The 270,414-nt window shown below is 50.9% G+C and overlaps 5 protein-coding genes, 1 long non-coding RNA gene, 1 other non-coding gene and 1 pseudogene across 10 annotated transcripts; 5 read left to right on the forward strand and 3 right to left on the reverse strand.

Annotated features, from left to right (window-relative positions):
* Nucleotides 1–33,728: 33,728 nt before the first annotated feature.
* On the forward strand, nt 33,729–92,440 carry Lamc3 (laminin subunit gamma 3). The gene is made up of 28 exons (XM_052182141.1): nt 33,729–34,208; nt 44,707–45,011; nt 46,934–47,064; nt 50,534–50,700; nt 52,730–52,918; nt 53,067–53,184; nt 54,998–55,096; nt 57,912–58,048; nt 58,925–59,035; nt 60,439–60,631; nt 60,785–60,903; nt 61,947–62,171; nt 64,478–64,666; nt 66,800–67,045; nt 67,924–68,074; nt 68,633–68,775; nt 69,187–69,365; nt 70,916–71,057; nt 71,868–72,073; nt 72,471–72,547; nt 74,891–75,025; nt 77,321–77,468; nt 78,571–78,714; nt 81,923–82,025; nt 83,749–83,948; nt 85,351–85,497; nt 86,247–86,346; nt 91,092–92,440. Exons 1-28 carry the CDS (start codon nt 33,809–33,811, stop codon nt 91,334–91,336), a joined length of 4,749 nt encoding a protein of 1,582 aa, XP_052038101.1. The 5' UTR covers nt 33,729–33,808; the 3' UTR covers nt 91,337–92,440.
* Nucleotides 92,441–95,236: 2,796 nt separating this feature from the next.
* Aif1l (allograft inflammatory factor 1 like) lies at nt 95,237–118,953 on the forward strand. Its single transcript, XM_052182145.1, has 6 exons — nt 95,237–95,385; nt 95,535–95,596; nt 106,491–106,557; nt 109,740–109,781; nt 113,502–113,664; nt 116,386–118,953. The coding sequence occupies exons 1-6, from the start codon at nt 95,355–95,357 to the stop codon at nt 116,471–116,473; spliced, it is 453 nt and encodes a 150-aa protein (XP_052038105.1). The 5' UTR covers nt 95,237–95,354; the 3' UTR covers nt 116,474–118,953.
* Nucleotides 118,954–119,181: 228 nt separating this feature from the next.
* LOC127685217 (uncharacterized) lies at nt 119,182–120,739 on the reverse strand. The gene is made up of 2 exons (XR_007977808.1): nt 120,491–120,739; nt 119,182–120,411 (listed from the first exon to the last, which is right to left on the reverse strand). It is a non-coding gene; the product is annotated as an uncharacterized LOC127685217 (long non-coding RNA).
* Nup214 (nucleoporin 214) lies at nt 119,920–201,951 on the forward strand. Of its 3 annotated transcripts, none has more exons than XM_052182142.1 (36): nt 119,920–120,097; nt 122,228–122,423; nt 123,489–123,640; nt 125,425–125,623; nt 126,215–126,285; nt 128,533–128,596; nt 129,547–129,650; nt 134,815–134,921; nt 135,700–135,766; nt 137,005–137,131; nt 138,122–138,283; nt 142,040–142,502; nt 143,690–143,862; nt 145,355–145,452; nt 149,250–149,336; nt 149,526–149,675; nt 150,981–151,139; nt 153,184–153,287; nt 154,571–154,753; nt 155,314–155,387; nt 155,487–155,570; nt 160,464–160,715; nt 161,538–161,699; nt 164,000–164,099; nt 171,347–171,422; nt 172,473–172,551; nt 176,457–176,547; nt 178,909–178,967; nt 180,891–182,660; nt 186,657–186,727; nt 189,956–190,112; nt 194,146–194,298; nt 198,569–198,740; nt 200,527–200,666; nt 201,359–201,383; nt 201,688–201,951. In XM_052182142.1, the coding sequence occupies exons 1-36, from the start codon at nt 120,053–120,055 to the stop codon at nt 201,719–201,721; spliced, it is 6,210 nt and encodes a 2,069-aa protein (XP_052038102.1). In that variant the 5' UTR covers nt 119,920–120,052; the 3' UTR covers nt 201,722–201,951. The 3 variants fall into 3 exon arrangements, with proteins under 3 accessions (XP_052038102.1, XP_052038103.1, XP_052038104.1); XM_052182143.1 differs by having other exon boundaries at nt 189,959–190,112; XM_052182144.1 differs by lacking the exon at nt 119,920–120,097 and adding an exon at nt 120,105–120,308.
* LOC127685215 (protein BANP-like) lies at nt 131,458–133,128 on the forward strand (annotated as a pseudogene).
* On the reverse strand, nt 189,135–189,236 carry LOC127686494 (U6 spliceosomal RNA). The gene has a single exon (XR_007978122.1). It is a non-coding gene; the product is annotated as a U6 spliceosomal RNA (small nuclear RNA).
* Nucleotides 201,952–217,358: 15,407 nt separating the features above from the next.
* Fam78a (family with sequence similarity 78 member A) lies at nt 217,359–234,810 on the reverse strand. Its single transcript, XM_052182146.1, has 2 exons — nt 233,686–234,810; nt 217,359–220,268 (listed from the first exon to the last, which is right to left on the reverse strand). The coding sequence occupies exons 1-2, from the start codon at nt 234,006–234,008 to the stop codon at nt 219,740–219,742; spliced, it is 852 nt and encodes a 283-aa protein (XP_052038106.1). The 5' UTR covers nt 234,009–234,810; the 3' UTR covers nt 217,359–219,739.
* Nucleotides 234,811–247,380: 12,570 nt separating this feature from the next.
* Nucleotides 247,381–261,981, forward strand: Plpp7 (phospholipid phosphatase 7 (inactive)). Of its 2 annotated transcripts, none has more exons than XM_052182160.1 (2): nt 247,381–248,105; nt 260,748–261,981. In XM_052182160.1, exons 1-2 carry the CDS (start codon nt 247,655–247,657, stop codon nt 261,110–261,112), a joined length of 816 nt encoding a protein of 271 aa, XP_052038120.1. In that variant the 5' UTR covers nt 247,381–247,654; the 3' UTR covers nt 261,113–261,981. The 2 variants fall into 2 exon arrangements, with proteins under 2 accessions (XP_052038120.1, XP_052038121.1); XM_052182161.1 differs by lacking the exon at nt 260,748–261,981 and adding an exon at nt 255,072–256,134.
* The last annotated feature ends 8,433 nt before the right edge of the window (nt 261,982–270,414 follow it).

A 270,414-nucleotide genomic window follows, 5' to 3' on the forward strand; every position in this document is an offset into this window, starting at 1 on the left:
GGGTGGTGACGTGCTCCCAGGCTGGGTGGTGACGTGCTCCCAGGTGGATCTGTCACTGCCCCCTTGGTTCCCTCACCCTGTCAGCATGCCTCATTCAGTGTGGACCCTTACACTGAAGGGAGGGATGTCTGTCCCTGGGGAACGCTCTGTCCCCCACCCCCTCTCTTAGTGTTGCCTGCCAGAGGACTGGTCTCGATGCGGTCGGTCGCAGGGCAGGCAGCTCAGTTGTCACTGTGCCTCCAAGGAGGTTGACGCATGGGTCAACACTCAGAAACAGTGTCAGTGGAAAGGAAGGGCACGTCAGTCATCTCCTCCCAGTGTTGTGGGCTTCAGTGCCCAGCCCCCCTCACTGGGGAGAACACAGCGCTGGGCCCCTCCCAGGGCTGCCTCTCTCTTTCCTGTGCAGTAGGTGGTCCCATCCACACTCCGGCTTACAGGGAGACTCCCAGCCCCACGGCCCCTTCCTGGGTCCCCATCCTTTACACGGGAACAACTACTCAAGCGTGGCTGTCTGGATTGTCTCCCAGCTGGCCTTGGAGTTGGGAGTTGGAGCTCTGAGTCCGCTCAGACCCTCAGCTGGAGTGACAGGTGTCACTGCTCGGTAACAAGCTCCTCACCTCACAGAGGCTGTCCCTTCAGGCAACCCCTCGACCCCTCAGTACTTAGCCGGCTCTCTAGCTTTCTCCTCTGGCGCTTCCCTCCTCACCCACAGCCAATCTGCTAGAAGCACCTTCAGCAAATATTTATTAAGCGCTACTATGTGCAGTGTAAGCCTCGTGCTGTTAGCTACAGTGAAATGGTGTGTCTGAGAAAATGAACCAGGTACTAGGGAAGAGCTGCGGGTGGGACTCTTCAGAGAAGAAGGGAGGGAGGCGTTGAGGGGGAAGCTCTCTCTCTCTCACCAGACACAGGAAGAAGCAGATGCAAAGGTCCTGGGGTCCCAACACAACTGGGGGAACAATGGAGAGAGGAGGTCAGAGACAAAAAGAAGGCTATGTGATACAGGCAGGGGACCTGTGTAGATTTCATACCACTCAGGATGGGAAGCCCGGGGGACATTGCAGGCAAAGGCAGGCAAAGCAGCATCCAGTGATAACTTTGAGGGTTAGTTAGCACATTTTGCATGGACTCTGAGGCAGGCCACAAAAGAGACTCCTGGGACTATAGGAGATGGAGCAGCTCAGACTGGGGCTGTTTGAATGGACTGGTGCAGGGCAGAGCTAGGACGGAGCCAGGAAGGAGCCAGGAAGGAGACCTGGCAGACAGGAGATGGGGTGGGAGTGGGGGACATTGTGCTGTTGCTGGTGTGACTCGAAGCAACCTAAGGACCCAAAGATATGTTTTGACTCCCAGTTTTAGAGGAAATAGTCCATCGTTGTGGACATGACAGAGGAGAGTCCATTATGGCTGTAAGGATGGTGGGGCGGGGAGCCAGAGCCAGGGCCGCACAGACGGTAGGAAGTCCTCCTGCATTTTTCTCAGGGCTCTGAGAAGCTACAGTTCCCAGCTGTGCAACCTGTCAGAGAGATAGATGCTATTTCTCAAGCCGCGGCATTGGAAATGGTTATTATACAGCACAGCCACAGCCATAGCTGACTAATGCACAAGCAGAGGCGAGGGGTCTTGAATATATGAACGTCACCCACTGTTGGATCTGGAAACCATCTCTGTTACCGATTTAGAGCACTTCTTTCAAACCTGCGGTTGGTTTATTTGTTTTGAGACAGGGTCTCTGGTAACCCAGGCTGGCCTTGAACTTGCTTCGAGGTCAAGGATGACCTTGAACTGGTGATCCTCTTGCCTCTGTTTCTCCCGTGCTTGGACTGCAGACTCGAGCCACCACATTTGGGTTATGTTGTGCTGGGGGTGCAGAACCTTGGGCTTGGTGCATGCTGGGTAGACACTGCACAGCCGAGCTTCCCAGCCTTTCTGCATGCTTTCGGGCATTGCTGGAGACTGTATCCACACCGCCCTACCAGACAGAAACTTCTGAGGAATCTGTGCCTTCGCAGCACAGGCCGAGGGAGGGCGTGTCAGCATGAGCCCCTGGGGCTTTGACAGGAAAACAGCAGCTCACTGCATCAATATTTACCACAGCCCAGAGCAGCCTTGTTGTCAGACCTCTGGCCTGTGGGAATTCAGCTCTGTGGGCACTTGCCGTTCTAGATCACATCAAAACCCGCAATGGCACCCTGGCCCCGGGGGCAGCCTTTAGTCACAGACACGTAGACGATGGGTGATTTAGAGAGACCCTTTCAGATCTCACCTTTGCGGAAGGCAGTGCTGACTTGTTTTCTGGGTTCCTGTGGCTTGAGCCCACTGTGGCCACCTTTCCTCTTGGCATTGTGCTCCCCCCTTGACCTCAGTGCTTTGGGGTCATCTGCAGATCTCTCTGGTATGAAGCTCCCACGAGGCAGCCAGTGCCATGTACGCAGACTGGCCAGCACCACCCACTTCTTCTTGCCACCAGCAGAGAACTGTGATCTAACTGGTGTTTAGACCATGGCCTGACACCAGCCTCGATCTGTCCCTATGGGGGCATGTGGCACCTGCATCCTCCGTGCAAAGGCGGTGCCCCTCAGGCTGAGTGAGCTCAGCGAAGGTGGACCTTGTGTTTGACTACACACTCCACTGAGTTACCCAGCTGGGCCAAGGATCTGTGTTCTTAAGCTTTTCAAATACCATGTTTACTTGATTTATTTTAAATTTCTATTACATTTTCTTTATTTATTGTGTGCATGTGTGTGCGCCTGTGTGCCTATGCATACCTGTGCCTGTGCGTGCCTGTGTGTGTGCGCATGCCTGTGTGTGTGCCTGTGCATGTGCATGCCTGTGAGTGTGCCTGTGAGTGTGCCTGTGTGTGTGTACCTGTGAGTGTGTGTGCCTATGAGTGTGTGTACCTGTGAGTGTGTGTACCTGTGAATGTGTGTACCTGTGAGTGTATGCCTGTGCATGTGCATGCCTGTGAGTGTGCCTGTGTGTGTGTACCTGTGAGTGTGTGTACCTGTGAGTGTGTGTACCTGTGAGTGTATGCCTGTGCATGTGCATGTGCATGCCTGTGAGTGTGCCTGTGAGTGTGCCTGTGTGTGTACCTGTGAATGTGTGTACCTGTGAATGTGTGTGCCTGTGTGTGTGTGTGCCTGTGTGTGTGTGTGCCTGTGAGTGTGTGCCTGTGTGTGTGTGCCTGTGTGTGTGCCTGTGCATGTGCATGCCTGTGAGTGTGCCTGTGTGTGTACCTGTGAGTGTGTGTGCCTGTGAGTATGTGTATGCCTGTGCATGTGCATGCCTGTGAGTGTGCCTGTGAGTGTGCCTGTGTGTGTGTGTACCTGTGAGTGTGTGTACCTGTGAGTGTGTGTGCCTGTGAGTGTGTGTATGCCTGTGCATGTGCATGCCTGTGAGTGTGCCTGTGAGTGTGCCTGTGTGTGTGTATCTGTGAATGTGTGTGCCTGTGAGTGTGTGTGCCTATGAGTGTGTGCCTGTGAGTGTGTGTGCCTGTGAGTGTGTGTATGCCTGTGAGTGTGTGTATGCCTGTGCATGTGCATGCCTGTGAGTGTGCCTGTGAGTGTGTGTGCCTATGAGTGTGTGCCTGTGAGTGTGTGTGCCTGTGAGTGTGTGTATGCCTGTGAGTGTGTGTATGCCTGTGCATGTGCATGCCTGTGAGTGTGCCTGTGTGTGTGTACCTGTGAGTATGTGTACCTGTGAGTGTGTGTACCTGTGAGTGTGTGTACCTGTGAGTGTGTGTGCCTGTGAGTGTGTGTATGCCTGTGCATGTGCATGCCTGTGAGTGTGCCTGTGTGTCTGTACCTGTGAATGTGTGTGCCTGCGAGTGTGTGTGCCTATGAGTGTGCGCCTGTGTGTGTGTATGCCTATGAGTGTGTGCCTGTGTGTGTGTACCTGTGTGTGTGCCTGTGTGTGTATGCCTATGTGTGTATGTGTGTGTGCCTGTGTGTGTATGCCTATGTGTGTATGTGCATGTGCCTGTGTGCATGCCTGTGAGTGTGCCTGTGTGTGTGCCTGTGTGTGTACCTATGAGTGTGTGTGCCTGTGTGTGTGTGCCTGTGTATGTGCCTGTGTGTGCCTGTGTGTATGCCTGTGCATGTGCATGCCTGTGAGTGTGACTGTGTGTGTGCCTGTGTGTGTACCTGTGAGTGTGTGTGCCTATGTGTGTATGCCTATGTGTGTATGTGTGTGTGCCTGTGTGTGTATGCCTATGTGTGTGTGTGTGCCTGTGTGTGTATGCCTATGTGTGTATGTGTGTGTGCCTGTGCATGTGCCTGTGTGTGTGTACCTGTGTGTGTGTGTGCACGTGCGTACATTATGTATATGCATATGTACATTGTGCTCCACACAGGTAGAGGCAGAGGACAACCTTTAGGAGTCAGTTCTCTCCTTCCACCGGGTGGATTCAGATTCTGAGAGTCAAACTCGGGTCACCAGGTTGCTCAGCAGTCAGCGCCTTTGTCCTCTGAGACATCTATATGGCCCATCAAAGACCTTTCAGCAGGGTGTGTCTGGCCCCGGGGCTTTAGGAAGAATTTTCTAAGACATCTGGGGTCAGCAGGGGAACAAGGGAGGCCTGAGAAGGAGCATCTGGTGGTGCCATGTCCGAGACCCTAAACCTTCTGTCTAATTGCAAGCCTGACACCGGCTTTAGATGTGTCCAGACGATGCTCTGGGAACCCGGAGCTGAGTGAGCTGAGTTTCCACAGCTGCTACCTAGCTCCCCTTCCACAGGAAGCCATCTCTGAGTAAGGCTATGCTGCTGTCTACAGATGAGGGACCAGAGGCCTCAGGAGGCCGCCCAGGGAAGCCGGGAGCCCCGCCCCAAGCCTGGCCTGCCTCTAGAATGGGAATGGCAGAGCTGTGTGTTTGTAAATCTCGCTTCTTTTTGGACATTTATTTCCACTTTGTAGCTGTTGATAAACAACACACCGTGAACAGCCTGCATCACGGTGAGCACTCCGGCACATCTCAGCCTGCCTCGCTAATTATTCCCTTAGATGGATTCCCAGGAAGGGAATTACCGAGTCAGAGGGCAAGCCCGTCTGTAAGACACCCCACCCCCTCTCCCAGCCTGGCCTTGCTTCTGCAATCTCAGGATTTCTTTCCCACAGTGTCAGGAGTCCAGGGTCGGTAGGAAGGCTCCAGCCTTCTCTGCACCCGAGGACACGGGGCAACCTCTATCCCAATATCTCAGGCCTGTCCTGCAGTCCAGAAGACGGGCTGGGCTGCACTGGGGCCACAGGGAAACAGGGCTGCGAGGGAGTATACTTGCTTCAGCACACAGCAGACTTGGTTATGAATGAATGAATGAATGAATGAATAAGGTCTGACTTCATCCGCTCCCAGCCACAGCTCCCTGTGAACCAACCCTCCCATATGGTGCCACAAGTGTGGTCCTCACATGGAGAAGGCAGCTTGCTGCTGGGGGAGGGGCAGGGGCCGGGGAAGGAGGTAAGAAAGAAGGCCTGGCGTCTGTAGCCAAATCGCATCATTAACCTTCATCAGCAACTTCACCCCCACAATCATTATCCTCACCATTTACCAACACAAGCATTATCACACCATCGTCTTCACCACTACCACCACTACCACCATCATCACCACTGCCACTACATTTGGAGTCAACTGTACCCCTCAGCAAGCTCCTCTCATCTCAGAGGCCCAGCTGGAAGAGCTGGTATCTGGGAGTGGGGGAATGGGGGGTTAGGGAGGTTGCAGGACTCCTGCTCCCTCTGCCTGTCTGGTTTCCTCCTAGAGCCCCTACTCCCACCCCCATATGACTCTAGAGCTCAGTTCTAACCAGCTTGTCTCTCAGAATGCACCAACACTCTACTCTGCTCCCCTCAGGGCTTGCTGTGAACTCAAGGCTGAAGCCTCCCCTCCCCCACCCCTATCCCCACCCCATCCCATACCCCCACCCCGGACAAACCCTGGTTCAGCTCGCCACCTCTCCCAGTCAACCCGGATACCTCCAAGAAGAGTATTTCCCACAATCCTGCCCGGTCTGCCCTCCCCACAATCACTCGCTCTGAGGCCAGCAGGAGAAGCAGTGAACTCTGCCCCTCTCTTTGTCACTCAGGTAGTATGGGACGGTCCAGGCTTAGGCCCTGGGAGAAGGGCCTTTTGGGTGCCCCCAGCTGATAACACCCATTCCGTTCTGCCCAAGAGCTCTGCTTCTGAGCCTTAGCTCAGAGCAGAGAGCCATGTTAATCCTGTCCCGGGCCGATGGTCACCCTGCGAGGCAGCAGAACCAGCTGCCCAGAAAGCGGGTGCTGAGACTGGGTTAGCAGCCAATGGCGTGCCGGCGCCACCTGGAGATTATCTACCCGTGGCTAGTTCCCAGCAGCAGGCCCCAGCGCCCCACAAGAAAGCAGCGAGCTATTAAAGAGATTCATGGAAGGGGTGAGGGGAGAAGGACTAATCAAGCTGTCCTGATTGTAATTGTCCAAAGGTGCTGGCCTTGCTCATAAACAGCCGGCCTCACCCGGCCGGCCGCCTCGGCATCTCGGCAGGACCTCTCCCTGCTGGGACCATGCGAGGTAATGTTCTTTCAACATAACTCTATTTAAATTCACATTTCCATCATCCCCCAGAGGAGCCGGGAGAGCTGAGCTGCGTGGTATAAGCCGGCAAAGGATTAGATGGGGTGGGTGGTGGGGCTTTTTTTCTTTTTCTTTTCCCTTAGTGATGGAGATGGGGCTGCGGTGGGGCAGGAGGGGTGGGGGCTGTTCTCCAGTCAGAACGGGAAGAGCTGCCAACAGCCAGCCAGCTTAGCCCTCTTGACTTCCAGATAGGAAACTGAGGCCCACAGGGGCCTTCAGCATGCCCAGAGGAGCCCCTTCATAGCTCCCTCTTCAGGAGACCCTGGGACCAGTGACATGGAGGTCCATCAAGGAGAGGGGCCGTCCACCGTGCGGCTTCAAGGCTCGGAGCTGGGCCTCTGCGGCTGCTTGTTGCCTGGGGACCTGACTTTCCCCCAAGCCAATGGACAAAGCAGCAGGATCCTCAAGAGACCCAGCTCTGTCCCTGCTGCTCCGCTGAGCCCAGGAGGTGACAAAAGTCACCTTTCTCCAGCACAGCTGGCCCTCATTTCCTCTGCAGGAGGCCTCTGGGGGCTGGCCAAGGCCATGGCTTCTTAGGAGAAGATAAGAGGCAGGCAGGCGGAGGCCTGTCAGGTAGGCTAGGGCCCTCCCTGCACAGGGACGGATGGATTGGCCCGGAGTGTGGCTCCCTGGGGAGGTGGAAGTCTGCATCGCCAGCACAGCCTTGGCCAGTGAGTGTGAGCAATTTGGGAGTTAGGGGGACCTGTGGGCCCGCTGGCCTACAGTTTGTCTGGGAGGTGCTTGCCTTGGGAACTGTCGCCTGCGGTGGGGGAGCTGGAGACAGCAGCCAGGAGGCAGAGAGAGGAGGTGCAGGCATTTGGGGAGCCCCCGCCTTCAGAAAGAGGGGGGGACACCAGGAGCCAGGAGCGTTCATAGAGAGGCATCTGGCTCTGTTTTTTCACGTTGCTGTCGGCAGCTTGGGCACGGGGACTACAGCCCAGCTGGGTCCCCCCACCACAGGGACAGTAGGAGAAGCACAGAGTCCTTTTCCTCCTGGCATCCAGACAGAGACTGGTGCTGTGCTCAGGAGACTGAGCCCACCTGCTTAGGATTGTCTTCCCTGCCCCAGAGCATGAGGGGGCAGCTAGGGGCTCCAGGGAGGCCAGGGGCGAGCCCAGGAGTCAGGCACCCTGGGCAGGTCAGCAGCCTCCTCATCTGTGTTCTGTGACCTCCGTTAGGTTGTAGCTTCTCTCTGGCCTCAGTTTCCCCAGCTGTTAGTCAGTTTCCTTACAGAAGTCAAAGAGCTAAGAAACACGAAGCCACTCTGAAGAAGAAGTGTACGCTCCTGAGTACACACAGGCTCACACCGTGGTTGGGCAGGGGGATGCCAATTATGAAAGGGAGAGACATGGACTGTGGTGCATCCCTCTGGCTGACCAACCTCTGTACCCCTGAAGCAGGGGCCAGAGCAGTACAGGGCTGCAGTTACCCCATTTCCCTCGCTTACCACACTGACTAGTGCTATGTCAGCCTGACACAATCTAGAGTCATTTGGAAAGAGGCAACCTCAGCTGAGAAAAGCCCCCACCTGCCTGGCCTGTGGGCAAGTCGCTAGGGCATTTTCTTGATTAATGATTGATGTGGGTGAACCCAGCTCATTGTAGGCGGTGCCACCCCTGGGCTGGAGGTCCTGGGTGCTGTAAGAGAGCAGGCTGAGCAGGCCCCGAGGAGCAGGCCAGTGAGCAGCAACCCCCACGGCCTGTGCATCTGCTCCCGCCTCAGGGTTCATGCCCTATCTGAGTTCCTGCCCTGACTCTCCTCAGAGATAGACTGATACAGAGCTAGAAGCTGAAATAAACCCTTTCCCCCACAAGTTGCTTTGGTTCAGGGTGTCTTAGCATAGCAGTAGAAGCCTGACTGAGACACACAGCATCACCATCATCCCATTCACCCCCACCTTCATCATCACCATCTCTACCACTACCATCACCATCACCTTCTTTACCAGTCATGTCCCCACCATCACACCAGTCCTCAGCACCATTACAACCACGGCCATGACTGCCACCCCCGCCTTCACCTCCACCATCCCCGCTCTGCCACTTGTGCTATCTCTACCCCCCTCCCGTCCCTCTCCACAAAGCCTCCGTGCCTGGCTCTCTGCAGAAACCACCGGATGCTTTCCCAGGCTTAATCTGCACCCTTGAACAGTCGGTACCTGGGTTACGGCGTGCCCACTCACACAGACCCAGCATTAATTCCTTGATTGCCAGGCTCTAGAGCCATGCCAGCTCAGGGCCACCTGTGGGGCCTGATTATGAGGCAAGCGCCTATTTTTGGCCTAGGTTTGCTGCTTCTGGTTCCCACCTGACACTCTGTCCCTTACAGTCCCCATAAATTAGGAACTTCAGAGGGCTCACAACAGAGCCAAATGGAATAAACCATGGTTGCCCCCTGCCCCACTCCTGGGACTGGAGGTTCAGAGGAGCCCACGAGGAGACAGGCTGAGAGTGTGTTGACCAAGCCCTGCTAGCCTGTCCTGGATTGTGGGCACCCACCCCTGAGGCCCTGAAGAAGGGGAGCTTTTAGGGACACTCTCTGTGAATGGGATGTGATAGGAGATTTGACCGTTTTCTTCTGGAAGCTTCCTTGGATTGCTCCATCTAGTCTTTACAATTTAACTCTAAGCTATCCAGATCAAAGTGGCCCGCAGAGTGGCCCATCCGACCTCCTTACTGCATCTGCAGTCTGCCAGGAAATGCCCACCCTGTGTCTCCAGAGGCTCCAAAACAAGTCTGAGGGTCAGGGCTGGCAGCCCTATGGGAGGAGAGGGCACTCAGCCACAGGAGGGAGAGGTGAACTATAGCAGTGTTTAACACATCACAGTACACAGACTACCCTCCTGTGAGGCAGTCTTGATTCATCTGACCCAAGCTGGCCTCCACTGAACCCCTGTCCCTGGTAGGACACAGGTTAAGATCTCCAGATAGAACCCCAAAAGACAGTATTGGGACTTCCTTTCAGTTCCTATGCCACGAGTCCTGAGGCCAGAGTGGACCCCACTGTCTCAGTGGCGAGGCCCCTTGGCCAGGCACCCACCCATCCTCAGATACAGAGTGTCGGCCACAACGCTGAGAATCGTCGAGAGTCTGTGGAGCACAGCATCTTAGACACAGACTCAGAGGCTTCCCAGGATGGTTGGAAGAACGATATATTTTTTTTTAACAAGATAACAAATGGTAAAGGAATTGAAAACACGTCTCACATGTGAGTCGGGCTTGTGCACGGCAGCTTGGAGGGTGGGCGTGGGCTGCTGGGGAGGGGTTGGAAACACAAAGGGGGCTGGGGAGCTGCAAGGACACCCAGTTCCTTCTGGACAATGACCGGGATGTGTCAAGTTGCTCCCAAGAGAGCAGAACCCCCTGCACTGCAGGGTCCCACTGGTTCAGGGTACGCCTGGGCCCCAGAGGAACCTTCCTGTCCTGTACATCCTGTCCCCATCTGTCAAAGGAAGTGTCTGGCATAGCTTTAACTGTGATGATCTGTTCAAACAAGGTATCATCTGGGAGCTCCACCCCCGAGAGAGAAAGAGGGGAGGCAGAGCTGTTTTGGGTCTGTCATTTGTGAAGGGTCTGGGTTGCTGTGGTCACTTTGGTGTCCCGTGCCTGTTCCTTTCTCAGCCTCTACTGCTGTGTGACTTTTCCTGGGGAGACAGGGATAAACTCCTATTCACATCAGAATGTTACGTGGGTAACAGACCAAAACTATGGTATGGCTCTGCTCAAGTCTGTCTGGGCGACCCAGTGAGTTGACTGGCCATAAGCACAGGAATGTGGGTGACCTCAGCCTGGGTGGCAGCTGCACCAGAACGACCCTCCTCCCCGGTGACTGCTTGCTGATTTTGACTTGTAAAACTTGCAACTTTGTGAGCTTAAATTTTTGACTATATCTGTTTGTTTGGAGGGGAAAGCTGTGTGTAAGGCTAGATCTCTGAAGAGTCACTTCTCACCTACCTTGTGGGTCCCGGGGATTGAACTCGGGTCCTCAAGTCTTGGCAGCAAGCATCTTTCCTTCCTGAGCCATCTCACTGGCTCCTTTCTGAGCTATTGAAGTTCACCTGCTTCCTGAGACAGAGACTCACTCTGTAGCCCTGGCGGGCCTGGAACTCATTATGTAGGTCTGTCTGGCTTCAAATTCACAGAGATCTGCCCCGGAATACCAAGACTGAAGGTATGGCTACCATGCCCAGGTTCTTGAGTCTCCCTCACAGTATAATAGCTGTACAATGTAGTCCCACAGAAGTCACTTCAGAGAGCCAGAGGCTGCAGGCACAGATGTGTGCTTCTTTGTGTAATTTCTCTGTCTCTTTCTGTGGGTCTGCCTCTCTCTGTGTCTTCATCTCTCTGTTTCTGTTCTCTGTCTCTGTCTCTCTCTCTATCTGCCTTTGTCTCTGTCTCTCTCTCTCTCTCTCTGTCCTTCTCAACCCCTGTACCTCTTATGCCAGGGATTCAACTCAGGGGCTCAGATATACCGAGTAGGCACTGACCTACATTCCCGGCCTAACACCCAGGTCTGTCCACGGCATAGAATCATCTCTCTTAACATGGTAGCAGGCAATCTTAAGATCCGATGTAGATCAGGGCCCTGTGCTAGCCCAGCCAGTGACTGTGGCGATGCCAGCTGAGTCAAGGCAGGTGATGGGAGGAAGAAGGCACATGCTGGGGCTTGGCACAGGGTTCAATCAGTGAAGTTTAAGTCTCTAAACCCAATGGGAGATGTCGAGAGGTGGCCCCCTGGGTGTCACTGCACAGCCAGCCTAGCCTGCTTGACAAATTCCAGGCCAGTGAGAGAGTCCATTTTTTTTTTTTTTTTTTTTTGGTTTTTTTTCCAGACAGGGTTTCTCTGTATATCCCTGGCTGTCTTGGAACTCAGTCTGTAGACCAGGCTGGCCTTGAACTCAGAAATCTGCTTGCCTCTGCCTCCCAAGTGCTGGGATTACAGGCGTGTGCCACCACCGCCTGGCAGAGAGTCCATTTTTAAAAATAAAAAGTTGCCAGGCAGTGGTGGCGCATGCCTTTAATCCCAGCACTTGGGAGGCAGAGGCAGGCGGATTTCTGAGTTCAAGGCCAGCCTGGTCTACAGAGTGAGTTCCAGGACAGCCAGGGCTACACAGAGAAACCCTGTCTCGAAAAACCATAAAAATTAAAAAATAAATAAAAAGTTGATGTTGCCTGGCAAATGACACCTGAGGCTGACCTTGCACACAGTTACACATATTCACACATAAACACACATAAACACACACACATATACACATATACAAACACATAGATACACATATGCACACATAAACACAGATATACACACATACACCAGTACACAAAGACATACACACTTAAACAAACACATACACATATACATACATACACACATACACACACTCACACACACATGCACACACATGTACGCATACACACATGTACACACACACACTCACATATTCATACACTCACACACACACAAGAACATGTCTATTACCTCTTCTGAGGATGGACCCTGTAAGACTTGAGGTCACCAACGTTGCTTTAGGGCTTGACCCTTGACCAACACAGAGTGGAATACTTGGTCTGTGCATCTCTGGGAACCCTAAGACCCTCATGGTATGGGGAATCAGAAAATGTCCCTCTGGGTTGGAATGAGGGGCTTGTTTTCCTTCAGAGAGAGTCAGGACATGGAGACTTGGTGCAATGGTGTCAGCTAGAAGCAGAACAGACAGGACAGGTGATGGTCATGGGTCCATGGGTGTGTTGGGTGTGTGGGTGTGGAGTGTGGGGGTGTGAGGGTGTATGGTTGTGTGTGGAAATGGAGGTTGAGAGGATGTGGATAAGTATGGAGGGGTGGATGTGTAGGGGTGGATGGAGGTGGATATGTGTGGGGAGTGGGTGTGTAGGCGTGGAGTATGGGGTGCGAGGGTGTATGGGTGTGTGGGGGATGGAGGGTAGGGGGTGGATGTGTTGGGGTGAGTGGGGGTGGATGTGGTTATGGGTGTGGGAGTGGGTATGGATGTGGGGTGGGTGTGAGGGTGGGCGGGTGTGGATGTGGGGGTGTGTGGGGGTTGGGAGGAGTAGGGGTGGGTGTGTGGATGTGGGGTGTGGGTGTGAATTGGGGTGGGTGTGGAGATGTAGGGGTGTGGGGGTGTGGATGTATGGGCGTGGGATGTGTGTGTGTGGGTGTGTGGGTGTGGGTGTGGGCGGGTGCAGAATCAGTAGGTCTGAACAGGAACGATGCCAACTATGAGTGTCAGAGAAGTGGTTATAGAGAGGTTCTGAGCAGGCATTCCTCCTGAGCATTTTGACATGGACTAGTTCTCCTCAAGGGGAAGCTTGTGGCCAAGACTAGGTTGGGCCTACTGAGCTAGGGTAGACTTTGGAAAGTCCCATGGGAGAAGCAAGGAGGCGTCAAGTCACCCAGGCATGGACATGGCCCGGGTGGGCTGCGGGTACAGACTGGAGGTCAGGTTATACTGTCTGTACAGCCAGAAAGCAAGGATACTGCCAGGGTGCTGGGGGAGAAAGACCAGGGCTCTCCTTGTACTCCGTGTTCCCAGGGTTGGGGGGGGGGGCTTCCTCTGCCTGGGGCTACCCCTAAGCACAGGTGCGTTCCCCGTTGAAGACCCTTGAAGACCCCCAGACACAGCTAAGGTAAGTCTGAAAGTAGCGTGGTGGTGGTGATGGGGGACCTTGAGTGAAAGTCCTGGAGCCCACGTGCCTCTTCAGCTTCAAAGCAGTCAGCCAGGGCCAGTAGAAGGGCCTGGCAGCCAATCCGAGACACCAGGATTCTTAGAATAGGTCGGGCATGGAGACGGGCCCTCCTCATCACGGAGCCTCATGGGGACCTGCCCACGCCTCTTCTCTCACCCAGATGTCTGCAGCTGACCCTCTGCCTGCAACAGTGATCCCTGATGTTAGCTGGGGTGTGAGGAAGAAGGGCTATGCTGAGCCTGCAGTTGCAGGCCTGTGACTGGGCCGCCTGCCTCGGGGACGACTCATCAAACAGCTCGCAAATATTAATAATGGAAGGACAGTTCCCTCAGAGACTCGGGGCTTGCACTGGGCTCTGGCAGGAGTTTGGAATGCCAAGTCGTCCCAGGATGCCACCATAGACAGATGAGGGGGCAGAGGCTGCAGCGGGCAGGCTGGCCTCTGGAGCAGTCGGCCCCATAGCCCCCAGGGGCTGTCTGGGACGTCTTTAAGGAGGCTTTGTTAAGCCCTATTAAATATGCATCGGCCCCCATTAAAATTTAATGTCCCACTTGGAGGTGTCACATTCTTTACCTCCTCCTGGGATGGGGGAGGGGTGAGTGGAAAAGAAGGTATTGGGGGTCCAGGCAGCGCCTGGGCTGAGGGGAACCTGGGCTTTGTGATCCTGGGCTAGCACCCAGGCCTTGAACAAGGTACAGCTGGGAAAACTGCTCCAGCCTCCCTCACAGCCACCCCCCAGGCTGGTAGGCCCTGTTCTTAGTTACCCCACTAAGCTGAATAGGGTCCCTCAACTCCAAAGAGCCAAGCAGTGAATATCTTAGACTTTGTACACTGTCTTTGATTAATTTCCTTTCCCGAGACTTTAAAAAAATCCAAACATTATTCTTAGCAGGGGACTGAAGCATAAGAGGCCACAGGGTGGGACCCTGAGAGTCAGGGTTGACAGCAGAGGTAGGCGACAGTGCTGGGCCTGGTACAGTGGCCTCAGAAAAGCTCATAGCCTGAGCACCTCTGGCTCCCACGGATGCGGACAGGACAGAAGACAGTTCTCTGGAGCCTGGCCTCCCAGCCTGACCTGAGGAAGTGAGACAGGTGGGAGCGAGTGGGCCATTCGCTCTAATGGAGGTGTCCCAGTAGCTTGGAAACTCTGACACATCTGAGCTGAGGTGGGTTTATGCACACACACACACACACACACACACACACTGAGACACAGAGACACACAGACACATACAGAAACACACAGAGACACATACATAGACACACACATACACACACAGACAAACACACTCCCACACACAGACACACTCCCACACCAGAGACAGACACACACAAAGACACACACAGAGACACACAGACACATACATAGACACACACACACAGCCATACTCCCACACACAGACACACATATACATACATACACACAGAGACAGACAGATACACACACACACACTCCCATACACATGATATATATGTATATCATATGAGAGTAGTCTCTGTAAACATCCAAGAGGAAGCAGTTGTGGACACTTTCTATGGACACCGTCAACATCTGCATATGGAGGAGGGGAAGGCTTTGCCCTTCGTGGGTCTCAGGCACCAGGGCTGCGATGCCGAGTCAGCCACACTCACTCTCTAGCCTTCCCACACTCCCCACAAAGCAGCTAACCACAACCACAGTCAAGAGGCAGGAAGGAACGCCTGTGGGGGGCTCTTTCTCTGATGTAATCCAGAACCCAAAACCAGGAAATGACACCATCCAGACTGGGTCTGACCTCATCAGACAAGCCTCCCACGGACGTGCCCACACCGGGACAATCCTTCACGGAAACTCCCTTTCCGGCTGCCCCCAGTGGGTCTCAACCTTCCTAATGCCGAGACCCTTTAATACAGTTCCTCATGTTGTGGTGACCCCAAACTATAAAATTATTTTGTTGCTACATCATAACTGTAATTACGCTACTGTTATGAATCATAATCTAAATATCTGATATGCAGGATGTCGTGATCTCATAGGTTGAGAGCAGCCGTTCTAGTTTGTCGGGCTGACAATTAAAACCAACTGTCACATGCACTGGACTATGAACAGGCCTCAAAACTGTGCTGACTGAAAGAAGGCAGTCTGGGAAGACTGTGTTGCCATTCCTTTAATAGGAAATGCCCAGGGCTGGAGAGATGGCTCAGTGGTTAAGAGCACTGACTGCTCTTCCGGAGGGCCTGAGTTCAATTCCAAGCAACCACATGGTGGCTCACAACCATCTGTAATGGGATCTGATGCCCTCTTCTGGTGTGTCTGAAAACAGCGACAGTGTACTCACATACATAAAATAAACAAATAAATAAATCTTTAGGGAGAGAACAACAGTTTTCAGACACTTATCTTGGGGGAGGGGCACCAGCTATTTATTCCGTTAAGTCTGTCTTTGGGTGCTCAGAAGATTCTGGAAGTAGACAGAGATGGTGTTTCTACAACTCCGAGTCTGCCTAATGTCAATGCATCCAGTGTATCGTGTACCACAAAATGGCTGAAATGGTGGCTTTATGTCTGTTTTGTCACAATACTAAGAATGAAATAGTGAAGCCATAAAGGAGGAAACATTACTCCTTGTAGAAGAGAATACGGTGCACAGGCTCATGGGATTCCAGGCTGTGGTGAGGAGTCCAGAAATCTGGATTGTTCTGTCTTCTCAAGTAACGCTGGTGAGTAGCCAGCCCTGAACACTGCGGAGCAGGGTGCGGAGACAGCAGACCTCAGGGAGGGAAAGTCTGAAACACGAGCTCACAGGACAGATAAAATGGCACCTAACGGCCTCTTGTAGGAAACTCCCCTTGGGGCCAGGAGCAGCCAACAGCTGCCATGAGGGGTGACTGAAGGCCTGGGGGGGCAGGTTGGAGAACCCCCAATCTCATCTCAGCCCCAGCAAGAAGAAGGTAAGAGACCTGCGGATGCCATCAGCAGGGCGGCCGGGAACGCTCAGTATAGACCCAGGAAAGAGCAGGCGGCAGAGGAGCAAGCGATACCTCATTTTTTAAACTTTATTAATAATTTACTAGAGCCAGACACTGTAGTAGATAATTCACATGTGTGGATTCTAAATTTAAGGTCCTAGAAAGAGAAATCAGGAAGACAGGAGGAAGGAAGGGAGGGGAAGGATGAGAGAGAGAAGAGATGTCTGCTCTGCTCCAACAAGGTCTGTATAGCTCCCCATCTGTCTTTTATCCTAAGAGCATGCTTGGGAGGCAGAGGCAGGAAGATCTCTATCTCCAGGCCAACCTGGGCTACAGTGGTGAGACTCGGTCCAGAAAGAAAGAGAAGCCGGGTGGCGGTGGCACATGCCTGTAATCCCAGCCCTCTGGGAGGCAGAGGCAGGCAAATTTCTGAGTTTGAGGCCAGCCTAGTCTACAGAGTGAGTTCCAGGACAGCCAGGGCTACACAGAGAAACCCTGTCTCAAAAAAACCAAATCCAAAAAAAAAAAAAGAAAGAAAGAAAGAAAGAGAGAGAGAGAGAAAGGAAAGGAGGAAAGAAAAGGAAAGAAAAACCCACATAACCCAAACTGAACAAGAGCAAAAGCAAAGAAGGGTCCTCATACCCTCCTTTATTCACACCCTAGCCGTTCATACCACCTGCCGCAGCTCAGTACCCGTGAGCATGGCGCTTCCTGCCTCTATGGTGTTGGGAGGTGCAGTGGTGTGGAGGCCACTCCTGTGCGACTAGGAAGTGTTCAGTGCACAATGCGCAGAATCGGGCCTGGCATCCATGGGCACAGCATGGAGGAAACTGCTGGCAGGTGTGAACCCAGAGCAACGCGGGACCTGGCCTACTCAGTACTCAAACCTGCTCAGTGCGTACATTTGCCACTCAGCACACAGCTGCCACTCAATACAAGTCCCTGTTCAGCACAGACATACACCAATGGAGCACTCACACCTGCTAGGAGCACTCACACCTGCTAGGGGCACTCATACCTGCTGCTCAGAACTCACACCAGCTGCTCTTTTTTTTTTTTTTTTAGATTTATTTTATTTATTTGAGTACACTGTAGCTGTCTTCAGACACACCAGAAGAAGGCATTGGATCCCATCACAGATGGCTGTGAGCCACCATGTGGGTGCTGGGATTTGAACTCATGAGCAGTCGGTGCTCTTATCTGCTGAGCCATCTCTCCAGCCCTGCAGTCAGTGCTCTTAACTGCTGAGCCATTTCCCCAGGCCCTACCCCAGCTATTCTATATTCACAGGTGCCCAGCCCTCATGCCTGCTCAAAACTCACAGCTGTGCTCCCACCTGCTGCTGTGTACTCACACCTGCTCAGAGATCAGATCTGTTTAGAGCTCACACCTGTTATCAAGGGGACAGGATTAAGAGCTTGCTTAAGGCCAGGCGGTGGTGGCGCATGCCTGTAATCCCAGCACTCTGGGAGGCAGAGGCAGGTGGATTTCTGAGTTCGAGGCCAGCCTGGTCTACAGAATGAGTTCCAGGACAGCCAAGGAGATACAGAGAAACCCTGTCTCGAAAACAAAACAACAACAACAAAAAACAGAGCTTGCTTAAGGTGAGACTAGGGAAGGAGTATCACTTTGATCCTAGGTAGGTGGCAGGAGCTTTTCCCAGATCTGTGTGCTCCCCAAGCCCAAGTTTTCTGCAGCCAGCGGTGTCTTCCTGAGTATGCATGGTGCTGGCTTTGGCCAGATGCTGTGCTGAAGTGGTGCGGGGCATCCCGATGGCCTTGGGAGTGTACATTTTGTCTCCCACTCATGCCTGTTCCTGGGTAATAATGCTTTCCTGTACTTGGGGTGACCTTAGCACTGCCACAGAAGCCCTGGGAGATCCACAGAATCCAATCACTGTCATTAAATGTCCTCCGTAGTCCCTGAACCAACCAGGAGGAAGATACGGAGCCACCAGCGCAGAATGAAGCTGTAAGTGAATTAGCCCAACCGAATCAAGTCAGGAGCCCTGGGCAGGGGCTCGGCTGGTGAGAGCAGGGAGGGAAACCAAAGACTGACTGGCCTGCAGCCCTGGCACTCAGGGCCTCTGTATTCTTACAGGTGATGGGTTGAAAGTGTGTGTGTGTGTAGCATCCACCCAGTCCACTCGGGCCAGCAAGAAGGTAGCCTTCCAGTCCCCTTGAAGAGTGAGATCATTCCAATGCTAAGGTAGTATTGCTAACCCCAAGAAGCCTTAGATTCAATATAAACATCGGGGTGGTGGTACCCAGAGCCTCCCGTGAATGTTTTGTGCCTCATATGAGCACCATGGTTGCTCATCATTGATTGAGTTGTAGAGAATCGTGCTCAAAGCAGGAGCTAAGCCTCTGACTCTCCCTGGGAGACCTGGCCCTGAGTTAGACACGGGCTTGTGAGTTGCAGTCTCGGAGGCGCTGGGGTTCACACTTGCTAACACAGTGAGCTGAGGCATGAGGGAGGGATGAACTGCGGTCAGCAGCAGGCCGGCCTCCCAGTGGGCACTGAGGACTTAGCCAAGTACATGGGGTTTATTCAGAGACTTCAAAGTGTTTCGAAAGCCTCATGGATTGGCCCTGCAGCTGGCCAGAGCAGTCATTTAATAGCTCTTCAAAGGAGTTTGGGGTGTGCTGACTGCACACCAGGGGCAGTCTCGGGGAACATGTACCCCAGGGCTTAGGGAAGGGGGGTCTTCTGAGTGTATGACACTCCTCAACCCAACACCAACGCTAAAATCAAAGTCGTTGCCTAGGAACTTTTGTTCTGTGTATATGAACCACCCGGGATGGAGTATAGCCCTGGCTGTCCTAGAACTCACTCTGTAGACCAGGCTGGCCTCGGACTCAGAAATCCGCCTGGGTTTTTTTGTTTTTTGTTTGTTTGTTTGCTTGCTTATTTGTTTAGCAGAGGACACACTTTTTTTTAAAGATTTATTTATTTATTATTATATGTAAGTACACTGTAGCTGTCTTCAGACACACCACAAAAGGGCATCAGATCTCATTACGATGGTTGTGAGCCACCATGTGGTTGCTGGGATTTGAACTCAGAACCTTCAGAAGAGCAGTCAGTGTTCTTAACTGCTGAGCCATCTCTCCAGCCCCCAAGGACACACTTTTGATTCCCAGCACTCACATGGTGGCTCACAACCATCTCTAACTCCAGTTCCAGGGACTCTAGCGCCCTCTCTGGCCTCTGAGGGTACCAGGCATGCATGTGGTGCACAGACATGCATGGCATACATATGGAATGATACGTGTATGGGTATACAGTGCACTTACATGCAAGCAAGACATCCATACATATAAAAATAATAAAGTCATTCTGTTAATGTTTTATGGATCTGAGCATTCATCAATGTTAGGAAAGAGCTTTAATGTTGAGATACATCCCTAGCCCAAGGAATTGGAATTTGACTGTGATATTTTAAGCACCCAGAATATAAACTTTATTTAGTTTTTTTATTGTGGTTCTGGGGATCAAACCCAGACCCTTATGCATGTTAGGCAAACACTTCCCATGTAAATTAATAAATCATTAAAAAAAAATAAAGTCTGTCGGGCAGTGGTGGCGCATGCCTGTGATCCCAGCACTCTGAAGCAGAGGCAGGCGGATTTCTGAGGTTCAAGGCCAGCCTGGTCTACAGAGTGAGTTCCAGGACAGCCAGGGCTACACAGAGAAACCCTGTCTCGAAAAAAACAAAAAACAAACAAACAAAAAAACACAACAACAACAAAAAAGTCTATCTCAAAGACAAAACAAAACCAAAACAAAACACAAAAACCCAAAGCAAAACAACCCTCCAAAACAAAACAAAAGTTGTATCCTTCCTGTTTACACCATATCTGGTGGTTCCTTCCCAAGATATAAGCCTCATCCAGCTTTAGGATGGATGTCCTGAAATAGAAGTGGGGGGTGGGGGGCTCTGATGAAGGCTTTGGCAGAGATGGCCTATGCGGGCTTAGTTCACTCCACCACAGTGGGGAGTGGGGAGGTTCCTGGAGCCCAAACACTGTTCAGGAAGCAACCAAGACACTGAATGCTGTGTGGTGGTGGGGGGGGGGGGGTAGGGGTGGGATGGGGTAGGGGTGGGGTGGGGTGGGATGGGGTAGGGGTGGGGGTGGGGTGGGGTAGGGTGGGGGTGGGGGTAGGAGTGGGATGGGGTAGGGGTGGGGTGGGGTGGGGTGGGGTAGGGTGGGGGTGGGATGGGGTGAAGCTGGTTTGGTGTTTGCTACAGACATGGCTGTGTCGAGTCTGGAAGATATCAATTCTTTCCCTACTAACTCCTGTCAGGACTGAGGAATCCGAGCCCTGTAGAACCACGAAGCGCTGATCTGACCAGGCAGGGCTCTGCCAAGTCCCCCATGTATTCCGCCATGCTCCGGTCTCTCCAGACAGGCGCCCTCACCGCTGCCAACTGGACCTGATTATTCCATTCTACAGATGAGTCAACTGAGGCTCAGGCAGACCGGGATCCTCGTCCAGAGTCTGTAGGGCCATCCAGGCACAAGCTGCTAATGGCCCTGCTGACCTCTCTGTGGTCCAAGCACAGCCAGGGACACAGGCCCTACGGAGCACCAATAGAAGATATTCTATGGCAAAGGGCAGAGTCCAGCCATAGGGAGGCTGGCCTGGTCTGAAGGCCGGGAGGTGTGGCCAGGTGTGGGTAGCAGCACGCTAAGGTAAAACGGAGTCTGTTACCCGGTAACCTAGGCTCACGTGTGTATCCGGCCAAGACAGACATGGGCTGAGCGGGCAGAGGCAGGAGGCCCTAGAGCAGTGGTTCTCAGCCTTCCTAATGCTGTGACCCTAGTATACAGTGCCTCATGTTGGGGTGACCCCTAACTGTAAAATTATTTTCTCTGCTGCTTCATAACTGTAATTTTGTTACTATTCTAAATCTCAGTGTAAATATCTGTGTTTCCCGATGGTCTTTGGCAACCCCTGTGGAAGAGTTGTTTGGACCCCACCCCTCAAGGGGTCTCGACCCACAGGTTGAGAATAAGAGCCCTAGAAAAAGGCGGTGGGTCAGAGAATGCAGACTGACCGGTCGTGGGACCCGGGGGTTGACTCCTGGAAGGTGAACGCTCTCAGAACTAGAGGCAACTGAAGAATTTGAGTAGCTGAGACACACTGGTTTCCTGGAGGGTAGCAGGACACCACAGGTGCCCAGACGATGAGGGTGAAACCTGCTCAGCCTTGGCATGAAGTAGGCAGATGGGGTACAGTTAGGGGTGGGAAAGAGTGAGGCGACCAGGCTGGACCACATCACACTGGTGCTGCATCTCAAGACTTCCCGCGGGGTAGCCTGCGTGGGAGATAAAGGCGTGGATGGCCTCGTGGATGCCGGGCAGGGGCTGTGCCCATCCGGTCTTCACCGAGCCCCGCCTGGTCTGGCCCGAGGTGCCCTCACCACGACCCGAGCCTCCTAAGTCGTCCCGGAGGAGCGTGGGTAATTCGGTCTGTGTGTTTACTCCCGCGGTGTGCGTCTCTGAATCTTTCATCTTGACTGCTGACTGTATCAAAATTCCCGTGGTAATTGGATCAGGTGCAGTATTTTCCATGAGGATATTAAATCAGGCCTTCTGCCCGCGTCCAGAACGATCCGCTTCAGAATATAAAGACGCGGGAGATGGCATTAGCCGACGTATCTTTCCTCCTTTAAACTCTCCCCCCACTCTTAATCGGGCAGCTCTTTATTTGTTGCCAAATAAATTGGGTCTTCTTCCCCTCCCCCAGCTAGGAGCCAGAGGGAAGGAAAGATTCCTTTGGGTGCAAGGGGGACCGATTGGAAGTGTGGGATGGAGAGCCAGGTCACCCTGGATTGTCCCAACTCTGTCTCAGCCAGAGTCACCAACAGTGAGCAGAAAAGCAGCCTCTGCTCTTCACTGTCTCCTTCTCGGGATGGGGGGAGGAGAGGCAGTGGGGTACCCTGCTTGTAGGAAGCCTGATCAGCCAACCTTGTCCCCAGACTCGGTTCACTTTTGTGTATGGGGTATGGGTGGGTGGGGAGGTGGGTTCAGACACACGTTTGTGTGTATGCACACATTTGTGCGTGTGTGTGCACACGTGGAAGCCAGACATCTTCCTTCAGTGTCTCTCTCAGGTTTTCTTTTCTTTTTCTTTTTAAACATTTACTCCTACCCCCTCACTCTGTGTGTGTGTGTGTGTGTGTGTGTGTGTGTGGTGTGTGTGGTGTGTATACGACCTGAGTGCCTGGTACCTGCAGAAGCCAGAAAAGGACATCGGATCCCTGAAATCAGAGCTACAGACGGTTGTGAGCTGCCATGTGTGTGTAGGAATCAACCCTGGATCCCCTAGCAGAACAGCCAGTGTCTCCCCAAGCCCCAGCCCTGCTTTCTTGAGACACAGGAAAAGGGAAGAAGAGGGCTCAGCAGAGAGAGGCACTTGCAACCAACCCTGAACTCCCGCCCGCCATGGCTCCCTAGGACGCACTGGGTAGATGGAGAGAAAACCTCCCCAAGCTGCCCTCTGACCCCAGATGCAAACCGTGGCATTTGCACAGCTGTAAATATGAATCAAATGAATAAATGTAACGAAATAATTTTAAACACAAAGGGTTTCCTTGGCCTGGAGCTCCTGCTTAGGCTGAGCTAACTGGTCAGGGAGTCCTAGCCATCTTCCTGTCTCCGGTTCCCCAGGGCTGAATCCTGGACTTCCTTTTATGTGGGTTCTAGGAATAGACTCAGGTTTTGATGCTTTTGTGGTAGGCACTTCAGGGAGCTGAGGAATCCCCTAGCCCTGCGGTGCACGTTGACTGCCCCTGTTACACTGTGGGGAAGACTTTCAGACTTCACCAGTCTAGGGTTTGAAGGGAGGAGAAACTCAGAGAGACTTCTGCCTAGAGATGATGCCTACAATCCCAACACTGAGAAGCCAGCAACATCGTGATCTCCATGAATTTAAAGCAGAGACAGCCCGGTGGTTAGGGTCACTGGCAGCTCTTCCAGAGGACCCAGCACCACACCCACACAGCGGCTCATACCTGTCTGATTCTAATGCCAGATTCCAATGCCGGCACAGACATATATGAAGGGCAAAACATCAATGCACATTAAAATGTAAATAAATCGTTTTTTTTTTTTAAAAAAAAAGATAAAGCCAGCCTGGGCTGAATAGGAAGTTCCAGGCCAACCTGAGCTACAGAATGAGACTATGTCTCAAAAAGAAAAATGGGGGTGGGGTGGGGTGGGAGTGGAGTGGAGAGTGGATGTAGCTCAGTAGTGGAAGGTTTGCCTAGCATGTGTGAGGTTCTGGGGCAGTCTCCTGAGGTATTTAAAAAAGAAAGAAAGAAAGAATTAGGATCACATGAAAAGTGACGAAATCAGGGCAAAATGGCTGCCACAGTAAAATGTCTTACAATGAGATCGCACAGCTGTGAGTGAGCGAACCGCCCACAGCTTGCTCACTAGGAGAACAAACGGTTGATTTCACATTCTGTGAATTTCCCCTTCATTCAGAACTAAGGCAGCCCGTATCAGTTGCCTGTCAGATTTATCTCGATTGTTGATTGAGCCTCTGGCAATTGGCAGGCCCTGTGTCTGGGTCTGTGGGAGGCAGAGGCAGCCTGTTGTGGCAGGAGAGCGTGGTGGGGAGAAACCTCACCCCATAGCCTTCTCTGTCTGGTGGCCCCTGGAAATGGCTATCGCTGTAGCTACCAGCAAGCTGGCATCTCAGAGAAGAGATGGGGAAGGTGGGTAGGGAGGGAGGGCAGGCCAGAGGCAGGTGAGGAAAGGAAAGGAGAGAGCCAACAGGTGGATAAGGGGATGAGAAGAGAACCAGGGAGGCCAGGGTCCAGTCCTCAGCCAATGGGGTGAGGGGACAGTGAGGTGGCTCTGGTTTATGGGGCAGCGCACAGCACAGGGCAGCTACGGAGCAGGCTGAGCAGACCTCTGTGTAAGTATTAGTGGTGAGACTGCAAATCACAACCATGGATATCTCTGTGCACAGCCAGCAAACGGCTAAAATAGAAAAGACAGGCATTTTCTACTGCTGAAACCCAGAGGGACACCCAGAATTCTCACATGCTGCTTCAGGGCTGGTGTGTGTGTGTGTGTGGGGGGTGGGGCACAGGGATGAAATGTCACAGCCACTTTAAAGAACCTGGTGTCAATGACCAATGGTATTCACAAAGGGTCTCACTTAAGAGAGCTCACAGTAGCTTTCTTCGTGAGAGCCTCAGATTAGAAATGGTCCAGTGTCCACACAGGACAGTAGGCAAATGAATGTACCTTCCAAAAGTGGAATACTACACAACAATGAAAAGGAAATTGACTCTTCTGCCTACTGAGTTACTTCCAGACCACATGGACAAGTTCTACTCCACCCACCCTGTCCGGGAGCCAGAGCAAACCTTTCTTCTTTCTAAGAGTATCGCCTCTATTATGGGGTATCATTATGGCGGGGTGGCGGGCTATCTGGGCCCGACACCGAGAGTGGCACAGAGAGAGTAGTACTTCAACTCTCGGTTTGTGGTGAATGAGCCACAAGAGGGCAGAAGCTCTGGGGACACTCCCTACAACCTTACCATGCTCTGTGCATGTGGAACTAAACAGCCTGTCACAGCAGCTACTTCCCGTCCTTTCTGCCCTCTCTTGTAGTACAAGTGTCTCTTTGAGTGGGCGGCCAGGGTGAGCAGATGCCCGTCTCACTGGGGGCAGGTGGCCTGAGCAAATTGTTATGTATTTTGGGGATCCAGCCTGTTTGTCCTATGGGGAGGGGCTGGCAGTGAGGTCCCCTTGAGGGGGACCAGATTCTGATTATAACTTGGTAACGGGCGCTGGCTACTCGCGAGGCGCTGATATTTATGGAATAAATACGGTGCGATTTATGGCCGTATCTCCCTCTGATGTCCTATCTGATATGCAATTCAATTTCTTTTATTGTTTTTGGACTTTTGCCATCGAGGAGAACCCATAAATAAATAAATATATGGGCGAATGGCAGCCGGCAGGCCAGGCTGAGGCTGCCAGCCCGGCGTCTCCAATCCCATATTAGGCCCATCGATCACACATTATGAAGTCGGAGCCTGTCCCCCGGCTGGGATGAGCTGCAGAAGGGCCGGTCAGTCGGTTATTTAGGGGCCTCAGTTGGCAGCCTGCCCTGCCTGTCCTCTGCCTACCACAAGGCTGTGATGTCCCTCTTCCTACTTCCATTCGGGGCTAAGGAGAGGGTGTCCCGACTCTGAGTGGGCAGAGAACACCTCAGGCCTGTGACATTTGTCACCTGTCAGGCTCTCCTGTAGGCACGCCAGGCGGCCTGACAAGAGGCTTTGCTCCTGGCAGGAATGACCTGCCTCCCTCTGCAGGGCACTCAGCCCCAGGACCCAGGCTGAGTCACCCATAACACAGTCCTCTGAGAAGGGGTGCAGGCCCCTTGGGGTCTCTTTGGGGGCCCGGATGCATGAGGTACAGACACCGGCACTTATAGTGCAAAGCACTAATGACCGCGGGAACCAACAGTGTCCTGCCCTCAATGACCCCCTTTTGGTGGTGACAGAATGTCCAGGAGTTGGTCCCAGGACTATCCCTACTGTTGTCATGTCCCCAGACTGTGACAGGACAAAGCAGGAACCTGGGGTGGCTTTGGTGCATATACACATATATAGCACATGTGTGTCATGTACATCAGAGCCTCGGGCACATGTCCACACGCCAGACACACTCAGACACATCACAAGCACACACACCTACATGACACACCGCATGAACACACATGGGCACACCCCCCATGTTACATACTTTGTGCATGCATTCACCATACTACATCCTTCCACAGCCCACATAAACACACAGCATACATATGTACCGTGTGTTTATAGACCCACATAACACACACCTATATTCTTCTACATGCATTTGCACACACCATGCCTACCGCCTTCAAAGGCATCAGGCCCAGATGTGCACACACATACACGACATTCACACAAACACAGATGCTACAAAACATGTGTCCCCAATGCTGTCCCTGGCCTCAGGCCCGCTGGGGAGTCCCACGCTCCTGAACTCAACTTTCAGACAAGTCACCTAAGAAAAACAGGCTGCAAACACGGACCAGGAAGCAAGCCAGGAAGATGGCCACTTCAGCTCAGACCCCACCGGGAGGATAAGGATCGTTTTGGGTGCTGTGCTTACCGTGCCCCAAGGCTCAGCAGACGCTCCCCAAACAGACCCAAGGATGCTGGAGCCAAGGCTAAGTGATCCTAGAACTGGCCCTTCGAGACCCCTTTGAGGTCACATGAACCTTTCATAGGGGTCGCATATCAGATATCCTGTATATCTGATATTTACATTATGATTCATAACAGTAGCAAAAGTACAGTTACGAAGTAGCTATGAAGTAATTTTATGATAGGGGGTCAGCAGGCAACACTAGTAACTGTATCAGTCACATCAGAAAGGCTGAGAGCTCTGCACTCCGGGAAGGTGAGTCGTGGGAGGGCGGGAGGCAGCTTCTCTTCCTGCCTGGGTCTCTGACTAGTGAGTCTGTTTGGGAGCCTGTTTCCCAATCTTGTTGCGTGGATATACTGCCCTTCCTGACAGGACCATGCGAGGAGGGATCCCGTAACTGTGTGTGTGTGGGGGGGAGGGGCAGGAGGCGGGGCCTCCAGTTCCACCTTCTTTCACAGCTAGCCATCCGCTCTGCTGGCCGCCGGCGGGGAACTCAGATCTCACAGTCACACTCTTTTATTTTGTATGTCCCCCGGCCTTAGCCTTCAGCAGGGGCCCCAGCAGGCGGGACATAAATTTCCCACCACCCAGAGGAGATCCATTAGCAAAGCCATGCAAATGCTAAGCGGTTCCCAGCGCAGTCCCAGACCGGAGCTCGCCTTTCCTCTGACATTTGTAAAGTTCACGTTTTCAAAATAAAGCCACGTGAAAGCAGAGGCGGCTCTATATCACTTCCGTCAAGGGCTTGCCAGCTCCCCCTCACCCCACCCCCGCCCTCGGCCTTCACTTCCCGTTTGAAGGGCCCGGGTCTCTGGGGAAAACCCGCTCCGTGGGTGGTGGGAGCCACCTCGCTGGCTTCTTTCTCCCAGCATGCCGCCTGCTTTCTGTTCTCTCCCAGGATCATCCATTTACTTGTTCTTTATCCCGTGTGATTAACTGAGCGCCGCATGTATACCCTCCCTAGAATGTGTCAGACCCACAGCCTTTACTAGGAGAGTACAGGCCTCAAGAAGGGCCACTGGGCAACAGCGAAAGCGACAGTGAGAATGAGTTGGGTCACAGCCTGGATCCCAAAGCTGCTCCTAACACAGCCTCAGAGGCTCCTTCATCATACAGCTAGGAATTCTGGGGCCCAAAGAGGGGACAATCTTGCCCAAGGACACACACAGAGGCCTCTAGACACTTCTCAGAAATGCTCCCTGCTCTGTGTTCTCTAGGCCTTGTTCCTTGTTCCTAACCTGCGCCTCGGTATCAGGCCCACAACCCCACCTGGGCAGCAGCCAGGAACACACACACACACACACACACACACACACACACACACACGCTTCCCTTCCTGCCACAGACACCATCTCCAACCTTGTGCTTGGGCCGCACTGCCCCCTCTGCCCCACCCTGCCCTGCCCTAGAGCCCCTCTCCTCCCCCGCAAGGCCCCCAGCCCACTCCTGGTTTGTGAGTACCTACTTTCTTTCCCTGCTGGTAGCAGCCCAGGGAGGATCTTGCCAGCCCACTTATGCATTGGTGTGGGCATTCCACACCACCTGGCTTCCTGGGCCGTCAGGAAGGCAGTTCTCAGCCCCACGCCCCTTGCATTCCTCTGGGCGCTTGCGTACAGCCTGCTTTCTGCTTCATACCTTACCAGCCCCTCACAACTCCCCTTCCTTCCTCTCTGACCTCTGAGCCTCTTACTAGCTGTTCCCTCTGCCTGGATGCTCTTCCCCAATCCTCTCATCTTCTCCAGGTCTCAGTGGAGACTTCACCTCCTCCAGGGAGCCCTCCTTGACCTCTTCAGACCATGCTGGGAATCTCCTCTTCAGCCTCACGGATGGAATTGATACATTACTCCTAGTTAAATTACTGTGTTATCAGCCGGGCGGTGGTGGCGCACACCTGTAATCCCAGCACTTGGGAGGCAGAGGCAGGCAAATTTCTGAGTTCAAGGCCAGTCTGGTCTACAGAGTGAGTTCCAGGACAGCCAGGACTACACAGAGAAACCCTGTCTCGAAAAACCAAAAAAAAAAAAAAAAAAAAAAAAATTACTGTGTTATCTTCCAGGACCTCCAAGTGTTAGGATACTTCCACCACATCCTTTGGACCCACCCCCCACCCCCGTATCCAGCCTCTGCATCGCAGGGGTACCTTTCTCATCTCTCTGGACCCCTAAGCTGACTCATCCCACATATGGGGTGGGGAGTTGGGGGGGTGGTGATGGCTGAGTGCATCAGAAAACAGCAAGCTGAGACAGTTGCTGGCCTGAGTGGTGACATGCCTCCAGGACAACCCTGTCCCTCTGCCTGTCTGATAGCATTAGCTCCCTGTTGTGAGACGCTTCCAGAGGTGACAGCTGAAGGACCCTGTCCACTCCAATCTGTCTGACCCCTCCCTGTCCATGTTACCCCCATCCCATTTCGTCCAGGCTGCTACCTCCTACAGGAAGCCTCCCTGATTGCCCTGCCTCGTGCCTCCCTGGAAACTCCTCCCTCCAGGCTCCACAACAGACACATACCTATTGAATCTGCTTGCTTCCCTGGCCACTGTCTCCCTGTTGCCCTGATTTTTCCAGGGAAGTTGAAGTTTCCAGGGAAGTTTCCAGTCCATGTCCCCTACACCGTGGGGGCCCTGGGTGGTGAGCACAGAGCAGTCAGCCTGGAGGAGTGGGTGCATCAGAGCAGAACAGAAAGGCTGACCCTGCAGGATGCTCTTGGGTTGGCTGGTGCCCAGCAGGGCAGGACCTTGTAGGGATCCTCCCATATCTAAGTCCATGGCAGACCCCAGTTCTTCCTCCTGCTCTTGGAGCTGCATGCAGAACATGTGGTAGCCCACTTAACAGAAGGGAAAACTAAGGTGCAGACATGTGTATAGACATACAGAAGCTTGGAACCAAGCATAGCATTCATTGTACAGGTAGGAAAACTGAGGTCTTGCTCTACCCAAGGGACCTCATCGTGTCAGGGCCCAGCCCTGACCTCCCCGGGCATCCGGGACAGGACCCTGGGCTGGGTTGCAGAGCATGGTCCCCTCTGGGGTGCTGGACTCTGAGCCCCGGCAGGCTAAGCCCTGTCAGGAAGGATCAGCGGCACCAGCATCTCCCTAGATTTAATTAACGGGTCTTTCATCTCTGTCCTGGAAGAATCAGCTCTCTTCTGTCTCCTTAATTAACGTTCATTAAGCAAATCAGAACAACGCTCCCTCCTCCTTGCCCGGAAGGTTTTAACTCTTGGTAGGTGAGCTTTGGGAGGGGAGCCCAGACAGAGGGCCTGAACATTGTACAAACATCCAAGCCCCCTCCAACACACACACACTCCACCCTGTGGAGATGGAATGGTCTACCCTGTGCCATTCTGGGGTCTACCCTGTGCTATTCTGGGGTCTACCCTGTACCTAAGGAAGCTGGTCCAGGCATGCTGTCACTCCAGAACCTTGCACGGCTCCCTATTGCTGCCCTTGCTTAGAGCAGAGCTCTACCTGCCTCATTCTGTCCCCTCGCCACCTGTCCATCAAGGAGCCTGTGCTCAGTATGTGCCAGGCATGTGCAAGGCCCAGGGTTCCAACACTGCAAGAAAACACAAGGCAAGAGGAGGCGCTGAGGAGGACTCTGACCTAGTCTCTGTCCCCTGAAGCCAGGACCCAGTAGTGTACCCCCAAACCCAGAAGCTCCAGGCCATATGGTCTATCCCCTTCTAGTCTGAAGCTTTGAGGCCCAATCTCGGAGCCCTGCCTGACAGTTCCTTCTTTGAAAAGTGAGAGCCCCCACCCCAAGTGCACGGGGCCCTGCAGGGACCATGCAGTTGTTGGCTTCTCAGTGCACCGTCACATGACCTGCTGGCTTTGAACCTCTGGCTTCTCCGGGAGAGTCTTGTTTGGGATCTCTCTGAGAGCAGCAACCTGGGAGGGAAGGGGACAGGGCTTCCATATCTTAAAGAGCAAGGGACGGGAAGGAACAAAACGATGGGGGATGGGGTGTAGAAAACAAGAAAGGCGAGGCTGGACAGGTGGCCCCGCCCTCTCAAGGTCCAGCATTGTACACGGGCAGACCTTAGCTGTCCTACTAATCACCTTCCAGCGGGTACAGAGAAACTGCCACTGTGTCTCCCATACCCTCTCCTAAGAAGAACCAACCATATAGAGTTTGGTCCTCTCTCTTGGTCTCCTACTGCCCTCACAGGTCCTACGCAAGCCACTTCCCCGCTAAGGGCCTGCTTCTCTGCTTTGTACACCAGACCTCAATGGTTTTATAAAGCAATTACCTTTGATCCCAAGACTTTTTGGGGGGGTGTTTGGATTTTGTTTTTTTCGAGACGGGGGTTTCTCTGTATAGCCCTGGCTGTCCTGGAACTCACTCTGTAGACCAGGCTGGCCTTGAACTCAGAAATCCGCCTGCCTCTGCCTCCCAAGTGCTGGGATTACAGGCGTGCGCCACCGCTGCCCGGCTGATCCCAAGACTTAGGGGCTTCAGTGACTCTCAGCCACAAAGTCCTCACAGGAGGGAAGGGTGAAAGCCACCTGGTGCACTTCCCCTTACCCGAGACTATCCCTACTAAGCCTGAAATGTGAGTACCCACCCATCTGCCTGGGCAGAGACTCCCCAAGATTGGTGGTGTCTGTCCTGGAGAGTGGGTGAAAGATGGCTGCTGTCCTGACCCCCAGGCAGTTGGAGACTTGACGCCTGCCTCCAGCGTGTGTCCCTGGGAGTCACTCTTGTCTCTGAGGCGCCCTTAGAGTCTGCCAATCCAGCTGATTATATAGCCTAGCCTGACATGCTGGGACCTAGGGGCAAGGGACAAGTCTGTAGAGAGTCAAGGGAACCGTCGTGGAGCTGAGGTAGGCAACCTTCTCTGGACTCTGTGCTCATCTCCGTCTGGCTTCTTGGCTGGTCCTTGGTCTATTCCACACAGCAGTGCAACCAGGAGCCACCATATTTTTGCCCTCTAGGAGGCAAGAGAGGCCTGTCCCTGTACTGCAGCCAATGTCGCCACCAGGTGGTTGACACTGAACACCTTAGAGACTCGGAGAAAAGAAAAGCAGGGGACCTTGGGCACCACTGAGGCCTCCACTGAGATCACCAGCCAAGGCAAGATGGCCCATGTGGTGGCCATCCAGCAGGCCCTGAAAGGGGCCATCGCTTCCAGCCCAGGACCCCAAACCAGCCTGGAGTTCTGTGGACTCCACAAACATTCCCTGACTGCTGCAGGTCTTGAGGCTACCAGGGTGAAGCACATTCAGTTCCTGACCCTTGACAGTACCCAGCCTGAAGTCCCTGTACAGGACATAGACAAGTTTGTGGCATGGGACTGGTACCATTCCCATCCCCAGGCCCTGCTCTCCACTCCACCATGATGACCGGCTTGCTAGCCCCCTGGCCTTGGCAAATGCACACCTCTTTCATAGTCTTTGCCCAGTCATTCAGCCCAACTTAACCTCCTTTAGGAAGCCTACTCTGACCACTTGGAACTGGTCATGGCTCCCTCTCCCAAGTCCCCATTCTGTATGTCAGCCCCTGTGGCTGGTTGGCCAGCCCCATCTTCAGTAGCTAAGATATGACAAGCAGCATTCCTCTTATTGGGCTGTGAGACCTTTGCATCCTGCCCACGCACAGAGAGGATGGACAGAGGGCGGTGCTTGCCAGGGCCCAGCCCAGCAAGCCTTGCAGGGCCATGGAGCTATTTCTTAGTGACTCTCTAGGCGAGAGTAGGAGCTTGGCTTCACTATAGTGATTATTTTCAATGATCTGGGAGTTGAGCGGCACATATTGCCCCAGTGCTTAGGAATTTCTGTCATATGTGCTCAGCGGAAGGTTGGAGGGACCTCAGAGGCTGCCGCATAGAACACCACTCGCAGGGAAGCTGCTGTCACCACAGTATAGCCACTTCTGCCAGTGCTGACTGCAGCAGAGGTGTGTGTGTGTGTGTGTGTGTACTCATACACACACACACACACACACACACTTACCATTAGGGCTATGGTTAGCACACAGGGGTCTCAACACAGGCTGTAGAATGAAATACATAGAGAAACCTCCTTTCTCTGGGAACTCATGTGTACCAGAATATTTGGCCAGAAAGGCAGAAGCCAGGCCCAGGGACCCTAGCTGCAAAGGCAGATGGGAGGAGGAGATTTGGGGGTAGTCTTACTGGGACAAGGTGTGGGCTCTGCCACAGCCCCATGGGTGGTACAGAAATGGCCCAAATATCATGTGACTAATGGCTTCTGTGTTGCGCAGTGTAAGTCCCTCGCCTACTCAGTCTCTCAAGCAAATCAATAAAAGCCTTGTAGGTTGAATTGAGACAGTAGCTAAGGACCTCACCCAAGCTGAGTCCTTGATTAAGAGATATTAGAGGTGCGGGAGTCTGCTTTGTAGCCAGAGGCAGAGAGCACAGCCCCCCTCGGTGTTCCAAGTCCACATCACTGTTGCCAGCTCGTCCCAACCTGGGGGACCAGCCCACACAGGCCAACCCAGTGTCAGGTAAAGGCAACAGGGGTCCATTTTCATCCCAAACCTGGGTTTTTCCTCCTCCCAAGGTCCCTGTGATCCCATATCTAGCAGTGTGAGGAAGGAGGCCCCAGGGTGCGCAGCACAAGGCTCCCCACCACAATTTGCCCTGCACCCCAGACCACTCACACATGACCCCAAGAGAACCACGTCCTTAACCCTGACTGTAACTTTCATGCAAGATTGGACTCCTACCGGATCTATCCAACCTGGGCCTTGGGGATCTGATGGTGTCCAGCTCAGTTGGGTGTCCCTACCATGGGATCATTTTGTTTTACTGTCTACAGGGGCCAGAAGGTGCCTTGGGAAGGACAATTAGCTTGGTGGAGAGAAGGGGAGGCCTCTGTTGATAAAAGGAAGCCTCTTGGTAAATCCCAGGTGACAATATCTGCTTTGGGAGGAGAAGCCAGGAGGCCAACACTTTTGACAGAGAACACTGGACAGATAATGGAGGAAAACTCCCAAAGGTCATTCTGTCAGGTGAAGACCTGCGCTTGCCTTGAGGTTCAGCTCAGGGAGGTACACAGGTGCATGGCTTCCAGAGAAGAGTCTCATTAGCAGAACGACTTGGTGTCTCTACCGAGACCACTTCCGCAGGGAGGACGGTGGGGCCAGGTTCACAGTTCCGAATCCGAAGCCCAGCCAGAACAAGCAGGCACTCCCAGACACGTCCAGCAGGTGGGGGTGAGCACGAAGGGACGGAGCTCGGATGGTGGGGTGTCGCCTGCATGGGTCCCCGCCCTCAGATGCCGTCGGGTTCCGCCCGCAGGGGAGGACTCCGGGGGCCAGTGGAGCGCAGAGGGGCTAAGCAGCACAGAGTGGATCCCGGCGGAGGGCAGAGCGGGGCGCGAGCCATGGCTGTGTCCGGGATTCTGTCCCGCCTGGCAACGGTGGCATCAATGGCGGTGGTGATGCTAGAGGCACACTTCGCTGTGGGCGCGGGCATGGGCTCTTGCTACGACAGTGCTGGACGCGCCCAGCGCTGTCTGCCTGAGTTCGAGAACGCAGCGTTCGGCCGACGCGCCGAGGCCTCCCACACGTGCGGTCGGCCCCCGGAGGACTTCTGTCCGCACGTGGGGGTCCCAGGCGCTGGGCCACAGTGCCAGCGCTGCGACGATGCTGACCCCCGACGACGTCACGACGCCTCCTACCTCACAGACTTCCACAACCCTGATGACAGCACCTGGTGGCAGAGCCCATCCATGGCCTTCGGGGTGCAGTACCCCACTTCAGTTAACTTGACCCTGCGCCTAGGTAAGTGTCACCGTCCCCTTGTCTCCAGACCATGGAGGCCCCGGCAGAGGGCTGTGCAGTCTGGGGCAGGTTGCAGCACCCACGGGTAAGGAGTCAGAACCTGCAAGCCCTGGGTAGTGGGAGGCCAGCCCAAACGGGGGTGAGGGGCTGGGGGGAGCAGAAGCCACCCTCAGCTTTTGGTGAGCTCCGCGGAACTGGGTGCAGCAACAGTTCCCTGGAAGAACTGTTAGGGAAGGTGGGGGTCATACCTCCATGATGATCTACCTGGTCCATCCTCTAAGGCCGGGACTTGTAATCTGGTCAAAGTCCTGTGGACCTCTGAGACTCCAAGCAGTGTGTGAATGGGAATTAGGACAGTTGCCACCAAATGCGAATGCTGTAGCACCCTGGGCAGGACAGCCAGTTTCTTCCTGCCACTGAATAGCCACTCGGGCATCTGGCCTGGCCCCTCTGCGCAGAGTTGCTCCGCCAGCCTGAGGCAAGATGAAGGAACATTAGTTCCCTGGGGGTGGGAGCCCAGCAGCCCACTTCCACCCTGAAACTGGACTATTCTCTACCTACTCCAAGTCTACATGAGCCCAGTGACCTTCTTAGGTTCCTTGCTATGTCCTGGATACTGTGCAAATCCTCCTAAGCTTTGGTAACTTGGATTTGGTATTTTCATAACTCATTTTGGCACTGAACATGACCTGAGGCTATTCCTAGCCTCCTGAATCCTAGTAAGGGCCAATATCCATACATTTTGTTCCTGGAATCTCATTTGAGGGCAGCCTACAGCCGCAGAATGATGCCTATTAGCTAAGCACTCTTCCCCTGAGCCACATACATCCTCGGCATACCTCAAGAAGTTCCGAGGCACATCCGGAGCAGAGTTTGGATAGCATCTGATGAAACTATGCCCCAGTGAAATGCTGGAGGCTCAGAGGGGTTAAGTGTTTTGTGCAGAGACACACAGCTACTAAATGACAGGACCCACACATTCCTGTACAATGGAGGTCGGAATATAAACTTGGCATGTGCTGCACCACCCATGACTACGGTGGTTCTTCCTAGCCATGGGTGGTAAAGCCCTGGCAAAGACTAGGAAATGGCCTTGTTCTCAGAAAAGGGAGGTGGGAAGGATATTTAACCCCTTCAGCAGCACAGGCAGGCACATTTCCTTTGCATCTCAAACCCAGTTCCCAGCGCTGAGGACACATTCTCCTGACTGTCTGGAGTATGAGGTGGAACTTGGATGGGGTGGGGTCTGCCCAGACAGGAAGCAGGAAACTAGGGGAGGTGGTGGCCAACAGGGCTGGCAAGACCTCAAGGCCATGGGATGAATCTGGGGCAGGGAAGGAGACACTGTGTTCCCTAACAAAGGCTGTCACACGTGCCCACGAAATCCAGATGCCAAGCGGGGAGCTCTAGCCTCGGGCACCAGGGGCGTGTGGTCAGAGTGGGAAGCCCTGCGTTTGCCTTGGTGAACAGCCCTGTTCATGCACTGCTGGCATGTTGCCTGATGCATGCTCCTGCAGCCTTTAGATGCTGCAACAAGCAGCCCCTGGAACCCACAGATCCTGGGCTCTGGGTGTGAGCAAAGGCATCACACACTCACACACGCATAAGGCACAGAGGAGTGTGTCCCATGGATGGATGGGTGGATGGGTGGGTGGGTGGGTAGGTGATTGGGTAGATGGGTGGGTGGATGGATGAATGGGTGGGTGGGTAGGTGGGTGGGTGGATGGGTGGGTGGGTAGATGGGTGGATGGATGGGTGTGTGGGTGGGTGGATGGATGGGTGGGTGGATGGATGGGTGGGTGGATGGGTGGGTGGGTGGGTGGGTGGATGGATGGGTGGGTGGGTGGGTGGGTGGATGGATGGGTGGGTGGATGGATAACAGAGCCACATGGCATCCTGGGCACTCGGTCAGCTCAGAGTTCTCTTGATGGGTCTGAAAGGTCTGAAAGCAGGATAGGGTAGACATCATGTAATGGACTTAGGACTCGGACATAACAAAACCATTTACTGGGAAGTCAGGGCTTGCTCTGTGTTGCACCTCAGTTTCCCTACTTATACAGCGGAGACAAGAGTAGCGCTGGGGCAGGCGCTCAGTTGGTAGTGTGTTTGCCCAGTGGAAATTGTGCTTCCACCACTGGGCTCTACATAAACTGATGGAACTCGGGAGGTAGAGGCAGGAAAATCAGGCTAGCCTTGGCTCTGTCTCAAAACAAAACAAAATAAATAAATAAATAAATAAATAAATAAATAAATAAATAAATAAAAATGCTTGCTGCCTCTGAGGACAGTATGACAGCTATGGGTGCTCAGATTGGAATAGTCGTGGTCCTCATGGATGGGTTGGAAGCCTTGAGGGGGGGGTTGATCACTGTAGGTGGGCTCTGAACCAGGGAATATGAGCTCACCCCGTTCCAAAAGACATCCTGACCCAGGTCCTTGCTGTGCTGGCGCATTTGGGGGCTAGGTATCTTAATTCTGCTGCTGCAGCTAAGCCCTGGACTCATAATATCCAGAAATGCAGAGTGCCGTGGCTGTTAGCTGAGGGGGGCTGGTAACAGCCCCTCTGTTCTTCTGCCGCTCCTGTTTGCTGGGTCCCCCCTCCCCTTTCATGAAGGCTCTAAGGAGGGGAAAATAGAAGGCAGCTCTGGCCAGAGTCCCCTGGGGGTGGGGGTGAGGAGCAGGGAGAGGGGGAGGCAGAGGTCAGCTTGGGATGGAGGTCACAGCGTTCCCAGCTCCCCGCAGCTCCTGACATCTGGTCTAGATCCTGTCCCGCTGCTGCTGCTGAGCCAGGTCTTCCTGCCTGTGATGAGAGGCCGCAGTGGCTGGCAGAGCTGACTGCTCTCAGGGATTCCCGGATGCCTGGCAAGGCTGGCTGTGCTGACCTGAGTGGATGGGGAGAAGGGGAAATGGAGGGCCATGGGGTGTCAGACTGTTCAAGGACCAGCCTCTCGACCTGGAGGGATTGATTCTTCACTTGTGGGGAAACTGAGGCTCTGAGGCTGAAGTCAGTTGTCTGGGGTCACACAGGGCTCAACTCCAGGGCACTGCTGCTTTCACTCAGCACAAAGAGTAAACGGGTCGGGTTGGCCTTGAGTTCTGTGCACCTCCATCCTAGAACCCGGTGCAGTGGCTCTTGGTGTCCTGTCTTGGATTATCAGGGCTCTCCTAGGACCACAGAAACATGCTTCTGGGATCCAAGGCCCCAGGTGCAGGGTGAAATAGTAGGATCAGCCCCCAACACCACCTACCAGTACCTACAGAGCCTATGACCTTTGCTCTTGGCCATAGAATATAGCTATGGCGGGGCCATGATGATGCACGCCTTTAATTCCAGCACTCAGGAGGCAGAGGCAGATGGATCTCTGAGTTCGAGGCCAACCTGGCTTACAAAGTTAGTTCAAGGACAGCCAGCGCTGTAAGTCATTGAGAACTCTTTCTCAATCCTCCATTCCACCCCCAAGAAAGAATACAGCTATGTCTACGACTGCAGGCTAGCCATAAGACCATGTGGGGAGAGCCTGAGTCTGCGAATACATATGGGGCAGAGATGCCTCAGCTTGGGGGGAGGGGTGCTGGGGGCAGCAGTGGCCGTGGCCGTTCAAGGCCCAAAGGTGCTAAGAGTCTCCAGAAGAAGCCAGAGCACTCCAGGCCCAAGGGAGCAGATGGCGGCAGCTGCATAGACCTGGAATCTTCCAAGCCTAGATGGCCTCAGAGAAGGGTGAAAACTGTGGAGGTTAAACAGCCACGGTGAAGAGCCTAGCTTGGATAGGAACTGGACCAGGGACCCCACAGGATGCCCCCACCCCCTCCAGAAGCCCCAAAGCTCCCAAGTCTCCTGCTCAGCTGTGCCTTCCTGTCGAGTGGATGGCATGTTTGCCTTGGCTAGAGCCAGAGCTTGGGGACAGTGTCCTTCCTCCACCTCCCTGGGGGATTTGTCTGGAATGCTAGGCCCAGGCAGGTCAAGAGTCAAGGCAGTGGTCTTGGATAGCATCCCTCCGCCCACAGAAGTGGCCCTAGGCCCAGCTGGCCTTGTCCCCATTCTCAGGACCTCCCACAGTGATCTAGGAGTTGCAAAGGTAGAATGTCTCTCAGCGGGGGAAGGGAATAAGTGGTCTCTGGGCCTCCACAATCTCTTTCCACCTAACCTGTTCTGACAACCACCATGGCCCCTTTCCCATCCAGTGGGGCTTGCTGTCAATGCCCTCGCTTCTACGGGTTCACTTTCTTCTCCTCAACACCTGGTCACCCAGGCTAGCTCATAAGCCAATGGGCACCCACAGGGTGCCAGATCCCAAGCCCTGGGGCTGTGGCAGGGAACCTGCGCTGTCTATCCAGCTTAGGGTGTCCTCTCCAGGAAGTTCCCTCAAGGGCTGTACTCCCTTACACTCCTGCCGTGGGCCGGTGTGGCCCATCCCAGCTCTGAACTTCTGTGGCGTGGACGGGGTCTTTTGTTTCTCGGCTTTGCTCCACACCCAGTGACAGGCCCTCTGCTGCTCAGGCATTTTGGCCAATGTCAGTCATCAACCCCACAGAATGACCTGACAGAGTGGCTGACGGTCACTTGTGGGCCTGTGTTCAAGAGCCTTGCAGAGACATCTGATCGCTTAGGCCTCGGGTTGTTATTCTCATTTTGCAAACGGGGAAACTGAGGCACTGAGCTATCCAGTTAGCCAGGGAGAAGTCAGGCATTTGATCAGTGACTCTCCGGCACCCAGTGCCCTCCACAGGAGCAAGGAAGTGAGCAGCAGAGGACTAATGAGTGAAAGCTAGCCCTTCCAGAGGCATTGTCCAAAACCTAGCCTCCTCCCTGCCTGGCCCCAGCCCTTCCAAGGCAAGCCCTACCCCATTTTGTGCCCTCACATACTGGAATCGCAACCCACCTCTGAGATGATCCGCCTTCCCAAAGGCCTCACTCATCCACCTGAGCCTCATACCTGAGTCCTAAGTCAGCTGCGCGCACGCGCGGACGTCTCCACCGTGCAGTGTTAACCAGAAATGAAGCAAAATGATGCATGACACAACAGGAGTGAGCGCTGGGGCTCTTAGCCAGTCACCGAGGGGACGAGCACATCATGATTCTCCTTCTAGAAGGTTCCTGAGCTGTCAGATTCATAAAGGCAGAAAATGGGATGGGACTTCCTGGGGCTCGGGACAGGACAGAAAGCTAATGTTTAAGAGGACAAACGTTCAGTTTGGGAAGTTGCAGAAGCCGGAAGGTGACATTGTTGGTGACTGCACACAATAGTGTGAATGTGCTTAATACCACAGACTGCACACCCCAAAATGGCTACGACAGTGTATTTTGTTTCCTGTACATTTCCTAAAGAAACACACCATTTCCATCTCTCCATGCCAACTTCAGCCCCAAGCCTTAAAGTTTGCCAGAGCACTCGATCGCTCTCTGGATTCCCTTCTCTCCAACAATGCCTCCGCCCTGCCTCTGACTATGCGTGTGTTTATTCCTGGTCGGCTGTGGTGGTTTAGGAATGCCCATTCCCCTTCTTGGCAAATTTGTATTCTGTAGACTCCAGCGATCACAGTGGGGACCCGACCTCAGAATGATCTTGACACAAAGCCTTATGCAATTACCAGAGAAAACATGTTTCCCCTACCAGGCTAGCCTCTACAGTTTGACTGTTAGGTGATGGAGCCAGGCCTGGCTCAGTTTGGTTCCTGTGGCCTGTGGATTGTGATCTCAGAGGGCACCCAGTTCTTCACAAGGCTTCAAAATGCCCAAGGCTGCCAAGAGCTAGCTCGGGAACTGAAGAACTTGACAGTGGGTGTCAGGACCTGGGGCTCAGGCCTGGGATCGCTCTTGCCCTGGAATTGGCTCCCAGCAGTGGGTATCAGTCTGGCCTGCCCATGTGTTCCAGCTCAAACCTCGCTGCCCCCTTTGGCACCACCCCCGCCCCACCCCTCCCAGATCCCCAGATGGCTGTAATTAAAGTTTGTTTAGTTTCCATCTTCCAAAAATAAGCCTGGCCTACCCAGCAGGTCAGCACGAGACGCCGGCCAGCTCGATTTATGGCGGGCCCAGGTCTTGACAGGCTGTATGTCCCAGCTGGTTGGGGACATGTGCCTTAGCATCCTGGTGGCCCTTGTCATAGCAGCCGCTACATCTGAGCCATCAAAGTCAGGGAGCCCATCTCTTTTTTCTATCAGTATCTCTAGCGCTTTCCCAGAAGTCCTGTCTCCCCAGGCACCCAGGGAGCTCTGGCAGAAGGGTAGCCAGCTCTGCATAGCCTTTTTGAGGGCCCGAGGACCAAGAGAAATGGACTGCTTTCTATGTGGAGTTGAGACCCTGTCTCCCTGAGCTGTGACTGTCTTGTTAATGGAGCACATTGTGTCATTGGAGCAGGCGCCACAACGGGACTGGGGTGCGGGTGTGGGATGTGCTTGTCTGGTGTCTGCCATACAGTAGGTGCTCAGTGTTGAGCTGAGATGCATGGTGGGGTAGTCAGGGAGCTGGGGGAAACAGCATTTAAGGTATACAGTATACAGAGTGGCCTACAGCTTAGGAGCAAAACTGCCACCCTTGAACTTCAGAGAGCCTGGGCGGCTGTGGGCCCAACGCCTGTCACTGTCCGTTGGGGCCATCTTCACAGAGCAGGCTGGAGTCGCTCTCCTAACGAACTCTCCGACAAACCGTCCCACTGCGCTCCTGAGATCTTGCCTCGGCAGCTCTCCTCCTGACTTGGCAAGGAAGGAGCCTTCGTGTCGCCCAGTGAAGAAGCCACTTGCTCGCATGCAATCCTAGTGACCCCCTTCTCCCAGGGCAGCCTCCCTGCCAGCCACCTTTGAAGTGTCTCCTGGCTCCCTCCCAGGAGGAGGCGTCTGACTGCTCACTGTTTACCCAAGCCTGCTGCACTTGTGTCTGCCCCAGAGTGAGCACATCTGGGCACATCTGGGCCTGGCGCTGTAACTGGGGAGCCGGCCAGGCACCGCCTGACCCAGCCTAGGCCCCCACGCATCCTCTTCTTCAGGGCTCAGAAGCCCGGTGCCAACTGCGCTGCCACGGAACTTTAGAAAACATCTTAAAACGGAACCTGGCAAGGCGGTTGCTTTTTAAAAAGTTTCGTAAAACTGGGTTTTCTCCAGTTTTAAATTAGAACAAGCTCCAGGAAAGAAAATCGGGAAAAACAGAGGGAGACTGAAGGAGGAACAGTTGTGCTGAGTTCCGAGGACAAACATGCTCGCCAATTAGCCGGCTGTCTTTGGGGACCGTGCCTTTTGTTTGGTTTTTCTGAGACAGTCCCATGCAGCCCAGCGGGCCTTGAACTCGCTGTATAGCCAAGGCTGGCTTTGAACTACTAATTCTCCTGCCTCTACCTCCTGAGTGCTGAGATGAGGCTCATACCACCACACCTAACTGGGACCTAGCCCTCTAATTTTTTTTTTTTTCAAATTATGTTTGCCTGTGGTTTCTCCTTCAGTTACTATTCACTTTGTCTCCTTTTCTTGTTTGTTTTTCTTGAGACAGGGTTTCTCTGTGTAGCCTTGGCTGTCCTGAAACTCACTCTGTAGACCAGGCTGGCCTCGAACTCAGACATCCGCCTGCCTCTGCCTCTCAAGTGCTGGGATTAAAGGCGTGTGCCACCACCACTGCCCGACTCCACTTTGTTTCTTGGGGCACTGCCTCTCAGAGATTCAGCTAGATTGGCTGGCCAGTGAGCCCCAGGACTATCCTTATAACTGGGATTTCAGGGAGCATCCCACACCCAGCCATTTTTGCTAAGAATTCGAACTCAGATCCTTCTGCTTGTGTGGCACACGCTTTCTCAGGTGAGCTGCCTCCCCGGGCCCCAGCGGTATTCACTATGGTTTCCTTTTGGGATCCCTACAGTACCTGCGTCCTTTGTTTTGATTCTGACTTTCCGAGGGGACCTTCGACTCTGCAGACTGTCAATGGCTTTGGTCACTATGGGAACTGCTGTCCTGTAGGTCCCTTTAGCTATTTCTTCAGACTCCTGGTTCCCCAAGTCTACAGAATACCTTGATGATTTGTCTGTGACATTAGGTCATGACCAGCTCTCTCCACCCACAAAGGCTCCTTTGTCTGATTCTGGGGATATTCCTGCGGTTTCTCATCCCTGTTACCAAACTGCTGTCCCAGAGGGACAGTATATTTATGTTAAATTTTTCATTTGTTGTGGTGAAGTACACATAGCATATGATTGTATCTATGTTCAACTGTGTGCAGTTTGGAGTCATAAACTCCTCCTGTTCTGAACCTGCAGTGAGGGCTCCAGGTTCTGTTACCTTAGGAAACAGAACAGGCTGCCCTGCCCCCAGGCCCTGCGGCCCCCACTGCACTTATAAAATGGACACTCGTTAGAAAAGACATTTATTTTATAGGTTTTGTTTGTTTGTTTGTTTTGTTTTTATTTTTTGTTTTTTGAGACAGGGTTTCTCTGTGTAGCCCTGGCTGTCCTGGAACTCACTCTGTAGACCAGGCTGGCCTCGAACTCAGAGATCCACCTGCCTCTGCCTCCCAAGTGCTGGGATTAAAGGTGTGTGCCACCACCGCCCGGCTATTTTATAGTTTAATTATGTATGTGAGTGTGCATGTCCGTGTGTGGGTCTGTACACATATGTGGAGGTGCCAAGGAGGCCAGAGAGAGATCCAGGTCCCTTGTAGTCACAGTTACAGAGAGTTCTAAGTGGCCCAGGGCTAGGATCTCCTGTGATCTGTAAGAACAGCATTTGCTCTTAAGCACTGAACCAGCTCTGAGGGTCTGCTTATCTTTGCCCTCCCTCACTCCCACCCACTCCATCCTGGGGTTACAGGTACGTGCAGCCGTACTTGACTTTTTACACGGGTGCTGGAGACTCGAACTCTTGTCTTCCTGCTTAGCAGTCAGGTGCTGTTAGGCACTGAGCCATCCTCCAGCCCTTCCCTGAGCCTACACTGTCTGTCTCTCTGCGTGTGGTGCAAGGCACGCCTGCAGTGTTAATCCGTCTGTGACACATTTCTTCCGTCTAGCACCCCACCCTCAGGGCTTGTCTGTATTTTAGGCCCAAGGGTCGAGGTTGCCCTACTTTTCTGGGCTGAACAGCTGTCTTTTGACATGGCCTGGGCTGTTTCTGCCCCTTGGCTGTCCTGAGTAGTGGGTGCTGTGAACATAGATACACATGTGTCTTCCTTGAGGCCTGACTTCCGTTCTTTGAGGATATGTCGCACTAGGCTTGCCAGGTTGTAGGTAAGGATGGCTTTTGATTTTCTAATGATCTGCATCTGTTATCCACGGTGGTGGCATTTAAAAAAAAAAAAACAAAAAAAAAACTTACCATCACCAGGGCACAGGATGGCTTCTCTGTGTTGTTGCTTTGTTATTGCCGAGGTGTGTATGTGTGTGTGTGTGTGTGTGTGTGTGTGTAGCCAGGGCTTATCTCAGCCTTACAAGGTTTGCTTAGCAGATGTGAAGTGTTGGCTTTGCCCCTCTCATCCCTTGAACATAAAAGCTCACAACCCCATGATTCTCACAGTCGCAGGTTCACATACCCACCACTGAGACCATGGGAGGTCCTCATCAGCCCCTAAAGCCCCTGTGCCCATTTGCAGTCACTACCACTTATCCCAAAGTCTGACCCCGACATCCAAATATCACTAACCCACTTCCTGTCTGGGGCTTGGCTGCTTCTGGGCACTCAGTGTGAGTGAGGTCAGCCAGCAGGGTCTTCTGTTTTAGTGACTTCAGCGTCACCTCTGGCCGGGTGGCGCACACCGAGACTTCATTCCTTGTCACCATGGTTGGCAGGCGTTTGGGCCGTTCTGTTGTGAACATGTACGGCTAGCAGTTCCAGGTCACTTGTCTTTCTGTTGTTCTTGGCCACCTGCCTGTGAGGGGAATCCTTGGGTGGAACACCAGTCCTGTCAGCATCCTGAGGCGACACCAGCTAGCTTCCTAAAGTGCCACTTTCCCTGTCCCTCCCAGCTGTGGGGTCTCACCTACCACATGTCCTCTGTGGTACTGAGGATGACAGTCTTCATTTTATCTTATTTGCTTTTGTTTGCTTGTGTACTGAGCAAAAAGAACACTGCCGCCAGGTGGTGGCGGCACACGCCTGTAATCCCAGCACTTGGGAGGCAGAGGCAGGCGGATTTCTGAGTTCGAGGCCAGCCTGGTCTACAGAGTGAGTTCCAGGACAGGCAGGGCTACACAGAGAAACCCTGTCTTGCAAACAAAACAAAACAAAACCAAACCCACTGCCATCCAGGCAATAACGGTTCATAATGGCTCAGGTTCCCTGCAAAGAGGTGAACTGAGCTGGACAATGGCGGCCTAGTAGCTGGGAGGCCTGCAGGTGTAACTCTCTCCTTGCTTCTCTGACAAGCAATGGATGGAGGCCCTCTGGGAGCCATCCAGGGAGTTCCCGCCAGCAGCCATCCTGCCCAACCCCCTCTCCCTGCCCCCATACCCTCACCCCACCCAATGCCTGATCCAGGGCTATGTACCTGTTCCCTTCTGTAAGATGATGTCCATCTGCCTGGCTGCAGGGAAGGCCTATGAGATCACCTATGTGAGGCTCAAGTTCCACACCAGCCGCCCCGAGAGCTTTGCCATCTACAAGCGCACGCACAGCAGTGGCCCCTGGGAGCCCTACCAGTACTACAGTGCCTCCTGCCAGAGAACCTATGGCCGTCCTGAAGGCCACTACCTGCGGCCCGGCGAGGATGAGAGGGTGGCCTTCTGCACCTCTGAGTTCAGCGACATCTCACCCTTGAATGGGGGCAACGTGGCCTTCTCTACGCTGGAGGGCCGCCCTAGTGCCTACAACTTTGAGGAGAGCCCTGTGCTGCAGGTCAGGGGACAGCACGGCCTGGGGTGGGGGCGGGATGGGACGTGGGTCAGGTAACAGCAAACCTGCAGAGCTAGGACCTAAGAGACCCAAGAGACCTGAGAGACCGTCCGGTTGGCATACCTTCAACTGTAGAATCTTGCCGTCTTTTGTGGATGCCTGGTATATTTTAATTTTTAAGTGTAAATAATTTATTTATTTGATTTATTTTTTTGAGAAAGGATTTTTCTGTGTAGCCCTAGCTGTCCTAGAGCTTACTCTATGGACCAGGGCTGGCCTTAGATTCAAGGAGATCTGCCTGCCTCTGCCTCCTGAGTGCTGGGATTAAAGGTGTATTAACTTAATTTTTGTTTGTTTATGTATTTATCATTTTAATAAGATGAAGCAGAAAGGTCATGAGTCCAGGGCAACCTGCGGTCCTCTGACTTCCCCCCTCGCTGTGGGTGAGTGGGTGGGTGGGCAGCTGCCTAAGGAGAAATGTGTTCGGAGACCCCCTCCCATTCTGCTTGGTTTCATTGTCACAGTACTTCCACTGAGGAGTCATCTTCAGTCCCCACCCAGACCTTGGCTCCCTGGTCCACAGAGGCCTCAGCATCTCCCAGGGCTCTCTGAGAGCACCGAGCCCCATGAGAGCTGAGTCAGGCTGCAGCATGGCTTGGAGTTAGCATGCTCGCTCAGTGTGCACAGGACCCCAAGTCTGACCCCAGCGTCCCAAACCTGCACAGCTCAGTGGGCAGAGTGCTTGCCTAGCGTGAAGGAAGGCCCGGTTCCATCCCCAGCACCTCATAAACTGGGCGTGGTAGTGTAATCCTTGCACATCGGAAGTGAATTCAGAAGGATTGGGGGTTCAGGGCCATCCAGAGCTACATGTGAGTCTGAGGCCAACATGGGATGAATGCAACCCTGTCAGAGGAAGAATAGAAGTGGGGAGGAGGAGGAGGAGAAGGAGGAGGGAAGGGAGGAGGGAGAAGGTGGACTCCAGCCTTACCCCAACCTCTCACAGTCAGACATGCCTTCAACAGAACCCTGAAAGCACAGTGACCTTTGCAAATCCTAGCCCCAGGAGACTTGGAGAGTGACAAGGACCCGCAGCCTCAATGCCACACAGAGTTCTCAGGACTGAGTCCTGCTGGGGTGAGGAGCAACTATGCCAGGAGCTCATTTTCCATCCTGACGGCCTGATTGCTAAGCCAGGGGCTCCTGGGTTGAATTAAAACGTTGATTAATATTCAGCCGGAGCCGCCTCTGATTATAACAGCAGGCGGATGGAAATGTCACTCTCCACGTGCATCCCCCACTTCCTCACCACGCGCTTCCACGGGGAAGCTGCTCATCCAGCCTGTGATCAGCAAGAATCTATCAAGGGTCTGCTGTGTGCCAGGCAGAGCCCAGGGGCTCGGGCTGGTGGGGCTCATGTGCTGGGTGTCAATCCTTTGCCTGTGAGGAGCTACCCGGAGAAAGCAGAGCAGGGAAGGCAGGTGACCCACACACCAGGGTCTGAGACAGGCTGCCTCAGCTGCTGTACACACACACACAAGCACACATACACATGCACACACACATGCATGCACACACATGCACACACACATGTACAGACTTACACATATACACGCACACACGCATGCACACACATGCACACATACACACATGCATGCACACACACCTCAGGGGAGCTACTAACCTAGCTGCATATTACACATGGGGAGACAGAGGCACAGAGGTATTGGGCCTTGTCACCAAATTGCACAGCCAGCAGTCCCAAGATTGACTCAGGCCCCCTAATTCTTGGCCTATCCTCAAGATTTGTCTCAGCCAGCCTGTGTTGTGCCCCGGGACTGCCCCCACTTTCCGAGGACTGGGGGCAGGATTTCCCAGTGGAGCAGGCCAAGAGTGCTTGCTGATGGCGTCCCTGTGTCCCTTCCCAGGAGTGGGTGACCAGCACTGACATCCTGATCTCTCTGGATCGGCTCAACACATTTGGGGACGACATCTTCAAGGACCCCAGAGTGCTCCAGTCTTACTACTACGCCGTGTCTGACTTCTCTGTGGGTGGCAGGTAGGCCGGGAGCAGGCACAGGGGCGGGGGAGGCAGGGAACAGGCCCCATACCTCAGGTCTGAGAGCCACAGAGCAGCCGAGGTGCCTGGGGTGATCCAGATGAGGAAGAAACAGGACCCCCAACACCTGCATGCACTTGAGGCCTGGCTGCCGGCTCCCTTCTGCCTGCACAGGCCACCCCACACATTCCCACCAGGAAAGAGAAGAGACAGTGAATTCCCATGCCAGGCCTGTGGCTCACATAACAGACATGAATCCAGAGGCTCTCAACAAACACATCAGTGTGCCTCAGTGTTCAGCTCTGCAGAACAAACGCTGGGGGTGCCCTGGGAAGTCCGGGCGGGCAGCTCCCTGAGCAAGACAGCTAGGCTTAAAGGAGGAGAGGCCGTGAGGTTGGAGCAAGGGCAGACACAGGGCCATGGACAGAGCTCATCCCCATCTCCCCATCACTGAGGCGCACCGAAAGCCTCTGGTTCTCAAGACACTGATTTCCCCTCTCCTGTGACAGAACACCCAACAAAGGCAACTTAAGGAAGTATAGTTTGAGGGCCCAGCAGCATGGCAGCAGCACATGTCAGGGAGAGATGAACGCTGATACGGAGCCTGCTTTCTCCTTACTGTCGACCCTGGGACCCCAGTCACTGGGACGGCACTGCCCACGCTCAGGATGCAGGCTGGCCTGTCCCTGCTTGGCGGACACTCCCAGAGGCTTGTCTCCTAGGTGATTCTAGAGCTGTCTGTTGGACGACTTGAGTCATCCATCCTTGGTACAGCAGTGTGGGACAGGGTGAGGAGGGAGAGGGGCAGAGCCTACAGGAGGCAGGGAGCTGAGGCCATGAAGATACTGTCAGGGCAGGGAGCCTGCGCTGACCAGTAAGCTGATGAGAATGTAGCTCAAAGTGACAGGCGGTGGATGTGGGTGGACAGTGAGGGTGGCCCCCAGATTCTGGGCTCCCACCATTCAGAGATGCCTGGGCAATATTAAAGATGGAGAAAGTGGGGAGGAGCTTGTGCCCAATAGCTAGTACTTCCGTGGAAGGGACCTCAGGGGACACAGGTGAGAAACTCCAGATGACCCCCACACACTGCAAGTCAGGTCAGACCTCCCAGCAGGACTCCAAAGACGGTCATGACCTCCATCCACTGCACCTGCTGCGAGGGGCTGCAGGCCAGAGAACATCTGGGTCCCAGCTGTGGGACCCAAACCACCCTGGGCCCCACAGCTGGCTGTGAAGGCCACTCTCTTGGGAAGGAACAGCACCTTCCCTTGGGTCAGAAGGATTCATGGGGGAGACGGAGCTTGCCGCATCCTCTAGGGGATGGAGGACACCTTAGTTCCCATGACCACCAGCTTCCAAGATTGACTGACTGACTGATGCTGACTCATCCCTACCCTCAGCCGCAGGGTGCTGCTGCCTACCCTGAGCCTATGAGCAAACTGTACCAAAACCCTGTGTCCCTAAATTAGAGATGGGGCCCTGGCAATGGCCAGTTATCCAGCACTGCTCTCTGAGGACTTGACTTTGGGAAGCCAGGTTGGGGTCTGGCTAGCGCTCTGCACCTCAGTGTCTGCAGCAGCTAGGGAATACAAGTTCCTCCCACCTCCAAAAGACACGCCCATCTCCAGAGCCGCCCCACCCCCAGGGGCACGCCCACCTCCAGGGGCACGCCCACCTCCAGAGACACTCTCACCTCCAAGGACACGCCCACCTCCAGAGACACTCCCATCTCCAAAGACACTCCCACTTCCAGAGACACTCCCATCTCCAAAGACACTCCCACTTCCAGAGACACTCCCATCTCCAAGGACACTCCTACTTCCAGAGACACTCCCACCTTCAAAGACTCTAGAGAGGTCGGGAACTATTTGCTGTGTGTAGGACCATCTCAAGTAAGGCAGGAGCATGAGACGACTGTGGGCTCTGAGCCACCAGGGATGGCGGCCACACAAAGTCAGTCTCTACCCGGCACCCTACGTCGCTCACCTCCCAAAGCATGTATCTTTGTTTTTGTGGAGTTTACGCATCTCTTGACCTTGTGGGAGTCATGGGAATACAGGCCCAAGCCTCAGACTCTTCTTCGGACTACTTGGGAGCTTCCCCCCTGCATAGGACACGCCTTTCTTGCTCTTTTTGATGCAACTGCAGAATTACCTGAGGTGATCCCAGTCCTCAAAGGACTGACCTCTTGCCTTCCTGACCCAGGAAGCTGAATTGACTTCTCCCTGAGTCCCGCCCTCCGCCCCCCCCCCCCCCCCCGCCCTGTACTAGCCGGCAGCCATGGACAGCCTTCCAGGCCTCAGTTTCTCCATCTGTTCAAAGCCGGCAACAGGAGGCTGGTGAAGACAGGTGTGCTGATTAGCTAGCATTTTGTCAACAAGACACAGGCTCGAGCCTTTTGGTGTGGCAGGATGTTCCCTGTCCGATTACATTAGTGTAGAGAAGGTCTGTGATTGGACAGGGAAAGGGGGCGGGGCTAAGACTTACCGACAGCTAGAGGGAGCATCCCAGAGGAGAGGACGTGAACCCTCGTGGCAATTACCAGTCACAAGTAGCTAAGTTTTCACAAGGTCAGAAATGTTGGGATAAAGCTTTATCATTATCAATTGGCTCTAAAATTATTGTATGGACATCTTGTAAATTGTGATATTATTTATACATACATCTGATTTGTTAATTAAGCCTTTAGAGTCTTGATTCTACCGGGTAATTAGGTGTTGAAGTGGCAGATTGTGGGGTGTGTTGGGTGTTGTGTGATAGCGAGATGAACTCACTCCACTCACCCACCCACCCCGCTGGAGAGATGGCTTGCAGAGGGACTGCCCAGTGAGATGGCTCAGCGGAGGCCTTGTGGCCCCGCAGGGCCGGAGAGTTTGTGTGCCAGAGGCTGGCCAGTGAAATCACAGGAGTGGGGGGTGGGGGGGATGTCAAGCCCTGTGGCCAGTTGATTGACAGATTTTCTTTTTTAATTTCCCCCAACAATTTGGGAATTGAAAAGGCAAGTCTCTGAGACTTTTTAAAAAATGATTGACATGGGATTATCCAGCCCACTGTGGGCAGTGACACCTCTGGGCAGATGGTCCTGGGTTGTATAAAAAAGCAGGCTAAGGAACTCACGGGGAGCAAGCCAGTGTGCAACAGTCCTCATAGTCTCATCAGCTTCCCCTTCTAAGTTCCCGCCTTGAGTTCCTGCCCTGACTTTCTTTCTTGATGAACATAATGGAGATGTGTAAGATGAAATAAACCCATTTCCCCAAGCTGCTTTTGGCCATGGTGTTTATCACAGCGATAAGGATGACAAGGTCTGTTCCATAAATATTTGGGCACCCCAGGGTTCTCCTCATCACACAATCTGGGTATGTAGTCAGGGTTCAGGATGCCCACACTTGCGCTAAAATCGAGGGGTGCCCTCGACCCCCTCAGTGTCTGTGGCAGTTGTCTCCAGGCCCCTTCCTCCCGGCGTTCTCAGGTGTAAATGCAATGGTCATGCCAGTGAGTGCGGGCCCAACGAGGCCGGTCAGCTGGCTTGCCGCTGTCAGCACAACACCACGGGAGTGGACTGCGAGCGTTGTCTGCCCTTCTTCCAAGACCGACCGTGGGCCCGCGGCACAGCAGAGGATGCCAACGAGTGTCTGCGTGAGTGTTCCTCAGACAGCGGGCCTCGAAGCTAATGATACTAGCTGGGGAACAATCCCCAAAACCTCGCAGTGGGGGGCTGCTCCTGGGTGGGCCTGGCGTGCTGTGTGTGGGGTCCTTAGCTGTGAAGGGGAGATGAAGGGATGGCGAGGAGAGCATTTGAGCCTCAATCCTCCCTCGCAAGTCATTCCAGGACAGTCCACCCAGAGGGGCGCCTGTGGTAGGAGGGCAGGAAGGTCCCCAAACTCCACTTAACCCTTTGTTAACTGTTCCAACCCTGGCAGCTAATGAAATCCAGTCTTCCACCCCCACCCACAGGGTTCAGACCCGCCCACCCCAGCCTTTCCCACAGTCCCCAGCCACCCAGCCGTCCCCAGCAGCCCTTTGATGTTTCCGCTGTGTGTGGTGTGGCTCTGTCTGCTTAACCTCAAAGACGGGCTGGTGAAGGAGGAAGGGGCCCTGGAACCTTCTACAGGGACGGTGGAGGGGAGGAGCCTTCCCAGCGTCTGTACCAGCCGCCCTGGCATCCCACTTTCCCTGCTCCCGCCCATCTCTCTTCACAGCCCCGCTCTGCTTCCAACCTCACTGTGTGGTGCCTGGAGTCAGGCACAGAATTCCACACACAGCCTTCTAGCTGACCTCCTGGGCTCAGGCAGTGGGGAGGAGACAGCTTTTCCTTGGGACAGACAGCTTTTTTTCTGTCTGCAGGAGCTGCCCCAGGGCCCAACACAGTCCTAATGAGTTCCTCTTGGCTGGGCTGGGCTGCTTCCCCAGGGAAGGTGTGCGGGCTCCCTGCTTGGGCCTGTGAGTCTGTGCCTGTCTCAACACGGTGGGGTGCTGAGAACTAGATGACTCCCCTGCCACGCCCTTACCCACACAGTTAAATTTCTCTCACGGTTACCAGCCTGAAAGAGGCGGGTTTTATACCTGACCTTTCACCCCAACTCCCAACCAGGCAGCCTCTGAGCCCCAAATCCCCACTCTTTTACATCTCTCTAATCCCTCTTGTCCCTCTCTGTAACCCTCTCCTCTGGGTGCCTGCAGTCTCTTCTGTCTCCAGCCTCCAATAAAGGGTCTGCAAAGAGTGCAAATTCAGCTCTGGCCTTCCCCTAATCACACCTCCCTCCAGCCTCCTCCCCAGAGCTCCAGGCTCCCAGCCTCCCTCCCGGCACCTCTGATTCCCAATCTGCTGGGCATCACACATCTCTTCTCTCACACTATCCCCTCCCTATGCAAGCCTCGTGGCATACACACACCAAGCAGATAATGCTTCCCTGGTCCAGAGGGTCTCCTCCTGACTAGGATACACTTCCTGCTCTGTCTTCTTCCTCTATTAAAATGCCTTTCTGGTTTTGTCCAGAAGAACGTGGTTTTGGAGTATTGATTAATGAAGCCCATCTAGCTCTTAAGGAGCGTCCTGTTTGGGAATACCAGATGGCGGGGCTCTGTGTTCTGGGTCAAGCTGAGCCTGGACTCTGGCCCTTCCTGTTAGTCACTTGTCTCGTTGCTATGACAAAATACTACACAAAAGCGGGATATGAAAGGAAAGGTTTCTTGGGGCTCACAGCTTGAAGGTACAGTCCCCTCACAGCGGGGACACCATGACGGCACAAAAGTGAAGAGTTGGTCACATCACATCTACAGCCAGGAAGCAGGGAGAGAGGAATGATGACAATATAGATAAATATCCCACATTTGTGTCTTCAGACACACCAGGAGGGCATCAGATTCCATTACAGATGATTGTGAGCCGATGGATGTGGTTGCTGGGGTTTGAACTCAGGACCTTCGGAAGAGCAGCCAGTGCTCTTAACCGCTGAGCCTTCTCTCCAGCCCCCAGTGCCCTCCATTTTTAACGTGGGTCTTGCCACCCCAGCCTACTGTAGAAATCGCTGGAAGGTTTGTATCCTAGGAGGCTGATAAGATGAACCAGGCACACCCATCTTGGAGATGCCTGCTCCAGAGAGCAGAGCCTCTGGGCCCAGCAGAGACCATCGCTCATACACACATCCCCGCCCTTCTCTCCCAGCCTGCAACTGTAGCGGACACTCTGAGGAGTGCACATTTGACAGGGAGCTCTATCGGAGCACGGGCCATGGTGGGCACTGTCAGCACTGCCGTGACCACACAGCTGGGCCCCACTGTGAGCACTGTGAGAAGAACTATTACAGATGGGACCTGAAGACACCGTGCCAACCCTGTGACTGCCACCCAGCAGGTGAGTGGTCCCAGCTCCACACTTCCCCAGCTCCTCCCCTCAGCTCCTCCCCTCAGCTTCTCCCCCTCAGCTCCTCCCCTCAGCTCCTCCCCTCAGCTCCTCCCCTCAGCTCCCAGCACCTCCACTGCCCCAGGTCTCTCTTCTCCAGGCTCCCTGGGTCTCCAGTGTGACGACTCGGGCGCCTGTCCCTGCAAGCCCACAGTGACAGGCTGGAAGTGTGATCGCTGCCTGCCTGGATTCCACTCACTCAGTGAGGGCGGCTGCAGGTGAGGATGTGCGGACTGGTGGTCCGTGTCAACCATGCTCTGGGTTTGTGTCAAGTAAGACCCAGAAGGAACAGAATCCTGGCTGCCCTCACCTTTACATCCTCACCTGACAATACCCCACCCTGTAGCTACTGGGCTCCAGACTTATGAGAGATAAAGCTGCAGACACAGGAAGAACTAACCAGCCCACTGGGGTCAGGGGTGGGGAGACCTGTGAGAGGGACAGAGGCCCAGGATGAACCTGAGACCTGATGAACAAGGGACATGAGACACTCCAAGTGGGGAGGGGGCACAGCCAAGGCTGAGGTAAGGGTCAGGTGAGACTCAGGTCTGGACGAAGGGCCTAGAGCAGAGGGGGCCTTTGGGGGAACTGAGGGAGGCTGTGACCAGGGAGGCCAAGGAAGGTGTCTGTGTCAGAGGCTGGGTGAGGCTTTGGCAGGAGCAAGGCTGGCCCTGAAGAGGGAGGAAGGAGACAGCAGATTTCAGAGCCCAAGTTTGTGGTGACAGGAGACTGAGGAGGAGGAAGAGATGGGGACTGATTCTCGTGGCAGAGGGCCAGGGAGAATCTGGGCAGGGAGCCAAGTGTTATATTCATGTTTGGACTATATGGTACCTGGTCATGAGGAGAGGGACCAGCAATCTGCCACAGGCTGATCTTAGGAGAGGGGCCTGACGCATTTACCAGTAGTTCATGGTGGAATCCACACTGACCAATATTGCAGACAAATTCAGAAGCACTTTGTGGGTGTAGTCTTACAGAGCCTAGGCTGGCCTCAAAATCACTACATAGCCAAGAAGGACCTCCTTTGGGAGCTAGAGTCTGTACTATCAATGGCCAGGTTTTTGTGGTGCTGAAGATTGAACTCAGGTCTTCGTGCATGCTAGACAGATTCTCTACCGTCCCCTAGAAGCACTGTTATTGAGCTTGTGAAAGCCGAGGAGAGAGCTCAGCTGGTGAGGTGCTTGCAGCGTAGGTGTAAGGATGTGAGCTCAGATCCCTAGGGACCAGGAAAGACCGCAAGAGCCCGGGGAACAGTGGCCATCCGTATCCCCGGCTGAGGGCTGGAAAGGCGACAATAGCTCGCCGAATTGGTGGGCTCCATGTTCAGTGAGAGACCCCAACTCAAAAAACAGGATGGAACACAAGAAGCCAGGTGGTGGTGGCACACGCCTTTAATCCCAGGGCTCAGGGGGCAGAGGCAGGCAGGTCTCTGTGCTCAAGGTCAGCCTAGTCAATAGAGAAGTTTCAGGAAATCCAGGACCACACAGAAAAACCCAGTCTAGAAACACATGCGTGCACACATAGAAGGAATAACAACACCAGAGTCCCTGCACATTTAAAAGGGAGATGGATGAATGGAGGAGTATGTTGAATAGACAGACTGATGGGAAGAGAAGTGAATGGATGGATGAATAGTGGTGAGTGAGTGGGTGGGTAGATGGATGGATGGATGGATAGATGCACCAGTGGGGGACAGGTGGGTAGATGCTAAGCAACAGCATGGGTGATGGATGGATAAATGTACCAGTGGGAGACAGGTGGGTAGATGCTAAGCAAGAACATGGGTGACGGGTGGATGGATGGATGAACCAATGGGAGGGGTGGGCAGTGGGCAGGGGCATCATTGCATGGGTAGGTGGGGTACTTCCTGCTAAAGTGGGACCAGCTAAAGTGAAGGCAGGTCCAATCTCTTGAACAATCCTACCCCTGTCCTTCTGAGGAACAGGGAAGGGAATGAAGAATTCTTCTGAGGATGAGGTATCCCCATTCTGGACTTGCTCAATCGACATGCGTTTTCTGTTTCTTCGGAAGACCCTGTACCTGCAATGCCGCTGGCAGCTTGGGCACCTGTGATCCTCGCAGTGGGAGCTGTCCCTGCAAAGAGAATGCAGAAGGCAGCCTGTGTGACAGGTGGGTGTGCTGAGCCACACAGAGCTGCCAGCAGTGATCCTGAGGGTCTCTGGTGAGGCACCAAAGCTGTGTAGCAAAGGGAGAGGCGGGGCAGGGTCCTCAGAGACTTGGGCAAGCCTATCACCCCACGTTCCCGCCAAAACTCCAGGGCTCTGCTACCCAGGAAGCTGCCTATGGTGGTTTGAATATGCTTGGCTCAGGGAGTGGCACTATTAGGGGGTGTGGCCTTATTGGTGGTGGGTGTGACCTTGTTGGAGTGGGTGTGGTCTTGTTGAAGGAAGTGTGTCACTGCATGATGAGCTTTGAGATCTTCCCACTAATGTGGTGAAAGTCAGTCTACTGGCTTCCTTTGGATAAAGGTGTAGAGCTCTCGGCCCCTCTAGCACCATGCCTGCCTGGACACTGCCATGCTCCTGCCTTGGTGATAATGGACTGAACCTCTGAGCCTGTAATCCAGCCCCAATGAAATGTTGTCCTTATAAGAGTTGCTTTGGTCATGATGTCTGTTCACAGCAGTAAAACCCTAAGACACAATCCAAAGGCCCTGTGGGCAGTGCTTATATTCTGACCCAACACTACTGAGGGTTCCTTAGCTGAGGAAATGCATCGTTGCTTCAAGATTGAAAAAGAAAGCTCTAGAAAGACAGGAAGAGCTTGTGTAATTCAGGCAGCAAATACTTGATATCCTATTTCAGCTCTTTTGCCTCACGCCTGTGGCAGACATCACTAATGGAGAACTGTCACAGCTCTCCATCTCACACCAGTGGCAGACATCATTAATGGAACACAACAATCTTAACCTCAGAACCTTCTCACTGCCTTGCTCCAAGAAGCCTCTACCAACTGAGCTAAGAGTCATCCCTGCCCTGTGAGGAGGGGATTCGGGAGCAGGTCTACAGGAAATGCCAAAATTGGAACAATTTGAATAAAATGTTGATAAAGATGTGATTGAATTATAGCCCTAAGAATGGGGCTGATATCCATAAGGTCAGTAGAGGATCAGATAAATAAACAGATAAGGACAGTGGAGCAAATCTTCCCTTAGAATTCTGAGGATAAAGGAGGCTGGAGGGGCTGGAGAGATGGCTCAGTAGTTAAGAGCACTGACTGCTCTCCCAAAGGTCCTGAGTTCAAATCCCAGCAAACACATGGTGGCTCACAACCATCCCTAATGAGATCTGATGCCCTCTTCTGGTGTGTCTGAAGACAGCTACAGTGTACTTACATATAATGAATAAATAAATCTTAAAAAAATAGTAAAGATAAAGGAGGGTGGAGTGGAAATCAGGTTAGAAGTGATATCGAACATTGCCCAGCCAACAGATGGACTGAATGAAAGCTGGTGTTTGTGGGAAACCGGCATTTTTGTGCGTTGAAGATATAGCCCTGGAAATAGTTACTAAGTACAATGGCGGTTTTTCAAGAGTGTTGCAAGAGAGTTCTTTGCTACTTTCCCCTCCTGGGAGGTTTATTGTTTCGTGGAGTTTTGTGTTCTGTTTTTGAGACAGGTTCTCACTGTGCAGCCCAGGCTGCCCCCAGACTCGATTGCTCTGCCTGCCTCTGCCTCCTGGGTGCTTGGATTAACTGCTGTGCTACCCCTCCTAGCCCTGAGGTAGGTCAGGCTAACCTTGAATTTGCTGTGTAGGTGAAAATGACCCTGAACCTCTGGTCCTCCTGCCTGCACCTCCCGGTTGCTGGGGTTATTGGCCTGCACTCTGTGCTGGCCAATGCCCTATTTCTATTAACTAAACTGTAGCAGTGGATAGCACCAAAAACCTGGTGGGCAGCACTGGAGCTGGGAGATGATGATTCAACCACAGCCAGTGTCACTTGAAAGGCTGAGACAGGAGGATTGCCATGAGTACAGGCTGGGTCAGGGTATAAAATAAGACCTTGTCTCAAAAATAAACAAATACATACATACATACATACATACATACATACATACATACATACATATATGCATACGTACATACATACAAGAACAAATAGACAGACAAATAAACAAAGGGGCTGGAAGGACGGCTCAGCAGTTAAGAGTACTTGCTTCTTATCCAGAGGACCCTAGTTCAGTTTCCAGCACCCACATGGTTGCTCACAACCATCTGAAACTCCAGTTCCAGAGGATTCAACATGCTCTCTGGATGCTGCATTCACACGGTACACAAACATGTATGCAAACAAAGCACTCATACATATAAAACTCTTAAATTAAAATTGTCTTTAAAACAAAACAAAACAAAATAAACAGCAATAAAATCCAAACCCTGTGGTAGTGCTGGACACCTTCAGAGTCAGTGCTTGGGAGGCAGAGGTGGAAGATCTCTCTGAATTCAAGACAATCTTGTCTACATAGAGGGTTCCAGGCCACCCAGGGTTATATGGTGAGACCCTGTCTTGAACAAACAAAGAGACAAAAAAACCACAGAATTGAAGGTGTCAGGACCACAAGAGAGGAGAGAGAGCTGTTTACAAATCAGAGTAGACAAGGGTAATGCTAAATAAACGCAGTGTCGGCTCCTGGAGTAGGGAAACATGCTATGGAGAAAAGAAAAGAAACCCAGACACAGCCCGGAGCTTGTTAGCGTGTTAACGTTAGTTAGGCAGTGCTGATCTTGGCTTCCAGGCTGACTATCAGCAGCAGAAACAGAACAGGCAGGCATGGGGACTGTCCGAACTGTCTGTGTATCTTGTGATTCTAAGAGAGAAATAAAAATAAAAATGTTTTCTTAAATTTCCCCGGGAGTCCTAATCGTCTAGCTGGATCCTGGTCCTGGTCCTGGCTTGTCCACGTGACCCAGGCTCTCTCTTACAGATGCCGCCCCGGGACATTTAACCTGCAGCCCCACAACCCAGCTGGCTGCAGCAGCTGCTTCTGTTACGGCCACTCCAAGGTGTGCGCCCCCGCTGCCGGGTTCCAGGAACACCACATCCACTCGGACTTCCGTCATGGTAATTGTGCATGATGTCTGCCTTCCGGCGGGTGGTTCCTCGGCCCTGGCAGGGAATCTCGCTTTGGAAGCTGGGATGGGGACAGCAACAGCCCTTCTACCATGCCCCCTTTGCAAAGGTGCCCTGTGCCCCATAGCTTTGGCGGGTAGGGTGGGAAAGAGAGTCCCCCGGCACCTGCTGCTGCCCCTGGGCTCCTTCCCCAACCGCCACTCCTCCAGCCTCCAGCCTCTAGGACAGCCTCCATTTACCCCCAAGAGTATTAGTATAACTCCTCGGTATATCTGAGTTCCAGCTTAGACTCTTGGCCTTCATTTATTAAGCACCTTCTATATGCCAGGCACTGCTGCTCCACGTTCCAGGTAATCTCAGCAGGTCTCTCATTCACATTTTACAGACTACATCGGGTCTATCTAAGGTTGGTTCTGGCTAGTATGATTGTGTCTTTGGAGCAAGAGGGTGGAACCCCAGGCTCTGAATCCATCAGAGTCCAGGTGCCCAGCAATCCTCCTTGGAACATTCCCCCACACCTGACAGTTTAAAGTCTGAGGACTGGTACTTGGCAATCAATTTCAGGATGTCCAGAAACAGAGGCAGTGGGCCCTCTGCTGGACACCACACAGAAAGCAGGGCACCTGAAACTAGCCAAAGGCTTGTCATCTGAATCCTGAGATAACAAGAGAGAGGGCTAGGGATATAACTCAGTGGACAGAGTTCTTGTGACAAGGAATCACGGTCACAGCTCAGGAGACAGGGCCATATGTAACCCAGATCAGCCTCAAACTTCCTCTGACTTTAGAGCCCTGCTGGAACTTGTCACTAAACACCAACGTTCAGGTCTCTCACTGTTGGGGTGACTATTCTGTGTTTGATGTTTAGGAACTGGTGGCTGGCAGGTCAGAAGCTTGGGGGTGTCCGAGAATCCTCTGCAATGGAGCCGGAGTGGGGTCCTCCTGGGCCTGCAAGGAGGGGAGGAACTCTCAGCCCCAGGTAGGTAACAGTCCCTACCGGTCACACCACCCAGGTTCCCACCTGCTGCTAATACTACAGTTCTTCAGAGTAGGTGTATTCTAAAAGACAGAGGTTCATTTCAACTCACGGTTCCCGTTCAAGGCCAAGAGGGACATCTTGTGACAGCCTTCTAGCCGACAGTCCTGAGGTGGCCAATGCATAAAGTCACCCACCCAACTTCAACCAGGGGACCCCACCCTAGTCATTTCACTTCATCCTAGTGGGTGTCCCAGACACCCCATCCTAACACCACAGTCAGACTCAATTCCCACCTCTTAACACAGAAGGATTCATTTTCGGCACAAGTTTAGGGGTGCCAGTCAAACAGGTGCTGGAGAACAGCCATGGATTCGGTGGCTGGGGACACATACGTTTATTCTCTTTGGGTTTTGGAAACCGGAAGCACAATTGGGTGCCATGTCATAGGGCTGTGTCTTCTCTCCAGGGTTCATACCCTCCCCGACCTTCAGAGAGGCTGTCTTTCATATGATCACAGCTAACCTCCACTTCTTCCTCTGTGGAGATTCCCTGGACCTTCTGAATAATCCAGTAGACCTAACCTCCTCCCCGGCCAGTGGACAGACAGTCCCAATCCAACTGCAGCTTAATTAGCCCTCAGGGATTATGCTTGGGGACACCTCTGGGTAGTATAGTTCTTCAGTCAGACCACAGCCTATGTGAAATCATCATCAAAATACCATGTGTGATGCATGTTTGCGTGGGAGTGGGCGCAATTGTGTGTATGGGCGTAAGGACATGTGGAATCCAGAAGTTGATGTCAGAAACCATCTCTCTTCCACCTTGTTCATTGAGGCAGGGTGTCTCAGTCAAACCCAGAGCTCACTGATAGGCCAGTCCCCTGCTGGCTAGCTTGTTCTGGGAGATCTCCTTTCTCTACTTCCTGAGGCTGGGATTACAGTGGGCCACCGTGTTCATGCGGTGTGGGTTCTGGGAATCTAAACTCTGGTTCTGTCATTCTGTGTCAAGCACTCTAACCACTGAGCCATCTCCCCAGCCGTGGCCTTGGACTCTCCACTCACTGCAGGTGCACTGTGCTTGGATGGTTTATTGTTGCCATCTTACAGATGCTAGGGGCTGGTGGGATGGCTCAGCTATTAAGAACTGCGGTTGCTTTTCCAGAGGTCCTGAGTTCAATTCCAGACAACCACATAGTGGCTCATGACCATGTATAAAGGATCTGATGCCCTCTTCTGGCAAGTAGGTGTATGTGCAGACAGAGCACTCCTACCTTTAAATGATAGATAGATAGATAGATAGATAGATAGATAGATAGATAGATAGATAGATAATAAACAAAAATACAGATGCTAGAATCAAGTTAAGCATATGAAGATATCAAAGTTCTTCCCTCTTATCTTCAGAGACGTTCCTAGGAGACCAGAGACTCAGCTATGGACAGCCAGTCATACTGACCCTCCAGGTACCCCCTGGAGGTTCCCTACCTCCTATGCAGCTGAGGCTGGAGGGGGCAGGTTTGGCTCTGGCTCTGAAGCCCTCCAGTCTACCCAGCCCTCAGGATACCAGACAGCCAGGACGAGTTCAGCTCCAGTTCCGGTAAGTGGCCTCCCAGTCCTGAGAGGTGGGAGTGGGGCGGCAGGCAGAATGGCCTCTGAGGGAAGGCACACTGCGAGGCTCCTGAGGACCCCAGCCTCTTGGCACCACCTGTCCCTACACCAGGCTGTCCCACTGACTTTCTGTCCTTTACAGCCTGCAGGAGACTTCTGAGGAGGCAGAGCCCCCACTGCCCGCCTTCCATTTCCAGCGCCTGCTTTCCAATCTGACCTCTCTGAGCATCTGGACCAGTGGCCAAGGCCCGGGGCATTCTGGTAGTATGACAGTTCACCCCCTTAGAACATGGGTCCTGGCCCTGCATTGTCTGTGGAGTTCCCCCAGCATGGACTCTGGGTTATCAGGACACTTGCCCAAGGCAACAGAGGTGTAACTGAGGACAGAGGCAGGGGTTGAACTGCAGTCCTGGGGAAGAACAACTCTAGGAAGCCGTACACATCTTTGACAGAATCCTGCACCACCCTGTCCCTGCACCACCCTGTCCCTGCGCCACATCTTTCTGTGAGCACTGCTCACCCTGCTGGCCAATAATGGCATAGCACCTCAGCCACTGATAACGATTCTAAATTCCCCCCCAACTGTTTTTAAGACAGGGTCTCTCTGAACTTGAACTCCTGATCTTCTTGCCTCTGACTCCCAAGGGCTGGAATTGCAGGTGTCTCAGTGTGTAGCCCTGCCTTGCCTGGAACTTGCTAAGTAGATCAGGCTGGGTTCAAAACTTAAAAGAAGATTAAACTCATGTGCCACCAAGCCAATTTCAAAAACATAATATTTATTCACTTGTATGTATGTGTATTTATGGGCACACATTCCAAGATGTGCCACATGTGTGGAGGTCAGACGACAACTTGTGGGATCCTGAGAATCGAATTCATGTCATCAGCCTTGGCAGCTTGGACTGTTAACCCAAGCATGCATATCTTGCAATCTTGTCTCTGTCGGCACACTCTGCAGATGCTAAATGTACAAGCTAACACTGACTTCACCACAGTCCCTTATCTGTTTCTTGATCTAAAAATCATCCGTTTCCTTTACCCTTGATTTTTTTTTTACTATTGATTTTTAAATTGCTCTTGAAGCCTGGTGTAGCAGTAATTCATACCCAGCACTTAAGAGGTCAAGGCCATAGGAATGCAGGTGTGAAGACTGCACATGCTATACAGCAAAGACTGTCTCAAACAGCCAAACAGAACAGTTGACTCATAGGCTGCCTTTGTATGCATGCCCCCCCTCTGTAGGTTCACGGGAAGCATCGGCTGGACATGTCTGTAGGTCTCCCCATTCGCTTCTCATTCTGCAGGCCAGGTGTTCTTATGTGAAGTCCAGCTCACATCAGCCCGGCCCCAGCATGGCCTTGCCCCACCCGCCTCATGGGTGGAGACCTGCTTGTGTCCCCAGGGATATACAGGCCAGTTCTGTGAATTCTGTGCTCCGGGATACAAAAGAGAAATACCTCATGGGGGTCCGTATACCAACTGCGTTCCCTGCACCTGCAACCAGCATGGCACCTGTGACCCCAACACAGGTAAGTCCCCAGAATCCCATTCCAAGGCTCTCTGGGCTATGAGAACTCAGTGGAATGAGGACCGGGCCTCACAGATGGTGCTTGGGAGGCATGGGCACTGGTTTGTCCTCGCCCTGTCCCCTGGGGCTTCTATTGTAACAAAAGGCCTGACTGGAGCCTAGAGGCTAGGGATTGTATGCACCTGAGGGCCCTTCAGCCAGCCTCTCCCTGGGAAAGACTCCTCAGGGCCTTGCTTCCTAGCAGGTGCTGTGAGAACTACCAGCACAGGCAGCAACAGAAGGAAGACATTCAGAGAGTCGTACAGATGACAACAGTAGCTCATGGGTATCCATCCACCCAAAGCCACAAGCCAAGTAGCCTCACTGCTTCAGGGCTGTGGCCTTGGAAAAGTCATTTCTTTCCTTGAATGTCACCATTTATACAGTACAGACAGCAATAGTGTATACACAGCCATGGAGACAAAGTACATGAAGGTCAAATTGTCTAGGGTTTTTTAAAAAAGAGAACTTTCTTTCTTTCTTTCTTTCTTTCTTTTTTTTTGGTATAGTATTGTTTTGGTTTGGGTTTTTTGTTTTGTTTTGTTTGGTTTGGTTTGGTTTGGGTTTTTTGAGACAGGGTTTCTCTGTATAGCCCTGGCTGTCCTGGAACTCACTCTGTAGACCAGGCTGGCCTCAAACTCAGAAATCTGCCTGCCTCTGCCTCCCGGGTGCTGGGATTAAAGGTGTGCGCCACCACTGCTCTGAAAAACAGAAGCTTCTTTGCCCTGAAGTTCAGGGGTAGGTAGCTGACCAGGTGAGCCACGGGCTCTTCCCTGGAGAGACAGATACCGGAAGTAACAAGATAGGATGATCCCCTTCCTCCCTGGTGTCCTTTCCTTGATTCCTGTAGACATGCAAGTGATATATTCTCCATTATTGTCCCATTTTCCAAGACAGGAACCTGAGGTATGGGCTGACCTCATGACCTGTAGGTGACATAGCCACACACCCCCCTCCAGCTTGGGGTAGGAGTGTCATTCAAAAGGCCTGTTTCTTACACCTATAGCGACTTGGAAACCTCGTGGGGTCAAATGATGTGCTAGGGAACAGACACAGGTCTTTCCACCTCTCTGTCACAGGCCTTTCACCACGCTGCCTCCCAAGGATGGGTGGGATCCCTGATCCATAGAACCTTATAAATGGGGCCTGTGCCTTGCAGACATCACCAATGGAGCCTAGATGAGGTCTCACAATCCTTTCCCGGACAATGCTCCCTGCATCTCCTACTGAGGAAACAGAATCTCTACATGAGATGCAACTAATTTTCCACCCCCCACAGAGCCCTTGACTTTGCCACAACTTTCCACTCCATATAAGTAAGCCTTCATCTGTAAAATGGGTAGAGCAGCCAGTCTAAGAAGCAAACCGGAGGGTGTGGGCTGAGGCAGGAGTGCTCCCTGGCTCTGCTCATCTAGGGAATGAAGTTCCCTTCCATTCTCCTCACAGCCGTGGCTGGACACTGCTGGACACTGCCTCCTGTAGGGCTGCTCTTGGGTCCCCATGGTGAGTCGTAACCCTAGGCAGACACCAGGTGTCCTTCATATTCCAGTACCAGGAGGCAGAACAGAGTTTCCATCCCGATACCCTGTACGTACCATAGTTCCTGTACAGAGTGAGCCCCCACAAGGCTGGAAGCCGGAGCCAGGGTCTCATTATAGGTGAAGAGGACACGGGAGCAGGGCGAGGAAACGGTGTCGCTGTGCCTTCCATCGGTTGGGAGAGCTGTGAGACAGAAATAACTAACAGCGTCCAAGCGTCAGCCCTGCTTCTGCCTCTCATTGGCTCCTGCAGGCGTATCTGTGATGTGGCCTCTGTTACCATCCATCCCAGCCTCCAAGACAGGGATCTGAGGTGCAGTGTGGCCACAGGGCCAGTAGGCAGCAGAGTCTCACCTCCTAGCCACCAAGGGGCAGGATAGATGGTTTTCCTAGTCACACAGACCTTAAGTGGTAGACGTGAACCCAGCTCAGCTGGATGATTTACCCCAAGCCCCTCATGCCTCAGTAGTCTACCGGGGTGTGCGTGCCTAGGGTAGCAGTTCTCAATCTGTAAGTCGCAACCTCTTGGCAAACCTGTATTTCCAAAATTTCAATTCCTAATTGTAGTAGCAAAATTGCAGTTATAAAGTAGCAATGGGAATAATTTTATGGTTGGTCACCACCTCATGAGGAACTGTATTAAAGAGTCGCAGCATTAGGAAGGTTGAGAACCACTGCTCTGGGTGGGGGCTTCTGGGCCGAGGCAGTGAACAAGTGTCTTGGTCCTTAGGGGTCTGCCTGTGCGGCCACCACACGGAGGGTCCATCCTGTGAGCGCTGCATGCCTGGTTTCTATGGTAACGCTTTCTCAGGCCACGCTGATGATTGCCAGCCCTGCCCGTGCCCTGGCCAATCAGCCTGCACAGCCATCCCAGAGAGTGGAGACGTGGTGTGCACACAATGCCCTCCTGGTCAGAGAGGTGAGTGGTTTGTGCTCTATTCCCCAGAAAGACCAAACCTGAGCCATGACCCTGCCCCTGACTCAAGCAGAGGTTTGGGTGTGACAGGTGGGAAAGAGCCTGGCCCGAGGGGTGGCAAGCGTGACTTCTGGGGACAGAGTCTCCTTGTCAAGGTCCTAGTATGCTGAGAGTTACTACAGACCTGGGCCTTGGCCATATCTAATGGAAGCTTAGAAGGTCCATCTATGGGCTTTTAGAGTTGTACTCACGGCATGAAGCCAAGGGACCTGGGATCCTCGCTGCAAAGGTGGAAAACCTCAGCGCAAAGGCTTGCGTGTTTCGGAGGAGGGCTCAGCCTGGGAAGTGGAGCTGAAGGAACCGGTGACCTGAGTCTGAGACTCAGAGCACATACAGACAAAGATCAAGTGCAGGGCACACACCAATCCTCTCAGCAAGTGGGGAGGAGTGGGGGCAGAGGCAGAGGGATCCTGAGAGCTTGCTGGCTTACCAGTCCAGGAGGAACAGTGGGGCTCAAGGATCCGTCACAAAACACATGGTTTGAAGGTGACGCCCAACATTGATCTCTGGCCTCACTGATCTCTCATGCACACATGTGTACATCCATGTACATGTGTACACAGACACACAAACACAGACACACACACAGATAAACACAGACACAGACAGGCATACACAGAGATGCACACTCACACACACATGCACACACACACACATGCACAGATACACACAGACACACATAGACACACACACGCAGACACACACACAGACATATGCACACACACAAATGCACACACACACATACACACACACACACACACACACACACATACACAGGACTTCTCCTCGGCTTTCAGGTTTTTGTGAGTATCTGTCAGGTAACACAAAGCAAACAGCCCTCTCCTCCCAGGACCTAACCTCCCCTCCCCTGCTCTCACTCCCTGCTGCAGGACACCCCTCCCCCGCTCTTTCCTCAGAGGCACATTTAACAGCATTTGAGGCATTTGCAATGCCCCACAAAGTCACCCACTTAAAGTGGACAATTAAACGGCTCCCGGTATATTACATCATTAATTCTTTATCATAATAAAACTCATAACATAAAGCTGTCCTCCTTGGCCATCATTTTAAGCATGTGATTCATTGGCCTAAGGGGCCCTGGCATGGTGGACTGTCCCGTGCCACCATCCTCCCCAGGGAGTGCCGTGCCCACTGAGCTGTGCCTAAGCTCCCACCCTTGCCCACTCCTCACCACTTGACTATGTCTCTGAATTTGTCTCCTCTAAGTAGAAGCAAGTGCTGTCCTTCTGAGCCACTCAGGATGTGGCTTCACGTGGGATTAGTGTCCGCTCTGAATGGTCTCCTGGAGTAGCCTGCTCCCTGGGGCCTGTTCTGAAAGCAACTTCCTGTCCTCCGGGAGCCCCACCAGGGAACTCACCAGGGAACGCAGGCCCAGGGGTAGGGGTGGGCCTCCCACAGTTGAACTCTGCACCCTCCATTCCTTATCTGTCCCTCCATTCCTTATCTGTCCCTATTTTCTGACCCCCACTAAACCCAGCCGGTGGTTAGTGTGAACAGTGAGAGATCCTTGCATGGTGGGTGGGACATTCCTAAGAGAGGCCATCACAGGAGCAGCTGTGGCTGCCAGAGGGAACCAGTCCCAGAGGGAGGGAGGGCCGGGTAGCCTGCAGATCAAGGATTTCCGCCAGCCTCTTTACTCCAGAGGCCTTGGGAGAAAGTAGTATGAAGTTTCCCTCTGAGTTGAGCGTGACCAAAGTCCAAGTGATGCTGAGGAAGATGCTGGTGAAGATGCAAAGGATGAAGGTGGACCCTGTGGCGCCCACACTGCAGTCAGTGCTCTGCATGGATAACCTCGAGAGGCCTCTCAGCAGTGCTGTGGAGCAGCTACAAAGCTCTCCTCACTCACTACAGAGGCGAGGAGCCAGGAATTAGGAAGGCACGATGGCTTGCCCAGGGCCACACTGCCAGCGGGCAGTGCTCTAGTACCTGACTGTAGGCCAGCTCGAGCCAGAGACCCCAGGTAGCCTTGGCCAGAGGCTAAGCTATCGGATAGCCATACAGCATGCTCGTGAGTGCAGCTGGTCAGTGCTCCAAACCTGCCCCTCCCGTACACAGGGCGACGATGCGAGAGCTGCGAAGATGGCTATTTTGGGGATCCTCTAGGACTCTCTGGAGCTCCCCGGCCCTGCCGCCGGTGCCAGTGCAGCGGGAACGTGGATCTTAATGCTGTGGGCAACTGTGATCCTCACTCTGGCCACTGCTTGCGCTGTCTCTACAACACAACAGGGACCCACTGCGAGCACTGTCAGGAGGGTTTCTATGGGAGTGCCTTGGCCACAAGGCCTGCGGACAAATGTGCTCGTGAGTACCCCAAATTCCAGACCCATGGGGTAAGGCATGGGAACCACTGTCCTCAGCCCTCCAGGACCCAGACAGGGTGACTGAGAAATCGACTAAACAGTCTGGTCCCTCTGCCTGGCTGGGCAGCCGTAGGCAGGTCTCTTGCCTTCTCTGTTCTCTAAAAAGCACTGGGACTTGTTCTTCTCCATGACCCCTTCAGTCCTGACATCTCATAAGCGCCCATCCCACACTTTCACCCTACGTTAATAATTCAGCAGTTTTCTCACATCCATAGTTAGCACATGAGGCTGATGCAGGGATAGTGAGGTCAGGACTTTCTCTCATCTGCCCCGCCCCCCTGCCTGGGTTGCACTCAGCCTCGCGTGTGCCACAGGACCACAGGCTGCATCTGCCTGCATCAGGCTACGGGAAGTCCCGTATCAGCAACTAAGCCTCCACGCTGATCAGATGCCCTCAGAACCGTTCCTCACACGGCGTCACCCACACCTCACTGCCCTGCAGCGTGGCGGCCGCCTCCCAGAAACCCCGCTCTGGCATCAACGAGGATGCTGCACTATGGTTCCTGGGAGAGTAAAACCATGTGGCTCCAGAGATGGCTGCCAGGCTCTGCCTGTGACCAGGGACCACAGCTCTGGCCTTGTCTCCAGCCCGCAGCTTGAGGCAGACTCAGAAGAGCATCCACATCCCCACTTTTCTGGGCTGACTCACCAAAGCCATAGCAAAAAGGGGCTGAGACTTGAGTTTGTCTCTCGAGCCTTTCCCAAGGGGGTCTCCGGAACCTGACCCGAGTGACTGTCATCTCTGGGGCTTCTCATAATCTGCCTAAACCCCCTAAAGTTTAAGTAGCCGATTCTAACACCCTTTCATGCAACCCCCAGCCTGCAGCTGTGACCCGAGGGGCTCAGTCAGTGAGAAGACCTGCAACCCAGTGACCGGTCAGTGTGCCTGCCTGCCTTATGCCACCGGGAGAGACTGCAGCCGCTGCAGCCCTGGCTTCTATGACCTCCAGTCTGGGAGGGGCTGCCAGAGGTAGGGGGTGAGGCTGAGAGTGCCCTGGGTGCCTTGCTGGGGGAAGAGGGCACCAGGGAGCCTCGAGGACAGGCCTGGCCTGGAATGTGTCATCTCGGGTCCATTTCCAGATACACTGTGCCCTTCATCACAGGGTACAAAAGCTCAGTCTCTTGGTATCAGGCCATGGCCCTGCCAGCCCAGGAGGCAGGCCAAGAACTGCCCAAGAGCTGGCCGGGCGGGCAGGCGGCTGCTTTGCACTGATTCTCATCTCAGTAACACCTATCACTGGGTGACTTTTTTGACCACAACAGCACCTGAGACAGCTGTCTCAGCTTTAAAGGAAGATTCCATGGAAAGGCTAAGGGAAGTCTCCCCTGTGTCACTCCTTGGAGCCTTCAGTGTGTGGGACTGAAGTCCACTGTGAATTTCACAGTGACTTACCAGATCTGTGCCCATGGTAGTTTTGGTTGTTTTTTCTCCCCCTGTGTCCTGAGTGCTTGAGCAGCTATGTCTACAGCTATTAGAGGCTGGGTAAGGGGTAGCCTGATCAACCCTCACTCTCGCTTCATGTCACAGCTGCAAATGTCACCCACTCGGCTCCTTGGAGAACAAGTGCCACCCCAAGACCGGCCAGTGCCCCTGCCGACCCGGCGTCACCGGCCAAGCCTGTGACAAATGCCAGCTGGGTTTCTTTGGCTTCTCCATCAAGGGCTGCCGAGGTGAGCAGGCTGGGTCCTGGTGGGCTGTGGGAGGGCAGGGCTGGGGATGATCCACAAGAAGCAAGTATGGCGGGGAAGATGGCAAACACATGCTAGGCCCTGAGAACTTGGGATGCAGGAGCATGAGAAATGGGACACCTCTAATGTGACCACTGAACCCTGTGTGTCTGCAGACAGCAGGTCATATGCGAGCCACAGTTTCTCTGCTTGTACAGCTACTGTTTTGGCAGTTCTGGGTCCCTGGGGACATTGCCTTAAATAAGATTGAAGGGTAGGTTCTGATTAGTCTTTGGCGTGGAGCCTTGGAGTCTGCATTTGAGGACACTCAGGGGTTGTGGGAATTCAGACTCGGGGGTAGGAAATGAGTAGGGGATCACCATCAGGTCCCCATAGCTGACTGCTCTCCTCCAGACTGCAGGTGCTCCCCACTGGGTGCTGCCTCCTCCCAGTGTCATGAGAACAGCACCTGTGTGTGCCGGCCCGGCTTTGTGGGCTATAAATGTGACCGCTGCCAGGACAACTTCTTCCTCACGGAGGGTGACACAGGCTGCCAAGAGTGTCCCACCTGCTATGCCCTAGTGAAGGAGGAGGTACGTGGCCACGCCCAGACCCGCCCACCTTCAGATCCATTTCACATCTCCATGTCACACCAGCCCCATGTCGTGGCCCAGAAGCTGCCTGGTCATCCACAGACCTCAAGCCTGGGTGGCTCCCACTGGCCGCCTTCTCCTGACTCACCCAGCCTCCTCATTCCAATCCACCTAGCCCTCATTTGGTCCCCCTGTCCCAGATGAACCAGGGATGGCTCTTGTCATATCCTATCCTCACAGAGCCAAGGTCATACCTGTCCATTTCCGTGGAGATGAGATGACAGGCCAGCCTGAGAGACGCCCCCTCCCCATTAGTAGTCTTGTCCAAACAGAGGGCAACTTTGGAAGACTTAATATGCAACTCTAGAATGGCTAGTTCAAGACTTCAAGCCTCCTGGGCCCAGTGTGGCTCTAAGAACATATGGTAATGTAGAAGAAACTAGCCCATCCTGAGCTCTAGCTAAAAGCCCATGGGGCACGCAGGTCAGGTCCCTGTGCCAGGCCATTTCTATTTCTGTAGGACAGCATTTTGCACCCCTGGGTAAACTAAGCTACCACATGGCCTCCCTCCTGGCTACAATAGTTTTTTCTTCTAAATGAATTCACCAAAGGCACAGAAAGTCTAGGCCCTTCTGTCTGAGTGCTGGGGGCTGTGGATCTGAGGGCAGAGCTTGGGACCCGGCCCTCTGCTTAGTGTGACTGCAAAGGGCATTGAGCCATGGCAGGAGCCCACAAAGGAGTCACAGCTGGCTCCTGCTACCCCCAGCATAAATGCAGCCGCTGTGCACATGGGTAAGAGCATGGGCTCAGCCCGGCACACACTGGCAGCACGTGCCCACGACACCTGCACTGTGTGCCGAGCTCCAGAAACACAGTGAACAGGAGAGAGAAAACCATGTGTTGGGGCTAGAAAAGAGCTTAGCGTGCAAGTTTGAGGACCTCAGCCTGGACCCAGAAACCATGAGGAAAGGGACACCGTGGCATCCAGAGGCTAGGAGGACAAAGGCAACCAAATCCCCTTGGTTTGCTGGCCGGTCAGCAGAGATCACGTAATGACCTCTAGGCCAGTGAAGGATTCTACTTAAAAACAAAGACAAAAGCAAGCAAACAAAACCCAGCAAATTAGGTGGTATCTAAACAGGAACATGGTTCCTGTTTCCATGGTTGACCTCTGACCTCCATACACATATGTGTGCGCCCATGCACCTGCCCATGAAAACATGAACACACATGCACACATAAAAGCACATATGCATACATGCACTCATGCATGCACATCTTCATGGGACTCCTTCTCACTCCTTCTGTCCCTCCCTCGGTAGGGCAGGGGTGTGGCGGGCAAGGTGTCAGCAGGTGCTAGGCTGTGAGAGAGGAAGCAGATGAAGTTGGCAAGCTAGGTCTTCGGGGCTGGTGAGCCCTTAGCACCGAGGTGCACGCAGGACTGGACGGGGAGAAGCCAAGGAAAGGTTGAACCGGGCGGAAGCCAAGGGTAATACACAGCCTGGAGATGCTGATCTCAAACAGTGTTCCTTCCCGACTGTTCCCTGCAGGCAGCCAAGCTGAAGGCCAGGCTGGTGCTGATGGAGGGGTGGCTTCAGGGCTCTGACTGTGGCAGCCCCTGGGGACCACTCGACATTCTGCAGGGAGAAGCCCCTCGGGGGGATGTCTACCAAGGTCACCATCTATTTCAAGGTACAGGGATGGCACACTGTGAGGTGAGGGGCCTGGTAGAGCCTGGGCTGATTGGGTACTTTGGAACCTCTCAGGAGAGTCATGACACCCCACAGGCCTCTCCTCCCATGTCCCTAGTCATCTGTAATGATATTAACAAGGGTCTTGTGCCCGACACAAGCTAAGGGAAACCTGGTCTGGCTTCATTCATTTAACTGGTTAACCACGCGGTGCATGCCTGGGGCGCTGTTCCGGTGCTGAACAGGTGGAGTCCTCTGGGGCTTTGGTTCTCGGCCTGTTGGCTTGTTGCCTGTCTCCAGCCAGTGCTTGGCACATTTTGAAAGAATTAGTAACTAAGAAAAGCAGACCTGTCATTAGGCCAGGCGGAATGCGGCCTTGGCGTACAGAAAAATGTGCAGGATGTTGAAACTGAGCTGATGGCCTTGGCCAGCTTTTTGTAAGGAGCTGTGTGCTTCAGCAGCTGGCGGAAGGTGAGCAGGGCGAGGCATCAAATGAGAGGACAGCTGGGTGGCCCCACGCGAGGCTCAGTGGGAGTCACAGCACTGAACTGAGTTGGGGCTCAACTGCCAGCTCAGATTCCAGAGACGCCCATTCTGGTTCTAAAGGGCCTACAAGTCCCAGTTTGCCTTCCCTGAGCCTCAACCTTTACAGCTATAAAATGGGCAGGTTTCTCCTTTGGTGTACTGCAAGCAGCAGGCAGAGTGGCTCTGGGGATCCAGCTGTGCCCAGGCAAGTGGGGGACTCAGATAGAAACTTGAGTGAGGAAACTTTTGTGTGAAATCTCGATCAGTGATCACCGGTTTCCCACAGAGACCCGGGGGACCTTCCTGGAGCAGATGGTGGGTCTGCAGGATTCTGTGAAGGCCACTTGGGAGCAGTTGCGGGTGCTGAGAGGGAGTGCGCACTGTGCCCGGGCTGGAGCTCAGAAGACCTGCTTCCAGCTGACAGAGCTGGAGGAGACATTGCGGTCCTCAGAGGAGGAGACCCTGCGCGCAGCCTCCATTCTCTCGTTTCTGGTACCACGCTCCCCCAACCCTGCTTCCTCTGGAGCCTGTGTAGGAGTCTTTGCCCCCCAGCCCTGCCCTTAACCGATTGCCCGTAGTGTGGTGTACTCTTAATAGGATGTTTGATGCCACCTGCAAACGGGCTCACATCTGGCCTCCCTCACTGACGGAGACAGGCACTGTTTGCCAAGAGCAAATCTGCGTTGAGCAGACAGTGGGTACACAGTGGCGGGCTGGGTCACCGCACTTTCCATGTGCAGGGAGCCTGCTCACCAAGCGCTGGTGTCACCGTTAGCCTTGTGCATTTGTATAATATTGACATCGTTCTATCCCGCCCAGTCAGTCAGCTAGTCGGCTGTAACCCTTGACCTTCCAGGATGAGCCTCAGTTTTTCTCTCCATTCCTTAAGGCAAATCTTCAGGAAAGATCCAGTGCACCCACCAATTGGAGTCACCTGGCATCAGAGGCCCAGATCCTCGCCAGAAGGTGAGACCTGGAGCGCCAGGGTATGGGGGACAGTGCTCAATGCCAGGCTCCAGTTGTCAGGGTTAGCCTCTAGGAACTCGGACCAGATGAGCCCAAGGGCTGCTCAGTGGGGAGTAACTGTTACCAGCACAGGAAGGGGCTGGGTGGGGAGGGATGGAGGTGCAGACATGCTGGGGAAACGCTTGCTCAATGGATCGAATCTCGGCATCTGGTGGGGAATAAAAAGTTGTTTTTTAAGATGTCATTCACAGGCCCGGGGAAATGGCTCAGTCAGGCAATTTGCTTATGACACAGGCATGAGGACTTGAGGTCAATCCCCAAAGGCTGTGTAAAAAGCCAGCTGGAGTGGCACTGGCTTGTGACTTCAGCGGTAAGGATGCAGAGATCCTGGATGCAGGATGCAGGATGCAGCATAAGGATGTGATCCTGGGAGCACACTAACCAGCCAGCCCAGCGAGAGTCCCTGTCTTAAGAGCCAAGGTGGGAGGGCTGCAGAGATGGATCAGTGGTTAGAGCACTCAGTGTTCTTCCAGAGGACCTGGGTTCAATTCCCAGCACCCACATGGTGGCTCACAACTGTCTGTAACCCTAGTTCCAGGGGAATCTGACACCCTCACACAGACAAATGTGTAGGCAAGACAGCAATGCGCATAAAATAAAAGTGAAAAGAAAGAAAGAGAGAGAGACAGAGAGAGGGGGGGAGGGGCAGAGGGAGGGAGAGAGAGGGAGAAGGAGAGGGAGAGGGAGAGGGAGAGGGAGAGAAAGAAAGGTAAAAGGTTGTGGTGCATGCCTTTAATCCCAGCACTTGGGAGGTAGAAGCAAATAGATTTCTGAGTTCAAGGCCAGTCTGGTCTACAAAGCAAGTTCCAGGCCATTCTGGACTATACAAAGGAACCCTGTCTCAAAAGACAATTAATAATAATAGTAATAATAATAATAATAATATCTTAAAATAAGTTGGACATATCCTAAGGAGCTACACCTGAGGTTGACCTCTGGCCTACACACACACACACACACACACACACACACACAAGGTAGGAAGATGATTCGATGATTCTTTTTTTTTTCAAGATTTATTTATTTATGTATATGAGTACACTTGAGTACACTGTCGCTATCTTCAGACACACCAGAAGAGGACATTGGATCCCATTACATATTGTTGTGAGCCACCATGTGGTTGCTGCTGGGAATTGAACTCACGACCTCTGGAAAAGCCGGCAATGCTCTTAACCGCTGAGCCATCTCTCCAGCCCTGAGAAGATGATTCTTACACACACACACACACCAAAAAAAAGGAGATAATTCTTATGCTTTGTAGTTAAGTATTTTATATTTGAAGAGCCATGTGACCAGCAGATGTAAATTCAGAACATTTTTACCGTCCCCCTGTCTACAGTTTTCATCACCCCCACTCCTCTTCAGCCTCTCCATCACTCCTGGCAATGGTTACTCTACTTTCTCTATAGATTTGATTCTTCAGGCCATTCCTTGAGGATGGGATCACATGACACACGGAGCATCGCTTTTGACTTCTTTCAATTACTATCAAGTTTTCAGGATTCATTATAATACAAGCAGTACTCCATCCGTTTGTGTGGGTGAGGAATAGAATATAGCTAGAGAATAATATTCTAGAAAATATAGGGTATATATCTAGGGAATATAATGACCTAGGATATATCACATTTTGCTTAATTAGTCATCCACTAATAGACATGGGTTATGGGGGTGGTATGGTGATCTGTGTGTGTGTGTGTGTGAGCTTGTGTGTGCAGGTGCATGTAAAGGCCAGGCAACAGCCTGAGGTGGCATTTCTTAGGTGACATGCACTGTTTTTTGGACACAGGGCCTCTCACTGGACTGGGGCTCACCAATCAGAGTAGCCTGGCTGGCCAGCAAGGCCCAGGTATCTGACTCTCTTCCTTCCCTGACTGGGATTACACATGCACACCACGGAATCCAGCCTTTTATGTGTGTATTGGGGATCAAACTCAGGACCTCCTGCTTGCAAGGCGAACACTTCACCGACTGAGCTGTCTCCCCAGGGCAGCATTTGGATGTTTTTTTCTGTTTCCTTTAAAAAAACAACTTATGATCCTAAAAGCATAGAATCCATAACATTTTTCAACCTTTAAATTTTACATGTTTGTATTGCATCACATCGATTTTCCTCTTTTTTGGTGTATGTGTGTTTTCAAGACGAGGTCTCTCTGTGTAGACCTGGCTGTCCTCAAACTCACTCAGTAGACCAGGCTGGACCCATGAAGCAGGCAGGGGTGTAGTCTGGTCATCACCACTTATGTGTACTTATAGTGACAGTTATGCCAATTCACATAGCCACAGGGACACAGCCACCAAGATCGAAGCTACGGCAGAAAGGGCCCTGCTTGCCTCCAACGCCAGCTACGAGCTCCTGTGGAAGCTGTTGAAAGGCAGAGTGGCCTCGGAGGCCCAGCGGGAACTGGAGGACAGGTGAGGTCTCCATGGGTGTGCAGAGAAGCTTGGTCTGAGCTTCCGGGAGCCTGTAAGAACCAGCTAGAGGCCACTGCTTCTGGAACCAGCCCCCCCCCCCCCGCCCCGAGTCCTTCCTATTGTCCAGGTCTATTTGCTGGTGGCTCGTAATACACAGTATTAATTACCCTCCTAGTTGCTGTAACAAAATACCTGATCTGAAACAACTAAGAGAGAAAAGGTTTCTTCCTCTTCCAGTTCGAGGGAGTTCTTCCATCATACTAAGAGAGATATTGTTGCTGGGCTTAGAATCACAGCCTGCGCGAGCCCCAACCGGCGAGGTTCAGTCATCCACCCTTGTATGAAAAGGTCAACTAGCGAAAAGCATAAGGCGATTTATCAATATGGCCACACTGGGAGGAGGGACAAAGCTATGCAGTGGGGACCTCCTTGCTGTCTCTGTCAGTTTGTCTTTAGGCAACTAGGAGGCTGATGTTTAAGCAGCCCTGGGCAAGGCATGGCCTGTCCATCGGAGACACATCACTGTTCCAGATGCTGTCCTCTCCTTGTGATCTTCTGGGGGGAAACGCTGTGCCTCTGGCTGGTTCAGGAGATAGGCTTTCTCCTGGGGGAATTGTGGGTTTGTTGGTTTGTTTTTGCTATTTGTCGCTGCCCTGGAACTCTTTCTGAAGACCAGGCTGGTCTCAAACTCAAGAGATCCTCCTGCCTCTGCCTCCCAAGTGCTGGGATTAAAGGTGTGTGCCACCACTGCCAAGCTCCTGAGGGAATTCTACTTCCTGGAGTCCAAGGTTTCTGTACTTGATAACAAAGGGAAAACATGAGAATATCTTCATCTCTGTTGGGCCAGTTACGAGTGGCTTCACTCAGGGAAGGTGTGGGGCAGAAGCAGGAAGTGAGCTGGTCATGTTGCATCTACAGTCCAGAAGCAGAGGTGAACAGGAAGTCCCCTCACAAAACTCCAAGCCCCCCTCCCCAGTGACCCACTTCCTCCAGCAAGTCTCCACCTCCTAAAAGCAAACCCCTCGATGATACTACGTGGGGACCAAGTGCTCAGATACATGCTCCCACGGGGGCCATTTCCTATCCAAACAGCAGCATATGCCAAAGGTCAGCAACAAGAGACTGGACAACCAAGACCACAGCCTTTGCCACTGTTCTTCTATCCCCTTCACAGGGAGCGTTCTCTGCAGCTTGCCAAGAGGACCTAAGGGTCTGCACAATGTGCGATTCTCAGGTGCACATCAGCTTGGGCAGAGTCACATGCTCACACTGAATAAGGGAATGATGGGTCTGCTCGGATAGGATGGCTCAACTCTTAGGAACACTTACTGCTCTTTTTTATTTTTATCTATCTATGTATCTATCTATGTATCTATCTATCTATTTATTTATTTATGGTTTTTTGGATTTGGTTTTTTTTTTTTTTTTTTTTTTGAGACAGGGTTTCTATATATAGTTCTGGCTGTCCTGGAGCTCACTCTGTAGACCAAGCTGGCCTCGAACTCAGAAATCCACCTGCCTCTGCCTCCCAGAGTGCTGGGATTACAGGCGTGCGCCACCACCACCGGCTTGCTCTTTTTTTAAAATTCTGTTTATTTTATGTATATGAATACACTGTACCTGTTTTTAGACACAGCAGAAGAGGGCATCAGATCCCATTACAGATGGTTGTAAGCCACCATGTGGTTGCTCAGGACCTCTGAGTTCAATTCAATTCAGTGCTTTTTTTTTTTTTTTTAAAGAAACAGTTTCTTTTCTTTTCTTTGTTTTTAAGATTTATTTATTTATTATATGCAAGTACACTATAGCTGTCTTCAGACACTCCAGAAGAGGGCATCTGAACTCTTAAATAGATGGTTGTGAGCCACCATGAGGTTGCTGGGATTTGAACTCATGATCTTTGAAAGAGCAGTCAGTGCTCTTAACCGCTGAGGCCTCACTCCAGTCCCACTTATTGCTTTTGTAGAGAACCCAAGATCAGTTTCAAGCCACGCTGGGTGGCTTCCAACTGCCTCCAACTCTAGCTCCAGGGCATCTGATGCTTCTTGCCTCCCTGGACACCTACACTCACAGGCAGGCAAATACACACACACACACACACACACACACACACACACACACGGCCTGAAAGCTGCAGAGTCACAGCCACTTTCCCAGGCCGGCTGCTGGGTTCTGACCTGCACTGGGTGAGTCTGTGCTTTGCAGATCAACAGCTCCAGCCAGCAGCTTTTGATAGAGATGGAGAGGGTTTCCTGCACCCTGTTCTGTGCCTCATCCTGACTTCTTTCCTCCCAGGTACCAGGAGGTGCAGGCAGCTCAGGCTGCCCTGGGCACAGCTGTGGCCGAGGTGCTGCCCAAAGCTGAAAAGGCACTGGGCAGGGTGAAGCTAGCCATTGGTAACACACCCCCACATCTGGGCTCGCCGCTCACCCCGGAAGCCATGGTCAGTTTGACATCCCTGGAGCTCCTTATGGGGTGGCAGTGAAGGTTCTAAATAATGGAGAAGGGGGGGGGCGGGGCGGCGGTGGAGGTGGGAAGGGCTTCTTGTTAACTGGGGAGTGGCCTATTGAAGCAGGAGGGGTTCAGCCAGTCTTCCATCCCAAGGCTATAACTATGACATGAACAAGGACATCAGAGGGCTGGGGGTGTGGTGTGTCCCAGTTCCCACTCAAGCAGTGACCTTGACCACGGATTTCCCTCCCTGAGTTCTAGCCACTAGTGGCCGTCTATCCTGTGGACTCACCCTCTTCCGACTTAATCTTAGAGGTAGGAGCTGGAGAGGGCATAGCGAGTCAGCATTCAATTCCACGTCCTGCCTAGCTTGTCTGTTGGGGAATCCTGAGATCTCCAGCCTCAGAAAGCCGGCTTTAGTAAAGCACTAAGCCAGCTCTTGGTGCAGCTCCTGGGGAGAGTGTGTGCACAGCATGCACAAGGCCCTGGGTTCCACCCGCAACACCAAGGAAATAAAAACCAGAAAGCTATCCAAGGGCTCCTGGGGCAGAGGCTGCCTGCGGCTACCTCCTTGTGGCTTCTCTCTTTTTTTTTTTTTTTTTTTTTTACATGCAATAACCTGGATGACCCAGATACCACTGAGAGCGCGGGATCATAGACAGCTACACAGTTCTGCCTTTCTAACACCGGGAACACTGTATTCTGAAGCACATAGGTCAAGGTTCAGATGGAGGAAGGACTGTAGGCCTGGGGAGGGACTCTCTCACCTTGCAAGAACAAAGGCAGTCATACCCACAAGCCAGGACAGGTAGCAGGAGTCGCCCTGGGCTACCCAGCTAGAAATTGGTGGGTCTGGGGTCTGAGCCTCTGATAACACATTCTCCCAGCCTGGTTTCTCTGAAACCCGGCTGTAACCTGCCATTGCCTTGTCCCTAGGCATCTGAGGTGCCAGGGCCAACAGGAAGCACTCGGGTCAGGATTAAACATTTCAGTTCTGGGCTCAGGCTGACTCTCAGCACAGTGGGGCACTTTTCCCTGAGCAGAGGGTCTGGTCCTCAGCTCTACCTGAGCCTACCTTCTCCTCCAATCCTCAGAACTCCCAAGCTAGGGCCCTGGGCTGGGAAGTGAAGGCTCTGGAGCAGAAGCTGGAGCAGAAGGAGCGCGAGGCAGGCCAGGCTGTGGGAGCCCTGCAGGTGGAGGCTGGGAGAGCCTTGGAGAAGATGGAGCCCTTTATGCAGGTCAGCTTTGCATCTGGGACCTGGAAGGGGGAGGGGCTGCCCCCAAGGGATACTGGGGTGGGGTGGGGTGGGGTGGGGTGGGGTGGGATGCAAACATGAAAACTAGCACCTCCAAGAGCCAGGTGCCTCCATCAACATGCCTGAGAGCTCTAAAGGCAGCCGAGCCAAGGGAGAGGGGTCTGGTTGCTGAGTAGAGAGTAAATCGGTGTAGGGAAAGAGGGTGGACAGACGGACACTGGTGGGCAGGAGGGTGATAGAGACCATATCCACACACCTTCTCTAAGAGTCAGTCACAGGCTGGCTGGCTCTTGTGTCTCTTCGTTCCGTCTGCCCTTAGATGTGCCATGTTCAGAGGCAGCCACTCTGAGCAGCCCTTGGGACTCAGCGTTAAGTCACACAGCCTGCCGTTCAGCCCAGAGAGATGGCATTAGATAGGGGTGGAGATTTCTAGAATGGGCGGTTGAACTCAGAGCATCCTACGAACAGAACTTAGAGAAGACCCATTTAAAGTTATTGTGCTGGAGTACGATACCCTTCTTGGGGGATGGTTTCAAACAATGGGAAGGTCCTATGAATAGCACTCAAAGATTTCAGACCCTGCCCACAGGGCCATTTGATGTTGTCTTAGCCAGCCACAGGGACACAGCCTACCTACCAGACTCAGAACCCCTGCCATGGCAGTCACAGCCTCCCCACAGGCCCCTCGGCTTCCCTACGAATCCAGGAGGCAAGTTCTCCTGAGGAGAAAGGAAGTATTTGAGGATTGGACCCAGGGCCTGACACCTACCCAGGCGAGGTTTGCTGTGTTGAGGGGCCTACATAGTGCCCCCATCTGAGGAAGCCAGGAAGAGAGGCAGCCTCTGCAGACACTCTGGGAGCTGAGTCCTGTGAGGGACAGACTCTCCTCAGCAGATGCTCTGTTGCCTATAGTCCTCACAGCCCCTCTTCTCCCACCCAGTCCCTACAGCCCCTCCCTCTCCCACCCAGTCCCTACAGTCCTCAAGCCCCTCCCCCTCACGCCCAGTCGATTCAGCTTTCACAGCCCCTCCCCCTCCCACCCAACCTATAGAGCCAGAAACTAAGGTTTCCCTGGCTCTTCAAACCCATGTTATTTATTTGTAGCAAATCACACAAGAAAACACTTTATTTTTTTCAGCCTCAAACATTTTGTTGATTATTGCTAAGTATCCACTTTGGAACTTCCAACAGCAGCAGGTTAAATAAATATTTATGTGTGCCAAGAAGACACAACGGAACCTAAAGCTGGGTTTAAGTGTACCACCTCCTAGGCCTATCTAGGTTCCCTCTCCTTTGATAAAGCTTTATATTTGAGCTATACAAGCACTTTAGACTTTGGAAATAAAAATTTACTCCCACCTCAATGTACTCTGTTTTAGTGGCCTTTGGCCCATTTACCATGCTGCACTACCCGTCTATGTTCTGGAATATTCCTCCTGAAAGAAACCCCAGGAAGCCATACCTTTAGGCGGGGCCTTCGCTCCCCGTCTGAGGCCCTGCGCACCCCTCTGCTGTGCCTGACTTTATGTGGGCCAGACATTAGCCATAGTCCACTTGAGGAGGTCAGAGGACAACAGTCAGAGTTTTCTCTTTCTCTGCCATGTGGGTTCTGAGGCTCAAACTCATTTGTCAGCCTTGACAGCAAGAACCCTTGCTCAGTAGACATCTCACGGACCACAGTCATGTGCTCTTTAACCCAGAAACTCGAAGTAATCAAGCCCCCTTTTATTTTTTTATCATACATTCATTTAGATTTTGTGTCTGGGCATGGGTGGGGTCACCCATTTGCCACAACCTGAGGACAGCTTCTGGGCGTCTGTTCTCTCCTTCTACTGTGTGAGGCCTTGAGATTCCTTACCCACTGAGCCACCTGGCTAGCCCAAATTCTTTTCTTAAAAAAACTTTATTAGCATATATTAATCACATGTAATAATTAGGTTTCATCATGACAGTTTCAGACATGTGACATGATTATTTTAATCATGTTACCTGTTACACATCCTGTTATGGGGCAGTGTCACAGGGTCCCGCTCCTCCCTACTGACAGAGTGTAGCAGTCTTTAGTAGTGTCCGATACTGCTATGCTACAAGGTACCGGTTATTGGCTCTTGCCAGCCTCTCGGTTTACTGGCTTATTTTCCCAAGTTAGCTATCCGCTCTGCTCTTGTGTCTTTTGTGTAAGCCAGTGAGTGTCAGTGGGGTTCCTTAGGGATCACGACTTCTGCCTCAGTCACTATTCTCTTGCTGTGAAGAGATACCAGGGTCAAAGCAACTTACAAAAGAAAGCAGTTAATTGGGGCTTGCTTTGAGTTTGAGGGCTTCGGTCATTATCATCACAGTGGGGAGCACGGGAGCAGGCAGGCAGGAAGGCAGACAGGGGGCTGAAACAGTAGCTGAGAGCTAGATCCTGACCCATAAGGGAGAGACAGAGAGAGAGAGCAAGACTGAGCTTATGGCCCCTCACCGACCTCCACCAACAAAGTCACACACCCAGTCCCACCAACTGGGAACCAAACATCCAAATATAGAATCCTGGGAGCACCATTCTCATTCAGTCCATCACGTGTGGGGACCAGAGCGGTGCCTACACTACTAAAGACAATGTCTCCTTCTCCATCAATCATTACCTCAGTATAAACCCACAGGGAGAGCTGGGACCTTGTGATGCCCCGATGTCCCACCCCACAACAGGATGCTGAGGGTGAGGACCTCAAAGGCGCGCGCGCAGAGCTTGTGCAGGACGGCCCAGCTGCTGTGAGTTCAAGAATTCAAAGTTCTTGAGCCACACCCTGCAGCCAGCTTCCTGTGGCTCTTACATTCTACATCATCTCTCTTGCACAATCAAACTGGAGTTCTTTCCTATCTAGTCACATCTGGCAGCCATGGGGCAGGTGTCGCTGCTCTGTTGAATGGCCAGAGGCTGATATAGCAGTGTCAGGGACTGAAGTGTGTGGTTGTCTCCTCTCCTCCTCCTTTGGCTTAGTTTTCTGGTCATCCTCTGGGCTTCTGAAGACAGGGGGCCTTCTTGGGATTGATTCAGGGCTCCAATCATGTAATCATCTGATCGGGGGTCCTAGGATCAGGGTGATCTCCAGTCAATCATTCTGAGGTTTGAGGCCTAGCTTGTCCATCTTGGGGCCCCTTGATCTCTCTCCAGGTAGCAACCTTGTCTTTCTTTTCCTCCTTCCAGCTGCGGAATAAGACCACAGCTGCCCTGACACAGTCTTCCTCAGCTGTCCGAGCTGCCAAGGTGACCGTCATAGGAGCAAAGACCCTGCTAGCTGACCTAGAGGGTACGTGTGCCCTGCTGAGCCCTGGATGCTGACAGTCAGTCAGCTCGCCTTAGCCGGGGATGTCTAGCCGCAGGGAACAGAGTCTAGTTATGTGAACTTAAGCCAGGTAGATCAGTCCTTCTGCCTCTTGGGACTTCCACGATGTTTGTCTCTCCCTGACTCACATGCCACTTACTGGGTACTGACCCTGTGACCACCACCACTAGCTCCCAGCATTATCAGACCTAGCACAGAGTTCCTTGGAAACTATATTGTCACTGGCAGGAGGTGTGGCTCAGTGGTAGAAAGCTGTCTAATGTTTGTGAGGTCCCCCAAGTCCCATCTTCAGCACAGGTAAAAAGCAAAACCAGGGGCAAAGTGTTGGTATCAGGACCTCCGAAACCTGTGACCTCACATAGGCCACAGCATGACCTGTGCACCTGTTGCCAAGGCAACAGCCACCATATTCCCAGAATCCACTTGACTCACCTCCTACCTTTACCTGTGACTACATCACCATCCATATATAAAGAAAGGCCCCTCTGATCTCTGTCTCTCTCTTCCCCCACTTCTCTTTCTGCTGCCAACTTGCTCTTAATAAACCTCATGTGGAGAGAGGGGGGAAGGAAAGAGGGAAGGGAAAAGCCCAAGAGGGCAAAAATGCCAAGAGGCAAGAAGGAAGGGAGGGACCAAGCATCCCCTCTTAGAGAGGGCCAGACCTACCTGGCTGTTGCCAGGTAACTGTGGGGGTGGAGTACCAACAATGGTGGCAGCAGGAAGCAGAGGAGAGCAGACTTCTGAGTTCGAGGCCTGCCTGGTCTGCACACTGAGTTCCAGGACAGCCAGGGCCACACAGAGGAACCCTGTTTCAAAAGAAACCAAGTTACAGGTTTTACAGGTGGGTAGACTGAGAGGATCAATTGGTCATCCATCCTTGAGTCAGAGCAGAGGAGCTCTATCTCTCTACCTCAGGGACCTCTGTGTGATTGGCTCCTTCTGCCTACCATTTGCTCCAGAGAGAAGCCTTTGTGTCTCTCAGGTCACTCCAACCAGCACCTGCCCTCCCCCTGCTTGCCGCACTCTGGGAATGTAGCTTTAGCCCAGTGGTGCTGGGACAGGGAGTGTCTTCTTGTCCTCTAGCTTTCTTGGGGCATAAGGTCCTGGTCACTCACTCAGCGGGGCCTCCTATGAAGAGGACATGGTTGTGTGTGAGCTTCTATAACCAAGAGTCACACTTAGGGAATCCGTGCTATGGAATGCTGTGGGCTAGTTTAGAGGACACCAGCACTGTGGAGGTTTGTAAGCTGCACCGTTGTCGAGTCGCCTCCCTCAGCTTTCTTCTCTCCCACACTGAGATGCCCATGCCTTCCCATGTGTCACATCTCATGTTGAAAACAAGACTTTGCATGTGTTGGGTAGAAACTTGTCCCTCTAACTCTGTTCTTTAGCCTAAAAGATTAACTTCCAACCTCAACCCGAAACTCTTCCTGTGCTCTTCCATCACAGACTAGAGACGAGACGTTTAGGCTGTGACTACCATGTGATGTGACTTTAACAATGTCTCACTCCTTTTGTTATTCCCTGGGCTCACCTTGAGAAGGGGCCACATAGATCTCCTCGGTCTCCAGCCTCTACTCCCATTGTCCAAAGTTCCGGGCTGGCCAAGCATCTACAGTCGACACCTGGTAGACTCTCTAGTATGAGTCTGTTCCTCCCGCCGCCCCAGCCTTGGCTGATTTTGCAGGAATGAAGCTGAGGCTTCCTCTACCCAAGGAGCAGGCGGTGCTGAAGAGGAAAGCAGGCAGCATCAGGACCAGGCTCCTGGAGGACACGAAGAGGAAGACCAAGCAGGCAGAGAGGAGGCTGGGAAATGCTGCCTCTCTCTCCTCCAGCTCCAAGAAGAAAAGCAAGGAAGCAGAACTGATGATCAAGGGCAGTGCCGAGGTCAGGTTCAGGGCAGTAGCAGCTTTCCCAGGTCTGGTGGCAAAGATCCCACATTGCCCAACTGCTGTGGGTCCTGGCTCCCAGATCAGGCGTTCATGTGGGTGACCTCAATAATTCTTCAAGGAAAAAGAGTCACTGGGGGCCCTGTGAGAATGTGAAGACTCTAGGCTATGCCAAATTCAAGGTTTACATCATCTGACCAGGAAGGACTCATACCTGGGCTTATTGGGATAGTCTCTAAACATCTAGATTTTTTTTTTGTTTTATATATTTCATTTTCTTTATCCTTTATATATTTTTAAGATTTATTTATTTTAATTTCTTGGTTCAAATGTTTCCCCTGCATGTATGTATGTGTACTGTAGATGTGACTGGTACAGGCAGAGGTCAGAAGCTGGTTTTAGGTCCCCTGGCTATGAACTGTAGGTGCCAGGCAGTGACCCAGGTTCTCTGCAAGAGCAACAGCTGCTCTCAGCTGCTGAGCCATCTCTCCAGCCCACACTCGTGAATGTTCTACAGTCTCACATACCCTAGACTGGCCTTGAACTCACTACCTGGCTGAGAATGACCTTGAACTTTTGATTTTTCTGCCTCCACCTGACCCCGGTCCCCCACTCCAGTTTTTCCTCTGCTAAAGACTGAACTCAAGGCCTCATGCTTCAAGGCAAACACACATCCAAATGAGCCACATTCCCCAGCCCCAAGACTTTCTTTAAATGGGGCCAAATTCTAACTGTTCTCTCTCTCTCTTGCCCCCTCTGCCTCCCCCTTGTCCTGTGTGTGTGTCTGTCTGTGTCCCACCCTCAGATCCAGTGCTCACACCTGAGTAAATTTTCTTCACGGGTGCCTAAATTCCCGAAAGGGCTAACTTGAAACTGGGAGTTCTAGGTGCAGTTTCTTGTCCCACGAATCCTCTTCCCCATCCCTGGACCTCTGTTTCCCCACCTATAAAATGGGTTGGATTTCTTCACTAAGGAGGAATGAGTAGTTTGTAGGAATTTGTACTGGAGACACATCTTGTCTCCAGTGCATACCTGTTGATTGTGGGAATGAATGCATGCATGAATGCATGAATATGTTCTAGATTATAAACTACACTGCTTGGCATCATGTCATAAGAAATGTTGTCCAAGCCAGACCTGGTGGTACAAGCCTATATCCCAGCTACTTTGAGGGCTGACACAGGAGGATCACAAATCCAAGGCTGTCCTAGGTAACTTAGAGGACTCCTATTTCAAAATAAAATAAAGAACTGGTCCTGGAATGTAGATCAGCTGTAAAGTGCTTACCTAGTATGTTTGAGATTCTCGCTTCCAACTTCAGTTCTGAAAAAGAAAAACAAAGAGCAAAGTTCCTTTTTCCTAAAGGACTCATTCTTCCCTTCCCTGCTGCTGTCTTTCAGCTCACCAGAGCTTTGCTGAGGGAAGGGAAGCAGGGCTACCGTCATGCCAGCCGACTCACCAGCCAGACCCAGGCCACACTCCACCAGGCCACTCACCTCCTGAGGACCTCAGAAGCTCGCAAACAGGAGCTAGAGGAGGCGAAGCAGGTGAGTGTGCCCAGCCCATTCTCCCTGTGCCCAACCCATTCTCCCTGTGCCCAGCGTCTCGGGATTGTCATTGCTGTGATGAAAGACCATGACCAAAACAACTGGAGAAGGAAAGGATTTAATATAATTATATTTCTAGATAACAATCCATCACCGAGGGAAACCAGAACAGGAACTCTCAAACAGGGCAAGAACTTGGAGGCAGGAGCTGATGCAGAGGCCATGGAGGGGTGCTGCTTAATGGCTTGTTCCCCATGGTTTGCTAAGCCTGCTTCCTTATAGCACCGTTCCAGGAGTGACACCATCTAGCATGCCTGGGCCCACCCATATCAATCACTAATTAAGAAAATTCTCTAGGGGCTGGAGAGATGGCTCAGTGGTTAAGAGCACTGTCTGTTCTTCAAGAGAAGTCCTGAGTTCAATTTCCAGCAACCACATAGTAGCTCATAACCATGTGATCCGACGTCCTCTTCTGTCACACATGTACACATGCAAATAGAGCACTCGTACATAGAAAGAAAGAGAAAGAAAGAAAGAAAGAAAGAAAGAAAGAAAGAAAGAAAGAAAGAAAGAAAGAAAGAAAGAAAGAAGGAGCCCTACAGGCTTGCCTACAGCCCAGTCTTACAGAGGCATTTTCTCAGTTAAGATTCCTGCCTCTCAGATGACTTTAGCTTGTGTCAAGTTGACATAAAGCTAGCCAGCACACCCAGCCACCCCAGAAAGCCACTAACATGTTCTTTCCTCTCAAGGTGGCCTCTGGGCTGAGCACTGTGGAGCGCCAGATCCGAGAGTCTCGGATCTCCTTGGAGAAGGACACCAAGGTCCTGTCAGAGCTGCTTGTGAAGCTGGGTAAGGAGACCCTGGGTGAGCCCCAGAGGGGCAGTGGCAGGGCACATCTCTCCTTGTCCTAAAATCCCTGACTTCCACTTCTAGCCTGTCACCTATCCTAGGCTTTGCAGCTATCCAGGCCCTGTGCAGAGCAGGGTTGGTGTCTGGGGTTGAATTCCCTGTGTCTCCAGGGCCACAAGGGGGAGATGTCTGTTTCTTCTTGTCTGGCATGGGTTGGGAGAGACAGAAAACTCCCTATATCCCAGGTCACCCTTGGGTTCCCAATAGGCGAATCATAAGTTAGAGAGTAGACAGGATGACAGACAAGCAAGGGGCAGGTTGGTGATTGGATTGGATTTGGGGTTTGACAGACAGGCATTCCAGGCTGGCTCTGTCTTCCTGAGTGGTGGGACTTCAGGCATGCCACGCTGATCTGTTTCCCCCACTTGTGAAGCAATAGTGAGAGTTTTGACATAGGAAGTGCATACCAAAGAAGTCTGCAAACACTGGCTCACAGGGAGGAAAGAAATGCCCGGTGAAGCCAGGTTAGGTAGCTCATGCTCAGACGCCTTGTCCTTCAGAGGCTGAGGCAGAAGGATAGCTCCAAGTTCTAGATCAACCTTGGATACAAAATGAGACCAGGCCTCAACAAAGAAAGACTGTGCTGAGAGGTGGGTCAGCTGCTAAAGCCCATCTGCTCCCTGCTCCTTTAGAGGACCCAAGTCTGGTCCCAGCACCCATGCATGCAGTTCTCAACAGCCTGTAACTCCAGCTCTGGGGCATTGAATACCCTCTGGCCTCTGAGGACATCCACATACATTCACATAGGCATACATATACATATATGAAAATAAACTATCTTTAAAAAAGAAAGAAAGGTTGGGCAGTGGTGGCTCACGCCTTTAATCCTAGCACTTGGGAGGCAGAGGCAGGCAGATTTCTGAGTTCGAGGCCAGCCTGGTCTACAGAGTGAGTTCTAGGACAGCCAGGGCTACACAGAGAAACTCTGTCTCAAAAAAAAAAAAAAATTAAAAAAAAAACAAATCCAAAAAACAAAACAAAACAAAACAAAAATAAATAAAGAAAGAAGGGGCAAGAAGCCCCTTTTATAGTGGGCCAGGCCTACCTGGCTGTTGCCAGGTAACTGTGGGGAGGGACCTACCTGACTGTTGCTAGGTAACTGTAGGGTGGAGCTTAGACAGAATTCTAACATTTAGTCAGCTTCCAATACTGTGGCAAACTGTGGCAAATCTGAGATAATTAGATTAAAAGGGGGAAGGACTTGGGTTGGGGGAACATGGCTCTTGTAGAATGCCTATCCAACAGGCACAAAGCCCTGGGTTCCATCCTTGGCACTGCAAAAGAGAGGGTCCAGGGAGAGAAGAAAAGGTTTGCTTTGGTAAAGGACTCTTGGTTCCAGTCCATTGGCCTTGTTGCTTTGAGCCTTTGCAGCTCTGTACTTCCTGGTGATAGTGCACTGGAGGAGGAGGCCTGACCTCCTGATGGCATCCAGGAAGGAGCGGAAGTGCTAATGTCCCCTCAGGGGCCTCCTCAATGGCCTAGCCTCCTTCCACAGGCCTCAGCTACGAAGGTGACACCACCTCCTCATGACACAGGCTGGAGACTGAGCCCCCAGTGCCTGGGCTCTGTCATTAAACACAGTCGAAGTTGTTGTCTCTCCATCAGCAGCATCCATCTCCGGAACTTTCCAAAGAGAAAGGGGCCGTTAAACACTGGCTCCCCGTCACCTTTGCCTGTCACCAGCCTCCTGTTTATGGCTGCGGCCTCTGGAGTGAACTAAGTAGCTTCACAGGGTGTTTTCTTTTTAAAAGTTTTAAGAATTCTTTCTTTGCATGCATGTGTGTGTGTGTGTTTGTCTGTGTGTCTGTCTGTCTGGTGTCTGAGCACACATGAGTTTGCAAGCTTGTGTGTGGAGGTCAGAGGTTGACTTTGGGTATCTTCTCTGTTATTCTCCACATTATTTTTTAAGATTTATTTATTTTATCTATATGAGGACACATTTACTTTCTTCAGACACCAGAAGAGGGCATCGGATCCCAGCACAGATGGTTGTGAGCCACCATGTGGGTGGTGGGAATTGAACTCAGGACCTCTGGAAGAGCAGATAGTGTGCTCTTAATCACTGAGCCATCTCTTGAGTCCCTATTTTTTATTTTTTTAAGACAAGGTCTCATTATGTAACTCTGGCTGTCCTGGAACTCATTATGTAGACCAGGCTGTCCTGGAACTCACAGAGATTCTCCTGCCTTTGCTCTTGACTGAATACTGGGATTGAAGGTCACTGTATCAGGCTATTTATTTATTTTTAAGGTTTTATTTTATTTTGACCTCATTATGTAGGTCAGGACAGAACTCATGTCATCAGTCTTGGTGGCAAGCACCCCTTCTCCCTGAATGACCCTCTACGTCATATTTTGAGTTAGGGTCTCACTGAACCTGGAGCTCATTTGTAGTGGGAGTTTTGGTCACACCGCTTTTCCCCCCTTGTAGATCACAAGCACACGCCTGCCCAGGAACTATCTTTGGATCCGAGAATGAAAGACACATGCACATTAACTTATTTTTAAAATGCCTTTGCTAACTCAATGACTGGGCACTCCTGCTACCCTAGGCCCAATTGGGGTAAGTGGCCAATGCTACCCACCTTAATTCTCACGTGACTGGGTGGCTTTATCTTCTGCAGCTCCTGTGTCCTCTGTTCCTCTGTGTGTCCTAGACCTGTAACACTAAGAGTCCTGCCCTGTGCCTGGCCACAGGCCATTAGCATCTTTGTTGATCTATCAAAAACCAATTGGGGACAAGGACCTTTAGCATTTGGACATGCAGACTCCCTGTTGAATCAAAGCATTAGAACCAATCTCCGACACTCATTGATTTATGATTTGCCTAGGCTGGCTGTCCTGCAAATTCCAAGAGCTCTCTTGTCTTTCCCATATACAAGCACCATGGTAAACACACACACACACACACACACACACATACACACATACACACATACACACACGTACACGCACATGCACACGCACTGCATGCATGCATACACACACTAAATGAATAAAGTTTTTTAAAAAAAAAGTTAAAAAGATGCAATCCCCAAGGTCTGCCACCTCAAGAAGTTAGATTCTATCTGTGGATAAAGCTATTGAAGATGTCAAGGTATCTATGCTCCAATCTCCTCTTGATGGTTGAATCCACCAGTTTTCCACCAGATGGTTGGGAACTAAGTTTTCAACCAGTGAGCACTGTAAGAGGCACTTTGCATTCTCCTATATGTGACTATATAAGCCTTCCCCTGCCTGATCTTGCCCTCTGGCCTGGTGTTCTTTGCCTGGGGAGTTCAGAAAGACCAGGAAGGATTAGAAGCCACTCGAGGCCAACTTCTGCCTTGTCACCATTCCATCCAGTTGAGTTCCATTTTTCTGTTGTATGTCACACTTGATGACAATGTGACAAGGACTTGGACTCTATGCTGCTACACTGCATTCCAGTGTAAGCACCCGGCCCCATTCTTTGTCTCTTAGAGAGACTCATTCCTAAGAAGTGGAAGGAATTTGTGCAGGAGCCAGGGCGAGAGACCCCCTGCCTGCCCTTTGAGCCTGCAGTCCTTCCAGTCTCTTCTGCCGCCTACGACCAAGTCTGAATCTGGACACCCTGCTGTCTACTCAGTGAGCCCACTTCCCCACATATGGTGTTATCTACAAATGTGTGCAGACATTTGAGCTGGTGTAGATCCTGTGACCTCTCTCACATAGTTTTGTAGATGAGGAAACAGGTGTTTGAAGGGAACTCACGAAGGCCATAAAAAAAAAAAATTGCTGGGCCAGGAAATGGCTCCGTGGGTGAAGAACTTACTGCCAGGCCTCAGCACCTGAATTCCAGCCCTGGCACTCACATGATGGAGGAAGAGAGAGAACAGGCTCTCCCAAGTTGTCCTCTGACTTACACATGTGCCCCACCCCACTCCACAGCAAATAGATAAATATAAATCAAGTATTAGGAATAAAAAACCCAGCCGGGTGGTGGTGGCGCACGCCTGTAATCCCAGCACTCTGGGAGGCAGAGGCAGGCGGATTTCTGAGTTCGAGGCCAGCCTGGTCTACAGAGTGAGTTCCAGGACAGCCAGGGCTATACAGAGAAACCCTGTCTTGAAACAAACCAAAAAAAAAAAAAAAAAAAAGGAATAAAAATCCCTGCTGGTTGGTGGTGACATACACCTTTATTCCCAGCACTCAGGAGGCAGAGGCATAAATCTATGAGTTCAAGGACAGCCTGATCTACAGAGTGAGTTCCAAGACAGCCATGATTACAAAAAAATTAAACCCTTGAGACTTTGTTTAAAATTTTTTACTTTTATTTGACACACAAGCGCTTTGCCTGTGCATATGCAAGTACAGCATATGCATGTGTTGCCCATAGAGGCAGAACAGGGTGTGAGATGCCCTGGCGTTGGAATCAGAGTGGGTTGTAAGCTACCATGTGGGTGCAGGGATTTGAATCTGGGTCCTCTGCAAGAGAGGCAAGTACTCTTAACTGCTGAGCCATCACTCCAACCCTACTTCTACACTCTGCCTGTGAGCTCCAGGGCATGGACACCCAGGCCTCCACACCCTCTTATATCCCCTCCCAGGACATTTTTTTTTCAGGGAGTGGTGAACAGACCAGTTTCTGGTGTCTGACCTGGGGCATGGGTTCCCAGGGCCTACAGCCAGCTGGCTCCTGCTGAGGCTGTCTCTGCTCCTCTACAGGATCCCTGGGTACCCACCAAGCCCCTGCTCAGACCCTGAATGAGACCCAGCGGGCACTAGAAAGCTTGAGGCTGCAGCTGGATTCTCATGGAGCCCTGCACCGCAAACTGAGGCAGCTGGAGGAAGAGTCTGCCCGACAGGAACATCAGATCCAGAGCTTTGAGGACGACCTCGCTGAGATCCGCGCTGATAAGCTCAACTTGGAGACCATTCTGAGCAGTCTACCAGAGAACTGTGCCAGCTAGACCCTGGCACATCCTCCCCACCCTGCCGTTTCCTGGCCACTCTCCATAGGTGTCCCAGGCTACCTACCTGTTGTATGTTCGTGTGAATGCTTGTTAGCTGGTGTGTCTTTGGTCTGAGCAGCAGGAGTGAGTATGTGCTCACACCTCCACAGATGACCCTATATGTAGCCATCTGTGTGCTCCCTAAACATGCATTAGCACACACACCCCAGTGTCAGTAAGAGGCACATCTGCATTTGCACATATGTGTATATGTATTTATGTGTTCAAGACCACCTGTGCATGCACACACATGAAAATCTAGAGCTGTCAAGAGGCTGTCCTGAACTTGGGCACACTCTGCATCCTGGGTGGGTCCTGTTGTGACATATTCCCTGCAGGGCTGACATATCTACAACCCTCTCTTCAGCGATCAGGGGCCAACAGGGGTGGTACCTCTGAGAGACTATCCTCAGAACTCTTGAGAAGCCTCTGAAAGTCCCACATGCAGAGTCACAGAGCTGGCCCTGGGCCCACTATGCTCCCCTGTCCCCTAACTGGTCACCCAGTAGCTCTGAGGTACCAGACGGATGAAGAAATGCCCAGATTCTAACAGAGTTCTCAGAAGTGGCACCTGGGGCCGTGTGGACCTGCAAAGCCCACAGGACAAGGCACAGATGTAGATACCTTTTGGGGATTATTCCCCCGGGGATCTGGATCTGCAGCTGTTTCATTGAGGGAAGTGCCTGATCCATCTACCTTCAATATCCTGATCTACCCAAAGAACCAGGTTCTTCAGGGTCTGGGCCATGAGGCCTCGGGCAGACACTGACCCAGTTAGCCTTTGATTGACACTTCTCAGACTGGTCCTGTAGCCCCGCCTACCATGAAGCACCCACGGGGATGTGGAAGCCTGGCTGTCATCCTAGGCCTGCCTCCTCCAGAAACTCCAGGCCTTTCTTCCTGATGCCCCCTTTTTCCCCAGAGCACCTTTGGCACACAGCAGGGCCTAGGCACAAGGATAACAGCCACCTTCACAAGCCCAGTCCCTTCCCCAGGTCCCAGAGGGACTGATAGTTATGCGGACTGATTCTGATTATGAGGAAATAAAGGACCCTTTTCTGAGCCGTGTGCTGTGCCTTTTGGTCTTCCAGTGCTGGTGTGGCAGCCAGGGCCTGCTGTGGGTATGCACAGAGCACTTCTTGTGGCTGGCCCCCGAAAGCAGGGAGAGCTCATGTGTGGGAAGGAAGTTGGCAGAACTGGGCTTGCACCATGCTGGGGTCTGTCCTGTTGGGCATAGCGGGGTACCGTAACCTCCATCTTTCCTCTCATATTCAGGGGGCTTTCAGACAAGGGTGAGAGGCCCAGATAGGGGTGCAATGCAAAGAGCTCCTCTGCCGATCTCTGGTTCAGAGTGGAGACACCGAAGCAGAGAACTAAACTTAATACTGTCCATTAGCGCGGTAAGGGGAAAGGACGGACACCATTGAGAGGAGGAGGGCTTGGGCTTGGGCCTAGATGGGTGGAGAGACAGGGGAAGAACGGCCCATATAAGAGGGTAGGCTGCAGCCAAGGCCTGGCCTGCATAGGTCATTGTAAACTTAGATTAGAGCGGGTTGTAAAGCTTGATCTATTTTGTCAAGGCTTTTGGCCACAAGGCCAAAATGATTAGCAGATTAGCTTCCTTAGGAAAGTGGAAGTCCCGGGGAGGGTGGTTTGGAATCCTGGGCTAGGAGAGGCTGCCAAGCTTGAGGGAAGGGCTGCTGAGTCCGGTGTCTTTTCCTCCTGCCTCCTCCTTTGGTCCCGGCTCTGCCTCTCTCCGTTTCTTAGGTCTAGCCTCTACAAACAAGCTTTCCCTGTCTTTGTTGGACTTAATGGTTGATGATATTGCAAGTCTCCCACCCTCCACAAAGCCCTGGGTTTGCATAGCATCAGCTCATTATTTTTATTTTTTATTCATTTTGTTTTCAAGACAGGGTTTCTCTGTGTTGTCCTGGCTGTCCTGGAACTCACTCTGTAGACCAGGCTACCCTCAAACTTGGAGATCTGCCTGCCCCTGCCTCCCAAGTGCTGGGATTGAAGGTGTGAGCTACCACTACTCAACCATTATTTTTATTCTGAGATTCTATTCCTTTTTTTTAAATTTTATATGTGTGCGTGCTTTGCCTGCAGGCCTATCTGGGAACCACATGCATGATTCAGGTCCTCTAGACCTGGAGTTACAGACAGTTGTTAGCTGCCACGTGAGTGCTGGAAGCCAAACCCAGGTGGACAGACAGACTATTCTTTTAACTGCTGAGCCATCACTCCAGGTCCAGGTCAAATGTCTTGAGTGGTCAAGTCCCCTGCTTGGCCAAAATAACAGGGACTTTGTGTCCAAGGCTTTGTGGTGAGACATGTCATTTACCTATGGGCAAAGGGTTCCAAGGAGAGATGCCTTCCTCAAGAGAGAGCCTTAAGGTCAAGGTGAAGCTGAGGTTGATGTGGCTGGTGTTTTATGTCGAGTGGGACTGATATGATAGGTTGCCAGGGTTGGGGTAGACAGATTGAAGACAGGATTGAGTAATTAGGATCTGGTGTGTGATATAAAGGAAATGGGAGCTCTAAAACAAAGTCTGGGGCAGGATCTGGCCTTCCTCTGGCCTTACCCCAGTTTCTCCACTGATAGGTGGTTCAACCTCTACCCACTTGAGCTATGATGTACAGCAAAGTACAGTCCCAGCATCCCTAGTGGGCGGAGACCAGGCTTCTTAGGAAACAAGTCTCAGGCCTGACAAGTGATTCAGGCGGTATGGTCATGCCTGGTGTATGCAGAGCCACTCAGAAGGCCCAGAGGTGGGGCTGCTCATGACTGAGTGGAATGCCAACAGCTGAACATCTGGCCAGATGAACAGTAGAACTTGGGGCGGGCCCCTGTCGTATCACTGGGAAGAGCCAGGAACAGCTGTGTGGCAGTCTTCTCTGAGGCGAAAACATTCCATCCTGGAGGGGAGCGCCTCGGGCAGGGAGGGAAGCAATCCAAAACAGGAAGTCCCTGAGATTGAGCAGATCCCCAGGCCCCTCCCTGCCAGCCTCAGCAGAGCTGAGCAGCAAAGAAGACCCTCAGACAAGAAGAGCTGCCTGCTGCTTAGACCAACTGATGCCATGGCAAAAGAGACTCTCCATCCGACCTGTCGCACTGTCTGTAGACCATGCAGGCTCCAGGTTCCCGGTTTTGTGAGCTGTCACCCATGCTGGGGGGTGGGCTTTGGTAACCCAGCTGTCTGGGGAACGGGGATTCCTGGATTCCCAGAGGCAAACTGGAGGTGCTAATGGCTCCTTCCCATGGCAAGAACAATTCTGATCTGTGACTGTGTCCACAACGTAACAACTCGAGGGAGACCCTTTCTCTAGAAGATGGTTCAGGTTGGACCCTAGAATTCATGATCTCTTTCTTTACAAGGCCCCAGTTCGTGCATGCCCAGCCAGGCTTCTCCTAAAGTCACAGGCTGCTGCTTTTCCATCCTAGAGGACTTGTGGTCCAGCGTCAGCTTCCAGACTTTTCTAATACGCATACCAGTACTACTTTGTAGTTAGGGGAAATGACACAAAGGTCAAGTGTCAGGTACACCCGTGAGCACCAACACGTATTTATTTAAAATATTGGTGTCATAGGGGCGCTACCGGGCAAAGGTGACAGTAAGGTGACAGCCTCTATTGGCAGTTGATCTTCACAACCAGCTCTGCAAAGTTCTTAGTGAGATGTGATGCTGTCTCTTTTGGTGACCGAGAAAGAGGGCGTTCCCATCTTGCATTTTCCGCGCCCTCCAGCAGAGGGGCGGCGGCGGGCTCAGCGTCCTGCTAAACAGCAAGCTTTGATGCCCCGGGTGCGCGCGGCTGCGGGGAGGGGGGCAGGAGGCGGGCCGCCGGAGGGGCGGGGTGTGTCCGGCCGCGAGGTCCCTCCGCCCCTGGGTCCCGTCGCCACACGCCGCCGAAGGTCTGGACCAGACGCCTTTTCCTCCCTGTTGTCCTTCGCCTTGTCCGGAGTCGGGCGCATACCATGTCGGTCGCACTCAGCAACAGGTTCCAAGGTAGGCGCCTGCTGTTCCCGCGCTGTCCCGCGCCGGACGTCCCTGGGTCGCCACCTGTGCGTGCTGCGCGGCACGCGCGCGGGAACTCGGAGGGGGCGCGTGGCCCGGGAGGTACCCTCGCTTCCCCGCCGACTCTTTGTCTCCCGCAGGAGGGAAGGCGTTCGGTTTGCTCAAAGCCCGGCAGGAGAAGAGGCTCGAGGAGATCAATCGGGTAAGCCGCGGGACACTGCGCGGGACAGCATGCGGCTCCCTTGCGCCGCACTGTGCCACCCGTTCCCCCACCCCCCGCCCAGACAAAATCAGCCTCTTCCTCCCCTATCCCTGGCCTTCCCCAATTGCATCTCCGGCCCCTGCCGTGTGGCCTCCAACTCCAGGTAAGTCCATTCCACCCCTTAGTTCTCTGCCTGGCGTCTCCGGTTGCAAGTTGTAACTCTCTGACCAGGGAGGTGGGGCGGGTGAGGGAGCCTGCAACCGGCGGGCCGGGGCTTCCCAGGAGCCCGCTGGGGACCACCTAAGGGGTTTGGCGCCACAAGAGACCCCAGGGCCAGTGCTGTCTCCATAGACCACAGAACTCAACACTAGGAGTTGGCTGGCTATTGCTGGTATTTCCCTGGTCTTCCATCTCCAACTCCAACACCAACATCTTTTCACCAGCTTTTAGAAAAGTTGCCCGAGGGACTGTTTTTTCTTTTTTTGCTGGTCCTGGGGAAGTTCTAGAAAGAAATCCTTCCGCTGCTGCCAGGCACACAATAGCAGCTCCGTCCGTTTGCTGCTGTTTGCTGCCGAGCGTGTAGATCCCAGGAGATAAGGAACCGTGTCAGGGCCTCCTGGATTGGCAAAGCACAGAGGTGGCACAACCTGAGGCTTTACGACTCCCAGGACCTGTGTTCAGAAGTGACTGATGTCTCAGTAAGGGCTTCTCACCTCCTGCGGGGTCACTACCTGGCCTCAGGAAAGCAAGCAGCCTGCATGGTCTGGGGTCCAGCGCTAGGGAGACAGCCCGTGAGTGACTGTATTAGTCTGTCTGTCTGTCTGTTTCCCCCCCCCTTCCCCGTGGAGATTGAACTCAAGATTTTCTCCAAGCTAGGCAAGCACTCTACCCTTGAGTTATTAATACATCTGGGCTGAGGTATGCCAATTAGTAATAAGGGTAGGCATTTCTTCTTATTTGCCCCTTTGGTTCCTGGACACCCAGAGTGACAAGCTCATGGTCCCTGTCGAGGAGGTGGTAGGGTTAGCACACTGGAGGTCGTTGGAGATGCGAGAGCTGTGATCCTGTTGAAGGTGCTGGCCCCATTCCTTTATTTCCACAGACTGCCTAGACCCAGATAGGTGTCTCTTCCCATCGGCCAGCTCCGGGAGTCCCTGGAGGGCTCTGGGCCCTCTCACTACGACCCTTCCCTTTTCCCTTGGGACTTGTCATAGAGCACAGTCTCAGGGACCGTGTGCATATGGCTGGACTGGGAGCCCAGGCCTGATGGACCTGGGCCCTACCAAGAGCCTCAGCACTGCCCCAGCCTCCGGAACCTAGGACCCTGATCTCATTACAGCCCCCCAGGGCCACTCTGTTAGGAAGGTTCTGAGCTAGCTGACTCCACCCACAGCCAACAGGACCCTAAGCCAGAGACAGCTGGATACGGGCATTAGGTAACCTTAGAGGAGTCAAAAGAGATGAGATTTGGGGCTTTCTATGCTGACCCTGTCCTTGGGGGTGCATATAGGTGAAGGCTTGAGATGAGGGGTGTTGGGACGGTGGCTCCATCAGGGCCTTGACAGTACTGATGCTGTAGAAAGTGGGCAAATGAGAGCTGTATCTAAACCACTGCAGGTCTTCAGTCACCCAGAGAGGGCAAGCAACGAGCCGTGGCCACACAGGAGCCACTGCCACAGCCTGCCCTTTGCTGTGGATGCCGTTTTGAGATCTTCCACATGAGCTTGAGCTGCTATGGGGCCAGAGTAGAGTCCAGAATATAGGTCCCTAGAGGAGTATGCTAGACCATCCAGCTGCTCCCGCATCCCAGCAGGCCGCAGTGACTACACCAGCATCAGAGCCAGGAGGCAGGCTGCCAAGCGCTAGCTCTGTGAGTTTCATCGACCTGCTTCCTTCACTACCCCCCAGTAGTGATTTTTTTTTTTAAAGCCAGATGGTGTGTGTGAAATGTACAGAGTTGGCGGCTGTCTCGAGCATTGCCATTTGTGTGAGGGCTTCAGGTATAGGGAGTAGGCGTGGAGGTGTGTCAGGGACATACCGGCTGGGCCCGCCCCTTTGCAACCCCTGCAACCGTCCATGGAGAAGGATAGACTCAGAGTGGCTCTGCTTGAAGGGCCCAGCCTTGCTGACCCATGATCATGGCTGTCATGACAGGTCCGATTGTCTTCCTTCGGAGTACACCTTCTCTGCCCTAGCTGGGGTGTGAATTCTGGGGTGCTGGGCTGGGCTTCCATGAGCAGTGCCTGCTGTCCACATAGAGGCAGGAAGCCACGCAGGACATGACCTGTGACTCACTGCATGGGAGTTGTGTGACCAGCCACCTGTTGTGACCATGAGCATGGATGCCACCGGCTGCGGTCTGGCCCAGCTCTGGGAAGACTTTCTGGACCAACACTCCAGTTCCCCTTGGGGCTTTCCCCCTCCCTGGGCGGCTGTTTGCGACAACAAGGTCACTCAATCTTAACAATTGCTATCGTAAGAGAGACAAAGTTGAGCACTCTGGTAGAGATGGAGGACCCCGAGGGCTACACAGAGTACAGCGTTTTAGGGGTTCATTCTAGTTTCTCCTTTAGAAACTGTTTAAAAAATCCCATTACGTTGTTCGTGCATAAACGTGTGTTCGTTTGTGTGTGTGCATTTGTGCGTGCGTATGTGTGTGTGTGTGTGTGTGAGACACAACATAGGCTGTATGTGAGTGTGAGAGGTCCGTTTGCAGGAGCTGGATTCCCCTTTCTATCGTGTGGGTCCCAAGGATTGAACTCAGATCATCGGGTTAGCAGACAGGTCCCTTTACCCATTAAGTCATGTCAAGAGCCCCATTTTAATGTCTACACTCATTTTCTGGTCCCTTCGGGGATGCTGGTGCTGCACCAGACCCGTTGAATGCTCCCTTTTAACGCTGTGTGAGGTAACTACTATTAGTCCCGTTTCGCAGACTAGCCGGCTCAGAGAAGTTGAGTTAATTGCCTGAGGTTAAACAGCCACGATTTTAGCCATTTAGGTGGTGGTGCAAGCTTGTTATCAGAGCGGCCCAGCAGGCTAGAGCAGGAGGGTTGGGAGTCCCAAGGCCTGCCTGGGCTACTGAGGGAGACAATCTAACAATCTGAGGAGCCAGCCACAGTGGGACTCAGGTTTTATATGTATACGCGATTGCTTCCGCTCTGAGCTTTGGTGGCCCCTTTTGCGGATACCCAGCCCCCTCCCACACTGTGTGGTGCAGATGTGTCAGCACCACTGGAGCAAACTGGACCAGGCAAGTGCCTCCTACTCCCTCCACATAGCTGGCATTCCCCACGCCCTGATGGCATGGTGACCCCAGGCCAGCCAGGCCCAGCCTTATATGGCAATGGGAGAAATTTCCTCTGTCTTCCCATAGGAACCTAGAGTAGCTGCCGGTCTGGGCCAGCTACCCCTCCGAGTGCCTGAGGCCTGGAGATGATCTGGAGCTGGGGGGTGGGCTACAGCTTGAGCCGCCTGTGATTGGCCCAGATCTTTGAACACACACAGGGTGTGAGCACAGGTCACAGATTGCCTCAACGGAGCGCTCCCTCACGCGTGTGCCAGGCATGCAGAGAGAACCCTGAACGGCCTTCAGGGGCAAGGATGACGGTGCCCATCATAATGGAGAGGAAATGAAATCACCTGTCCAGGGCACTCGGCCAAGGAAGGGGCAGAGGCACGATTCAGATGAGGTCTGTCTGACTCTGGACATCACCCATGGCCTGCTCTGGCCTTAGTCCACCAGGCAGCCGCAGCTTTGTAGTGACCCAAGCCTTCCTTGCTTAGGATAAAGATCTCTGGCTATTGTCCCCATGTCTCAACCCTCTTGGGTCAAATGAAGGTCACTCGTATTCCCTGTCCAGTTTAGGCGCCTAATGGTTATCTTGGTGCTCCTTTGCCACCTGGGAAGGGGGCTGGGATGCGGGAAGATCTCTGTCCAGAGCGACTGTGTTTCCTGCCCTCTCTCCCAGCCACCTGGGGCCTTTGAGACTTGACCCAGGAGACTATGCAGGTGTGTCTTTTCCTGTGTCCCTGGCAGTACCGCCCTGTCCTTGCCTGTTGGCATTGAGGACACCCGTCTCTCTTGCTCTCCCCTTAATATATTATAAAGGAGATGGTGATAAGGGGTCACGTGGGCCTCTGGGGATTCAGTGTCCCCTGCAGGTCTGGCCAGTTGTGACCTTGCTGTGGCTATGTCACGGGCAGCTGGAGATGGAATTTCTGTGAGGTCTGCTTTACGCGTGGTCACTGGGTGTTTTTCTTTAGCTGCCCCATCTACTGGCGAGGACACTGTGTCCGGACAAGGCCCCAGAAGGGAATGTGAGCCTGTTGTCTCTGCGGGTACATGTTACAGGTTCCTGCTGCCCGCTCGGTGCTAGGCTGGGCATTTGTGGCCTGGCCCTGGCCGTTTGGGAGCCTGTGGACTGTGTCAGAGCCCACAGGATCCCAACATGGTGCTGCCTGTCCTTGGCATTCACAGGGCATCAGCCACCGTTGGCTGGATTCTAGGGTGGTAATACTGGCTCAGTCAGAGTCTGCTGCAGCCCTTTCTTTTCATGGTGGTACCGGGGATCGAACCCAGAGCCTCAAGCATTTGAGGCAATATTCTACCTGTGTCCTCAGCCCTGATGTAACCCATGTGTAGAGACAAGCCTGGAGGGTCAGGGACACGTGTACTTGCTCAGGAAGGGGTGGAATCAAAGCTATGGTGGTGACTCCAGGGGCCCGACACTGTGTGGGCTTGCCAGCCTTTGGTCCTTTTTTGTTGTTGTTGTTTTGGTTTGGCTTAATTTTGAGACATTGTCTTGTGTTATCTGGGATAGCCTTAAACTCGTCCAATAGCTAAGGATAGACCTGACTTTCTGATCCTCCCATCTCTGCCTCTTCATTGCTGAGACTGCAGGAGTGCTCCCCCACATCCAAGCTGTCTATAAATCCTTAAGAAACCCCTCCTGTCTTTGAGCTTTTGGGATGGGGCTGGGGTTGGCGGCAGAGGGACTTCCTTGTTTGTCTCATATCGTGGGCCAAGGTAGCCTGGAGCTAGGGTGGTGACTGCCAATGTTGTTCCCTGGGGCTGAGACGGGAGCACAGCTCTGCAACAGGGGGACTGTCATCTCTGGTTTAAGCCTGAGGTTTGAGGACAAAGAGAAGCTTGCCTTTGAGAAGTAAAGGGTATCCCGAGGGTCCAGCCTCCTCTGGGGGGGGGGGTCCTTCCTGACATGATGTCAGAGCATAGAGAGATGAGGGTGGGCCCTCTCCTGTTACAGCATTCTGGGGGTGGCTGGGCGCCTGGTTTGGGTGGTGGTGACTGACACTGGGCAGGAAGGCCAGCTTTATATATGTCGTCTGCAGACATCAAGGGTCTATATCACTGTGACCCCATTTAAAAAAGGAGGTAGCTGAGGCCCAGCGTCATCTAGAGCCACAGAGCACTGGAGATGGAGGACCTGGGGAGCTGGACTCATCACCCCCCCCTCCTTCTCTTAGCCTTTTGCCCTGCACCTGGAACCCGCCCATTAGGACTTTGGTCCCTCTGGGGCCTCAGTTTCCCCAGCTATTGGCCAAGGAGTATAATGAGAGGAACTCAGAAGCTGAGCTCTCTCTGGGTTCTGAGGTTAGGCAGAGGTCAATTCTGCTCCTCCCAACCTCCTCCTGGGGCCTTATAAGCCAACTTAGCACCTCAAGTTTGTCACCTCATATTTTGGCCCCTCGTGTTTCCTGAAGAATTTATCTTGGGGGATGATGGGCTGGATTGGAAAAGGCCATGGTGGCACAATCCCTGGGGCAGGATCCCCTGAATAGCCTGCTGCCTCAGGAAAGGTGACCCCCTTCCTTTACCCCTTTTGGTGTCCTTCTCCCTGAAACTTGTGTCCTGGCCACCAACCACTTTGTTGGAAGCAGGGAGGAAGCTGGGATGGCCCAAGGATCTGGACCCTGAGGGAGGTGCAAATCTTTTGTAACCATGAACTAGTTCAGCAGCCCCGCCCAGTTTCTCATCTGATCTATCAAATACCTACCCCCACCCACCCCCCAGGTCAGGCAAGGTTGAGTTTTGACAATCTGGTTAATAACGGATGCTGGTCTCAGGAGCAACCGTGACAAGCCGGCACGATGCCTGCCAAACTCCCACCAAGCATTAGCTTGACTGGTGTCAGGTAGTCAGTCACAAGTTCACACTAGCTCTCAAGGCAAGGCCAGGAGATAGCTCGGCTCCTCTTCTGACGGGGAACCTGGGGCACAGACAGTGACTTGAGTTTTCACACAGCTGAAGTTTTCACACAGCTACTGAGTGAATTAGCCCAGGCCTTCCGACTCTGGCTCTCTGTTGTTGATCATCTTGCTCTGGACTGTCAGCTCTCTCAACCCACAGCCTGGCTTCAAGGTCCAGCTCAAGGGTACTGCTTCCCTGCAAAGCTTCCCTCAGAGGCTGAGCAAGATGGGGGATGGGTGGGGGAGGTTCTCTAGGGAAGGGAACCTGGGTTGTGCTTGAGCATCAGCCGAGAATGCGAACCCTGGAGCTACAGAGGAAGCTGGCCTTTGAGTCTCCTCCCTGCCCGCACACCTGTCTGCTCTGCCCCTAGCCAAAGACACAGCTGTCCCAGCCCAGGGTCACCTACCCACACATGAGTGGGTCAGCTGCTTTTCCCACCTTGGTCAATCTGGTAGCTCAAGCATCTGTCACTGTTGGCTCCGAAAGAAGATGCGAATCCATTCCCGTAGTCCACCCCAGTGTCTGTCACACACAGCCCACAGCTTTTGGGAAGCTGCTTATTTTCAAGAGAAGTCTGGAGGAAGTGGTGGAGACAAAAGGCGGGCCTCTGTATTCATGGAACACTAGATGGATCGCGCCTGCTCTGGGCAGGCCACCGCAGGGTGGCGGCCATATGTGTTTCTTTTCTCGTGGCTGGGACAAAATGTCCGATAAAAAGAAACGTAAGGAACGGAGGGTTTATCTTGACTCACAGTTTTAAGGGATGTCCATCCAGTGGGAAAGTATATTCGGACTGGGCAGCGCTGGTCACAGTGCATGTGAGCTGGGAAACAGGTGATTGCTGGCACTCAATGTGCTCCCTCTCCTCTGCCCATTTTCTTTGGTCTAGGATTCCAGGTACCCTCAGGATGGTACTGCTGGCACTCAGGGCAGGCCGTCCTCTCGGGAAACACCTCCAGTCCTTTTTGGAGGTCTGTTTCCACCATGATTTCCGTCCAGAGGGCTGACCAGCCAGCATCAGAGGGCACAAGCTGATAGGCATGTCCTGGGCTGCCCCTCCGCACACCTACTTCCTTAAATGGCTTCTGCTCTTCAGCTGTGGGTGGGAGGGTAGGGGGAGGCCAGCTGCCCGGAGCTAGAGCTCGTCCCCACTGCAGCCACTCCAACATGACGTGGGACATTGCTCATCTTCTCTGAGCCTCCGTCATCCTCTCCTTCCCAAACACTTAACCGAGTGTCCTCACAGGGGGTGGGGGTGGGGGTGGGCAATGGACACTGTCCGAAGAAAGCAACATCAGAGGGAACTGTGTCCGGAAGCGTTTGTTCGTGGGACTGAAGAATCTTGAGTGTGTGCCTCGCCCTCGTTCCCAGCCCTGCCAGACTGTGTGATTTGTCTCTAAGAACAAGGACTGTGTCCTTCTCGAGAAATGTGTTTACCTGGTAGGAGGTGGAGGGCAGGATGCTACGACAGGCTGTGCTGGGTGGAGCTTCTGCCCAGCTACATAGTGTGGGAGCTGGGCAGGCCCTTTGCTTCTCTCCCCTAAGGTGCCACAGGCTGGTCCTTTGCCTGATGTGTGTGTGTGTGTGTGTGTACAGGTAATGTACGTATGCACATATAAGTACATAGAGGCCACAGGGGGCTGTTGAGCGTCTTCCTTAACCACTCTCTACCTTGTTTGCTAGCTTGCTTGCTTGTTTGTTTGAGACAGGGTCTCACTATACAGCTCTGCCTGGCCCGGATCTCTGTGTAGAGCAGGCTGGCCACCTGCCTCCAAGTGCTGGGGTTAAAAGCATGCACTGCTATGCCTGGCCCCCACCTTATGCCTCTCAGTGGACCTGGAGATCTTCAGTTTGGTCAGATCGGCTGGCCAGTGAGCCCCGAGGACCCTCCTGTCCCTCCCTCCCCGGTACTGAAATTTCAGGCGTGTGCTGCTGCACTTGAGTTTTTTACGTGGATGCTGGGATTGAGCTCAGGCCTTAAGCTTGTGTGGCAAGCACTTTCCTCGGTCCCTTGTTTATTCTTCTGTGTGTGGCCACATAAGGCTTCCCAGCCGTCGGTGGTGCGGACAAGACACGATGAAACAGTGAGTTGGATGCGGGCTAAGTCAAAATTCGGAACTGATTAACTTCTGTATGCACTGTAACTGTCCATGGTCATTGTTTTAAAAGCTTTTACTTAGCAGAGGGAAAACTTGGCAACCTAACTGGGGTCCCTCCCCCTTTTAATACCCCTTGTCTTTTACTGCCCCGAGTCTGAAAGCCACTGACCCAACGTGTCCCTCAGTGGACACGTGAGCTATCCAGGACCCTGAGAGGTTTGCTGGGGTCACCAACAAGTATGAACTGGTCCACTTTTGGTGTGGTAATGGAAAGGGGCGGGGCTTGGCAAAGAGCTATAAGAGGGAGTCCAGAGGAAGGGCCATTCTCCATAGAGCCATCAGGAGGGGGAATAGCTTTGGCTTCTCAGGAAAAAGCACCCAGTTCCAGCTAGCTTGAAGCTGAGGGAGCCGGCTAGGTCCTGGGGCTGGGCCTAGAATCAATTATAAATCTTCCCTGCATTTTCCAGTGCTATATGGACCTGTAAAATCAGAACATGAGTGGCTGGGGTGATTTAGTGAGATAACACGAGGCTGGTCTCAGTGGATGCTTAGCCAGGTGACCCCTTCTGAACCCAGGGAGGACAGGAGCCACATGTAGGTGGAATCTGAGCTGCAGAAGGGTCAGGTGGAGGTCACTTAGGTAGTTATCATCTCTGTTTATCGGGGTCACAGTGGCAGGAGCAGACGGGAGCTATCCAGATGTGTGCATACAAGCTGGTGCCGTTTAGTGGGAAATGACATCAAGAACTTAGATACAGATTGCTTCACACATCTTTATCTCTGTGTGATTAGGCACGTGTGTGCATGCCTGTGTGTGTACTTGTATGCACATGTGTGTAGAGGCCAGAGGTCAACCTCTCTCTGGAGTCGTTCCTCAGGAGCTTGAGACTTGGGGCTCAGCAATTCAGCTAAGCTGGCTGGTCAGCAAGTCCCCAGAGGTCCTCCCACCGCCACCTCAGGAGTGCTGGGCGTTACAAGCTCATGCTTCCTATCCGGCTTTAGACTCGGTACTGGGGATCGAACTCCATCCCTTATTCTTGTGTGGCAGGCACTCTACTGATAGAGCCATCTTCCCAGTCCCCTTAACTATGTGGACTCTGTGGTTTTAGGATGGGAACTTTATCCACCCCATTTCACGGCTCCCTGCCTCCTAAGTGTAGCACAGTGTGCATCCGGGCTGTGGACCCTGAGGAGAGGCCCAGTGAGTGAATGGACGAGGACATGAATGGCAGTGTGGTGTCAGGAGCACTATGGGAAGGACTGTGTGGTCCACAGACTCCAAATGGTTGGATGGGAATCATCCCACTGTGTCCAGATGCTTAACTCGTTACAAACTGAGCACCCTGATACTGCTTGTCAGGTGCAAGCACTTAGATAGCATACATTTTGTTAATTTATTTTAAGATTTATTTTTATTTTATGTGTATGAGTATTTGCCCACATGCATGTCTGTGCATTATGGGCATGCAGTGCCCATCGAGGCAGAAGAGGGCATCAGATTGATTAGAATTGGAATCACAGATGGCTGTGAGCTGCCATGTGGGTGCAGGGGACTGAATCCGGATTCTCCACAAGGGCAGCCAATACTGTTAACTGCTGGTCCACCACTACAACCTTTTGTTGTTATTTTTAATCAGACTCTTGATATGTAGCCCAAGTTGGCCTTGTATTTGCCATCCTCCTGCCTCGGCCGTGCAAGTGTAGGAATAGCTTTTTTTTTTTTTTTTTTTTTTGGTTTTTCGAGACAGGGTTTCTCTGTGTAGCCCTGGCTGTCTTGGAACTCACTTTGTAGACCAGGCTGGCCTTGAACTCAGAACTCAGAGGCCTTGAACTGCCTCTGCCTCCCAAGTGGTGGGATTAATGGCTGCACCACCACTGGACTCTAAGAGGAGAGTCCAGGAGTGAAGGGCTCCCGCATCAGCAGGCAGGAGCATGGCGGCCACCTCAAGGCTGCTGGGAGATCTGAAAAGAGAGCTCGTGTGCCTGAGATCCAGCTGCTGTTATTTCGATTTGCCCCTGAGCTGCCCGCAGGACCCATCTGGTTCTGGAAGACTCAAGTATTTGTCTTCTGTGGCTTATGAAGCCCGTCATCTGACGGGTGAAGGTGGACGCTGAAGATGACTGATTCATTCAGTCATTTTCTGGCCAGAGCAGAGAAAATGTCGCAAAAGCCACTCCTGGCTGCCATGTTAGTTATCCTTGCAGACTTACTGAGTAGTACAACCTGGATGCTCACCGGGTGGGGAAGGTAATGGTCCACCGAACACAGGTCATTTGCCGAGGACACACACCTTAGAAGTGAATGGTAGCATGGGTAACTGTCCCTAGAGCTCCCAGCTTCCCACATCCCGGGAGCTTGGTGTCCTGGGGACAGCACAGGGCACGTTCCTGAAGGGGTTCAGTTCCAAGGTAGATCCTCTAGTAAGCCCTACCCCCAGGCTGCAGAGAACCCCTCCTACCACCAGGCTGACTGGGAATCTGCCCGGGAGGGTCAACAGGAAGCTGGCATGAACCCAGCCTGGGGTTCCTTCTGGGTGACCTTTGCCCCCAACCCTGTTTCTGTGCTGTGGTCTCACCTCTGTAGGAGTTCCTCTGTGACCAGAAGTACAGTGATGAAGAGAACCTGCCGGAAAAGCTTGCAGCCTTCAAAGGTGAGCCAGGGCTGCTGGCCCCACAGCCCCCAGAGAGCCAGCTGCTCCCTCGGCCCTGGCGCGCAGCTCGCTCGGCCCCCACAGGACTGGGTTGCAGCTCTCATTCTTCCAGAATGCCCCACTTCCCGTAGGGCTTTGAGATAGAGGTCCCCCCAAAGAGTCAGGAGCAGGCCCTTTGCCCTTCCTGCGTCCCTGTGGGCCCCTGGCTGCTGGCTTGCTCTGGCCCTGCCCCTTTGTCCATGGCTGCCCAGCGTGGCTCAGGTTGGTTCCTGTTCTCTCCATCCAGGCTCTGTGCACTCCCAGGGCCCCAGCACACAATCTGCCCTTTGTGAGCAGTCCGTGCATGTCCCCCTCCCTGGTGGAGTCTCTCAGGAGCCCCTGTGGAGAATAGACATTTGTGTCGCTACAGTGGGGCGGGTGGGGGGGGGGGGCAGAGTTTCTGCCCATTGAATCCCAACAGCACGGGATGAAAAGAAAACAGGGCCCAGGAGCCTGCGCAGGGAGAGGGCAGTATAAAGGTTCCTCTGTTCGGGGCCCTGGTGCTTGGTCCTCTGCCAGTGGCTCGAAAGGAGAGGAGCCTGGGCACACAAGGAATGGGCAGACCCACCTTTCCTGTCTCTGGGATGCACTTGGGGGATGGGCACCCTGGACTTTCCAGAGGATATCCAAGAGGTCCTGTGCCTCTCCCAAGTGTTTGCTGTGCTGGCATCCTTCCCATTCTAAGGCCAAGTACCTGTCAGTGTGCCTTGCCTGCCTCATCTGGTTCACAGCGTGATTGTCCTGGCCAGGACTTAGGTGGCAGTTATATTAAAAATGGCCAGCAGGAGCCAGGCCATGGTGGTGCACACCTTTAATCCCAGCCCTTGGGAGGCAGAGGCAGGTAGATTTCTGAGTTCAAGGCCAGCCTGGTCTACAGAGTGAGTTCCAGGACAGCCAGGGCTACACAGGGAAACCCTGTCTCGAAAAAGAAAAATGGCCATCAGGTGCTGAGTTGGCCCATGTAGAGCCCTGTTCAGCCATAGCTGGCGTGCTCTGTCGAATCACCGCATTCCCTGTCCTTAGGAGGCAGATGGTGAGATCACTCACTTACAGCCCAGTAAACTCAGGTTTGGGGAGGCAGATGGGTCACACAGCCCACTTGAGGCAGAGTTGAGATTCCAGCCCCTGTTAATTTGTCTCCAGAGCTCCAGATCTCAACCCAGGTCTGTGTTTTCTCTGCATGGTGTGGGGAGCGGGGTAAGCCTGCAGGAGATATAGGCAAAGGATCCTCAGGGCCCACTCTTCAAGGGGGCCTCTGAGAAGCAAAACTGCTCTTGGAATCTGAAATCACATCTTCACCGGGAGGCCAAAAGGAGACACCCAAAGGTCCTCAAGCCATTCATTCCTCTGCTCTCCGGATGGCTATTCTCTGGGCACCAGGCCTGGGGAGTGACATGGGACAAGACCTGAGGAGTGAATGTGTGTGTGTGTGTGTGTGTGTGTGTGTGTGAGAGAGAGAGAGAGAGACTGTAAGGGGGCAGGGATAGGCCAGAGGAGGGAGAAGCCAGAGTCGGTAGGGTGCAGGTGCCTGGTGGAAGGTGACCTTGAGCACAGCTGGGAGGACACGAGGACACTCCAGGCTGAGAGACCATGGCATGGAGGGGAACAGGGTGCCTGTAGTGGGGGTGAATTAGTTATCAGTGAAACTGCCTTGGCATGCTGCCCCTGCCCAAAAGCTCTCTGGATTCACAAATGAAAGACACACACCTACGTCCATCTGCTAATTTTGATATGCCTTGACTAGCTCAATGGTTGGGCATTTCTAAACCTTCCCAAAGCTAGCACACACGCCCTCCAGCATTCCTGGTTTAACACCTTCTAATCTATGTTTACCTTTGCTGCCCTGTTACCTTCCAGACAGCTCCTCCCATAGAGCCACATTCCCTCCCCGCCTACTCGGCTGGATGCTTTCTTTCCTGCAGCTCTTTTTTAAAGATTTATTTACTATATGTAAGTACACTGCAGCTGTCCTCAGATGCACCAGAAGAGGGCGTCAGATCTCATTACGGATGGTTGTGAACCACCATGTGGGTGCTGGGATTTGAACTCAGGACCTTCCTTCAGAAGAGTAGTTGGTGCTTTTACCCACTGAGCCATCTCTCCAGCTCCTCCTACGGCTCTTAAATCTGATCTCTCTCCCTGGGTCATGGCAGTTCTCCTGTTCTTCCTCCTCTCTCCCTCTGTCTTTTGCCAGGAATATTGTAGAGAGAGATTCTTTTTGAAAGAATTCAATCTTGTAATGGCAAGATGATGGCTCAGCAGATAAAAGCACTGGCCATAAGACCCCTGTGACCTGAGTTCGATCCTCCAAACCCACGAAAATGTGGGAGGAGAGAACTGATATCACAAAGTGGCCTCCACATACATGCATGCCCAGGCACACAAATCATATACATGCACACACGCACATGCACATGCACGGACTCTCTCTCTCTCTCTCTCTCTCTCTCTCTCTCTCTCTCACACACACACACACACACACACACACAATTCAATCAAGGGATGTAGACAGTTTAAGGAGAAGCTGTCTTAACAAGGCTAAGTAAAGCAAACCTTACAGAGAGATTGGAGTGAGCTTTTGCTTCGTTATACTGGAAAGAAGTTTTTTATGAATATTCACAAGGGAAGGTGATCCAAATCACAGTAGACCAGCTCTCCATTTTAGGGTATTTCTTCCCATGATCCTCTAGAAAATCCCACAAGGAAGGCTAGTGTCAATACCACGATACAACAATATTATGATGTCTGGTCTTTTGAGCATACATACCCTATGTTAGTGTGTGTGTGTGTGTGTGTGTGTATGTGTGTGTGAGTGAGGGGGGGTTCCCTTGTACAGCAGAACAACCAGGCTGGTGTAACTAGCATGTTTATCCACAAAGGAACACTGTGGCTGTCAGGACAGTACATCACATGCTATAGTTTTCCTCATGGCTAATTCTTGCCTACCTGATATTTAGGGATTTTTTTTGGCTTGTCCTGAGACAACAGCTAAGATGACAGGACTCCTGGGCTAGGGAGGGTGCCAAGGGTTCAGTCAAGGGAGGGGCTCAAGGGTTCAGTCAGCCCTTTCCAGAGAGTCACTGGGCTCTTCAGGGAGAATTGTGGCTTCTAAGTTAATGGCAGTTTGTGCTTGTGATTTCCAGAGAAATACATGGAGTTTGACCTGAACAACGAAGGCGAGATTGGTGAGTGAGACCTTGGTGGCAGAGAAGGAGGATGGGGAGGAGGCCTGAGCGCCAAAGAATCCCGCTGCTCTGGAGGGGCACTGGGTGATGCAGAAGAACACCCGGATGCTGATGGCCAGGCTGCCTGGCACTGGAATCAGGAGACGCCGGGAGAGGCTTCCACTGAGGGGAGACTGGGATCTTGATTCACACAGCAAAAGACAATGTCAGATGAGTTGTATGGTGTGTGTGTGTGTGTGTGTGTGTGTGCCTGGGTGTGTGGTATGTGTTAGGACAATGTATAGGCATCTGTTCTCGTCTACCAAGTAGGTTCTGGGGTTAGAGAGATTCATACAAAACAAAAAATACCAAGAGAAGGCTAGTTTGAGTAGTTTAATAATTACTATCTATATGATTTTGGTGGCTTAATCAATGTCTATGTTTAAAAGATTAAGTAAAAATGTTTCCGCATACTTCTTATCTGAAGAATTTGTCTTTCCATCTGTGAGATTTTACAGGGTTTTACGAGCGTCCTCTGCAGACTTCATGGACTAAAAAGATAAAATCGTAGGTCACAAAGGTCAGAGGAATTCTTACCATACACAGGTCACTAGGAGGTCAAGACACGGTCTGACTGTAAACAGGGCTCATGATCTTGTCTGGGAGTCTTTTTCTCAGAACAGACAACGGGGTGTGCTGGTAAGGTTAGCTTCAAGGGTCACACACAAGCCGGCTGTGAGCACAGCTGGACAGCTGTTTTGCGGCTCTTGTCAGGAATCTCCCAAGGATGGAAACTCTGTCTTGGCAGGCAGTCTTCACAGCATTTTTTTCTTTTGTCAGTTGGGTTAAGATTCTTGACTCTTTGCCACTAAGAGACTTAAGGACCGAGAGGCTCCTCTCCCTCCTTCATCCTGTGTCTTTCTGTCCTGCCGAAAGCCAAGCCCACTCTAGGTCCTTCCATCTCTTGGCCCAGCTCTACCGACTGGGGATCCTCATGGTGTGCCCCCCTGCTGGCTCCCCAGCCTCCCACCCCAGAGCCTAGTGCTCCCTTCCAACCAGTCCTGCAAAGGCCGCTCGACTCCTAGACCAAGGCACTGCTGGTTCAGTCTCCCTGGTCTGTTTTGTGCTCATTGTTGTTGTCCCTTGTGCTGTAGTGACAAGGTGTCTTAGTCAGGGTTTCTATTCCTGAACAAACATCATGACCAAGAAGCAAGTTGGGGAGGAAAGGTTTTATTCAGCTTACACTTCCACGCTGCTGTTCATCACTAAAGGAAGTTAGGATTGGAAGCAGGGCAGGAAGCAGGAGCTGATGCAGAGGCCATGGAGGGATGTTTCTTACTGGCTTGCTTCCCCTGGCTTGCTCAGCCTGCTCTCTTATAGAACCCAAGAATACCAGCCCAGGGATGGCACCACCCACAAGGGGCTAGGCCCTCCCCCCTTGACCACTAATTGAGAAAATGCCCCACAGCTGGATCTCATGGAAGCACTTCCCCAACTGAAACTTCTTTCTCTGTGATAAGCCTGTGTCTTTTCTCCAGCCTGTGTCAAGTTGACACACAAAACCAGCCAGTACACAAGGAGTGTAGACACTGACTGCCTCTCACCTCCAGCAGAACACACTGCTTCCTGCCATCAAGGTGTTGTTGGGGTGACAAAGGCACAAAAGAACAGGGTACTCACAGCCAGGAAGGATGCTCTTGACTAGCAGGACTGGACCATGGTCCGGGCTGCTCAGACACCCTCAGTTTGCGGATGGAAAGCCAAGACCTCTCAGAGAAGTGAAAGGATTTGGTGGGCTGTTGGTGTTAAGGTGTGGGCCCCTACCCAGGAGATTCCATTGTATGAATGGATCCAAATGCATTCAGTCAACCCATGGGTATCTACTTAATACCATTTAGAAGTTTAGATTTTAGATGATTTCGTGGTTGTTTGTTTGTTTGTTTGTTTTGAGACAGGTCTCATGTTAGCTTAGGCTGGCCTGTAACTTAGTATGTAGCTGAGGATGACTGTGAATGTCTGATCCTCTTGTCTCTCAAGTGTGGGGGATTACAGGTGTGCACCAGCAGGCCAACTTTATACAGGAGAGGGGATGGAACCCAGGACTGCATGCATGCTAGGCAAAACCTACCAAATGAGCTGTATCTTCAGTGTGTGTGTTTGTGTGTGTGTGTGTGAGTGTGTGTGTGTGTGTGTGTGTTGTTTTCTGGCCAAGGTTGACAGACAGCTAGAGCTACACAGAGTCATGCTGTCCACTATGACATGTGTTTGACAGAGGACAACCCAAGGGAGTCGGCCCCTCCTTCCACACCACGTGGGCTCCAGGGATCAAACTCAGTACCCCCCTCCGGCTTGGTCGCAGACACCTTTCCCCATCTTGCTGAGCTCTCTTGCCAGCATGTGATTTTCTATTTTAACTGTTATTGATCAGCCCATGGCCGCCATCTCTCTAGATGGATCTGGTGCCCTCACCAATGAGAGAGGCATAGTGGCTCAGGGCACTCAGAAGCTCTCTGCCGAGTGTCCTCCAGGAGGTCTTGCCAGTTTGAAATCTGGTGGGCAGCCCCGCGTGAGCCCTGTGAGCTTTGCCACAGAGAAACCCAGACCCACTTGTGCAAGTGAGGCCCACCTGAGGCCTGCTCACAGTCCTAGCATCTGGCCCTGCCCACTCTTCTTTACTGATTCATTGTTCCCTGTGAACAATCCCCAGGAAATGGCCTCAGCTGCTGGTGGGGGCCCTGGGGTCAGGCCAAGGCTCCCGGGGTGGAGTGACTTCTTTTGGTACCTCCCTTAGTTTTCTTCTATTTTGTTCTTTTGTTGGTTTCCTGCTCTGAGGGGTAATTTTGGCTCCCTGCCCAGTCTCCCTAGAGAGAGAGAGTCTCAGGACAGCTGAGTGGAAGGGGCAGGTGGCAATGATCTCTACTGTGGTGTGCCAGGGAAGGTTTGACTTTCAATGCCTGGGGTCCAGCAAACTCCCGGCAGGCACCTTGGCTAACCCAGAACCCCTGTGGGGATAGCATCTCATTTTTCATCAGAAAAGCCTGATAACCAACTCTTTCTTCCTTTCTCTTTTTCCTTCAAACTGATTGTGTGTGTGTGTGGGGGGGGTACACATATATATGTGCACCATGTATGTGTGTGCATGGCTGTGTGTGGAGGATCGAGGTCAGCACAGGGCTCTTCGATTGCTCTCCCCTTCAGTGTTTTGCTTCCTGACTTGTCTGGATCCTCTTGCTACTGTCTTGGAACCCTGTGACTGCAGGCTTGTGCCGAGGTGTCTGAATATTTACTCACGTTCTGGGGCATTGAGCTCAGATTCTCATGCTTGCACAACAAGCCCCTGATTGACCGAGCTGCCTCCCTAGGCCTCCCTCATTATGTAGCCCAGGTTGGCCTAAAACATGCAGTGATTTTTCTGCCCCAGCCTTTGAGCTGCTGGGATTGTAGATGTGTACCACCCGTCATCCCAGAGAGCTGAAGCAGTCCTCCCCAGGACCCCTGTCAAGAGCATGGCTCGATTCCAGCCCACCTGACACAGAAGCCCAGGTCCCCACCTGCTGGCCTTTACTGCCTCCGAGGAGAGCAAGGAGGGCTCATCCTGCCTCCCCAGGGGTCACCATTGCTGCAGCCTGCAGGGAGAGATGGTCACTGAGAACTGTGTGTGCACGAGTGTGGCATCCCTGGCTCCCTCCAGGGCCTCAGGGTCCTGTCTCCACTCAACAGATCTGCTTTTCCTCCTGGCAGATCTGATGTCTTTAAAGAGGATGATGGAGAAGCTTGGGGTCCCCAAGACCCACCTGGAGATGAAGAAGATGATCTCGGAGGTGACAGGAGGTGTCAGTGACACCATCTCCTATCGAGACTTTGTGAATGTGATGCTGGGAAAGAGGTCTGCAGTCCTCAAGCTGTGAGTACCTCCTCACCTCACCTCACCTCACCTCACCTCACCTCACCTCACCTCTCCTCTCCTCACCTCACCTCTCCTCACCTCACCTCACCTCACCTCACCTCACTTCACCTCTCCTCACCTCACCTCACCTCACCTCACCTTTCCTCACCTCACCTCTCCTCACCTCTCCTTACCTCTCCTCACCTCACCTCACCTCTCCTCACCTCTCCTCTCCTCACTTCACCTCACCTCCCAGGTCTCAAGCTGTGAGTAACTTCCTCACCTCACTTCTCCTCACCTCACCTCTCCTCTCCTCTCCTCTCCTCACCTCCCAGGGTCTCAAGGTGTGAGTAACCTCCTCACCTCACCTCACTTCTCACCTCTCCTCACCTCACAGGGTTTCAAAGGCAAGGACATCCTGTGGGGAGAGGCTCGGGCTCAGGACACCTTAGCCATCCCCTAGTGGGTAGACAATTGCTTGAGGTGCTTGGGTTTTCTGGGCCTATATTCCTTAGGAGAGATTAGCATGGCAACCCAAAGATGGGGGGCTTCCCCAGTCAATGACTAAAGTGACGGCAGCACCAAATCTGTGCTCTTTCTTTCTTTCTTTCTTTCTTTCTTTCTTTCTTTCTTTCTTTCTTTCTTTCTTTCCTGCCTTCCTTCCTTTCTTTCTCTTTCTTTTATTCCTTCCTCTCTCTCTCCCGTTCTCTTCCCTTCCTTCCTTCCTTCCTTCCTTCCTTCCTTCCTTCCTTCCTTCCTTCACGTTTTTTGAAACAGGATCTTCAGAGTCTTAACTGTGTACTCCCAGGTAACCCCAGTTGGCTTGTTACTCACTATGTAGCCCAGGCTTGCCTTAAAAGTCATGGCAATCCTCCTACTTCAACCTCCCAAGTGCTGAGATCATAGGCATGCAATTCCACACCTGACTGTGCTCACTTCTTCCTTGGAGTCAAATCCAGGGCCTCATACCTGGTAGGAAACCACTCTAGCCATTTTGATACACCCCATCCCCATTGCCAACATGTTCTGAGCCTCATTTTCCTTGTTTGTAAAGCATATTTATACCCCCGCTGGTGGTTGTACGTGGACAGTCTTCTTTAGCATCAGATTTAGCTGGGCATGGTAAGGACATCTATACTTTCAGTACTAAGGCAGTAGATGAAGGAAGTAGACAGGAGCTTCAAGTCTATCTTCAGCTACATAGCAAGTTTAAGGTCAGCCTGGGCTATATGAGACCCATCTCAGGCTTTCACCACCTCCCTTCCTGAAAAAGTCACCTCTAGTTGAATCCTGACACTGACCCTTGTTCCTTAAGGACCCTAATGGGTAGGTTATCTTGTCTTTGAACTTTGGTTTCATTTTGTGTGTGTGTGTGTGTGTGTGTGTGTGTGTGTATGCCTGTATGCCTGTATGTCATCTGTCCCTCTGTGTGTGCATGTCCCTGTGCCTGTGCGTTTGTGTGCATGTATGAGTATGTGGTGTTTTACTGTGTAGCTCAGCCTGACTTCAGCTTTGGAATCCTGCCTCCCAATCTCACGAGCCAGGATTACAAGTCTGCACTGAGGCTCTGGCTGCTTCTCCGTATCTTCCATTGAAAGTGGAGATGGTAACATGTGAAAGGTCGTCCCGAGGGCTAGCGAGATGAGATGATTTCAGCCTGGTGCCTCGCTGATGGCAAGCATCCATGTGGCACCACTCTAGGGTTATACTCGTCCCACTGATGCAGTAGCTTGCTTAGCTCAGGAGAGGGCAGTCAGTAAACGGCATGGCCTGAGTTTGGTGCCCAGAACCACATCAAAAGCTGAGATGGTGGCACATTCCTGTATCCTGGCATGTAGAAGGTGGAGACAGGCAGAACCCTGGCCAGATAGCCTCTTTAGAATGTTCCAGACCACCAAAAGACTGTCTCAAAGGAAAAGAACAGGAGGCAGCACCTGAGGAATGTTCCCTGGGATTGTCTCTGGCTTCCACACACGCTCTTGCAAGCTGTTCATCGAGGCCCACAGAGGCCAGGAGCCCATGTTTCAATGTGTCCAGACACACTGTGGTGTGCGCATTTGTGTATCCACGTGCATAGGTTGAGTGTTTGTCTTGAGTCAGTCATCCTGGGAGTCCTAAGATAGGCAGTCTGCCAGAAAGGCCACATTGTCTCCTCCCCAGATGGGACTGGACTTATAGCACAGTGGGGAAGAGCTTTGGTTTGTTTTGGAGACAGGGACTTTTCTTTTCTTTTTTCTTTTCTTTTCTTTTCTTTTCTTTTCTTTTCTTTTTTGAGATAGGCTCTCTTTGTTATGTGTGTGGTCTTGTCTGGCCTGGAACTCTATGTAGACCAGGCTAGCCTGGAACTCACAGAGATCTAGCTGTCTCTGCCTCCCAAGTGCTGGAATTAAAGGCATGGCCCACCATGACTGCCCAATGGCAACCTTTTAAAAGATCTGATGGTATTTTGGGGCAGAGCTCTGGCCCAGCCCACCCTTCTCCAGCTTGGATAGGGAAGGCTTAGAGAGTTGTTTGTCCCTTCCTCTACCTCGGACTGACTGAGCAGTTGGGTTCGGGGAGTCCCACTGCTACTTTTGTGCCTGGTTTTTCCTTCTGTGAAGTAGGATCACCAACCCGCCCTGCCCCTTCCATCCAGCTAGCACAGGGCATTCAGTTGAGGACCCTGCAGAGGGAAGGCTGGGAGCTTTCTGTATGAGGGGAGGAGTCTTAATCCTTTCCTTTTCTTCATCTCCAAACCAGGGTCATGATGTTTGAAGGGAAAGCCAATGAGAACAGCCCAAAGCCAGCCGGCCCGCCTCCAGAGAGAGACATCGCCAGCCTGCCTTGAGGACCCGCCTGGACCTTCCGGGCTGCCATCCCTGTCCCTGCCTCTCCCATCTGCTCTCTGCCATCTTGACTCATTGTGACATGTCTCCTGTGTTCTGTCCCAGAGGACTCATCTCCTTTTTCATTTCCATTTCTTTGTGTAAGCACGTGTTACCTGACTTAATGAGGCTGGGGTCCTGTGTCTCCGGCCCTTCTGCTCCCTGCTGCCCTGCCCTCTCTATACAAAAGGGCTGACATCAAACCAAAAACTGGAGAGGGCAGGGAGGCTGCAAACCTCGGTTCTGTGTTTGAAGAGGGCCCTGTCCGTCTGATCATCTTTCTCAGTTCCTAAATTAAATTCAGGGTGCAGGTTTGGTCCTGGTGGGGCCCTCCCCTTCTCTAACTCTCAGAAGATCCAGAGCAGGCACAGAGCTCCAGGGCTCCCTAGCGTCCTGGGGACGTGCTTCCAGTGCTGCGGAATCCTCTAGCAATGGTCACTCAGTGCCTAGAGACACAACTGATTCTCCTCGGTTCTTGCCTCTGTCCATTCTCAGTGATGTGACGCGAGGTGGGGAGGAAAGAACAACCTTTGGGGTTCTTCAGAGGAACCAGAAAGAACCACTCCTTTACAGCAGCTCAGAGGTTCCACTGTCCCTTGCTAGGGCAGTAAAGGGGTTTGGAGGCAGAGGTGAGGTCAGTGGTGTGGGAGGTCCTACTTTGAGGGAGGATGCTGAGGGCGCCAGGGTAGAAGTGGAGTCAAGTGTTGAACCTCAAATAGAGAAACAGGCTGTCTGATGGCACAGTGCCCCCAGTACTATTTACTGTCCCGCCCCACCTGCCCCGCCCTTCACTTTCTCGGCGGTTATTTATCAAGTGTGTATTACAAGCTTTAAGTCCTCCTGCTTTGTCCGACTCCTCACTCCCTTTTCAAATCCCTCAAGACCTGGAGCTTGGGGATTAGACAGAAGTCACATGACAGATTTTAGCTGGAGCAGTCCTTCCGTTTCATTTCACCGCTGGCCTCCGGGGGACTGAGTGCCTTGCTGATCAGTGGGGGCTATCAGAGAGTGTGGGCTGGAGGCCTGCTCTAGGCTGCACTGGTCAAAGGTAGGAGCAGCATCTCCCAGCCCGATACGTGAGGAAGGTGTGATCTCCACTGAACACCTTGGGTCAGGGCTCACCCTCCTGAGGGCCTCCAAGTTGGCAGTGAGGTCTGAGTATGAGAAGCCTCTCTTGGTGGACTGTCTTCCTTACGGCTTCTTGACTGATCCTCAGAAACCATTTCCAGGAATTCACGCAGGAAAGTATCAAACGTCTTACCCGAGTGGGCAACTGCAGCCTTGACCTACCTGTGTTCTGGAACCATTCAGGCTGGGCACTCAGGACAAGACACAGTCACTCATCAAATATGTTTATCAAGCACCTGCTCTATGCCACGAGTCCAGAAGCCAGCAGAGAAATGGACAGATGCGTGATATTTATGTCTACTGGGGAATCACTCCCAGCCAATGACAGTGTGGTGTTAGGAAGGTGGGGTAGAGTGGGGTGGGAAGCGGTGAGAACCAGGTAGTCCCAGGAAATCTGGTGGGGTTCATGACTTGGCAAGTGTCAGAAGAGCCTCTGTAAAACCCTAAGTAGACAAAGACGGAAGCATTGAGCTAGTGTGGTTTTCCTGTGGCTCTTGTTCCACAGTCCAGTACCCAGGGTGCTGTTGCCACAGCGGTGCGAGGGAGTGAAGCAAGCGGGGAATGGAATGGCTAGCTCCAGTTGATCCTCTGCTCTCAACCAGTTCAGTTCAGGAGAGAGATCATTTCGCTATGACTGGCTGATTTTTCAGCCCCAGGAGCTGCTTCAAACACACAGTCTAGTTGAAGTTTAAACCCCAGCATTCCTCCCTATAAATATAAAATCCTGTCTACCCTCATCCTGTCCTCTGACTTTTTTTCTCTTTTAAGATTAGCATCTCTGCCACCATTTCCTCCCGCCTTCCTTCTCTGACTGGGCTGGGAGCTTGGACTGCATTGGGTCCCTGTTCTCTGTGACAGGAAGGCAGATTCAGTCGGGTTCAGTGGGTCCACAACGCATGAGCTTACACACCACCTCCATAAAGGAGTGTGCCACTGACCTCTGTAAAGTACAGAAAGAGGTTCTCTAATTGGGAGACCATCTTCAGTGGTCTGTAGATCAATCCATGGGAAGACAGTCCTAAGAATAACCCTTTAATTGAGGAGTTGGCATATCTTTCAAGTTGTGTCTGTTGGTTCCAGGGTTCTTAACCTCCCTAGTTAAGGGCTTAGCTTTCTAGGGACATCAGCTGTCTTAGTTCTGAAAAAGACCAAATGTAACTTGGTGTAACCAGCAGTTTGGGGACTTCAAGTTTGGCTTTGTCCCTGTGACTCAAAAGATGTTTGTCAGGTAGATTTGGGTGACTGCCATTGTGTGCATGTGTATGTATGGTTGGGATATGGTCTCCTGCAGACTGAAATAAACTAGAGCAATTTATCACTGTCTTTGTGTTTCTTGGGGACAGCTCTGGGCTCAGTAAATTCAGAAGAGCTAGTTGACAACAGGTCCCAATTGAATGAATGTGTCCTGGGTCTCCCATGTCCCAGACAGAGAGTTGACTACATCTCATTAAGGCCAAGACCCAGGTCTACTGTTATCATTATTCAACAATGAATAGAGGCTTGCACATACGTAACTTGTTGAGAGACTGCACCTGACAGGATGTGTCCTCAGGAGCTGACCCATCAGCTCCAAGATAGGAAGCTCTACTTTTATTCCAGAAATTTCAACATCAGTCAGTATACACAGATCTGAATCTTAACCCTTCCTGGCTGAAAGCTATTGGATAATTTAACTGCTTTGTGTGGAATTCTGTATTTTTTTCAGACAGGGTTTCAGGGTCCCATGTAACTCAGGCTATTTGGAGATTGCTATGGAGCCTAGGAAGACCTTGAATTTCTGATCCTCTGGCCTGTAATCCCCAAGAGCTGAGATGTGAAGTGGATATGGCTTAGGCTCTGAAACGACTACCTCGAAAACAGTAAACAAAACCGATCTTTTGTCCCTTTTCTTCTCGGTTTTTAAAAGAGCTCTGCACCGGCACACAGTGCAGTCCACCCGCTAACCGAACCTCTCTGCCGGCTCTTTCCTGGAAAGTTTGAAAGCTCCTAACTTCTCTAAGTCTAAGTTTCTAAGAGCCCTGCAGGTAAGTGCAACCGGGAAGTCTCAAGAGGCTTCGGATGACAAAGCGAGCGTCTCTCTAAAGAAGAGAATTAAAAGGCTAGCCTGTACGCACTTCATCCAAAGGAAGGCGGACGCCGGCCCGCGCCTCATGTCCACACCTGCCCGGAACTGGCCAATGGGGCCCTGAGGATTGACAAGCGCGCGACTTCCGAGCTGCCCTCCGCTGCCTCGGAGCTCACTGAAACCGGCCTGGGTGACGTCAGCCACGCGCGCCGGAAACGCGCATCTTCCGCGCGCCGCTGGCGCTGAGGGAAGGAAGTTGAGGCCTGAGCGGCCTGGGCTGTGTTTGAAAGGCCGCGGGCGGTAGCGGCAGCGGCAGCAGCAACTACTTGGACATCCTGAAGGCGGGACGATGGGAGACGAGATGGATGCCATGATCCCTGAGCGGGAGATGAAGGTTAGAGACCGGCCGGGGCCTCCCCGCCTGCGGGAGTCCTGGAGTTGCCTTGGAGCCCCGCCTCTGCCGGCTGCTCCTCCAGTTCGCAGGCTCCAGATCGCACGCCTCACGGAGCGTCCGCAGCTCTGTGCGTGTCGCGGGCGTGAGTTCCCTCCAAGTGCAGGTCACCTGTCCTTGGGTGGCTTTGTCCACGCCTTTTGAGTTACGCCAGGTAACTCAAAGTTACCTCATGTGCTGGTCGCCTTACGGGTAACAACGATTCTTGTTTATTGGGAGGTACCTTAGCCATCGTCGTTGCAGCCCTTACAACCAGCCTATAAAGAGGAGCAAATTGAAGTTCTGAAAGCAAATTGTACAAAGTCACTTAGCAAAAAGCTTAAATCTCTCTCTTACGTTTTAGGCATGGTCTCTTGTAACTCAAGGTGGCTTCTGGTCTTGGAATCCTGATGTCTTTGCCTCTACCACCCAAGGGTTGGATTATTGGTGTGCGTTACCACAGTTGGCTTAGATGCTCAGTTCTTAGCTCTCTCTTTGCTTGAAGGTGGTCCAGACTACCTAAGGTGGAGCCGAGAAACACCATCTGCTTTCAAAACCACTAGTTAGTAGGAACCGAAAGTCAAGTTCCTACAGCACTGCAGATCAGCTTGAAGTCATAAGACTAAAGGGAAGGCAAGAGAACCTAAGTGATCCCCCCATGCCACAACTTCGGGATACTGTGTTAATAGTCAGCTTATATGATCTGGCAGAATGGAAAGGCAGAGAACCGAAGACAGTTGGAAATGAGTGAATTGCAGGAAGGTGTTAGACATTTGCGTCAACAGTGAGTCACTAAAATGCACATAGGGGAGAGGGCTCCATCTCATGCTTAGACACAGTGGCTCGTTCCTGAGTCAGCACATGTGCTGAGCCCCTTAATGGGCATGCTTCATGACCCTCAGATATGTTGGGGTAGAGAACTTAGAACCACAGGGTAAATAGCAATATTTTAATTGCTGCCAGAACCAGAAAGGAGAGGTTTGGGTTTGTCTGTTTTGTTTTGTTTCTTTTGTGTTGTATCATCACTCTGGCCCTCCACGTAAAGGTCGTCAAGCCCCAGTCGTGACTATTAGGATAACAAAAAAAGATAGACGATTTGTTCCTTTATGAACGGCTAGTGTGGCCTCATGGGGAAAGTTGTGTGAACTTCTGCCCACCGTTTTCAACTGGGATTAAGAGGACTGGGGCTGGAGAGATGGTTCAGGACTTCCAGAGGTCCTGAATTCAATTCCCAGTACCTACATGGCAGCACACAATTGTCTGTAGCTCTGATTTCAGGGGATCTGACATCCTCCCACAGACACATATAGGCAGAACACCAATGCTCATAAAAATAAAAATAAATACATTATTAAGAGTATTTCAAGTTAGCCAGGCAGTGGTGGCACATGCCTTTAATCCCAGCATTTGGGAGACAGAGCCAGGCAGATTTCTGAGTTCGAGGCCAGCCTGGTCTACAGAGTGAGTTCCAGGACAGCCAGGGCTACACAGAGAAACCCTGTCTCGAAAAAACCAAAAAAAACAAACAAACAAAAAAACCAAAGTATTTTAGTCTATCTTTCAGTAAATATGCATTAAACATGGACTGCAAAAGAATTAGTATGTGTGGGCATGCTGGACACCCTTTATGAAGTATCTCATAAGGCTTTATAGAAATACAGTTTCTCTTGGAGCTGTCATATTCTTTTCACTAAAACCCTAACCTGGAGAGTTAGGGGATGTGGTGGGGGACACAGATAGAGCTTAACAATGTGATTGCAGGTTAGTACTTTTTGAGGGTGTCAGATCCCCAGGAACTGGAGTTAGACAGTTGTGAGCTGCCATGTGGGTTCTGGGAATTGCCCCCCAGATCCTTTGGAAGACCAACCAGTGTTCTTAACCACCATGCCCTCTCTCCAGCCCTCTCTATTTATTTCATTTAGCAAATGTTAATGAGTATTATACCATGCACCACTGAATACAGAGTCTAAAAACAGAAAATTGTTGGCCTCGAGGTAATAAGTATATTTTCGTTATACTGAAATTGTGTTTATGGAGTATAATAATAGACATGATTTAATTTCTTCCTTGATCTTGTTTCCTATTCCAAAATAGGACTTTCAGTTTAGAGCACTGAAGAAAGTGAGGATCTTCGACTCTCCTGAAGAGTTGCCCAAGGAGCGCTCAAGTGTGCTTACCATATCCAATAAGTATGGTATGCTCTTTGCTGGCGGCACCAATGGCTTCAATGTTTTTCCTACTAAAAGCCTTCTTATCCAGAACAAACCTGGAGATGATCCCAATAAAATTGGTAAGTGCTGTCTTTGATTTATATTGCACAGCACAGCCAGGACTGCAGTGGTGTACTAATCAATGTATTTCCTTATCAAGACACAATTCTGAGTGTCAAAATTGTAGTTTCATTTGGCCTTACCGGGGCGGGGGTGGGGGGCTTCCGGTTAGGACACCAAAAGCCATTGTGAGTTTTCTTTTCAGCTGCCTGTGCTGTTGTTTCTGTGAGCCACTCCTGTAAAACGAGCAGAAACAAGACCTTACTGTAGTGCCGTGGTTTTCTCTTGCTCAGTTGAGAAGCTCTGAGAAGCTGTCTAGGAGAAGGCATGGCAGCAACACCCACAGAGGGAAATGTGTGTTTGCAGCATTGTAGCAGAAGTATTTTCAGCAAGGGCACTAGCAAGAGTCTTGAGCTAGTTAAAGCAGCATTACCCACTCCTAGGAGAGTAACGCTTAGTTCCTATAACTAATTACCCAAGATATTGCTGATACTGCTGCTCTGGGTCCATCGTGCATCAGGAGGAAGTGGGGGATTCACCAGTGGGCTCATGAGACAGCAAAATCTTCTATATTAATACACATAAGCAGAGTTGCTGCCCTGATTAGGGACTGAATCAACAGGGTTTATAAGCATAAAAACCATAAGCACCTGGGACAAGTTACAGTTACAATTTTCACCATCCTGGACTCCGGAAGTAGGGACTTCCAAGTGTTTCATTGTTGTCAACTAACATTGAATGGAAGTCTTTTTACTCAACTAAGCAAATCTATCTGTTCTTTCTGTTGTTAGGAATAGGCATTATATTTTGGGTACCTATTATTGCTTAGAAAGGGAGTTGGTGAGCTTCTAGAAAGTCCCCAGTTTCCCAGGGCCTGAAAACTTGAATTTGTTTCACACCATAGGTAAAATGGAGTCTGAATTTAAAATGGCAGTGCTTAAGATAAGTTCTTTTATATATACCCAATAGGTATGTGTTTATATAGGTGAAAATGTGTGTTCATATTGACTTGATTACAGGTTTATGACTATGTGCCTATTACATGGTGTTTTTTTTTTCCTGCTTTGTGTTTTTTGTTTACACAGTTGACACAATCCAAGGCTTGAATGTTCCTATGAAATTCCCAGTCCATCATCTGGCCCTGAGCTGTGATAACCTCACACTCTCTGTATGCATGATATCTAGTGAATATGGCTCCATTGTAGCTTTTTTTGATGTTCGCACATTTTCAAATCAGGTAAGCTACTATAAGCTATTTTCAACATGGAAGCTAAGATTTCCTCGTAGATGTTCTAACTTGGAAGCTGTATAAATTGATGACATTGGTACCATGGTATGGTAAAGGGGAATGTGTTTATTATAGATATAAGAAAGCAAACACTCAGAGGAACTAGGAAGTGCCCCAGAGCAGAGAGAGAAAGAAGTAGACTGAACAGCAGACTGGATATGGCCAGGGCTCTGTGGACGAGGGGACAACAGCAAGAGATAGAGAAGAGAGAAAACAGTGAGGCAGGGGCGAGGAGCATGGCAGGAGGAGCAGGCTGTGAGGAGGGTGAGTGGCTGGGGGAGGGACACTCATGACTGGAGGGGTTACAGTAGGGGAAGACTCTGAAGTGTGTGACAGGCCCTTGTGATACTGAAGGAGTGAGCCTGGCCACCAGCATGAGCGCTCACTCAGACGCTGACAGACTGTCCTGTCAGAGGTAAGGGACATGACTCCTTTCGGGAGGTGGGAACTAGTTTTACAAGTTTGCAAGGAAGGCTGGCTTTTATCTGACAACCAGCAATATTCCTCTAGTCCAGGCTGAGCTCATTTCTGGATATATAAGACTCTCTTTTGGAGAGACTTTAAAGATATATCTTAGGTTAACATGTGAACTCTTTCTGGATTAAAATAGAGGTTGCAAAAATACTCCTTAAATGTAGACTCATAAGTCGTTGAGACAGGAACTGTTTAGTAAATTATAATACTTCCTGTACCAAGTTAACATTTCTCATTTACACACAAGGCTATCAAATGACGAGACCTCTTAGAGATTAGCTTTGTGAGAAACCACGGGGCTAATGGAGAGGGCCAAGGGTCTGCTTGTTGAGGATCTCCTGGTGTTGGGTCCTTTGATCCAGTCAGGTTACTCAGCAGCAGTATAAAACACTGGCTGTCTGCTGGGCTTAGGTGCTTGTATGGCCTGTTGTTTTCCCATGCTTCCGATAGCAGAGACAGTTGTCTTCATTTTACAAATGGAAAGGCAGATTTCAAAGAGGTTAACACTGGCCAGACATGCTGGCCCACACTGGTAGTCCTAGATTAAAGCAGGAAAAGAGTGAGCTCTTGTTTCAAAAAAATCAGACAAATAGAGCTAGAGAACATCATACTAAGTGAGGTAACCCAGACTCAAAAGATGAATCATGGTATGCACTCACTAATAAGTGGATATTAACCTAGAAACCTAGATTACCCAAAACATAATCCACACATCAAATGAGGTACAAGAAGAAAGGAAAAGTGGCCCCTTGTTCTGGAAAGACTCAATGAAGCAGTATTCAGCAAAACCAGAACGGGGAAGTGGGAAGGGATGGGTGGGAGGACAGGGGGAGAGAAGGGGGCTTACGGGACTCTTTGGGAGTGGGGAAATCATTTGAAATGTAAATAAAAAATATATCGGGAAAAAAAAAATCAGACAAATACAGTTCACTCCACCACAAACCAAAGAAAGAAATCAGAAAGCCTAGCTAAGGTTATAAAGAAGCAGATTCGAGAGTTTAGTGTTCTCTCTGCTATTTATCGACTCTTGTATTTGCATATCCCTGCCAGCAGTCTCTCTGTGGTGAAATCCTTAACGGCCATTTCTAAGTTCCACTGAATTGTTTGTAATAAATAGATTGCCATGCAGACTTGGTTATGAAGAAATACAGAGCTGGATTTAAGAAAGAATGCATATTCAGTCATTTCCTCTGAATCCTAAATGCCTGTGTGTTTATTAATTTATTAATTTATTTTGCATTTGTCTCTTATTTTGACAGGCTAAACCACAGAAACGCCCATTTACCTATCACAAGCTTTCAAACGATGCCAGTGGGATGGTGAATGATATGAAGTGGAACCCCACCATCCCTTCCATGGTGGCAGTTTGTCTGGCTGATGGCAGTATTTCTGTCTTGCAAGTTACAGATGTGGTGAAAGTGTGCGCCACTCTTCCACCTTCAACGGGAGTCACATGTGGTGGGTAATAAAGGCTTCCCACCATAAAGCACGGGCATAGCAGGCTATTAAAAATTAATTTCTGCAAGTAAAGTGGAAGGCTTTTAATTTTGTGCTGGGGACGGGGAGTGGGTAGAAATTGAGACTATTCTTTATATCTGTACTTAGTGGTCTTGAAGCCCAACAGTATGCATAAGTTCATTTGAATGTGTTGGGACTATTAAGATAAAAACATATTTTGGCACAGCTCATTTAAAACTGGATTTTTGAGAATAATTATTTCTAAGTCTAGAAGAGTGGCCATCTGAAAGTCCTGTGTCCTTCCACATAAAGCACTAGAAGTAACAAATAGAAGTGACACAGGGATGCCTTGACCCTTTAAAGACCTCCACTCTCCTTGTCTTGCAAGATTCTGCTGGAAAAAACGTTCGTGGCTCTCAGTTAATGGCCGGGCGGAAAGTCCTAATTTGCTTGTCTTATCAGAACGGTTGAACTTGGTCCCCTCTGCCTGGGGATGACCGATGGCCTTCCGTGGTAGAGATTAGAGCTGTCTAGGTCCTAGGGCTTGCTTTCGTTCCTTTGGTGTTTTAATTGGCAGTACTTTCTTCCCAGTATGCTGGAGCCCCAAAGGAAAGCAGCTGGCCTTGGGAAAGCAGAATGGAACTGTAGTCCAGCATCTGCCTGTGAGTCACCGCTCTGCACTTGAGAACTGGCTAACCACTCTTGGGGGTGGTTTGGGGACATCTTTGTGACTTCTTTCTTTTTGGCAGTAATAAGCAGTTTGTGTTTAGGAATACTACCTAGCTAGCATGTGTGAGGCCTGCGCTCAACCCTTAGCACTACAAATAAAAAGTCACTGATAGTCATCAGCCTGAGTCTCTGTGTGAGTGGAGAGATGGACCTTCCAGCGAGGCCACTGTTGTGTAGTCCGGTCCCTCCCTCTCGAGGATGCTCATGCAGACATGTCTTTGTTTTTCTTTTAAAGTAAAATGTGGCCCTACACAAGGCTCTGTGTCCTTCACTTAACAATCAGTTTATTTTCTTGCTTTAAAAAGAAAGAAGTTTATCCTACCATTCAGAAACCAAGATATTGGGAGAAAAATTTCTAGTCCCTCCCCTTCCTTCCCCTTTTCATCTTTGTGAGATATGAATGATCTCAGTATGTGGTCCAGTTCATCTTCAAACTTAGTCCTCCTGCTTTTGCCTCCTAAGTGCTAGGCCACTGGAATGTGCTGTGGTTGTCCATCTGTCTGTCTGTCTGTCTGTCTGTCTGTCTGTCTGTCTTTACAAGACAGGTTATCTCTGTGTAGCCCTGTCTACCTCTGTGTAGACCAGGGTGGCCTAGAACTCAGAGATCCACCTGCCTCTGCCTTCTGAGTGCTGGGATTAAAGGTGTCTCACAACGGCTCAATCTTGGTGGGGGTTCTTAACATCAAGAAATGTTAAAGCAGGAGGTGGTATTTCTACTCATAGCTGTGCTTTGTTACTTGGCTTTGTTGGAAATCTTCCATGTCTGAAGAAGTCTGTTTAGCAACCTGCATAGGGGATCAGTTCTATCAAGCAGCTTAATAAAGAAAGGAGTTAATGAAGTTACGGACAGTTTTTAATTTTCAGCTGTCTTAAATGTTTAGTTTTTCAGTGTGAGCAACAAACAAAACAGATGCTCTTGCTAGTGCATTCTCTGCTCTCCTTATGAGTCTGTTTTGTTTTGTTGAGACAGGGTGTCATTGTGTGGACAGAGTAGGCTTGAACTCATAAAGGTCTGCCTGCCTCTGGGTTGCTGGGATTAAAGATGTGCACCACCTGCCCAGGAGGAACACCCCCCCCCCCCCCCACACACACACACACATATATTTTATGGTCCTGAGTGTTTTGTGTGCATGTATGTATGTGAACCACATGCATGCATTGTACCTTTGGAAGTTGGAAGACAGCATCAGATCTGGAACTTATGGAATGGGTGGGAGCCACCATATGGGTTTGGGGAATCAAACTCAGGTCCTTTGCAAGAGCAGCAAGAACTCTTAACACACTGAGACTTTTTAGCAACTGGCAGTACAGGCAACCACTTTTTTTTTTTAAAGATTTATTTATTTATTATATGTAAGTACACTGTAGCTGTCTTCAGACACCCCAGAAAAGCGCATCAGATTTCATGGATGGTTGTGAGCCACCATGTGGGTGCTGGGAATTGAACTCAGGATCTTTGGAAGAGCAGTCAGTCCTCTTAACTGCTGAGCCATCTCTCCAGCCCCCCTAGCAACCATTTTTGCTTGTTGTTGTTGAACATTGTTATGTGAAGTTGAGTGCATACATACTCTTTGGGAGGTATTAACCTCTAAAACGATAATGCAGTTTATTGACTTATATTGTTTTGCTTTTCCCTTATTTGCTTGCTTGCTTGTTTGTTTGTTTTGAGACAAGGCCTCTATTTAATTTTGTCTGTCCTGGAACTTGCTATGTAGACTAGGCTGGCCTTCAACTCACAGAACTCTGCCTTCCTCTATCTCCAGGGTTGCGCTAGAATTAAAGATATGGGTCACCATGTCTGGCCCTGCCTTTTTATTTTTAACAACTTAGTAGACTGAGATCATTTTTCCAGCTCTGTGAGAAGCGACTCTCTCTTCAGTGGCTCCATAGTAGCCTACTGTGTAGAAAGGCCTGATGCTCTTACTGATGGTCATGCCTCAGCACTAGTAGCTGTGGCACTGTGAGTGCTGCTGCCCTGAGCCTTCTCATCAGCTGCAGCTGAATGTGTTCGTGTTGGACTTTCCTGGGGTAGGCTGCTAGGAAATGATGGTGTTCTCTCTGGGGGCTTGTGGTGGAGGCGGGAGGAGAGAGCACCCGTTTCTAGGGGATCTGATTGGATTTGGCTGTTTCACTAACTGAAGCATTATTACTTCATTTGACATCTTTCAACTCTCTTTCAGACTTTGCAGGAAAAAAAGGTGATTCCATGTCCTCCGTTTTATGAGTCAGATCATCCTGTGAGAGGTAACAACTGCTTTGCTTATTCTCTGGCCTCTACTGCAGCCATTCTAACCACGTGAGATCCTCTGTCCCTACAGTCAGGAGAGTGTGGGAGCCAGTCTCACATTAATGTCGTGAGTTATTTAGTTATTTAGCTTGAAATGGATTTTACATTTTTACAAGACTATCTCCTCATTTCCCTAATAATAATCCTTGTCTTAGTTAGCGTTTTATTGCTGTGAACAGACGCCATGACCAATGCAAGTTTTATAAAAGAAAACATTTAATCGGGGCTGGCTTACAGGTTCAGAGGTTCAGTCCATTGTCTTCAAAGCAGCAGCATGGCAGCATCCAGGCAGGCACCGTGCAGGAGAGGCTGAGGGTTCCACATCTTCATCCAAAGGAGGCCAGGGACAAACTGGGCATCCTCAGGCATCTAGGAGGAGGATCTCCAAGCCCAACCCCAGAGTGACACACTTCCTCCAACAAGGCCACATCTTCTAATAGTGCCACTCACTGGGATGAGCATATCAAACCATCACACTCCTGAAGAAAACCCACTACTTTTAAGAAACTCGGCCAATTGAAGTCTTGTGTCTGTGAATTATTGTCATTCATCACATGCAGACCTTTGGTAAAGCTGCAGTGCTCAGTTTTGTTTTTTTGGTTTTTCGTTTCTCTTTTTCTTTTCCCTAGGTAACTCTTGTAGCACATGGTGACTCTTCCAAATGAATGCTCTTTTTTTTTTTTTTTTTTTTTGGTTTTTCGAGACAGGGTTTCTCTGTGTAGCCCTGGCTGTCCTGGAACTCACTCTGTAGACCAGCTGGCCTCGAACTCAGAAATCCGCCTGCCTCTGCCTCCCAAGTGCTGGGATTACAGGCATGCGCCATCACTGCCCGGCTATGAATGCTCTTTTTGCTGCATCTTTCTTGCTGACATTGGTTACTTAGGAATTAGGGCTCTGTGTCTTTCAGTTCTGGATGTGCTGTGGATTGGTACCTATGTCTTCACGATAGTCTATGCTGCTGCGGATGGGACCTTGGAGACCTGTCCAGATGTGGTGATGGCTCTACTCCCGGTAAGCATGTGGAAGAGCATCTTTGTGTTCTGAGACTCACAGAAGTCTTGTGGTAATGCTGACTTAGAACTAAACTCCTTTCCTTGGTAGCTGTGATGGTAGACTCAGGTAAGGTTTCAATGTCACACCATGATCCTGGGACCTAAATTCTGGGGCCCATTTATAAAGCATTTATTTGGGGGCTTGCTTACAGTTTTATAGGATTAGTCCATGATCATCACAGCGGACGGGTATGGCACTGGAGCCAGAACTGAGACCTTCACATCCTGATTGGAGCAGTAGACAGTGAAAGAGACACTTGGCCTGGTGTGGGTTTTTGAAATTTTACAACCCCCCACCCAGTGGTACACTTCTAACAAAGCCATACCTCTTAATCCTTCCCAGTCCTTCCCATTAACTGACCAACCAAGCTTTTAAGCATTTGAACCCATTGGGGCTACTCATTCAAACCACCATAGAATGATGGGATTATGAAGTTAGAAAATGGATAAAATGTGTTTACTTAAGCAAGGAAATATCTTGATTTTTAAAAATTATTTATTTTATGTGAATGAGTGTTTGCCCAAATGTATTGTAAGTGTATTTTGTGTGCCCTCGGTGCCCACAGAGGTCAGAAATTGGCATGAGATGCTCTGAAACTGGAGTGTGACTGTAAGCCACACTCCATATCAGTGCTAGGAACGTAACCCAAGCCCTCTTGGGTTTAGTGCAGTAAGTGCTCTAAAGTACTGAGCTGCCTTTCCAGCCCCTGTCTTATTTTTAAAATATTTTTTTTTATATGAGTACATCGTAGCTGTCTTCAGATACACCAGAAGAGGGCATCAGATCCCATTATAGATGGTTTTGAGCCACCATGTGGTTGCCGGGAATTGAACTCAGGACCTTTGGAAGAGCAGTTGGTGCTCTTAACTGCTGAGCCATCTCTCCATTTATCAAATATTTAAGAGATGCGGGTTGTGGGGCGGGGCACTGCTTTAAAGCTGAGCATAAGAGGTGACCAGGTCACAGTCCTGGCTTTTCAGGATCCCAGGTGCTGACACATGGGGTTGTAGTCAGAAGTGATGGGGGATGGGGGTAGAGAGAAAAAAGTGGACAGGGCAGGCGATGACTAGGGCAGCCATTGCAGACAGGGTCAGTGAAGGCTTTCCTGAAGACTTCCGCCAAGCGGAGAACTAAATGGAGGCCCTGCGTGAAGAACACCATGAGCTACAAAGCATTGCTGAGCTGAGGGGCATCGAAAGCAGAGGCTGCTGAGCTTGCACCTTCCTGGTGCAGTTAGCTGCGCTGCTTTGCCTCAGCTCAGGTCTTAACCAGCCAGGCTGAAGTCTGGCTAGCCGCAAATGCCCACTGTCTTACTGCCTCAGCTCCTGAGAGGGAGGGATTACAAGTGAGCGTCGGTGCCAGCTTCAAAACCCATAAAATTACTTAGAAATGTTTATTGTAGAAGAAGACAACCCCTAAGGCCATCTCTTTTTTGGGGCTGAGAGGATTTCAAAAGTTTCCCTGTGTAGCCCTGGCTGTCCTGGAACTCACCCCATAGAACATGCTGTCCTCAAACTCACAGAGATCTGCCTGCCTCTGCCTCCCAGCAAGCAAGAAAGACTATTAGTTCTGCCATTCAGAAACAGTTTGCTATTTTAGTGTATAAATTTCCAACTCTCTGCTTCCATTTTCTTGTCTTGGAGACAGCCTTACTGTATGTATAGTCCAATTGGTCCTTAAAGTCTTAACTCTTACTGCCTCTGCCTCTAAGTGCTAGGTCAGGAAACATTAAAATAAAACAGGAGTAAGAGCTGCTGCTTTCCTCGAGGACGGATGCTATTATCACCCCTCCCCCCCAAACATTAAGAAAATTCTGCAGCCCACACAGTTACAGGAACCCGTACTCGTGACCTCTGCACTCTGCTTGTCAGTGTGCCCCTTTGTCATGCTCTGGTAGACAGGACCTGGCAGATTGTGCTTCAGATTGTAGTGCTAGACCTGAGTCCTGACCACCCAGTTGGAGAATCACGTGACAGATAATGGTGAGCCTGCTTTGAAGCAACTCAGGTTCAGTTGCCAGGATTCCCTTATAAAGTCTTTCCTGTACTCTGTTAACCAGATGATAGGTTTGTGGTTGGAGAGTATTAAGGCCAAATTGTCAGCTTTCAAGGCTATTTGCAAACCTCTAGCAGAGAATCTAGACCTGGTCACCAACAAACAGCACAGTCCCATCCAGGTCCCCATGATGGCTGGTTCCCCAATTGGCTCCTGCAACAAAGTGCTATATGCTGTTCCTGGGTGTTAGTAGAACTCCATCATGGTGAAGGTGCCTGGTCAGGATGACAGCTACGATGAAGATGAAGAGAGCGGGTCAGAGAGAGAGACTGTTACTCCGCATTTAACTGAGGCCAGCTGGGAAGCCAGAACATTGGAAGCAATATCAGCTTGCCGCCCTGAACTCTGAAGACTATGCTAATGAGACCTGGTGGATGATGAGAATAATCCTGAGGTGCAGGTCCGCTGTGCCGTCATCCCCTTCAATATGCTGCACATCAGCACGAACTTGCACAGCCAAGAACATGGCGCTGATACTGCTGGACTACCTGTTCCACCGTGAGGCCAGGGCAAGCGTGGGGAGACGCAGCTGGACCCCCTCACTATCTGTGGCATCCGTTGTGGCCTCTTCTATAAATTTGGAATCATGGAATGGAACTTGTATCAGATCAATTAGAACATTGACTCCAAGTACCATACAGCCTGGCAGTGGAAGTAGCGAGGCCAGAGCTTGGTGGTTAAGAGCTTCTCTTGGAAAACATCATCCTCATTCTCTTAGTACCTCAGAGACCATGATGGGAACCCCTCTACCCACCAGTGAGCTACCACAGTTAGCTGCAGTTATAGCTACAGGCCCAGCACTACATGTTTGCTAATGCACAGTAAGTGCAGATCCACCAGATTGTATGGTCAGGTGCAAATAATCCCACAGGTCACCACATTGCCTGGTGCCTTAAGGGAGCAGGTACAGATCATAACAGTGAGGGCAAACTACAGTTCATCACGTTGGGCAGGATGGTTAGTTGTGGGGACTGTGCCAGAATCCCATTCCTGTCAGTGGTGCCTCAGTAGCCCGGGCTAACGGCTCTCAGCTTTGGCCTCTGGAAAGAGACACACTTGATCTGCCTGGCTTGCTAGAAATGAGATGATCCAGATCCCACAGGGTGCTCAGCTCATAGCCATGGCCTCTTCAGACCCTGCTGCTACAGGAATAGACAGGTCACGGCTGCAGGGCAGTGACATTCAAGTGTAGTACATCCAGCTGGCGCCCATGAGCAACCCCACAGCTGGAGCACAAATGGGCATTGCAGCCGAGATGCAACTTGCACATGGAGCCATCCAGACCTAGAGTGCAGCCATCGTCACTGACTCTGCCCTGTCCCCTCCTCTCTTGCTTCAGCAAGCACCTCTGGGTTCTGCAGGGCATCTGGACGCTCCTCCTCCTGTGGAAAGGTCCTGGTCACCCTCTGCTAGAAGGTGCCTCAGAATTTGAATCTCCAGAGGAGAAGCTTATCTTGGAGCCTGTTGAGCACATTCAGAAAAACAACAACTATGATACTTTATAATTCTTTGTTTAAACAGCATTTCTCCGTGCACCCCTGGCTGTTCTGGAACTCGCTCTGTAGACCAGGTTGGCCTCGATCTCAGAAATCCGCTGGCCTATGCCTCCCAAGTGCTGGCATTAAAGCATGCACCACCAATGCCCAGCTTAACAGCTTTTTAAAATTTGTAGTGGTGTTTATAACAAAAAAGAAAATTAAGAGAAAGAGAGAGAGGAAAAAAAAAACCCAAACCAAGCAAGCAAACAAACAGAAACCCAACTGTGGAGTAGTAGACGGCCTTGGCTCTGTGTTCCCTGAGGATCCCGACATGGGTGTTAGAGACAGCTCATGGTGTTGGAGCACTCCACCTGGTGCTCAGATCCTGGTACTTAATGTGATGTGCAGTTCTAATAAGTAAAGTATACTTATGACAAAACAAAAACAGAAGGAGCCCTTGCTATTTCTGGCTTCTTTAGAAACCACTGACATTTGAGAGCTGCTTGTTCTATAGAAGAGAGATGTGGCTCTTCCTGTGCTCTCTAAAGAGAGCCTTTTGTGTCTGTTGGGTGATGAATATATGTATTTTTTAGTATACATGCTGAGAAATGAAATCTCTAGGTCTTTTGTATTGTTTTTGATGTGCCATAGATGCAAAAACAAGGATTCTGTCACTGAATTATGTTTTTAGTCTTTCCTTGGTTTTCTGAGGCAGGATCTTGTCTCAAGATGGTTCAGTTTGGCCATGAACTTCAAATTCTTTTCCCTCTGCCTCCCAACTGCTGGGACTCTGCATGTTCTGCTGTGCCCAGTTGCCGTGCCCTTCCTTCTTTGATGGCCTTTATTGAAAGCATGTCCCTCAGGAAGGTTGTCCCCGTGTTCCGATTCACCCACCCCCACCCCCGGCTCCCAGCTCTGGCTTTAGTGTGTGGGGTGTCCACATTTACACCAAGCCAGTATGTGAGGAAGTGCCTCGATGTTTTTCTTTCTGAGACAGGGTCATCTCATACTGAACTGGAACTCACTATGTATTGCAAGATGGCCTTAAGTTTTCACAAATCCTGCGTCAGCCTCCCAGGTGCTAGGATTATAAGGATGAGCTACCATACCAGGCTGTTGTAGTTACTCTCTTAGGTGTCGGCTGAGGTTCAATTTAAAATTACATTTACAAGATGTTTTCTCTTATAATCTCAGTAAGTCTTTTTCCACGGGGGTAATATTCACAAAAGTACTGGCTGACTCCTGATGCTTCCTGTGGTGGGCCAAGAATGGTCAGTGAAGGATTCTTCACAGCACTCAGACGGACTCTGAGGAAGTCTGTGGGTCTGTTGTAAAGGTGAGAGAACCACGTAACAAACAGGCTGACTGAGTCACCCCTGTGTGTCCTATAGCCGGACACGACAGAATATAGTTCCTGTTCAGTTGGCCGGTGGCTGGGTTTCTGTTCCCAGGTCACCCCGTACACTGCATTGCTCGTCCCTGTGTGTGCACAGACTTTTTGCACCCAGTTGCTGGTTAAGCTTGAGCGATTCTGTGAGCTGTATAGAGTCCTAAGAAGCTGCACATATGATTCCCTCTCTCGCTTATAGAAAAAAGAAGAAAAGCACCCGGAAATGTTTGTGAACTTCACAGAGCCCTGCTACAGCAGCTGCACAGAGCGACAGCATCATTACTACCTCAGCTACATTGAGGAGTGGTGAGCACAGCGTTCTTCCTGTCACTGTCAGGCCACATACCTCAGTCACTGACTTCAGTAGGGAGTTGTGGAAGAGAGGGAAATGCAGGCTGAGAAGCCCCCAGTGTGCTGAATGGATGGGTAGTAATGTCCAATGGTGAGGGTGGTGGCTATCCAACCCTCACTTGTTTGTACTCAATATGTATTAGTCTGTACTCACTGTGTAGTCTAGGCTGGCCTTGAACTCATAGAAGTGTGCCTGCCTCTGCCTCCAGGGATGGGGCTGCCACCACACCCAGTACCACAAAGTCCAATTTTCTCACCACAGTGAGTGACTCTAATGAAAATACTGGTTTTGTTTGCTTGTTTGTTTTGAAAAGTCATTTGTAGCTCAGAGTATCCTTAAATTCACAGCAGTCTTGCCTTAGTCTTCTGAGGGCTGGGATTACAAGGCATCAGCTGTTACACCTGGCTTAAGAAGACTGATACTTATAGAACTCATTCAAGGTTTACCTGAGAGCAGCCTTTGAACGCCATGGAAGCCTTTCCTTTTTGAGCTGGGTTTCGCTGTTGTAGGCCAGGGTTCTTGTTGCAAGACCCACCCTGGTCCTGTGTGTCTCTCTAGTCTTTGCATGGGTAATAGTGGGCAAGTTTACTAAGGCTTTTTCCAACTAAAAAGCTCAACACCACCTCTAGCACCTTCCATTCTCCCACCAGCCCTGTGCTGGCACTGCGACCCCAGTCAGGTTCAGGGTGTTGATGAGCGTGAATGTAATGGCCTCTTGGTTTTGTTCTCAAGGGATTTAGTGCTGGCAGCCTCTGCAGCGTCAACAGAAGTTAGCATCCTTGCTCGACAAAGTGATCAGGTAAATTACTCCTTATTTCTTATTTATTGAATGATGCTCTTTTGAGAGAGGTAACTGGCTAAGACTAATGAGGGCAAGTTCCTTTCCTTTCAATGAGCTTTTAGTGCAAAGACTAAAAGACAGCAACCGCTTTCTCCCTTCCTTCCTTCCTTCCCCTCCTGTATGGATGATTTTACACGGGGTTGTGGATTGAATGCAGAGCTTTGTGCACATATAGCAAGCACTCTACCAACCTTGAGCTACACTCCCAACCCTGGTATCTTTTCTTGTTACACTTGTCCCATTGACATAATGCCTTTCAGGCTGTTGTCTCTATCTTTCTGGCTGCGGTCCCACACTGCCACTGTCTGCATGCTGGCCTGTAGTGGGTATCGGAGCCTTTGGTTTTGTTTGTAGATTTATTTAAGAGTTGGGGTCGGCTTGGTTTGCAGCCCTGGAACTGCACCTTCCTTACTTGGCACAGCCACATATGTTAGTATGTGCTCCGCCTGGCTCAACAGCTTCTGCTCTCTAGCTGAAGCATTATGTGTCTTCTGTTCCCTTCTGACTCCTGCTTTCCAGGGAGTCAAGACAGAAGGCTAGGCAGGATGAGTCTTAAGAATCAGGAATCATTTGTAGGATGGAGGAGCCCAGCCACGAAAACAAGGAGCAAAAAAGAAGTTACTTGCCGAGTGGTGGTGGCATTTAATCCTAGCACTTGGGAGGCAGAGGCAGGCGGATTTCTGAGTTCGAGGCCAGCCTGGTCTACAGAGTGAGTTCCAGGACAACCAGCGCTACACAGAGAAACCCTGTCTCAAAAAAAAACAAAAAAAAAAAAAAAAAAAGAAGGGAGGTACTTGACAGATGTAGCAGCTTCTTATAGAGTGTGAGCAGCAGGGCCAGCCGGAGGGAGATAAGGAAGAAACGACCTAAGCTTGCCTTCTGTCCCAGCAGGTAGAGAGACACAGGCACCTGCAGAGGGTGGCTGTAGGACCTCATTGTCCTTAGGAACTGCCAGGTTACGGGAGGCACCTCCAAGGTAGGGGTGGGCACGCCAGGTGCTGGGGAAGTAGGCTCACTTACCCACTCCCAGGCGGGGGCACTTGCGGCTTTTAGATGTCGTTGCAGGTGTGAGAGCCTCCGCAGCAGCACAGGAAGCTGAAGCGCACCGTGTGTTCTTTGGTGATCGATTGAATGGTGCTGAGAAGAAGCAGTGCAAAACACTAAGCCACGCATCTTTCTGACCTGTCTCTCCCCAGACTAATTGGGAATCTTGGCTACTGGAGGACTCTAGTCGAGCTGAACTGCCTGTGACAGACAAGAGTGATGACTCCTTGCCCATGGGTGTTGCCATAGATTATACCAATGAAGTAGAAGTCACCATCAGTGAGTGTTGCCTAGTGTATGCTGTAGAAATAGCTGTGCTCTAACGGTTGATACTTAGAAGCCATTCGTACATTTCTACCTGCAGAGTGGTGGGTGATGTGGCATGACATTGCAAAGACAGGGACTCACCGCTGACACCGCAGCCAGCCCCGGCTCATGTGTCTGCACTGACTGAGGATGGGGCAGCTGAATTTCGTGGCATAGTTTCTGCCCATTCGCTTCCCTAGTGACCTCACAAGTGTCACTGTCAGCTGGCAGGGTACCACCCTGGGTTGAGGGAAGGGTAAGGGAGTGGTGTTCTAAGCTCCTGGTTGCACATGGGACCTGCGCATGTTCTCTGAGGATGCCTTTCCCCGGTGGAGGTCAGCAGTGTGACCACAGTGACAGATCTCGTGAGGCAGCTGAGGAATAACTGCCTGCTTGAGCCTCACTCTGCAGAGCTGTCCTGCTCAGGCACCGTGGCCCTTGTCCCTTCACTCTGCAAGCTGTCCTGCTCAGACACCGTGGCCCTTGTCCCTTCACTCTGCAGAGCTGTCCTGCTCAGGCACCGTGGCCCTTGTCCCTTCCCTGCTTTCCTAGGCACGTTTGGTCTGATGAGCTTATATTCTTTTCCTCTTGTGTACTAATGATTCAACTAGGAATGAGTATAAAGTAGCTTTACTCGCTGTGTGTGTTGAAGAGCCATCTTGTCATTTCTATACCAAACCCAGCATTGCCTAGAGACTGCTAGCTTGTCAGGGCAGTGCTGAGCCTGCCTCCCGAATGGAAGAGCTTGGGAGAGTGCAGGGCTGCTCGAATGTCCCAGCACCCAGCAGGGTGTGGTGATCTGATAGTGACAGGAGCCCTTGATGCAGCTGCTGCATGGTCACATCTGAGTGAGCTGCTGGTGAGAGGAGCACGCTAGTACCGCTCCTGCCAGGCAGCCTGTCCCTCAGGCCGGGCTGGGAAACCGAGGTGGCTCCTTTCTCAGCTCTGTTCTTTTTTTTACAGACGAAGAAAAGACTCTTCCTCCTGCTCCGGTTCTCCTGTTACTTTCAACAGATGGTGTGCTTTGTCCATTTTATATGATCAACCAAAATCCTGGGGTTAGGCCGCTAATGAAGACCTTGGAGCTGATCCCAGCAGAAGGAGAGCGGCCGCCTAAGTCCTCAGGTGTGTGCCCCTGGCTGCTTTGGCAGGCCATGAGCGGGCATCTCCAGAGGGGAAGGTGACTTACAGATGCATGTAGTCACTTGCCACAATCAGGTTACCACAGGAAGGTCTTGGCCTATCCTGTCCTGGAACAATGTGTGCATGCACATCTTTGCCTCCCTGCGTCCCCAGCCCGTTCTCCAGTCCTTACTGCACTTGACAGAGAAAGGAAGGCCAGCCTGCTGTGTGACCTGTGAAAAGAACTGTTTCATCGTGGGGGCCAGTCAGGCAGATGATTGTGCGGACAGTTTAAAATGGTACTGAACTGGTTACTGAGCAAGGAAGTAGACAGATGTGTCGTGCAGGGCCACTGTGTTATGCTGTGCTGTGCTTCCTCATAAAACATCTACACAGGAACACTGGAAGGGGCTGTTAAACTCTAGGGACTCCTTCTGGATAAGAGGAATTTAGAGACTTTAGTGTCTCATTTCTATTTATTTCATTATCTTTTGATTTGTCTTTCCCCTTCCTCTTTTAGAATATTGTCAGGTAATATCTGTACTACAGAAAAATTAGAAAATCTAAGATCCAATTTTCCAACATTGTCCTGGCACTGTGCTGGCACTGTCCACACACTCTCCCAGCAATGTCTCCACAATGTCCCCGCACTGTCATGGCACTATTCCTGCAGTGTCCCCAGGCAGTCCCAGCCCTGTCTCTGAATTATCCCTGCACAGTTTTCATAGACCATCAAGAAATAACATAGTATTTTGGGATGGAATCTTTGTGCACATATAGAGAGGCTAATCTGTATTGTCTGTTTTATTTTCTTTCTTTCCTGTATTGTATCATTTCTGAGAAGAAAATGTCAAACTTGTTAGAAGGCCCCTCCCACCCCCATGTATTGGAATTTTGCTATTTTTCTCTTCCTTGATTCTGTGAGAATGTAACTGATAGTTTTCTTCTTCTGTGGCTAAATGTCCACAGTGTCACTAGTTCCACCTAAGGACTGCTGACCATTAGGGTGGGATATGGTTGGTTATGCTGATGTTTTCATGCTGTTCTGTAAGGCAGAGTGACTCATGGGTCATGGACGCTGGCATACATTGCCAGTGCTATACTTTTGGTTGGTGGGGATGGGGGGCATTACGTTCTCCCCTCACACTTTTCATGAGCACCTACACCCAGCTTCAGTCTGTGGTGAGCTGGGCCACCGTGAGGCCGACACCTGAGCTGGTTGTTTCTGAGTACTGTTCTTTCTGCATGAGGGACTATGGCCCCTCCATGGAGTGCCTGAGCACAGCCATGCGTGGCAGCTGGCAGGGTTTTCTAGAGACCATTCCCCTTCCTTCTCATCTAGTGCACAGGTGACAGCTGCTCCCTGCTCAGTGAGAAGGGAGTTCTGACAGTGTGAGATAGTCTGTCCTGGGACCTGCTCTGATGGCTAAGGTGAGGTCAGCACTTTGGAAGAAGACATTAGTGGTTCCGACACTAATTGATTGGCCAGTAGTAGCAGGGTGAAGGTCTACAAATACTCCGTTCTAATCGTCCTGGGAGGAGTGGCTACAACTTTAGGATGTGGCCTCAATTTTTCATGCTGGTCTAATCCTAATGGGTGTGGTAGTGGTTTATATCTGCATGTTTCTTTTCTTTTCTCCCCCCCACCCCCCAGATGGGGTTTCTCTGTGTAGCCCTGGCTGTCCTGGAACTCACTCTGTACACCTGGCTGCCTCAGAAATCTGCCTGCCTCTGCCTCCCAAGTGCTGGGATTAAAGGCGTGCGCCACCACCGCCCAGCTTTGTCTGCATGTTTCTTTGAAGACTTTGTCTCTTGTTAGTTCTGTAGCTATTGTGAGAGGGAGTAGCTGAGTAACCTAGAATAGCGTTAGGTATTCTTGTAGAGCGACAGAATGTCAGAGGTGGGGATTTCACTCTTGTGTCCTCTCCATGCTCTTGAAGACAAGGTCTCCATCTCATGAAAACCAACTGCCATCTTAGCCTAATAGCCAAGGCCAACTCATAGAAATCGGAAGTGCACTTATTTTTTAAAGTGTTTATTTATGTAGTTAAATTGATATTTACTTTATAGAAAGTTGGAAAAGTAGAACAAACTCTAACCCTACCTTTTTGGGGGATCTGTTTTCCCGTGTTTCTGCATGAACATCTTTATACTTAAAATCAAAATGTGGGCATCATTGCAATGTTGATTTTAGTTATTTATATGTTTTGATACTATTTTTTTGTTTGTGATGGGATCCTACTTTGTGGTCCTGGCTGGCCTGGAACTCAGGGACATCAGTCTGTCTGCCTTCTGAGCGACGGGAGCAAAGTTGGTCACTGTTGGCCACATGTTGATTTTGAATTTAAGCTGTAAACTTTAAGTCCTTAGCTAATTTTCATGGTTTACCATAATTGACTGGTTTACCATAACTGACTTTTTTTTTTTTTAAAAACATGGTTTCTCTCTGTAGCTTTTGCTGTCCTACAACTCCCTTTGTAGACCAGACTGGTCTTGAACTCACAGAGATCTGCCTGCCTCTGCCTCTGGAGTGTTGGGACTAAAGACACGTGCCAACACTGCCTGACGTTTGTTTCTGTTTTTTTGAAGAAGTCTCTCACAGTGTAGTTTTGCCTGGCCTGTAATCTCTGTGTGTAGACCAGGATGGCTTTAATTCAAGAGATTTGCCTGCCTCTGCTAGGAGTATTGTAACATAAGGCATATGCTATCATTCTTGGCTAAGTTTACATGTGTCTTTGATAAAAGAGATTGGATTTTTTTTCCTGTGAATTAGGCCCTCCGCTTAAGTTTGTTAGCCTTGACTTTTAAGTGTGACTGGCTACGTTAGTCAGCACCTAGACCCTTCGCCTGTTATTTGACCACGTCTAAGTATTTTAGGACGACTTGTCTGACTTCATTATTTTCAGCATTTCTAAATTGATGATGTGGTTCGACTCTCAGACTCAACTCTTCCAGAGAGCTGAACGGAAGGCTTTTATTTGTAGGATCCTATCTTTAATTTTTTTGGAATTGCTTTTAAGTAGTGTTTTGAGGCAGAGCCCTGCACAGGGGTTATTTCCTGGTTAGTGAAGTACCGCAGAATGAGGTTGAGGCCTCACTCTTCAGAGTTCGCAATATGTAAACTCATTGCGCTTTCTATCCACAACGTCCTGTTAGCCTGGTGCCCTTCTTTCCCTCTGTCCTGAGAGTTTTACGTGTGATATCCTGGGGAATCCCTGCCATGGAAAGACCAACTCTGCCCACTTGTCTTAGTCAGGTTTCTGTTCCTGCACAACATCAGGACCAAGAAGCAAGCTGGGGAGGAAAGGGTTTATTCAGCTTACACTTCCACACTGCTGTTCATCACCGAAGGAAGTCAGGACAGGAACTCAAGCAGGTCAGGAAGCAGGAGCTGATGCAGAGGCCATGGAGGAGTGCTGCTTAGTGGCTTGCTTCCCCTGGCTTGCTCAGCCTGCTTGCTTATAGAACCCAAGACCGACAGCCCAGGGATGGCACCACCCACAAGGGGCCCTCCCCCCTTGAATACATTGAGAAAATGCCCCACAGCTGGCACTTCCTCACCTGAAGCTCCTTTCTCTGTGATAACTCCAACCTGTGTCAAGTTGACACACAAAGCCAGTCAGTACACCACTCTTTGTTTTCTTAACAGGCACCATTTCCAGGCTCTCTGCCCTCCCGCCCTCCCTTACCTTCTGTCATGTGGAGCCCCAGGGTTACAGTTAAATTTGTCTTTTTGTTTTTGCTTGGTTCTCGTTACAGGAAATTTTCCTAGTACGCCACCTTCCCCTCAAGCTCCACAAAACCTGGACGCCCCAGCCACAGCCTCTTCGCCTCTTCCACCTGTGTCCGCTGCTCCCACTGCCACCTTCCCTTTGCCCTCTGCCACCGGAGGCCCTTCTGTGTTCTCCTTTGGCCCTTCATCCTTCAAGTCCTCTGCTTCTGTCACTGGCGAGCCCCCGCCGTACCCCACTGGCTCTGACAGCTCCAGAGCAGCGCCGGGCTCTGGCACTTCCACCTTCTCTTTTGCTGCTCCTCCCAAAGGCTCTCTGGCCCCGACCCCTACAGTGGCTCCTGTGGCCGCATCTGCTGCTCCCTTCGCTTTCGGATCATCAGGTTTTAAGCCCACCTTGGAAAGCACACCCATGTCCAGTACCCCAAACACAGGGATGAAGCCTTCCTTCCCACCCTCGGCCTCTTCGGTGAAAGTCAACCTCAGTGAGAAGTAAGTCACCTTGAAAGGCTGGCTGCTCGCTAGACTGGGTCGGATAGTGCATGGTGGTCCTGAGCTAGTAGTCCCTCAGGGCAGCGCTGAACAGAGTCTTTCTGAAGTAGCACTTAGCAGTGGGAACTGAGCCAGTGGGAAGGCTTGCGTCTGCTCTGCATGTGGACTCCAGGGTGACTCTGACTGTTAGCAGTTTACACTAAGTAGTTTTCTCACTTTCTCCACCTATAGAGATAGCAGGTGTTACTTACTTTACGAAAGGAAGCAGCCCAGAGCGTGCAGCCTGGGAAGGAAATGGGTCTTTTATAGTTTTTTTCCTCCTCATAGCTACTCTTGACTCTCAACTGTTTTCTGTGCAGCCACCAAGGTGACTTGAACAGTTAGGGATACATGAGGTGACTCCTGCTTGTTGGTCCCCAAAGGTTTCCTGTTGCATTTCTTTACAATTGTAACCTTTTAGCGTGGTGTCTGGTTCCTCAGGTCTAGTTCCAATCACCCGACCCAGCCCTTACTTATTTACCTCTTGATCTTTTCTTCTGTTCTCCTCACTAAATGAGCAGGGGGATGTCCCCTGTATTGCACAGCCTTTTCCAGTTGCAGTGAGTGTCAGGGCCATCATTTTCGGGTTCTGCTTGCCTCATGGCCAGGATGTCCACCTGCAGGGACAATCATTGCCCAGATGGAATCAACACGTGGCTACTTCACACTAGCCACTTCTTGGTATTCCTCCTTGTTGGGCTGCTCAGTCTTTAACTGAGCTTGTCTGCAGACCTTGCATTGATGAAGTTAACATTCTTTCTAGGCCATGGAATCCCAGAGGCAGCAACTCACTTGCTTCCCTGCTGTTCTCACAGCCCAGAAATGATCATCCTTAAAACACATTCTCATGCGTTTCTGCACCACCCCCTTAAAACACACAAACACACACACACACACACACACACACACACACACACACACTGCGCGCGCGCGCGACGGGGTAGAAAATAGATGCCTCATGTACTAAGTGCTTCAGCTGTGCTGTAGTTGGTGAGTAGGTGGTAACTGTGCCCTCCTGAGTAAGCAGCACATGCACTGTTCTGAAAGCAGAGATGGCCAGTCAGTTTTTCTTGGCTGTCACTGCTCATGACCAGTGGGAAAGAACCTTCTAGCAGATGGTTGTGACAGAAGTGCATTTTCACTTTCAGGTTCACCGCTGTGGCCTCTGCACCTGCTCATAGCTCCACGGGCAGCCCCTCCGTGTTGCCATTCTCCTCCTCCCCGAAGCCAGCGGCTTCTGGACCACTCAGCCATCCCACGCCTCTCCCAGCGTCATCCAGCTCCTTGCCTTTGAAGTCTGCAGTCTCTCCCTCTCCGTCAGGTAGTCTCCGAAGCCAGCATCTTCTGTCCTCAGCACACACGCCCTTTTGGATGGGTGGGTTCAACAGGTTAAGAGCCCTTGCTAATGTAGTAAGGGGAGGATTTTTGTTTGTTTTTGTTTTATGAGACAGGGTTTCTCTGTGTAGCCCTGGCTATCCTGGAACTTACTCTGTAGACCAGGCTGGCCTCAAACTCAAAGATCTGCCTGCCTCTGCCTCGAGTGGATAAATGGTGTGCACAGCTGCTGCCACCACCTGGCTGAGGGTTTTGTATTTTTTGTTTGTTTGTTTGTTTGTTTTTTGTGGGAGGGGGAGTGTGTTTGTATATGTGTTTGTGTGCTTGAATGTTTTAATGTGCTATGGTTTTGTGCTGCTCTGCCTTGGAGAGTCATAGTGGTTTCAGATCTGTTAGCCTTTCCTTAGAGCTCATGGAAATTCAAAGAAAGTTCCTTGTACCTAGGTGCTCGTCCTCACACACAGCCGGTTACAGAGCTGCCCTTCATCGTGGAGGACAGGAGCAGCCCTGGGGAGCCCTGGGGAGCCCTGGGCTTACTGCTGCCCACACTCCGGCTGACATTTTCCCATTAGCCACCCTGAACATGGGGTGAAATAGGAATAGTTACAGACCGGATCCAAGGGTCCTGAGACACCACCCCTCCTTTCCCTTCCTGTCACATGTCCAACCTGGTTGTAAAAGTATAAATACTGTGCTCGTCACCAAGGCTCAATGTGTCCATTAGGATGTAAGTAGATATAAACTTAATAGTTCCTTATCCCTTTCCTTTTTTTAATGTAAAAATTTGAAAATATTTTAGACTTAGTTGTAGACATACATATTACAAGTGTGTAAACACTTGACCTCTAGATACATGGGTGCCCATCTCCTAAAAGCCAAGGCCATTACACTCAAGAGTCAACAGTTAAGTCTAAAAGCCATGTCATATTCCCCAGTAGTCTCACTGCTGGTTTTTTTTTCTCCCTTTTTCTGTTCATCTCATCTCATTAGTGTAGACAAGAAAACCACCAGCACAGTGGTTTTGGGACCATCCCTGTTAGGATTGGATTGTTTTTACACGATAGGATTCAGGTTAAAGATTTGGGGCAGTCACACCACATAGGGGATGTTCTTCACCAAGCACCCTTTGTTCAGTCTGGCTGTGGGACTGTTTAGAGTTCAGGCTTATGAGGGCTTTTGCTGTCTTTCTTTTCCTATGTGTATATGTTCGTGAAGGTGAGTGCGATCAGTTGGGGAAATCAGAGTTGTCTGATCCCCTCACATTGGAGGTGCAGGAAGCAGCCTAAAGAGACCTTGACCTGGTAGGCGTGCTGCTGCACCAGGCCCATTTGGTCATCCTTCTTTAATACAGACAGTAAAAGTGGAGCCAGGGACAATGCATAACTCTCTTAGATTTGGGGAAAGAAGTTTGTGGTGATGAAAGCAACAGGAACCGGTGTCTGCTGTAACTAACTGACGTCACTGCTCCTTTACTCTAGCTGGCCGCTCCACTCAGACTGCACCAAGTTCAGCGGCCTCCACGGCGCAGAAATCACCCAGGGTAAACCCTCCAGTGCCAAAGTCAGGTTCTTCTCAGGTATGTTGAAATTTCCTTGATACACTTGCATGTTACTAACATGGGCCTTGGAGCTTTAGAATTCAGGCTTGGAAACATTAATTATAACTATAGGAGACACTGAAGTCAACATGTACTCATAAAAGCAATTATTTACTTTCTTTTTCCAGACATGGTCTCACTGTGTAGTCCTAGCTGGCCTGGAATTTACTCTGTAGACAACTAGGCTGGCCCTGATACTGAGAGATCCTTTACCTCCTGAGTGCTGGGATTAAAGGCATGTACTACCATGCCCAATCTTTATTCAGTTTTTTGTTTCTTGGTTTTTTTTAAAGATTTATTTATTGTGTGTATATAAGCACATTGTCTTCACACACAACAGAAGAGGGCATCAGACCCTATTGTAGATGGTTGTGAGCTGCCAGTGCTCTTAACCACCGAGCCATCTCTCCAGCCCCTTCTACTCAGTTTTTTGAATTGAAGTAATTTATGTAGAAAAAAGTCCATGAGCTGGAGAGATGGCTCAGAGGTCCTGAGTTCAATTCCCAGCAATTACATGGTAACTCATAACCATCTATAATGACGTCTGGTGCTCTCTTCTGGCCATGCTGGTAGAACATTGTATACATGATAAATTAACAAATCTTAAAAAATAGTAAGTCTAGCCGGGTGTGTTGGCGCATACCTGTAATCCCAGCACTTGGGAGGCAGAGGCAGGTGGATTTCTGAGTTCGAGGCCAGCCTGGTCTACAGAGTGAGTTCCAGGACAGCCAGGACTACACAGAGAAACCCTGTCTCAAAAAACGGGGAAAAAAAAATAGGAAGTCTATGTGGCATGTGTACATCTCAGTTGTCATCAACTAGCTGTATTTTGGTAACTGGCAAACAGTTTGACAAAGGAGGCATTAACAAGATCTCAGGGCTATTCCTCTTGAGTCCCGGCTTCAGGTCTCCAGCCTTGCCAAGAGTCACTCACTCTTTTATTATCTAACAGTATGCAGATTAATTTAGCCAGTTTATTAATTTCTATCAATAGATTGAATAATTTTAGTTCAGTATAGTTCAGTAGGTTGAACTGTGACTTTACTATGTCACTGATGTCTGTTCATCTCTGTTATTGTTTGGAGTTGATGGCTTATTATGGGTACTGCTGAGTACGCTCCAGCTAAAGCTATTCTGAGTAGCATTGCCCTGGCCAGTGTAGTTGGCAGTCTTCTAGTGAATCTATGTGTACCTACCCTTCTTTGGGGTTTGAACTTAGCTATAGGATGACGGGGCCACCGACTGCACATGTCCTTTAGCAGATTGTCATCCATGGTTAACACTTCCACCCTGTCCTCATTCTTGCTAGGTTTGGTATTTTTCTTCTTACAATATATGTGTTTTTCTGTTTTGTTTTTGTTTTTATTTAACTCTTATTTTCCCAGTGATTGGCAAAATTGAGTTTTGTTTCATATGAATTTTAGCTATCTGTATTTTTTTGTGTATAGTCTTAATGTTTTTAATATTTTTCTGTTGGATGGTGTCCTAGTTTGATTTCTGTTACTGTGCTAAAACACTAAGTGCCAGGCTGTGGTGTCACACACCTTTAATCCCAGCACTTGTGAGGCAGAAGTAATCTGAGGATAGCCAGGGCTACATAGACTAACCCTGTCTCAAAAACCCAAAATAGAAAACAAGCAAATAAAAAAGCCACAGTTTTCGGGGAGGAAAGGGTTTGTTGGGTTTCCCACTCCAGGTCACAGACCACCATGAGGAATGAAGGCAGGCTCACTGACTGTCCACACAGCACCACCTCTGCCCAAGGCACTCACTGCACAGACAAAAGTGCAGTGGTACCTACCGTGGAGGCGGCTGCTGGCTGGCTCTCAGCCGGGCTTGTCATCAGCTAGCTTCCTTACACGGTTCAGACTACCCACCTATGGCTACTAGAGCCATAGGAGGCTGGGCCCTCCTTCCACAGACACTCCCACAGACGTATTCACAGGCTGATCTAGGCTCTGTCCTGACAATTAAAGCTAACGGGATGGCTGGTCTTAACTCATCTCTGATTCGTGTTGCATGCAGTGGATGGACTCCAGGGTTTCGTGCATGTTTAATGTGCACTCTACTACTGATCTGTGCCAAATGTAGTTCTTCAGAGAGACATGAACATACAGGAAAGCATATACAGTACATGCTCTTTGTATTACCTAGTTATATAAGGTATTTTAATATAACTGGATGATTTTTTTTTTCTTGCAGCCCTGGAATTGGAACTAGATAGGCAACTACGTATCATTGAGCTATAATGCCAACCTAGTTCTTGTATGTTACAATAAGTGCTTTTCATGTAATGCTTTTTAAAGTTCATTTATTAGTGTGTATGGTATATGTGCATGTGAGTGTGAGGAGGTCAGAGAAACTTTGGATGTTCTGCCTTATAACTTGCTTCAGTGAGATAGAGTATCTCACTGATCCCAAACTAGGTAGGCAGCCAGGATGCCCCACAGAGCCTCTTGTCTTTTCCGCCGCAGCTCTGGGCTATATGTGCCTATGGTCACACCCAGCTTTCTATGTGGGGAAAGGCATTTGAACTTAGGTCCTCATGCTCACACAGAAACAGTCTTAATTCACTGAGCCATCTCCCAGTTGCTCATGACTTGTTTTAGGAATCATTCCTAATTTAGATTCAGAAAGGTTCTCCTATGCTGTCTACAGCTTTGATACGTACTTGTATTTAAGTCAATAGCTATCACCTCAGCTTGTTCTCGTGGCTTTAATGTTCTGGCAGTTTCCCACTTGAAAATTCCAGGAGCAGGAGTCCTGTTCTTTCCCGTTGTGCCTCCAGTCCGGGGTCCTTCCATGCCAGAACACATGTGTCCTGCGTTAGCTTATAGCAGAGTGCCCAGCTCATGGGTATCTGCTAGCTGGCTGCTGTTTGGTGACTGCACGAGCAGTCTAAAACCGCGTCAGGGCCCATCAGATTTTCCCAGCCCTTGCCCAGCACTGACAAACAAGGGCTTTGCATAAGTGCAGAAACAAAGCTCTCCGCCCCCCTCCCCCCCCCCCCCCAGTGCACTTGCTTCAATGACAGTATTTCTTCTCATTCCAGGTCATATATCCTAGTATATCATTACATGTCTTTGTCAGGCTCTGGCTGTCACTTGCCTCTTGGAGTCCTGGCTGCTGTACCTTTTGGCTTCTATCTCTCACTGTTAGCCCTGTCCTTTGAGTAGCAAAAGAGTTTTTTGCTTTTGTTTTGTTTTTTAATGATAAATCACATTTCATTCAAACCTTTGTGCAATACCAGCAGTGGTTTTCTGAATTCCTTGGTCTGTCCTTGGGCACTTGCTCTGCCTGCTTCTCTGAGCCCTTCCTCTTTTCTTCCTGTCCTACTCAGCTCCATTACGCCCACGTGACTCACAGTTAGACATTCCAGTGTTTTTCCTGATGTCTTTGTGCTTACTCTTGCTGCCCAGAAGATGTGTACCTCAGCTCTGCCTGCAGCCTTCTCTCACATCTTGCAGGGACAAGTTCTCTTTGAGGAAGAACTTTGTTGGCTGTCTCGTTCCTCATTCTCTTCAGTTTTACCTGTTACTTGCCAGTAGAAATGGTTTTACTGTGCGTCTTGTCCCGGAAGAAGTTCCCTGAGTGAGGACGTCAGAACTGGCTCGTGGTTTTCACTATGTAGAAAACATCCTCTACAAATGGAGAGCCCCAGTGCACATGGTTCAGAAGAGTGGTGACCCACAGTGCACAAGTGCTCCCTGTGATGATCCGATGGGGCAGTGCTGACTGTGTGGTGCTCCTCCTGATGCCTTTGCCTTCCGTTTCAGGCCAAGATGCTTCAGACTTCTGTCACAGAGAAACAGAGGCATCAGTGGAAAGATTCAGACCCTGTGATGGCTGGAATTGGAGAGGAGGTGAGTTTGTTGTTTTTACAGTAGCTCCATCAGTGAGACTTAAGTGGTCTTAAGAGCATCTACCTGGACTGCCATTATTCTAACATCTGGTCCTGGCCTGGCTCCTGTTCAAGTTTGCCCTGGAAATGTCGAAGCAGTGCCCTTTCTGCTGCCATTCAGAACAAGCTCTCTCTGTTTGTGATCTCACAGATTGCACACTTCCAGAAAGAACTAGAGGAGTTAAAGGCCCGGACTTCCAAAGCCTGTTTCCAGGTTGGCACCTCCGAAGAGATGAAGATGCTACGGACAGAGTCCGATGACCTGCACACCTTCCTTTTAGAGATTAGAGAGGCCACAGAGGTTTGTGTCAGTGGATACCTTCCCTGAGTTAAAGGAGGCTTTTAGAAACTACTGTTAGCTAGAACTCTGATATGAACCCTTATATTTTCTGACGACCCTCAGCTGCTGTGTTTAAAGCCTGAATTCAGGACTGTCAGAACTGAGGCTTAGCAGGCCTGTCTAGCTGGCTATTTCCCTTTCCTCCTCAATAAAAAAGATCATCTTTTCTACCTCTTCAGCACACACCAAGCACTCCATGAAAATTGGTTATAGTTTTTATTTAAGTAACTGAAGTATATTTCCAAATGTTTCCTTTATGGAATTGGATTAAGATAATGACATTTTGGAGCATGTACATATAAAATGTCAAGTATTAATTGCTGAGAGCAGTATTTACTGTTCTTTGGCCCCTGAGCACTCCAAGCACTGAGCACTCTGAGCTTCACCAAGGTCATCTCCGAGACCACACGGCTTTTCTGCCTGTGTGGAAGCTGTGACCCTCTCCCTTCTGTACCTTAGGAGGGGAGGCTTAGAGAGGCAAGTGGATTTATGAAGGGATTTTGGCAGACATGTCTTCATGTCTCCAGTCTCTGGTCATTCGTAAAGAACAGACTTGGAAGAGAAAGCCCCCGCACAGATGGACTGTGGGTTCTGCTCTGCTCTTATTTTCTGCATTGTCAGTTGTCAGAAGTTGAGTTTTTAAAACCATGAAAACTGAAGCGGTAGCTCAGTGGATAAAGCGCTGGCTGCGCTGCTGTTCTTCTAGAGGACATGGATCTCCTCCTGGCGCCCACATCGGGGATCACAGGCATCAGACAAACTCTCCTGGCCTCTTTGGGCACCAGGCACTCAGCAGTGTACAAGGCAAACTCTTACACACATAAAATTTAAAAATTAATACATGATAGAGCATTTTATACGACCCCTCCAACACAAAACAACACAAAGTAAAACAAGAAACTCCAGGGAAACAGTTTTGAACATGGGGACAATGAAAGGGTTTTTTTGTTTTGTTTTGATTGGTTTGGTTTGGTTTTTTTTTTCCGAGATAGGGTTTCTCTGTGTAGCCCCGGCTGTCCTAGAACTCACTTTGTAGTCTAGGCTGGCCTCGAACTCAGAAATCCGCCTGCCTCTGCCTCCCAAGTGCTGGGATTAAAGGTGTGCCCCACCACAGCCCAGCTGAAAGTTTTAAACTATGGCTGAGATCTTCACCATGCCCCAGAGTCACATTTACCCTTTGGTCCACACGGAGGATTTCTTGTTGCTTTGTGTCTGTGTCTGTGGGAAAACAGCAGTTCCATTGTTGTCTCTCCGGGCCTTTTCTAGTCTCTTCATGGAGATATAAGTACTCTGAAAACAACTTTGCTGGAGGGCTTTGCTGGGGTCGAAGAAGCCAGAGAACAGCATGGAAGAAATCACGACTCTGGGTATCTCCACCTGCTCTATAAAAGGCCACTGGATCCCAAGAGCGAGGCCCAGCTCCAGGTAGGCAAGCAAGGCCTGATTATCAAGAAGCGTTCAGAAGCAGTGAGCCTGCGTCCGTGGTTGTGGTTTTGAGGTGTGCATATGAGTGATGTCTCTTCAGGAAGCTGCTGATTTTCTTCTAAACACTAGCTGTGCTTTTCCATAAATTTACTTGTAGCAAAGAAACTGGTACACTTTTTTTAAAAAAATGATTTAAAATTTTTACTTTAAAAGATAGATTTCTTAAAGTCTTGAGTTTGATAAAGTCCTTTGTTAAAATAGGTATTCATAGATCAAATTATGAATAATATCACAGTGGCATCCTTTCAGGTGGTTTGTAGGTATTTTTAGACATTATTTCCAGTCTATGAAAGCAGCTAGGAACTGTTGGCACATACCTCACACTCAGGAGACAGAGGGAGGAGAATGCTGAGTTGAAGCCAACCTGGGCTTTACTAAATGAAGACCCTCTTCCTCTGACGTAGGCGCTCTCCCCTGCTGTGCTGCAGCAGTTTCATTTCTCTTTAGCTACTTGGATTTCGTTTGCCTTTGTGTCCAGGGGTCATCTTCCCCTTCCACTCATCATGAATTCCAGAGGGGCAGTGTGTGAGCAGCCCTGATTCTCCTCACTTCAGATATGGTCTGTGGGTGTGGTGAGACCCTCCATACAGAGGACTTAGACCTTAGGCCTCTCTCTGCTCCTAGTTTTCTATCCCGTGCCCAGGAGACCTCCCAGCATCTGGAAGGCGAGAATGGCCCCTTGTAGAGGTGATAGAGGTGATCCCTCGGGATCACTGACTGCTCTTCCTCCTCTGTGGGTGTTTCCTGGTAGGGCTGTTCTTAGACTGCAGGCCCCACACTAGCCCTCTGCCCCAGTTGGCTGGCCTAGAGCAAAGCATTGAGCTTCCACACTGAGAAAAGAGTAATTGTCTTCTTGGCCATGCTAAATAGGTAATTGCAGGAAATGTAATTAGCCACTTACTACATACAAAGCGGGGCGGTGCTGCAGTGCGGCCTGTGGCTCCTAACTAACAGAGCCCACGCCCTTGCCCTTAGCCCCTGAGCTAAGTCAGGAAGGTGGCGGACATACAATCTTATGTGGGATATATTGCCATGGGACCACAGATGAGAACGTGGAAGCCACTGCAAAGCCTTGCAACAGGCCTTTGAAGAGGGTGCTGTTCCACCCAGTTAGGGCCCCTTTGGAACTAGTGCAGACCAGAGGTCATGGCTGAAGTGGGGGACAGAAAGCCTTCTATGGTCATTAAATGCCTTTGAGGCCGCTGCCTCCCTAGTTGAGCTAGGCGCTTTCTAAATGTGGTTGAGACAGAACACTTTTCCCAGAATGCGTGTGAAATACATTTCACCATAGTCTGATGTGTGCCATGTGTGAAGAGCTTCCTGGGGTGTTCTCAGTGCCTGTACACTTACTTGATTAAATAATGAGCTTCATTTTTAATTTTTGAGTGTCAAATTGTATAGCCATGAAGGTTAACTGTGTCCCCAGCTGACAGAGCGTTATTACAGGCTTAACAGCCTGTTAGGATTTTAGTAGTGGTGGGCTGGGCTTCCCGTGTGGCTAGCATTGTGTATTTTTGAAGAGTGCTCCTCAAATGGAGAGGTGGCCTGTATGTTCTGTGCTGTTACTATCTAGGGTCAGGGTTATTTTCAGCACCAGCCATTGAATCATCTTGTCTACTTCACAGTTCATTTCTTAATAGGCAGGAGAATTACAAGGGTGCACTGTGAGCAAGCATGGTGGGTCACTCCCGCACGTCCCGCCCTTCCCAGGGGCAGCCGGGGAGGGAGTGGATGTGGGCATTCTTTCCTCCTCTCACCCTGTCCCTGCTTCATCTCCCTTATCTACTGCAGAAATGGAATTTCCGTCTTTCATTGTGTTAAATGGCTTGTATTTAGTGGATATATTAAAACCTAGTGTTTTCCTTATTCATACAGTTCTCAATATAGAAATATTTCAAAATTACTTTTGAATACTTTAATGCATCTTCCTCCCAGCTAGCTGCAAGACAAATGAATCATTTGCCTTTAAATTTTTCTCCTGTAGGAAATTCGCCGCCTTCACCAGTACGTGAAATTTGCTGTCCAGGATGTGAATGACGTCCTAGACTTAGAGTGGGATCGGCATCTGGAGCAGAAGAAGAGACAGAGGTAAGGGAAAGGATGTGTCCCTCTGCCTTTCGTAGGAGCGCATGCGAAGATCTCCGGGGCGCCCTCTCCTGCTAGCCATTTCATCTCTACACGTGCCATTTTCACCATACCCAGTGAGGCCATAGCGATTTATATAAACAAATTTGCATCACATCTTATTTTTATTTTTTTTTATTTTTTGGATTTGTTTTTTTTTCCCCCGAGACGGTTTCTCTGTGTTGCCCTGGCTGTCCTGGAACTCACTCAATATACCAGGCTGGCCTCAGACTCAGAAATCCACCTGCCTCTGCTTCCCAGAGTGCTGGGATTACTGGCTTTTTGTTTGTTTGTTTGTTTGTTTGTTTGTTTGTTTGTTTTGATTTGTTTTCCACATCCTAATTTTAAAATGATAATTTGAATTTCAACTAGGCCAGGTGGTGCACACATTTAATCCAAGCACTTGGGAAGCAGAGGCAGGTGAATCTTTGAGTTCAAGGTCCCTTTCTGCAGAGCTCAAGTTCTGGGCGTGGTTTTTTTCTTGGCACTTGTCTGTCCTCAGCCCGTCTCTAAGTACTGTCTTATACCAACTGGAAGGTCCTGGAAAATTGTGCTCACTCACTTGGCTGCCTTGTTCTTCTCAGCAGTTCTGAGAAAAGGAGATAAAACTGAGAGTTTCTGTTGACCATCAGCAGTTTTCATTCTGCTCATTATGTGGTGCACAGACAGACAGCAGCAAACAAAAAGGTGGCTTGTACCTGTTTGGACTACCTATTTTTGTTTTATTTGTATATTTTTCTCAAGTTAAAAGAACCATTTTAATCAGTGTTCAAAGGCTTATAATGAGAAACAAAAGAATCTGGCCCTGTGTATCTCTGACCTTAGCCCTGCTGTCCAGCAGGGCATCAGACTGTTTCATTCTTGAGGAAAACCTCTTCCTGCTGCCAGCACCTGTGTTGTCTCAGCCAGCAGTCAGTGACTGGGACCCACATACTTCCAGCCAGTCTGGTTTCTTTCCTTGTTGAGTGTAACTTACATACAGAAAAACATAAGTCACAAGTGAGCACAGGAGGGTTTTCCCTGTTGGTGGTTCTTGTCTCCTTCCCACTGCCTTCTTCCCAGCACTCAGTGGTGTGCAGTCTGTACTGTGGCCTGCTCTCATGAGATTCTAACGACCCTCTTATTTCCTAGTGTCTCTTGATGTTTCAGCTTTTCTGGTTATTATTTCCCTGTTAGAACTGCTGCCTCGTGTGCTGTGGGACAGAAGGGAGCCACTTATGTCTAATTCTTTTCCTTGTTGCCAATAGGCGCCTAATTGTGCCAGAACGAGAGACACTTTTCAACACACTAGCCAACAATCGGGAAATCATCAACCAGCAGAGGAAGAGGCTGAATCACTTGGTGGACAGTCTGCAGCAACTCCGTCTCTATAACCACACGTCCCCATGGAACCTGCCCTCCACGCTCTCAACTCAAAGCAACACTCATGGGTATGCAAGAGATGCATGGGCAGGGAGAAGATGTTCAGAAGTGTGAGGTCAGCCATGTCATCTGGTCAGGTTCTTCCCCTCTCTGACCTCCAGTGCCTGCCTTCAGGGTGTGTGTAGGCCTGTGTCTGTGACACGTGAGGTACGGTGACTGATGATGAGTCAGTGCTCAGCAGGCCATAGCAGTCTGCATACTAACACTGAAGTAGTTGGACTGACAGTAGCTTATCTGGGCTCCATTTCCTAACTTCCTCAGAAGCCCAGGTTTGCCATTAGGCTTCAGTGTGGAGCCTACAGATCATTGCAGTTAGCCAGTTTACCCCGGACTTCTGCTTTCGGCATGTGTGTGATTAAGCAGTCCTTTTTGCTAAGGCACCAGTATTAGGCTTAGAGCGGGAATGTGTGATATTGAAGTTGTTGGCTTTCCTTTCATGTGTTGATAGGTAGCTTGTTTCTATAGTGAATATTCTCTAATCTCTTGGGCTTAGATATTAAGAAGAGTGTATACCACATAGCTTCAGCCTTCTCGTGGTGGGTTTGGATGTAACACTGCCCTGTTTCAGTTTTGACAGTGACCTTGAATGCCTGCTAAAAACTACCATTGAATCTCACACTAAGCCTTCTCCCCGAGTGCCAGGTAAGTGCTGCCGCCCAGCCTCCCAGCATAGTTTGTGGTCTAACCTGGCTTTTCAAAATGAGATCTTAAGCATTTATGTATTGGTGAATTTTTTTGCAGGTAAACTGTCCCCAGCGAAACAGGCCCAACTGAGGAACTTCTTGGCCAAAAGGAAGACCCCACCAGTGAGGTCCACTGCTCCAGGTAAGGGAATAGACCTGAGGGTCCATGGGACTGAACTGGAGTCGAGACTCAAGCCTTATTGCAGTTTTTACCAATATTACACTGGAGAACGTCTTCTTTCAAGGGAAACTAGAGGTTAGGCAGCTAGTACTTGCGAAAGGACTGGGAGGTGAATGGCCTAGTGAATAAAGGCATGTGTGGTCAAGCCTGAAGGTCCTAGTTCAGTCCCGAGGACACACATGGTGAAAGGAGAGAAACAGCTCGACTGTGACCTCTCCTTGTACGCTCTGGCACACGCACATGCATAGGCGCCATAGTAAATACGTGTAGCAATAGATTTTTAAAGTGCTAGCTGAAAAGCTACAATGTTAGAGATGAAAAGGTCTTTTAAATTTTTATCTGAAGTTTTTTTCATTTAGTGCTGGGGATCAAACCCAGAACCTAGCACATGCCAAGGGGTGTCTACCAACACCACTAATCTACATCCTATCCCTTGGTTTTTTTTTTTGTTGTTGTTGTTGTTTTGTTTTCCCTCCATATATCCGAGGATAGCCTGAAATTCAGGATGTAACTGTGTGTAGCTATGTGTTTAATTTTCCAAAGCTAAGGCTACGTTTTGCCATTGCCCTGGTGATCTTCTGCACTGTGTATGACCCCCAGAACAGTGCAATTGTTTGCCAACATCTGCCTTTTAGTCCTTGGCTCTTGGAGCTGCTTCCCTAGTCTTCTGCCTATAGAGGATTTTGCCAGATACTTTGCCATGGCCTCCTCTGCTCAGGCCACTGCTTTTGGGGGAAGGGAAAGGTAAGTACACACGTATCCTCACAAGTGAGCTGAGCCATGGCTGCCTACGACATCAGCCATGTCAGTGTTCTCCTGGATCCCTTCCGCCCTGTAGCATGGTCTCGGTGCTGGAGCTTGGCAGTGCTGTTGATCCCCATGGCTCTGCCTGCTTCTCATGACAGTCATGGGTCCGCACACCAGCGCCGGCTTTTCACATGGGTGCCTGGGGATTTTAATTCAGGCCTCGTGCTTGCACAGCATGTACTGCTGGCCACTGGGCCATCTCCTGGCTCCTTGAGGCCACCATTTCTGTCGCAGCTTCTCACATTCCAAAGCCAAACTGTTGCGCTTGCAGACCCTGCAGGTCCGTGGGACTGTCTTAGGGAGGCTTTTTTGTTGCTGTGTTAAACACACCACAATGAAAATCAACTTGAAAGGGAACAGGGTTATTTCATCTTACAGCTTGTGGTCTGTCATCTGGGGAACTTGGGGCAGAGCTACAACTCTGGAGGCAGGACCAGATACCGAGGCCATGGAGGATTGGCGCTTCCTGGCATGCTCCTTGTGTCTTTCTCAGGCTGATTGCTACATAGCACCCAGGATCAACAGCTGGTGGGTGGCTGTACCTGGTCACCAGCGCCCTCTCACATCCATCATCGATCAAGTAGCTATCCCACAGGCTTGCCTGCAGCCAAGCCTATGGAGGGACTTTCTCATTTGGTTTTCTCTTCCAGTATAATTCTAGTTTATGTCACGTTGACAGAAAACAACAAAACCCACCCAACCAGGACTGGCAGCAGTACCTGTTATCTGCCGCTAATACTACCACAAGCAAACTGCTCTTCTGCAGTAATCCTTTCCTGTTGTTTATGTTCATTGACCATGTGCCTGATGATGACTTCAGGACACATCCTTGTATTAGAAACCACTGCACAGTTACCCAATCTCATTAATCTTCATTTGTTGCCAGGAGGTTGTGTAAAAACATCCTTACTTATAAATCCTTAGCTCACATATCTGATAATATCTTTATGATTGAGTCCTTAGACATGAGATGCTATTGCCTATCTTGCTACCAGGTAGTGATAAAAGCAGCAAGGCCTGACCTCTCAAAATCGAATTATGTGAATGTAAACATTAAACAGAAGCTGCACAGTATACTTGTTTAATGGTCACATGTGTGCTAGGTAGGGAGAATGACTCAGGATGTGGACGCTTTGTTTGGAGATAGGGTCTCACATAGTCTAGGCTGGCTTTAAAGTCTGTGTAATGGAAGATGGCAGGAAACTTAGGATCCTCTTTCTTTACATCCTAAATGCTAGGATTCCAGTCATTACCACCACATGTAGCCTTTCTGTCTTCACATTCAGGGCAGTGTTCAAAATCTGACACAAGACACTCAATACCTTTTTTTTTTTTTTTTAACTTTTTAGTTTTTTGAGACAGAGTTTCTCTGTGTAGCCCTGGCTGTCCTAGAACTCACTCTGTAGACCAGCCTGGCCTGGAACTCAGAAATCTGCCTGCCTCTGCCTCCCAAGTGCTAAGATTAAAGGCGTGCGCCGCCACGCCTGGCTCAGTACTTTGTTATGTAGGCAGCTTTTGCTAGGTGATTTTGCCCAGCTCTAGGTTACTTGTGAGCGTCTGAGCATATTTAATGTAGACCAGGCTGAGCTGTAGTATTTGGCAGCCTCCATATATTTTGCGCCCTTCAAACTGGTTTCTTCCACTTACAGTGGGTTTTTGCGGCTTGACCCTGTTATAGCTAAAGGAGCATCCCTCTGAGTTGTCCACAGCTGAATTGCTTCTCCCTCCTACTCAGGACAGTTGTGGTTAGGATGGTTTTGGTATAAGATCACTCTGAGGCTGCACTTAAGACCAAGCCCATATCAACCCTGTTCCCTTGTTTTCCCTGAGCTATGTGTTGAGTGAGAAGACAGGGTAACAGGGCTCCACGGGGGCTGCAGCAATCACCACAGACTTAGTGGCTCATAGTGGATACTCGTCTGCAGCTGCGGCGTGTGCAGTCGAGGTCAGCAGTGTGGCGCAGCTAGTCCTCTGCCAGAGAGGCCGGACTCAAGGTGTTGACTGAGCTGCTGTGTGGGAATTGTGGTGCAGATGCTCCTCCAAGCACTAAAGCGGCCTCTTGGAGCTAGAGGATAAGGTTCTTAGCCTCTCTGCTGGTATTCCTTGTCCTTATCTCCAGGCCACTATTGCACAGGAGTCCTCTTGCTAGAGATCTTGTCTCCCTGGCCTTATCTTTTCAGTGTCCCCCTTTGCTTAAATCCTGTGCCTTTAAGAGAGGGATTGGTTGGGTGGTGGTGGCAACACCTTTAGTCACAGCACTCAGCAGGCAGAGGCAGGAGGATCTCTGAGTTTGAGGCCAACCTGGTCTACAGAATAAGTTCCAGGACATCCAGGGCTACACAGAAGAACCCTGTCTCATAAGAAAGAGTTCATGTGATTTGACCTGTAGGATAAGCTCCCTGTTTTTAAGTCAGCAGATTTGTGATATTACTTACACCTCTAAGGTCCCTTTTGTCACCTCCTCCTGCTGTGTGTGTGTGTGTGTAACCCTCCATCTGTCCAATCTGTGCCTACAGTGGAAATGCTGTTGGCATAGGACCCTCTTATATAGCAGCATTGAGAAAAAGTTTGAATTCTGGTTGCCAACTTCATAACCTTAGACAAATTGCTTCACCGCTCTAAGCATTAGCCACAAGTTCAGTAGCAGTTCCAAAGTTCTATGGTGATTGTGTGAGCAGCTGGCACAGTCCGCCTAGGCACTGCACCTGCCGCCTGCCTGGTCCTGCCTTTGGTAATGTACGTCTTGACAGGGTAGCACTGGTAACTAACAAAGGCCATAAAATTAACAGCTCTGCCTTATCGCACGGGTAAATTACTTCAGCCGGCTTCCCCAGCTGCCTACTGCACAACTTTTGGGTCAGAAATGGAAGATACAGGGAACTACATTCTTACATTGAATAGTAAAGATATCAAGTCATTTGTAGAAAATAAACTTTAATATTTTGGATCCCAATATCATATACTTAGATGACGTTTCTAAGTGGCCCACCATAATTGTCTCTCAGAATACTTGATCAGAGCATGGTCCAGCGTGCAAAGGCTGCTGCCCATTGAGCACTGGAAATGGGAAAAAGAACTGTGCCTTGTTATTTGTATTACTCTTTTTATTTATTTACTTTTTGAGACTAGGTCTCCATTTGTGGTTCTGTCTGACCTAGGACTGTGTAGAACAGAGTGGCCTCGAAATCACGGTGGTCTCTACCTCCCAAGTCCTGAGATTCAAGGCTTGTGTCACAGTACACACACTGTACTTAACTACTTTAAATAGCCACAGCAGCTAGTAGCTACTGGGCAGCAGGACCCTGGCATATGGTACTGATTTTTAGCTTTGTCTGTTGTATAGCACTTATGCTGAGATTTTGTTTGTTTCTTGAGACAAGTTTCTTCTGTATAGCCCTGGCCATCTGTAGACCAGGTTGACCTCAAACCCAGATCCACCTGCCTCTGCCTCCCAAATGCTGGGACCAAAGGTGCTCACCACCATTATCTAGCCTGAGACTTAAGATCTTGTAGCATGATCTGCCTCCAGGACAGACAAGTAATGGTGTAAGAGAGATGCTTTGACTAACTAGGGAAGAAGGGGAGCTAGGCATTGTGTTTTTCCAGTGTACATGGTAGAAGGTGGCAGAACTCAACGGTGCGGAGAAGAGCAGAGAAGTTCCATGGGCCAAGTTCCATGTTGACAGTCACTGGGAAAGCAGGGATGATGCTGTGACTTCGGCCTGCCGTGGGAGCTGGCCTACTACCTCTCCCACACCCTCTTTCCCCTGAGAGCTTAATCTCTTGTGTTCATACCAGTGCTGACTACCTTTCTCATTTTCAGTCTTGTCTGATAGTCAAAGCTGTCTTTGTCCTAGCAGCTTAGTTTTCAAAGCCCCCTTTGAACAAAGACCACAAATTATTATTCACATCAGCAATAGCCATTTCCACCTAAGATATAAAAGAATGAAAGTGCTTTATGAGCCTGTCTCTCTTAGCACTGAAACGGCACAGCTTTTGGGTTTCCTGTGAGTTGTCTAATGTTATTTTTGGGTGTGCCTTCTGTAGCCAGTCTGTCTCGGTCAGCCTTCCTGTCTCAGAGGTACTACGAAGACTTAGATGAGGGCAGCTCCGCGTCATCTGTAGCTCAGCCTCTGGAGGGAGAAGATGCCCGGCCAACCTGCAAAGAGGACGAGGCTGTGGTCCCAGTCCCTCGGCATGCCCCTGTGGTCCGCACACCTTCTATCCAACCCAATCTCCTGCCTTTTGCAAAGCCTCATCCGATTCATAGTTCTTCACCTGCTGTGATTAGCCCTTCAGGTAAGTCACCAATTCAGACCCTGCCCATGGAGGCCTGTTGCTGGAGAGCTGCATGTGCGTGTCACAGTAGTCACCCTCTGCATTGTGTGCTCACTGTCAGGGCTGTGTCACAATGACCTCTAGTAGAGACACAGCCTGAGGTACAGGAATGAAGCCATGTTATAGAGCAGCTTGCATCCCTCTAGGTTTCTACTGCTGGGACTCACCAGGGTGTAGACTTTAGACAACTGAGTTCCCATTCATTTCTGCTAATATACCAAAAATTAGAAAACCAATTCTAAAGGTATAAGTTCTCTTGAAGTGGTGGTAAGGCTACTATGAAATAAACGACTCTGAGGTTACACACAGTAACAGCTTAACTCTGCCATCCACTTTGCTTTGTTAACATAGGTCTTCAGAAGTAAGGGAGAGGGATGTTTGCCTCAGCGTAAAGCGCCATTCAGGCTCAGTCTTCTGTGAGCAGTTGTGGGCGTGAGCTCAGGGCTCCCCAGCTCCAGTGCCCCATGTCATAGTCACCCACTGAGGCCCTGTGCATTGTGTGCTCACTGCTGCAGGGCAGTGTCGGGGCCTTGTGCCATAGTGACCTCTAGCAGAGACACAGGGCTGAGGTACGGGAACAATCTCTTTACAGGAAATCTAGCTCTCTGTTGTTGTAAATGTTCTCTGTAATGCTAAAACATTTTAATTTAAAGAATTTTTTAAATTTTTAAATTAATACTTTTTAATTTTAGTGTTTTTGTATAACTGAACAGAATTTACCATTTAAACTTTCCTGTTTCCTTCATTGACACCATTTTTCTGATAATTTTTCTTTTCCTTTAGTCTCTACGTCAGCCACCAAAGTTCTTCCTCCAGGAGTGGACAGCACGATGCTGGCAACTAAAACAGTAAAGCATGGTGCGCCAGGTCCTTCCCACACGGTTGCAGCTCCCCAGGCTGCGGCTGCTGCAGCCCTGAGACGACACATGGCCAACCAGGCACCAGGTAAGACTACAGCCCCATTGCTAGGAGAGCGATGGTGAGCTGTCCAGGTTACAGGCTTGGGCTTCGAGGTGGGAGACAGCTGGCTTTCTTGCCAGTTCTTAGAAGAGACGGCTGGTTTGATGGCCTTCATCCCTGTGAGGGGATGATGAGCTTCCAGGAGGCAAAGACTAGGTCTCAAGTTTTTTTGCTTTGAAAGGGAGGTATTAGATGTACCACACATAGTTTTATGGAAAATCAATGAATTTTGATGCTGATTTCTTACTTTTGTTTGGCAATCCTCTGCGTTACTCCTAACTTGATCTTGGAAATTAGAGCATCTGACATCATCAGAACAATGTTGTAAGGACTCCAGGCACTGGCAGGGAGGCTGCACTACTGTGTGTGTTTCTGTGCCAGCACTGAGAGAGCAGCAAGTGTTTACCAGAGCTCCACCTTTCCAGCTGGCTGTTCTGCACTGACGTTGTCACTGGCTTTAGTTAGGACAGTGACTTAGCTGAGCAGGACTTAGGTCTAGGGAGTGGGACTCAAGGCTAGTTGTCACTGCTTGTCACTTTGGCAAGTGGTTCTCATTCAGAGGCTGGCTATTCATCTTCCAGCTGTCTCCGAAACTGTAGTAGAGTTACTGTCTGGGAACATTAAAGAAGAATCTTGAAAGAAAACACCCCACAAGGACATGTTATCTACTCCCCAAATGTGAGGAGTGCCAAGGTTGAAAACTATTAGTGCCAAATATGTTCACTTGAGACTTTCTGAGACACGGTAAACTCATACAGCTAGGAAAGAATGGTTAGCCAGACGGAATTGCCCGGGCCACTGATCCCAGCACTCGGGCTGACAGAAGCAGATGGTTACCATTTCACAGCCAAATGGGGATGTATCATGAACTTGGGGTCTGCCTAGGATATAGAGTGCATCCCCATCTCACAAACAAAAAACTAAAGACCAGGCTGGAGAGATGGCTCCGCGGTTAAGACTGCTCTTCCGAAGGTCTTGGATTCAAATCCCAGCAACCACATGGTGGCTCACAGCCATCCGAAGTGAGATCTGACTCCCTCTTCTGGGGTGTCTGAAGACAGCCACAGTATACTTACAAATAACAACAAATAAGCCAGGCGGTGGTGGTGCACGCCTGTAATCCCAGCACTCTGGGAAGCAGAAGCAGGCAGATTTCTGAGTTCGAGGCCAGCCTGGTCTACAGAGGACAGCCAGGGCTATACAGAGAAACCCTGTCTCGAAAAAAACAAATCCAAAAAAAAAAAAAAAAAAAAACCCAAATAATAAATAAATAAATAAATCTTTAAAAAAACAAACAATAAAAGACCATTAAATAGCAATAAATCAGGTTTAAATAGAAGCTTCTTAAGGTAAACACATAATAAAACACATAATAAAAACTAAAGACAGCTCGTAAAGTGCATGCAAGCTTTCAGAATGTACTTATTTCCGGGACAGATAGGACCCTGACATTACACTGATCAGGTCCCTCATCTAGCTGATCATTTATAAAGTTCACATTTGTCAGGGTTTAGGATGGTGTACTCAGCAGGAAATACTGTGACCTTCACACTGTCTCTTGGAGCACCTTTTTAAAGTGGCGCCGATTTCACGAGTTAAGATGAATTGTGGCAGTCTTGGGGGGCAGTGGTAATTCTCCCAGCTCTCCGGCTAGGGAAGGCAGTGAGCGTCCCACAGATCCACAGGCGGCCTGACGTTTGCTCAGGGGAGACTCGAGAGTCTGCTCAGCCTTTCCAAACCCTCAAAGTTGATAAAGTATGATGCAAACGGAAGAGAAAAAGGATTAGAAAGCTGGCGGAGGGGAGGAGCACCTGTGCTAGCACCAGGAAGCAAAGTCAGAATGTGAGTCTAGCCTGTGCTACTTTAGGCAACGTCTGTGTTTGCACATTGACCCAGAGCCTGGCACCTCACAGGCCCATGGGAGAGGGGGACAGTGAATGCACAGCATCGCCTGTGCTGGAAGCTATTAATCCTCTGGGCGTTGCCACCCCTTTCAAGATGAGCCAGAGGTGTGTCAGGTATCTGGGTTCTGCTGCAGAAAGCTGGCCAGGGGCTTGTCCCTCTATGCCAGCAAGTTTATTAGATGGGAGGAAGTCCATTCCTTGGCCTCTGGTGATAGTCAGCCAGGTGTTGTATTGACTGCTCTGCTGACTAAGATTTCCTTTGTCTGAGGTTGGTGTCTGCTGGAGGTTATGTCTGGGCATTCATTTCTTCGAATTTGTACAGAAAAGGATTTTTAATTCTCTATAGGAATTAATGTGGTTCTCCCCTCTCTGTTTCCATAGCTGTGAGCACTCTGACCGAATCAACTTTGAAGAATGTCCCTCAGGTGGTGACTGTCCAGGACCTGAAGAGTAACCCCTCACCCCCTTCCCCGGCTGTGGGGTATGTCATGGTTCCTCAGTGTGCTCGTCCTACGGTTGCTGCCGTGGAGGCGCTTTGTCTGAAGGGAGCACTGCTGTGGCAGCTTTCAGACCGCCCTGGACTATGGAGGGAGGGATGGGCAGCCAGTACTACATTTTAGGAAGGTGGACTTTTCACCTTGCCTGGGCATCCACTAAAAACTAAGCCAGGTGCGAAGTTGGATGGACCCAGTTTTTTAATGTTCTCAGGGTTCCAAATTGGCCTTCAGGTCCTGTGGACCACTGTGTAAAAATGGTGGGCCATGGAGAATAACAGTGCCCTCGCTGACTTCCTCTCTCCCAGCATTCCAACTCTTAACATTTTTCATGAAGAAACAGTATTTGAGAAGCAAGCAAGCAACACTTGCAGAACTTCAGATTTTTGAATTAGGCAAGATCCTTGCCAGAGCTCACTTGCCTTTAGTTTCCACCATGGCTCATGTTGTGTGGTGCCCCCCACACACACACCCAGGGCTCATGTTGTGTGGTGCCCCCCACACACACACCCAGGGCTCATGTTGTGTGGTGCCCCCCCCCACACACACAGGGCTCATGTTGTATGGTGCCCCCCCACACACACACACCCAGGGCTCATGTTGTGTGGTGCCCCCCCCACACACACACATACCCAGGGCTCATGTTGTATGGTGCCCCCCCACACACACCAAGGGCTCATGTTGTGTGGTGCCCCCCCCACACACACACACCCAGGGCTCATGTTATATGGTGTCCCCCCCCACACACACCCAGGGCTCATGTTGTGTGGTGCACCCCCCACATACACAGGGCTCAGGTTGTATGGTGCCCCCCACACACACACCCAGGGCTCATGTTGTGTGGTGCCCCCCCACATACACACACCCAAGGCTCATGTTGTATGGTGCCTCCCCCCAGGGCTCATGTGTGGTGCCCCACTCCTTTTAACCAGGGCTCATGTTGTGTGGTGTCCCCTTTATATGTGCTCTTACATTTCCCTTAGCAGCATTAGTGAGTCCTCCTCACTGCACAAATCCTCCCTATGCTGTCTGGAAGAGTTGGGGGACATAACTACCTTGAATGGGAGATCATCAGGGACTAGTATTTTTAGGGGACCCAATGTTATGTTCCCATGGATAGTCAGAGGAAGGTGAGCAGCTCCAGACCGTGTTTTTATACTGTCTTCTTGATCACTGCCGACACTACAGAGCAGGCCTCCCTACCCAAGGCTCATTTTCTTGAGTGGCTTTGCCATGCCAGTGTTGGACTTTGCTGTCTGCATTTTGATCTCAGGGTCAAACCAAAGTCACCCTCTTTGCTGTCCTGTAATGACTTGAAACCTTCCTTGGGATGCCATTTGGACCAAGGCTGGTATTTGTGGTTGCTGTGAACTTTTCAGAGAACCGTGGACCGGAGTTTGGGAACTATAGCAGATTCCCACTATAGAGAAGGCCGGAGGCCACTAAAAGACAGAGTGTTTTGTAAGGCCAGGCATGTGGGCGCGGGGCGGTACAGGCTGGTACTTCTCAGACACTGGCCACCTACTACAGAAGAGAAGCACCTTTATCTGCTCAGCTCCCTCATGCTGCGCATCCCTGAGGGTGGGGCTTCCCTGGCTTTGCTCATCAACACAGATAGCCACCAGTGGTGGAGAATAAGTTTTTAAATCTTTTATTTATTATCTTCTATATGCATGTATGTGCTTGCATGAGTTTATGTGCACCGTGTGCATGTTGGAGCCTGTGGAGACCAGAAGAGAGTGTTAGAACCCCTGGAACTGGATTACCACTGTCTTTGTGAGCCACCCTACATGGGTGCTGGCAACTGAACCTAGGTCTTTTGCAGGAGCTCCTAACACTGGGCCATCAGAATCTGATAACATTTTCTCTTCCTTTCTCCATAGAGCTGGACTCTCTGATGTAGTTAGTGAGCTTAAACACCCAGTACCTAAAGCAATCTCTTTTTTATTTTCATTTTATAACTTTAATACAGTTTTTTAAAGATTTATTTATTTTATGTATATGAGTGCTCTATCTGCATGAACACCTGCAGACTAGAAGAGGGCATCGGACCCCATTACAGATGCCTGTGAGCCTCCATGTGGGTGCTGGGATTTGAACTCAGCAACCACTCTCTGGAAGAGCAGCCAGTGCTTTTAACCACTGAGCCGTCTCTCCAGCCCATTTTCTACAGTTAATCTTAATAATATTAATCTAGGAGCTAGAGAGATAGATAGCTTAGCGCTCATGTTGGGTGGCTTCTGATTGCTGCAACATCCTCTTCTGACCTCTGAGGGTACCCACGTGAGTACACACATATAAATGAAAGTACTCTTCCAAACTCTTGTTTTGTTTTGTTTTGTTTTAAGACAGGGTTTCTCTGTATAGCCCTGGCTATCCTGGAACTCACTCTGTAGACCAGGCTGGTCTCGAACTCAGAAATCTGCCTGCCTCTGCCTCCCAAGTGCTGGGATTACAGGCGTGCGCCACCACCGCCCGGCTCTTCCAAACTTTTTTTTTTTAAGATTTATTTATCTTCAGACATCCCAGAAGAGGTCATCAGATCTCATTATAGATGGATGTGAGCCACCATGAGGTTGCTGGGAATTGAACTCAGGACCTTTGGAAGAGCAGTCAATGCTCTTAATATTATAGCCCAGGTTGGCCTTGAAGTCAATATGTAGCTGAGAATGACCATGCATTTCATGACACTCCTGCTTCTAACGTCCCAAATGTCCTATTGTCTTTCTTCACTGTTAGCATGGTATTATTTTACTTTTTTAAATTTATATTATCTTTAATGATAAAAGTTCATTAACGGTCACTATTCAACTGTTGAGCAAAAGGTTCAATGCATGCAGCTAATATTCATATAGCTGTTTATGCATTATTTGGAAGCTAACAGGAAAAGAGGTCCTGCTTTTCCCATGTTAATGGATAAAGGGATCATCATCACGTAAACCTGGGTTCTAAACTACACTAAAGGCATGTATCTTGGCTGATATTATCACTAGGTCATGTTACCTAGTCTCATAGCCTTTCACATCTAAGATAATATGGACTCAGGAGACCATCAAGTAGTTGCTGAGTCTTGCAGCTGCTGCTGCTGCTACTGCTGCTCATAATAGCTATTGGCCATGTTTCATAGCCTTACATATCATGAATGTATTTTAGCAGATCAAATATTGAGCACTTTGTTAACAGTCTTCCAATCTGAACTCCTTTATGGTTTACATCACAATAAGTTTTTTACAATATAACTTTTCTTGCCTACTTTGGTTCCAGTTTGTGCTTGTTATCTTCCCTAAACTAGGCACTGCTCATACATCGGACCATTTTTTGGTGTCTAGTTCTGTACAATTCAGTATTGAAAACTTTTTGTTACTGAAACAGATTAGCTAGTTATCCTTCCTAAAATTTCCACATAGTTCTGGTGAGACACTCTTGTCGATCAGCATGAAGAGGCTAAGGCGGGGGCATGCCATAGTCCGGGTGAGCCTGGGCTACATAGAGCAAGCACCATTGTCTCAGAGGAGAGAGCTGTGGGGACAGGGCAGAGGGCGGAAGAAACACTTGGGTCAGACTGCTGCTCCCTTTGTTGATTTTCTTTTCCCACTGTAAAGCCCGGCTGTCTGTTTGGCGCAGCACTGGTAAAGCCCAGCCAGACTGAGCAGCGGCGGCCTGCCCCCCACCTTCCTGCTCTTGCTGGGCATTCTCTCTTCTGCCTCACACCCTGTGCTACATTGGTACAATATGACTGGCTGTCTTGTAAATGGAGGGTTTTTAAAGATTTATTTATTTTATGTGAGTACACTGTAGCTGTCTTCAGACACACCAGAAGAGGGCATCAGATCCCATTACAGGTGGTTGTGAGCCATCATGTATTTGCTGGGATTTGAACTCAGGACCTCTGGAAGAACAGTCAGTGCTCTTAACCGCTGAGCATCTATCCATCCCAAAAATGGAGTTTTTCAATTACTTTTTTTCATTTGTTTGTTTTTGAGATAGGGTTTCACTGTGTTCCTAATGGGTCTTGAACTCACAGAGATCCTCCTGCCTCTGTCATAGGAGAAACTAAGACTTTTAGACAGAGCCATTTCTTTAGAAGCAGGCTCAACAGAATTGACAGTAGCTGAGGCGTCTCTGTGGGCAGGCTTCTGGAATGCGTCGGTAGGTTTGGGCTCTGGTAAGCTAGTGACTCTCAGCATTCCTAATGCTGTAGGCCTTTAACACGGTGACTCATGTTGTGGGGACCCCCAACCATAAAGTTATTTTTGTTGCTAATTCATAACTGTAATTTTGCTACTGTTACTAATCATAATGTAAATATGTTTTCTGATGGTCTGAGGTGACCCCAGGGAAAGGAGCACTTGACCCCCAAAGGAGTCCTAGCCCACAGGTTGAGAGTGGCTGTACTAAATAAAAGTAACATACATGGAACACTGCTGCTCCATGGACTAACCCCAGCCCTGGAGGCAGAGGCAGGCTGACCTCAGACTTTGAGGACAGCCAGGACTACACAGAGAGACCCTTCCTCTAAATAAACGCCAATAAACAAGTGAATTAAGTAACATTTGCACTGCTTTCTCTCTTTCCCTGTAGGTTTGATTTTGTTGTTTATTTTCTTGATACGCTGTCCCCTTTCCTTACTTGCCTCACTTCCAAATGCATACCCAGCATTCCTCAACAGTTCATTGTTAGGTACATAATTATTTAGGTCTGCTTTGGTTCTGCCTTGTCATATATGCATATTTATTAAAAGATAGTCACCAATAGTTAAGGTTGTCCAGAAGAAGACCTAACTGTGTCTCTTGTTTTAGGCCACGTAAGCGAGCTGTTGAACTAAGTGAAAGAGTGAGTCTTCTGTTTTTTAAGCCCTTTCCCAGCAGTGGGAGGGATACTTACCAGTAAGGGATGGCCTGGGAACGCTGACTCGCCTCACAACAGCTCTGGTTCCCGCCGTGCTGTCTTCTGCTGTGCTCCTCTGATAGTTGCTTCCTTTTTTAGAGTCGTGTGTGTGTGTGTGTGTGTGTGTGTGTGTGTGTGTGTGTTGCATGGCTGTGTATGTATATATTGTGTGCCTGATGCCAGTATAGGCCAGAAGAGGGCGTTGATTCCCTAGAGTTGGAGTTGGAGGTGATGGTGAGCAGCCATGGCGATCCCTGGATTTGAATACGGCTTCTCTGCAAGTGCTCTTGCCACTGAGCAACTCTCCAACCCAGTTGTTTGATGGCTTTGTTTTTGATAATAATATACAAGCAGTGTCACACCTATGTCAGGTTCCTCTGCGTAGCCCTGGCTGTCCTGGAACTCACTCTGTAGACCAGGCTGGCCTCGAACTCAGAAATCCACCTGCCTCTGCCTCTCAAGGGCTGGGATTATAGGCGTGCGCCACCACCGCCTGGCAGGTTCCTCTTGTTACTCAAATTATGGCAGTGCTGAGCTTAGCTTTCCCAAATATTCCATGAACATTTCTTGTGTTGGCCTCCTTTGTTTGCCTGTTTGTGTGCGGTCCTTTGTGTACTCATTCAGGTGTGGACTGTTTGCCTCTTGACCCCTTTAGCCAAGAGGTAGATTTCTTGAAGCTAGTTTGTTGGTAGGTTTGTTGGTTGCTTGTGCCAAACAGCATTCCTCAACAGAGATGTCACATGATATAGTGCTATGGTTTGGTGCCTCCTGGTTTTGTGTTTGGGGATTCAGGACATACTCACATGTGGCATACTCACAAGTAAATAGAACAGTGACCATGCATAGCTATGCCTTCGTGATTCAATTACCATCATGTTGTCACTAAGGTTTAGCTACAAATATTTTTCAAATTTTGGATAAAATACTGTTTTTTAAAAGAGGTTTATTTCCCTTGTGGTTCTCTGAGCACAAACTGTTCTGTTAGCAAGTTGGCTAAATCCACTCCAGGGTCTTGGGTCCCGGCAGTTTTGCCAGCACATTCTGGGTCTCTGTTGTAGGAGGCAAGCACAGCACCTGAGGCCCTGAATGGTGGAGCATCTCAGGGCACTCCTCATCTTCATTTGCTTTGACAGAATCATGGGGGGGGGGGGGCTCATTGAAAATGAGTCTATTTTTCTTCTTCTACCTAATCCAGTCTGGGAAGATTATATGTCGTTTCACAGAGGATGTAGACAGATCATTAAGAACAAAGCTGTTTACTGATTTCCTCTTTCAAATGAAAAAAAATTTTTTTTGAGACCAGGTTTCTCTGTGTAGCCCTGGCTATTTTGGAACTCACGTAGAACAGGCTGGCTTTAAACTCAGAGATCTGCCTGACTGCCTCCTGAGTACCAGGATTAAAGGCATGTACCACCAGTGCCTGGTGTCAAATTAAGTTTTTGGTGGGAAATTATTAATAATCTTCCCTCAAATCTGAAAAAAATTCTAAAATCCCACATCTGACAACTAGAACTGCTACTATTCATTTCAGTTAAAGTAACTCTGCACTGAGGACAAGAGAAATTGAAAAACTTTTCCTAGGGGCTGGAGAGATGACTCAGACGTTAAGGTTTTCCAAAGGTACTGAGTTCAATTCCCAACAACCACATGGTGGCTCACAACCATCTGTAATGGGATCCAGTGCCCTTTTCTGGTGTGTCTAAAGATAGCAACAGTGTACTCACATAAATAAATCTTTTTTTTAAAAGCTTTTCCTAAATGATAAGAACTTTCATCTGTTCCTTAAGTACAGTAGTCAGGTTTAGTGAGAGGTTCCTTGGAAATTGGGATGTACCTTCGTTCACAGAGTAACCAAGATGGAGGCTAGAAACAGCAGGTGAGTTGTTGAATCCACCCAGTGCTGCTGTGTCGGCATCCATTCTTGACAGTGCCTTTGCAGTGTGTGCAGCTCAGCATTTGGCCTCACAATTCCTCTATTACATTTGTTTTTTTAGGCTTGAGAAAGAGAACCGAAACTTCCCCATCTAAAACCAGGGAGGCAGGAAGGGGAAATGCCAATTGTCCCAATACGAATAACATCTATTTTGAAATGGTTATAAATTGTAGGTAGGTAGGGAATTGTAGTAGATAAGAGGAAGTCAACAAGGTTGTTGGTTTGAATTTTATATAGTTGCAAATCCAGATTTCATTTAAAACTAGTTCTTCAGCAAAATGTCTGGTGAGTTTGGTGGGGTCCCCGACATCTATATGCTGCCCCCAAGTGGTTTCATGTATTGAGCAGGAACTGGCTGGGGGGTGGCCACGTCCGGCCCCAGCGGCGTCTGAGCATATGCTGTCTGTCTTTCAGCTCTTCAGTGCCACACTCAGCAGCCAAAACCCCCCATGCAGTGTTAACCCCGGTGGCTGCCAGCCAAGCCAAGCAGGTAACTTCCTGACGTGTTCTTTAGCAGGGTGTCTCTGTAACTGAAGATCATTTTATGATTTAAATGAATGTGGTTACTGTTCCATAGTTCCTGGCAGTCTTGACATGGTCAGCCAGCTGAGGCCATTGACTTTCTGGGCGAGTCCTCTTAGGCCATCTGCATTATTACAGAATGCTTGGATGAGATGTTTCAGTTTGCCCTTTTTGTTTTTCTTAGTGTTATCTCAGTCCATGCACCTGACTTGTACAGTAGGTGTTTAGGTGTGTCCCTTGAGACAGCCGCAGTCCAGTGAGTCACCTGGGCTCATCCAGTCAGTCATTGACAGACACCGCTGGGATGGAGGCTGACCGCCGGGCCCTTTGCTTCCTCCCCACTGCGCTGTTGGAAATCAACTTGGGTATGGGTTGTCTTACTCCTGCAGGCGGCTCTGACTTTTCACTGATTGCCAACAGTTAAAGAGTGAAAAAGAAAATAATAAAGCGGGGTGGGGGGGGGGCTGAATCAGGAGGAGGCTAGAAGGGAAAGCAAGCCTGTCTGGATCGTTCCCAGCAGTCCTGGTTCCTCTCAGGTCTGTCTTGGAGATGAGCCGCTTTAGCTGCACTTGAATCCAGAGTTTGAGACCACCATTAGCTGCCGACTGTGGGTTCCCAGCACCATCCTGTGCCTTAGCCTGCTTCTGTTGTCCATGGAGGACGGGCACAGATAGGAAGTCATACAGTGTGACAGGTGAGGCAGAGGCACTCGCTGGCTGCAGGTGGAAACCCAGGTGGTTCTCCTGCTCACCATTGTAAACTCACTCATTGCTGGGGCCGTGCTTTTCATCCGCCCATCCAGTCCTCTACCAAGTATTCAAGTGCTGTTCATGACTCACGCAGAAGCCTCCAGTGTGGTGGTACATTTTGTTACTTTTCCTTTCCTCCTTTTCTTGGGTAATTAAACTGAATTCAAGTATTCGTGTTTGCTTAGTTTGTTTTTACATTTCCGTTTCACATGTTCACTAATCCCAAGGTTAGCAGTTTACCATCAACATTTTTCTTATGTTCTGTACAGGGGTCTCTTATAAATTCCTTCAAGCCGCCAGGACCCACAGCAACATCCTGTCAGCTGTCCTCTGGGGATAAAGCTGTAGGTGAGTCTACATGTCTGTGTCATCTGAGTGGAGACGAAAAGTGCTCCTGAGAGTTCCTTGTGTAGATCCCAGAGCCAATAGGCAGGAAGGCAAATGCCAAATTCCAAAGGCCTCAGCTCCGAGGAATTGTAAGGACGTAAGCCCTTTACCACTTGCTAAGCTTGGCATTTAGACTTTAGAGTCAGCATAAGGAAACTTTTGATGGTCTTTTTCTAATAGAAGCAATAGCAGTGTCCTTGTGCACTGCTGTGAGATTGGTGTTTAGAGAAGTTAGAGAGTTGAGCACTGTTCCTTCTTTGCAAAGGGAAAGGACTCTCATCCCTCTTGACGCCCTTGCGGTAAATCACTTTCCCTCCTTTGCTCTCCCTTTATTTCCCATCTCTTTCCCTCTCTCCTCCCCTTTGCTCCCCTCTCTTCCTTTCTCTGTGAGACCCTGAGGGATATATCCCATGGAGCTCAGTCATGATGTAGCAAGTTTGCTGTGTAGCCTCTGCCTTCCCAGTGCGAGCAGTCTGGGCATGTACTGCAGGCCTGGTTCTGTACAGTGCAGGACTGTCTTTGTGCTAGGGAAATACTCCTCCAACTGAGCTGCATTCCCAGCCCCTTCATAATGACTATTCAAAATCAGAAAAATAGATAAAATTCAGCATACTTGTTACAGGGTAAGACCCTGTTAGGTAAGCTAACAATACAAGGTTTTATAGCTTCACAGACTTGCCAGCTAACTGAAGCATAAATATTTTTAATTAAGTTACTTTTTACAGTAGCTGGAAGTGTTTCAGCGGTAGTATGAGTTGCCAAGGTTGTGCTGCTCCAGGGAATGACCTGACAGACTGGCAAGAAAATGAGGAAGACTGGCCAGGTGGGCTGCCCCAGCGCCCTGGGAGCGCAGCTTGTCTGCTTGTCTGCTGTCTCCACGTGAGCGGGAGCCGGAGGCAGGCTTAGTCCATGCCTCGGACCACGGAGGTGGGCTTAGTCCATGCCTCGGACCACTGAGGCGGGCTTAGTCCATGCCTCGGACCACGGAGGCGGGCTTAGCTAAGCTCGGTGGGACGGACTCTCTAGGAGCAGACCCTAGGCTGGGAGTCAGGGTGTGGGGAAAGCTACAGTGGGCGTCTTCTGCACAGACTGTCAACATTCACACAGACCAGCAGGAAAGGCTTGTCCTTTCCCTTTGGAGCAGAGGCATTGGTCTTTGGCATGGCCAGGATCCTGTCAAGCATTCCACATTCGCTGGGGACTCCATGGTTCCCCATACCAAACCACTGGAAGCCTCTCTGCGAGCATCTCCCTCAGTGTCTGCCGTGGATCTGTAGCCACTTGGTGGGGCACCCACGCTTCCGTTGCACAGCCTGTGCCCACTTAGTTCTGCACACACACTCTGTGTCTTTCATTTTCATTCACATCTGACAGCAGACTCAGAGACTGAACAGGACACAGCAGCTGTCTGCTTCTCATGATGGCCACCAGTCATTCAGACACTTCCTTTCTCTTTCTCCATCTTGCAGAACCTAATTGACGTTCTAAGTGTTCCTTAGACCCACACACATACACACACACACACACCAGGCACTTCCTTTCTCCATCATGCAGAACCTAATTGACTCTCTAAGTGTTCCTTACACACACCACTATAGGCCAAGACAAGTTTAGTGGGTTTAGGTTAATGTTTTTGAAAAAAGTTTCAAAAGGCATGGTCTTCCTTCTCTGAAGGACTTTATTACCTTAAAGTTGAGACTGGAGGAGTCCTAAGACCTTCGCAGCAGGCCTGTCTCAGGCCATTTGGCCTGCATCTCTCAGCCCCTCACTGGTCACTGCTGCCTTCCCTTACAGGTGATCAAGGCTTAAGAGAGCTTTTCTCTTAGGCTGGAAACATCCCTGAAAATCCAGCATGCATTGCAGAAACCTTGTCTTTTTTATTTGAGATTAAAGTCTCACAAGGTAGCTCAGGCTGACCTGTATGTAACTCACTGTACCTAGCTCACTGTAATTCAGGCTAGCCTTGCCCTTGAGCGGAGAGCATTCCTCCTGCTTCAACTCCCCAAGTGGTTAAAGGCGTGAGTCACCATACCTACATTTCTTTCACTAGTGCTTGCTTGCTCTCTCCCTCTCTCTCTCCCTCCCTCCCTCTTTCTCTCTCTCCCCCTCTCTCTCCCTCTCTCCTTCTCTCCTTCCCTCCCTCCTTTCTCTATCCCTCTCTCTCTCCCTCTCTCTCTCCCTCTCTCTCCCCCCTCTCTCCTTCTCTCTCTCCCTCCCTTCCTCTCTCATTGTATGTGTATTTCTGGAAGCTGTAGAATAAAGAACTCTCTTACTCATTAGTAATAGGAATACTTTCTTGTAGCCAGGTGGTGGCAGCATACACCTTTATTCCCAGCAAAGGCAGGCGGCAGGCAGGTCTCTGAGTTCAAGTCTAGCCTGGTCTACATAGTAAATTTCAGGTCAGCCACAGTAATACAAAGAACTCTTGTCTGGAAAGGAGGGTAATTCTTGTTTTACTGATCATGACATGGTTATATGCAAAAATGTCAGTGTAAAAATATAACATATAAAAAGTGAAAGCTGCCCTGGGGTTCCATTTTAAAGGTGCCCTTAAGAATTTTATGATCCCAGACAGTGGTAGTACACCTTTGATCCCAGCACTCCAGAAGCAGAGGGCAGGGACTTTCTGTGAGTTTGAGGCCAGTCTGGTCTAGAGTGAGTTCCAGGACAGCCAAAGCTACACAAAGAAACCCTGGCTTGAAAAAACAAACAAGAATTTCATATCTGTCTTGAGGTATTTTGTTTGTTTTCTTAGAATTGTTAAATCATGTAGTAGAAGGGACAAGCATACCATAGTGCCCTGTGGATGTCACCTCCTTTCACCATGTAGGCCCCAGGGATCCAACTTCCAGTGTCAGGCTTGACAGCAAGTACCTTTCCCTGCTGAGCCAGCTCTCCTGCCCAGGGCCTCTTTTGAGACAGCAGCAGGTGATCCTGTGTGCTCGGGACCGCTTCCCCACCCTGCCGGCCCCACTGCAGTCGAGCGTTCCATTCCTCTTCCTTGCTGGCAGATTCACCTTTCTCATTTATGGAATGGCTGCCTAGGATTGCAGCTGAGCAGCGCTCTGCTGACAGCTGAGATGCATCTTATATGTTAGTCGTGGAGAAGCCTGCACCGAGCATCTTTCTACAACCCACATGCATTTCAGTGCTGAGTGAAGCTTGACTTGCGGCTGATAGTCAGTGTCCGCTTAGTATCTACGTCTAGAATGATCATGTGTAGCAAGTGTCCATTAACTCTGTAGGCTAGAAAGGAAGGGAGGAAAGAAAGAGAAAGAAAACTGGTATTTCGCCATCTGTAAAGAGATCTGACACCCTCCCCTGGTATGCCTGAAGACAGCTTCAGTACACTCACATATAGCAATAAATAAATTCTTTTGAAAAAATGAAAGAAAAGAAAACTGGTATTTGCTATTTGCTGAATTTCAAAAATAATAAATAAAACCTCTGGAAAAGGCAGAAATGTATAGATATCTGTGAGGCCTTGCTTAGAAATGCTCGCTGTATCAGCTTGCTTATCTTGGGGTTTTCTCCCTATGTGTAAGAAAAGCGTTTGCCCGTCAGTCTGTGTAGAGGATTCTATCCTCAGCTCTGGAGTTAGGCTGCATGGAGGTTGTTTTGCTGTCTTTTCTGGAAAGGAGACTGTGTCATGCCTTGACAGAACCAAAGAGCAAGACTAAGAGTCCTTGAGCACAAGGTGACACGCCAGCCTCCCTTGGCTTGAGGCTTGTCATAGGATACACTGGAGGTTCCAGAAACTGGGGCTGTGACTCTGAACAGCAGCACACAATCCGAGCTGTAGCAAATTACAGACCAGAACAGCACTCTTAACTGACTTTGGAATGTCCTTATTTTGTCCATTTCAGGTCCAGGGACAGCCAAGACAGAGTCAGCTGTGACCTCGACTCCATCTGCTGTGGGACAACTTAACAAGCCTTTCTCATTCGCCTCCCCAGGGTCAGTGAGTGAACTTGGGTTGTGCTAAGTTGCTATCAGCCAGCTCCATGAAAGCCCTGAGCTCTCACGTCTGTGTCGGAACATGTGCACAGCGGCAGTGGTTGAATGTTTTAATTGGTGTTCCCTTGTGGTTCGGGGTTATCGTATTTACTGTTTTTAAGGCTGAGCCTCCTTTCTCCTGGCAGAGGATGTTCCCTCTAGGTCGTTGGTGCAGCTCACCAGGTGCTTCCATTCTGACACTGTTGAGTGATTAGTCAGACCACACTGGTTTGGGTCTCTTGATCTGTACAGAAAATACAGTGAAAGACAGTACCCATTCTAAAATTTGTATCTGTAAAGAGATGATAGGGGTTGGGGGCTCAACAGAGGCTCATTTAGCTGAGACTGGCCTCAAATTTGCTATGTGACCAAGGGTACCCTTAAACTCCTGAACCTCCTACCTCTGCTTCCTATGTACTGGGATTGTAGGATGACCCACCAGCAGTGGGGGTCTGTTTTCAAGAAACAGTGACAGCTGTGGAGTGGATTTGAGAATCAGAATCACAAGGTGAAAAGACTGTAAACCTCATGTGTTACTCGTTAACGACTGCAAGTGCCATTTTGTAGGTAAAAGCCAGGCAAGTTCTTAGCTTGCCAGAATCAGTGACTGCCATCCATGCCTGCCGGCACACTTGTTGCCACTGAAAGGCTGTGTGTTGTGTGTTAGGGAATCCCCTAGTGCCTCTTTCACTGTCTGCCTCTGAACTTGGGCTCCATTCACCGCACTCGAGTTCTTCCGAGTAATGAGTTTCTGCACATCCTTCAGCGTGCAGCAGAAGGGTACTCAGTTAGCTAGGAGGAGGGGCTGTGCACACTTTCCACTGCTGTAAGTCATTGCGTCTCTACATCCCAGGGATGACTGAAGCAAATCTTAAGAGAGCAGGTCAAAGCCAAGTATTACCATCCTTTACAAATATAATAATTAATCCTTATGTCTTGAAAATGATAGTGCTCTTCCAATTTGTAAAAGAACGCTGGAAATATTTGAGTCAGAGAGCCAATAGCCGATGTATTTGTTAAAATTTCTTTGCCAAGTTTGAGGCCAGCCAATAAAGAAAAAGATTTTTGCTTTTTAGTGTGATAAAAAATATGTAGCATATCCTTAGGAGGTTTTTGTCCATTTGAGGATAGCAACAATAAATGACAAAACCTGAATTATACATTATAAATTATAAACCTTTTATTCTCCTATAGTAACAGTTGCCTCTGAGGCGCTGCCTCCGCCTGCTAACCTAGGCCTAGTCCTGGGAGCTTCGCTGTCATACAATCCAGCCTAGGCGTGGAATGGTTTCCGCCTCTGCGGCTTGCTGCTGATGACAGGCTCTCCCTTCCTGCAACTCTGGCTGGCTGGTTCAGCTCCGTTCTTCTGGCTCAAACTCCTCCCCAGCTGACTGTTCAGTCTGGCTTTTCTCTGAATTGCTCATCTTGGCCTCAAACTCACTCTAGCAATCTTTTCTAACCCTCCGGTTCCTTCTCATTCTCTGGCTTGTTCTGTCTTCACCTGTGTTTCTCACTTCAGTTTGTCTCTGTAAATCTCTCCCAGTAACACTGCCTCCTTCTCCCTCTCTACTGCTCTACTCTTCCTCCTGTGCTGTCTGTCTCTCTAGTAGCTTCCCTTCCCTCTCTCTTCTCGTGAGAGTTGGGCATATCCTATTCTGATATCACTTTTAGATATGTCTGCTTCTTTCTGCAAACTAAATTTACCTTCATTGTTTGGGATTAAATGTATTAAGAGTCTGTATTACAGTCAGAGGGATTAAAGGGGTATGCTAAGGGTTGAGCCACACCCTAAACAGGTTCGGCTATCCTGTCTCACTGAATACTGACATTATTTGCTGTATTGGAAAGGCTTGCTGCCCCATGTGGCATGGGAAGCCTGCATTCTTGCTGCCGTTTGAACTCTGCCTGTCGCTTTGTACTGCTGCTGCATTCCCTGCACAGTACCTCTCCTCACATGCTTCTGGGCTTGAGGAGATGTCCAGAGAGTCTCCTTTCTGCTCCCTGCCAGCCTTCCTTCCACTCACTAGGCAAGTGTCTGCTCCAGTGTTGCCTATACATGCTTAGTGAGTTGTTACTCCTGCACTTTACTTTCTTAAAAATAAGTCTCTTCCCAGGCCTCCTGTGGAAACCCAGCCTTCCAGCCAAAGCCTTCCTGCTGGGCATCTCTGAGATGCATATTTTAACTTGGCTGTTGCTGATCACTAGTTGTAAATTCATCAAGGTCATATTGTATGAATGGATTATACGGAAGAATATTTAAAAGCTGATGCTGTGTTGAGTTTGCTCCATTTTAACTTCTTTTTCTACTTTTCCACTCCTCAGGACCTTTACTTTTGGGACAATCACACCAGCCCCATCCTCTAGTTTCACTGCTGCATCAGGTACAGTCCCATGTTGCGTAGTGTCCTCTTGTGTCCCCTCCTGGGAGAGACGCTGTATGTGATTATGCACTTTCATTGAAACTTGGGGTTCTTTTTCAGTTGTGCAATCAGGTTGGTGGTGATGATGTACATCAGAGACATGGTGAAGGGCTGAGAGTGGCTTGGTGGCAGGGCGCCTTCCCAACACACGGGACACCCTGGCTTGAGCTCATAGCGGCAGGGCAATAGCAGAGTGTTTAACCCAGCCTTGGTGTGGGACTGCTGAGGTGGCTCAGCACTTGGGCCAGGCTAAGCATCTCCATGTCGTTCCTGGGACCCGCATGGTAGAAGCAGAGAACTGATCCCCCCTGAAAGTCACCCTCTGCCTGCTACATTCTCTGGGACGTGCAAACATGCACAAAAATAAAATACTTTAATGCAATAATATTTTTAAAGAACCTGTTGTGATGGAGATCTGTTTACATAATTATAAAAAGGGAAAAGACTTGCCTCGCAGAGTCTCATTTGCTGTAGCATTCATTCTAAGTTAACACACAGACTTGGTCCCAAGAAGAGGTGGGCATAGTACCATGCAAGTAAAAGTTCAAACCTGGTCCTAAACACTGGTGCACATAGCATGTGCTAGGAATCCAGACCCACCCAAGAGAACAGTTTTGTCACCTTCCTCCAAGCTCTCTAAGGAATGAGATAGATTTTTATTTTATTCAAAAGGAAGCTTTATTGTGATATGTTTTTATCAGGAAATTGTGAGCTACAAACTGTACAATAGAGTTTCAAATCACTCCAGGGCAGCCGGTGCAGTTGTGCTGCATTTCCTTTGCAGTTTTGTCTTTAGCTAGTTCTCATGTAACTCATGTCTTCTGTCACCTTTGCCGCATCTGCTGACACAGGTTTAGAATCTCAGCTACTTAGAATCTGAGAAAGGAATCTCTCAAATTTAAAGCCCATCTAGGCTAAGGAGTTGGTCAAGGCCAACCTGGGCAGCATAGCACTGGACTTCCTTTAAATAAAAAGTAGAAAAAGGGTCACTAGTGTGACCCTTGCTAGGGGGCAGGGGTCACACTAGTGACTTGTGGTTTGCTGTGCTTTATAATTGGTCTACTCTTCTTTAGTGTATTTCTGGACTATGTATGTGTAAATAAGATATCAGTCATCTTTAGTTTTTTAATCAACAAACCTTTTCTATGTGTTTGCTGGAAATAGAACTTAATACTTGTATTGAACAAATCTTTTTTCAAAATTTTATTATGAGGCATGGTGTCAGTGTTGCTTTGAGAAGCAAGGTTTAAAGAAATAAAAGTCAGGGGGGCCGGAGAGATGGCTCAGAGGGTAAGAGCACCAACTGCTCTTCTGAAGGTCATAAGTTCAAATCCCAGCAACCACACGATGGCTCACAACCATCCGTAAAGAGATCTGATGCCCTTTTCTGGTGTCTGAAGACAGCTACAGTGTACTTACATATAATAATAAATAAATCTTTAAAAAAAAAAGTCAGGATAAGATGCAGTAGTAATCCTACATCTACTCTAAATCAGTACAATAATGTATAACAACACAAAATCCATAAACGACATTACCAATAATATAATGCCATACTCAGCAGGACCCTAGTAAGTAGCTTAGTTGCAGTAAAAATTGGGGACAATGTGTCCATTTCATGTATCCTAGATGTCACATGTTTGTTGTGATGTAGTGATCATAAACAGGACTTCATTCCTTGGCACTTGAGAACTGACTCTGGCAGTGCTAATGCTCCTGTGTGGAGCAAGTGCTCATTCTGCCCTTTCAGAGAACGCCTGCCATGAGAACTATAAGTCTCTTCCCTGACTGAAGAGAAAGATTGCCTTAGAAGGGCAATCAGGGGAAATGTGATGAATTCTATTTTCTTAAATCCAACTCTTCATGGTTTCTTTTTCTTGCTAGGGGCAGCACCCCCCACTAAAGAATCAAACCAGCTTGAGGCCTTCTCATTTGGCGGGGGAGGCAAACCTTTTTGTGAGACCATTCCTGGAAACTCCCCTGCCACTGGAGTCACACCAGCACCCAGCACGTCTGTAACAACTGGCTCTCTGGAAGACTCTGCTCTGTCCAGCAGCAAGTCTGCAGCTCCTTCTGAAACTACTGTGTCCACTGCCTCTAGCAAATTGGAAACTCCACCATCCAAGTTAGGAGAGCTTCTGTTCCCAAGTTCTCTAGCTGGAGAGACACTAGGGAGCTTCTCAGGACTGCGTGTTGGCCAAGCTGAAGATTCTACAAAGCCAGTCAGTAAGGCCTCCTCCACAAACCTAGCCGGAGCCCAGCCAGCGAAGCCCTCAGGGTTCAGCTTTCCTAGTACTTCAGTGTTAGGGAAGCCAGTGGAGCCCACTGTGGCCTCCTCTGCCAGCCCTGCCCCAGCAGCACCAGTCTCAGCTCTGAATGTGAGCACTAGCAGTTCCTCGGCCACTGTCTTTGGCAGCGTGCCCCTTACCAGTGCTGGACCTTCCGGGCTCATCAGTTTTGGTGGGGCCTCTCTGGCTAGCAGCAAAGCTAGTTTCTCATTCGGAAACCAACAGACTAGTACAGCATCATCAGCTGCCCCAACATCGACCTCAGTTGCCCCTTCCCTTCCAACATCTTTCCCTTCTTTGTCATTTGGTGGCCTCCTGAGTTCACCATCAGCTTCTTCCCTGCCCGTGTCCTCTGGTAAGAGCCCAGAGGAGGCCACACCACCAGCTGTGTCTGACAAGTCAGACCACAGTGAAGTTTCAACAGCAGCACCCTCACTTCCAGTCCAGCCACAATCAACCCAGCCTCCCCAGGCCTCTCTACAGACTTCTGATCCTGTCAAAAAAGAGCCTGTTCTTGCGCAGATCACCGACAGCAGCCCCAGCAGACCAGCATCTTCTGCTAACCTTGTGGCAGCCACAGAGTCCACGCCAGTAGCCCCAGGGGGCCCTGACAGCAAGACGGAGGCAGTGTCTCCTGCGGCCACCTTTGCAGGGTCCGGACAGGCTACTGTGGCAGCAGCTGTTCTCCCAGGAGCAAGCTCGGCAGCCAACGAAGCACCGGCTACCCCCAGCACCGCCAGTGCTGTCTCCAGCAGCACCCCAGCTTCTGCCACAGAGGCAGCTGTATTTGGGACTGCCACTTCTGGCTCCTCAGTCTTTACACAGCCACCTGCTGCCAGTTCTAGCTCCGCGTTCAACCAGCTCTCCAGTAACACAGCCACTGCGCCCTCGGCCACCCCCGTGTTTGGGCAAGCGGCAGCCAGCATAGCCAGCACAGCCACTGCCACACCGCAGGCCAGCAGTTCAGGATTTGGCAGCCCCGCATTTGGTGCATCAGCTCCTGGAGTATTCGGACAGACAGCATTTGGGCAGTCCCCAGCCTTCGGGCAAGCAACAAGCAGCCCTGCAAGTGGCTTCTCCTTCAGCCAGCCTGGCTTCAGCTCCGTGCCTGCTTTCGGCCAGTCTGTCTCCACCCCTGCATCCACTAGCACAAATGTCTTCGGAGCCACCTCGAGTACCAGCAGCCCCAGTTCCTTCTCATTCGGACAGGCGTCTGCCAATACAGGAGGGACGCTATTTGGCCAAAACAACCCCCCTGCTTTTGGTCAGAGCCCTGGCTTCGGGCAGGGAGGCTCTGTGTTTGGTGGCACATCAGCCACTACCTCGACAGCAGCACCTTCAGGGTTTAGCTTTTGTCAAGCCTCTGGTAAGAATTTACAGAACATACTGACTCTGTTCTCGCCTGTGTTATTTAAAACATTTATAAAAAGCCTCCACTGGTCTTATAATTAAAAGAGAGGAGCTGGGTGTTGTGGTTCATGCCTCTAATCCTCGCTTAGAGGGTAGAGGCAGGAAGATCAGGAGTTCCAGGCTCTTGGGTACATAATACATTCAAAGCCATCCCAGGCTATATGAAATCCTGTTTCAAAAACTAATATCCAAGATACAGGAGGGCACTTGGTGCACATTTGGCAGGGCCTGCTCTATCCTGATTGGCTATAGCCTGTGGCTCAGGATTGCTCAGATCTTCCTCCTCAGCAAACTCTTGACTTTGCTGACCACAGACTACCAATTTCACAGTTAAAAAAATATACCTGAGCCGGGCAGTGGTGGCGCATGCCTATAATCCCAGCTCTCTGGGAGGCAGAGGCAGGCGGATTTCTGAGTTCGAGGCCAGCCTGGTCTACAGAGTGAGTTCCAGGACAGCCAGGGCTACACAGAGAAACCCTGTCTCAAGAAAAACCAAATCCAAAAAACCAAAAAAAAAAAACAAAAAAACTTTGCTGACCACAGACTACCAATTTCAGGTTTAAAAAAATATACCTGAGCTGGGTGGTGGTGGCGCACACCTGTAATCCCAGCACTCTGGGAGGCAGAGGCAGGCGGATTTCTGAGTTCGAGGCCAGCCTTGTCTACAGAGTGAGTTCCAGGACAGCCAGGGCTACACAGAGAAACCCTGTCTCAAAAAAAAAAAAAAAAAATCCCCCCACCCCCCCCCAAAAATATATATATACATATATATATATATATATATATATATATATATATATATATATATATATATATGTACATACATACATGCATACATACATGCCTGTTTGTTTAAGGCCACAGCAAGTCATTTAACTCTTAATTTTTTATTTTTATTTTTTTTAAAATTGGGAGTCGCATTAGAGGCTCAAAAACTGTCAGACTCAGGTAGGCTGACCTCATAGTAGATGTACAGGTGATAGAGTAGAGAGGATCCAGGTCTCCCCGTTTAGTTAATTGCTCTAGCGATAACTTGTATTTCTTCTTCCTTTTGGGAAACAGGCTACTTTGAATAGCAATTACACATACACAAAATACATGCATTGTACTATTTTTGAAGAGAAAACTGAATGCTTCATTCTGTATCCAATCTTAGCATCGACTTTTACTTCTAAAAGTTCCCGGTGGGCATGGTAATGTGGAAAGGTGTTCCAATTTTGGCTTCCTAGTGGTTCTCTTAGGAAAGGTAGTTCTTGCCAGTCAGTGGTGGTGTACATCTTTAATCCCAGTACTCAAGAGGCAAACGTAGGAGGAGGCCAGCCTGGTGTACAAATAGAGTACCAGTACAGCCAAGTTGGGATGGTGGTGTTCAGAGTTGTATTTCTCTACTTAGAAACCCTACACAGAAAAACAACAACACAAAGAAGAGAGGTAATTCTTTAGCAGTTAGGCTCCAGAAGAAACTAAAGATCAATGCTGATTCATTTTTTTTCAGAGATAGTTTATACGAAACAACTTATTTGTTAAAAGGAAATGTTTCCCTTTTAATGAGTGTTAAATTCTTTAAAAAAAAATAGTAACAGTTCTTCAGCTTATTTTTTTTTATTTATTTATTTACTTTATGCATGTGAGTACACAGTCTCTATCTTCTGACACACCAGAAGAGGACATCAGATCTCATTACAGACGGTTGTGAGCCACCATGTGGTTGCTGGGAATTGAACTCGGGACCTCTGGAAGAGCAGCCAGTGAGTGCTCTTAACCGCTGAGCCATCTCTCTAGTGTTAAATTCTTACCAAAACAACTAGAAAGACACAGTAAGTAGAGAAATACAACTCTGAACACCACCATCCCACCTCACCTCCACCTTAACCCTGAGACTGTGCAAACAAGTGATCCATCTGGGTGTGAGCATCTAGTGGGGGGGGCCTAAGACTTGCAGTAGAGTAAACCTTGCCACTGCTTGTCCTAAGCACCGAGGACTGGACTTTAAAATGTCTGTGCAAACATGAGTGAGCCTGCTCACCAAATTTGGAGCCTCCCAAGGGGTCTTGTTTAAACATAGAGTGCTTGGATGGATCCTGGGGCCGACCTCCAGTTGTCTGTTCTCACCCCTCTAATCGGCTCCAGAAATGAGCGGTGGAAACTCCACTCCCCTTAGATATAGGCCTACAGCACTTTGCCTCACTTTTGGGTGTACATGGCAGAAGATGACCCACTCTGATGGGGTCCAGTACTTGAGTATACGTAGATGAGGGGGAAATGATTCCTAGTGTAGGTCACTGGAAAGTTCTCTTGCTAGCCAAGATCGTGAGGGTAGCCACCCTGCCAGTTCCCACCACCTGGTAGGAGAGAAGACTTCAATTGTAGGGACTTTGTAATTTATATTACTTTCAAATGCTAACCGTGAGGTAAGAGCCTTGCAATTGGCCCCCCACATGTATGGGTTCTGTACCTGCAGATGTGGCCCTCCATGGATTGAAATAATTAGGAAAAATATGTGCTGACCATGTATACATTTTCTTGCCATTATCCCTCAGCAATACAAAGTAGCAGCTAGTTGACATAGTCTCTCCAGAATACTTCAGTGTACCTTATGTCATCCCAAAATGATGGAAGGTATGTGGGAGGCTGGACACACGGGCTCAGACAAACACCCCAGCACACCATCTCATGAAAGAGACTGCTAGGGCTATACAGAGAAACCCTGTCTCGAAAAAAACAAATCCAAAAAAACCAAAAAAAAAAAAAAAAAAAAAAAAAGACAGACTGCTTCATCCTCAGATTTTATATCTTGCTTGGAATTCTCAGAGATCTAGAACTGATCCCTTATGGGAACAGCTGTGTTTACATAGAATTTTCTCCATTTCCTCAGTGGAGAAATATTTTTTAAAAGTTGCTAATATATGTATTGACATTTCTGTGTGTGTGTGCATGCATGTGTGTAATGTATTTGGGTCTGAATCACACACATCTCCATGCCCTGTCTCATCCTCCACTCTGGAACCTTTTTTCTAACAACCCCCTCCTGCCTTCTGTTTCTTTTCTTTTTTTAATGACTGGCTGAGTTTTAATAGTTCGATTAGCTTTTATGAGCATAGGTATGGGATTACTCACTGGATAACAAACAACTTAACCCATAAGTACACTTCTGAAGAAAAATGGCTCCCCACCTCCAGCAGCCATTAACGACCAGTGGGTCCTCAAGTAGGCGCTAGGCCTTGTGTGTCCCTCCCTCCATTCTGGACAGTTAGCAGTAATCCTTGCTGAGTCCATGGGCTCAACAGCCATGCCAGGTTTAGAAAGCGGTTTTACTCTCTTCCTCCCGATGTCTTGCTGTTTCCCACGGTGCTCTGGAGCCTTTAGTCCATCTTAGGGTAGGACACCCGACAGTCACCTAGTGACTCAGCGTGGTTAGAGGTGCCTTCATGAACCAGCTGCCCACTACAAAAGCTGCTCTGACCAAGCCCGGGAGCCATGTTCATCCATGGGTATAAGTGCGAGGGTTCAGGAAGAAACTGGGCTTGTCTGTAGCAGAGCAGCAGCAGCCTCTTCCCTCCACGCACTATGACCTTGTCAGCCTGGGCTTTGACCCGCTTGTTTACAGTGCCAGGAATGAATTCCCTCCTGTGGAGCAGGCCTCACCTCTAGGCATGTGATCTGGGATTTCCATACATTCCTGCCACGGCTGCAGAAGTAGGCATGTTAGTGCTGGAGCACATAGGATTAGTACTGGGTTTCCAGCGGGTTAGTGCTGGAGCACATAGGATTAGTACTGGGTTTCCAGCGGGTTAGTGCTGGAGCACATAGGGTTCGCTGACCCCTGTGACGGCTTTCACGCCGTGACATTCATAACGCAGCTAACACTGTGGGTGCTCTGATTTGCTTTGGGTTTAGGTTTAATTTTGATATTAAAAAAGACTTCTCCAAATTGAATCTTTGTGTCTTACAGGTTTTGGGTCTAGTAATACTGGTTCTGTGTTTGGCCAAGCAGCCAATACTGGTGGATCAGTCTTTGGCCAGGTAAGTATACATTGATTGTCTCTATTTGTGTGAGCATCTGTCTCGTTTTTTCCCAATGTAATAGACGCAGTTTATGCTCAGGTTCGAGGCTGGCAAACAACCACATACAGTTGGCCTTTTTTTGGTATTTTTGGTTTTGTTTTGTTTTTTATTCATCCCAGACAGGATTTCTCTGTGCAGCCCTGGCTGTCCTGAAACTCACTCTGTATTGTACACTAGGATGGCCTCGAACTCAAAGATCCTCAGTTCTACCTTTGCTCCCCAGAATGCTGCCATTAAAGGCATTTAACTAACTACCACGCCTGACTCCAGCCTGACTCCACATTTAGTTCTTTTTTTTTTTTAAGATTTTATTTATTATTATATCTAAGTACACTATAGCTGTCTTCAGACACACCAGAAGAGGGCATCAGATCTCATTATGGATGGTTGTGAGCCACCATGTGGTTGCTGAGATTTGAACGCATGACCTTCGGAAGAGCAGTCAGTGCTCTTAACCGCTAAGCCATCTCTCCAGCCCCCACATTTAGTTCTTAAACTGCAGGCCTCAGATGCCTTTAGGGTAAAGAAGACTGCTGCCCACATTTACTAGCTTGAGAAAACTGGGGTAGCTCCTATGGTAAATGGGCAGAAAGCAGGATGTATACAGAGTGCAGAGTCCAGACAGGCCCATGGCTGTGCAAGTGCTCCGATGTCCTGTAGAGCGAGAAGAACAGTTTAGAACCCTTCATTCCATGCCTCAAGATAGTCCAGAAGGAGGGCTACACAAACACGGACTAAACATCACAACTTTACAGACACTTTACGGTGTTAGGCAGCTGTGCTTTACATGTCAATGTAAAAGAGAAACTTAAAACTGCAGTGAAGAATGAGAAATTCTAGGATGTGTCAGTGTACCTCAAAAAGGACCAAGTGGAGCTCCTATCAAAAAACAGTGGTGAGTGACACCTAAGGGCACTGTGGCTGTGCTCAGCCGCAGACTCGATGAGCAGGAAAGCAGTAGTGCACAGGGCTGGGGGGGGGGGGGGCTGAGGCTCTGCAGACAGAGATGGGCTGTGGGCTGGAGACGCTCAGCAGGGAAGAGCACTTGTTGCTCTTGCAGAGGACCTAGATTTGGTTTCCAGCACACACATGGTGACTCATGACATGTCTGAGCCATGTTCTTCTAGAAGAAAAAGAGCAGCTGGGGGTAGTTAGCCACGCCTTTAATCCCAGCACTTGGAAGGCAGAGGCAGGAAGATTTCTGAGTTTGAGGCCAGCCTAGTCTGCAGAGTGAGTTCCAGGACAGCCAGGGCTGCACAGAGAAACCCTGTCTTGAAAACAAACAAACAAAAAAGCAAACAAACAAACCTGAAATGGGGCTTGCAAAGTAGCTCAGTGGTGAAAGGAGCGTGACCTGAGTTTGAGCCCCAGGAACCAAGAGATGGAAGCAGAGAACTAATTCCTGCAAGTTGTCCATACACTATATGTACGTACACACACACACACACACACACACACAAGACCCCTCTCTGGGATACAAGAACACTTCCATCATTGCTGTCCTTTCAGTGCAAGGGCTAGTATACAAGGGAGAGTGCCCGATGAGCCACACCCCAGCACTGGGAGCTGAGGCCCCCTTTGCTGCTTCGGAACACCCTACAACCATTTATAATAGAGCCGGTCTATTATAAATACGGAGGACTTGGATGTTGGGGTGAAGATGAGGACTTTAACTACATGCTGCAGAGTTTGTGGACAATACAGACAGCTGTGGGATGGAGTCTCAGCAGAGAAACAGGTTTAAGAAGCAGTCATGATCAGCATGGAGTTTGAATCTACTGCCTGAGGCAGAAGTGAGAGCTACGGAGACTTACTTAGCTTTGGACTTTGATGCATATTCACTTGAGTCAGCAGAGAGTGAGTGAGTTACTGGCTTCTGGCTTCTGTTCATCCTGTGGGCGGCCACTCAAGCTGTATTGAGAGCATTAGGCTTTCTAGAGCAGAACGTTGTATTTGATGGTTCCCTGTCCCAGCCTGATATGTGGAGGTTAGGGACACTGCAGTTGTCAGGGTTCCTGCCCTTGCAAAGGCTATCAATGCTTATCCACAATCGCAGTGTTTAAAGAGGTTTAGGGATGGGAACTATCCAGTAGAATTAAGAGTACTGCCCTAAGACCAACCTGGTTTTCTATGCAGAGCCACAGAGACGGTGGGGCTGTGGGGAGAACACTCAGAGAAGCTGGCCAAGGGGACAGGTCACTTAGCTTGTAAGCAGAAATGAAGGAATCGGCCTGTGCTGGACAAGCACAGGTTGTGTAGAAGCTAAGCTATAGAGAGTCCAAATCAGCATAGTGAGAGCAGTGGTGCTGGCAGCCATTTCTGAGCAGGAACTGTGTTTGACATGCAGTTCTTTCTTTCTGTCTTTTTAAGTAAAGAACACATCATAGATTTGTGTGTCGTCCTTGCACGGGGGCCATGCTAAACTCTGTGTCGTTCTAATTTTAGTACATGGTATGCCTAAGCAAGCACTCGGCCGCTTTATTTCCCACCATTTGGAAGTGGGCAGGTGTCTGTCTCTCTCACAGGCAGGATGGACCCACCACTGTGCCCCTCAGCTGGCAACCCGCATTGTTCCTCTGCACTGCTGCCCTTTCCTAAAGCCTGTCTCACTGCATCACCAGCCAATGCCAGCTTAACTAATTTGTGCAGCCCCCAAACCACGAGCCGCTCTCTGAAAGGGGCAGTGGGTTTCTAAACAGAGTGAGTGCCTGCGCTTGGGCAGCCGGAGTCAGCGTGTGCCGAGCTACAGCATCCTCCGAGTGCTTGGACGGAGTTCAACAGTGGGCCTCGTGTCAGAACAGGGCTAATGTGGGCTGCTCTCTGCAGCACTGGGCAAGTCACTGTGAATTGTCAGTGCCCAGTGGAGAGAAATGCCTGCAAGTCACTAATCATTGCTGATGACTTTGCCTAACACTATGAAGACACCGTAGCTTCTCCCTGTCTTCAAACTTGGATTTGGTAGATTTAGAGTAGATCTAATCTACTCTAGTACTACTCTAAATGCAGTAACCGAAGAACCTTCTGGAATCAGCCTCTCCTGGGGCTGTTGGAGTGTCTCTTCCAGAGATGAGGAGTTCTCTTTTCCCTGCCCTGGCTGTGGGCCTGTTCAGCCAGGCTGTGCCTGCAGTTTTATCATGATCTCTCATCCCTTCTTGCTTCCTATTCCCCTCCCATTTGTTTTTTTAGCAGTCGTCTACTTCCAGCGGTAGCGTGTTTGGGTCTGGAAATGCTACAAGAGGGGGCGGTTTCTTCAGTGGCCTTGGAGGAAAACCCAGCCAGGATGCTGCCAACAAAAACCCATTCAGCTCCGCTAGTGGGGGCTTTGGATCCACAGCTACTCCGAGTAAGTTGAGAAGAGTTTTCCCACCTCCTCAGTCCTCTGATGTCACTGTCATTCTATGGTATTGTCAAAGCTTCAGAAACAAATACAAAAAGGGCTGAAGCCAGAAAGGGTCAGTACCCATACTGCTCAACTTTGGTGTTGATTTTTGTTTTAATAAGGTGTCCTTCTTACCTATGAAAGGACAGCAGAGTTTTGGGGACAGATGAGTGTGAGGGGCTGCTTCTATTTTCTCTCCCAAGGCCAAGCTCACTCTGTTTTCTACCCTGAGGTTGCCCGGGCAGTGTGGCAGGCAGCAGCTGTGAGCCCCCACATGGGCACAGGGCTTCCTCTGACGCCGAAGTGCACTAGTGTGGGCCCGGTTCCCCTGAAGCTGACTTCCTAGCACTTGTTTCTCCACCTGATTTCTCATGGTCTGTGTTGATCTGTCTGTCACAGTTGAAAGTAGAAGATGCTGTTTACTGCTGCTGTGGATGGATGGATGGATGGATGGATGGATGGATGGATGGATGGATGGATGGATGGATGGATGGACGGACGGACGGCAAGTTGGATTCTTGCCTTCCTTGCTTCCATTTGAGTGCTGTATTGAGCTGTCCATGTTAATGAGTGTAGTGCCTGCATCTCTCGGCTGTTTTCATCATGTCAAGGCCTGCAGCATGAAGAGCAGCGTGTCCTGTCCCAGCTTTGCTCTTCTGGCTGAATGGAGCAAGGGCTGGTTGTCCTGATGTCTCTGCTCTGGTAACGTGACAGGATTCCCTCTCTGAGCACTTCCCTCCTAGCTCATCAGGCTCTGCCAGGAGGAATTTAGAACCTACAGTGAAAGGATCTCAGAAATTGTATTTACAAGAACGCAGGTGAACAACATAATCCTGATAAGCAAAAATAAAAATAGGTTCATGCCAAGGCAGGAGCTGAGAGTCCTGATGTAACGGAAATGTTTGACACTGTCCCCTGGGACTGAAAGGCTGTGTGCAGCAAGTGCTGTAAAAGCACCGTCCTTTCAGACAGAAGGGAGCTGTGACACTCAGCTCACATACATGTATCATGGTAAACACAGCATGCAGCATCATCACTGGTCGTGCTGGTTAGAAATTGGGGTGGATCCTAGATGTGGGTCGTCGTGTGTTATTTACCAGCCAGTTTGTTGATGACTTAGATGTGTCGTATCCCTGTAAGCATCCCTCTGCACCAGTTCATCTCTGACACCATGGCTTTTGCTCATCAGCTGGCCCTCTCACAGGTCAACTGAGCTAGTGTGCACTAGCACATGGGAGTCGGCCATGCACATCCCGCCCCGGGCCCACAGTCAGCGTCTGAAGCCAGCTGAAAAGTATTAACCCAACGGGAGTGAGCACACCACACACAGGACCCTCCACTCCGTGGATGGTTGTTAAGCAACCTTGATTCCAGACACCTTGTGGTCTTAATGGTTTTTGATTTCACAGTGCAGGAGTCAGGATCGAGTTAAAACCTGTGACCCAAGTAAGTGTAGGCTAAGTGAGAGATGGGCCGGAAGAGCAGAGCTGCATCCTTCTGTGGTCTCCATGAGGGCCTCACCCTAGCATCCCGTGCTCAGGAGCACTGCTGTTCTCCTGGCTGAATTCCATGTGTTTCCTACCCACCTCTCACCTAGGCCTTCCCCATTACTGTGGTCACAGCCCAACCACATCCCCAGCTGTGCCATGGTCAGGAAATCCATCTCAAATCAAATTTTCTTTATTTTTTTCTCTGTGTAGCCCTGGTGAACCTCACTCTGTAGACCAGGCTGGCCTGGCTTGGAACTCAGAAATCCGCCTGCCTCTGCCTCCCAAGTGCTGGGCTCCCGTGTGCCACCACTGCCCAGCCAAATCAAATATTCTTAAGCTGCTTTTCTTTTGCCACAGTTCTGCCAATGATAGGATAGAGTCCAAGCTCACTTCAGTCTACAGTCCAGGCTGCAAGAAAACCAAGACAGACAATCTGAGAAGGCTGTAGCGGGAGACAGATGGATTTCCTTTTGAGAAGTCTTGTCATCTCCCAGCCAAAGTCAAGCTGTTAGACTCTTAGGTCATTTGAGACTCAGCACCATGTGTGCATTGTCACCCATGGTAACATCCTGACACTGAGCATTGTCCTGACATGCTGTTCTTCTCAAGGACCTGAAGGATGGCTGGGATAGAGAAGTCATTTGTTTCAAGCCTGGAGCCTGCAAAAGGTTCCCTCCATGGCTGTTCCTGAGGAGAGGGGCCTGGTGAGGCTCTAGGGTAGCCCCTCCGAGTGCATCAGACTATGTTCATGACTTCAGACCTGCAGAAAACTGGAACCTGACCTCTCTAACACTCTTTATGTCAGATTTCATTTGGAGTAAGTCAGACCTTGATGTTGGAGGTTTTGCCAAGTACAAAACTAAAGGGGTCTGATAAGGCCTATAGTGTGGAAGTCCAGAGCAGGTGCTAGCTTTACTTGTCTCTGTTATCCCGAAGGATTAGTCTTGGGTTGGCTCCACAAAGACTATTTTGGGACTGGCTGATTCCTATATAGGTAAAGGAATCTTCTACTCTGAAGCATACTTCATCCACTAAGACATTTACTTAGCATGTTTTTAAAAGCTGGGCCAGCAGCCAGTTATGTTGGCTCCTGCCTTTAACTCCCAAGACAAGTGATTCCAAGTTCAAGGTCAGCCTGGTTCTAAAAGCAAATTCTAGGCCAATAATGCCACACAGTAAGCTGGGCAGTGGTGCCACGCACTCTTTAATCTGAGTACTCAGGGGAAGAAGCAGGCAGATTTCTGAGTTTGAGGCCAGCCTGGTCTACAGAGTGAGTTCCAGGACAGACAGGGCTACACAGAGAAACCCTGTCTTGAAAAACAAAGAAATAAAGAAAGGGAAGGGAGAGGAGGGGAGGGGAGGACAGGACAGAAGAGAAGAGAGAGAAGGAAACAAAGTAAAATAAAGTAACTCTAGGCCAGTGGGAAACGCACACACCTCTAAGACCAGCATCCTGAGATCCCCAGAACCCACAGTGGGTAAATGAACTGATCACAAGGTGTATACTGTAGCCCACAAATGTCTACACACATGTGCACACACACAAAGTCAGTTAATCAGTCGAACAGCTTTTAAGCTACAGCATGGAGCCATTAGGAGAGCCCAAGAAACATTGTTGGCCATAAAAATGGGAAGACACATTCCAGAGCACTGAATGGTGGACTGCCTGCTGCTGTCCATCCTCCTGAGCACTGCTGTGTGTTGCCCAGGGTGAGGACAGCATAGGGTAGCTGAGTCCTTACTTGAGGTCTCAGAGCTATCCAGGAATTAGCCTAGGCCTGGCTGCAAACCACAGTCTTTCCCACTGTAGTGTAGGACAAAGGCATCTTTGTTATTAGCTGATTTCGTGAAAATGTGCATACTGATGGGGTATTGTGTGATGTCTGTATATATGCATACATATGTATATGTCTGTACATGCGCTCACATTCAAGGAAAAATGTTTTTGAAACATTGGCCATTTCTTCATGGTGAAGACATTTAAAAAATACTTCTAGCTTTAAAAAAAATACACTGTACATGCCATTACCCATAGCATTTATCCCTGCCTTGTCATGGATGTAAACAAATTTCAGCAAAATATAATCATCCAAACACTGGAAGTAAGGGTTATTCCTGAGCCCGCCTCTCTCCCTCTCAGGTCGGAGAGCAGTGGCAGGACTCTGCGCAGCCTTGTGGACCAGACTCTGCTCTGACTCTGATTCCTGTAGTTTTGACATGAAAGAGATGTGATCTGGCCTTGTTGTATAGAATTTTAAGCCCAGGAGGAGGCAGACACTGGTCACCCTTGGTGGTGGACCAAGGTCTTGGGAGCCCTGCCGTGAGGCCTCTGTTGCCCTCTAGTTTTCTCCCTGTGGAGCTGGGCCAGGAAGGCCTGCGCCTCAGTGCCAGTGATTTCTGGAGCTCCCCTGGGTGCTGGGCTGCACCATTGTCCCTACCCCCTTCTGTCACCTGAGAAGTGACTAGGACACCTCCTATTCCCTCACCCCTGTGCTTGCTCCCTTTAGATCCCTCTAATCTGTTTGGAAACAGCGGAGCTAAGACGTTCGGAGGGTTTGGCAGCTCCTCCTTCGGGGAACAGAAGCCTGCTGGCACATTCAGCTCTGGCGGTGGGAGCGTAGCATCGCAAGGTTTTGGATTTTCCACTCCAAATAAAACAGGTAACCCACAAGATGACCCATCTTACCTGTGCGTGCGTGCATGCGTGCATGCGTGCGTGAGGGACCGTGAGCTTATTTATGTAAGGTGCGCCTTTGGAGGCAACATCCTTCGGAGCTTCTCTCAAGGGATTGGGATTACACTAAGAAGTTACTTTGTTCTCCAATGTATTTTTGTATTTATTGAGAATCTACTGCATTTCTAATACATAAGACATGCTTTTAAAAAAAGAGAAACTGGACGTGGTGGTAAACTCCTTTACTCCCAGCTCTCCAGAGGCAGAGGCAGTGGCAGGCGGATCTCTGAGTTCAAGGACTTCCTGGTCTACATAATGAGGCCCTGTCTGCAAAAATAAAACAAGACGTCTTTTATAAAGAGGAGATATATAATATAGCACTTAAAAGCATTTTGTATTTTCAAGGAAGGCTATCAAAATTTTTAACAGTTGTAGAGAAATCATTCCAACACAGCAGTGTTTACCTACAGCCCAAGCAGCTGGATCTCTCTGAATCTGAGTCCAGCTTGGTCTCTGGTGTGAGGCCCCGACTCTAAAGAAGGGGGGGGGGGGAGTAGAGGAACTGGCAGGAGATAACTCAGGCGGCCCAGGGCTCGTAGGGTCCATCCCACGGCGCTCAAGGCTCACCCCCTCACTCCCATGTCTCCTTTCCATCCCAGTCACTGTTGAAGGTTTGCTCTGTTTAAGGTGAGTTGGTTTCTGAGATAGTATCTTCCTCCACACACAATGCTGCCCCCGCATTCATGGTCCTCCGGCCCCAACCTCCTGGAGGCGGGGGATCGTGGGGCTGGGCCACCCTCTGTAATCTTTACTAGAAATACACATCCATAAACCTTTAAATAATTTGTATATCTTTCATTAAAGGTCTTAAAAGAAGAGTATGCATTAATATGAAATGTGTTGCATAATGTTTGTTTATTTTATGTGTGGAGGTTTGCCTTCATGTGTATCTGTGTGCTGTGTGGATGGCTGGTGTTCATGGAAGTGAGAACATGGCGTGAAACACATTGTCAATTTCCATTACCTGCCTGTCTGAGGCCTGTCGCCTGCAGTGCTGGTCCTTTTGGTGGGAGACTGGAGTGGTGGGGGTCTTGGGAGGGGGCGGGACTGTGCCTCAGAGAGGGAGCCTCTAGCAATCTGTACCCTTCAGGGAGTGGGCAGGATTGTTGCCCTTGGGTGGATGGCCTGTTTTGAATAGTTCCCTGCCCAAGGAGGTGAAGCTGATCTTGGGGTGACTGACCCAGATTATAAAGTGACCCTGAGGTGCAATGGCTTCTAGATATGTGCCGCATTCATTTCTCAGACCTTGGCTTGACAGCTTAGTCCTTGGTTGCTAGTTCTTAACGTCTTTTCCCTAGAATTTAGAGAAAGGTACTGGAAATAGGCAGTGCAGCTTCGTTTCAGGAATACAACCTGATAGTTTAAAAATGAGAAGGCCGTTGCCAGGTGGTGGTGGCGCGTGCCTTTAATCTCAGCACCCGGGAGGCAGAGGCAGGCAGACTTCTGAGTTCAAGGCCAGCCTGGTCTACAGAGTGAGTTCCAGGTAAACCAGGGCTACACAGAGAAACCCTGTCTCGGAAAACCAGAAAAAAAAACAAAAAAGAGAGAGAGTGAGAGCGAGAAGATCCCAAAGCTTTAGCTCTGATCACAAGGACAAGTTTGGAGCTGGTGGTACTGGCAGTCGGTATGGCCACTTGACAACTTTTCTCAAAAAGCAAATTGGGTAGCTCCCGATCAGTGGTCTCCCTCACAGCTTGTGACACACACACACACACACACACACACACATCAAGTAAGCATGAACATTTGAGAAACATTACGTTATTAACCATTGAGCTTTTTCTATCTTTTTAGGCCCCCGGTGTTTCCTTTACTACTTGTGTTATTCTGGGGTGTGGCTCTGTATTCCAGATTGTCCCAGTGGACTTGAATTGAGAAGCTGGTGAATATGCCTTCTGTCGTAGAGAAGATGTACCTCCCTCCTAGACATTTTCCCCTAATTGTGGTTTTTGTATTTGGTGAGCACCCAGCATGAGGACTAGCAGGGACGCTCGTGTCTGAATGACAGTGGAGCCCTGCACTCAGCTGCCCACCTGCTCAGGGAGCCCCCCACTGTGAGCGATCTCAGGCTGGTCCTTTGGATGAGCCTCTGGGAGCTTGAGTCTGCTTGTCCTCCTTTCAGGAAACTGCATCAGAACTAATACTCTTGGAGGCCACCAAGGGCAGGGCAGCCAGCCTGGGGTCTACAGGCATCTTACGGTCAGTCATTAAGCCATGTGACAGAGAGGAAAGTAGGACACACAACAGGCCCAGGAGAGGTTCCAATCCCAGCTCTGCCACCAACCCATGCTGACGTTAGATGAGAAGGTATTGGAGAGAGAGGGGACTGCCGTGATGCAGCTGCCACCGCACCCGGAGGCTCAGAGACCTTAGTGTCCGGCCCGCAGACCTGTTTCTTGGTTGCTGGTTCAGACCCTCGGCCTGCAGCTGAGTCCTGCTCTCATTGGAAGGAAGTTGCCTAACCCCAGAACCAAGACCAAAGCGGCCATTCCCTTTCATTTGGCCATGGGCCAAGTTTGGTTTGCTTTTGCGTGTGTGCTTGCCTGCCTGCCTATCTGTTTGCTGACTCTCTGGCAGGCTCCTCTCCAGGTTAATTTCTGGGTCATTAAAACCTCTTCACTTTTCACTCACATTCCAGCAAGAAGTCTAAACAATATTGAATACAAGGTGTGAGATGAAACCTTGTCTGTCTAGGAAGAAAGTGCAACTAGATCTGTGGTCAGTTTAAATAATTAAAGGACAATGGGTTTTTTAGCACTTTTTTTTTCCATTCTGTTTGTGTGTATAAGCCACCAGTCTCCGTAGCACAGCCTGGAATTTCACTCAAGGTTTTAAAATATAGAATGGTAACCCAAACACGAGCCACGGCAAAACCTATCTTCTCAGTTGTGCAGCTCTGAATGATAGACACAGAATTCAATTGCAAGGAGCAGCCCCTGCTCACCTGACTGCTCGCCTGACTGCGCTCGCGCCCTACATTTGATCTCGGTGGCAGAAGCAAGGATGTGAGGACAGTAAAGCAGATCCGCTGCTTGACCAGGAGATTTGCTGTCAGTAGTAATGCCCCTGCCTCCTAGTGTGAGCATGTCCTCTCTCCATCTGCCTCAGCACACCCTCTAAGATTACCTTTCTCTTCTCAACCTTACAACTAGAGCAAATCTTGGAGGTTTGGGGATACTTCAGGAACAAGGGATTGCCTCACAGATGGTCTCTCTCACCAGTCAGAGGAGGCTACCTAGTACTGGACCTGACCCTTTTGTTGTCTTTGTCTTGCCTATAATGGCCTGGAGTCCATCCTCACAACTGTCTTAGCACATGGTTACAGTTACACTGTAGCATCCTCACACTGTAACATCCTCACAACTGTCTTAGCACATGGTTACAGTTGCACTGTAGCATCCTCACACTGTAACATCCTCACAACTGTCTTAGCACATGGTTACAGTTGCACTGTAGCATCCCCACACTGTAACATCCTCACAACTGTCTTAGCACATTGTTACAGTTACACTGTAGCCTGCCTTCATCCAAAAGGAGGGGCAGTGTCCTTTACAGTGATGCTGGGGGGAGGGGGGAAGCACTTGAAAATGTTCCTCTAAGCTGCAAGTCAGGGACGTTGCGGATAGGCCGGCAGCCAGCCGCCTGTAAATAAGAAAGGTATGTGGCTGAGTGCCCATGTGCATCACCCGCTTCTGTTGTGACCTGGTTCATGGCTTCTGCCAGGGAAGAAGGGGCTTTGAACCTCTGATTTTATGGCTGGGTTTCCCTGAAACTAGGAGCCTGGTGTATGTGATGTAAACTGTGAAGCTGTCACTCGCCACTGCTATGCAGAGACACTGGCTTTGGGGATGGGGTTTCTTTGAGGAGTCACAGATCTCATGGAGCTAGAAAGCAACCTGGGATGGACCTGCAGAGTTTAGGGTGGTTTGTTCTCAACAGGACTTGAGATAAGTTCTACCTGCCTCAGGAAGGCACTAGGGCGCTCAGATCTCCTAGTGCCACAGACCTGCTCCTAGTGGAGGAGGAAGTCTGGCTGAGGGATTGAGGTTGGGGTGTTGTGCTTTTGGCGTCCTGGGTTGGAATTACTGACGTCCTGTCTCCCTTTCTCCTCTTTTGGTTTGGTTTCTGGCTGCTCGATGCCTTCTTCCCTGTCTCCTTTTCTTTCTCCCTGTTCTGTTTGCCTCTGTTTTGCTCAGGTGGCTTCGGTGCTGCTCCAGTGTTTGGCAGCCCTCCTACTTTTGGGGGATCCCCTGGGTTTGGAGGGGTGCCAGCATTCGGTTCAGCCCCAGCCTTTACAAGCCCTCTGGGCTCGACGGGAGGCAAAGTGTTCGGAGAGGGTACTGCGGCTGCCAGCGCAGGAGGATTCGGGTAAGCTGCGGTGGGACCTGGGAAAACCACAAACTTATGCCAGCCCAAAGCAGCAGGGCCTGGCATTCTTACATTCTCTAACCAGACGTTGACCTGGCAGCCTTGCCTTTAAGTAGACAAAGGAGTTACTAGAAGATTCCTTTTTTCTCTCGGACAAGGCACATTGTGAGCAGGTTCTTAAAATCGTAGGTAGACATTGGCTACAACATTACTGGCCATCAGTGTGCAGCATGCGGGACATCCATACCCTGTCCTCTGGACCAGGTCTGGCTGCAGCCAGGCCTCTTTCTCAGGTGGTCCTTGTATTAGACAGTGCTGAAGAAAGAGTTAGGATTGTTCTCTTGAGACACCTGTTAGCCTTTGGCAAACAAACTCCTATATGTCCTAGAACATAGGACACCAACTGGATAACTCCCACTCAAGACTGCTGTTCTTGTGGCTGTCCACGGCGCTCTGTATCCTGTACACATCCTCATTAGAAAATCCCATGGCAGGGGCTGGAGAAGTGGCTCAGCAGTTAGAGCACTGACCAATCTTTCAGAGGACCCAGGTTCAAATCCCAGCACCTACATGGCAGCTCACAATTGTTTGTAACTCCAATATCTGATACCCTCATAGGGATGTACATGCAGGCAAAACAACAATGTACATAAAATAAAAATTAAATAAAAATGAAAAGCCGGGCGGTGGTGGCGCACGCCTGTAATCTGGGAGGCAGAGGCAGGCAGATTTCTGAGTTTGAGGCCAGCCTGGTCTACAGAGTGAGTTCCAGGATAGCCAGAGCTATACAGGGAAACCCCGTCTCAATAAATAAATAAATAAATAAATAAATTTTTAAAATAAAAAAATAAAAATAAATAAAAATGAAAATACCAAAAAGAAGGGGGGTTGCTTCTTTTTTTTTTTTTTTTTTTTTAGGATTTATTTATTGTTATATTTACATATACAGTACAGTGTAGCTGTCTTCAGACACACCACAAGTGTCAGATCTCATTATGGATGGTTGTGAGCCACCATGTGGTTGCTGGGATTTGAACTCAGGACCTTTGGAAGAACAGTCAGAGTCCCCAACCACTGAGCCATCTCACCAGCCGGGGGGGCGGGGGGGGGGGTTGCTTCTAATGGCCCTAGAATTGTAGTCTGGTTGCCAGAACCCCAAAAAAAGAGATAGCCTTTGCTACACTGTATCATCTCCACTGAATCTCTGTGGTGATGTCTACAGAGTCCCTCATTTGAAGGAGACACTGATGCCTAAAGCAGGCCGAGACAGGCTCTCATCCTCGGTGCTCAGCTCAGGACAGAGTAACATGGGATCGGACACAAGCCAGCAGCAGCGGCTTCATCCGGAAAAGAGCGTGTTCTTACTGAACCTGCTCCACAGAGCGTGCGAGAGCGCCCAGGAGCGCGTGCAAGGCGACAGGCACACCTCGGATTCCCTGTGCTGGCTAAGGAATCTTGGTCGTTTCTCCTCGGGAAACTCCAAGAACAGCAGTTAAAGAGAACTTTAAGAAGAGTTGAGAAGCTTCTAAGCCTGTGCTTTGCACAGTGCTGGATGGACTCCTTCTGTACACTGGGAGTCTGGAGGGTTTGTTAAGTTACTTGAAAGCAGCTCCTTGCTGTCCTAGTAGAGAAGTGTCTTCCGGTTTCCTCTGAGTCTCTGTCTCAGTCCAAGCTTCTCACCACAGACCCTGTGTGGTGCAGCCAAGGCTGCTGACAGTGGGTGAGGTGTGTGGGCAGCTTGGGGACTAGGGCCGTACTAATTCTGTCACTTTCTTGCCGCACCTAGGTTCGGGAGCAGCGGGAACCCTGCATCCTTCGGTACTCTCGCCAGTCAGAACGCGCCCACCTTCGGGTCCTTGTCCCAGCAGACCTCAGGCTTCGGGACCCCGAGCAGTGGGTTCTCTGCGTTTGGATCGGGTGCAGGAGGTAAACAGCGGTGTTCTTTCCTCCCCCAGAGGAACGGGTGTTCCTGACCACTCAGCCCAGGGTCTTAAAAGCTGAAGTAACAGGAAAAAAAAATTCTTTAAGTAAACTAATAACATTGTGCCATTTCTGACAAATCCAAAGAAATTACTGAGTTCACTTTCTCTTAGAATTTTAGAATTACACATAATGGCAGCTTTACAAGGCCTTGTAGTCAAAGATGGGGTGCAGGGCCCTCCGGTGTCTTACATTTGTACAGTGCTCTGCATCTTCTGAGAGCAAATATGTGTGTTGTCCTCACACGGAGCTCAGCTGAGTGTGACTTTAACAAATACAGCACTGGCTGCAGAGGCAGACTGATATTCAGAGCTCCATGTGGCGTCTGACCCAGCCCTAGAGTGGCTGTTCCTCTGCTCTTAAAAGGAAAGGAATCAGATTGATAGCAATAAAAAGGAAGACAATTGTGTTTTCCTCATAAAATGATAGAGGGTTGCAGTGTAAGACCTTTACCTGTAGCCAGAGTTGAGGACCTAAAATGGTGAGGTAACGCTTCTTCCGTAGAGCTCAGGATGGGCTGACTGTGCTCAGTCGCCTCATTGAACTGGGGTAGGGGAAGCTTGTCAGACCAAGCAGGATAGCCTGCTGAGCTGAGAGGCCCTGGGCTCAGCTCTGACATTATCCGTTCTGTTTTTCAGCGTTCACCTTTGGATCATCTAGCTCGTAAGTAGTTGCGGTGTGGTGTGCCCTCACTTTACTCAGAGTCAGAAGGCCCGGGGCGGGGCAGGTCTTGTCCTTGCTGGACTTGAGGGATCTGCTGTTCCTGTTTTCAGAGCTGCAAAGGGCCAGATCAGCAGCAAGTGTTGGGCTTGAGGCTGCTGGCTGGTGGGAGGCTGTGTAACAGGGATTGGCCTTCTGGGCAGCAGGGTTTGGACACTTTGCTCGTTTCTGTGATAGTGTCTCCAGCTACCTAAGACTCCAGGCCAGCTCCAGACTTCTGTGCTGACTCTCTCTGCACTTGTTGCAGGTCTGTCCAGGGCTTTGGTGGCTGGAGAAGCTGAGGGGATGTCAGCATTCCCTCACGTTCCCGTGAGCTGTGCGCATCCCTCCACACGCCCAGGGCCCGCACAACAGACTGTCAGAAGAACTTTCTCATGAAAACACTCTGCCAGGAAGAAACATTGGAGACCAAAGCTCAGCAATGCTTAACTAACTGCCTCTTCCCTGCTTTCAAATTTTACATCAAATTTTTCGTCTGCTATTAAAGTGTTTGGGCTGGTTCTGCATAGAACATCTGTTTGTTTATTTGGGTCACAGCCAGAGAAGTTCCTATGACTTGGAAAAGCCAAGCCAGTGGGCCCTGCCCAGTTTCATTCTGGGTAGAGCCCTCTGCATGGGAAAGAGGCAGCATGTGGCAGACACCTTTCAGAGGCCCCACCTTAATGCCTACGCCACGTGGTCTTGTGGTCTTTGGTTTTATGTCAGGCTCCTGTGAGTGTGAGAGCCTTTGTGCACTTGGGAAGTGCGCCTTCCTTCACGGCCAGTTCTGAGACAGGTATGGTAAACAGACTGGGAGGGAGGCAGCCGCGGAGTTGCCTGTCACCTGCTGCCCTGTCTCTGCTCCTATGTGCTGTGCATTTGCTGCCAGGTCTTCTGAATGGAGAGGCAGTCTGCTGATCGGCTCCGTACTCAGCATTTGCAGAGACCTCCAAACGCCACATCCGGCACTGTTGGGACCCAGGACTTGTGAGGACGTCACTAGCAGGTTGCAGAGGCGTGGACCGTGTGCGAACCCATTTTAGACATGCTTCTCTTTCTGGGTGCATTATCTTTGAGGGCCTAGCATGTTCTGCTCCTTGTGCTACCAAAGCCTCTGTCTGCAGAGACCATCTGTCATCTTTCAGGGTCACAACATGGCACCGCTCTGGACTGGGTCAAGGGCAGAGGGAAGAACTGTGGTCTGGGGTTTGTCACACTGGAAAGGTTTTGGTTTGTTTTTGTTTTTGAGACAGTGTTGCTCTGTGTAGTTGTAGCCGTCCTGGGACTTGCTCTGTAGACCATGCTGGCCTTAAACTCAGAGAACTAACTGCCTCCCTCCATCTCCTGAGTGCTGGGATTAAAGGTGTGCCCACCATCACCTTGCTAAGATGCAGTTGTACTGTTTTAATGTCACGGTGCAGCCAGGGTGGCCAAGGGAGTGAGGATGTCTTGGGGACACCTTTTATGGTTGTTGGTGAGCTTTTTAGGCTGGCCGACCACACCTGTCCTGACACCCTGCATGCTGAAGGCAGGCTGGAGGGCCCACAGTGGCTCTGCCCCATCAGAGCCTCAACCTGCAACCGTTGTGAGCACAGGCCTACTGCCCTTTGCCAAGTCCCTGTGTACTTACTGGGAGGCCAAAGGGTGCTGCTGACCAAGGGGCAGAGGTCCACGCCTGCCCCCTAAACTGAGAATCTGTGGGAGCATACTCAATGTCCCAGGATCCTGTGCGTGGGAACAGCAGCCACCACCACTGAGTTCCAGCTCTGAGCCAGTGCTCTCGGGTACCTCCTATCGTTCCTGCTGGGCAGTGCCCTGCCCCTCTCCTACTCAAGAGGCTGAATTCTAGCCAGAGCTGCTGAGGCTCAGCACTGAGTTGGTCTGCGTGGTCCACACCCTCCCTGAAGTGCCTGAGACCTGACCTAGAAACTTCTGTGGAGGCTGCCGAAATAGCAAAGCAAGGCAACAGGCAGCCGTTGGCACATGCACAGGGAAGGAGCTGCTGGGTTTATGGGAGTGTGTCCCTGAGAAACCAACCACTGGCCTCTACCACTCACTGTGAACACCTGAAGCACTGACTTCATTTTACACCTGGAAAGCAAAACAGACCATGACAGAGAGCTTAGGAAACCCAGTTTTCTCCTCCTCCTCAAGGTCCCTGAAGCACAACTCCTTCCAGGGCCTGGTTGGCAGCCGAGACCTGTCACAGGGGTGTGACCCCCCTACCGTGTCTCCTGAGCCAGGTGAGTAGCCCTCTGCATCCCCAGCCTAGCACCCTGAACTTCATGGGGCATGCATTGAGCTGCCAACTCGCCCTGGCCACCTATCAATGTAATCCACCCCCAAAAAAGGAGCTAGAGGGGCTCAGACACCAGGAGCGCATTCCTCCTGTGCCCCACTCGGCATGACAGTAGGTGCTGGGGTGTTAGCTGGCCGAGGACAGCTGGTACGGCCTTATGGAGAGATGTCAAATGCTGTCCCAATGGAGGATTAGTGTGGAGAATTTGAGGTCAAGGCTTTAGGCTGAACGACCTTCTATGGATAGAAAGGAGCCCGGAAGGGAATACAGGGCAGATGAAAGCCTTGTGTGGGTGGCAGTGACATGCACACAGGGTGACATCCAAGGCAGGACAGAACGAGTTACCCAGTCACACCAACCTCCTGTGAGTTTTCCCTATCACAACTGCAGTCCCCCTTGGTCTGAAGAGACCCTGGTCTGCAAAGTTACAAAGCATCTGGAGAGAGACAGAGAGAGAGACCTGCTTCCGGGCACAGGGGCCTCAAGTGGTGCCTGGCTCTTCAATTCCCAAAGGACCAAAAGGAGCCCACCCAGAGGCTCCGAAGGCCCCAGCTCCTCTTAAGAGGCATGGTCCCTAATTAGTGCAACATGCAGACAAGTCTCTGTGGCAGAGAGTGGGTGACAGTCCCCGTGGACCCTAAATCTAGGTCCATCTCTGACCAAGGACCGCAGCAGGGCAGATTCCTCTTGAGATGACAAGAAGCCACTGCGCACTCCAGGTGAGTGTCCATCCCTGATGTTCACTCTTCCCCTGAGTAAGGATGGAGGCTTGAACTCCCTGTCTGAGGCCAAGGCTGAGGCAGAAAGGGCACACCTGAGCAAGCTGTGACATGGGGACACAGAAGCCAACAGTCACCCTGGCTGCACCGTGACATTAAAGCAGTACAAAACTGCATCTTAGCAAGGTGATGGTGGGCACACCTTTAATCCCAGCACTCAGGAGATGGAGGGAGGCAGTTAGTTCTCTGAGTTTAAGGCCAGCATGGTCTACAGAGCAAGTCCCAGGACGGCTACAACTACACAGAGCAACACTGTCTCAAAAACAAAAACAAACCAAAACCTTTCCAGTGTGACAAACCCCAGACCACAGTTCTTCCCTCTGCCCTTGACCCAGTCCAGAGCGGTGCTATGTTGTGACCCTGAAAGATGACAGATGGTCTCTGCAGACAGAGGCTTTGGTAGCACAGAACTCCACAGCCCAAGGAGCAGAACGTGCCAGGCCCTCAAAGATAATGCACCCAGAGAGAGAAGCATGTCTAAAATGGGATCATATAGACAAGGCCACCTGGCAAATTCGTCAAGCCCACATTGTCCCAGAGCCAGGCCTGTTCAGCTCAAGTGGACATAGCTTGCTGTGTGTAAGCCCTGGTGGCAGCAGCCGCACAGCCCCAGCTGTCTGGTCCACCCTTCCATTGCAGTGTCTGGACTAGAAGAGGTCATTCCACAGACCGCAGTTGCTGCTTTATCCCCTTTCCACTTATAAATAGACGCTGTCCATAGCGAAGCCCTGGCTGGAGCTGCGAGGCATGCTTCGGGGGTCTGGGGTTGGCGGCATCAGAGAATCTGGCCAAGGGTGATCACGGAGTTGGAAGGCAGGAGCCTGGCTGCATCTCGCTCCTGCTCCTGCCCTGCCCTGCCCTGCACCACCTTGCTGGCACAGCTGGTCTTAAGAGTCCAAGAGCTCAGACGCAGCCTGCAACCTGGCTTCTCCATGTGATAGCTCTCTGTGGGGTTTGAAGGGACCTCGGATGACCATGCCCCTCTTTCCAGGCCCTTGTGGTCTGGCTCTCTCCTTTCCTTGTCCCTCTTACCTCACTCCCTCATAGTTCCAAAGCTGCTCTGCTTCCCTCCTAGCTCAGGCCCACTTGGTCCTCAGGATTCCCCTGGTGTCCACAGTTAGGAGCTTAAGGCCTCTCCCAAAGCCCCTTGGGCCATGTTCCCGCCCTATCTTGTGTCCTAGCTGATAAGAGGCAAGCTGCTTTGTCCTTGGTGTCCTTGGCTATTTGATTTATTCTCCTACTGTCTCCTTGAGGCCCCACCCCTGGTGGTCAGCCTGGGGGGGGGGGGGTTGCCAGAAGCAGACTGTCCTTATCTGTCCCTTGTCCCTGGTTTGCTGAACAGAGCAAAAAGCTAAGACCAACTCAGAAGCCTCGGTAGGTGCCTGGTGTGGGTGGGATGGCCTTAAGGTAGGCCAGTAACCCCAAGACTGCCAACGCCCCTCTGTTCTTCGGGGTTCTTCTTAGGAAGGCGTGAGCTCTGGGAAAAGCACCCAGGTTGTGGTGTGAGGCTTTCTGAGGTAGACCCACTTCACCTGCCTCGAGTCTCAGTTTCTTCCCTAAAGAAGCCCAGGACAGAAGAAACCGCTCCTACCCCCGGCCATGGGCACACAGCTGACAGCCTTTTCCCCATCCAAGGGCTGACCTGCTCTCCTCAGAAATGAGGTCAGCTGTCCCGGAAGGAGAGAGAAGCCTTGGGCTGAAAGATGCCTCCCTCCTCATCCGCCCTCAGCCTCCAGCCTAGGAGGAGTCAAGGCTAGCTCCCTCAGACGGGATCCCTGCATTTCACCCAGAGCCCCTCTCGCTCCTGGCTCACTGCACTGCAGCTAGCCAGGGCTGCAGACGAGAGGCGCTGGCGAGGCTGGCTTGAAGCCTTCAGCTGCCACTGCTTCCTGAGCCGGTGGAGCTTCACGGCTGTCACCAGCAAGTCTCCCATCTTGAGTTCTTGATTCTCCGTGGCTTCCATCCATCCCCAGGCCAGGGAGGTGGCACTACTACAATCGTGTCGCAGGATCCACAGTGCAGCAAGCATTTGCACTCCCACAGAGCCTGGGGCTGGCTGCTGGGAGCCAGGGCCTCTATGGAACTAAATCCCCAGGTGTGGGGAGCCCCAGGCCTCTTCCCACGGAGGTTTAGGTCCTTAGCCACTCACTCATGTTGGCCACTCACTGAGGTCTTCCAGGGTTCTCTTCTCACACTGGGCCACTCTGAAAACAGGATTAACTACTCTGAGGCATTCAAGCCAAGTGGTGTCCAGCTGTGTGGCCGTCTTCTTTACCGACCATGGGACTCTCGGTCATCACAAGCAGAACCAGCCTCCTGTGGACCAAGGTCTCGCAGGGCATCATTTTCCGGGTGAGCTCAAGATCTGAAGACACAGGCCCTGCAAGCATAGAATGCTCAGACATGGCAAGTACTCCTGGGAAAGTGGGTAATCCTTGTGGTGTGGTACCTTTGTGAGGTTGGTGACTCCTGGGATGTACCATTGCATTCTTAGGCCAGTACAACAATTCTCATACTTCTTTTTCTTTTCCCCTCTAAGCGCTGATTATTTGGTTCTTTAAAACCAACAAAAAAACTTTTTTTCTCAATTTTTGGAAACAAAGTCTCTTACTGCGTATCTGACCTTTGACCTCCAGACCCTCAACCTTTCAGGTTCTTGGATGACTTTGTTTTGAGAGGATTTTTCTTGTGTAGCCCTGGCTGTCCTGGAACTCACTCTGAAGACCAGGCTGGATGTTGCCCTGCTGCTAAGATCAAAAGCTGATGTTACCAGACAGCCCTGAGCTCAGTGCAAAATGACAAACTCCCTTTGTCAATGGGGCTTCTTTTTGGGGGCGGGGTGGAAGGTGGGTAGGGGGAATCCTAGACCCCACCTGAATAGTCCTGCACCTGAGATTCCTGGGATGCCTCCCCATGCTAATGAGGCAGCTCAGTCGCCTTAAGTCTTAGCCTTGCCCACCCTGGATATTCTCATCCCCTTCCCCCAAACGATATAATCCTTAGCCCACCCCCAAAAAAGTGTATGCACACAAACACACCCCAAATAAAGAAATGTGCACAAGCTGAGGTCATCCCAGAGAGCTGTATCACTGAAGAACTTTTTACCTAAAAGAGCTGTAACACCAAGTCCTGTGAGAAGCCTTCTGCCTTCCCTACCTGCAAGGCATCGCTCTCAGACAGACCAGGATCCTGCCCATTCCAGACTCCCATTTCATCCTTCCAGAGAGCTGTGCAGTGGCATCTGGACTCCCTGAGAGAGCTTAGGACATAAGACCACAGGCTTCGAACTCAGAGATCCACCTGCCTCTGCCTCCAGAGTGCTGGGATTAAAGGTGTGCATCACCATCACACTTCTACCTTGGTTACTTATTTCTTAAAAAAAAAAAAAAAAAAAAAAAAAAAAAAAGGATTTATTTATTTATTCATTATATGAAAGTACACTGCAGCTGTCTTCAGATTCCCCAGAAGAGGGCATCCGATCTCATTACGGATGGTTGTGAGCCACCATGTGGTTGCTGGGATTTGAACTCAAAACCTTCAGAAGAGCAGTCAATGCTCTTAAACGCTGAGCCAACTCTCCAGCCTTGGTTATTTCTAATTTGGTTTTTCTCTGGAAAATACAGGAAGGCCCTGGCCCAGGAGCTTTTGTTAGGTGAGCTGAGCTGTCCACTCCCTTTTCTGACAAGATGAATGGGTGAGAGGCTGCTCTGCCCTCTTGCGTGAGAAAACTGAAGTCTACTCAGGATAGTTGACCTCAGCCATCGAAGAAAAGGAGGGTGACCCTGAGACCCAAGAGGAAATAGGGCAGACCTGCAGTTGCTGAAGTTACAGCTCTGGAGAAAGTTCCAAACCACAGTGCAGGGCAGGGGTTAGATGGAGGCCAGCAGGCTGACTGGTTTATCTGCAGAGTCCTGGGGAGGATGGTCACACAGCACACTGGATATCTGAAAAGCCCCCACAACTGAGAAGGGCTGACCAGCGCATGCAGGGAGGGAGAACAGGTGACGTAGAGGCGATCTCTAAGCCAGAACCAGAGCCAGAACCAGGCTTCAGCCAACCAGATCATCCGAAGGACCAACTCCTCCAGCATCGAACTCACACTTGGGAATCCCAGTCTTCCACAGAATGCCATTCAATCACTAAGGGGCTTAAAAGCAAGATACAAATGAATCAAACTATTTCCACAAGGGCCCGGAACTAAGCTTGGGAGTGTGGCTTGGTGGAGCGCTAGCCTGGAGCACAACCATCTGGGATCAGTGCCCTGCACTCCTTAAGCCAGGCATGACTGCATGCCTGTAACCCCAGCACCCTGGAGACAGAAGCAGCTAAGATCATCCTCCATCTCACAGAGAATTCAAGGCCAGCCTGAGCAATGTGAGACCCTCCCCTCTCCCCAAAAAAGAAAGGAAAACAGCCGGGCCGTGGTGGCGCACGCCTATAATCCCAGCACTTGGGAGGCAGAGGCAGGTGGATTTCTGAGTTCGAGGCCAGCCTGGTCTACAAGAGTTCCAGGACAGCCAAGGTTATACAGAGAAACCCTGTCTCAAAAAAAACAAAACAACAACAACAAAAAAAAGAAAGAAGAAAGAAAGAAGGAAGGGAGGAAAAGAAAGAGGGAGGAAGAGAGAGAGAGAGAGAAACTAAAACATGAAGCAAACGCAGAGTCCAGAACTCAATTTAAGAATACTATGGGGTGGGGGGGGGGGGCTGGTAAGATGGCTCACTGGTTAAGAGCACTGACTGCTTTTCCAAAGGTCCTGAGTTCAAATCCCATCAACCACATGGTGGCTCACAACCATCTGTAATGAGACTGGATACCCTCTTCTGGTGTGTCTGAAGACAGCTATAGTGTAGTTACATATAATAATAAATAAATCTTTTAAAAGTATTTTTTTAAAAAAAAAATAACACTGTGGGAACCCAAAAGGACCTATTATATAACATGGTACATTTCACAGTGTCTAGCATCTCACCAGAAATTACCCAGCATGCAAAACAGCAGAGAAACACATTCTCTAAAGAGAAAAACAGACTACTATTAACATCTGAAGTTCTGCATTTGCAGAAAAGGTACGGTCAAGATTTTCCTGCAGGCCTGGCGTGACCATACTGGCCCCCAGCAGAGCTGCCCCAGTGCCATAGAGGTATAACAGGATGCAGAGGTTGCAGCCAGGTCTGTGCGGCAGCAGTGCAGAGCGCAGGGTCTCCAGATCCTCTCCCGAGGTGAAAGGTTGGCTGAACATGGGACTCCAGTATGCCTTTGTCCCGAGGTCCTACCCATGCTGGGTGTGACTTTACAGTGTCAAACCTTGGAGACCGCCCACGCTCCTACAGATAGATGCCATGATTTCATTGGGCCACCAAACTGGACATGAGCGGTGTTGTTTCTTTAGTGTGCTGACCCTTTTCTGGGGCGACTAGGTATTTGTTCATTTATCTCCAGGGAAGTGAATGCAAGGAAGAGGCCAGGGGAAAGATGAACATGTTATCTGGGCTGGCGAGATGGCTTAGCAGAGAAGGGAGCTTTCTGCCAAGTCTCATGATCTGAGTTCAATTCCCAGGACCTACGTGGCATAAGGAGAGAATCGACTCCACAGGTTGTCTTCTGACCTACACACACACACACACACACACACACACACACACACACGCACGCACGCACTCACGCACACGCATGCAAGGGTATAGAAGCTACAAAAGCAATCTAGTTGAACTTCTAGAGCTGAAAACTACAAGTCTCTGAGATGAGAAGATCCTGGAAGGAATCAACAGAGGGAACGATCAGGGACGGTGGAGACCTTGCTGTCAGCCTGGGATCGGGGAAAAGTCCCCACCCCAGGCCTGCTGCTGTTACTGTGCAGAATGACTCTGTGTGTGGCTACAGTGAGTCATTATAAGGACTGCTGAGTCTCTGAACTGCAGAGCAGGCTAGACAGCCACCCAGAGGTAGTCCGTGCACGGGGACCTTACTTTGGCCCGTCCTCGTTGTCCATTTCGAGGACTGTTTTTCTAAAGGATAACAATAAAAGCAACCGAAAATGAAGTCATACAGAAAGACAACAACTTCCTGTGGGCTGGAATCTTGAAAAAGAGGAGGGCAGGAAGCCTGATGGTATGGGCCAGTCCTCCCAATACCTGGGAGGTACGAAGAGAAATTTCATGGTCATTCTTGGCTACATAGCAAGTTTGAGGCTAGCCTGGGCTATGAGATCCTGAGTCAAGAAAAAAAAATACATCTGGGCAGTGGTGGTGCATGCCTTTAATCCCAGCGCTTGGGAGGCAGAGGCAGAGGGATTTCCTGAGTTCTAGGCCAGCCTGGTCTTCAGAGAAACTGCCTTGAAAAAACAAATAAACAAAACAAAGCAAAAAAAAAGAGAAAGAAAGAAAGAAAGAAAGAAAGAAAGAAAGAAAGAAAGAAAGAAAGAAAGAAAGAAAAGAAAAGAAAAGAAAAACTGCATATTGCCGACAAAAGCAAGAGCTGAGCATATGTGGTCATACAGCTCTCTCCGCACAGCTGCCACAGCTCCAAATCTAAGACACAATAGCTCCAAAAGGAAGGAACCCATTAGCATGCCAATATAAACGTTCCCAAAAAGCTGGAAAGTCCAAACTTCTATCAGGCACAGTAGAGGCAGAGGCAGGCAGAGCTCTGTAAATCATGGCCAACCTGGTCTACATAGTGTGTTCCAGGCCAGCCAGGCCTAAGGCCTGAGACCCTGTCTTTAAAATAATCCTTAGATAAGATACTGGCACATTCTTCTACGTGAATGTCTACAATTAAGAAGTTCATCTCAGGGGTGTGGCAAGTGGGTAGAGGGTCCGTGGTACCAGATTATGGTCAGATATCTTTGGCGGGCTGCTGCACACACGGTAACTTTGTATAATAACAGAGCACATGTTCCAAAGAGCTACAAGGAAGGATTTTGAATGCTTCTACCAGAAATAAATGATCCACGTCGGAGGGTGTGTATGTGTTTCACCAGAGTTAAACATGCCATGGACACATGTATGGAAACTCTATGTGGTCCCCGTGATGATTAACAGGGATCACCAACGTGACAAGGTCTAGAGGGCCTCCTCAGGGCAAGTCTGTGACCAGTTATCTTGATTAGGTTAATGGAAGCTGGGAAAGCCGTCCTGAAAGCAAGAGGTACCTTTCTCTAGGCTCCAATCCTGGGCTGCATAACAAGGAGGGCAGGCAGAGCGCCAACATCCAGGGCTCTGTGCTTCCTGGCTGCGGGTGGACCCCACCCCCAAGTGAGCAGCTCCTGACTCCGCCCCCCGCAAGCAGCTCCTGACTCCGCCCCCATGCCCTCCTGCCCTGATAGGCTGTGAGCTCAAACTGTGGACCAACCAACCTTTTCTTAAAAGGCTTTGCAGAGTATTTTATCCCAGCAACTAAGACAGCAAGCACTCCATGAGGACGTATCGACTATGTTCTCGTTCCTATGTGCCTGCTAAGATTTCTGCATTAGAGAAGGGCTCTGGGGAGGGACTGCTCCTGGGGTAAAAGGAGGGGGTTCCCCTGCAAGCATGGTGACCTGAGTTTGTTTCCAGCGCCCATGTACAGAGCCAGGCGTGGTGTGTTCCCTTTAGCCCAGTGCTGAGGACACAGAGCAAACAAGCGGATCCCGAGGCTCCAAGGCCAGGCTACAAAGCTGCAGCAGTCCGGGGTGCCAGTGACAAACACTGTCTCAAAATCAAGGCTAGCTGTTCCTTAGGAGCACACACACACACACACAGAGAGAGAGAGAGAGAGAGAGAGAGAGAGAGAGAGAGAGAGAGAGAGAGAGAGAGAGAGGATTGTTGTTATTTTGTGGTTGTTGTGTCTTTGGTGGTGTTTTTGTTTTGTCTGGTTGGAGTTTTTTTGGTTGGTTGGTTGGTTTGGTTTTGCTTTGGGTTTGCTTTTTTTTTTTTTTTTCCCAAGGCAGGATTTCTCTGTGTTGCCCTGGATGTCCTGGAACTCATTCTGAAGACCAGGCTGTACTGGAACTCAGAGGGATCCACCTGCCTTTAACTCCTGAGAGCTGGGATTAGAGGTGTCTGCCATGATTGCCTGGCTACACACACACACACATACATACACACACACACACACACACACACACACACACACACACGCACACACACTTTTCTACAAAACTAACTGTATATCAAATTTGTGGTCCCCTCCTGTGCTGCTGGCTGGAATGTAAAATGTCCAGCCATGCTGAAGAACATTTAAAATGTTCTTTCTTTAAAACTTAAGCACACAACTAACTTGGCCCAGCCATCGTAATCCCCAGGATAACTCAAAGTGTCCATCGCAATACTTAGCAACAAGCCTTTATAGCAACTTTGCCTGCAACAGCCCGGGAAGGGAATGAAACACTGCCATCCACCACCCAGTGAGCAAAGGGCTGGGGATGGCGCAGTGCTTAAGAGCTCTCGGTCTGACGGGTGATGGGGTTTGACTCCCAGCACCACGTGGTGGCTCACAACCATATGTGACTAGTTCTTCTGATCTCTGTGGGCACTGGGAACACATGTAGTGCCCAGACATACATGCAAAAAACACACACACAAAATAAAAAATTTAAATATATATATAAAAAAGACGTGGGAGTACAGTAATTGTGGCATGGTTGTCCGACAGGGAGGGATGTTTACAGACCGGAGTGGGTCCCTAGTGTCACAGTCACAGCTCCTGTGGGGTCCCCAGGGCTCATGGGAGGTTAGCACACTGCTCTGCTTCAGAGCCACAGGGCAAGGACCCGGAGGACAGGCAGGGCTGCAAAGGGTAAGGACAGAAGCCAGGTGGCTGCCTGCCTCACCTTCACAGGAAGTGGCAGACTGTTTACAGGAAATCCCTCATACCCACCGACATCCAAAGTCATGGTTAACCACTCGGTCTGGCCAGCTGCTAGGTCAGGCCCCATGTTGCCGGGCTGATAAGCTATACCACACTGCAGAGTTCTTCGGTGCTCAGAGACCCTGAGTCCCCAGTGGAACTTTTTCTCAACTCTGAAAACCAGATTAGGGCCAGTGCTGTGGCATTCATAGGAAGTGCCCTGTTAGACCCTATGGGGTCTCCATTTCCATACCACACCTTGATGATGAGAATCTCTGGATTAAAAGAATTAGGGACATCCAAGCTTAGAGCTGTAAACACCTGCCCCAAAGGATCATGAAAGATTTCAAAGGTACAGTAAGCACACGTCGCCATGGTACCCAGAGAGATGTTTTCCCTCCTCTCAGCTTCCTGCCTGTCTGTACACAGAAATAGCCGCATCCCAGACAAACACAGCATCTCTGGTCTCTAGATAAAATCTTTGGCTTCCAGGACAGATGCTCTCTGAGCCTGTTTATCCTGCAGCCTGCCTGGCCTGGCCCAGTGGTGGGGAAGGCAGACAAGGTATGCGCGCGCGTCTCCGGCCTAAGGAGCCCAGCCTAGTAAGGTCAGCTCAGTAGGCCTCACTCAGCAAGACAAGTGGCATCCAGGAATAGTTCTGGGCATCAGATGCTCACTCCAGAGAGCTACCCTTCACCAATCTGGTTTAAAATGTCACCTGATAAAATACCAACCAAAGCCAGGGCCGGAGTGGAGATAATCCTGTCTCTGCATTCCCAGCCGTCATGTCTAGAGGAGTGGCTGAGCCCAGGCAGCAAATGGCCTGGCTTTTGGCAGGCCTCAGAGCGATCAGAAATTTCTCTGGACACAGCCCAGAGCATGGCCGCTCTTTGTGGAGACGGTGGTACAGAGCTAACATCTCAACACTCAGGACTGAGGCTAGAGGAGCTCTGTACATTCAAGGCCAGTCTGTGATGCACACTGAATCACAGACCAATCTAGGGTGCAGTGGGGTGCGAGACTTTATTTCAAGGGACAGTTTCCAGTACCAGAAGGGCTGCTGAGCGTGGCCGCGAGCTCCACGCCTTCCGCGACAGGCTGAGCGGAGGGGCAAGAGAGAGACGAGCAAAGCCACAGGGAGACAAGGGCAGCTCCACAGCCTGAAGCTTCTTAGTCTAGTGACCGTCAACAGGCCTCAGGCCACACACATCCCAGGGCCTTGCTTCCTCTAAGAACAAGAAAAAAGGCTCGAGAGATGGCTCAGCACTTAAGAGCACTGACTGCTCTTCCAGAGGTCCCGAGTTCAATCCCCAGCAACCACATGGAGGCTCACAACCATCTGTAATGGTATCCGATGCCCTCTTCTGGGGTGTTTGAACACAGCTACAGTGTACTCACATACATGAAATAAATATATTCTTTTTGTTTTGTTTTATTTTTCAAGACAGGGTTTCTCTGTGTAGCCCTGGCTGTCCTGGAACCCACTCTGTAGACCAGGCTGGCCTCAAACTCAGAAATCCGCCTGCCTCTGCCTCCCTTTAAAGAAAAGAAAACAAAAACAAAAAGCTACGGTGATCCACAGGCAGGAACGGGCCCTGGGACCATGTATGGCTGTGGGATGTTGAACTCTTCTATAGCTGCTTGCATAATACTTCAGTAGGTTCTGGGGTATGTGTGTGTGTGTGTGTGTGTGTGTGTGTGTACAGAGGCCAGTGGTCAACCTCAGGTGTGGTTCCTTAGGAGACATCTACCCTGATTTTTGTTTTTCTCTTACATGGGCCATAGTTCTCGAGGGGCAGGCACATTCCCAGCAGTCCCTGGGAAGTCCTTCAGTGGGCAGTTGAGGGGCAGTGTGTGTGTGCTGCGGCCTGTTGCGACTTCCAGTACCTGGACCTCAACCAGCTGGGAGCCAGTGTTTGTGGAGGACCCAGGGGACACGGAGGATGGCCTGGAGATACAAGGTCACAAAAAGCACTCCAGCTCCTGGAAGTGTCTGCAAGCCCAAGAGCTGAACAGCTCCCATAGCCCCCAGCAAGGACCCCGCTGGGCTTCCTCTGTGGCCTCATGGCTGATCCTACAGTGAGTTTCTCGCTCTTCTGGGATAGAGCAGGCCAGAGGCTTGGTGGAGGGACAGCTGTCACAGCAGCAGGCAAGCAGAGAACCAGTGTGCACCTGCTTCCTGGAACCATCCTCAGCAGGGCCTTGTCCACTCCCCACAGTTGGCTCCAGGCCCCGGGGGTGGGGGGTGGGGGGCCGGAGGGGACCTGCCGTTACTTTTGTGGATTTGGTATCTCTCTCCTTTCTCCTCTCTCCTCTCTCTCTCCTCTCTCTCTCTCTCTCTCTCTCTCTCTCTCTCTCTCTCTCTCTCTCTCTCAGCCTAGCCTGGACTTCTGGATTTAACTTGCCATCAGCTAGAGCACGCAGAGGGCTTTCTTTCACTGAGCCGTCAGATATCACTTGGAAGCCACTTGACGCCTACACATTCCACTCCCCATAACTCACTGGGTGCAGCTGTATGCTGCTCTGCTGTCCCAAGACCTACGCTGCTGGTTCCGGCTTGTGTGAGCTGACCGGACTACTCTTTTGGGAACACACACACACACACACACATACACGCATGCACACCACAAAACAAGAACCCACCACGGTCCCTCGCACCCTCGCACCCTTGCACCCTCGCACACATGCTCAATCCACAATCAAAAAACCATCACAGGCACCTCCCAGGGACCCTCTGGGTGGAGAGCACCAGAGAGGCCCAAGAAGCAACTTCTGGCTTTGTGCCTCAGTCTCAAGCCACAGGGAGAGCACTGTTGACATTGCAATGTAAAGAACCCAGAGAAACCTAGCCTGGATCAGTGGTGAATTGGGGACTTCCTGTCTGTCACAGCCCTACAGTGAGGCCACACCCACTCTGGGGAAGCCTACAGCCCACAGGAGAAGCTTCTTCAAAGTCTGCTTTTCTAAGGGCCTATGGGCCTTACACAACTAAGTAAGCAGACTTCTGCAAGTGAGATGGGGAAAAGGCCTTTTCTGCCTGAAGACCCTGGGTGGAAGTCATGCTGCAGGCTAAGGACTTCCTTAGTAAAACCAATGATTATTTGGCCCCAAATGTATACCCACAGTCTTCTGCTCTGGCTAAGCATGCACAGTGTCAGCGGCTGGCTCAGGCCAGGAGTCGAATTTTGGCTCTACCTCTTGTAAGACGCGAGGTCTGCCAGGTCTTCGTCCCCCATTCCCAGCCTGCTTCCTTGTCCATAAGATGTGGACGCCCCACGGACCATCATGGCATGGTCACTCTAGAATCAGAGCCTGATTAATTCCACTCACATTGGCCAGCGGGCAGTGGCCAAGAGCCCCTTTCCAAGAAAGCCTGGGTTTCATCCAAGTTCACACAAGTCACCTTGTGCCAGGAGTCTACCATCAGGACAGAGTCGCTTGAGCAACTATGGGTCCCCCAACTTTCCACACAAACGTTCCAAAAGATGGGGCTAGTCAGCCTAGTGCCTGCTGCACACAGAGAAGGATTGGAACAGGTTCCCCAAACCAGGTAAAGCCAGGCACCGCGTGTAAGCCCGTGACCCCAGCACTGGGTCACTTGGGCTTGCTGGGCCGCCAGTCTGACCTATCGGTGAGTTCCAGGTTCATCAAGAGACCCTCCCTCAACAAATAAGATAGAGAGCCCTTGAAGACATTGGCCTCTGGTTTCTGTGGAGTGCATGGGCATGTAACTAACACACACACACACACACACACACACACACACACACACACACACGCTCCTGCAAAAGCTGTCCTTAAGTCTACTGTCTTTCCGGGACACTAGTCAGGAGTATTTCTACAATCCCAGTGTCAGTCCCAACGGAGACAGGACTATGAGAAAGAGCAGGTGTCCCGGGTGACAGGCCAGAGTCCCTGTCTTCAGGCACTTAGCACAGGAAACACAGCCACACAGCGTCTTCCCAAATGCCTTCAGCCTGGCCAGCCACAGTGAGCCTGCGGCCCCACATAACCACCACCAGAGCCAAGGGTGCTTTAAAATTAATTTTATTTCTCTTTATAGCTTTTATTTTAATCTTAAAAAAAGGTTTATTCGACATTGTCTTCAAGAGTCTCGCGCCTGCTGGTAAGTGCACGCATGGGTTCGCGTTCACAGTACTGTCCACAACCGAGGACAGTTGGTGCTTATTGCTAGAAACAGTGAGTGCCCACGCCTGGGTGGGCACGGGTGTGAAGGGCAGCGGTAGAGGAAAGCCTGGGTCTGTCGACAACACGAGGCAATGGACTGAAGGGACACGCCCAAGAGAAGCTGGGTGTTCTCGCCCAGACCCACACAGCCTCTCCGGGGTCCTCCCTAGCCCTGTCTTCTGCCAGGCAGGAGGGTAGAGAGGAAAGGGGGCCAGGGAAGCCAGGTGGGCAAAGCCAGGCATGCAGTGGGGAAGGAGCTCAAGAAATGTGGGTTTGGGGGTCCCCATGTCCAGAGCAGTTCAGGCCACCCCTACTGTGATTCCCAGCCCTTAGCCCCACAAAACCCTTAGAGAGCACTCAGCCCAGGATGAGGAATCGCCTCCCACCCTCCCCAGGGCTGTCTCTTTCCTTCAGGGCAAGGAAGTCCTGAACCCAGAGAAGGCCTTTCGGGTCAGCAGCCAGCCCTGATCTAGTGTGGGGCTGAGACATCACAGCTCTCCCAGCTAAGGCCACAGCCTCCACACAGAGAAAAGGAAGGCTCCAGGAAGGTCCAGCCCTGACAAGTGGCTTCCAGCAACCGTGCCATGGGCACGCCCTGCTCGGTGTGCTCCAGGTGACTGCAGGCCCTAGCCCTAGTGGCTGAGAATGACCAGACATTAAGTACCCCAGAAGGACAAGCATCCCAAGCGTAGAATCAGAGCTAGGATCTAGCTGCACACGAAACACCACATTGTTTCCAAGGCCCCCCACAAATGGCTCAGCAGCAGCAAAAACATTCTCTTTCTTGTGATAACAGTTTTCTGTGCTTATGATTGGTTCGAATCCAGGGACGCAGCTGTTAGCACACTCACAGGAGTGTCCCTCAAGCAGCTCAAAACAGACATTTCTAGAAACCTTGGCATCACTCAAGGACAAGTTCTATGGCTCCAGAAGGTAGATGCCAAGACTGTCTACCATGTGGCAAGCCAGTGTCACAATGGCCTGCTACCTCCCAAGTGAGTCAGCCGACTGCTCCCCAGACCTCCACCCCCACCCCCCACCCCCCACCCCTGAGCACCTATGTTGGGGAGGGGAGGGGAAGGGCCCAGGCACCCTCCAGCTGGTGTTTAGAGCCTCTCTGCAGCCCACCCCAGAGAGTCTGGGAGCTGCTTCCCCTGAGAATGACCCAGAAGCCCAGGTGTGACTTCTTTACAGTATGCTAGCGTATGGGCACCCCTGGGTGCTGGGACCCCAGATTCAAGTGTGACGGTGCTGGCCAGGAGGAAGGGGAACACCTTCTTTGCCTTCAGACAGCTGGGACTGTCCAGACTCAGTGGCAATGCCACCACCCCAACCCTGCCAGGTGTTTGGGACCAAGGTGAAGGGAAGAGGAAAAGACACATTCCTAGGGCCGGGTGCTAGAGACAGCAGAGGTGAAAAAGTTCCCTAGCCCCAACCCAACACTTTGGGAACTCCCCATTTCTTCTCCCAGAATACCTCCACCAGGCAAGTTAAGGCTACTGAGGAGAGGGGGGATCAAGGCTCTATGCCCTGCTTAGTGCGCACCCCTGGCACCCGGGTACTGGGGAGGGATTCTACTGGGGTGGAATAGAAGTTCTAGGCAGAGTCTGTGGTTTTGATTCCTCTCAAACAACAGAATAAAACAGCTGGTTTTAGACCTGAGATCCCACTCTTGTCCCTCACCCAGACCCCCAGGAGGAGGGACGGGGCCCAGGTGGGCCTCCGCTCTTCCCAGCTCTGACAGGAGGGGGACAAGTCCTGTAGGGCACAGATCCGTGACCTTTCCATTTCTTTCTCTCCTTTAAATTCAGCTTAAGGCAAAAGTTTGGCAAAGCAAGTCTACATAAGGCCGCATGGCAGAGGGCAGGCAGAGGGCAGGCAGGAAGGGCAGGCTGGGTCCCCTGACAATCAGCCTCCTCCCCTGCCTTTGAATCCACAAAGAGGGGAAAATAAAAATAAAAAGCGGTGTTTCAGAGAATCGGCTGCAATGAACACTGAGGTTGTGAGGGGAGGAGAGGAGCCCTGGGGTTGGGGTGGGTGGGCCCCCCTCCCTGCAGGGAAGCACGTGGAAGAGACAGGGGGTCAGCCGGTATTAGCACAGTGAGATCCGCCCCCAGAGAAGGTAGAATGGTTGTATTTTTCTGAATGACCGGACAGGGCATCTGGGTTTCCTTCTGAGTAGTAATATTGTTACGTTGAGTCTCACCTCGCAGCAGCCTGGCTGTTACCGGTGCTTGGGTGGGATCACCACCAGTGGCTGCCCGTACTTGGGCCTCCACATGAGGACCTGAGCATCGTTGGCATTGGGCTTGACCAGGGCGCTGGGCGGGATGGGCTCATTCTTGCTTAGGATTTTAGGTTGGTCCTGAGCAATGGGCTCCCGCAGCCTGGCGCGCTGGCCCAGGGGCCGGTTGGGATTCACCTCGATGCTGAGTTGCATCCGCCAGTGCAGGGTCTGCAGGATGATCATGTCGTTGGTGGAGGTGTTGGTAGCCACCAGCCACGTGGTGAAGCTCTGGTCCCGGTAGATGTTGGTCAGTTTGGCCACGTTGCTCTCGCTGACGGGCACGGCCCACGTGACGCTGGGGTAAAAGTTATCGTTCATGCTGATGATGAACTTGGAGTCTCTCTTGGTGGGCCCCACAATTGTGCAGGTCTCCGTGGTATTGCCGTACCAGGGGTAATTCACCCCGTCAGAGTCACTGATGGCCTCGATCTTTCCCTCCTGAAGATCGGGGAGCTCCCAGCTAGACCTAGGGGGGCAAAGAAGGCCAGGTGAGAGGCTCAGTCACCAGTAAGAGCATTCTTGTGATGGGTCAGGTACTGTCCTGGACCCTGGGGACAGGAGGTACTCTGCCCTCTTTTCCCATGGGGCTGATATGGGACAGAGCAGACACTAAATGGGACATTCAATACCAGGTAAGATGGTCCAGTCACAACCCGCTTCAATAACCCAGTGTTGGGCTGGAGAGATAGACGGCTCAGTGGTCCACCTACTGCTCTCATAGAGGACCCAAGTCCAATTCCCACATCAGCAGCTCACAAACACCTTTAGCTCCAGTCCTGGGAGATCTGGTGGTCTCTTCTGACCTATGTGGGCACCTGAACTCATATGTACGCGCATACGCGTGTGCGCGCGCGCGTGCACACACACACACACACACACATTATAAAAATATTTTTGGAGGGCTAGAGACATAGCTCAGTGGTTAAGAGCACTGCTGCTCTTTTAGAGGTCCTGAGTTCAAGTCCCAGCCCCCACATGGTAGCTTACAACTGTCTATAATTGTAGTCCCATGGGATCTGATTCTCTCTTCTTGTGATGTACACACAGGCAAGATACCCATATACATAAAATATACCAATTTTTTTTTTTTGGTTTCTGTTTTTTGGATTTGGTTTTTTCGAGACAGGGTTTCTCTGTCTAGCTCTGGCTGTCCTGGAACTCACCAGGCTGGCCTCGAACTCAGAAATCCACCTGCCTCTGCCTCCCAGAGTGCTGGGATTACAGGTGTGTGTCACCACCGCCTGGCAAAATATACCATTTTAAAATATGCATATATAACAATTTTTAAAAGACTCACACTAGTCTCCGAGTACCTCCCCAGGCCAAACCACCACTGAAGGCCAGCACCCTCTGTGACAGCCACAGTCATTAAACCATGGGGTGTCAGTTGGGACTTGGGGAAGCCCAACTCTTTTTTTTTTCTTTTTTTCTTTTTTTTCGAGACAGGGTTTCTCTGTATAGCTCTGGCTGTCCTGGAACTCACTTTGTAGACCAGCCTGGCCTTGAACTCAGAAATCCGCCTGCCTCTGCCTCCCAGAGTGCTGGGATTACAGGCGTGCGCCACCACTGCCCGGCTGGAAGCCCAACTCTTAACAGGGACTCCTCCATGAGTCTACAGTAATGACAAACAGTAGCAAAGTTGGGCCTTCACAAACACCAGTGGAATAACCATAGGAAGTCACACAGTTCCACAATCTCAGTCAGGGTGGAGGCCGTGGCCTCTCAGAGGCCCTCCTGGACACACAGCCTAGGAATACAGCCTGGGGTGGGAGTGCAGCTCAGTAGAACTTCCTCCTGCCCCATCTGTCCCTCCTGTGTTCTGCTGAGTGTGTCAGGTAGAAGGGACACAGTCTACCTGCTGGGCCCGTGGTGGGTGTCTAGCTTGGACATGGGGTCCCCACAGACCTTAGTCCCAGCTCCCTCAGTGGTGAAGGAGCCCAGGCAAGATCGTCCCCACCCTGGGACTCTCAGATACTTATCTCTTCCATACTTATCCCAGGGAGACTGCAGGAGCCACCCAGAAACTTGCCAATCCAAGGCACAGGCACAGCAAAGGCCTACCGCAGAGACCGCCAGGGTTGGTACAGAAACTCAGCAGAGGATGCACCAGCCTAGCTAGGTTACCACGGGGACACATAGACACCTTGCTGTTCCCAAGCACCTGTGGCTACTGGAAAATGCTCTCCAGGCTTCAGGGTCCCTCAGATGATGGATCCAGGGACTGTCACCCAGAAGAACCCCAGGCGGAACAGGTCCCAGCAGGGAATGAGGTAACACCTGCTCAGATGTGTCCAAGGATAGGGTTTACTGCCCATGAGCCCAACTGACCCACCCATACATCTACCACCCACCCACCCTTTTTTATTTACTTATTTACATATGTATTTATGGTTTTTCGAGACAGGGTTTCTCTGTGTAGCCCTGGCTGTCCTGGAACTCACTCTGTAGACCAGGCTGGCCTCAAACTCAGAAATCTGCCTACCTCTGCCTCCCAAGTGCTGGGATTAAAGGCATGCGCCACCACTGCCCCGCATACTCCTTTTAAAAGAGCATTCCTAGCCAGGCATCTGCCTGTAATCCCAGCCCCTGGGAGATGGAAGCAGGCAGATAGGGAGTTCAAAGACATCCTCAGCTACATGGCAAATTCAGGACTAGCCTGGACTCCATGAGGCGTCTCTCAAAAATAACAAAAGTGCTTTTCTGTCTGTGGTGGGAATCACTAAGGGAGAGAGGCGCTGAGTCTGGGGCAGAATGGATATGGAAAACACAGATCCTACACCCAGCGGAGGGGCCTTGAAAGGAAAGACAGCCTGCCACCTACTGTGGCATGGCGGAGCCCGGGGCACTGTACCACACGAAAGAAGCCACCACAAGAAGGTAATTACTGCGGGTCAGCACCTGAGACAGGAAGTGGAGCCAGGGCTGCTGTGGGCAGAAAAGGATGCTGATGAATGGGCGGAGTTTCAGTTAGCAATGGCAAAGGGTTCCAGAGAGGGATGGTGTGGGTACCTAACGGCTGAACTGTGCACCCCAATCATGCAGCGCTCGGTCTGGCTGCTGGGGTGTCAGCAGCACTAGCGCCACAGGAGAATGGGCAGGAGCAGGATATCTGATTCCATGTTGGGGTTTGTGTGGTGTGTGTTCGTGTTTGTGTGGGGCAGCTCATGTGTGAGTGGCCAGGGTTCTCTCCATGTTAGTCCGGCTGGCTTTGGGAATTCCCAGTCTGTCCCTCACAAACTGGAAATTATCAGCAGGCCCTCACGCCCAGCCAGCTCTCACTTGTGCCCCAGGGATCTAAACTCTGATACCCATGCCTGCCTGCAAGCACTTTACAAGCTGAGCCCTGTCCCCAGGGCCCAGACTCTGCTAAACTTTCTGTTCCTCTCATTGCTAAGTTCGTAAAGCCATGTGTGACAGTTCAGATCTAGTCATAATGAAACTGTGTCTCCTCTGCAGCAGTGGTCAGCACCCCAGAATGGAGTTCTTGATTCCCCAGCAGGATTCAGACCAGAGAAGGCCCTCAGTCCTGCTCTGACTCTGCTTTCGTCTCCCTCCACTGGGTTCAGGCCCTTGCTTTAGGTTTAGGTGTTTGCTGCTGTCCTCTCCTTGGAAGTCTTTTCAGTGCCCTGTTTGCTTTGCTGTGCTGAGAAGGGGAACCCAGAGCCCTAGACGAAGCTACATCATGCTCCAACCATTGAACCACACATCCCTAATCTGGGGCAGGAACGGTTTTATTCCTTTTGGCATTCGGGTTGTGGTGGGGAGGGTGTTAGAAGATCTCATTCTGGGCTGGAGAGATGGCTCAGCAGTTAAGAGCACTGACTGCTCTACTAGAGGTCCTGAGTTCAATGGCCAGCAACCACGTGGTGGCTCCCAGCTATCTGTAATGGGATCTGATGCCCTCTTCTGGTGTGTCTGAAGACAGAGACAGTGTACTCACATACATAAAATAAATGTTTAAAAAGAAAAATCTCACTCTATCCCCATCACTCCAGTAGCCCAGGCTGGCCTTAAACCTGAAGAAGATCCTCCTGCCTCAGCCTCCATCATGAGCTACCATGCCCAGTGGAAAGGCGTTTGAAAACAAGAGCTGACCAGATGGTTCATTGGTTAAAACCACTTACCGCACAACCAAGGGCAGAGTTGCATCTCTGAGATCCACATGGAAAAAGGAGAAAAGCTATTTCTAAAAACTGACCTCTGACCTCACAAGCTTATGGAGGCCGTGTGTGCTCTGCACCTCTAAAAATATATAAATGTAAAAGGCTGCCTTGCAAATAAAACAAAAAAAAAAACAAAAAACAAAAAAAAAAACAAAAAGACAAAACCATGGCCCCTTTGAACTTCCAAATCACTGTGGCCCAGGTGGAGTACTCAGCACTAGTGTTACCTTGCTCTGTGACCCCTGAACAACCAAGCCCTGCCAGTCACAGCCAGGTGACAGTCTCCATGAGCTGGCGGCCAGCAGAGTCTCGAGAGACGTTACTCAGAAGCAGAGCGGAGCCAGCTGTATTGTCTTGATCTGGACCATCAAGGGAGCCTGCGGCTTCCTAGCTGGGGAGATGGGAAGGGCCGGGGACTGGTCAGGGACACAGTGTGAGAAACACAAAGCAACTGGGATGGAAACTGAGGCCCAGGCATCTGACAGTCACATCTGCACCTCTCTCATCAGCATCCACAACAATAGCATCCACGCCCACCCCAGGCTTTCCTAGAGAGACATGTATGTGCTAATATATACCACCTGCCACAGCTGTGGTAACAAAATTAGGAAGAGACTTAAAAAAATAAATAAAAAAGGCCTGGTGGGACATGCCTTTAAGCCCAGCACTTGGGAGGCAGAGGCAGAGGGAGAGGGGCAGAGGGGCAGGGGGGCAGAGGGGCAGGGGGGCAGGGGGGGCAGGGGGGGCAGAGGGGCAGGGGCAGAGGGGCAGAGGGGCAGAGGGGCAGGGGCAGGGGCAGGGGCAGAGGCAGAGGGGCAGAGGGGCAGAGGGGCAGAGGGGCAGGGGGGCAGGGGGGCAGGGGGGGCAGGGGGGGGCAGAGGGGCAGGGGCAGAGGGGCAGAGGGGCAGAGGGGCAGGGGGGCAGGGGGGGCAGAGGGGCAGGGGGCAGAGGGGCAGGGGGGCAGAGGGGCAGGGGGGCAGAGGGGCAGAGGGGCAGGGGGGCAGGGGGGCAGGGGGCAGGGGGGCAGAGGGGCAGAGGGGCAGGGGGCAGAGGGGCAGAGGGGCAGGGGGGGCAGAGGGGCAGGGGGCAGAGGGGCAGGGGGGCAGAGGGGCAGGGGGGCAGAGGGGCAGGGGGGCAGAGGGGCAGGGGGGCAGGGGGGCAGAGGGCAGAGAGGCAGGGGGCAGGGGGGGCAGAGGGCAGAGGGGCAGGGGGCAGAGGGGCAGGGGGGCAGAGGGGCAGGGGGGCAGAGGGGCAGGGGGGCAGAGGGGCAGGGGCAGAGGGGCAGAGGGGCAGAGGGGCAGAGGGGCAGGGGCAGGGGCAGAGGCAGAGGCAGATCTTGGGGAGTTGGAAGCCAGCCTGGTCAACAGAGCAAGTTGCAGGACAGCCAGAGCTACACAGAAAAACCCTGTCTCACAAAACCATTTCTGTTAAGCTAGCACTCTTTAGGATCTAGAGGTCAAAGGGCAGGCCACACCATAAAATAAGAAAGACAGAGTGCCATATATGCCAAGATGGCTATAAACTCTCTATAGCGTGTAAGCTGGCCTTGAACTCTGTCTTGTTTTGTTTTGTCTTGTTTTGGATTTTGGCTTTTCCAGACAGGGTTTCTCAGTATAGCCCTGGCTGTCCTGGAACTTGCCCTATAGACCAGGCTGGCCTCGAACTCAGAGCTCTGCTTCCCAAGTGTTCCTGGCATTAAAGGGCTTTCATGCTGTACACATTCCTACAAGTGACAAGATCATCACTACAAGGCCACCTCTGTATGGTGCACTCTGCTCTGGAAGGGCAAACTAAGACCTTATCCTTGACACTCAGCCTTTGTGACCTGCGTAGGATGAGATCCTAGGGCCTGAAGTCCGGTCTCTCAGGAAGGCAGAGGACCAAGCCTTCAAGGTCAGAAAGCCAGAGGCTGCCTTGACTTGATGAAACCCTCTAACAAAGAAAACAAAATAAAACCCAAGCCGCCCAGACCTTGAGACCTTGTGAAGAACGAAAACTCAGGGATATTCCAACACTAAGAACTTGGATGTGGTGACAGCTGCGGGGACCTTCTCAGGCACGACTGTGCAGATGTACACAAGTCACCTGCTTCCCAGGCCACCTGCCATGCTCCTGTCCTTGTCCTCTGGGGTGTGAGATGTCAGAGTGGCAGGCAAGCCCAGACTTGAACCTGGACGTCAGCCTGCTCTCAGAGCCCCTAGCATCACGTCTGAGACGATCCAGATCATTTCACCATCCCTAATCCTGCAGCAAACGGCACAGGCACCAACTCACCGTGTCTGCAGAGGATCTGCCTCAGAGCCAGGAAAGGGAGGACCAGAGCTGTGCCCTGGGCACTCAGTACCACCCAACTCCAGCTCTCTGGCAGAGAATCCACTGCCCTGCCTGGTCTCCCAGAGTCTAACCTCTTCTCTCAGAAGTCCCTCAGGTTTTTAAAAAAAGACAAATTTGGTCTCACTGTTCTGTTCCTGTTAAGCCTGTCAAGGGAGGTCAGGGCTTAACAACCTGTGCAGAAGGAAAGCCACTGCCCTGCTAATTCTGTCCCCTCCCCCACCCCTGCCTAGGCCCTGCCCCTCCCACCCATCTTACTGTCCTGCTCCTGCTCTGATGGGGGAAGAGGCAGCTGTTGAGCTCTGGCCACAGCCCCAGGCTTTTCACACAAGCCAGGTGCCCTTGGCCAGGGTTCAGTACCATTAGGGTGTTGTAACTGTCTCCTGGCGCATACTCCAGGGCAATCAAACGACTGTTTGTGGGCAGCCTTTCCCCAGACAAACCACAAAGGCCAAGAGGACAGAGCCACATCTGCCTTGAACTTTCCCACGTATTCACGGCTCATCACAGTCAGTGCTTGATTTATACTTGGGTCCCACAAAACTTGTAACCTGGCCCTCAGCAGCACGATGGGACACTGACTCCCAGGAGTTCACCCTGCAGAGCTGCAGGTGGAACAGGTGCTTTTAGAACTCATTGTGACCACAGTATAAAGATAGCCTCACACGTTCATGTACACCCAGACACATCTATCAGTGTATACATATGTGCATGCAAATTCACATATGTCCACACGTGTCAGACACATATAAACATTCACATACACATGTACAAATGCATGTGCACATAGACATACATGCATATACCTCTGTGTGCTTACAAAAAAACGCATGTGCACACACAGAGAGAGGCTCTCTGATCAGCATGCCTGACTGAGGGTGGGTGAAGGGGGTTCAGGAAGACCTGCCGTTGGGGATGGAGGTGACCATGGAGGGCTACCACACTGCAGAAGAGCATCACACTAATTCAGGGACTTCAGGATTCAGCAGCCAGAAGCTTGCCCAGCACAGACCCTTCAAGATCTTGGGGACAAATACAACCCGCCACTTCCATGACCCTAAACTAAACTAAAAAAAGCCCTATCAAATGTTCTAGAGTTTTCTCACATATGCAGATGAGCAGTTGTCTGTGGAGGCCTGGCTTTATCCTCAGCCCACACGGCCCCTTGGGCCCATTTCTCTCCTGTTCACTCTCAGAGTCCAGAGCCCGTAAGTCACACCTCCTCAGTGCTGGGCTGTACAGTCAGGGGACAAAGGTCGGTCACAGGGCCAAGCGCCCGAAGCCGCAGAGATTGTCCTCACTGTGCTCTTGTCTGAGTGTCTCCCTTATTCTCTATTCATTTAATGTTTTCTTTTAAAATTATTCACTTAAAAAATGTAACTGGAGAGTCGGGCCATGGTGGCGCACGCCTTTAATCACAGCACTTGGGAGGCAGAGGCAGGCGGATTTCTGAGTCTGATTAGTCCGGTCTACAGAGTGAGTTCCAGGAAAGCTAGGGCTACACAGAGAAACCCTGTCTTGAACCTCCTCCTCCCCCAATAATGTAACTGGAATGCCTGGTGGTAGTGGTGCACACTTTTGATCCCAGTATTCAGGAGGCAGAGGCAGACGATCTCTGAGTTCAAGGCCAGCCTGGTCTACAGTAAGTTCCAGGACCTATATAGTAAGATATAGTCTTAAAAGAATACTATTTTTTTAAGCAAAGAAATAAATCATCTCCAAGACACACTTCTTCAAGGGCAGGCTGGTCATACCAGGAACAAAGCTATCTCTCTATATGCTTTCTGTTTGTGTTCATTATCTTGCTTTAATATGAAATTAGGGGACTGCAAGATGGCTCAGTGGTTAAAGGCACTGGTCATTCGGGCCTGATGACCTGAGTTCAATACTTAGAACCCACTAAGAGGTGGCAGGACCAAAGCATCCACTCCCTACAGGTGTAGTGGCATGCACCATGCACAGACACACCACGCATGCACATGCACAGACACACCACGCATGCACAATAATAATAGATTTTATTTTAGTTCATTTAAAATGAAATTAGTTTTGAGCCTATATGATGCCACCACCGCCCCCATCACCCCCTCATGATACCTGACATTTTAAGGACACAGTTGAGGCAGAGGCTGAGGCTCTGGGCTGGATCTGCCCAGCACTTGTGGCTGTCCTGACAACCCGGGTCCTATATTCACCGAGACAGCTTGGGAAGTAAGGGGTTAGCTCACCTGCTCGCCTACTGAACAGCCGAGCAGTCTGGTGAAATGTCTCTGGGATGTTATGGCACACGCTGTGGGAGAGCTGTACTGTGTTACAGGACACGTGCCCGGAAGCTCCCTGAGCTGTACAGTGCCTCAGGACTGAGTTCTTCATAGCTTATCACCTCCTGCCTTCACGGCACCCAGCACCTGCCCACAGCTCATACAAGGAGTGCACACTGTCTCTTCCCAACTTCTGGAATCTTCCTCCAGCCCGTGTCTCCTCAGACTCCAGTCCCAGCCTTGGCCTGACCCAAGGAGGAAGGACTCAGACCAGTGGCTGCTTAATTTTGGCGTCAAGGCCCTATCCTACTGTCAGAACTGCCCAGCCCAATGCCCTCCCAAAGGTTATGGAATAAACTATTCTTCCTTTAAAGTTTTTATTAGTTGCTAGTAATAAAAGATGTTCTCCTTTTAAAAAAAGACATTAAGACATTGATAAAGTCGGTGGTTGTGGTGCACTCCTTTAATCCCAGCACCCAGGAAGCAAAGGCAGAGGAGGGATCTCTGAGTTTGAGGCTAGCCTGGTCTTTAGAGAGAGTTCCAGGACAGCCAGGGCTACACAGAGAATCCCTGTCTTGAAAAAGACAATTAATAAAGTAAAAACCAAGTTATGCCCTCTGCCCTCCTTCCCATGGAGGTCGCTCACAGCATTACATACACTTCAGTAAACATCCTTCCAGACGGTTCTGCGTGCACACACAGGACGTGTCCCTATGCTTATGTTTCCTTCGCCATAACCCTTTTCCCTCTCCGATGCTCGCCTTATCAGCTTTCGCGGTGCTAGGGATGGGACCCAAGACCTCTCCCACGCAAGGCAGGACCTCTGCCACTGAGCAGGGCCCTAGGCTCTCATTCCAGTGTGACACTATTGCTCCATGGAAACCTGACTGTTCGTACCAGCAGGACCCTGCACAGTGGGCAGATCTTAATTCTCTTTCCCAATCGCAAGATGTCTGGGCTCTCCACAACTCCCTGCTCCTACCACAGTCCTAGGAGCCGATCTCACTACCTTTCTTCCTCGGTATGTCACTTAACTTGATCATTAGTTACCTGTGGTGTCTCTAGAAGCCAGGCCCAGACTAGGGCAGAGCATTCTGGAAGTCAGACCCTAAAATCACACACCCTGGACAGAAGGGTACAGAGACAGCCAGACAGCCAGGCTTACTGGATAATGGATGGTGGGGTTGCAGCTGCCTTGACTCTACTCCGGAAACAACAGGCCCTGCAGCTTTCTCCTTCCCGCGGGGCCTGATCTGCAGCAGAGGCTTCTAGCATTTTCTAAACATTTCCCTGATACCCGGGCAGCTGGGCGTCTGTCTGTACATCCCCAGGCCACTTGCACCCCTCTCTCCGAAGGTAGCTTCAAGCTGGAGCCACCACTTGGTCACAGCTAGCCCAAGGGGGAGTTCTCCCAGGCTGGGCCACCCCCACCACTTCCCTCCCACCCTGAAGCTAGGAAACAAGGACTTCCCTCTCCCCCTCACCCCGCCCTGGCCTCCGCCATTGCCAGGCAGATGGGGGAAGCCGCCTTCCGCCCCAAGACAGGAAGTATAGTCTTCAATTGTTCTGTGAGGCCTCAGGCCCTGGCTCCGGGAAGAGGCCAGCAGGGACATTCCTCCTGGGGCCATCCCCCAGATCTCAGGTGTTGAGCAAACATCCTTGGGCAAGCGGCTTTGGGATTTATAGTCTGCATTACTATCCCCAAATTAGGGCCTCTGAGGTCCTGGGATGCACCCCAGAGATAGCAGGGAGAAAGACAACCAGAGTTCCAAGATTTCCACACAAGTCTATCCAAGCCATGACAGCACACGTGTGGGTCAGGAAAAGCCACAAGGCCTCAGGGGCCAAGGCTGTCCTGCTATGGAAAGGTACCCAGAGAGAACACGGAGTAACAATATTTGGTCACACAGTATAGAATAACCCAACACCGATACCCAGGATTTGTAATCGTGGTATCTGGGGAGACGGAGCAGGGAGGGGTGCAGGGTGCTGGCTCTGTGCCAAGCCCCTCCACCTTGCTCAGCCCACAGAGCCAAGCAAACAGGGAGGTGGGAGGGGAACACCCCCTTTCACAGAGGGGAACTACGAGGTCTGAACTGCTCTGCTCCCATCCCCTCCACATCATCCTGACCTGCACTGCTCCTGACCGTGGCCTTGGGCCGGGTTCCGGGAGAGCTCCAAAGAAGCAGGGCAAACCAGGGACAACTTGCACTGTGTCTCCCACACAGGCAAGAAACTGCAACTTGTCACTTAGAAGGCTCTATCCCAGCTGACAGGTGGCAGTTGAGGAATTGCGGGGGACAGCTGAGGAGGCAGGTGTCTCTGACAGTTTGGAGGGGGTTGGCATTGAATGTACTGTGGGTTGGACCCAACGCCATATAGAACGCTCTCGCTCTCATGCGGGCACAAGAGAGACGCCATCTTCCAGCACACCCCCTGCACAGTCGGGCTGTGACTGAGGCAGTGGCTTTTGAAATGCAGTGTTCCACTACAAATAATTTCAAGTCCAGAATGCCATCCGACAAAGTCCTCCTCGCTTTCGGATTAATTTCAAGCAAGGATAATGCGGGGGTGGGTGGGGTGGGGGCGGTGGTATTATGGATTTCAGCTAAGTAGTCAGAATTAATATTTTCAGTATAAGCCCATTTGTAAAGAATATAAGTCCCTAATGCGGCCTAGGCCACCTGGCTGTCCCCTCCTCGGGTCACGGACGCCTGGGGCCTAGAGTTCATTTCAGAGACCCAAACAATCTGGGTTGAGTCTGACAGTAATTTCACATCCCTCTTTGGGGACATTTGTGGTTGTCACAAGATGGGGGAGGTAGAGCCTGTTCTGCAATGCCCCACCCCCAGCCACCAACAAGAAGTACCTGCCAGGGCACAGGCTAGGAGAGGGACAAGTACCCACTCATTTGGACTTAAGAAGTTCAGACAGGAAGGTGTAGTTTTTGTTCTGTTCTGGGAGCCAAGGTCTCGTGATGAAACCCTGGCTGGCCTACTCACTATGTAGACCAGGCTGGCCTTCCAGTCAGAGAGATCGGCCTGCCTCTGCCTGCAAGAGTGCTGGGATTAAAGGTCTGCGCCATCATGCCCAACCTGGAAGGTTTTTTTATCAACCCCATCTAAATGTTTCTGTTTGTGGCCAGAAGGGCGGAGTCCAGGCTTCCTGCAGAAGCTGAGTGTCTCCATGGAAAGGGAGGGTAAGACAGCTACAGTGGGTCACAGGGACAGTACCACTCAGCAAGTGCAAGCTTCAGACTGCATTTCCTCCAAAGGATTGGTCACCTGCCCCTGTTCCTGCAATGCAGCTGGCCCTGCCTGACCTGGGACAGCAGAGCCAGGGTACCCTAAGAGTAAGCAGAATCAGGTGTTGACAGAGAGCAAAGAAAATGACCTTGACCACTTCACCATCCCTACATGATGCTATTTTTGATGTTTTAAAAGTTAAGAGTGTAGGACCCGGGCTGGGGAGGCTACACATTTCACGGAGTATCTGGCTGTCTTTTCTAATTCAGTGGTTTCAGGAAAGAGCGTCAGCTTCATAAATACCATCACTAACTTCCGACTGATAGACCTGAAACCAAAATCACATCAATGTTGGCAACCACCTGCTTGCAGGACTCACGTGAACTTGGCCTAATGCTGGCTGTGGAGGCAAAAGTTGCCCGAGTAATCTCCTCAGTAAACTATGCAGAAGGAATTTTGCTTAGGCCCACTTTGCAGATGAGTCAACTGAGGCTCGCTCAGAGTGGCTAAGACACTTCCTAGGGTCACACCCTGGCGAGAGTCTAAGGTGCACAAGATTCATCTGACTAGGAACCCAGGTGGGTAATAGTGGAGCGATGTCACTCCAGGCTCTTGATACCCTGGGGACAGCTCAAAGACGTCAAGTTCACCCCGAGGAAAGCCTGTGTTTCTCAACTGTCTGGATGCTTTGCAAAGCTGGGAAGTGTGAGAAGAATCCGGCTGAGGGCTGCTTGTGAAGGACCTCCCTGAATACCTGAGTCTTGCCACCCATCTGGGGATAGCTGTGTATCCAGGCTTAGAAGAGGAAGGGCTTAAAAGGAGGGGCGGGGCTGCTGGGGGCCCGATGACCCTGTGTGGCCCAGTGGTTTTAGGTTTTAGGGTGACAACCTAGTTTTAAGCCTTATCCTATCTTCCTGTTTCCTGCAGAGTTTAAGCGTCGTCGCTGAATGGAGACGACACATTTGTTGGCTTGTGACTACTCTCAGCTCCAACTCTCTACCAGACCCCTCTCTTTCCCACCTGCAAAGCTGAGAAGTGAGGCCACATAGAGTGGACACCAAAGACTGCGAGACAGTGTCCGTGAGCCACCACAGGGGTCAAGCCAGGGACTGTGTCCCCACGCCCACCAACCACTGGGTCTCGGCAGCTGCTTTCACCACTGTCCCCATGAGCATGATTTCCACATGGAGGATGACCTTCTTTGGGGCCAAGAGCATACAGAGCAAGACCCCAGGGCTCCAGGGTCCCATGGAGATCTATCTCATTCTAAGAGACCAAACCTCTAGCTGGTCGGCACGGCCCCACTGGAGGGACGCTGGGTGCTGACCCTTGACCTCCATTGGGAGACAAAGCCGCACACTGCGAAGTGAACTGGGTTTCTGAAGTCCCCTTCAAACACACACCGCCACCAGCCACCACTACCAACAGTGGCAAAGCTGTTCTGTGCATCTGAACCTCCATACACACCCCAGACACAAGGTCAGGACCCACAGCAAAGTCCTGTGCAAAGAAGTCTGGAAGGTGTTTCGGAGGCTTCTAACCACTCCCATCTGCCTCATGGGCTCATGGAGGCCTGAGCCTGAGGGTCGGTGAAGACTTCTCTGGTGACCCCAGATGGCCTTGTTTTACCAAAGGGGCACAGGTTCCTGTTCTCTCAGCATCTTGCTAGGAAGAACAGAGCAACTCTGGGGACCAGGGACAATGGCAGGGCAGATCTAGCTGAGCTAGGACCCTAATCAACAAGTAAAGGCTCCCTAGAACTGCTTGACCCAAGGTCTGGCGACAGTTCCACCCCTACCTAAAGACCCCACCCCCAAGCCCTGTGCTAGCCTCACCCAGCCTTCAAGCTCCCCACACCCCAGCCTGTCCCCAAGAGTACTCACATGCCCTGCTCCCCGTACTGGTTGTAAAACTCCATATGGCTGCACGCCTGAATCCAACCAACAATCCAGGTCTCCTTCTTGGGGATGGGCGGCATGACCACTTGGGCTGAGGCCCGGAAGTGGGGTGTCCGGTAGCGCAGTACCACGCTGGAGGACTCGTCGATGCTGGTGGGGATGGGGTCGATGGAGGCTTTCACATCAATCACGGTAATCCCTTCCCGGAAGACTCTGGCTTTGCCTCCGATGCTCTGAATACAGCCCATGGCACACAGGACCGCTCTAATCTCCAGGGAAGGCCAGCAGTCCCAAAAATAACAGGGCATTGAAAGGATGGAGGTTGCAGGACCCAGTGCCGAGCGCGCAATCTAATCTCAAAACTCAAAAACCGAGACCCATAGGCTAGAGGACTTAAGGAGTGGAGGGGCCTTGCATAGCACTAACGGGCCCTGTTATAAATACGGATTCTGCTGCATCTCAAGAGCCCTGGGCTCCCTCTTCTAGCAGTGGGCAAAAGCCACCGATATTCTTTGGGTTTAAAAAAAGAAAAGTTTGGAGTTTAATGGATAAGCATGTTGTTCTGACATCCAGCGCTGCGTCCTCACACTTGGGGATGGCAGCTCGGACACTCTCCCTGAAGTCTTCGGAGGAAGCAGAAGGGCTCTGGCAGGCACATAAATAAGGAAGGCTCGGTCCCCGCGCGGTCGCGCCACCCTCGCTGCAGAACGCCGACTTCCTGCCCTTCTGCCTTCCGCACCGGCTCCCTGGGACACACGCGCCCGCCCGGCGGGGCCCAATCAATTGCAGCGTGAGCTCCCGTTCAAGCGGCGGAGGACCCGCGTCCTGTGAGGCCGGCACCCACCCGCGGTTCCAAGAGGGGAGCTCCGGGCTCGGTGCTCGCCGGGTCCCCTCCGGCGCCCACTCGCGCGCCCCTTTGCCACTGTCGCTGTAGCCGCCGACTGCCGCGCAGAGCTCCGAGGCTGCTCTCGGGTGTCCGCCGCCGCCTGCTTCGCCTCGGCCGCCGAGGACCTGCAGAGAGGTGGAAGGCACGGGGCGTCAAAGTTGAGCCGAACTTTACTGCGGGGGGGACTCGAGGGCGCGGCGATGCGTGTGCGCCGGGCGCGGGCTGCCGAGCTGACGGCGCAGCTCTGGGCGGTCTCCCCGGAGGTGGCGCCCCCCTCCGCCCGCCCCGTCAGTGGCGGCCGCACGACTGCGCGCACCAGCGAATAATCGCCTCCCGTGACATCTCTGCTGACACCCATCCAGCCCGGGGGCGGGGTGAGGGGTCGGCCAGACTGCCACCGCCGTGGGTCACTAAGACCTCCCGGCTCGGATACTGCGCTTCAGCACCACGCCATCAGCGTGGAACGCCCCTTCTCGCTCCAGTGTCTCGGTCCTCGGGGCCGCAATGCCATCCCCAGGACGGTACTTTAAGGCATTCTGCCCTTCGCCTGCAGAGGTGGCTCGACACCAAGAGGGCTTGTTGCCCCTCGCCCCTCCGCGTGCCTCCGTTTCCCCTAACCAATCTTGAGCCGCAGCTGAGCCCAGCGCGTCCGAGGCGCACGCCTCCGCAGGAGAACTTTAGCAGTCAGGTCCCCACCCAGGGGGCGTCACGAACTCACCTGCCCCTAAGGCCGCTCCAGGTGCCTGGGTCACCGCCCTCTGGTCTCCCCTAGTCTCTCTGCACGCACGTTCTGGGGCGCCCCCTCCCCTGGGCAGTGTCTCCTGGCTCTTGTCTACTAGGGTATGGGGATGGCGTGGGCGCCTCGGATCCCCAATCCCCTCCTGGCTCCGGGATGCTGTGGGAATGGTCGGGGGCGGAGGGCTGAGGCTCGGGGCTCTCTCGCCCCCACCCCGAGCGTCTCCCTATTTTATGATCATTATGAGCGTGCTGTCACCGCTCTTCCCCGCCGCCGCGCTGCAGCTGCCTGGCGCGCCCCGCGCCGCCTCGCTCTGCTGCAGCATCGGAAAGACAACCAGGTCAAACTTTGCAGAAAACTCGGCCCCTGCGCCGGCCTGGCCCCTGTGTTCGTCCGCAGCCGTGCGACAACGCGCACCGGCGCACGCAGGACCGGCGCTCGCCGGTGCGCCCGGCTGGATGCAAGTCCGCAAGCGGCGGCGGGCAGGCGGGCAGGCGGGCAGGCGGGCAGGCGCCGCCTCCTCCTCCAGCACCTCCCGGCTCTCCACCCTAGGTCTGGCACTCAGCACACTCTCCCCTCTAGTTATCCCTCCCTCCCTCTCTCTCCCACCTCTCTGCAGCTGCTGGGGGAGTTGAGCCTCTTCTTGCTTAAACGACATTTCCTTTTTTTCTAACCCTAGGAATTCTGGGTAGTGTAGTTCTGTGTCTTTCTTGGGTCCTGGGGTTGGGGGGTGTTCCTATTGCCCTTTGGCTTCTGGATGCCAGCTGCTTTCCAGTTCAGGACACGTGGGGCACTGCCCCGGAAATCCTAGCTGCCGAGGTTCGTAGTCGGTGGAAAGTGTGGAGATTTTGGGAAGCTCCAAGACTTAGGAGTCCCCCAAGTTGGGTGTCCCCCAACCCCAACCCTGTGTTGAACTTTTGTATCTTCAGCCTGCTGGGAGGGTTGTCAAATAGTTGGTCCCAAGTGTGTAAGAAATTCACAATCATCAGACAATGAGTTGGAAAGTTCTTTATGTAAGTCTCACAGAGGAAAAAAAAAAAAAAATACCCAGACAGTAGATTGAAAAGGCCTGCCCACCATACCAATCTGGCAGATGTCCCTGCTGAGACCATCTGGGGGTCAAAAGGAGTAAGAGAGCCAGAACCTAAGTAGCCTCCAGCCTTAGCTCCACCCCTGCCGTGCCTTTACCTTCTAGATAAAGGACAGTTTGTGACATCAGAAAACCTGCCAGTCATACTAAGGGCACGCCCCACCACAGCCCCTTAACTCTGACTTCCAGGGCTGGACTCAGTAGGCACAGGGTGGAGACCTGCAGTTGGTCCCAAAGCTGGAGTCCACTGAGCACCAGGAGGGCAGAAGCTGGAGGGCTCATTTCTGAAACGTTGGGAGGGAGGGTCTCTCTGTGAGGAAGCCACAGCAGGAAATGGCCAGTTAAGGTGGCTGCTGTCCTTCCCCAGACACATTCTCAGCCTGACCATTGTCACTGTCCCATGGTCCTAACTAGTGGGGCAATGTCCATTTCCCATCCACCTTTCAAGTGACCAGCATACCCTGGTCTGCCTGGTGTAAAACCACAGCAGCATATGGTCCCCTAAGGGCTTTCATGTAAAGTTCGCACTCTTTCCTGGCCAGAGAAGTCCCAGAGTCCCAGGTTCCACACTACATCCTATTCTGGGAAACCCTATGACCTGCCATTAGATAATTACCGTGCTACTCCATATATACAGAAGGACGCCATTATGTCTAGGGATGCCCAGCTAACTTTCCATCACCCAAAATGCCTGGAACCTGTCAGAGCCCAGTAGCCAAGGTGCTTCCATGAAAACTCGGATGTTCTCTCAAAAACAAGACAGTACGTTCCGGGCTGCTCCCTGTGCCTATGTGTAGTCCAGTATTTCTTAGGGAAAAGATGCCACAGGCTACACTGCCCAACGACTCGGAAGCCCCCAGAGGTGGTTTCTTGGGGAGGGGTTCCCTTGAAGCTCGTGGAAGTGATAGTACTTTCACAGGTCACAGCCCACGGGCTGGCGGTGGTGACAGAGAGCTACAGAACCAATTCACTGTGTGAAACGCCAACAGCATCTTCGTTTGCTTTGGGCTGGGGAAGTGGTCAACAGAAAACTAGAGACCTAGAGAATGAAATTTGGGTCCCGGTCCCACTCACACTGCCCTCTAGGCCCACACTCCTGCCTGCCAAGACTGAGTCTTCTGATCTAGGACTGACTGCCAGGGCTGGTCCACAGGTAAGAATTTGTGTAGCAGAAGGCAGCCTCCCTTCGCTGGCTCTCCCATCACACTGCCCCCTGTGAAGGGCTTCACCTTGACCTGCAGAGGGCTGGCCTAGAGTTAGGAGTTGCCAGGCTGAATGGACTTGGCTCACTTGTCGTGACCCGACCCGGCTCCTGATGTGCCTGCACACACACTTGGGCCTCGCTGCCTCTCCCACCTCCCCACACAGCCCTTGTGCTTGCATGACATTCTTGGGAGGTTTGGGAATGTGGGACACAACCCTGTGTCAGCCTCAGCCTATGTGGAGGGTCAGGATGTGCCCATGAGAGTAAGATGCCGCTGTCTAGCCAGGAGGTGGTGGTGCACACCTTTAATCCCAGCACTCGGGAGGCAGAGGCAGGCAGATTTCTGAGGTTGAGGCCAGCCTGGTCTACAGAGTGAGTTCCAGGACAGCCAGGGCTACACAGAGAAACCCTGTCTCAAAAAACAAACAAAAAAACAAAAACAAAAACAAGATGCCACTGTCTATGGAGCAGAGAAGAGGGACATCTGCTAAAGAAATATTCTGCACCAATGGACTCGCACTGTCCGAATCCCCTCTTTGCTTGTCAGGATTGCACAGCTCTGGTACCATTGGATCATGAATACCCAAAGCCATACAAGTCAGAAACAGAAATAGCAAGCAGCCCTGAACAAGGAGGCCTCAGAGGCCCATGACATGGCCCCAGAACATCATCTCCCTACTGAGCAGACTATGAGGCAGGGCTTCCGCACAAATTATTTTCATAGTCTTGGCGATAACCCCTAAGCTAGGCCTTGTCATCTCACTACATAGATAACACAGGTGCCTGGTGTGGGGGATGGGGGTGGAAGGGCGATAGTTGAACCTGGAGTGCCTGGATGGAGTGAGCCCTCTCACCGCCAGTCCCTGAGGTGTAGGGACCTCGTGTTCAGTGGCTACCACAAGTAGTCACAAGGCTCACTGAGTATTGGAAACAAACCTGCATTTAGGATCACAGATTTGCCAAGAGCTCACTACCTCCAAAGACAAGGTCCTCATGTCTCCAGAAAGGCATTTTAGAGAGGAAATCCTCCAACTATGGAAAGAAATAAGGGATTCTGTTGCCCTGGGAAGCAGAGTTCTTGCCCTAACTGTTTAGAACCAGACAGAAAGCCAATGAGGAGGTTTGGAATGGTCACTGAAGGACAGGTGGGTGGAGCCAAAATCCCTGGCCAGTCTGTTGGAGGGGTTTGTAGCAAAAGGAAAGGCACAGGGCTGGATGGACCCAAAGGCTAGACCTGGGACCACAGAGAAGTCATTCGGAGAAGGCTCTGCTACTAGACCCCAAGACCCCTGTCCCCAGCTCAGTGATAGCATGGCCCTCCACTGAGGGACAGTGGGCAGGCATAGGGGACAGCAGGAAGGCAGGGACAGATGTACAAAATCCACTATCTGATCTGGCTGTGAACCCAGGAGTGTACACTCTCTTGGCCAAATGCTCCAAACCACGTTCTCCCAGGGCAGCATTGGCTTGGGACCTTCCCGCCCGCCTCTCCATCTTTTGCCACCGATCACTGAACACATCTTGGCTGGACACTCGATCCTCCTCAGACAGTCAGCAGGACATAATCCCCATGGGGCACGAGGATGGGGGACAATTCCAGGACCGATGAACGAAGGCATGAATTAGCACAAATAATGAATAGGTATGAATTGATGCTCACAGTGGTTACAAGAATCAATCTCATCAATCAGGAAGTGGGCGGGTCAGTTGTCTTGATGCGCAGTTCAATACTAAGCTGGGAATGGAATGGAAGACACACCAAGGCTCCAGGGAGTGAGCTGGGGGCAGGGCCCACACTACTGTGCCTGTGTGTTTTAATGTGTGGTGGTGGTGTGTGAGTGACAGTGCATGACAATGTGAGAACAGTGTGTCTGCGTTTGTTCTGGCTGTTGTGGCCCTGTGTGTTTGTCTGCGGACTGGTGTCATATAGTACAGCTATAAGTATGGTTGTGATGATGGAGGAGAGTGTGTATGGGAGAGTGTGCGTGTGTTTGCGTGGGCTGTGTCCTGTGTGACTGTGGGGATGGCTGGTGGGCAGAGGCTGAGTGGAGGTCACTGCTGGCCTGGTGCCAGGTGCGCCCGCATTCATGTGCCCAGCGCGCTCGGTCTGTAAGGCTAGAGCTTTCTGGCAGCTGATTCCTCTCAGTGTGCCCGGTCTCCCCGGACCCTGGGATCGGGCCTCCAGCGCCCGGCTGACGCCACCCTGCGTGTGCGGAGCCGCGGCTAAGGGACCTGCTCTGGCCCCAGCCCAAGGTGAGCGGTGCCCATGGTGCGGATCCTCTGGGGGAAGACAGAGGGGGGCGACAGCAGGCTGGGCGCGGCCTCGGATCCGGTGCGGCACTGAGAGTTCTCCAAGGTGCTAAAATAAACCTAGCGAAGGATCAGGTTTCCCGACCAAAATAACCCAGCTGCAGCCTTAGAAATGTGAACCGGGAAAGTGATCCTGGCGCGCGCCAGCCATGGAGGCGGTGATGAAAGTTGCTTCCCGCCCGCGGTGCTGGGGGCGGGAGGGGGTGCTACTGGCCGGGAAGCGGTCGGTCGCCTCTCCAGACTGTGGCCCACCTCCTTCTCTCTTCTGTGGTCATCACTTCGAGAGCAGCCTCCTGGTGGCCTTTGTGCTGTGATGGCCAGGTGTGCAATTTCTTAAGAGTCAGGCTCTGAACTCAAGTCTTCCGTTCAGTGTTCCCTGGGTGCCTAGTGGGTGCCAGAGCCTGCCTAGCGCGTGTGAACAGGCGACAATAGCGGCACCCAGGGACTGCCGCTTTGCTAGGAGAACATTAAGGAGTAAGTAGTACACAGGGTGTTAGGAATTCATTTTAATAAGCAAACAAATAAAACCTGAAGAATGAATGTCAGACAACAGGGAGAGATTTGAATCCCAGGGCACCTTACTGGCTGGCTCACTCAGGAGCCTGGGTGGTGAGTTCCTTTACTTCTGAGCTTTGATTTTCTTCTTGATGTGACTGGGTCAGAGTGCATGTCTGTGCAGGTCCAGATGGCTGGAGCAGGTGAAATCCCAAGGCCAGAGCCATACAAACAAGTACTCAGAGCATGCTGATGCTAACTGCTTGTGAATAGCAGCACTGCGTTTCTCCCAAACATTCAAGACAGCAAACTGTTCCAGCTGCCAGAAACTCCTGCTCTTGAGAGGAAGAGAAGTAGCGTAGTCACATGGTCAGGGGCTGGGCTGTGCAACAGTCTCCTCCAAGTTTTGAAGCCTTCCATCAGTCTAGGAAGTCCCTTAAGCTGGCAGGTAACCAACTCAAAATCGATTCAGGAAGTCCCTGAAACAGACCAGATTCACTAGGCCCCTCCCTTCCAGAGTAAACAGTAAAGCTGCGAAGCAGTGTCTCAGAAGAGCCAAGCTGCGGAGAGGACCCTGAGACCAGACCAGCCACCTAGAAGAAATTTCGACCATCTGAGCCACTTGGAAAGGAAACTCTCAGCCGGGCAGTGGTGGCGCATGCCTGTAATCCCAGCACTCTGGGAGGCAGAGGCAGGTGGATTTCTGAGTTCGAGGCCAGCCTGGTCTACAGAGTGAGTTCCAGGACAGCCAGGGCTACACAGAGAAACCCTGTCTCGGAAAAAAAACAAATCCCCCCCCCCAAAAAAAAAAAAAAAAAAAAAAACAGAGAAAGGAAACTCTCCAACCTCTTGAATCGCCTTCAGGTACTCCAGGTTCCCATCTTTGTGATAGTCCTTGTTCATATTTCTGTAGGTAACTCCGATAAAACTCATAGCTCGCTAAGTTGGATTGGTAGTATCTGTACCTTGGTCTGCCGTGGGTCCATGTCCGGGGCAGTAGTTGTGTGTGTTGTATCTCCCCAGGAAAAGCTTGGTTATACAACACCCAAGACCTGGGTCAATCAGACACACTTAGCTCCCACCCCAGGTCTCCACAGACCCTAGTGCATGAAGCAAGGTTTGGGGACATGCCAGGGAGGACATGCCTCAGGGGAGCCAGGCTGTGACATATTCCCTTTGTACTCTCTGTGGATCCTTGCACACAGTAGGACTCAGAATGTGACAGGTGAGACCACACAGGCAGGAGACACAGATGCTATAGGGCACATGTAGCTAGGATCACATCTCTTAAGCCAAGAGTGTGAGAGACCAGCGGCTTAAGCCCTAGCTCTGGCCCTGGGACCTGTGGCCAGGAGGCAGTGTGGGTGTCAGCACTCTGAACAATTCTTCCCCTAAAGAGGGAAGAAGGTGGTTAGGTTGGCCCTATGTCTTTGTGCTTTCTGGAGTTTGCATACAGCAACAGCCCAGGCTAGCCTGCCAAAGTCTGCAGGGATTCCACCCCAATATCCTGCTTTGCTTGCATTTGTTTATCATCTGTTCTGGAATGCAGGGATGTGTCTGTGCGTGTGTTTGCCCCACAATAGTTTTGAATACAGTAGCTACTAAATAAAAGCAAGGATGACAGAGGGCCCTCACATATGAGCTTCCCCGTGTGGCAAAATGTCAGACACTTACTGAAAGATAACAGGAGCCGGGAGAGAGGGCTCAGTGGTAATAGCACCAGAGGACCCAGGCTCAACTCCCAGCACCCACAGAACTGCTCACGACCCTCTGAGGGGGCCTGATACGCTCTTCTGGTCTCAGCAGGCACCAGGCACACATGGTGCACATAAAACATGCAGGCAAAACATACACACGTTAAACAAACAAATAAGAATGAAGCTGACTGGCATGGAAAAGTGATCAAATTTATATTATTAAGTGAGAAATATGGCATCCTCTAAAGGCTCTAAAAGGTGATCATATCTCAAATGTGCATTTATATACACGAATATGATGTACATGGATATTTGTTTTTTTATTGTCTGCTTATTAAAAATAACTGGTTGAGCCAGGCAGTGGTGGCACAGCCTGTAATCCCAGCACTTGGGAGGCAGAGGCAGGCAAATTTCTGAGGTCGAGGCCAGCCTGGTCTACAGAGTGAGTTCTAGGACAGCCAGGGCTACACAGAGAAACCCTGTCTCAAAAAAAAAACAAAAACAACAACAACAAAAAAACCAAAAAAATGAAAAACAAAAAACTGGTTGATATGAAATACTACAATAATTGGAAATAAGAAAGGATCTCTGTTTAAGATGACACCTGTGTTAGCTAGGATATTAGTTTTCAAGTGATGGAACTATAACTATCATCTGTAATAAGTTTATTTCAGTAAAGGCTGACCTTTTGTCTGGCAGTGGTGACACACACCTTTGATCCCAGCACTTGGGAGGCAGAGGTAGGAGGATCTCTGTGAATTCAAGGCCAGCCTGGTCAAGACAGCCAGAGCTACCCTGACTCAGAAAACAAACAAACAAACAAACAAACAAAAGTTATTGGTGATATTTTATTGTCTTTTATCTAGCTCATCCTTTCGAGGATCCGGGTCCTGGCTCTTCAGCTAAATGGCCGGAAGAGATCAAGAAAAGCATTGTCTGCATAACTGACAGAAGGCCAGGACTCTGGAGAAATTGGATTGTGTGGCCTGGTAGGTGCTCATAATAGTTTATGGATTGGAAGTAACCAGAGATCTCCCAGCAGACAGAGCAGTAGCAGGTCCTGGTCTTGGGGAAAGAGCAGAGCCACTTGTGCTAAGTGAACCTTTTCAGAGTCCTGGGTGGATAGAAAGGTTTACTTGTGGTCTCAGGCTAAGCCAGGGATTGAACCTGGGGCAGTTGCTCTCCACAATTTGCTTTAACTACTGACGGGCTCTGGAGCTAAATCGGAGCCGTTGCCTCTGCAGAACTTAACTGGCCTCTCCAGCCAGAATACAGTGCTGACACGGCCCTGGGTATTAATAGTCCTGGCTGCCTGGGCTCCTCAGCCCCTGCTGAAGCCAGCCCAGGTCATGGCCCCACCCTGGAGGGTAAGGTGACTTTCCTGGCAGAGAATTGATCAAACATCTCCAGGCCCCTGTGGACTGAAGAATCTGAACCCGAAGGCTCCAATGTCTCCGCACTGGGGACTACTTAGCGGTCTGGGTCTTGCTTCTTTGCAGTTCCTTACTGGATACCTTCACCTCTGTGAGCCTCAGTTTCAGTATACTCACTACAGGTCACACATTCAGCACTCCCCCTCAGCACATGGGGTCCATCGGTGCAGTGTGCATTATACTGGTAAATTTTCACATGTTGTTCCAGTTACCTGAAGCTGGCGTTGGAAGGCGTATACCCTTTCTCCGTTTCAGATCTAAGTATGTTTGTTTCAAATTGTCCTCCAAGCCAGGCGGTGGTGGCACACGCCTGTAATCCCAGCACTCTGGGAGGCAGAGGCAGGCAGATTTCTGAGTTCGAGTCCAACCTGGTCTACAGAGTGAGTTCCAGGACAGCCAGGGCTACACAGAGAAACCCTGTCTCAGAAAAAACCAAATCCAAAAAACAACCCCCCCCAAAAAAAAAATCAAATTGACCTCCAAACCTGGTGGACTGGTCTCTGGGTAATGGGAGGTGACTCCTGACCCTGGAACAGGAAAAGAAGGAAACAGCGAAACAGTTGAAGAATAGAAACAGTGTAAGGTGGCACACACATTTAATTCCTGACCTCAGAAGGCAAAGTCTGACTGATCTCTGTGCGTTCAAGACCAGCCTGGTCCACACAGTGAGACCCTGTCTCAAATGCAAATTAAATCATGTCCTTCCGAATAGCAGTGTGGACTGTTTCCAGGAGATGTGAATATCGTTTTATCCAATGATATAAAGGTGCAGCAGTGGGAGAGAAAAGTCACCCGCAGAGAGGAGGCTCAATGAGGAGCTTCGGCGACTGCCTCAGCTTCCAGAGCTGTAGCTGGTTTTACTGGATGTCATAGTGACCAGTTTGGTGATGTCATCTCTATCTGTTGTTATTTGTTTTCTTACTTGGAAGCCCCACTCACTCCAGGGGTCACTCTTGTCTACCCAGAACCCACTTTCCCAGGAACACAGGCTGACTGCCTCAAAGGGGCTTCCTCAGCCAATTTCTGATGGATGCTTTCAGCACCTAACATGATGCTATTTGTCATCTGTCTGCCTATCTGTCTGCCTGCCTATCTGTCTGTCTATTTGTCTATAAATCTAGCTGGCTGCCTGCCTATATGCCTGTCTGTCTGTCTGTCTGTCTGCCTGCCTGCCTGCCTGTCTGCCTATCTATCTGTCCATCCATCAATCTGTCTGACTGGCTGGCTGGCTGGCTGGCTGGCTGGCTACCTACTATTTGTCTGTCTGTCTGTCCATCTATCCATCTATCTACCTATTTGCCTGCCTATCTATCTATCTATCTATCTATCTATCTATCTATCTATCCATCCATCTATCTGCCTATTTGTCTGTCTCTCTGTCCATCTGCCTGCCTATCTATCTGTCTATCTATCTATCTATCTATCTATCTATCTATCTATCCATCCATCCATCTATCTGCCTGTCTGTCTATCTTCCTATCTGTCTCTCTGTCCATCTGTCTATCTATCCATCTATCTATCTACCTTCCTATCTTAGTTACTATCCTATCACTTCGATAAAACACCATGACCAAGGCAACTTATAGAAGCACTTACTTTGGCTTACAGTTTCCCAAGGTCAGAGTCCATGATGGCAGAGCAAAGGCCTGGTGGCAACAGCAGGAAGATACAGGCTCACATCTTGAAGCACAAAAAGAGAGTGGACTCAAGATGGCATGAGTCTTTAAACTCTCAAAGCCAGGTAGCCTACCTCTAATAAGGCCACCTGAGCATTTTTAATGCCAACTGGGCATCAGGTATCCAAATGTCTGAAACTTTGAGGGACACCTCATTCAGACCTCTCCCTCTCCTTCTTGGCAATTTACTATTTGTTCTTTTTCTTTGACTTGCTCTATTACTTAATAAAATCACTTATTTAAAAGCAAAAGCATGTCTATTATTGTCCGTTCTCCAGACCAGTCAGAAGAACTTGGCTGAAGTCTGGGATGAGAGAGCTCACGCCTTGTTGCCACACCCAGGAGAGAAGATACGATGTGGTCTGACTCTCCCGCCCCGTGCCTGGTGTGAATTGAACACTAGAAGGGGAGCCGCAGGGTGGTCCTGCCTAGTCTGTCTCAGCTGTATGTAACTGGGATTTGCAGGGAACCCCACATCGAGGGCTCTTGGATACCGGCCTCACCTCAGCCAAGAATGGGACACAGTCAGGCCACGGGCTGGGTCCTTCTGAAGGAACAAGGACTTTATTCCGTATCACACAGAGCCTCACAGTGCACTGTGAGCAGAACAATTACTCAGCGTTTTACAAATTTCTATTTGAGCGCCTTGCACAGCTGTAAGAAGTGGGCATTATGATGCCTGTGTTACAGGTAGAGACACTAAGGTTCAGCAAAGAGACAGGCTGAGCGAGGCCTTCCAGCTGATAGGAGCTGATGTGAGTCCCCGCCTCTGGAGCCCGTAGGCTGGTCTGCGGTGGGGTGGCCGGAGACAACAGAACCTGAGTTGGCTTCTTGTCCTTAGGATGCTCTGGGGTGGATGGTCCTGGGTCTTTGTGCATAGGCTCTGGGTCTTGGGCTAAGCTGGGCAGACAGACAAATCATAAACCTGATGTGATGCCCCCTGGGCAGTCACTTCTCACTCTCCAGTCAACTCCCCTGAGGATCTTGCCATCGACAGCCTATGGCCAGGCAGCCTAAGATGGGCTGTGGGTCCCGGAGTTCCAGATGCCACACAGGAAGCTGCGGGAGGTCTCCCTCAAGCCTCACATGCTCAGCGGGGCCTGTCTGCGGCCCTCTGGGATACGCCCTCTTCTCTCCTTTTCAGGATCTGATGCTTCCCACTTTCTTTGGGAAGGAACTCCACAGCTTCTCACAGGTGTGCTTCCTCCAAGCCAAGTCACCCAGGCCTGAGTCCTGCAGGGCCCCTACTCAGATGGGGTCATGACTGTGTCATTTGCTTAATGTGTAGGAAACCTCGGTCTTCCTGATGGTAGGGGACAGGACAACTTCCCTCTGTAGTGTGACCAACAGAGCCAGGGTTCCAGTGACTACATATGGGTACTTGTATCTCTTGCTCAGCTCAAGTACCAGGGACAATCTCCAAGAGGCAGATCTCTTCCCAATTAATTACCCATCTCTTTAATAGAAAGCCAGTTTCACAAACTGCCATTCAAATGCACAACATCAAACTCAACACTGCATTTTGTTTTGTTTTTGTTTTTTGTTTTTTTGTTTTGTTTTGTTTTGTTTTTTGGTTTTTTCGAGACAGGGTTTCTCTGTGTAGCCCTGGCTGTCCTGGAACTCACTCTGTAGACCAGGCTGGCCTCGAACTCAGAAATCCACCTGCCTCTGCCTCCCAAGTGCTGGGATTAAAGGTGTGCGACACCACTGCCCTGCTCTTCTCCTCCTTTTAAAATACAGTATTGAGCCCGGCGGTGGTGGCGCACGCCTGTAATCCCAGCACTTGGGAGGCAGAGGAAGGCAGATTTCTGAGTTCGAGGCCAGCCTGGTCAACAGAGTGAGTTCCAGGACAACCAGGGCTATACAGAGAAGCCCTGTCTTGGGAGAGGGAGGATGGGAGGGGGAGGGGGGACAAAACAAAACAAAACAAAAACCTCCCTACAGCCCCTGGAACAAAGGTACCCACTACCCAGTCAGGGGAACAGGAGGGCCTGGTTATCCGCCCTGGTCAAAGTGCAGCTGGAAAAGCGGGTGTTAATTTAGGGTCCATCTCTGCCAGGGCCAGAGAAGAAGCAAAGGCTGAGTCAAGAACAATGGACTACATTTCCCAGAGTTCTTCAGAGCTCAAGAACCAGCCATTGGCAGATTTAAATAGCCCAGGCCCGAGGCCGCCAGGCCTGAGCTGTGGACTCATCCGGCTCTCCGTGGCTCTATTGGCGCTGGCCCCGTAAGGGTGGGCTCTATTGGTTGCCCAGCTGTCACTGACGTGCCCCTCGGAGCCGGGTGGCAGCTGGCGGTAAATAGCCATGTGCAATTCTCCTCTCTATATTTAACAGCTGCTACAGAGAAGGTGGCGACTCCCGTCTTCTGGGAGAAGGCCCTTGGAGCAGGGCTGAGACTGGCCTTCTCATAGTAAGTGAGGTCACCATGCCAGCTTCCCAGAGCCGGGCCCGTGCCAGGGATCGCAACAATGTCCTCAACAGGGCTGAGTTCCTGTCCCTGAACCAGCCCCCCAAGGGGACCCAGGAGCCCAGAAGCTCGGGTAGGAAGGCCTCGGGGCCCTCGACACAGCTCCCACCCTCCAACGATGGGGCCCGGGAGCGGCGCCAGTCTCAGCAGCTGCCGGAGGAGGACTGCATGCAGCTGAACCCCTCATTCAAGGGCATCGCCTTCAACTCCCTGCTGGCAATTGACATCTGCATGTCTAAGCGACTGGGGGTGTGTGCCGGCCGGGCTGCATCCTGGGCCAGCGCCCGCTCCATGGTCAAGCTCATTGGCATCACAGGCCACGGTATTCCTTGGATCGGGGGCACCATCCTCTGCCTGGTGAGAAGTAGCACCCTGGCTGGCCAAGAGGTGCTCATGAACCTGCTGCTAGGTGAGTGTGCCTGCCGACCACCTGTCACCCGGCCCGCCAGGCCTTTTGGGAGCCGGCCCAACCCTTTCCAGGATCAGCAGGCTCTGTGAGAAACCAAGGAACTCATGTAATGAGGCTAGGCAGAAAGGGTGCCCCAGAAACGGACAAGCTTCTAGTGTGGGAGGCAAGGGCCCCCTGCAAATTGGGGGTGGGGTGGGGCTGGAGCATGCAGAGGCCCCAGGCACCTCTGGGGACCAATTCTCTGCATAGGGCTGCTGTCCAGGGGCAGAGGACAAAGAGGCCAGGGGATGAACGAGGGGGCTCTGCTGATTAGTGCAATGTCTTGGTCAGGTCATTGTTCCTAACCAGAAAGTACTTTCCTGGCCCCAAATTGTCCCCTCCTTCGTGCCCAGTTAGAGACCCTATATATGCCCAGGATCCTTCTAGAGTCTAAAGGTTCAAGGGACCCACGTAAGGTTTCCTATTACCCACTCTGAGCCACTTCTTAGAGCCCTAGTCTGCTCCTCCCCCCGGGATGTCTCTGGAGAAAGGAGTCTGGTTGTCAGTTTCCTTTGCCAAAGTCATTGCCACCGGCCCTCCAGGCTAGCACTGCCATGTGCCAGCTGCCGGTGTGGTACCCGTGTGGAAAGCAAGAATGCCTTCTACCTGGAGATGGTACCCAGCTCCCACCCCACTCACTCTCCTGGCACCTCCTGGTCCCTAGTGTCCTCTAGAAGTCTCTGCTCATTCCTGGGAAACACAGGCAAAGCCAGCTAGATCCTCCAGTTCGAGAGAGTTTCAGTAAGAACCCGGGCGCCCCTACATCCGCTCTCAGAGCACCTGGAGCCCAAGCTAGGAGGGAGAAGTTATCACAGCCTTGACAAGCCAGGTCTGCCCCCCCCATCCAAGGTCCTTACTCTCATGCCTGTGCCCCCAACTTTATGTTATTGTTTTCTCCCAGCATGTCCCATGAGGCTGCTGTCCCCGCACTACCATCTGACAGATTAGAAAACTGAGGTCCCAGTAAATCAACCTCAGGGCCTGGAGTTTCTAACAGTCCCAACTGTCATACAAACCACTGCCTTGCAGGACCCAATTCAGGGATGGGGGTGGGGCATGAGTGAACAGGTGGCCAAGGTATTGGAATAGAAGCTTCTAGAACCGAACCTGTTCTGGTTATGTGAAGTTTCCCCTATGCCCAAGATAGATTCACTGAGGACTGAGACTCAGGAAGCTTACGTGAGGAGTCAGGTTCCCTCATGTGGGTGGATGGGGTAGGAAAGTGTTGTCCCCAACCCTATTTGCTCCTTCCTGCCTTCTCCCTGTCCTAATGGTGGCAACAGTGCACTGAGCATTGCCTAGGAGCCATGCTGTCCTGTCTAACCAGCACCATAACACCCCACATACCCCACCTCAGAGGGCTGGGGCAAGGAACTGCCTCAAGGTATGCTGTGATGGAGGCTGGTTAGCACTGAGCCCAACTCCAGTCTTGCTCAGAGTTATCCTGAGGAGGGGGAGGGAGAACACCTCTGGCTGTTCTCACCTCTGGTGATCCCTACAAAGTAAGGCTCAGAGAAGGGGCCAGCCTGGTCTCAGTATTCCAGGGAACAGCCACTCCCAAAGGGGGTGAGCTCCCCGTGGTGAAAGTGTACGCAAGCAGATGCTGGCCAAGCAAAGCATCCACATCTCACACGGGGTCGCTCGCCTCTACTCTGCCCCAGATGTGGAAGCTTTGTAAGTCGCTTATTAGAACTGTGTTTCTAGGCCCTTCCAGCAGCCAGCTGCTGCGGGCACAACCACATTTGAGAGAGGGAGGACTCAAGGTGCCCCCGCCCTGAATAAGCACAGCAGTGGCTTTTGACTGTTTAAGAACATCCCTTGCTGAGCTTTGTAACCGCCTAACTGCTATGTCATACAAGTGCCTGTTTGTGACACAGTAGGCTTTCCTAGTGATTACGGGAAGGAAACGCCCCTGTGCCCATTGTACAGAAGGGAAAGCTGATGCTTAGGAAGATCAAGTGGCTTGGCCACTGTGGTTGGTCCAGGGGCCAAGCCCTCCAGCTAGAACCCTTGCCTCTCTGCCACCGTGGCTGTCACAGGCTGTGTGGAGCAGGCAGAGTGGCTCTGGAGCCACAGTGCCTCCCTGGAGAGTGTTGTCCAGGGAGTCCAGCTTAGTGGGAGAAAAATGTGACAGAAAACACGGTGTGGGGCTGAGGCTCAGCTTTTAATGTAGCAGATGTTGGGGTCTCAGTTAGGGTTTTATTGCTGCAAAGAGACACCATGTCCAAGACAACTCTTATAAGGACAACATTTAACTTGCAGTTTCAGGGGTTTAAGTCTGTTATCATGGCGAGAAGCATGGCAGTATGCAGGCAGGCATGGTGCAGGAGCAGCTGAGAGTGCTGCATCTTCATCTGAAGGCTGCTAGCTGAATACTGGCTTCCAGGCAGCTAGGATGAGGGTCTTAAAGCCCACACCCACAATGACACACCTACTCCAACAGGGCCACACCTAATAGTACCACTTCCTGGGTCTACCTTATACAAATCATTACAGTTGGCTACATAGTTTGAGGCTAACCTGAGCTACATTAGAAACGTCTCAAAACAATAGGCTGGGCATGGGGGCGCATCCTTTTTTTTGATTGGTTAGTTTTTGTTTTGTTTTGTTTGAGACAAAGTTTCTCTGTGTAGCTTTTGCTGTCCTAGAATTCACTCTATAGACCAGACTGGCCTCGGGCTCACAGAGATCTTCCTGCCTCTGCCTTTGAGTGCTGGGGGTGGAAAGCTTGTGCCACAGTCGGGTTATGGTGGTGCTGGTGCCTTTCATCCCAGCACTTTGGGAGGCAGAGGCAGGCGGATCTCTGTGAGTTCCAGGCTAACCTTGTCTACAGAGTGAGATCGTGTCTCAAAAAAACCAAAAACAATAAAATAGCAAGGTAGGCCTTGGCCCTGCCATCCAAGCCTCACCTGCTAGAAGGGACCCCAGTTACCTTCTCCATTCTAGGACAGGCATCATCTACTGAGCGGCAGACCAATGCCTTGCATAGCCTTCTGATGCCCTGGGGTACTCTCTGCCCTGGGCTCTATTTGCCATCTCTGGCCCTTACTTACTGTGAAGATGTGATTTAGTCAGTTCCCACCATTGGAGCAAAAGGTCTGTGGTGATTTGAAGGGACCTGGAGAAGCCCAGTGGCTGATGTCACTATTGCAAGATCTGCAGAGCCTGGAGGTGTCTGTCTAGCTCAGCCCTCGCTCAGAGCACAGGGCACCTGACCAGTGCCCAGGGAACATTCTGGGCTAAGAGACAAGATCTCGTGCCTACAGCCAGGACCCTGAGGAGCAGAATGGAAGCAGTAGAGTATTGGAGCTGGGCCTCAGAAGACCAGGACAGTTCTCAGAACTGTACCCTCCCTGCCTTCTGCACTAGACGACAGAGAACCTAGCCAGAGCAACCTTAGCAGCGGAGAAAAGCTTAGAATAAATTAGACCTGCGCTCATACCCCAGGGCCTGCTCTGGCCACAGGCAAGTGCCTTCAGCTCTCGGAGCCTCCGTTTACACATTGAAGGAAGTGTCTAGCCATGGAGGGTTTGGCATGTGCTAAGTCTAGGAGCACTTAGGTGGACATGGCTAACACCATCACTAGGCCCGTCTCCCCCCAGGTCCTGTCTGTGTCCTCGATGCCAGGGCAGTGACACCGACACCTTTACTAAGCACCTGACCAGGGTTGATGGTCCTACAGAGAGCTAGGTGATGAGTGACTGGGTCTCCCTGCTCACCGTGTTTCCGTTCCTTGAGAGCCTGACCCAGGTAGGAAGTGGCTCCTGCTGTGCTACCATACTCCAAATCCTTATTTTTTTATTTTTATTTTACGTGCATTGGTGTTTTGTCTGCATGCTTTTCTGTGTGAGGGTGTTAGATCCCCAGAGTTGGAGTTACAGACAATTGTGAACTGTCCTGTGGGTGCTGAGAGTTGAACCCGGGTCCTCTGGAAGAGCAGCCAGTGCTTTTAACTGCTGAGCCATCTCTCTAGGCCCTGGCCTGAGTCGTTTAGCGAGACTTCCCTGACTATGAACATGGCATTGTGTGTGCAGGTGTCTTAGTCACTGTTCTAGTGCTGTGACAAGACACCGTGACCACAGCAGCTCTTATGAAAGCGACGCATTTCCTTGGGACTGGCTCACAGTGTCAGAGGTTTAGTCCTTGGTCCTCACCGCAGGAAGCAGAGGGATGCTCAGACAGAAACAGGATGGTCCTACACCTGGATCCCCAGGCTGCAGGAAGAGAGAGACGCTGGGCTTTTAACACCTCAAAGCCCACCCTCAGCGACACACTTCCTCCAACAAGGCCACACCTCCTCATTCTTTCAAATGGTGCCACTCCCTGAGCGGTCAAGTATATGACCACCTGGGGGGGGCCATTCTTACGAAGGCCGCCACTCAGGTGCACCTGCATGTCCCAAGGTCAGAGGACAACCTCCTCCAGTGCTGTTTCTCAGGGGTCACCCATCCTCCTTCCTCTTCCTCCTCATTCTATTTATTTATTTATGTGTTTACTTATTCTCAAGGCAGAGTTTCTCTGTGCATCCCTGGCTGTCCTGGAACTTGCTCTGTAGTCCAGGATGGCCTCAAAGTCAGAGATCCACCTGCCTCTGCCTCCCTAGCCTAAAACTCCTGGGTAAGCTAGACTCCTGCAAGTGAGCTCAGTGCTCTGCCACCCGTGCTGAGATAACAGATGCTCGCCATCATGCCTGGCTTTTACCTGTTTGCTGAAGCTCTGTACTCAGGGTTTACATGTCACGCACTTAACTGGCTAAGCCCTCTCCCCAGCCCCAAACATGACTTTTTTTTTTCTTGCATTGTGGTGGCTCATGTCTTTTATCCCAGCTGTCAGGAGGCAGAGGAGGGTTGATCTCTGTGAGTTCGAGGCCAGCCTTGTCTACAGAGCAAGTTTCAAGACAACCAAGGCTACACAGAGAAAACCCTATCTCAAAAGTGTATGAGTGTGGGTATGTGTGTATACAATTACATCCATTTAGGCCGGGCAATGGTGGCACACGCCTGTAGTCCCAGCACTCTGGGAGGCAGAGGGAGGCGGATTTCTGAGTTCAAGGCCAGCCTGGTCTACAGAGTGAGTTCCGGGACAGCCAGGGCTACACAGAGAAACCCTGTCTAGAAAAAACCAAAAATCAAAAAAAAAAAAAAAAACCAACCAAACAAACAAACAATTACATCCATTTATTTATTTTATTTGTGTGTGTGAGATCATGTTGTGGCTAGACAATTCAATGCCTGAGGCGTATCTTCATCGCTGTGAAATTGTCATTGTCATCAACCGGCAGGACCTTTTCACTGCCCCAGCTGAAGCTCTGATGCCATGACACACAACTCCGTGCCCATCCCCCACCCCACCCCTCCACAGCAGGCATCTCGTTCCTCTAAGAGTGGCTTCCTATGCACAGATTCCTATGACATTCGTCTTTCTGTGACTAACTCTTTTCACTTAGCATAAAGTCCTCAGGGTTTGTTCTGGTGTGATAATGTATCAGCCTCGCCTTTCTTTTAAAAACTTTTTGTTAGCATTTATTTGAGGGGTGGGATATGTGCCACAGTGCATGCATGTGTGGCGGTCAGAGGATAACCTGTGGTAACATGGGTCCTGGGAATCAAACTCAGGCTTGGTGTCCTTATCCACTAAGCAATCTTGACAGCCTGACTTTCTTCCTTTTCCCATTGTGCAAATGGAGCCTGTTGGGTTTATCTATTATCCAGATCCGAGTCTCCACCCCGGGTGCTGTGAACGGGGTGTGTGCATCTCAGGCTCTGCTCCCGGCTCTTTGGCTGCTTGGAAGGAGATGCTGGGTCACCGAGAAACTGTGTCTACGGGTGGGAAGAACTTCTGTGGTTTTCACTGGGGTTGAACAGGAACACCTTCTCTTGGCTGCCCACAAGCATTCCAGGCTCTCCTCGCCCTCACACACTTTACACATTATTATTATTATTATTATTATTATTATTATTATTATTACTGTTGTTATCATTCTGGTTTGTTCTAGGCTAACATACAAGGGAGTTTCACCATGACCAGCACTTACTATTTGTTGGGGTTTTGTTCATGTTATTTGTTTGGGACTTTTGAGACAGGATCTCATGTCACCCAGTGTGGCCTCAAATTCACTATGTAGTTGGGTTACAGTTATGCACCTCCGGGACCCACCCTTCTTTGTTTGTTTGTTTGTTTGTTTGAGACAGGATCACACACCACGGCCCAGGCTGGCCTCAATCTAATAATGCTTCCCTCCCAAATGCTCATGTTTGCAGGGGTGTGTGCAGGGGTGCATGCCTGTGTAGAGGCCTCTCTGGAATCTTCCTCAGCTGCTCTGCATCTCTTCTTTTGAAATCAGTGTCATTGATTTAGTTAGTCTGGCAGGCCAGTGAGCTCCCAGGATCCGCCTGTCTCCATCTCCCGTTGCCAGGTTACAGAGGCGCACTGCCACCCCTGGATTTTATGGGCACGCTGGAGACTAGACTCAGATCCTGGTTGTATATGGCAGGTACTTTACCATATGAGCCGTCCCGGAAACCCCAGAGGGAACGTTTAAAAGACAAAAACAAATAGGATTAAGCAGAACTTGAGAGAATGGTCCTCAGCCACAGAGATTAGCCCCCCACCCCCACGCCGCAGCAGCAAAAGTCTGAGATTGAGCAGACACTTGCCGGCACCTGTCCTGGGAAAAGTGCTTTGGTAAGGCTGTGGTGGTCTTGGTACCACCTTGTGTTCCACAGAACAGAGTTCACAAAGAAAGTGGGCCTGTCCTTTAGTCCCTCCCCAAGGGGGGCACCAGCCTCTGCCTCTCCCCACACACATACCAACATACAGCCCTGTTTGTTGTGTTTGGCGTGTTGCCTCTGCTCTCAGGAGCCCGCTCAGCTGTATGGTCCATATTCAATCCTCATTCCCCTCCCCCACCCCATGTCCTTTATGCAGAGAACAGAGGATGAAGCCACCTCAGCCCTGTGCTTCCCACTCAGGCAACTCTGCAGAAGATATGTCTGTCACCTCTCCCGCCTCCTGCCCACCAGCTCTTGCTCTTGGGGACAACTTAAGGGAAAACCTCTCAAGAGACTATGAGCCTTGACTGACTGACTGAAGGATGTTTAAACTGATCTCACATCACTCAGTTTGTGGCATTGCCGGTTTACATCATCCTAGGGTACTATGTGCCACCCAGTCTCCTGGGGGTCTTTAGCCACCCCAAGTCTGGGACAGGGTTCTGACACGTGATAGAAAGTAATTCACCGGGCTGGTGAGATGGCTCAGCGGTTAAGAACATTGACTGCTCTCCCGAAGGTCCTGAGTTCAAATCCCAGCAACCACATGGTGGCTCACAACCATCTGTAATGAGATCTGACCCTTCTTCTGGTGTGTCTGAAGACAGCTACGGTGTACTTACAGATAATAAATAAATAAATCTTAAAAAAAAAAAAAAGAAAGTAATTCACCATACAAGGTGGGCCAGCACAGGGCAGTCACACAATCGGTAGGTTCATTCTGGGACCTGCTCCCAGTAGTGCGAGCTACTCAGCCGAGCTGGTCCCCTGGAACTTTGTGGCCAGGGTTCTGATCTCCCTGGAGCCAGCTTCAAGTGTGAATTTCTCAGATGAGAGAGCAGAGACTCTGGGATGTTCACTGTGAAGAGCCACTCGAGAGGCGGGAGAGTGAAGGGCAGGCGGGACCAGACCGGAACAGACCAGAACAGACCAGAACAGACCAACCAGAACAGACCAGACCCACCCAACAGCAGGCTGGTGTGGCATGGGGGTGAAGGGGACTCACCGGAGGGCTGCTAACTGTGTGTGCACACCTGCAGCTGCCGACACACATGCACATACTCCTCCAGACAACAGAGCGGGAGCTCAAAGCCGAGGGCCAGGCCACCCCAGTTTCCACAGTGTCCCACTCACCCAGCCTGTCTACTTGGGAAATGCTCCCCAGGGAGATCGCCTCCTTTTAGAATGCTGCTTTGACTTTTTAAAAATAACGTTTTGCAAATGTGGCAATATGTATATATATGTCATAAAAATGTCATTTGAACCTTTTGAAGTACACTGTTTGTTGGCATCAAACACCACTGTGCAGTGACAGATGTCGCCACCATATATCTCCAGAAGTTCACGCTCTTACAAAATTGGAAGCCCTAGCTCTCCACTGCAGTCTCTCCCAGCCCCACACACCCAATTCTGCTTCTGCATCTGCACACTCAACTGCTCCAGGTCCCTCATGCAAGAAATTCTGTGGTATTTCCTATCTTGTAAAACTAACTAGAGATGGGGGCAGGGTCTCATGTAGCCCAGGCTGGCCTTAAACTCACTATGTAGCCAGGCGTGGCCTTGAACTTCTAATCCTCCGGCTTCCATTTTCTGAGTGGAAGATTCCTGTGGTGCACCACCACACCGGTTTCACATACAGTGCCGAGGACGGAACCCAGGGCTTCATGAGTGCCAGGCAGGCCTTCTACTAATCTACATCCCCAGCCAAAAATAACCTTAAGACTATGCATACAAATTACATGCTTATGGGGAGTGGGGAGGTGAATTCAGAGAGACAATGTAAAATCCACCCACTGTCCATTGCCCCACCTCCCACCTGCCCACACTACCCCTGCTCAGCGAGAAGCCCTGACACCAGGCGGATTAGCACCTCACAGGTCAATCTGTCCAGGCACTGCCTTCCGTCCTGTCTTGTAGCCGGCCTTTTCCCTGAGTGTACCTGCCCCGCACCTCTCCCTCAGTGGCTATAAATACACCACGGCGGCCTTGTCATCTGCGGTGGCTGCTGGACACTCGTTGTCTAGACCCAATCATGCGCGGTGTGTTGTATCTGTCTGGCCTTGAAGGGTACTGGGTCACTGTACAATTCTCAGGGTTCTGAGTCATAACACTGCAGTGGCATCCTTAAACAGGAGGCAGGTGCACATCCTGTCTCTTTCCTTACAAGCTTGGGGTCCCTGCAGCCACACGGACCTATTGGCACTCACTTTGCAGTAGCTATAGAATGTTGGCTTCTGCATCCCAAGCCAGAATGGGAACCAGAGGCAGAGGCCACCTCAGCAGGGACTTTAACCCACAAGCCTGTTCCTGGCAGTTAAGGACCTATCTCTGCTCCTTGCTCGCCAACACCCCCACCCCCTCTCACACCCTGTGTCCCTGCCCTAGTCCTGCAGAGGGCTCAGCTGCAGAGTTCTGAGTTACATTACAGTGAAAGATCCTTAAGCAGGACTCAGAGGTGCACCCTGAGGGAGGGGGTTGCACCTTCAAGGCAATAACAGACCAAGCCCAAAAGGGCCCATGTGAGGTCCTCCTAACTACCTCTCTGACTCACACACACAGCCACCCGTAGGCCTGGCTCTGCTTGCTCTGGGATTTTCCAGCCCTCTAGTTTCCTGGTCACCACAAGCCCAGAGGGCTGCTGAGCTGGAGAGATAAGATGGGTCCTCATCAGCCCTAAAGCCAGCAGGATAGTCAGGCCTCGGGGACAACTAAGTTCCTGCCCAGAATGCTTGGGCATTCCTGATTGCTGCTGAGAAAGGTGCTGTGGGTGAACTCTGACAGCTCAGAGGATGTGAGAGGCAGCAGGGCCCTTCTCTGGTCCTTGGCTGTGGCCCCAGACGCTCTCTCTCTCATTCTCACTGCCTGAGGGGGCCAGCCCTCAGCCCAGCCCCATGTTCCTCCCTGTGGTGTGAGGGAGGGATGGAAGCTGGGAGGATGATAGACTCCACTAGTCTGCAAGTGGCAACTTTGAATCTGGTCTCTTATCCTGGATCCTGCTGCTCTGCCACTGCCCTGCTGGGCCTCAGGACCAGGACGTGGAGGTCCAAGGAGGAAAGTGGCCTTCCCAAGCCCCACACAAATCAAAGGCAGACCGCTCTCTCCAGCTCTCCTCCTGAGTCTCCCCCCAACTGGAGGAGGCTTGCCCCGCTCAGGTCTAAGTGAGCTGTACGTTAACAAACCCAAGGCTAGCAGAGTTCGCAAGGGCCTCAAGGGATGGCAACCTTTGTTTCTATTTCTGGCTCCAGATTACAGAACAAGGATAGCCACACCCAGGGCTGGCCAGCCAGTGGAAGGGGGGAGTTGTCCTCTCCTGCGTGTTGAGAAGGCAGCTCCCCAGCCTGCTCACAGCCCCACAGCAGCTCTGTCTGCCGAGGCACTTGCCCACAGGCTGGAATGGCACTGCTCTGTGCAACCTTTAGGTGACTGTCCATGAGCCGGGCGTGGTGGCGCAAGCCTGCAGAGGCAGATGGATTTCTGAGTTCGAGGCCAGCCTGGTCTACAGAGTGAGTTCCAGGACAGCCAGGGCTACACAGAGAAACCCTGTCTCTAAAAAACCAATCCCCCCCCAAAAAAAGGTGACTGTCCGTCTCCCCCTTGGCTATTAGGAGTTTGGCCCTAGGTCTGGCACACACATACACCTGTCCATCTCCAGAACCAGCTATTCCCTGGGAATTTGGGAGGGGAGGTCAATAGCTGTTCCAATTTGTTTGCTGTGTCTTATGGGACAAGGTCTCAAATTCATTATCCACCGGCCTCAACCTACAGAGTGCTAAGATAACAGGCATGCATTACTACATCACCCACCATCACATCCCTCCCCCCACCATCACATCCCCCCCCACCATCACACCCCCCCACCATCATATCCCCCCCCCCACTGGGGATGGAGGCCAGGTTCCTGCTCATGGCCCATTTTCTGTCACTGAGGTGTACCTTAGCTCTGACCTTTCCTATTCCCATGAAAGTAAGAGCTGAGCGGCCAGCCATCGGCATACGCTGAGAGGTTTTAGAGTCTGGATCCTGGCAAGGGAACCCTCCAGCAATGGTCACTATCGTAGCCAAGCCTCTGATGGGCCAGGCTTTTGAAGCAGGGATTTCCCTGCTTTGCACAGAGTGCTGTAGGTTCTAGGACTCCCTAAGTCCCTTGCCCAGGACCACTTTGCAGGCACAGACTGTCCCTTCTCAGAGAGATGGTATCTGTGATCTACACCTTCCAGGTGGGGACAGCTAGGTGTCTTATTCTGAGTCATGCAGTCGCAGTGGCTCTACCTCACTGCTGGTCTGCCTGCAGCTGTCTACACCAGCCCTGGCTCCAGAGCAGAGAGGTATGAGCCCCAGGCTTCCTTGTGGCTGGGGAGGGCTTGCCTTGTCCCACACTGGCAGCCTGGAAGCAGCTCTGACTAGCCAGGGGCTCTAGGCCTTGGTGTCCTGCCATCCTCTGATGGCCCAAACAGGCACAGCAGTCCACCAAGGGCACACAGTGGGGCAGCGGCTGAGACGGAGCTCCAGGCATCCCCCAAACTTCTCAAATGGGAAAAGAGCCCAACCCGAGAGCCAAGTTTCCAGTCAGTGATTCAACTAACGTTTGGACACCGCCACCCTGGGGGTGTGGGGGTGAAGTGACAAGCCTCAGGGCAAGACAGGCTCCGCCTCACCCTCATGAGAAGTGTCCACAGAGCCCAGGTCCAACCTGTCTGTGAGGACAGGGTGAGCATCCCGGAGGCCTGAGGAGGACACTAGAGAAAAGGCAGAGGGTTGGGAACATTCCAGAAAGGAGAACCAAATGAGAATACTCCATGCCCCAAGGCCTTGTCTTCTGTGAGGTGGAGTTGCTGTGTGTAGCCTGGCCTCTGTGGAGGGCAGCTTAGTGGCACACAGAGGAGCCAGGTGTGTGGCACATGCTTGGAATCCCAGTGCTTGGTGGGCAGAGGCAGGATCTCTGTGAGTTCAGGGCTAGCCTGCTCCACTAGGTGCACACCACTATGACTTCACAAATGCTTCTGTGTTCACACACCATGGAGTGTGTGTTTATGAATTGCATTTCAGCTTTATAAAAATCGTTGTGCTCTGGGAACAGAGGAAGCTTCACTGACATACTTTGAAAATATTTCTGTAGCCCGGCATCTCATATCTCAGCCCTGGAACCCTGCAGGTACCTGTAGTTACCCAGGACACTGTCACTAGGGAGCAGATAAGTGGAATAAAATGCCAGAGGTCGAGGATGGACTGCAGAGATAGCTCAGTGGGTAAGAGCACTTGTTACACAAGCTTGAGGACCTAAGTTCAAATCCCCAGCACCCACAGAAGAAGCCAGGCACGCCCACACACACACACACGCCTATAGTTCTGGCACTGTACAGGGCAGAGACAGGAAGATTGTTAAGGCTTTCCAGCTGTCAGCCCAGCTAGACCCTGCCTCGAAAAATAAAGAACAAAGAAGGTATTCCTTGTTAACTGCTGGTCTCTGCATGCAAAACACACACACACACACACACACACACACACACACACACACACACGAAAGCGGGGAGGGGGGGGAAGAAAAATGTTTACTATGCCAAATGGTGATAAAATGGAATCAGGATGAAGGCACTGTGGTGCAAACATCTACAAACAGGTTCCAGGGGTGGCATCTCTGTTGAAGGAAATGGGTACCCCAGAGAAGGGACAATCCAGGGAGCAGGAAGAGCCAGTGCAAAGGCCCTGGGGTAGGAATGTGCCCTAAGGTCACTGAGACAAAGGGAAATGAATGGAGGGGGCTGGGGCTAGGGACCAGAGCCTGGTCAGCTGGTGGTACTGACATGACATCCAGGCCTCTGTGTTCTGTCCACAGCCCTGCTCTTGGACATCATGACAGTGGCTGGAGTACAGAAACTCATCAAGCGCCGCGGCCCATACGAGACCAGCCCTGGGCTCCTGGACTACCTCACCATGGACATCTACGCCTTCCCTGCCGGCCACGCCAGCCGTGCCGCCATGGTGTCCAAGTTCTTCCTGAGCCACCTGGTGCTGGCGGTGCCGCTGCGCGTGCTGCTGGTTCTCTGGGCCTTCTGCGTGGGCTTGTCTCGGGTGATGATCGGACGCCACCACATCACAGACGTCATCTCAGGCTTCGTCATCGGCTACTTCCAGTTCCGCCTGGTGGAGCTCGTGTGGATGTCCTCCAACACCTGCCAGATGCTCATCTCTGCCTGGTGAGCCGCCACCCACCACCCACCTGGGCTCTGGGCAGAGGTGGCGCCCGAGAGGTGGGTAGAGGTGGGACAGTGGGGACGACTGACTCAACTTCCCCAACCTGGTCAGAAGCTGGTTTGTCAGTACTGTGGGAGCTTTTGTCTTTTTCGCTGGACTCTGCACCCTCGGAGGCAGCCAAGACGACTCATGTGGTTAGCCTTCATTCCTTGTCTGAAGGCAACAGACAAGAACAAGATGGCCATAGGAAAAGCAGAGTCTTGTCCCTCGTCACCACAACAGCAGTAGCTGTACTGTGCTGCCACACCATGGCACAAAGTTCGGGGAAGTACGCCCACCACTCATCCAACACAGGAGCCGGTCTATCAGTGGTCACCGACAGCTTAGGGTAGCCTGAGGGCCCCAGCCCTCAAGAGACTTCTCGAGGAAAGGCTTTTATGGTCCAATGCATTTTGGGAAGTCCTGCACACTCACCCCCACAGTGCACATTCACAAGAGTGTAGATTATTTGGAAAGACACCGACGTGTCCTACAGAAAACCCAGCCATTGAAGTCTTGTTTAGCTCAGCATTTCTGAAATTTACCTGACCATAGAAGTCTTTTCTTCAGAAATCGCTATTAACCCACCAGGAACCTATTGAATCTGGGAAGCTGCTGCCCAGGAGCCAGCGGGCCTGGGATGTGAGCCAGCCTCTCCCAGCACCCAGCCCTGAGGCCTGGGGAAGGCTTGGGCCCACAGCAAGACCTGCAGAAGGTTCCTGCTAGGGTCAGTGGGAGTTGATGCCACTTTGGCCCCCAGGGGCCGGACTCTGTGTGACCTAATAGGTCGTTTCCAAGTCAGACATTTAGGGACAATACACTGATATGCAAAAGAAGCATCCTCCTGTGTGGTTCTTAATGTGCAGTGCAGGGGGACAGTCCCTGGTGGGAAGACAGTGTCTAGTGTCATTTGTCAGAGGGAAAAGAGGGCAAAGGTCCCAAAAAAGGGAACCCTGACTTTCTTCTGGACTCTGCCACTGCTTGGTGTCTCCTGGAGGCCACAGACTGGGTTTTGGTCCTCCAGGCACTTCCCTTTTGTCCAAGGCTGGGGTGGGGAATTTCTTCAGTGGTAGAGAAATCTGAGACCTCCTCCCTTCAGCCTCAAACCCTCCCAGAGCATCTCCCTCAGTCTAAAAGCCTAGATTCCTGCCCCCTGGAAACGGACTCTGAGGGAGGGTGGGGTGCCAGTCAGAATAGGGTGCCAGGGTGAATGTGCAGAAGTAGAAATCTAGATGCAGGTGGAGGGCTGTGAGAGTGGGCCGAGATGGGGGAAGATGAGAAGCAGGGGACACAGTGGAGACAGAGTCTGGCCTCCCTCTCACGGGCCTGGAGGAGATCAGGTATGGGGGTGATGGAGAGACCCAGCATTCCTGGAGCCAGCACTCAGCGCCCCTCACAAGCCTCTAAAGTGGGGTAACACACCCACTTAGCGGATGAGAACACCAAAGTCCCAAGTGGGTAGCAGCTTACCCAGGAAGACTGCACGTCCATAGGTTGGAGCCAGCAGCCTCTTTACATGTGGAGGTGGTTGTGCATCCTTTATGCTCTTAGGCATCGGTCACATCCCCCTATGCCGCCACCATCCCATGATCCTCTTCTCAGGCCCATGTATGTTTCTGTCACCCCAATTCTCTCATCTTAGAGCAAATCATGTTGTCTCAGCCCCTCCTCCAGTATGACCTCACGTAAATACTTTTTTTGACACAGGGTTTCACTATACAACCCTAGGTTCAAAGGTATGGGCTACCACCAGCCCTGTCTTCATCAGGGTTTCTATTCCTGCACAAACATCATGACCAAGAAGTAGTTGGGGAGGAAAGGGTTTATTCTGCTTACACTTCCACATTGCTGTTCATCACCAAAGGAAGTCAGGACTGGAACCCAAGCAGGTCAGGAAGCAGGAGCTGACGCAGAGCCCATGGATGGATGTTTCTTACTGGCTTGCTTCCCCTGGCTTGCCCAGCTTGCTTTCTTATAGAACTCAAGACTACCAGTCCATAGATGGCACCACCCACAAGGGGCCCTCCCACCTTGATCACTAATTGAGAAAATGCCTTACAGCTGGATCTCATGGAGGCATTCCCCACCTGAAGCCCCTTTATCTGTGATAACTCCAGCCTGTGTCAAGTTGACACACAAAGCCAGTCAGTACAAGCCCTAAATCTTTTTTTTTCCTTCAGCCTGTACCAGGGAATGACCTAGAACATCTAATGCCCTTCCTCTGATCCCAAGCATTAAAGACATGAGCCACTACAGCCAATTTATTCAGTGTCGGGGATGGAAGCCGACTTTATGAGTACTGCTAGCCAAGAGCTCTGTTAACTGGGCTACACCCCAGATCTCTAAACATAAAGATTTTGGAGACTCAAGAGATGGCTTAGTAGCTAAGTTACTGGCTATTCTGCCAGAAGACCTGGGTTTGATTCCCAGTACCCCACATGGTGGCTCATAGCCATCTATAATGCCAATTCCAGGGGATCCAACATCACAAAACCAAAAACCTCCTTTCTACAAAGGGTTATAACCAGCTGGGCGGTGGTGGCGCACGCCTGTAATCCCAGCACTCTGGGAGGCAGAGGCAGGCAGATTTCTCAGGACGGCCAGGGCTATACAGAGAAACCCTGTCTCGAAAAAAACAAATCCAAAACAACCCAAGAGTTGGGACTTTAAAGCATCACTGGGGAGAGGCATTAAAGCCTCTGTTGATCTTCAAGATGGTGAAGAAACTTCCTCTGTTCTGCCCACCTAGGACTGGAGGATACGGTCCCACAGCTAGGAAACAGCTAGGGCAGAGGGACCAGAAGTGGGTGGGCACAGTGTCTGTGGTGGTGTGCCTGTGCCTAAGGCCCCGCCTGCCCTCCCAAGGCCCCGCCTGCCCTCCCAAGGCCCCGCCTGCCCTGTGGAGCCTCCATGTCTCCAGCTGCACTGGGGTGCAGGAGGTCTTTGACCTGCTTATCTTGAAGGCACTCCGAAGCAGCAGGTACCAGCAGCACCATCATACTGAAAAGCCTCATCTAACCTTGAATTCCCGCTGGTTCCAGCATCTTTAAAATACCTCTGCACATTCCCATGGGTGCTGGGAGCGCCTGGCAGGGTGCTGAGCAGAAGGTGTCTTCTCTTCTCACTCCCACTCTCTGATCATCCCCACCGCAAAGCCAGGGATGGGCCGGGATGGGCTTCTGCCTTCCTCCAGGGACCACAGCTCCTGGAAGGACCTGGCCCAGGGACGCCACCTCTGAGGGGTCATGGAGAGATGTTAGAAGAGCAAAGACAGCCTGGGGCGAGTGGGTGCCAACAAGCCCAATGGGAATGGAGAAGGCTGGAGAGGCAGACGGGAACATGGCCAGCCGCTGCCTGGAGCCACATCCTGTGTGGTGGCTGCAACAACTATGCTGTGTCCCCACCTGAGCCCTGGTGTCCTCGTCTGCTGGTGACAATGGCATTGGTCCCCGTGGGCCATTGAGTAGTTCAGGAATACTGTCCACACGGGAGCTTGGCACAGTCTGGGCTCAGTGTCCATCACAGGCTGATGTGGCTGTCTCTTAACTTGGTTCTGCTTACTCCGCTGTCTGTGGAGGTGGCTATGCCAGCGGCTCCCAACCATGGAGGCCCAGGGCTGTGGAGGAGATGACACCCTGGTACCCACGACAGATTCTCAGGGGAGAAACAGAAATGGAACAAAAAAGAGACAGCCGTCCCATCCCTTCTGGAACCCCACGTCTACTATGCTCCTGGAGAGAGCCTGGGTGAGGTCTGCAGATGGCACGAGGCAGGCGGTTGGGGACAGCTGCAGGCCCCCTAGTCAGGGACAGAGAATGTGTACATTCCTGGGAATGGTGACTGAGCCCAGGAGTCACCCGGAGCACCAAGGAGGAGCTGATCACTGTCTCCTGCCTTCTGATTTTGCAGTGCTCCACCTCAAACCGACCGCTTCCCACAAGCTAGGCGTCCCCTCTGCCACATCTATTTTTACTTATTTAAAGACAAAGTCTTACTGAGTTGCCCAGGTTGGCTTTGAACTTGAAATCTTCTTAACTCAGGCTCCCAGGTGCTAGGATCGCTAACCTGTGTCACTACATCTGATTTTTTGAGTCTTTCCTTCTTTTTCTAAAAACAGAAGTGCAAACTACCGGGTCACAGTGTCCTCTGAGATCATCCTGACCTCATGGGTCCTATCCTGCTTGGACATCTACGGTATCCAACAAGGTTGGACAGCCTCTCCGTCACCCTTGACACTTCCCCAACCGTCTTCACTGCCCCCTCGTGCCCCTCCCCCCCACAGTCCCGTAGACTCAGGGCCAGCAGTGTTTCCACACGAGGCTGTTCCACCAGAGCCTGGGGTCAGCCCTGAGTCTTACTCTGCCCTCCTGCCTCCTCGATATCTTCTCTCTCATCCCAGACAGCCAGCATCATCTGTCTGATACCTCAGCTGTCAGGTTATAGTGACCACATCACAGAACATAAAACAGGAGCCCGGAGCCCACCAACACGAAATATGAGGCCAACACACTTACATGCCATTTGGCTCCCGGAGCAGAATCTGTGATGGTCTAATGGACCCTGACGACAAGCAGGAAACAGGACCGAGCTGTCGCTCAGTGGGTAGGGCTCTTGCCTAGCATACACAGAGCCTGGGTTCAACCCCCTGCTCTGCACAAACTGGACGTGGTGGCTATAATCTCAGCACTTGGGAGATGGAGGCCGGAGAGTGAGATGGTCAAGGGCATCTCTGAACACTCTGGCTATGACACACTGTAAGGACATCAATCCCTCTGGGTCTTACCAGGTCACCATAAAGACCTGGACAGAGTAGCAGCTTAGGCCTGCAGGGAAAGGTGGCCCTAGATGTGTCCAAGCTCCAGGCAGATGTTGGGAGCTATGCCTTATGGTTCCAGGACATGGTGCTGTCAACTCAAAATAATGGTCCCCAATGCCACATCTTTTTTTAAGATTTATTTACTTTATATATGTGAGTACACTGTCCCTGTCTTCAGACCAGGATGCACCAGAAGAGGGCATTGGATCCCATTACAGATGGTTGTGAACCACCATGTGGTTGCTGGGAATTGAACTCAGGACCTCTGGAAGAGCAGCCAGTGTTCTTAACCACTGAGCCATCTCTCCAGCTCCCATCCACCATATCTTAATCCCAGAATTTGTAACTATGTTATGTGATATGGATCTAAAGAGGTAGAATTTGTGTACCCCACAATCACAACCACAGTGGGGCAACATTGGGAGAAAACTTCAAAGAAATCTTGAGGCGCTGAGGGCAGAACCCACATAAACAGACCCCAGGGAGACACAGCCTTCCAGTAAGTGTGAAGAAAGCAGTAAGGTCAACATCTGCAGCCTAGCTCCTCCCTCACCAGCTCCTGACCTCTGAACGAAGCAGCTTCCACACCCCAGGAAGACATTTCTGTTGTTTACCAAGTCCTCTGCCTGAGGTGTTCTGCTACAGTCACTCCAAGAGGATAGAGCGGATAGAACACAGCTTCTGAGCAGTCGACCAACGGGGTGGCATCGGGGTGATAGCTCTAGAAGCCCACGGGTCACAAGGACCCTTGACGTGGAAGGGAGAGCTCACAGAGCTCAGAAGAGAGAAGGTGCTGGCTTGACAGATTTGAGGTGCAGGAGGGGGGGTCACAGAGTCACTAGCCGCAGAGGGAGCTGGGAAGGAACATGGCAGACAGCACCTCCATCTGGCCCACCAGGACTGCTGTGGACTTCTGTCCCACAGAGCAGCAGCGCAGACGTGTGCGCTTTAAGCCACTAAGATTGTGACGATCTGTTCTGTGGCTACAGGAAGCAGATAGGGGACACGGCGGGGCTCCTCCCACCCCAGTCGCCCGCAGCTACTGAAGACATCACTGGCTTCAACTGCATTTTCCCCCAAATACCCAATAACCAGCTAAACATGAGATCTCTAGACTCATGGGGTCCAGGGCCCCATTTCATAGATATGCAAAGTGAGGTCCAGAGGTGCTGAGGTTCCCTCAAGACCCCAGACACTCCAGAGCCTGTTCCTCCCTGTCAACCTGCTGGCTCCAAGGTCATGAGATAACAGAAGAGCTGAGTGACAGAGATGTGTGACCTAACTTCCTTTCATAGTGGAGCTAGAACTGAAGATGTCACCCCTGAACTCTAGGTGCAGAGATCTCATCTGATCTTCAGTAAAGTTTGAGTTTGTCAGTGTGAAGCTCAGGGACCGGAAGGCCCCGCCCTGCCCCCGTGCACACACAGCTGGCATGGTGACATTGGTAGGGCTGGGAGAAAACCTCTCAAGAGTCAGTAGGCCAGGGGTCTGAAGGTTGACTCCCATGCTTGAGCCCTGATCTGAGGCCTCAGAGTGGAAGTGAGTTTGGAGAGAGATGACCAAGTGCTCTTCCTCCAACCTGACAGTGTCCTTAGAAAAGAGGGAGTTAGGCTGGAGAGATGGCTCAGTGGTTAAGAACACTGACAGTTCTTCCAAAGGTCCTAAGTTCAAATCCCAACAACCACATGGTGGCTCAAAACCATCTGTATGTGTCTGAAGACAGCTACAGTGTACTTACATATAATAAATAAATAAATCTTTTTAAAAAAAGAAAAAGAAAAGAGGGAGTTAAAACACAGACATCTCCAGGCACAGCACTGCACACCTGTCCCTCTAACCCTCAGGCTCCTGAGGCAGGAGGATTATGAAGTTCTAAGCCAGCCTGGGCCACAGAAAAAGACCTTGTCTCAAAAAAAAAAAAAAAAAAAGCACAGCTTGGTGACGCACGCCTTTAATCCCAAGCACTCAGGAGGCAGAGGTGGATGGGTCTCTGTGAGTTCAAGGCCAGCCTGGTCTACATAGTGGGCTCCAGGACAGCCAGGGCTACCCAGTGAGACCCTGTCTCAAAACGAATGAAAAAGCTGAACTGGGGAGACAGCTCAGGAAATAGGAGTTTGCCGGTCATGCCCAAAGACCTACATTCTATCCCCAGAACTCACACAAAAATAATATCCGAGTGCTTAGACATCCCTGAGCACTGAGCAAGCAGAGACAAGGCTATCCCATCCCTGGGGCTCTGTGATCAGCTTGTTTAGTCTAATCAAGGAGCCCCAGGTACCAGTGAGAGACCCTGGCTGAAAACAAAATTAATGAATAGCCCTGAAGGTTGACCTCTGGCCTCTACACACAAACACACATGCACACATAACTGCCACACACAACTTGGATCCCTCTCACACACATATACACACACACACAAGGCAAACAATATTAAAAGAAAAAAAAAAGGCAGAGACACTCATAGAAAGCCACCATGTAAGAGAAAGAGAGAAGGTGGCCACCTGAACCAAAGCCTGAACGAAGTCTCAGGAGAGCAGCGTAAATGCTGTGTGAATTAGGAACGGGAGGTTCAGTGGGGACGAGGGAGGGGAAAGGCAGGAACTAGGAAATCCCACAATCTCAGGATCCAGGGCCATCTGGCTCAGCCAGGACTGAACATCTGTCACTGCTGGGACCACAGCGTTTATGTAAGCAGTGTGTGCGCGTGGCCCTCACCAGCCCACCCCAGCCCAGCCATGCCTGGTTCTCCTCCATCTGACTTCTTGCTTGGGGAAAAGATATTGCAATCAGGGAGGGTCAGTCACGGGGCTGAGCCGACTGCTCGCTGCGGTAACTCCGAGTCCTGCTGTCCCCCAGCTTCCCCACACTCCCCCATACACACCCACGCACATGCCGTGCGGCTTGGCTGGCTGGCTGAGGGCCCTATGTTTCTCTTATGTAAACTCACACGCAGGGGATCCTAGCCTGCATGGTCTGCACAGTGATCATTGTCCTGTGTCTAACTCTTCATGCATTAGAGCTCACATGCAGGTAGGTGTGGATGTGAGTTTGTGTGTTTATGTTTAAGGAGAAATACGCATGTATATGCACATCATACAAACACACTGAGGTGTATATACACGTTATACAAACACACTGGGAAACCATAGGCCTTTTTTCTTGTGTGCATATATCCCTGGACATGTGTGTCTTCAAAGCCATCCACACTTACACATTCACACTGCTGCGCTAATGTGCATGTTCACACTTGTGCATGTCCTTGCGATGCAGGTTCACATGCATTCTTAGCCCCATGCTGGATTTAGCAAATATAACCCAGCCGGCTAAGTGTGGAGCACACACTAGAGAAAAACAACTCGCTTAAGGAACATTTAGATTTAAGTCAGTGTCCTGCTTTTGTTTGAGGCAGAGTCTCATAGAACCCAGTCTGGCCTCCAGCGTCTGGGTAGCCAAAGCTGACCTTGAACTTCTGATCCTCTTATCTCCAGGTCTGGAGAGCTAGGAAACAGCATATGCCCCCTGCTGGGTTTATGCTGTCCTAGTAGGATTTGAACCCAGGGCCACATGCATGCCAGGCAAGCCTCTACCAGCAGAACTCAAGTGGCCTGTGTTTTATCTGACAGTGCTCGCATATACATATCACGCACATCGCAAGTCCTAAAGTCACTAGGGTCACCAAGTCCAGCTATTTTGCCAGGGGAATTTCAGTCTGGTCATTGGCTCGTGGCTACTCTCTGAGCCCACAAAACCCCAGATAATCAACTTCTAGCTTTTAATAACCTGACCCCAAAGCTGGCATGATGCTTCAGTGGGTAAAAGCACTTTCCCCCAAGCCCGATGACCTGAGTTTGTTCCCCAGGCCGCACCTGAGAGACAGAGCCAACCCGTGCAAGTTGTCCTCTGACTTTCTCAAGTATGCCACAATATACTTGAACATACTTGTACATAAATGAATAGATAAATAAATAAATAAATAAATAAGGAGATTTTTTTCCTAATTTTTAACCAAAAAGAAAGAAAGATGGGCCTGGTGGTTCATGCCTTTAATCCCAGCACTAGAGCTAGAGCAGAAAGATTTCTGAGTTCAGGGCTAGCCTGGTCTATATTCACAGTGAGTTCTAGACCAGCCAGAGCTGCTAGATTAACTCAGGGGAGAGAGAGAGAGAGAGAGAGAGAGAGAGAGAGAGAGAGAGAGAGAGAGAGAGAGAGAGAGAGGAGAGAGAGAGAGAGAAAGGAAGGAAGGAAGGAAGGAAGGAAGGAAGGAAGGAAGGAAGGAAGGAAGGAAGGAAAGGAGGAAGGAAGGAAGGAAGGAAGGAAGGAAGGAAGGAAGGAAGGAAGGAAGGAAGGAAGGAAGGAAGGAGGGGAGGCGAGAGGAGAGGAGAGGAGAGGAGAGGAGAGGAGAGGAGAGGAGAGGAGAGGAGAGGAGAGGAGAGGAGAGGCCCCAGGATGAGCC

Source organism: Apodemus sylvaticus, chromosome 5, assembly GCF_947179515.1.
Source record: "Apodemus sylvaticus chromosome 5, mApoSyl1.1, whole genome shotgun sequence".
NCBI classification, from domain to species: Eukaryota; Metazoa; Chordata; class Mammalia; order Rodentia; family Muridae; genus Apodemus; species Apodemus sylvaticus.

Bases quoted from the DNA above. Each gene is read 5' to 3' on its own strand.
- Lamc3 (XM_052182141.1), top strand. From the start codon at position 33,809: ATGGCTGTGTCCGGGATTCTGTCCCGCCTGGCAACGGTGGCATCAATG. The intron at 50,701-52,729 runs GTGAGTGTTCCT...CTTCTCTCCCAG, and splicing joins GGATGCCAACGAGTGTCTGC to CCTGCAACTGTAGCGGACAC. The intron at 69,366-70,915 runs GTACGTGGCCAC...TGTTCCCTGCAG, and splicing joins ATGCCCTAGTGAAGGAGGAG to GCAGCCAAGCTGAAGGCCAG.
- Aif1l (XM_052182145.1), top strand. From the start codon at position 95,355: ATGTCGGTCGCACTCAGCAACAGGTTCCAAG. The intron at 106,558-109,739 runs GTGAGCCAGGGC...TGTGATTTCCAG, and splicing joins AAAGCTTGCAGCCTTCAAAG to AGAAATACATGGAGTTTGAC. The intron at 113,665-116,385 runs GTGAGTACCTCC...TCTCCAAACCAG, and splicing joins AGGTCTGCAGTCCTCAAGCT to GGTCATGATGTTTGAAGGGA.
- Nup214 (XM_052182142.1), top strand. From the start codon at position 120,053: ATGGGAGACGAGATGGATGCCATGATCCCTGAGCGGGAGATGAAG. The intron at 200,667-201,358 runs GTAAACAGCGGT...TCTGTTTTTCAG, and splicing joins GTTTGGATCGGGTGCAGGAG to CGTTCACCTTTGGATCATCT. The intron at 201,384-201,687 runs GTAAGTAGTTGC...CACTTGTTGCAG, and splicing joins ACCTTTGGATCATCTAGCTC to GTCTGTCCAGGGCTTTGGTG.
- Fam78a (XM_052182146.1), bottom strand. From the start codon at position 234,008: ATGCCCTGTTATTTTTGGGACTGCTGGCCTTCCCTGGAGATTAGAGCG. The intron at 220,269-233,685 runs GTGAGTACTCTT...TTGCCCCCCTAG, and splicing joins CAGTACGGGGAGCAGGGCAT to GTCTAGCTGGGAGCTCCCCG.
- Plpp7 (XM_052182160.1), top strand. From the start codon at position 247,655: ATGCCAGCTTCCCAGAGCCGGGCCCGTGCCAGGGATCGCAACAATGTC. The intron at 248,106-260,747 runs GTGAGTGTGCCT...TTCTGTCCACAG, and splicing joins GCTCATGAACCTGCTGCTAG to CCCTGCTCTTGGACATCATG.